The 262,500-nt window shown below is 41.4% G+C and overlaps 7 protein-coding genes across 10 annotated transcripts in view; 6 read left to right on the plus strand and 1 right to left on the minus strand.

Moving 5' to 3' along the window:
• Positions 1 to 78,303: 78,303 nt before the first annotated feature.
• Positions 78,304 to 81,988, plus strand: LOC120558362 (cytochrome P450 3A27-like; the record flags this gene model as incomplete). Its single annotated transcript, XM_039799332.1, has 12 exons — positions 78,304 to 78,417; positions 78,502 to 78,554; positions 78,652 to 78,751; positions 78,966 to 79,079; positions 79,187 to 79,275; positions 79,448 to 79,596; positions 79,686 to 79,813; positions 79,933 to 80,011; positions 80,686 to 80,846; positions 80,934 to 81,160; positions 81,247 to 81,409; positions 81,534 to 81,988. Coding segments are annotated over 12 exons (1,479 nt in total), but the record flags the coding sequence as incomplete, so codon positions are not given.
• A 3,727-nt stretch (positions 81,989 to 85,715) lies between these two features.
• On the plus strand, positions 85,716 to 101,432 carry LOC120559315 (CTTNBP2 N-terminal-like protein). Its single transcript, XM_039800950.1, has 5 exons — positions 85,716 to 85,842; positions 88,135 to 88,242; positions 96,500 to 96,751; positions 97,735 to 97,842; positions 98,889 to 101,432. Exons 1-5 carry the CDS (start codon positions 85,837 to 85,839, stop codon positions 100,185 to 100,187), a joined length of 1,773 nt encoding a protein of 590 aa, XP_039656884.1. The 5' UTR covers positions 85,716 to 85,836; the 3' UTR covers positions 100,188 to 101,432.
• Positions 101,433 to 101,516: 84 nt separating this feature from the next.
• capza1b (capping actin protein of muscle Z-line subunit alpha 1b) lies at positions 101,517 to 106,328 on the minus strand. Its single transcript, XM_039800955.1, has 10 exons — positions 106,222 to 106,328; positions 105,031 to 105,094; positions 104,830 to 104,881; positions 104,519 to 104,582; positions 104,220 to 104,426; positions 104,047 to 104,126; positions 103,461 to 103,539; positions 103,289 to 103,360; positions 103,077 to 103,139; positions 101,517 to 102,976 (listed from the first exon to the last, which is right to left on the minus strand). Exons 1-10 carry the CDS (start codon positions 106,258 to 106,260, stop codon positions 102,836 to 102,838), a joined length of 861 nt encoding a protein of 286 aa, XP_039656889.1. The 5' UTR covers positions 106,261 to 106,328; the 3' UTR covers positions 101,517 to 102,835.
• On the plus strand, positions 105,757 to 115,883 carry apeh (acylaminoacyl-peptide hydrolase). 4 transcript variants are annotated; one of them, XM_039800954.1, is made up of 24 exons: positions 105,781 to 105,862; positions 106,502 to 106,600; positions 107,996 to 108,206; positions 108,293 to 108,419; positions 108,527 to 108,614; positions 108,839 to 108,914; positions 108,994 to 109,085; positions 109,868 to 109,942; positions 110,061 to 110,198; positions 110,321 to 110,412; positions 110,523 to 110,563; positions 110,659 to 110,780; positions 111,097 to 111,157; positions 111,267 to 111,364; positions 111,516 to 111,567; positions 111,739 to 111,827; positions 111,930 to 112,068; positions 112,566 to 112,649; positions 113,652 to 113,732; positions 114,415 to 114,503; positions 114,733 to 114,923; positions 115,199 to 115,301; positions 115,395 to 115,501; positions 115,586 to 115,883. In XM_039800954.1, exons 1-24 carry the CDS (start codon positions 105,839 to 105,841, stop codon positions 115,689 to 115,691), a joined length of 2,385 nt encoding a protein of 794 aa, XP_039656888.1. In that variant the 5' UTR covers positions 105,781 to 105,838; the 3' UTR covers positions 115,692 to 115,883. The 4 variants fall into 4 exon arrangements, with proteins under 4 accessions (XP_039656885.1, XP_039656888.1, XP_039656887.1 ...); XM_039800951.1 differs by lacking the exon at positions 106,502 to 106,600 and having other exon boundaries at positions 105,757 to 105,862; positions 108,077 to 108,206; positions 115,586 to 115,882; XM_039800953.1 differs by lacking the exon at positions 105,781 to 105,862 and having other exon boundaries at positions 106,511 to 106,605; positions 108,077 to 108,206; positions 115,586 to 115,882.
• A 162-nt stretch (positions 115,884 to 116,045) lies between these two features.
• Positions 116,046 to 121,106, plus strand: tlr9 (toll-like receptor 9). The gene is made up of 3 exons (XM_039800958.1): positions 116,046 to 117,157; positions 117,426 to 120,395; positions 120,509 to 121,106. Exons 1-3 carry the CDS (start codon positions 117,155 to 117,157, stop codon positions 120,713 to 120,715), a joined length of 3,180 nt encoding a protein of 1,059 aa, XP_039656892.1. The 5' UTR covers positions 116,046 to 117,154; the 3' UTR covers positions 120,716 to 121,106.
• Positions 121,107 to 122,028: 922 nt separating this feature from the next.
• LOC120559318 (ERC protein 2) lies at positions 122,029 to 208,051 on the plus strand. Its single transcript, XM_039800957.1, has 19 exons — positions 122,029 to 122,145; positions 124,390 to 125,533; positions 129,563 to 129,586; positions 129,722 to 130,477; positions 137,568 to 137,642; positions 138,612 to 138,656; positions 140,265 to 140,420; positions 141,784 to 141,876; positions 143,802 to 143,969; positions 162,437 to 162,604; positions 180,124 to 180,261; positions 184,375 to 184,563; positions 188,011 to 188,052; positions 190,206 to 190,399; positions 190,723 to 190,728; positions 198,609 to 198,702; positions 198,876 to 198,879; positions 203,687 to 203,839; positions 207,921 to 208,051. The coding sequence occupies exons 2-18, from the start codon at positions 124,670 to 124,672 to the stop codon at positions 203,785 to 203,787; spliced, it is 3,117 nt and encodes a 1,038-aa protein (XP_039656891.1). The 5' UTR covers positions 122,029 to 122,145; positions 124,390 to 124,669; the 3' UTR covers positions 203,788 to 203,839; positions 207,921 to 208,051.
• Positions 208,052 to 247,279: 39,228 nt separating this feature from the next.
• Positions 247,280 to 262,500, plus strand: part of wnt5a (wingless-type MMTV integration site family, member 5a) — a 48,408-nt gene continuing 33,187 nt past the window's right edge. The window contains exon 1 of the mRNA XM_039800962.1: positions 247,280 to 247,315. The gene's annotated coding sequence lies outside the window, so the exon portion shown is untranslated. The remainder of the gene's footprint in view (positions 247,316 to 262,500) is intronic.

The raw sequence follows: 262,500 nt of genomic DNA on the forward strand, positions 1-262,500 counted from the left end.
GTAAAGAATGAAAAAAGGTTTAGAAAGGTTGTGAAGGTTTTGTAACACAGGACACATTGAGATTGTAATAGGAACATGATTAAATCCAGTAGAGCACAATGAAATGCCCTATTGCCCTAATATCATGCACACAGAGAATGGACCCACAAATGCACGACTCAGGTACGTAAAATACAATGATTTATTAGCAAGCTAATAAAGCAATGGCAACAGTGTCCAGTAAACGGCAGGCAAAGGGAAAATCTGGGAAAACAGGCAATGGTCAAAATCCAAGGAAAAACAGGAATTCAGGAATACAGGACACAGGGAAAAACGCTCAAAGTCTGAACTCATGGAAGCAGACAATCTCGCACTGGGGTAAGGGGAAGGCTGAACTTACAGTATCTCACAAAAGTGAGTACACCCCTCACATTTTAATAAATATTTCATTATATCTTTTAATGGGACAACACTGAAGAAATTACACTTTGCTACAATGTAAAGTGTACAGCTTGAATAACAGTGTAAATGCGCTGTCCCCTCAAAAAAACTCAACACACAGCAGTTATTTCATGGATCCAAGATACTATGCATCCTGATAAAGTTCCCTTGGCCTTTGGAATTAAAATAGCCCCACATCATCACATGCCCTTCACCATACCTAGAGACTGGCATGGGGTAGGGAGAGCAGGGGCGAAAGTACCATTTTTCAGAAAAACATATTTTTAAAAGATATTGTTTTAGACAGAGATATATTTTTGCTGTGGTCAATAACTCACAAGTGTGGTCTATCAATACCAGGTGGTATTTTGTACAAATGTCGAATGACTTCAGTATAATTTCACTTTGAACATAAGTTGCACATTGTTACTTTCGACCCCATCAGTAGGGACGAAAGTAACACACAGGTGGGTCAAAAGTAACACAACAATACAAGCTAGATTTTTTTTATTACTCTTGTTTTCATTAAATATATCTGACTATAACTTTGTTAATATGTAACTGCAAACATATTTTGTCCTTTATCTTTGCAAAAAAAATATATAAAATTACATTTTCATTTAAAATTTCAGTTTCATCAAATGTTCCAAATATAAGACAGTAAAACCTTGATTTGTTTAGAATATTTTTTTATTGGCAATGTCAATCCATTTTATAAAACATTCAACAGTATGAAGAATATGAAAATTAAACTAAATTAGCATAAAATCTCAAAATAATCTATCAGTAGTCATGTTTTTATGTGTAAATTCAAAATGTGCATAAAAACATCTGGATGGAAACACAAAAAATGCATAGGTGGAGGTGGAGGTGGAGGTGGAAAAGCTAAGGTATGGCTAACCTAAATGTGAGGGATAAAATGTGAGGGTGACCTACCGAAATCAGCTGTTCCTCAATGTTCCTCTAGTGAAACCTAGAAACAGCTTTGCAGACAGTGGAGAAATCAAATGTAGTGTCAATAAAAATAAAAATTTGAATAAAAATGAAAAATCTATTTAAAGAATATACAAATCTCACATTTTGATAAGCATTTAAACTGGTTATCATAAGAGCAGTGTGTAAGTGAGCTGCATTTTGAATGTTTTTACTGTAACGTTACTACACTAACCTCCTTAGGAGACAGGCCAAAATAAATATCAGCTGCCCTCTTAATATAAGCCTCCAGCTTCCTCTCTTGGTCCACAGAGAAGACTTTGGTGTGTGACCTGTACCCTGGTGGTCTAGTCTTCTCCCTGCTGTTCTCTGCCCTCCTGCAGTATCGGAGCAAAGTGACATGGCATATGCCATGCGACTTTGCAGCTGCCCTAAGACTAATGTGTCTTACAGATATGTCCAGAAACGCCCTCTCATACACATCTGGCTGAATCAGACCTCTGTCTGTCTTTCTGCCCCTCACTCTTGGCATATTCTGTTGGTATAATATGACATAAACATGTTTTAATAAACTCTGCAACACAGAGAAAATCACCTTATTAGCAGCGGGACGAAAGTAACAAGTGTTACTTTCGTCCCGACTGGAACTCCTGACATTTAAACCCGAATTACTTGTATACTGAAAAACTCTGACAAGGCAAACTTGATCATATGTGTTACAGCACTAAATAACCTGTAGATTGATAATTACTGTGACACATGAAACGAGAAACACAACTTGTAAATAGAAAAAAAGTACCGCTTCAGTAATTTACTTACCGTACTCGAAAACAGCTTTCAGGACATAACAGCGGGAAACAATCATGAAATCACGTGATATTTTGCGGCTCCGTCACTGGCTGCGTGCTGAAAGTGCTGTCATAGCTTGAAATGCAAATGTAGTCAGGGCTCAGAGAAAATCACTTTGTTACTTTCGTCCCGTGTTACTTTCGCCCCGGTTCTCCCTACTTTCCATAAAATCATCTCTCAATGCAAATCAAACCATCTATTAGGCTAACCGGCATAAAACCATGCCAATCTCTAGGTATGGTGAAGTGTCTTCAGTGTTGTCCCATTAAAAGATATAATGAAATATTTACTCACATGTGAGGGGTGTACTCACTTTTGTGAGATACTGTAACAACACTGTAACTGTACACAAGACAGGGGAGACAAGGAGACACAGGTGAAACACATAAGGGCAGTGACAGGTAATCACACAGGTGGGAAAGAAGAAGACAGGAAGTAAAACAAGACAACACATGGGATAACAGAGAGACTACCAAAAGAAAACAGGAAATGGAAAACATGAAAAAAAAAAAACTAAAAACAGAAACTTGACACAGAGACAAGACATAACAGTACCCTTCCCTTAAAGCAGTGGTTCTCAAACTTTTTCGGTCATTCCCCACTTTGGACAAGGGGGAATTTTCAAGCCCCACCTGCCCCCATCGCCCATACCTGTCAAGTTTTGGATTTGAAAATAAGGGAAATTTTCCGGTGCCCACCTCGAGCAGTCCCACCACCCCAACCAAGCTCCAGTGTCCCTTACATTTTAAGACGGGTGTACAAGAAAGCTAAAATCACCACTTGATGCAGAATGCTGAAAACATTTAAAATTTATGCTTGTCTTTACATTTACATTTTATTTTCATTCCACACATTCTTTTCATTTCATATTGCTTTTCTTTTACAGTTTTTCTTTTAATTTCACATAACTTTTCCTTAGTGAGTTATTGTACAAATTTGTTGCAGACTTTGCATTCTTTAAGACTGTTTTAGAAGGAGTGTATTTGTGGGCGGGGCCAGAGTGGTTCATTTTACATGAGAGTAGAGCGCAGACAGTTCTGTTGTCTAACGTCATCCTATTCTCTGTAACAATCTTTCGTACCATGCTAAACATCCTTTCTCAACTTGCATTGCTATGGGGAATGCATAGTAAAGCCTTCAGAAGTTTTGGCAGCGCACCGTCTCTGTCGTAGCGTCCATCATCCGTCTCTGTTTTTTTCTTCTTTTTTTCCCCCGCGTTGTCACTCATCATCTGACCTCACACACTAACCTCGCGACAACTGCCACCTACAGTACCTGTAGTAGGCTACTGCAGGTGGCAGTTAGTAATAAACGAGCAGAACTCAGATTGGGAATGTTTTTTTTTTTTTTTTGCTCCGCTCGGGCCCGGGGTATTATTATTTTTTAATAACGCAGGTTAAAATACGGGAGATTTACGGGAAAATACTAATACGGGAGGACGGCGGGAAAGAAGAGTAAAATACGGGACTTTCCCGGCCAAAATGGGATACTTGACAGGTATGCCATCGCCCCAACACAATGCTAATGAAATACGCAACAAGCTTAAAATGTTCCAATTTATTGAAGTAACAAGTTGTATCGAAATGCAACTAACTATCTACATCAAATAACAGCAAGTTCAAAAATAAAGAAAATAAAAGTGCAGCTGTGTCAAAATTTGTATCAAGTTCAAAAATAGAAAAGAAATAAAAGTGTTAAAAGTTAAAAAAAGGAACAGAAATCCATTTGGCAAGAAAGGTCTATTCTCCCTGTATTAGTGGCTGCAATGAGCCTGTTTTGCATTGCACAATTTCAGGGGTGATCGGTGTAATAAGCTGTAAGGACGGTTTGCTCTCACACGCGCTGCATTTATAGTCACACACACACACACACACACACACACACACACACACACACACATACACACACACACACAACACACGCACGCAGTCACTCTCTAGTCTAGTGGAGGCGGGTATGGCTGCAGCCTGGAGCGTCCTAAGCTGTCCTGTATCATGCCTAGGCTTATCCAACGGTAAATTCAGAGGGTCAAAAATACGAAATCAAATTATTTTCCAGATTGAGTCACGGGTAAAATGGGCGTTAGTTTGGTTTGAAATGTGCTGGACAGAGACGCATTTAGAAGTACATTTCCAGAAGTGCTGAGTACAATGATGCATTCATTATTTTTTTCTTCTCTTTCGCGCAGGTCATGTTTGAAAGACGCTGTCCTGTAGCTTACTAATGAATAAAAACGAGGTTTAATGTACGTAAACAATGATCAGTGATTACCAAATTTCTCTCTCATATTGCTCCTCATAACCACTGAAAACTTTAAGAAAATCGAACCCAAAGTCCAATTATTATGGACGTTATCTGACATCTGAGGCGTTTCTTCATTTTCAGCAGGGCAGTGGAGCGGCTGTGGGTTGACTCCCAACGGTTCTCATGGGCTTTATAATGTGGTTTAATGTATCAAAACAACGATCAATCAGCACATTTCTGGTTAGATTTTTTTGACAGTTTTCAGTGGTTATGTAGCCTGGATGCCAGCCGAACTTAGCCCCGCCCACAAAATTTGAGGTCGGGAAGTTCGGTCTGGACTCGCTCCGTTGAGAAGCATTGCCCGAACAGGATCTGTTCGGACCAATCAGATTGTCGGACAGATGATCAACAGTAACAGAATCAACCACGTCACCAAAGAACGCTTGGGTTGGATTTGTTTACATCAGGTGGCTGCCGCTGGAGAACTGAGATGTGTAGATTCCTCCATCGCGTCTGTTACAGACGATATCGACAGCGCATTCATTTTAAAATCCTCATCGGAGGAGCTCAACAACTGCCCGAAAGCATGGTGGCGTTATATGGTGGAGCAGATAGAGAGAGACTGGAGAGAGAGAGCGTTATATGGTGGAGAGAGATAGAGAGAGACTGAAGAGAGAGAGCGTTATATGGTGGAGAGAGATAGAGAGAGACTGAAGAGAGAGAGCGTTATATGGTGGAGAGACAGAGAGAGACTGAAGAGAGAGAGCGTTATATGGTGGAGAGACATAGAGAGAGACTGAAGAGAGAGAGCGTTATATGGTGGAGAGACATAGAGAGGGACTGGAGAGAGGGAGGCCCAGCGGCGCTAGAACAAAGCCGTGAATCAGAGAAATAAAACGTGTTTTCGCTGATTCATCTGTAGAAACGCAACTGTAGCAAGCATGTCACTATCACTAACGTTATCCACATTTATATTTACACGCAACAAACGATATATCCAGCTTCTAAAAGTCGGAAGTTAGAACGAATGCATTGTGCAAAAAAAAAAAAAAGGAAAATTTCCTCCCGTTTGGCGCGCCCCACCTGTCACGTCTCTATTCCCCACCAGTGGGGCGCGCCCCACACTTTGAGAACCGCTGCCTTAAAGGCCTACTCCAGACGGCCCAGGATCTTCAGGGTGTAACTCGTGGAACTCACGAATACGTTCTGGATCCAGAATATTACTGGCCGACACCCAGGACCTCTCTTTGGGTCCGTACCCCTCCCAGTCCACAAGGTACTGATGGCCTCTTCCTCGTCTTCTGACAGCAAGAAGTCTCTTTACAGTATAGACAGGGCCTCCATCAATGATGCGGAAGAGGGGGAGCGGGAGTCTTGGGCACCAGCTGAATCTCTTGCACCAGCTTCACATGGCTCACGTGGAAGGTCGGGTGCACTCTCATGGTGCTAGGAAGTTTCAGTCTTACAGCAACAGGATTAATACATTTTTTGACAGGGAATGGAACAACAAAACAGGGTGCCAACATACGGCTCCCAACCGTATAGGTAGGAGCCTTGGACCTCCAGCGATCTGCAGACTTCTTGTACAATGAAGATGTATGTAGCAGAACTTGATGCGCCCTGGTCCACGTCCACCGACAACGGCGAACTAATGCCTGGGCAGAGGGAACTCCCACCTCCCGTTCCAGAGCCGCGAAGAGAGGGGGTTGGTACCCGTACACACACTGGAAGGGAGTGAGGCCGGTGGAGGAGAAGGGCAGAGTATTATGGGTGTATTCCACCCAAATCAGCTGCTTGCTCCAACTAGCAGGATTCCTGGAGAACAGACAGCGAAGATCCACCTCCAACTCCTGGTTGAGCCGCTCCATCTGACCATTGGATTGAGGATGGTAACCTGAAGACAGACTCACAGTGGCACCAAGAAGGTTGCAGAATGCGTTCCAGAACCAAGAGATGAATTGGCAAACCTGTGACAAAATCCAGAGATATATCAGACCAGGGTCGAGAGGGCACAGGAAGGGGATGAAGTAATCCTGCTGGTGACTGATGAGAAGACTTGTTCTGAGCGCACACTGGACAGGCCCCCACATACTCTTTTATAGAATCCCCCATTCCGGGCCAGCAGAACCGTTGCTGTACCACAAAAATAGTTCTTTTAACTCCTGGGTGACACGACAGGGAGCTCGAATGGGCCCAATGGATGACTTGTGACCTAAGCTCAGGAGGAACAAACAGGCAGTTTGGCGGACAACCGACTGGGACAGGCAGGTCAACAGTAGCTTGCTTGACTCTCTTCTCAACCTCCTATGAAACAGCACCCACAACACAGGATACTGGGAGGATGGTCTCTCCAGACTTGGGAAAGGATTCAGAGTCAAACAGTCGAGACCAAGCATCAGGTTTAATGTTCATGGAACCAGGACGATATGACAGGGTAAAGTTGAACCGGAGCGTTAGTTAATCCGAAAGGCATCACCAAGTACTCATAATGTCCACGGGGAGTGTTAAATGCGGTCTTCCATTCGTCCCCCTCCCTAATCCTCACCAAATGGTAAGCATTTCTTAAGTCAAGTTTGGTAAAGATAGTAGCCCCTGCAATAGTTCAAAAGGAGAGGAAATCAATGGGAGGGGGTAACTGTTCTTCAATACACAGCCGTAACGACTTATCCTTCTTCCCCACGAAGAAGAAACCAGTGCCAGCCGGTGAGGAAGAGGGTCGGATAATCCCTGCATCCAGAGCCGAATCGATGTACACCTTCATGGATTGGGTCTCAGGAGAAGAGAGAGAGTACAGCCGCCCCTTAGGCGGTGCAGAGCCAGGCAGCAAGTCAATGGTGCAGTCGTATGGTCTGTGAGGAGGTAGAGCAGTAGCCCTAGCCTTGTTAAACACCTCCTTTAAATCCATATAGCAGGAAGGAACAGAAGATAGATCCGGAAAAAATCCCTCTTCTCAGGAACCTCCGTGTCCACAGAAGGAGGCACAGGAATCCTCTCCTCTGAATCCTCAGGGTCCACAGAAAGAGAAGCAGGAACCACAGTCACCTTTACCAGAGTCAACACCAGAATAATATCTCCAGAACTCCCTTCTGGACTGGAAACAGGTCCTGGAACAGGTCTCTTGACACCCCTTAACAACCGCCAAAGTCCAGTCAGTGTGAGGGTTGTGTTGAGGAGCCAGGGAAGCCCGAGGATAATCATGTGTTGAGAGTAACCATCAACAAAAAAACTATTGTCTCAGAATGTTAATCAGGGATAACCAGGGTAACAGGAGTGGTTTGATGAGTTACCTGCCAGAGCAGCCTGCCAAAGCAGCCGGCCATCCAGCGCTGTGGTCCTCAACGGCGCAGGCAGAGTAACAGAGGTCAGTCCCAACCCTCTAGCAAAGGAAAGGTCCATGAGACTAGCATCAGCCCCGGAATCCACCATGAGTCCTGGAACTCTCAGTGGAGAACAAAGTCACAGTGAACATGGGACGAGAGGGAACAGATTCTCCTCCAGAGTCAGTTGAGTCCTATCCAGCTGTATGAGCTCCTCACCCGTAGCAGTCTGATGTGAAATGACAGTCGGCTGGAATGGCGGTGACGAGGAGCGTCCCTTACCCGGGACGACCGCTCTCGGATAATCCAGCGGAGAACACTTGGAGTTGAACCTCTCTCTCTCACGTTTGAAAAGCTGCTTGTCAAACCTGATGGCTAGGGCGATGAGAGCGCCAAGGTCCCCTGGAAGATCCAATGCCGCCAGCTGATCCTTCAGCGTACTGGAAAGACCATACAGGAAGGCATCCAGTAGAGCAGCCTGGTTCCACCTGCTCTCTGCTGCCAGCATGCGGAAGTCAATGGCATAGTCCGACACTCTTCGTCTGCTCTGACGAAGGCTCACCAGAGCCCGGGCCGCTTCTCTGCCCAGAGTGACATGTTGGAAAATATGTTTGAAAGCTTGGGTGAAGCGAGCAAACGAGTCACACAGAGGCAAATTTCTTCCCCACTCCGCTGTGGCCCATAACTCTGCTCGACCAGACAGGTGTGAAATCAGGCAAGCAATATTAGCCTGATCAGTGGGATAGTGGACAAACTGGAGCTCAAAATGTAATCCACACTGCGTCAAAAAGGCTCAACAGTCACCAGACTCACCAGAGAAGTGTTCAGGCCGAGACAGATGAGGTAGAACAGTGGAACTGACAGATGACCGGACCGGAGAAGCAGCAGAACCATCCTGACCATGGGACCAGCAGATGAAACTGGGTCCGTGGAGCTTTGAGAGACAGGTGGCGTAGCAGAAAGCTGGATGGCTGGAAACTGTGTAGTCAGGAGAGACACTTGTTCACAGACGGCTTTCTGTAACCCCAGCTGACACTGTGCCATACCTCTCATCCAGTGTTCGAACTATACCGTGGCCTTCGGGGGAGCCCACTTTTTTTTCCACGCGGGGGGGCGGGGGGGTCGTGCGCTTGCGACTTACAATGACTTACAAAGATACATAACAGCTAGTGTATGCACTACATGATTTAAATTTTACCCTTCATACTTTATTGACAGGAGTAGATAGGTCAAATAGCAAACAACCAGCCACAAATAGTCTACAAACAAAGCATCAAGCAGTTTTTGAGATTTCACATGAACAACGGTAACAAGTTACTCAGGCTACCGAAGAATAGCCTACCATAATTCCTCCGTTCAATTAGACCTTAGCGACGCACCCCAAGCTGCTGTTCCACTGCTGCCTGTTCCAATTTAACGGGAGAGAGAGGAGCAAGAGGGTTAGGATCATCTTCAGCCAGAGAGGACATTATTTCTTCAGCTTCTTGCGTTGTCACCCCGGTGGGAGGTTTGCAACTAGTGAATTAGTCGCGCTATTAACGTCATCGCTACACAATTTCTAAGTAAAACCAAAATTAATTAAACTGCCTTGTTTTCTTTTTGCCATATGCTTACTGCAGAATGGATTTCAAGGATTTTGCGCGCCGATTAATGGCCTCCAACGTTTATATTTTTTCTGCGAATCTTTGAGTTAACATGTAGTAAACATGAGTTGAATTTGCACCGCAGCGCCGCCACGCCTTGATGCTCATAACAAGAATAGCATGTATAGTTATCTTTTTTGAAGTGAATTAGGTTCAAATCGCCGACATGCATGAATGATATTTTTGCAGTTTTACACATAATAAGGGCGGTGACAGGTAATCACACAGGCGGGAAAGTCAGGAAGTAAAAAAAGACAACACATGGGATAACAGAGAGACTACCAAAATAAAACAGGAAATGGAAAACTAACAGAAAACATGAAACAAACTAAAAACAGAAACTTGATACAGAGACAAGACATGACACCTAAAGCATAAGTACCCCCTCTCCCCCCCTTTAGGTTTGAGCCATGCAGAGACACACAGAACAAAAGAGGGTGAGAAACAGTGATAGTGAGTGACCATCCATTTGTCATTTATCCAAACTCTTCAGACCTCCCGACCAGACCATAAAAAGTGTTCATTATTCCAGTTCCTGATCTCACTGTGCGACCAGCAGCCACTAACTGTTTGTCCTGCTCAAATGTTTTCTGAAGTTGATTCAACCTTTGTGAGAAAACTGCCTTTGTCCAAAGCCTGCTGAGTGACTTTGTACAATGTGTCCACGTGTGTAACATGAAGCCAAGCTGAGAGGCAAACATAGCTGAGTGATCCAGCACTCAATCAGGGATGGACTTCTCTTTTTCTATCTCATCAATCCTACCATGCCTCTGTTGCATCACCCTTTTATCCCTTTTCCTGATCCCACTCCAGGTCTCCAGCAGAACAAGTCACAATAGAGAGATAGGTACTCACCCAAATAATCAAACGGCTCATGAGATTTTGCACTGACAAATTAGTCTGGATCTGTTACAACAACGATGTCACCACACAGTGACATCGGTTTGACTTTCTAAAGGAGAGAGAAATTGTTCCACAACTGAAGACACTTTCAGAACACTGAAGAACAGTGTCAGAACTGCACTTCCATGTCAGCATACACACAAGACACTGTTACCCTTGTCACACAGAATTAGATATGCACCACAACACAACAGATTATCATAACAAATAACTGATTATTAATATGCGGCGCAAATTATATAGCAGATCAGAACTGGCCATGTTGTCATAACCTGTCTGGTCTTTCTCTACAGACTTGATAATCAGCCCTCTCTTCAATGTTCACAGCTCTTTGTCAATAAGACCGTGGCGAGGGAAAATCTGGGTAAAAATGACACATAATGCATGCAAATGGAAACCAGTTTATCGTTAGGGAGATAATGAATTGAAAAGAAATTCTATGTTTGTGTGTTTATGTGTGGTCCTGATGCCCTGGATTTATTTCAGTTACCCGGCTTCACCTAACCTAACAACCGCGTGAGCTGTGTCACAAAGGTGGTTAACAACTACTTCAATCAATCCAGCGACGCCTGCATTCCCATAAAAGAGGCGGTGTTTGCACAGCATGACCAATCGCAAACATCTACCAGAGCCACATATTTTACATAAGAAGAGCAAACTATTATTCTACATAAATATGAAGAACACAGACACAGTTTTACAGGCAAAACGCAATACAGTTGCTGCTTCCTAAAACAGGAAGGAAAGCTGGCAAAGAAATAGCCAATGCTGTAAATGTGTAAATCACAACGCTTATCAATGTCACTTCCCCATCAGTCAGGCAGAAAATCTGACCATAATTACACGTGTGCTTTCCATAAACTGTCGTTACTTTAGCCTATTATTTCAGTTGCAACCCTGGCAGTGATAAGCGATTGTGAGAGCAAATAGAAAATATAAAAACATAATTCAAACCGATGTGCGCATTGGCAATGCACGGATCAAGAAGCCGACAAATAGCCTATACGTAATTCCCTCCGCTGAAAATCTTTCATAAAAATACCCATCAGGTAATGTTAACAGGGTTGTCGGTCTCTAAATGTTATAACTTTTATGAGCGCAGCTCTCTCTCTCTGCGCACCGAGCTCTACCGGATCTTCTAAGAATGGTGACGCCGTTATCAGTTGAGTAATGATTGGTCAGTAGGTGGTGTTTTTACACCGGTTGATCTCTAATCTCCAACATAAACTGCTCCCGGGCAGGTTAGGTGTTCAGCATAAGTTACCACAGCGATTTAACCCAGTAATAAGTGATCCACTGTCGTGATACACAAAACTCTGGGATGAACCTGAAGTTACCTCTTTAACGCCAAATCTTGCTTCATAGTACAGGCCTTGGGTCTGTTGCGATGATTTCACTACTGACAACTAAAGCTGAGGACAGCTGAATTATTGACAAACCACACATAGGTCCCTATCTTGCACCCAGAGCAGCGCAGCGCAAAGCCCGATGCAAGTGTCTTTGCTAGTTTAAGACCGACGCAGTTGTCAATTTCCTGTCCAGCGCCCACGTCGTTTAAATAGCAAATGCACCTGCACCCATCTGTATGCCTGTGCTGGTCTTACAGGGAGGTGTGTTCAGGTGAATTCTTGGCGTATTGCTATCTTGAGGAGGCAGAAAGTGATTGCGCCATTGACCAACAAAAACCTGGTCTAAAGTCAATAACGCAGCATTTAATTATTTTAACAGCGCACTAATAAAATATGCATAGGCTTCTGCACAGCGCGTGCTTGTTACACACACAGGGACATGCAGCAGCACACAAACATGCAAAAGATTAAAAATAAAAATATTAAAATGTGAACTAATATTATGAAATGATCTGCTCGCGCGCTTTCACACGAGCAGATAATTTTCTTCTCCTGAAAATCTCTCCTTCCTGCTTAGCAAATCTGCCATCGTAATAGCAATGCGCCAAGGTACAAACGCGCCTGGCTTTTAAAGGGAATGGGAGATGACACTCTGATTGGTTTATTGCATGTTACGTCCAAAATACACCTATGATTAATTAAGACACTAAGTACAACCCTTTTGAACCATGCGCCTGGCGCATGGACCCTTTTTTCTGCCGTTAAACTAGCAAAAGAGGATTTGTGTAATGTCCTAAACGCACCTGTGCCAGGTGCTTCACGCTGTGTGTTTTTGTCTGATCAGCCAGAAATTAACACATATTGGAAGACAAAGCGATAGGTTGGCTATTATTATAGTTGCGTCCCTAGGCAACCATGAAAACTAAGCGAGAACTCAAATTCTTGCATGTTCCTGTACCAAAACAGAAATGAATATTTATCAAAAATTTTATGCTGAAAGGGAATGACAGGGAGAAAACAAATGCTAAATTTGTTGAGATAGTAAATGGATAGATGAATGCAACACAATCTTTGCAGAGAGAGCTGGAGGTGTGTGAACTTGATCAGAATGAGATGAACTTCAGATGAGCTGTAGCTCTGATCTAAAACTTAATGAAGCGGATCATAAAATAATAACCACTCTCACTCACAACACATCAAACAAGTTTGCTGTTAGTCACACTTATGGCGTGGGATGGCAATGTTGGTCTGTTGGTCAGTTGGTCCACCAACTTGGTCCAGACTAAAATATCTCAAAAACTATTGAATGGATTGTCATGTAATTTTGTACAGACATTCATGGTCCCCAGAGGAGGAATCCTACTATGGTGATCACCAGATATATATTCTACCTCCACCATGAGGTTGACATTTTTAGTAAAATATCTATGCAACTACTGGATGGATTGCCATGAAATTTGATATACACATAAATGAACCCATCACATTACATTACTTTGGTGATCCCCTGACTTTTCATGTAGCACCATCACCAAGACAACATTTCAATTTGTTCAGTACTTTAGTTTATTACCAAATACCTGCAAAACTAATGACATTGCCATAACCCTAGGCTCTAGTTTAGTGCCAATTAGCAAATGTTACCATAATAATATGTATAATATATGCAATATATTGCTCAAATCAATGCTCTGACTAAATAAAGCCTCACAGAGCTTCTAGCATGGTAAAGTCTTACCCATCTCTCTCCCCCTTTCATGCCTATCCACTGTCTCTATGTAATAAAGGGAAAAGTCCCAAAAAATAATCTTAAAAAAAAAAAATTATAATTGGAATGAAAATATCAGGCATCAAATGATAATAATCCTTCAAAACTGTATGATTTTATCTCCCGACAGTCAACATCAACTGACCCAAACTGGAATGGACTCGGTCCAAATTAGTCAAATCAGTCATGATACCTTAATCATACTTATAATTGGCTCAGCAATCATTGAATTAAATATGTGTCCCTGCCTAAGGTGGATGTGAGCAGCTCTGCATCACAACTTACAGCAAGTCAAGTAAACGCTGCTGTAGAATATGGACAGATAATAACACTACCGTCAAAGTAAATGGGGGCTTGATACATATACTGTCATAATTCCCTTGGTTCCCTTATACTGTATACAGTACAATGATATGTTATTGAGTCTTGGTGCTGATCAATATTTAGAGTGCAGCAGGCATAATACAGCCATCAGAGCAGACTAACCAACCATATGGTAAAGATAAATCAACATTTGTTGCCTCTATCTGCCTAAGTCTAAGTCTGCTAGTGGTTACTCCATGTTGCTCTTAACAGTACTTGCAACATTACCTGTCTCTCTCCACAGGTTGCTTTTGATTAATGCAACAACCCATTAAACACACACACATTAACAACACCACACACGCCGACAAGTGATGCAGCTCACAGCTGTTTTTGTGCAAAGCAGATTGTTACCTATATGATTTCCGGTGACTGTCAGCCATTTTTATCCCTTTCTGGACTTCACTCATGAGAAGACACTAATAAGCTTTCACCTTGAAAAATAAAATTCAAACAGTTTAAAATACTGCAAGTATGTCTCAAGTGAGCTCTGTCTGTAATATGTGTGTGATTCATTCAAGAAACATGTGCCATAGTCATCATCATCATTATCATCATCATCATCATCATCACCTTTGCTGTCACCATAATTCTCACCATCATTACCACTTCTCCATGATTCACTACGTCATTATCTATCCACCTTTATACGTACTGTACTGTTAGAGTGTGCAACAGTGCCTGGGTCCTCTGATTGAGATTTATGACCAGGGAAGCAATGATTATGACTCCATTACACAGAGATCGACCATAGGTACATGTCACACTGCCTTGCCACATGTTCACTTTATGAGCCCACATGAATGAATGGGCACACTTCCAGTCTGAAACCAACTGTTTATCAACTATCATTTAACAAACAGTAGACAGTGTCTCGATTGTGATTGCATTTGAAAGATGTCAATAAATAGGTGAGCATTGTGACCAACACCAAAGTGAAAAAGGGCTTCAGCAATGCAGATGTTAAGGTACAGTACAGGCCGAAAGTTTGGACACACCTTCTCATTCAATGTGTTTCTTTATTTTCATGACTATTTACATTGTAGATTCTCACTGAAGGCATCAAAACTATGAATGAACACATATGGAATTATGTACTTAACAAAAAAGTATGAAATAACTGAAAACATGTCTTATATTTTATATTCTTCAAAGTAGCCACCCTTTGCTTTTTTTGATAACTCTGCAAACCCTTGGTGTTCTCTCAATGAGCTTCATGAGGTAGTCACCTGAAATGGTTTTCACTTCACAGGTGTGCTTTGTCAGGGTTAATTAGTGGAATTTTTTCCCTTATTAATAAAAAAGTAAACGGTGGCTACTTTGAAGAATCTAAAATATAAGACATGTTTTCAGTTATTTCACACTTTTTGTTAAGTACATAATTCCATATGTGTTCATTCATAGTTTTGATGCCTTCAGTGAGAATCTACAATATAAATAGTCATGAAAATAAAAAGGAAACGTACTGAATGAGGTGTGTCCAAACTTTTGGCCTGTACTGTATATAGCCTACTTGCAGCAGAGCAGTGGCATTACTGTTTTACCAAAACTGACTCACTCTAAACACTGCTTAAAGAGCAATGCAAGATAATTTGCAAGCACTAACTAAAATATGAGTCAAAATCACATCATGGGCAACCAAAAGAGCATCCTGTCCACTGGAGAAGACCCCTGGTCCAGTTCCATTGGGAGTTGCAGTGCCTTTATGTTTATATTCATAATTTTATGAATTAGCATCTTCAATATGATACTATACAAAACAGTGGAATAAAGTAAATTTTTATTCATTTTATATGTATGTGTGTAGATTTCAGAAGATATCATTCATTAATTCATTCATTCATTTAATTCAAAGTACTAAGTTTCCAACGTAGTCCGTTAATGACTATAACATACATTCAGTTTGTCAATGAATAGACACATGTTCAAATTTTTCCTCATTAAGGTTTTAAACAGGGATTAGTTTTGTAATTGGATCATTAATATGATCCACAGCCTTTAAACAATACAAAAGCAAATACATTCTTCTGTATAATAAATCTGATTACACTATTGCACATGTCTTGGGCATTGTGTCTTTGTACAGCATGCACAAATACATGCCAAGATAATTCAAGCTTTCCTCGGCTGAAGCCAGCCAGTATGCCGGTATTGTGGCTGTTTTGAATTACATTTCTGCGTCATTGTGACCAACAAGATAAGACCGCTTACACTTGGTGGTTCTCACTTCTATTTCACTGCCTCAGACTTGACTGCCTGCAATGACAACTTATTCAAGGGTGGCTTTGTTTGACGTGACGCAGTCTGACCACTGTTGTCAATTCCCTTGAGCAATGCTCTGAGTGTCTCAGTGCTGAGCCTGGGTCTCAAGGGGTGATGGAACAGCTGGAAATGCACAGCCTGCTGGGCTCTTTCTGCTCTGAGGTACCAGCTGCACTGAAACAATTTTGACTGCTCCCCAAAGCTGTGGTAGTTGTCACTGCTGAATATGGCCTATGGGCTAGTGACAGAGGTGAGATTTTTGGATTCTGGATGACATCTGGGAGGTTCAATTAACACCATTGACATAATACTCTATGTGTATAAAAACCTTGTTTCAGGGCAGTCCCCACATGAGCATTTAGCTCTTCATTTTTGCCTGGCCTGGCTAGTTAGTCAGGGAGTAGGAGACCTACTCTGCTTGGCAGCACAGTCAGCAAAGACTATTCACAACCTCGGGCCGTTTGGCATGGTTTTTTCCCAGCTTGTGATAGGCAAAACCTTGGTTTCATTTTACAATGTTGACTTTGCATCTTGCAGATTAACTCAGCAAGGCTGTTGTGACCATTGCCGGTTGAATTAAACTTGATTTAAAAAAAAAAAAAATACATTAAACACACACAAAAACAACACTACACACATGCCGAAAAGTGATGCAGCTCACAGCTGTTTTTTTTATGCAAAGTGGATGTCAACAATGGAGAGGTCAATAATTTTCCTGGTGCCTATCAGCCATTTTTATCCCTTTTTGGACTTCACTCAAGAGAATACACTGATAAGCTTTCACCTTAAAAAAACGATCAAATACAATCAGATGGAAATACTGCAAGTATGTCTCAAGTGAGCTCTGTCTGTAATGTGTAAGTGTGTGATTCATTCAATTAAAAAAAGGCTGTGTCATGACCTCATCCATTGTCTAATTGTAGATGATTAGAGCATCCATCTCCCTTGACACTCGACAGTTCTCAACAGCACCAATTACCCATTGCATCATTCTCACCTTTGCCGTGCTCCTCATTTCCCCAAGAAGGGAAGGAACAACACTTTTCCCTGACCAATAAAAGGTTATTCTGAGTGTATTGGGCCTGTTTTCTCCATTCAAAAAAGGCCCTCAAGAAAAACGTCTGCATCAGTCGTAATAGCAAGGACCCCAAAACAACATATGTTTATGTTCAAAGCCCTCTAGCAGCTGTGGTATTTGTGACAGGATGAAGACATATTACAGAGCAAAAAGCAAAGTTTGCAGGTTAGGGTTGGTAGATCAGGTACATAAAACATCAGACCTCAACATCAAAGATAGCTGCTGTATTGTTCATTTTACCATAACCACGATTGGTCCCTAACCTTGACCGTGTGGTTATTGTTGTTACCATGACGATGAAGGTCCCCTCAACCTAACCAAACCTTAAGCATAAGGTTGTCACATCATAAATCATGTATAGTGATTTGCAACTGTTTTGAAAAGCTCAGAGTCAGTTCAGAATATGCTTCTATCTCTTGTTCTAACGGGCAGATACAAACATGATTTAACTCAAGACATTTACGAGACAAGGGAAATTCATTGCTCATGTTAGAACTATAGAATAATTGTCACCAAATATTTATCTGTGACCATATAACAGTAATTGAAATGTCTGTGGAAAGTATCTACGATGTGAGTCCACTTAGTGTTGGGTCTGTTGGACATGTCTGGTTATATTCCCAAGTAAGCTTAATTCTGGGACCTGTCATGCAGATGGTTTACACTTGTGCTGTCACATAGAGTTTTAACACTGGACACAGTGAGACTGAGAGCATTCACTGCATTAGTCGTGCCTGTGAAGCTGGGTGCTAAGTACTGACAGGCATAACATGAGGTTAGCTTCCTTTCCACTATTAATGGATGAAGGAGGCTCTGACCCTGACTGACTTATTTGTATGCACAGTGGCAGGTAATCAGATCTGTGCGTGGCAAGTTATCAGCCTGATCTTATTGCAGCAGGTCATTGGAGTCATTGGGCTTCAATCCTAAAGAGAATGTGGTCCTGTTAGAGTCAGAAAAGAAGTACAATTGTTACATACGGTGCATGTTAGTTAGCGCACACAAATGAGCTGCGATGCTGCCCCAGAAGTCTCTGTGGACTGGATGAAGAATGTAGATATGTTGATGAGTTAAAAAGCGCATGGTTGAGCCAGCTCATCCAGATTGACTGAGTAAATGTTTACGGATTTTACTGCACTGAGGCATATAGTTAAGTTTTTAACTTTAACTAATACATTCTATTTTTGAAGGGAAGAGAAAAGATAAGATGCCTCCTCCTGCGATCATAGAATATTTATAAAGTTATCCGAGTTACAATGCAGTGTATACGAATGTGCTTACATATTCTGTATATGCAACCTCAAAGATGATGGTTTTAAGTATGATAATAATACTGTGCACTGTGTACTTTGTAATTTACTGTGGTACAAAGAATGGCTTGATACTTCAGTTTAATCAGTCACTGCACTGATTGGTTAAACAGTGTAATTGATAATCCTTTATTTATCACTGTCTAGCAAATATATTAGTGGGAATAATAAGTCATAGGTATCATTGTGGCTAAATGTGCAGTTTATGTTCTGCATTCAAATCTTCGGTATGATTAACTCACAGAACTAATGTTTCTCCCAACATCTATTATCTTTTACTTTAATAATTTAGTGGGGTCAAATTAGAATGTATGTATTGGCCGTGAATTAAACATGAGCAGTAATTTGTGCAGGAAATGGAACCTGATTTGCCAAGGTATGTAGTGACATCCAAATGTACGAGTAAATGACTCACCAATGCAGATTTGAGAAATAGCTGCAAAAACACATGAAATATGCATAGTAGAAAGGATATTATTAGATCACAGATGTTATATTCAGTCTACACAAAGGTAACCTGCAGTAACCACCACAGAACCAGCACTCACACCAACCTTGGTCAGTCAATGTTAGTTAGCAAACTGCCAGCGGAGAAGCTGCAGAAATATGAACACTGATGGGATGATGCAAATTATTTATGGTTCTTTAACTTGTATGCTTTATCTCACAATGCCCTGACAGATCTATTCAGTTATAAATCATCTGTTTTGGGGAGGCAAGAGCAAATGTTTGAAGGTAATTTGCAGTAGCCTTTTACTGTAGTAGTGATGAGAGAGAGAGCAGCTTTAAATTGCAATGTGGAAGCTTTTTAACAGCGTAAAAGCTCTCCTTGTATTGAACTATCATGCTAATTGTAAGCTTTGTACCAAAATTAAGTGAAGCAGGCAGATTCACCCACAGGATATGATGCAGTCTTCCTGACAATCTGTTCTAAATCTGAATACCATTTTAACTCCTCTCTCTCTCTCTCTCTCTCTCTCTCTCTCTCTCTCTCTCTCTCTCTCTCTCTCTCCTCTCTCTCCCTCTCCTCTCTCCTCTCATCTCCTCCTAAAATATCACCCAAAACAGCAGAAATGTTAGATTCATTCAAATCTCTTGATTTCAGCTTTAACTAAATCAGGAGCTAGTGTATTGATTGTGTTGTGTGTTCTTTTCGTAAACTAAATGAGCAGTCTTCATCTCAGCAAGTGGATACAGCTGAATTTTGTCAGATGCTATTGAATTTTTATTTCCTGGCTTTTTCCTTTTGTAAACCATTACAAAAATGAAAATACAGCATTATGCAAGTGGATCTGTTTTTCACTTTTTTTTACCCAAAGGTTTCATGCAACACGTATATTGTGCATTTGACATTTCACTCATTGTGATCCCTATTTGATTGGATGTGTTATATCATCTGAATTGATGGATAAATGCCTGGTGAAAACCAAATGCATTCACTTCAATGAAATAAAAACACTAGCAGAAGCTGTAAATCCCTACCAACACATGTTGAACCTGATGCTAAATGTAGGAAAAAAAATACTCTCTTATACTAGGTGATACAGTAAATGTGGACCCTGCTCTGTGCCACCAGTCCTATCATCAACAATGAGTGAAATGCTTGACTGAAGCGCGGTTAACGAGTCTGCTTTCAAACAGGTCAAGACCAGACAGAAAACACATTCACATGGTTGTTTATGATAAGATAAGTATATAATAAGAGCAAAAGACCATTCGAAATCCACTCAGCCAGGTGCTGGTGCTTTAGTGAAAAAAAAGTTTAAAGTAGTAGAGCGTGTGTGTGTCTAAGACCCTGTGTGTCAGGTTACATTGTAAGATAAAGGAGTTTAGTAGAGTGTGAAAGACCTTCATCCCAGCTGTCAAAAGAAGTAAAGAAAGCAGCAGAGGCTCCTGCATTGGTCAGCTCAGGTCATATTGAGCAGGATTTCCTCGGCTGTATCAACCCTCAATGGGGATCTCAACCAAACAACTTTTTTTTTCTTCTTTTATTTACAATCATCTACTGTTCCTGCACTCTATCTTCTGCATGATATGCTGTTATATGAGATGACATGTGCAGTGGAAGGAGACATCCTTTGTGAATGTATTGTATGGGATATTGGGCAGCATTGTATTAGCCTCATTTTAAAGTCATAATAGTCCAAGTTAAAGCTCTTATAATATAATGCATTGCACACTACCAGTAGGTTGATGGTAGTCATCATGCAGTTGATTTTAAATTAATGACCTCTCCCAATCAGAGTGAAAAGCCTTCTTTAAAGGAATATTTCACCGCTGGAAAGCTGAATATATCTTTAAATTGGGTCATTTATGTAGTAGAAATGTGAAAAAAAAATTGAAATTGGTGCCTTCTAGGCCGAGAAAAGCCAGAAAATGTGTTTTGGTCTTATATGGATGAAAAACACCAAATCCCAGAATGCACCTGCTTCGTTGCTTTGAGTCCACTCCCAAGCCACCCCGGCTTGACAGACCCGGACAGACCGACAGAGGCATTCAACTCAACTCAAGCGTGTTTTATTGTCATTTCAACACATATACGAAGAAACGTTTCATCGCGTGACTCAAGTGGTGTTACACATTTAACATATATAAAAACGACATTATATAAAAACGACATACCTGAAACAGGCTACATTTAGTAACACACACTTTTCGCTCCGTAAAGTTCAGCTAACGCATACTAGCATTCGCTTGGTGGGCTGTAAACACCGAGCATAAACACAGCCGTGAATTAGTGTGTAATGTAGAATGGTCGCATTTAACACGCGACACAAACTCCACCAGCAGTTAGCAGTTAAATGGATACAAATCCTACCACATTTCGCGCCGCTCGGTGTTAACACAGCCCACTTCTTTTACCTGGCGACAGAGCATCTCTAGCTCGGAGGGCTAGCAGGCCTGGTAGCTGGACAGTCCGGTACACTATTCAGGCATGTTTCCACAACAAAAAACACAACAGTCTCTGAACTCAAGTTGGGGTGTCTTGAAAAGTTGGATGTAGTCCAGTTTGTGGTCTAAATGAGCGGACACTTGCAAGCAGGATCCGTAAAGTTCAGCTAACGCATACTAGCATTGGTGTAGCTAAACACAGAGTATAAACACAGGCGTGAATTAGCGTGGAATGTCGAATGGTCGGCATTTAACAGTCACAAGCTCCACCAGCAGTTAGCAGTAGCTAGTTGGATTTTATTTCTACACCAGTCCACCTCCACGGGCGCGAGCGAGCAGCCTGGTAGCTGGATAGTCCCGTTTCCGGTACACTGTTGTTCAGGCATGTTTCCACAACAACAAAAACACAGCAAGGAGTTTCGTTGAAGGAGGATGTAGTCCAGCTTGTTGTTTAATGAGCAGACACTTGCAAGCAGGATGGCTGGGACAGGTGGACAGCTTGCGTTAGCTCTACCACTAGCCGATGAGGATGTCCCCTAGCCGGCTAGCGGCATTGAGCAACACCGCTGGTCTCCGTGCAGGCGAAGCTCACGTAATGTGCCGAGTATTGCGTCTGTAATAACGTTTCCTCCATATTCTCCGATCTGTACCGGTATATTCCGGTGGTACACACGTCCGGTAGTTTGAATGCAGATAATTGTTGTAAATGTTTTCTGCTGAAAACCGAGAGCCTGTTGCGAAGATTCAAGATGACTGACGAAGTGCGTTTTCATTCGAATACCTCGCCAGACTCGGCAGTCCAACCCCTGTGGGCGTGTTGAAAACATACGGAAGTAGATCCTACTACTGGCTGTAGTCCTTTGCCTCTGGCCCAAAAATCTTCCAATGACGCAAAAATCGTCATTTTACGTCATCGGAGGATTTTTTTCATGGCCCCAAATGCAGAAATCTCTCGTCTCAGGGGGACATGAGGGAGGGAGGCACGGTCATTCAGAAATACTATCGGGTTTCTACTGATACAAAGCTGAATGCTAAATCGGTGAAGTATCCCTTTAAGGTTGCAGATGCTGTATGTTTTGGGGTGCTGGTTCCAACTTATATTATATATAATATTTCAAGGCAACAGCGGCAAATAAAAGATAATACCAGAGGCATATCTAACTTTCAAATTCATCATTCATGTCATCAATGTATAATGATCAGTTCATTCAGCCAAATGATATTGAATAGATGTACTACAGTATGTGAAAACAGAGTATAGTTTATGTTAGGTGGCATCTAGTCTCCATGCAAGCTCAGAACAAAGAAGAATAGGAAGTAATGATAATAAACTTTCCCCAAGGAGCACTAGAATGAGAAGCTACAGGTGGATGCTGAGGTGAAGGTGAGGCTTATTAAATATGCTAAATAGTGCTACATTTGTAAATAAGCAGAGCAGTAGCAGGAGAGCAGAACAGTGGACAGTCAGCTTAAATAGGCTATGTTATTTTTGTTTGTTGGATATACTGTATGTTGCAGAGAGTACATCATGTCAAGTTCAGTCAGCCAGCTCATGTGGAATAGATTATTATGTGATTGTAGAATATGTACAGCATTGATGTTTGGTTCCTAGGCTGTGACCTCATCCCTCACCACAAGGAAACACCAAATACAGCACAGCAGGGGGAGTGCGGAGTGTGGAGTGATAATAACATATCTCCCAGGGAAACTATGAGAATACAGGTGGATGCTGGGGTGGAGGTGGGGCATTTAAAATACAACATTAACAGCAGCAGCTGCATGTGACAGCATAGCTTTCAAGCAAGTGGTGTGGCAGCAGGCCTGTATCAAAAGGAGAATGTCCTCTTAAGAAAAACAGCAGGATGCCTAAAAACAACATGTTCAAATTCAAGTGACAAATCCCTCTAGCATAGGAAGCCGTAGGAATTATGATTCTTGTCCACACTGACAAATTTGATGTTGTCCTGCTGATAGTGGTGTCACGCTTATATGTGTTGTTCTGGAGAGCAACTACAAACAACTTATTTTGTCACCTTATTGGAGGACTTTTTGGGCAATGACCATGCTGCGTTTATACATATTGCAGTGATGGCGTAGCGGCCGACTCAAGTCGAATGTCTAAACTAGCTCACCGGCTTTGCTTCATTTGTCGAATTATCTGCAATTACCTGGCTGTAAAGACTTAGTACTTTGTAGATGGTATTCATTATGAACTTTGAACAATCAACAGTGTGTACAAATTTGTAAGAATATATATATATATATATATATATATATATATATATATATATATATATATATATATATATATATTTGGGGTTTGACTGTGTTGTTGATCTGATTTGGTCAAACTGCAATGGTTTCATTAAATATAGTAATATTTTGCAGATGTCATATTATCATAACTTGACACTCTAAGAAGTACAATAGGGTATTGTGAAGGGGATCCAACATCACAGCTGTTTGAATGAAATATCTGTAGCTTAAAGCCTTATGTCTCCGGCAGCCATGACTGAATGAATAACTCTAATCATGTCTCCCAACTCTGAGACTCATGAATCATTCCACATTAACAGATTAATAGCTCATAAATCTTATGAGGAACATTATATCTCTGCAATTAGAGCCGTCGGTGCAGCACAAGCCTCATGGTATATTCAAAATGTTTGGTGAATAATAAAGTGAAAAGACCAGTTAGGAATACAGATCTGAGTGCAAGGGGAAACTAATTCTCACCCCAAAAATACATTGCAATAGTCGAGAAGGGCTTTGGTAATGACAGAGAAAATACCAGAGGGAAAAATTACAGCAATTGATGTGAATGATGTGCTAGTTCTGCCATGGTTATCAAAATGTTGAGAATCTCCATTACTCCATTAATAGATGATGGCTGCTGTTTAAGGATGTGATACCCTTCTTCTTGTAGAATAGAGCTTCACAGAGGCTCAATCTGACATTGGATGAATGACAAAGATGGATGGAAAAGGGGCAGTGGTGGCCTAGAGGTTAGTAAGTGAGCCTGTGACCGGGAGGTCACCGGTCCAACCCCCAGGCATGATAAAATCTGGGAAAAATGACCACTTAGCAATTACCACCACTGAGTGTGCCCTTGAGCAAGGCCCTTAACCAGTGGCCAGCAGATCAGACTGTGGTTGTACTGTGTGAATGTGACAGGTTGTCGTTTCAAATGAGAAGTTGTTCTCAATCGACTTACCTGGATAAATTAAGCTTAAACAAAACAAAAAAGCTGTAGAGTTACTGTATCAAACATTAAATTACACAACAACACACAGAGAAACGCACACTGCATTCAACTCTGACTATCCAACTGGGTTTCCCACTCCTCTTGTGTCTTCCATGTCCCCAGTTTGTCTCTCTGCATTTGTCTATGTGCCTGTCTTGCCATTAGCCTAGACCAAGCCTAGAAACTAGAGATTACCTTCACTTAATTCACTATCCTGGGAATCTCAGGAAAATGACTTGTTTTTAAGATATAACCCTACACTACATGCAACATTATTTTTCCTTGCTGATGATTCAAGAAACAATTCAAAAGGTCCTAAATCATTCCTGTGTTATAATTACATAAGCTTCACAAAGTGTCCTGGATCAGGTCATGTGTCAGGTGAGCTTTTGTCTTGCCATCAAATAGGTCTATTTAAATTCCTATCACTTGTTTTCTTTCACTGCCTCATCCACCTGTAGGCTTTGCTTGTTATCAAAAGTTCCCCAAGAGGTATGTTATCGAACACTCGTTAGTTTTGATTTGGCTGTACAATTATGTTCACAGGCAGTGATAAAAACACACCCCTTCTTCAAAACTACAGTCTGCATTTGATTTATTGTTTCTTGGAAATATGTTTACCTGGTATTGTAATAACATTCCCATTAACCAAGAAATGTAATTTATCTTCTCCTAATCCCTATTTTAACTATGATATTACAGATTAAGGAATTTGCCAAACATCATCAATGCACATTGTTGACATTAGAAGACAGCAGTGAATGTTGACCAAATGACCAAATGTTCTACCTAGGGAATAAAGATGACTTAATGTTGATGATTTGGTGACCTTTTTGAGGTGTCAAGTCCTCCGAATTAGGTTGAGGCATAAGAACAACTTGGTCCGATTTAGGCTTGTATGGTTTGGTTAAAACAGGTACTTAGTTAATGCTAGGGAAACATTGTGGTTTGTGTCAAAATTTAGGGGACCTTCATCATCATGGTTACAATAATAACTACGTGGTTGAGGTTAGGGAACGATCATGGTCATGGTTAAAGGAAACCCAAGTTGAATTTCGGGTAGGAAACATGAAACGAACAACGATCTTCTGTTAGATGACCAACCATCCACCCCGACCCACCCCTTTCTTGGTACATACTCTAATAACGTCACATGCCTTCCTCATTTGAGAAAAATCATAACTGCTACAGCCATAAGTGGGCTGAGTTGCTTAAAGGTAAACAGATGGATTCTGCTGTTTTTCTTGGGAGGACAGTCTGAGCACACCTGCAACACTAGATACCCTGGCTGATTGTAGGGCTTGGCACACTGATTGTGCCAAAGCTACCGAAGACAAAGCAAAAATATTGGTCATCTATTGGTTGTTGTTATCATTCATGAAACTCATTTATATATTTTTCACCAATTATCTGTTTCTCAGTTCTCAACCTGGATAATTCACTGCTATGTATTTTTGTGTAAATGTGGCCATGTCTACCAGCCCGCACATGCAAGTGCAAATGGAAATCTAATAAAATAGGGGGACTTTTTTTTATCAGACCGCTTTTGTAATGTGTGACATCCTTTCACTGTGTGTAGGTATAAGAGAGGTGAAATTGAATGTCTCCCCTTTACCCTCCTATGTATTGTGTTAGGATGAAGCCTGCACAGAACACCCACAATGAATGAAAAATGAATAAGAATGCATTTCACATGTGTTTTTAACGCACTAGCCCCTGTGTGTGAAACTGCAACACACATATTGAAGCTGCATTGCTTTTTGTGATGCAGTGGTTACAGTGCAGCGTTAGACTATTGTCTCACTGTGAATGCTGAACCCTTTATCTTCTATCCCCATGCACACCCACCCTTACTCTTGAAAACGTATACGGTATGTGTCCTACACGCCGTATAATGTGAATCCTCCCATGAGTCTTTCTGCAATATATGAAACCACAGATATACTGTAATAAAACATCTGCCTCACATTCTTGTATTTTGTATAATGATTACAACTATTGGAAATTGAGAAAATGCAATTAATTTTCTGTCAACAGCTGACAAAGATTCCTTCTGCTGTATATTCGCTGTACCCATACTGCATTTTGCCTCTGATAATCACGTAACGCTGGGGATAAAGATAGAGTGCATCATTCACTGCCAAGAGCACTGGCTGCAAAACAGAGCACTGACTGGCCTTTAATGGCTATACCATGCTTGTGAATATTCATAGGATTTTGTAACATATCCCAGCAATCAGAGCAGAACAGAGTGGATGGTGTAGTTTATTTAGAGCGATATAAAGTCTGTAAATTAAATCTGTCATTGGAGAATAAACAACTCAGAGTGTGGTTGTCCATCAAAGCAGTCTCCAAGGACTCTGATTTAGACCATGGGGAAATTAAATCATGATCCACATTGCATCAACCGCAGGCATCTCCTTCTGAATATGTCATTGATTTAACACTCAGAATGCAGAATCATGGTCATGAGAGAAATTAAGCCTGCAGCAGTATATGCACATGCATGATTAACACAAACACAGTGAGAGACAATAAGGAGAGAGCCTCCAATCCCAGAATTAAAAAAAAACACCAGTGTAGTAACTGGAAAAAATAGGTGGGTGGAAAGAAAGAAGAACTGACTGAGAAGTGTACAACCATACATTTTTCCCTGCACATGAGTGACATGTCTGTGTGGATTGTGTATGTGTATCATCATCTGTGAACCACAGCATTTCAGGACTCACAGGTTTTCTCAGACACAGCTTTGACTTGAGAGAGAAAGACAGAGAGCGAGAGAGAGAGAGAGAGAGAGAGAGAGCAAAACACATGGGGATGTCCTTGATCTGTAGGCCTCAAGTATTGTATGAATGAAATCAAAACTCTATATTTGACTTGATTATTATGTCACCACACACAAATGTAAAAATCCTCCATTACAAGTAAAAGTCCTGCATTCAAAATCCTACTCAAGGAAAAATACAGACGTATTATGAACAAAATGTAGACATTAAAAGTACATTGGTCCCTGTAACTAATATATTACTATAATAATGAGATGATTGATGATGAGAATTAGAGATGAAATGATTTGGCGGAATTGCTAACAACTTGTAGACATCTGAAACATGACAAAAGGCACTAACTAGACACTGCCGACTGTTTTTCTGTAAAGGATCAAAAGCCAAAAAGGTCCGGAACCACTGATTTTAAATTTAACAATGTATTGTATTTCACAAGCTTATTGTGGGTTTTTGGGGTTTTTTTTTACGTAAAATCTCAAAAGTAGCTACTGCACCTGCCAGATAAATGTAATGGAGTATAAAGTGCAATAATTCCTGTTGAAATGTAGTGGAGTAGAAGTATAAAGCACCATACAATGGAAACTATTAAAAAACAAGTAACTCAACATAGTATTAAGTACAATACTTGATACAAGATTCTCAACAATCTCTATTGGGAGAGAGGCTTTGGTTTATCTCTTTCTATAAAATATAATGAGGCACTCAGGAGCTCAGTGTGTGTGTGTGTGTGTGTGTGTGTGTGTGTGTGTGTGTGTGTGTGTGTGTGTGTGTGTGTGTGTGTGTGTGTGTGTGTGTGTGTGTGTGTGTGTGTGTGTCACCCTTGTCTTTTTCACAGCACCACATTCTGCCCAAATTAGGGGTGCAGCAATTGCTCTAAATTTCATGAAAGTTCACTGTTACATGAGGAAGAAATTCAGCTTCATGAGTTACACTCAGTAATGGCATATCCTCAATGTCAGCTGAAGGAAACTCCATGTTGATAAAAGGCCAACACTGGCGGCTTGCATTAAATGCTTGGACAACAAATGCAGTTGCATACCAAGTCCAAAATAGCTGTCATACTTATGTTTTTTTTCTGATGTTACTGTACATCAATGAACATAATTCTGTTTGCATGTTTGTGCTAATTTTCCCTCCACTGACAGTATGCTTTCTGTTTACCACAAATCACATTCAATTGTCAGCAGCATAGACTTTTGCTCCTTTGGGGAAGTGGTGTGGAAACTTAACAGCCTGCCATATAATGTGTCTGTGGAACGGTTAATCTATACAGTAGTGCTGTACTAGCATATGTGTGACAAGGGAGACATTCAGTTGACATGTGTGCTGTGCAAATGGTTTGGAGAATGAAACAGCAGTGGAAAGCTGCAGGGCAGGCACTTTTGCCTGAGGGTCATTTACATCCCTGCCAATACCAGTGACATTCAACTGTATCGATCAGCAGGCTTGGGGAATGTTTTCAGACACAAAATGGCTGTCCAATACCTGAAGTACACAGTAAACTAGTTTTAAAAGTAGTTTGGGAAATACAGTACTGCATGTGTCAGGTTGGCTTTAAAAAAAAAGACTAATGTGTGCTGAAACCCATGTGTATGAATAGGAAAACCTTGGAAACAAAATAAAACATGGTTCCCAAAGCAGGCTCTAAAGTGAATAAAGTCTCATTTAAAATTAATGAAAGAGAGGAAAAATGGTCTTGGTCAATAAAGAACAACAGTAGGTTTTTCATCAAGCTGCAATGGTTTCAACTACTATATTAGAGCCCAGTCAAGCAGCAAAGTAGTAAGCAAGCTTTATCAAATATTAAAGTGTTTCAGGTCTAATTTTCCAATGTCAGTGTATCTGAAATGTGGTTAACACACAGAGGTGATAAAACAGCAGCAGACTGAGTTACACGTACAGTCTAAGAAGTTAGCAAGGACAAAGTACACCCGCACACACACACACACACACACACACACACACACACACACACACACACACACACTCACACTCCAATGTATCTATTTTGTGTGTTGCATACTGTATTATAATAATAATAATAATAATAATAATAATAACTTTTATTTATATAGCGCCTTTCAAGAAACCCAAGGACACTTTCCAGAATTAGAGGTTGTAGGCCATAGTAAACAGGTGGTGTTTCAGGAGTTTTTTTAAATATGTCCAGGGATGTAGCATTTCAGATATCTGCAGGGAGGGTGTTCCAGAGGGATGGGGCTGCAACACTAAAGGCTTTGTCTCTGTATTGTATGTAATCGAGAATAAGCGATGGGCGTGAGCACATGGTTGACGGATATCATTAACCAGCGGTCTGGGTGAGATGAAATGTACTGAGACATGTTATGGATTGAAGTGGCAAATATCTCTCCGTTGGATAGCGCGGCTGCTCCCACAGAAAGATGAAGTAGGTGGCAAAAATTGGCAAAGTACATCTCACATCTTTCTATGACACAAATTACAGCCTTTTTAGTCCAACACCTCAGTTACATGTGTATAGATAAAACCTGTTGGCATGCATCCCCCATGCAGTATGATTTGGGTGATGTCAGTGGTGTTGAGAACACAAAAATGCACGCTTGGTAATATGTTGTATTTCCATCTACAGGTGTTGTATTCAAAGGCATCAATAAGCATCAATATGCACAACTGTAGCTGTTATGCTCTTTCCTTCTTTCTAACTCTGAGTTCAAGCAATTACTGTTAAACCAATGCAACATCATTTAAGCACTGATGTGTGGAAAGATATATACAGTTAATAGATTGTGCTCTTTTTTTTCAAGCAGTGTTGATCATAACGATGTTCTTTTGTACTTGCTATGGTCCCTCACACATCTATATTCAGTGACAGCGTACTTGTACCTCACTGGTTCTACCGCTGCGTTGAGTGAGCACACTAATTGCTGAACTGAGCTCACAGCCATTATAACGCCAGACTGCACCTCCCTTATGACCAAGCAGGAGCTGAAATAGTTATTGTATAGTAGTGACTGCCTCAGGAGAAGTAGAAATAAATCCAGTGACGTGGAAAAATCCCTGTTCTGAGCAGGTGCAATATGTACACGATACAGTCCATCAGGATAGGTATTGATATTGGTCTCCAAAGACTGAAATAATCTGCAATACAAGAAATGTGCAATTGATCTTCATGTAGCGTGACTGTGTACATTGTGATGTTTTACCGTAAGTCTTAATAATGGTGATTAAAGCATGGCTCAGAGGCACAGTAGCTCTTTTGGTGCAGTTATTACATCTGAGGTGAATCATGGTTGTATCACTTTAGCCCTGTTGCAAATAAATACACTACAACAATACAGAAAAAAGTTTTTGTTATTAGTATATTGTGTTTACATGAAAGCTAAAGCTAGCTAAAAAACATTGCCACAATTTGGTGTCACTTGGATTGATCATTATTCTTATTGTGTTGCTGATTGTTGCCATCGCTTTGTGCACTTCTATCTCATTATTATCCCAAATTAATTAGTTTTCCATTCCCATCCAATGTTTCAACCTCTGCCTCCCCACTTATCACTGAGAGCAGGAGAGTGAAAACCCTATATCCATCAGCACTGAGATCCAGCTCCTCAGTGGAGAAATAGCCTCTCTTCTGTTCTGGCATTTATCATTTATTGATGACGGTAATTGTTCCTGGCACCACTGAACAGAGCAGCCCAGACACTGTGGATATTAAGTCACTTTATCACCCTGAATGAAGGCTATAGTTTCCCCAGCATCAGACATCATGTGACAGTATAGTTTCTGACACTTTTCGTTGTCATGCAGGAAGCAAGTTTTTCCAATGGCTTGTTTATATTGGTGTTTCTGTAAATTAAACGTCTTCTCTAATTGGATCTGAGCTTCCTTCTCTGTGGCAGCCGGCACATGAGGAGGAGCTGTACATCTGCTATACTAGGATGAGCAGGATATTAAATGTGTCATTTCCTCTCCACAGGCAGATTGAAGTGCCCATTGAAGCTGCCCTTTCTTTAATTTGTTTTATGCCAGTAAGTGAGTTGAAAATAAACAGCCTCACCTGGGCAATGGGTAGCTCAGCATCTGGCATATTTGCACTGCAATTCTACATACATTGGCCCTCATTTATCAACCTAACGTAGAAACCAGCGCATATATGAATGCAGAAATCATCTTACGTCCGGCTTCACGTGTGATTCATGAAACGTTCCTATCACACCAATCAGAGCGTAAGAATGGTCGTACATTGATAAATGCAGCGGCTGGAAACGATCGTCTTTTAAATTTCACGCCCCAATATATTCTCGGTTTTGAGGCCTCGCCCCTACAATTTACGACATGGCGAGACGTAATACGGCTGAGAAGCGGCACTTTTCAGAGGTGGAGATTGAAACCCTGATATCTCAGGTTCATTTGCACTAATGTGTGTACTATCTGGCAACCTGAAAACTGGTATTAAAGGCTGTAGAAAGAATGCAGAATGGAAAGAGATCACTGATGCAGTCAACAGTGTTGCCATAGTAAATCGGACTCCATCTGAAGTTTATTTAATTTATACACCCTTGACATATGTATGCTATAGTCCTAATAGTAATATACAGGCTTCTATTGCAATCTCTTAGGCCTACACGTAGGTGTACTTATATTGAATAAACACACAGTAGTGGAGTTTATGCAGTGTCTTTTATTTTACTCGTGTTTTTTTCATCAGTCAGAACGAGGCAACAACTGTGAGGAAGAGTGTGTGTCCTCCGCCAACCCCCCGTGCTGGACCACCACCCTGTCTCCTGACAGCAGAGGGGCTGGACAACAAGCCGAAATAACTCGGTCAATGGCAGAAATAAATCGTTCACGTGGCCATTAACGACACTTTAAAAGCGAAACTAAAAAACCTGAAGAATAAATAAAAATGTTGTGCATCGTAATGTTTCCTGTATTGAATATCATTGCCAAACATAACAATATAGGTTTTAAAAGTGAGGAATAATATCCTGTCTCCTTTGTATGGCCCCCAGTTGGGGCTGTGCTGGACACTGCTCTCTGGGCATCGGGTCATCTGGCTCCATAACTACATTTATTGCACCCTGTTTTCCTGCACGATGTTGTGCAGAACCCAACAGGCTAAAACAATGTTGCAGACTTTTTCTGCTGTGTATAGTAGGGTCCCCCCCCCACCACTAATGCAAGCCATCTGCCCTTAATCAATCTGATGGAGTGCTCCACCGTGGCCCGTGCATGTACATGTGCACTGTTGTACCAGCGCATAGAGGTCTTCTAAAAGAGCCAGAGCTGCCATTGCTGATAAGTGATCAACTTCTTCTCCTGTTAAACTGATTATATGCTGCACCGCAAGTCCACACTGACTCCAAAACTTGCGTACACGAGTTCAGACAAGACGTAGGAATCGGTGTACGCCTGTCCTACGCCTGTTTTAGGTCGTATGCACGTTTCATAAATGAGGGCCAGTGTGAGGTATATTTGGGGATTTTAACATGTTGTTACATACAGATTACTGGGGCAGACTGCAGTCTGCAGTGAAAAATAATTTGCCCTGTGATTCAGATCCACTCCAAGATTTTATGGGTTCTTCCTTAACCCACCCTTCCACCAAGTTTCATGAATATCGGGCCAGTAGTTTTTCCATAATCCTGCTGACAGACAGACAGACAGACAGATGGACAGACGGACAAACAAACGGAAAAACAAACGGACAAACTGAACCGAAAACTCCAACGTCCTTGGCGGAGGTAATAATTAAGTAATACTTCAGAATAATTAAATATTTTACATTGGCCAATTTTGAGTTCCATATCTCTGTCCTTTTTGCTGGTTGACCTTAATCTCAGCTTTCCACTCGGCATCAAAGTGTTTCCCAAATTTACCTTGAGGGGAATCTAAATAGGCAAATAATGACTGAGCCTCAGTTCAGAATCACTTCTCTGACCAACCTACATTGTTTTTCTTTCTCTTCTTCATTGAATTCTCCACATTTGGCTAAACATTTGGTGTAAGATAAATGCTTTAAATTACTGAGGGCTGAACAAAACCATTCATTATGTTAGTATTCCTTTTAATAATGCTTCATTTTATTTTGCCATTATATTGTTATTAAACATAGTCACAACAGAGAATAGTCAGGACAGAGAAAGGGTAATAAGTGCATGAGAAAGCAGATATACCATGATAGTTATAACTCCCGTCATTCTGCCAATTCTATTCAGTAACTCAGCTCTGAAATCACTTTCTCCAACATTCTCTCATGATTTTCCAAGGGTTTTATCTGTCCAAAAAGCTGAACGGGCAAGTAGGAGGTCATTTGAGGCTGAAAAACCTGCATGGAAATGAAGTGATTTGAATATTAACTATGTTGCCCAGAAAAGTGTATCCTGGGCCAGTAGCGCAAAAGTTGACTGAGCTGGTAGATGGGAAGAGACAAAAAAGAAGTTCAAATGCTAGAGCAATTTGATAAAAACCTGATAAGGAATCACTTAGCAGCACTAAATCTCAGCTTTGTTTATCTTAACCATCTATAGATCTACATTAACTTTAACAGCTTCTGAGTGTGTCGGTATTCCAGAGGTGTGCAGAACTGCTGAAAATCAGCTTCATGTAGACTTACAGGTGATCCTATCAGTTCACAGAGATTTTTATAGTAAAAAGATCAGAAATGATAAATGTGTTGGCCTCAGTGTATGATGAAATAAATAAAACAGGGAAACAATCTTGTCATGGTATAAAACTAGAGCCAGTGTAATCCTTTTAAAGGGAGAATAAGGGAGTTTTACATGAGGTATGAGCTGTAAAACATTTATGTGGTGTTTATTGCAAATACTTGTCAGCTGAGCTAAAGCTTTAGATACACAACATGTTGACCTTGATCAAGTGATTTAAACATTCTGATAAGGCCTTTGTCCCCCTTCACTCTTTGCTGCTGGGAGAAAAGGGGCCAATGACAGTTGAAACAGTATGTTTTAATGCAGACTACAAGGAAGAAAGAGTAAAAAGACGTTGCTTTGAAGAAGGCGACGAGTCCGCCTCTCCTTGGCTGTCGGAGACACAACATAACATTGCAAGCAATCCTATTTCTGCTGTTACAGATAATAGCTGGCCTGATTCCTGATCAAGGGCCGTGCTGCTGACAGCAACTGAGAAGGAGCGTCTTATTCCCAAATGCTACCCTCTGGCATGAGGCTTTTGACAGATCAATTACACTATCTTGCCCATGCCACCCATGGTAGGTGGGTGGGTTCAGAAAAAAAGCCCGTGGATGAATAGCAATTTGGTCTTCTAGGTTATCGGAAAGAGCGCTGAATGGGTCCAAGCTTGTGGTGTTGTGCTTGGGCATTGGGTTACACATAATTGAGTCTCCGAGAGGAGGACAGAGGCTGAAAAGCAGAGCCAGGATATCATTGGTTCTATCTTCTTGGCTATTGTATCTGCGTCAGTGTGGTAAATGCATGGGGACAGGGAAAGGTATGGAAAAATCGGAGACATTATCTCTGAATGACAGCTGATATCACCCTGGGAGATTTGTGTGACTGACAAGGTTTGTGTGTATTGAAGTGGTGATGGAGGATTGTGTGTGCATGCTAAGGTTTCTTTTTTTTCTTTTATAGAGTTCTAAGTGTGTCTGTGCATGTGACGTCTGCGCTTTTGTAACTTGTGTGCATGCATGTGAATGCAAGGTGATGATGACACCGAACCTGCGGCTATCTGTCTTTCCAATTCCTTGCCAGGGTTTGGTGAGTTGTTGAATATTTCATCAGTGCTGGTGGTGCTGGGTTCTACTTGGCAGATGTGGTTTGGATCTAACCTCAGGTAGCCTCTAGGTTGTCTGTTAAAATAAAGTTTTTCCCAATAAATATTTTACAGTTTTTCACTTTGGTACTATTATCACAACTACGTTTGTGTGTGGTACAATTTCACAACTCTTAGTACAAAACTCATCATACTTGTAACACAACCAGTCTTTCATTTAAAACTTGCCATTGTGCATTAATTTGGATCTCTCACCACACAACAATTGATTCAAAATATAATTTTTTTTTTTTAAATGTCATGAGAACATATGGTTTAAATACCATAATGCAACATAATGATATCTTTTCAGTTTAGTCATTTTAATTACCAGTGGAACCAGTAACAAACAATGATACATGTTTCAAATGGCACTTACAGAATCTCTGTAAGTTATGATCAATGAAGACATCCTCTACATTCATTTGGCCAAATTTGTTTTTTGCAGTATTTACAGTAACTTCTCTTTTAGTGCCAATGCCTCTCTGACAGATCCCTTGTCCACAAGCAACAACCTATTCCTTGCTGTCAATCCTGCTCCATGTTGAAGGAAAATGCCAGTGTTTTGTGTTGTACAATTGAACGTGTGATTACATGTTTGAAAAAACAGCCATTATGATGATCTGCTTTGAGTTTTGTACTAAGAGTTGTGAGGTTACACCACCTGTGATAATAGCACCAACGATAAAAAAAACAACTGCAAACAAGACTGAAAAAAATCTCTCTATCATCCAGGCCTCTAAAGGATGTCAGGGGTAGGAGAGCAAAAGTCACAGACAGATCAAGGACATTCAAACAACAACAGGCCTGCTAATAGAATTCACCTGGAAGTCAGTTGGCTGAAGTGAACTCCACACAGCAGTGGAGTGCATAAATCTGCTCTAATATGTCCTTGGGACATACATTGGGTAGTGCACACACACACGCACACACACACACACACACACACACACACACTTACACACTCACACACACACACACACACACACACACTGACATACAAACACACACAAATAAAAAAGACCGATGGGTGCGCACAGATGCTACCCTCACAAATGACCACTTTTCTATTCTAAGGTTTCAGGTCATCTGGGGATAAGTAAGCCTGGATGATCACACACACATAGGCAGATGTGTACAAATAGATACACACACAAGCAAACAGATACAAAAAGATAAAGAGAGAGACTCATTTTTGCTTTGACAGGTACAGTAAGTCTGCGACTAAGAAAGCAAAACGAAACTCTATGAAAAGAATACATTGACTTCGGAGAGGCAATTTCTGACAGAAAATGTGCAGTGGTTACAGGAAAAACAATGCTTAGTGAAGGTATGAGCATGAAGCATTCATTAGGATAGATAGATAGATAGATAGATAGATAGATAGATAGATAGATAGATAGATAGATAGATAGATAGATAGATAGATAGATAGATAGATAGATAGATAGATAGATAGATAGATAGATAGAGGGATAGATGTCCCTTTCTAAACATGACCCCCACTGTGTGCAGTGTCTACAGCTCTGCCCTGGAGCCTCCGCATGTGATAATTACACTGCATCACGCCTGGGTCAGTGTTATTAAAGAAGTGCCGAAGACTGATAAAGCTCGCTGTATTTTTAGAGTTCAGGTTGCCCTTTTGTCCTAATGCCCACCACTCTTGTAGATGATGGCTGGGATCTGCAACTGGCAGGGGAAACTGTCTGAGGAAATGTTCTTTGAGGTGCTAGTGACACAGAGAAGGAGAGTGCAAAAAAAAGGAACATGTCACCTGTTCCACGAACAACACTTAAATGTTTCTTGAGCAGAAATTCCCTAGAGGTTTGTTTTATTTTAGTGGGTTTGAAGAACAAACAGAAATCCCTACAGCATGTAGGCCTATGACAGCCACAGAAATATTTCCTATGAAATATTGCTCTTGTAGGAGGGCTTCTGCCAAAAACATTGATCTATCTACAAAATGAAATAAGCCAGAATTTCATGTAACATCTTAATATATCATCTTATATCATATAAATCTGAGATGCTGCAGGCCACAGGTTGACAGAAGAATATTCATGATATTTGTGGACATGAGGCGATTCTCCTGCTGACACACTCAACATATTGGTCTATCAATGCTCCCTTCTGGAGGCAGTAATGACAGACCAAGATAGGATTCATAAATCAGAAGCCAGTGGGGAGGGCGTCTGACATTGATGCATGCAGGGACACTCGAAAACACAGCAGAGGGAGAGCATAAGACAAAGGACATGTTGAATGACTTCATATGCCAAGACATTGATGAGTAGTACAGGAAGCGTAATAACTCGTAACATTGGTGTGGGGTCTATAATCCAGGATGCATGAATGCGAAATGCTGCATTATATCTGCATAATGTCTCACATGAGCTGCATAGTTCCACACTGACAAACATACACATGCGTATACAACCACAGTTTCCCATGCTCGTCTTGCACATACAAACAAAAAAGCACATGTGCTCATGCAACCTTAGCTGTGTTGTGCCTTCAAGGTCCTGGCTGTAATGAGTTACATTACCATAAAGCTGATGTTGAGTGGTGTTGCTTAACACATGCCTATCCCCCAACCCGAAGGATCAAAGAGAAGGTGGGCTACATTATCTTAGCCAGCCCTGTCAACATGACATCATGACTTCGCGTAAACATACACGCCACTTTCCTAAAGCCAAGTGACATCTGTACACATTTTGAGCTATCCGCGTGTATGTCTACGCTGTATACAGTGGACTGCAGTCTGCAACGTCACAGCGTAGCCACGTGGCGTGGTGGTTATCGCGACGCTACGTGTTATCGCGACGCTACGTGTTATCGCGATGCTACATGTTATCGCGACGCTACGGTTGGGTTTAGGAAAAGAAGAAACGGTTGAAAAGAAGAAACGGTTGAGATTAGGAAAAGATGAACAGGGTTGGGTTTAGGAAAAGATGAACAGGGTTGGGTTTAGGAAAAGAAGAACAGGGTTGGGTTTAGGAAAAGATGAACAGGGTTGGGTTTAGGAAAAGAAGAACAGGGTTGGGTTTAGGAAAAGATGAACAGGGTTGGGTTTAGGAAAAGAAGAACAGGGTTGGGTTTAGGAAAAGATGAACAGGGTTGGGTTTAGGAAAAGAACAAACATGGAAAGGCAACATCACACATAGGATGCGATGCCCGCTCTCCTGGGTGAAAGTTCTGTGTTTTACCCATCCTCCATACCGACCAACCTCCCTATGCAGATTTTCCCCCTTTCATACAACTCACTACGGCGTCAATTCACACGCAATCGCAAGGTAATGTAAGTCAATGGAGGCCAAACGGCGTTGATAAACACGCTAAAAAGCGAGTATGCGTCTTGATAACACGCTAATAATGGCATACGAATTGGCGTATCATACATATACATACAGATCAGTTTGGCCCTGTCCTCCTACATTTTATTAAGACACAAGCTGTAAAATAGACACTAAGCCTGCAATCATCACTGTGGTTTTATGAGTCAATATAATCCAATGGTAATCTATTTTTTTGCTATAGGAGGACATAGATTAACATTTCTATGTTGGATCAGTAAGTAAATCTTTGTGGATGCTAGTTGGCTTCACTGTCCATTCACTGTAAAATAGACAATGGGGGCCTTTCCCATTTCCCAGTTTGTGCATCGCCCGATTACTCTCCTCAATTCCTCTCGTCGCATTTTAGTCCCGCCCACAAGAGATTCAAGCCGAGGAGTCGAGGAAGAGCCCCAAGGAGAGAGGAGTCGAGGCAACAGCCATTTAACAAACACGAGACATTTCTGCCCTCCGAGCCGTCATTAAAAGCGACGTCAATTAAATATGACGAGCAGCACCACTGTATCAGCTGTCGTTTTGTCATACGTTGCATTTTATGATCTCTGTCAGAGGAGCAGAAGTGTTCATGACAACTTCTACATATTTACTTAGAATTCAATTCACAGCGTGGATTAGAATGTTCGGGGGTCGTACATGTTTATTTGTTGTATTTAACAACACACACACACACACATGCGCACACACACACACACACACACACACACACACACACACACACACACACACCTATATATTTATTAGCCTATGGCCTACATACACAGAATGGCTATATATTTAGTGTAAAACACTGCACGTTTGTATGAAAACATACTATACAAATATAAAGGCTAGGCATATAGCCTATTAAATGCACTCTATCTGCGTGGATTGGCTCTTAATCCGAATAAGCTTAACATCTACCACCTTCCACCCACCTGAATTCATTATTTTCTCCGATTTAGAGACCTGCATGGACGTTTAACTGGCCCTCGGCTGTCCCTGCAGGCTCCATTGCTTTTTAAATGATGTATTGTATTAATGTACAAGTGCTTTCTATAACAATGTACTTTAATGATTAGAGATGCTGTTTGTAAAAGTTTCCATGTGCACAGAAATGCCAATGCAGCTGATATCGTTGGATATTTAAGCAGCAAAACTAACTGTAGTTATAAACTGGATAGAGTGAACAGAACTAGGCCTTTAGATTCTGAAATAATCCTAATGAAGTTAAATTGCTGTTTCTCGAGCGTCTCTCAGATGATCTTACAAATGGAGCTGTGTGTTCGACAGCAGCTCTGCTATGTTCACCTTTTAGAGAACGTTATTTTCCTCGTTGATTGTGTATTATTTCACCCACCCGCTATTAATCCTTAACGTTAGATTAACCACGGAGCCGCTCTCTCTCTCCCCCCTTTTCTCTCTCTTCCTCTCGCTCTGGCACGCCTCTATGTTTACAGGTGGGTGAAAAGTCTTCTGCAAGGATACATCAGTGTATTCTTGATTTGAACTCGGAGGAGGAGCCTCCTCAATGCTCGATCCTCACTCCTCGATGTGCATTTTAGGAAATGGTAAAGGCCCAGTGTATTTACAGATGTGTTGCTTGGTGAAAACAGGAGAGGTTAACTGCTCAAATGTTATGCTCTGTGTACACGACTGTGACTCAGCAGGTGGGACAGGTCGGTCAAAGGGTTGGTGGTTCGATTTTGGCTCTGTCCACTTCTAAATCTACTTGAACAATATACTGAACCACAAATTGCAGGCCAGCATCGCACTGTGTGTGTGTGTGTGTGTGTGTGTGTGTGTGTGTGTGTGTGTGTGTGTGTGTGTGTGTGTGTGTGTGTGTGTGTGTGTGTGTGTGTGTGTGTAAATGAGAGCCAAATTGTAAGGCACTTTGTCCTGTAAGATAGAAATATGCCAGTGTAGTCCATTTACCATTTATTTTGTGGTGGTGATGGTCGGGTCCCAACTAGAAATTTTAGTACAAGATGTGCCATGGTATATTTATAAGCAGGCATTATATTGGGCACATAGGCCTACGCTCTTCTGTGTCATCAGAGTCAAAGCTTAGCACATCTTCAATAATGTATTTTACACCTTTCTCGGTCCTAATAATTCAAACAATGACTTAAACATGTTCCTTCGTAGCTGTGAAGAACATGGTCCTAAATGAGGTAAGAACTTGCGAACATCAGAACTATCACAGGGTTTCATAGAGCTTCCTAGCAGATCAGCGAGCTCAGTCTAGGTGGCAGTAATGCACCTTAACGCTGGTTGCCAAGAAGTGACCTCAGTGCACCTGTCAGTCAGTCAGAAAAGCACAGATGGCAGAGAGTGATAGGTGGATGGCAAGATAGGGAGAAAAATAAGGTCACAAATTGACAGGTTTAATAACAGAATGTAAATTGCTTTGATATTTTGCTTAAACAATGTTTCACTTTTACAAAATGATAATATAACTTACGCAAAATAGTGTGGCATGTTGCCTCCCAATTAAAACCCTGTTTATAAGTAACATAGAACCACAGTACATTACGCTCTGCTGCTCATGTATAAAATATAATAGAGATGTGTATAAAGGTAGGTTGGCATTATACATTTGAATTATCAAATAAGAGGGATATGAAAAGTGCAAAGATTTGATGGTAGGTTTGTGACCAGATCAAATCAGATTTGAGTTTGTGTTTTACTTCTGACACTTGTTAGCTTTCTATTACATTTCTGTTACATTGTTGTTGGCCCATAACAACAGAAAAAAATATACTTGGAGTGGTATGCATAGAACACCAAATGTCCTGTGGGTGAGATTAGATTTATATCTGTTTAAAAAACAAAACACTAACTAATGACCTCATTCCTTGCAGAGTTTCATACTGCAGTTTATTCTGATAACACAATATGTTTAAGATTGAACTGAATACATCTTGGTTCCAACAAGTGCACAAATAAATTATGTGCTCCTTATTTTTTTCTTGTGTGGCCCAAATCTTCAATTTGAATCCTGTGACTGCCTGTGACCACTGACTGAGGTTGAATTCATTGCTCTCTGACAAAAGAAATGTAATGCTAGTGTCTGGGTGGAAAGGTTTTAACACACAGGATGCTGAAAGCATCCCATGTGTGCTCCAACCAAACACTGGGGCTCAGTCAGAGGAAAGGTAATCTTCTACTGAATCAAACTGTTTATTCTCAGCAGTGAATGATGTTGGTGAACAAGTCTCAGAGGGTAGCAGAAAAGATCAACCTAACAGATTGCCCTTGGTTCCACTCACAAGTGATTGATTGCCAGGTAAACAACATTACCATTTTAAATCTGCCACTAGGTTTGTTAGTGACTTTTTCCTGACTGAATGACTAATTGATTTAAGCTGCAGTACCAATTTAAATGTCCTTTTTTCTATTAATATCATGGATGAGTTTTAAACAAGGATATATTTAGAGCAACTGGTTCTGATGGACACCTGTTTTAATGTCCCCGAGGCACAGTACTATATGTATGTTGACTATGAGAACACAACAATTGTTTGAATGAGAGCCATAAGATATCCGGTTATTTCACGCAGAGCATAAGATATTCATGCGTGCCAGTAACCTAGATTTCTAAATGTTTTATTTGGCCGCTTGTCTCCTGTTGCTGAACAGGATCTATGGAGGCTCAGCGGCCTCCTCTCATCGCTTTGATGTCTGGACTAAGGCTGTGTATGCTTGCATATGTATGTGTGTTAATGGGAATGAGTGCATCTCTTTTCTTCTGAGTGCCCTGAAATGAAGTTAGCCATAAAATGTATTTCTGGAGAGATGCTTATAATGCATCAAAGTAGGGAACTGCCAGAGACCTGCTGCCTGGTATAACAAACTCTTGTAAAAAATGTATATGTGTGTGTGTGTGTGTGTGTGTGTGTGTGTGTGTGTGTGTGTGTGTGTGTGTGTGTGTGTGTGTGTGTGTGTGTGTGTGTGTGTGTGTGTGTGATGATGGTCAGGCTAGCAGCTTCTACACCACAGTTCCACAGCATATTGCATTACATGGAATTGACACTGATAAGGATCAAAATCTACGCAACTAACAGAATAACTCATTACTATCAGAGTCTCAGTTACTAACAGGATGACCAGCCAGAAGCTTACCAGACACTCGCTTGGTCCTGGTGTCATCTGAATCCTTTCTACTGGGAAAGGACCGAGAGAAGATGATCAGGTGTGCAATGGACTTGTCATTCAAGTAAGACAACGTGTAACCACTGCCTGTTAACACGCACATACATATGCATATACATGAACACAGTATGTTTTACGTGTGGAAAGTATGTGTAATACAATATTCACAATCTAAGAATAGAATAAACTGAGCAGAGCGGTGGAGACAAATAGGTTAAGAAAGAGAGACTCTTTATCCCTCTCTTGTTCTCTTGTTCTCTATCTGTGTGACGTCTCCTTCATTGGCTGCTTTTATTCACCTCAAATCTAACACAGAGACATCAGCAGCATCACAGCATAATATACTGCTTGTTTACTCGTGAATCAGGAACAAAAAAATCAGATAGGAACGGAGGAGTCTACAATAATACCAGTTGGTGATTATCTAAAGCTGAGCACTGCTGTCCACAATCAGAGAGTATTCACAGTGGTTTGATGCATGCAAAAATGCAAGATCTTTTCCATTTTATATGGCAATATAAAGTTAGGCATTGATTACTTTTGCATGGCCTGTCTTTGAAAAGAAATACAAGCAGCCAAGCTAAAACTGTGCTTTATGATCCCTGGAGCACATCCTCACCTGTTGCTGAAAGATAGTAACTATCACTGGCAGCATGATCAGGTGCTGAAGGTGATAGCAGATGCCATTTGCAATCAGCACAGCCTTAAAAGCAGACAGCTGACAGTCCACCTGAGAAATCAGCTTAACTTCCTAAACCATACTGCAGTGACCACACTTATGCAAGAGACAGCAAGTCAGGTGCTTCTATTGGACTAGAAGACTGGATGGAAAATGTATATGAAAGGAGGAGGGCCAGTTACAAGAAGCTGGTAGGTGAGTGCCAGATGCAAGGCAGTTGGGTCTGCACATTAAGGGTGATTGCAGATGCTTCTTAGGGCAAACTCTCCATAGGGCCCTTAAGCTCCTTGTTAACACAGGTGTGCTGCAAAGCCATTAAGAAAATCACAGAGGCAGCGAGAGAGCCTAAAGGAGGCTTTGGATCTGAATGGTCTTCAGCTGACCCGTAACACTGACAGCATATTAATGAGTTTCCTTTGTTTCTAACACTGCCTTTACTTGAATGGTTATGGTTATTGTATTTAATGTGTTAATACTATGATATACTACTATTTTAGGATGTAAGAACCGTATTTTGTACATCTACAGTATCAACTCTTTGTGAAGAAAAGTTTTCGAATATGGCTTAGCGAAAATCAATGGAAATGTATTTTGGGACTTCAGTGAGGAGTTCAGGCTGCAGGATGAGTCTGCTATTAACATTGAAACAGTTGGACTCACTGTGCTGTGGCCTGTTTCTGTGTATGTGAGTGGGAAACAAGAGAACCAGCGAGAATGTGTGAGAGTGAGGTATAACAATAGGAAGCAATAGAAGACGCTGAATGTGAAAATCAAGTCTGGCAAGCCAGTCTGCCCTGCAAACCAACACCTGCTGACGGGGCAGACCCTATCCGTACAAAAGTTATGCTTGGAGCTTGATAGAATCTTGCACTTACTGCAATAGTTTTGTCATTTAAAATGTAACTGACTGCAGAGACTTTAAGAAGTGGCTATGCCTACTTTCAATGGAAACACAATTTTGTTTTTAAATTATTTGCTGAGCAAACCAAAGGAGTAGCTTTGTGCAGCGAATTAAATTTTTTTGTGTTTGTAGCAGGACGGAACAACCAGCAGATCAGGCAGAATCAGCCTAGCAAATATCGATCTGCCTCTCTAAAAATAAATGATCTGCCATCATATTGGCATTTACTCTTTCTCCCCCACCTCCCTTTGTTCTTTCCTTCCCCCTCATATTCTTTTCCCTAGCTTTCCTTCTTTAATTCCTCTGCTCCCATTTTCCCATTCCCCGCTCTTTTCTCAGCTTACCTTCTTTCCCGTTTCCAATGGGTTTCCTTATTTTCCCCCTACAGTGCTGAGTCAGTGACCATGTGCCGACCCAGCACAAATTCAAAAAATAATAATTCCCTAATCTCGACATACAAAAATACTTTTTTTTTCCATTTAAGTCAACATGTTGACAGATAAAAACAACCATTTCAAAAATAGATATGTATAAACCTCAGCGCCCCATTTCAAGTTGTTACATCATAGCCCTGAAAAGGCCTTTTTAGAGAGATAGCCTGAAGAGCTTATCATGCTGTTTGAAAGAGCAACTATATAAGAAAGCACAGCTGGAGTTCTAACAAGTGTTACGGCTTTTAAGTCTACAAAACGCTTCAATGTTTCATTCTAGATGGCATGAACATTTTTTTTATTTCATTGTTTAATTTGGAGGACTGTAGGTTGCCCTGTGGTTAACAACATATCCAGGTTCTGCTTCATAAATGCAGATTTCATTCGCTCAAAAAAAACGTTAGCTACTAACGGCAGCTATCACATATGACAGCATAATGTAATTGGGAAAACTATTTTGTAATAAATAAATGTTTATTTAATTTATAATTATTTATAACTTGTAAAGGTTTTCCATTAGTCTAATAAATTACAGTAATCAGTGACTAAATACATGGTTAATATGACATTCCGGTAGTCATATAGTTATTTCATAACTCTACGAGGCAACAAGTTTTGCCTAAATACTTCATACATTACCCACCAGCACCCAAGGGACTATGGGACCCTGAGAATTCCAAGTTTGGGAAAATCAGTGTCATGAGGACTTTACAGTTGGTTGTTTGTTTTGCCTGCTCTAGCTCTCTGTCCCTGACTCCAGCCCCTGCTCACTTCCTCCAGGCCATGGACTCTTCTCTCACTCTCCAGACGTGCCATCCTCGAACCATCCACTATATGCCCTCAGATGTTTTTGCCAGCCCTGGTCACCTGACATCCCCTCCCTGCTACACACACCTGTTCCCACTCATCCCTGCATATTTATGCTAGCACACTTTCACTTGTTCCCTGTCAGATGTCTTGTGTACTCTTCAAAAAGCGTTCCATACACTTTGGCTGTCTGCCTGCCTGTATGACTGCAGCGTTTCCCATACATGGATTCTACTCAAGGGGGTAAGCGAGCAAAGCCTACCTCCTATGGAGACATTTTGATGCAAGCCATCACCTGTCGTTAGTATTCCATTGAGTGCCATTCATTTTGGTGTCACTTTGACAGCGAATAACTTTACATCTGAAGCGTTTAAAGACACTCCTTGTCGTTGTTTATTTCTAAAGAAACACAACAATGTATAAAAGGCTCCATTACCTTGTATCTCACATTATGAATCGTACCAGACGTTTTTGTAAAAATAGGCTAACGATTGTGTCATAACCACGCGACTTTCTGTAGCATAGTAGACAAATTACCGTGTAGTCAGGAGAAGCTCGCAGGCAGTTTCGACTCACATTAGCTGTTTAAGTTTAATTACTAATGTTAATTAGCATTTTAGTTAGCAATAATTAGCCCGTGCCTGTTATCTCCTTACATATACCTACGCTCTCCATCTCTGCAAGATTCGGAATGACTGAGATTTCTCTTGGCACAGCTACCAGAAGCTACAACTTTCAGACAGGATTCTAACGTCGCATCTACGTCTTCGAGCTCAGTTGGAGGCTGCGCAGTAACGCTCAGCCATCACCGGAAAAGTGCTTCTAATAGACGTCAATGGTCTCCGTGGAAGTCTACGGCGTCGCTTTGTCCATTCATTTTACTGTCTATGGTTCTACTTGGGCGTACTGCCAAGGTAGTTTAAGACCCGCCCAGGTAGATAAAATCCAAATTTTTTTTTTTTCCCAATCAACAATGTATTTTTTACAGCGCACACAGACCAGCTGCCGCTAGCATCTTCCCTCTTGAAGCTGCAAATTCTGAAAGCTGAAATTTTTAATAACATGTAACTTTCTGTATTGATCATAGTATTAAGGTTAAGTTACATATATATATCTTATTTGGGCTCTGGGTAATCAGGTATTTTATGTGCTGAACCATAACATTTGACAAACTAACCAGATTTAATTGACAAAGCACATCATGGCTATACACTCCATCCGTATCTTTATCATCTTTTAGTCTGAAATGTTTAATATTACTTAAGTTATTTATTTCGAAATGATCTGTTAATGTTATGTAGCCTAGTCGTTGTTTTCAATAAATAGTTCATAAACCTTTGTTTCACTAGTTTATTAGCCTACTGAACCCAGCCCTCACACGCTGCACCGTCACATCCTGCGCCTCCCACCATCACAAGTAAATTCTCAACCAGTGGGAAATACTGCACTGTCTGAACTTTGGACTCCTTCCTTTTTGACTGCTCCCAGCCTGGTGAAGTCTTTTTCTTTGTCTTTTTATGTTTGCCTGCTTGGTTGCCTGTTACATGATACTCAGCTTTTGGTTTGCATTTGCATTTTGAAAATTGCGTCACAGGAGAGCTGATGTTGAGGTTTGTTTGGATGAGTTCTACTCACCTGTGAGAGTCCAGGTCTGGACTGGGGTAAAATAAACAGCCCTGGACTTTTGAGACCCAGGCCAACCCACCACAATCATCCGGACACCACCCATAGTTGCACTCCACTTCAACACATGTACATACCAGCAGGGTATAAAATTAGCACCGTTTGCCAGCCAAATGCTGGTAGAATATGCAAGTGGCTGGTAGATTTGCTTGACTTACCAGCCAAAAAAAAGAAAATTTGAACAATGACTGGAACAACATTATCTTAATTACAGCTAACTTGTCCTCTCCGGTAAACAAAGGGTGCTAAAATAATCATCTGACATGCTTAAATCTCTTGTTTTTAGCTAGCTACACAGGCACTTTGTGGAGTTGTTTTCGCTGCCAGTGGAGGCGAGACTTAAATGCGCTCTCTCTCTATGGTAAGATGGAGGTGGGCCATATTAGGATGTGATTGGCCAGCGTTCAGAGCGACAAACCAGTCGTCCACCAATCATTTGATCTCTCTCCTCTATTCATGGATCACACCACTGATGTTTTAAGAACACATTTTTGTCTCTTGGGTTTAATTTCTTTTTTTTTTTAAATGAGTGTGGTCTCTCCCTTTTTGTTTTTCTTGGAGCAAGGTTATGGCGCTCTATAAAGTCATTCTTGCCATGCAGACTACTTACGATGTCCACTTTTAAGATGAAAAAAAACTTTAATTATCCAGATGTTTTGTTGCTGGCAGTAGTATGATGCAATATACAAAGTTTTGGACATAAATCCTGTTATTCCTATATATAATTCCTGTATTCTTTTTACATAGTTTGAATAGAGACCTAAAAACATTTTATAAGCATCCCACCAAAGAAGTAAAAGGTTTAAAAAGAGCTTAGAGACATTTGACCTTGGATATTTTCTAAACCTCTTTCCTCTTGACAGTGATTAATTTCAGGTAGAAATACCAGGTCGTGGAAGCAATAAAGATTTGTGATCACTGCACAAAACATGAAAAGACAGGTACAACCCATCCAACCTGCATGCCACAGCTTCTCATAATGACTAGCCAAAATCTGTCAGGGGAAAGAAAGATGTGAACACTATCACTGTATCATCAACACAATACAGTACATTGCAAACAAGAGACATTAATCATTGTCAAGCACGATAAAGATGCTTTAAGAGGCTGCTTGTCATTATCCAATAGACCATGTTTGTGTTGGAGCCCTTTGACTTAATTCTCAAGAGAATGAAGGTTAATGATACACTGCCTTGTTTACTCACTTGCATGTTAAAGAGGAAAGTTAATTCTGCTATATTCTTACATGTTGACAAGAAGTTGATATGAGTCTTTGAGAGATGTTCCACAATGGAGGTCATATACAGTATCTCACAAAAGTGAGTACACCCCTCACATTTTAGTAAATATTTCATTATATCTTTTAATGGGACAACAATGAAGAAATGACACTTTGCTACAATGTAAAGTATTAAGTTTACAGCTTGTACAAAAGTGTAAATGTGCAGTCCCCTCAAAATAACTCAACACACAGCCATTAATGTCTAAACCGCTGGCAACAAAAGTGAGTACACCCCTATGTTAAATTCCCATAGAGGCAGGCAGATTTTTATTTTTAAAGGCCAGTTATTTCATGGATCCAGGATACTATGCATCCTGATAAAGTTCCCTTGGGCTTTGGAATTAAAATAGCCCCACATCATCACATGCCCTTCACCATACCTAGAGATTGGCATGGGGTAGATTCCATTAAAATCATCTCTCTATCATATCTTTATCAGTATGCATAGTATCCAGGATACTATGCATCCTGATAAAGTTCCCTTGGTCTTTGAAATTAAAATAGCCCCACATCATCACATACCCTTCACCATACCTAGAGATTGGCATGGTTTCATGTCAGTTAGCCTAATAGCTAGTTTGATTTGCATTGAGTACCACATGCCAATCCCCTGTAACAGGGGTATCACACTTCTCAGCCTCCCTGGTAAAGTCTACTCCAAGGTGCTGGAAAGGAGGGTTCGGCCGATAGTCGAACCTCAGGTTGAGGAGGAACAATGCGGATTCCGTCCTGGTCGTGGAACAACGGACCAGCTCTTCACTCTCGCAAGGATCCTGGAGGGGGCCTGGGAGTATGCCCAACCGGTCTACATGTGTTTTGTGGATTTGGAGAAGGCGTATGACGGTCCCCGGGAGATACTGTGGGAGGTGCTGCGGGAGTATGGGGTGAGGGGGTCTCTACTCAGGGCCATCCACCCTGTACTGCACCAAAGTGAGAGCTGTGTCCGGGTTTCCGGCAGTAAGTCGGACTCGTTTCAGGTGAGGGTTGGCCTCCGCCAGGGCTGCGCTTTGTCACCAATCCTGTTTGTAATATTTATGGACAGGATATCGGGGCGTAGTCGGGGTGGGGAGGGGTTGCGGTTCGGTGGGCGGGGGATCTCATCGCTGCTTTTTGCAGATGATGTGGTCCTGATGGCATCATCGGCCTGCGACCTTCAGCACTCACTGGATCGGTTCGCAGCCGAGTGTGAAGCGGTTGGGATGAGGATCAGCACCTCTAAATCGGAGGCCATGGTTCTCAGCAGGAAACCGATGGAATGCCTTCTCGGGTAGAGAATGAGTCCTTACCCCAAGTGAAGGAGATCAAGTACCTTGGGGGTTTTTTCGCGAGTGAGGGGACAATGGAGCGGGAGATTGGTCGGAGAATCGGCGAACGGGTGCGGTATTACATTCAATCTATCGCACCGTTGTGACGAAAAGAGAGCTGAGCCAGAAGGCAAAGCTCTCGATCTACCGGCTGTTTTCGTTCCTACCCTCACCTATGGTCATGAAGGCTGGGTCATGACCGAAAGAACGGGATCCAGGGTGCAAGCGGCGAAATGGGTTTCCTCAGGAGGGTGGCTGGCGTCTCCCTTAGAGATAGGGTGAGAAGCTCAGTCATCCGTGAGGAGCTCGGAGTAGAGCCACTGCTCCTTTGCGTCCGAAAAGGAGCCAGTTGAGGTGGTTCGGGCATCTGGTGAGGATGCCCCCTGGGGCCTCCCTAGGGAGGTGTTCCAGGCACGTCCAGCTGGGAGGAGGCCTCGGGGAAGACCCAGGACTAGGTGGAGGGATTATATCTCCAACCTGGCCTGGGAACGCCTCGGGATCCCCCAGTCGGAGCTGGTTAATGTTGCTCGGGAAAGGGAAGTTTGGGGTCCCCTGCTGGAGCTGCTCCCCCCGCGACCCGACACCGGATAAGCGGACGAAGATGGATGGACCACATGCCAATCTCTAGGTATAGTGAAAGGCATGTGATGATGTGGGGCTATTTTAATTCCAAAGGCCAAAGGGAACTTTATCAGGATGCATAGTATCCTGGATCCATGAAATAACTGGCCTTTAAAAATAAAAATCTGCCTGCCCCTATGGGAATTTAACATAGGGGTATACTGACTTTTGTTGCCAGCGGTTTAGACATTAATGGCTGTATGTTGAGTTATTTTGAGGGGACTGCACATTTACACTCTTATACAAGCTGTAAACTTAATACTTTACATTGTAGCAAAGTATCATTTCTTCATTGTTGTCCCATTAAAAGATATAATGAAATATTTACTAAAATGTGAGGGGTGTACTCACTTTTGTGAGATACTGTATATGGGCATCAGACTGATCTCATGAAATTGCGTATGTAAGACACGTCAATTCGTATGCCATTATTGGCGTGTGTGTAAGACGCATACTTGCTTTTTAGCGTGTTTATCAACGCCGTTTGGCCTCCATTGACTTACATTACCTTAAGTGATTGTGGGTGAATAGTTAGAAGGGCAAAAAAATCCGCAGGAAAGTTGTTGGGGTGGTGGTTTGTGGACTTTCACCCAGGAGACAGTTGTGTCCCCGGTTGGCATTTCTTTTTTTGTTTGTGTAAAGTCAACCCGTTTTCTTTTCCTAAACTCAATCATCGCTTTCTTTTCCTAAACCCGTATTCTTTTCCTGACCTAAACTCAACCGGCGCCTTCCCTTTCTCTTTCCTAAACTCAACCCGTTCTTCTTTTCCGAAACTTAACTGCTTTCTTCTTTTCCTAAACCCAACCCCGTTCTTCATTTCCTAAACTCAACCATCGCTTTCTTCTTTTCCTAAAGACAACCCCGTTTTTCTTTTCCTAAACTCAATCATCGCTTTCTTCTTTTCCTAAACCCAACCCCGTTCTTCTTTTCCTAAACTCAACCGTCGCTTTCTTCTTTTCCTAAACTCAACCCAGTTCTTCTTTTCCAAAACTCAACCGTCGCTTTCTTGTTTTACTAAAGCCAACCCCGTTTTTCTTTTCCTAAACTCAACCGGTTCTTCTTTTCCTAAACACAACCGTAGCTTTTTTCTCGTGATAACACGCGTTGTTCTCGCAATAACACGCCAAGACGGCGATAACACGCCACGTGGCATACAGCGTGACATGTCTACGCTGTATACAGCGTAGACATTAACGTGTCTTAACGATAGCTCAAAATGTGTACAGATAACACGCCACTTGGCTTAAGAAAGTCGGCGTGTATGTTTATGCGAAGTCATGATACCATGTTGGGGGCATTCAGCTTTTTTTCCCTGTGTGTGCATGCATACATGCATCCAACCTCTGTGTGTGCATGTGTGTGTTGCAAGACGAAGAGGATAAGATAATTAAACATGATTTAAAGGGCACAAGAAGAGCTCCATTCCAAAACGAGAAAGCCACCATTTAGAAAATGTGACACCCTCTCTGACACAATGATTGCTGGCATGAAAGTAAAACTCATTACAGAATATTAATGAAGATATTAGCCATCAAAATAGAATCATATCTTAGGAGGCTATTAATCATTTGCATACTTTAAATATTGAGTAATACATTTCAGGTAGCAATCTACTGTTGAAAAAAGATATACCATTGTGGAATGCAATATAATCCAGGTTGTTCAACCTCAAGATCTATCTCTTAATAGAGCTGCAGTCAATAATGGTCAAAGAATTAAAAAAGTCAAATTAAATACAAAGCTACGCTATGCATATACAGATTTCAACTGATTGCAATCCTTTGATAGAAGAAGGCCACCCATGCATGCATGAAATAGAAATATATTCAAGGGCATCTGATGGGCAAAACTCAAATTTGCCTTTATACTGATAAGGAAGATATGTTAACACGTAGACATGCCTTCCCTTTAAATCAATTCCTTCGTTCGAGTGACACTATGTATGTGTGTGTATGGGGACGGATATGATACACCACAGTAATCCAACAATCTATACCTCATCTGTCTCTGTCTGACGCTGGGTATCAAAGCCAATTGGCATTCACAAGATAGCAGGCTAAAGCTAGGGTGATCTCCCTCCACACATACATCACCCAACCTCATTTGTCCAGGGATTGACAGATAATAGAAGAAAGTGTGTGTGTGTGTGTGTGTGTGTGTGTGTGTGTGTGTGTGTGTGTGTGTGTGTGTGTGTGTGTTTTGTGTGTGTGTGTGTGTGTGTGTGTGTGTGTGTGTGTGTGTGTGTGTGTGTGTGTGTGTGTGTGTGTGTGTGTGTGTGTGTGTGTGTGTGTGTGTGTGTATGTGCGTGTATGATCTTAGGTATTTGTTTTATTCTTATTTGCTTGACAATGACTTATACGGGTGTAACCAGTTATTTGAATGAAGGAGTTTTATCCTTTCCTTTACTCAAACACCAAGTACCTTGGATCTCTTTATTGCCACACATTCTACTCTATGCATAAGGATAAACATAGCAAGGATTATCTTATCTTTGTTGCCTGTTTATTCAAAACAAGTAGTTTGAGTTAAAAGCAGCTACTTTTATTTTGTTTGTTGGATTAAACAGGTGCTCAGTGATTCAAGAGTGTTTCAGAGCCGTGTGTTAAGAGCTGTGCAGTGGGGGCTATTTTAACAAAGAGAATGCAAAAACAGCATCCTGCGGCTTTCTCAGGCAGAAAAATGAGTGATCTTCCCATCACTCTAATGAGGATGGATAGCATTCTGTTAGGCTTCACAACCTTTTATTCACAAACAAACAGTGGCTTTATGAATCAGAATTGCACAGCTCTGAATGGGAAGCAGCAGAAATAAACCACATGCATCACTGAGGGATGGTAAGTAGATGTATTGTCATCATTTGAATGCAATGACAATGAATAGCTTTGATGTTGAGGAATCTGTGTGATTCAAAGTTTTGTTCATGTTAATGCAGCATGGATAAAGGTGAGATAATTTTAGTAGGAAATAAAAAATATGAATAATGTTCACGAAAATAGCTTTTATTGGTGTGGAATTTAGCTAGTTTAATCTTTTGGAACACTTGAATAAACAGCTAAATTTACAGAAAGTGTTTGAAACTGTAAACATACAAACCTTAAGGCTAAAAGTCTAGATGTTAATTTTTTGTTCCATTTTTCACATTTGTTTTTCTTTTTTATGGTTGTTTTTGTGTAATATAAGCAACATACACACTTTGGATAATAGAGAAGCAGGAGTCAGGAAAGTATCTGAGAGCTTATTGATAGCATTGGCTTGGTGCCTTGTCAGTTGTCCTTGCAGAGGCTGACAAAAACAGGGAAAAATGTTTAATAACCGTCAAACAGCATTAAATGATTAAGAGGGCTCAGGTCTCCAGTTATCATCCTTATTTTCTATTTGGTGATGTCCGCCTGCCTAACTATAACAAAGCATTCACAGAATGGTCATCATAAACAAGTCACTGCAATCAAATGACAAGTTATGGAAAGCTTGCATATTGTAGCTGAAGAGAAGTTGAATGAATCAACTATTCTATGTTAGAAAAAAATCAGGGATGTAGATATAGAAGATTTTGTTGAGGCTTTTGTGCAATGACCAGTTTATTGGATGAAAAGCAAAGTTGTGCTTTGAGCTAATTCTATAATGTCAGCATTGTAACATGCTCACAATGACAATGCTAACATGCTGATATGGAGCAGGTGTGTTTGCCATTTTCACCTTAGTTTAGGTTATTTTAGCATGTTAGTACTGGACCTAATAATAGCAGTATCATACTAGGATCACCAAAGCCATTAGTATTGATGTATGGGTAACAACTTTCACAGCACAGGCTATCATTTCAATCCATCCAATAGTTATACATTATTTCAGTTCTTGCCGAAGTGGTAGACTAACCAACAGACAGACTTTGCCACCTATAGAGCCACACCATTTTAGTGTGGCGAAACAATTTGCATGGCCTATTAAATCCAACTCTTTGTTTAGTAACAATATACCCCTTTGTTGCAGTGTGTGCATGTGTGTGTCCTGTCAGGCTGAAAAGATGGGGTTCCAACATAGGGCCCTTAATAACATGCAGGCCCTCCTACATGCACACCTAAAAAAAAAAGGACAGACTTGTGACCTCTGTGTTGTGGTGCAGCCAGGGCCTTAACCGCCTAAATCAGCAATGTGTGTGTCAGCCACAACGCTGGAAATAGCCTATTTCACAAGGGATGAGAGGCTAATCTCGCTGTAATGACTATTCTTGGGCATGGCATCACACATACACGGTATATACTCATACTGCACTCAATTGTTGTGAGTATGTGTGTGTGTGTGTGTGTGTGTGTGTGTGTGTGTGTGTGTGTGTGTGTGTGTGTGTGTGTGTGTGTGTGTGTGTGTGTGTGTGCAGCAAGTCCTAGGCTTCTATAAATCGATAAATCAAACGCCATTCACTCTCTTATAGTTTTACATTCTGAGCGTTTCCATTTTATTTTTCCTTTTTACCTTCCTGTTAGACCTGCAGCTACCATACATCATCAGTCTGTCTCTCTCTGTCATATTTTTCCTACTAGCTGATGAATAAAGTACAATATTGATCAAAGCTGACATCCAAAACTTAACAAACATCAGGACTGGGGCATCTATTCACATTTAACCACTTACAGAATAACAGGTAGCATCCAGCTGGTGTGCTGTTGACCTCTTGTGTTGGCTCAGTCATCCATTGGGGTCACGCCAAACGTCCTTAACAGTAATGGTAAAGATAGAAATCTACTGTACACATCCAGATGCATCTAGTGAATGGCAACATCAAGGTAATTGTTAGAAATGTATTTTTCGCATGTTTGCTCTCATCGCATATGTTGTAAGTGCTTTTCCCTCTGCACAATATAATGCAGTGTGTGTCCATGTACTCATGTGTGTATTAAACTCTGATACAATTTCAGCTGTCTGAAAATGAATTTTAGTGACACTCCCAGTCCCTGTTGAACAGCTTCTGCTGGCCACAATGTCAGTCTCAAAAAGCATTACGTCTCAACATACATATGGACCTTCTAACGGAAATGTGAATTTTTAATAGGAATAAAATTGGCCTGTCGTGTCTGCTTGCTAATACTCTGTATTATTCATGAAATGTAGCAATAATGTTCTTGAACCATTTCTTACTTTCTGTGGGAGCATTTCATACTGCACAGCTCTTGGACATGTTCCTGTAGCTTGGATTGTAGATTTTCTCGTCTATAAAAAGGTCTGGTTGTCTTTCTAGTTTGATTTAAGGTTTCACATTTGTTAGTCTTAGAGTCTGTGACAGCCTGATCAATATTTTTGAGCAACAAGCCTGTTCTGTAACAAGAAAGATTCAAACTCTAATCTTAGAGAGAGGGCCGGCCCACTCATTGTCTTTGTCATTAGTCATTGTCACAATTCAAACAAAACAATGGTTTGATTGGCTTCTCCAGGGACACATACAGCTTATTGCAAGACATTTACATGCATAGCGGACGCATTATGATGCACACTTTCAGCTTCACATCAAAGCTTCACACTCTCATCAGTATGCAATACAGTCCATCTCCACTTAAGAAATGGGTTGGTAATTGATGACGTTATCAGTTCCGCAGCAGATGATGACGAAGGCCATTACTAAAGGGAATCATTTGGTTGGAACATGGCAGGCAAGTTATTATTCTCCTGTCTGTTTGGAGATGCAAGTTATTTTCTGCCAGGGACACCATGTCCTAACAGATCTTCAAGGAACACAGCAATTATGATCCCACCATGCAATCCAAGGCTTTCACATCCATCCAGTTTTCCCTAAAAAGCAACTGCAAACATCCAGATTATTCAAAGCAGCCAGATTTTTTTTTTTGCTTTTAAAGACACCCGCCCTCAATCAGCCCCCAACTTCCCCTAAAGCACAATCGATGCTTACCAACAAGGTTGCCTAGCACCAGTTGCTTAGTAACCGCCAGTCCATTGCTTTCTACTACAGAACGTCTCACTAATTCTATGTCAGAGCTAAATTTAGAAAAGCCTTTGATTTATCCCCCTCACTGGATTGACAGAAGTTGGCTGCACAGAAGGAGTCTTTCTCAAACAGTAGCATACTTGATTTTCACCCTCGGTGCTGTCTTCCTCGCACTGAAATCAAAAGCTGCCAGCTGTTATAAACAGGTACAGTCCCATTAAATCAGTGCCAAGATGAGGAAATGATTCATTCCTGTCATCTGTAGGTTAGTGCTACTGATTACCAATCAGTTTTTTTCTGCTGACTGACAGATAAAGAACAAAGATGCCATCATGTCTCAAATGTTAATCAATGAGAAAGACAGTTTTCTATAGTTTATATGTAGTAAACACAACAGCATCTTGATTTAATGAAGTTGATCAAAGCCTGCTGTAGGCCTAAGATCGTACTTACTATATATATATATATATATATATATATATATATATATATATATATATATATATATATATATATATAATTGCTGTCAAATCTTCCTGTTAAACTGCTTATTCCAATTCTTAAAGATATTTTTATTCAGATATGGTATTGTATTTGTAGACATGTATACCTTTAAATAATCAACAGTGTGGAAAAAACATGTCTAACACACATGGAAGAAATGGGATTTCTCCACGATAATCCACATGCACCCTTGCAATCACACGCAAAGCATTCCTCCTAATCACTCCTTTCTATACTATTCCAAGTTGTCTTTTCAGGACTTTCTCAATACAATGAACTGACAAGTTAGAGCTGCTGACACATAATACTCAGTCCTCCAAATGGAGAGAGACAGAGCGGGAAAGTAAAGAGAGAGGCAGAGAGACTGAGCTGGAAAAACAAAGGGGAGATGCCAAGTAATGAAACGGCAGATGAAATTGGGCAGAACTGAAAATACAGAAGCAATGGCTCGTCACATCATTGTCAATGAGTTCTGTTCATGTTAATGGACTTGAAAGGTGATGTCTGTTTATGTCCATCTCCAAAAGTTGTATTTCAGTTTCTCAGTGTGTGTGTGTGTGTGTGTGTGTGTGTGTGTGTGTGTGCTTTCACATGTTGTTTTATCAAGACATAGTAGCCTTCATCTTCTCGCTCTCTAGACATCCATCAGTGTATTTATCATTTAGATGGGAGACAGCACTAGAGATACAGCCCAACAACCTGCATTACAGCACACAGCAATCACGCTCAAAACACAGATTTACATACAGTACTTCATCTCTCTCTGACCGTCTCTCTCTCTCACACAAACACACACACACACACACACACACACACACATGAAGCACATGAAGCACATGTACAAGATGGCAAATATGGCTTCTTATGAAAAAATAACATACCAGTGATTGAACTGTACTTTACAACAAACAATTCAAATATCCATTAAGTGCGGTACTAGGTAAACAATGACATCGGTCTCTGGAAGAGCTTCTGAATAATCATTTTCTCAATATTTTAAGCTCAGTGTATGGCCTTGCTCTCTTATTGTTTATAGGGATATGATATGAATTGCTATACAAATGAATAAAACCTGAGAGGCCCTTTTATTTGCAATGACTGTTTGCAGTCTGTTTTATTTCACCCTTTAGAAATAAAACTCCATCTATGCTAAGATAATATGGTCAACCACACCGAGCGGCTGACTATAAGCCTCAGAATTTAAGAGAGGGAAGCATTCAGGCCCACTTATTTCCTAAACCATACAGTGCATTAAATATGTTTTTTATTCAAGAGCGATCTTTTAGCCATTATAATTATACCATTTCACGATCATTCGATTTCTACTCCACAATCAACATTTTTCTTTTAGTGAGCTAAGTGTGGAGACCTCTTGCTAAATGTTACGACAATTATCTGCAGCCACACATACTGAATGATAATGTTGCTGATTTGATTTTGGCACAGCTGTCATTTTCTTAAGAGATGGAGCCAGGGACACTTCACATTGACAAACAAGCCAAAATTAAGTTAAATTGACAAATATTACATTAGCAGAAGGTTGTGGAAGCATGTTGAATTAAAGGAGACAGGTCATCAGAATCTCAATCAGGACTGCATGATCATGTTGCTGCAGCGCTGATGAAGCAGCAAACAGGTTCGGCCCGTCTGTGCTCTTCAGGTGACGTGACAGTTTTATCTGCTGCTTCTTTGCTCTGCGAGGGGAAATGAATGGCCTGACTAGGACAACACATGCCGTGTTCTCATTAGTTAGATAAAGCATGGTGTTTGATTTACTAACAGAAATGGTGGTTGGCTTGACAATGTCATGATGCGATACTCAGGCTGATGTCATTGAAACAGGTCTTGCCAGGTCCGTCTGTTTTGTATGGTTATGTTTGAGTCAAAAGAGATGATTAACACATGTATATTTTGCTAATGTTTCCTGCTCTTTTCCCTCCCTCTTTTTTCCGTTTCTGTTCAGTACAAGTACAAACAGAATCTTCAAACTGACTATACTGAGCAATTGTCACTAACTCACTGATGATTAAAATCATTGTTATCATCACAGACCTGATATACAGGAGGCTACCTCCTGGTTAAAAGAAAAACATGAAATGTGAAATGATGATATAACTCGGCTTTATGATGCTGTACTGAGGGACAATGCTGTTTTCAGCTAAACACTAATGTCCACAAAGTACAACTGAGGCAGATGGGAATGTCATTAATTTGGGGATTTGGTCATAAACTAAAGTTTTGGACAAATACAAATCTTGACCTGAAGATGGTACTGAAGAGATATCTTACTCTGATTCAAAAATGATAACCTCATAGTGGCGCTAAAAAGTGCTTATAAAGGCCTAGTTTGGGATGTTAACTGTGCAACAGATTCTGAAGGGCCAGAACCAGTGCCAAAAATCACAGCATTGTCAACAGCCATCTGATTACTTTGCTTAAGAAAAAAAAAAAAAAAAAAACTTCATAGTGACTACAAATCTTTTAACCGAACTGAACAAAGTAATTAATGAACACATTTCCACTTCTACTTTCTTCTTCTCTCTAACCTTTCTACATGACTTCCCTGTAACGCAGAGAGAGGACAGGAGCAGGACAGATATGGCAGACTACTTCTTTGTTGTCCAGCACCCACCAAACCATGACATGTCACTCTGCTGTGTGTGTTGCTGTGGCACCAGCACCCCTGCTGTCAATGTGCACACGCCACAGTGCTTTGACAAACACTGTGATATGACAGAATGATTGTGGCGTGTGAAGGAATTAAAAACTACCTCTGCTGAACCATTTTGGCTGAACCAGATAGATTTAAAGGTCCAATGTGTAGGAATTTCTCCCATCTAGCGTTGAGATCATATATCGCAATCAACTCTCTCGCACCACGTAGTTCAAAGTACGTATTACCAACACGGTCTCACAGCAGTTCGTGAAATTGTCACGTTATTTTTAATCTATTGAGTCGTGTACAACACATTTATCTCCTTTTTTTGTGGTCGCCAGCACGAAATGGGAACCATCTATACGGAGGTTGGGTTTAGCAAAAAAACAACGGCCTCACACGCCGGGAGACGGCCACGGGGGACGCGCAACAATAACAGGACGGTTAACGGGGAAACAAAACACCACACGCGGAATGCGAGCCTCCGGGTTGAAAGTCCTGAATTGTTTGACCCATCCACCACCCCAACCAACCTCCTTACGCAGATTTTTGGCATTTCATACTACTCGCTACCAAATTTGTGCTGTGATCACGACATATGCTTCCCATTGAAATACATTTGTTTACATTTTTGTGCTGGCCACCACAAAAAAACCCGAGAAAAACGTCCCCGTGAACACGAATCAATAGATTAAATAACGTGACAATTTCATGAACTGCCACGAGACTGGGTTGGTATTACAGCTACGGTAGCCTTCACGCTTCAAAAAGCCGGTTTCTTATTCTTTTAAATATCCTTTTTCTTTTTCTGGGCGAAGAAGCCTCCTGTTGCTGTACTTTGGATTTTGAATACGTGTGGTCCTCCATGTTTCCTTCTTCAAACTTGCCGGGGCCGGGAAGCTGTAGGCGGAGCAGTATGTCCTGTATGTTCCTTACCGGATAACGTATTTCAAGATGGCGCATGAATATGGAGTGTCTACCCCAGTTCATGCGAATGCAAATGTAAAATTTCAAGCCAATAGGAATACTTGGAATTGATGGTGGTGGTAAATATTCATGAAAAAGGACAAGTTTGTGAACGGGTAGCACAGAATTTGATAATTAACAACTAAACATGTTACACACTGGACCTTTAAGGAAGGAGGCAATATACTGTAATGTGTTACATGACCTCTGTTCCTTAAATTATGTTAATCAGTCGTCACAGAGCAAAAGATCCTTTTCACAGCAGCTATTTCAACATGAGTCACGCACAGGTGCAATTAATAACAATAATGATGGCTACGTTTCATCCAGATTAGTCATTTCCGGAGACCGTATTGTGCATGCTGTCCATCTTTCTCTCTCTCTTTGTCGGAACTGATGGGGACTGAGTTGAATTCAGCTCAACTTGATTCAATTGTTTTCAAATTAATTCAGTTGATTTAACAAATTAAATCAAATTGAACTCATCTTAAATTAACGGAATGTCCTCTCTGAATTGAACCGTGACTGACTCCATTTGAGCTGAACCGACATTTGAGATAGCAGCACTTTATCTGCTGTGATCTTCCTCCTCTGCCCTGTTTCCATAATGAAACCTTGAGAGGGCCGGTTATGCTGCCTGTGAGCAATACAGATCAGTCCAGGTGTCTACACTTGGCTGATTGCTTTTCTTTAAATCAGTCTGAATGGCTTTTCCTCCTCTATCCTCCTTTGATTTCCCATGAGTTCTACCTTTCCCTTGAAGCATGTGTAGGATGTGTTTGTGTGCTCAAGCGTGTAAACATGTATGGGTATATATGTTTCTTAGGACTACAGGGTTTTCCCTGAAATTTAGCTGAAAAGGCTTTTTAGGGTGCTATGAAAGCACTTAGCCATGCAGCTGCTGCTTCAGTTGTTTCATGACAGCAATGAAGAAAAATTATAATTGGTCAGTCAGCCCCGTCTGCTATACTCTATATAATGATTATATTTAGTTACTTTACTGTATCTGTTGTTTAAATGCACTGCCAAAATCTGTTGAGATAAAGGAGATAAAACTACATTTTCAAAAAGTTTATGCTCAAATATTTTTTTGTGATCTAAATGTAAAACAAACAAAAAAAAAGGTCACATACGGATGGATATTGTTAGTCTTTTAATACACACAAGAAATACACAAACATGAGGAAGATTTGTAAACACAGGAGTAAAATAGCCTCAAACTGTTGAGAAAAGGTTGAGCTTTTATCTATAGTCAATCTCTTTAATTATGAATGTGGATGTACTCTCACCCAGGTATTGATCCGGCTTTCAAAAACAACTTTTCACCTTTATGATCTGTGGAAACTAGTTTTGGGGAAAAAAGTTTATATGTATAAAGGAGTATTTATACATGTAAGCTATGTAAAGGAATAACACAGAAACACATACTTTAAAAGGATTTCTCCATGACAGGTTACACAGATTTGTAGTTTGTTATGATCTCAAACCACTCAAAGCACGCAGACCAGGTTCCATATATAATTTAACGTGATTTACAACCTAACTATAGGCTATACATCATTTAGAAGTTACAGGGCAACAGTTATAGACCATGTTAGTGCTGTGGTACCATCCATGTGGCTCCCAGATTCAGGGTGGTGAGGAAAAAGAGCTGGAAGGTTTAAAGGGCTCAGTGGTGGAGCAGTGGGTTGAGAGCACCTTACAAAGGCCCAGCTCTCCACATGACACTTTATAGCATGACCTTCGATCACAGCATGACTGTGTCTTTTGTGCTGTACATTTTCGAGCACTGGCTAAAAGCTTTTCCAGGCTCCTTTGAGGAAATAGATTTGGTCATGGAGAGATGAGAATGACACAGAATAGCAATCTATACTGTCAGATCTGCAATCTTTCCCTCTTTCTCTTTCTCTCATAGTTTCTCTTATGCTGTTAAAAAATGATGCAAAAAACTGAGTTGAGGAAATAGTGTTTACTCGCTTGCTTTCTTGTAAATTACAAGCAGTCAACTCCCTTGACTACTGATAAATCACTTATTCAACTTGGTAATTTAAAGTTTAGTTGTGAACATGTTCCTCTCTTAGCTTTACTTTTAAATAACCATTTTCAAAATCTAATAATGAATCTCAGAATAAGAAAAGGTGTCCCACATGTGCTCCCGTTTGCGCATGCAGTGGCACAGATTGTTCGTGAAAATGAGAGTTACTGGGAGATAGTTACAATAACATGACTCTGTGTCATTCACAGATTATATCTGCATATTGTTTATTCTGGTCATGAAAACTGAAATTTCCCCCGGGCTGTGAGAGACTGATGTCTTTATAGAAAAGACAGCTTTTATTCTTTGATCCTCTTCATCGACTACCAAGATGGATTGGATCAGAAACTGTTGCAACACTGCATGTTGAGATTGAAGTTAGCAACACCTCTGCCAACCTCCCATTAAGTCCTAGGAGTCGAAATGCTCTACGATAAATCTGTGTGTGCTTTTGTGTGTTTGTATGAGTAATAGAGAGGTTTGCTAAGCAGGAGGCATAGTAATTAGTAATCATCTCACCGTATGTCACATGCAGGGCTGTGTGTGCCTGCAGTGACAGTTCTAGAGTGATGCAATAAAAAAGAGCAGAGGGAAACAGTCGAGGAACGCGGCTGGACTGCATAAATAGCTGCTATGGTAACACATTTCTTAAAGAGGCACCAAAAAAACAACTCCAGCTTACACATTAGACAAACATTTGTTAGGAAAAATAAATTGAATTTGTGATGTATAAAATCATGAAGAATCTTTCCTTGCTCAAGTACAGTAGGTGTGTATTGTCTCTGTTTTCTTTGCTGTGAAACACAGTGAAAAAAACAAAACAAATCCTTAAAAGAATGTAAAACCAATGCACCAAAATCTTTGCAGTAATGCGAAGAGCAAATAAGCCAACAGACTGATTTACTGTTAAGACACAACAACTTGCAAATGTCAGAATGAGACACCCCAGTAGAGACGTATTTCTAATTAAAATCATCACTTTTCCCTTTTGAGACAGCTGACAGAAAAATGTGACAGCACTATAAGGAAGTTTTTCCAAAAGCCAAAAGTTATGTCAACTTATATCGATGAAGATTGTTCATACTGTTTACATTAACCTCTGCAGAAGTGCACTTAAGATGTTTGAAATTTAGCTAGAGATACAAGTTAATCCGGAACACTGTACAACTGTAATTGAATCCTCATTTGATAAAATATTAGAAACACTTTGCATTATAATGCAGCCAAATAAAACACAGTGACGTACTTTGGCCTAAAAGAAAATTAGTCTAATCAAAACCTCTCTTATACAGTGTCAATAAATATAACCTGAACTGAATATACTAACATGTAACATAAGCTTCACAGATGGGATTTATTGTACGGCTGTTTCGCATTCCAAGAGATTGTATTAAACTGGTTAGTAAACATGTTTGTGTATGCTTCTAAAGGACTTTCTCAACTACGCTGTGTGGGAAACAGGAACTGCTTTGTGAAAGAGGAAAACTCACGCAAGCAATATTGTCACTCAATATGCTTGGCTGCATATACATCCACCAATACACAGTTCAGTTGGAGACACTTATGTCAAGAAATTCACCATTAATAGTAAATGGTTACACAATTAGCTTTAATGGAAAAGGCTCTGCTCTGCAATGACAATTCTGCTGCAACTAACTACACCCCTTTCATAAACATAGCCTAGATTACAGTGAATCCTAGTTAAATCAACCACTTCTAAAAATTCAGCACATGAAGAAGAGGTCGGAGACTTGGAGGGAGCTGTGGCAACCACCGGCGTTGGCATGAGTTAGTGTCAGGATTGGAGGGATTGATTGGATGTTACTCAGCTGCACAACGGTGAATGAGCCAATCATTGTAAAGCGTATGAAACAGCTCATGCCAATCAGCTCTGAACTAACACTATGCTTCATTACTTTAGGCTTCCTGCAGTGAATGAAGTTACTGCCCACACTACATGTAGCCTACACTAAAAACACTGAATACTAAAGAAATTAGAAATCTGTGAAGATAGCATACCTTTACCCTTTGACCAAAACTTAACAACACCAAATATTTAACATGGAGTACATAAAGGTCTTAGAGAAATATCTTATTCGCTTCCTTGCCAAGAGTTAGATGAGAAGATTGATACCACCCAGCAGTCAGTTAGCTTTGTATATGAAAGTAACAAAAACAAGCACCTCTAAAGCTCACTTGTTACAGTAACACATAACATCTTGTTTGTTTAATCTGTACAAAAACTGAAGTGTAAAAGTGACAGGTTGTGGGTTGACGTGGGGTCATGTGCCAGACTACTGGAGTTGCTGCTAGATGGATTGTGTTACCTTCACACAAAGCCAGCGTAGCTGTTTCCCCCTGTTTCCAGTCTTCATGCTAATCTAACCAGCTGCTTGCTGGTGGTATCGATCTTTTAATCTAACTCTCGACCAGAAAGCGAATGAGCGTATTTCCCAAAATGTCAAATGATTTTGTTAAGGTACTCAAACATAAATGTGTTTGCTGTAAATAAATTGATTATTTCTTGGATTTTGTTTCTTTTTGTTTGGCAGTTGCTGCTTTTTTATTGTGTAATTGTATGTGTGTGAATTGCAACCTTCAATTATTTACCTGTGTGTTCCTGTGTTCTCTCACACCTTCGGCTTTTCTAACAGGCAACAGGTCAGAGAGGTATAAATAATTCAACCACGTGGCCTTATTTCTGACACATCTCCCTATTTTTTTGTGTTGTGCACTGTGTTGCAGTAAGAAACATTTTCAAGGGATAATAAAAGCACAGTGGTACACACACACACACACACACACACACAGAAACAAGACTCCACTAACATCTCAGCATCAAGGACTCTGTCCAAACAGAAAAAAACACCGCAGTGCGGAGTAAAACACACACACCTGTGTGTATCAGGCTGATATTAGCCGTATAAATGATATGCTGGCCCATTGCTGTCATCCACTAGAGATAACAGATGTGTCAGACTCTGAGATTGAAATACACCTATATCAGATTTTCGATCAGCAGTACCAGTTAAAAATATATCAGTATTAGCTTTAACTAGCCATATTGCTGTGTGTGTGTGTGTGTGTGTGTGTGTGTGTGTGTGTGTGTGTGTGTGTGTGTGTGTGTGTGTGTGTGTGTGTGTTCCTACAATGGCCATAATGGATGGTGGGTCAGCAAGGGAGGCTGTGTGATCCCTGAGCAGTGTGAGTCCGTCACCACACTAGGACAGGCTAGGCTGGAGTATGATTAATCCCCACTTCCTCTGGGCATTTGTCATGAAGCTTCGGTGTATACGTATTTCCCATAATGCACTTGTTTCCGTGCTAACGAACAAATTTTGCTGAGAATGGTGTGTGGAATGGGTCAGGCATCTCTCTCAGGGAAGATACTGTAATCTCTGTTTATTACAACATGGGTTTTATTTTCATAGTTTTGGCCATTATCAGTTACAATGACATTGTACAGTAATTGCTGAGATCTGAGGGCTCGGCCAATCGCTACAACAAAGTCACACGGAGGAATAAAGAGTTCAAATGATCATCAACAGTTGAACAGTTTAGTCAAATTATCAAAAGCATTTTGGAAGTAAAATTGAAAGTAAGGGTCGGAATTTCAATAACAATCCCTAATGGCACATGAAGTACAAGAACAGTCGGTACTTCTTCTCAACTCTTCTTTTGCACTCTTTCAGATGTTATTGACTCAGAAGCTAGCAAGGTAAGCCTGGTTGGGTTGGACTGTCTCTAATCCGTTATGTTTGCTGCTCTCTGGTTGTGAGGTTAAAAAATAGAGAATTACTACATTTTCATCAGTAAATCCATGTCAGGTTCGCACAAGCAACAGAGTCCAAATCCAACTAATTCACATTATAGGACCTTTCTCTTCCTCTTTTGAGGATTAGAGAGTCTGCCTCTGAGGGCAGAGTAAAATGATTGTGACACACATCAGAGATACACACACACACACACACACACACACACACACACACACACACACTGTGGTGTGATGTGTGTATTTTAGTATTTGGTGTGCATTTCTGAAAATCTCACTCTAGGATCAATGTCAGAACGGCTGAGACAGTTGGGGGCTTTAGTATGATAACAGCTGCATCATCCTATACATCTCAATAAGCCCCGGACTCAATCATACACACAAGCTGCAGTGGAGATACAGAAACACACACACATGCACAGACACAGAAAGAGAGAGAGAGGCACATTGTAACAGGGGGAGACACAGACACATAAATAGACACTGTTTTTTATGGGATGCAATGGTGCTATAAATGGGGAGGAGGGAGGTGTGGTCAGACGCTGGTGATGGCTGTCTGCACAGACAACCCAGCCACAGCTCGGACATCTTTCTGATTGTTTCTAATGGCACTGCAGATAACACATTCGAATAAAATTGTCACCTTAACTGTGTCGGGTCATGTAAAGCTGTCCATCGCCCAGCTTTGAGACAAGGGACCAAGAGAGGTCTAAAATTTAAATAGAACACATAATTGTTTCCTCGCTGTTCTCCCAGAGTCTTTATCTAGAAATTCAACTTTATTACCATAAAAATATTATATTATGCACTCAATGAGCTTTGCAATAAAATGCATAGCAACTAGTAACATGTACACAAGATTATAATAAATTACAATAAAAATGCAACAATAAAGAAAGAAGAGGGAAAATATGAGAAAAAGACATACTCACACACCAAAACAAACCCTGTATCCATCAATGAGCAGTTCATAAATGTATTTGGGAGCCAAACAACTAAGTAATTTACACTCTGTAAGTAGACTTTTTGAGTTGATTTTGTATTGCACTGAGAGCAGGTGAAGTGACTTAAGTGCTAGAGTGATATGTTCAGTTTTGTGTGCATGAGTGAGGTGTGCTGTGTTTGTGTCTGTGCTGTATTTCAACAAAGAGAGCAGTACAGTAGTCAAAGTTGAGATGGATTCATGTGCCAGTTTCACACAACCAGTTTGACATATAAATCCTCTAAACTTTCTGATATATTTTTCAAGTGAAAAAGATGTCCTACTTATGTCACTGATGTGACTTTCAAAATCAGAGTCCAAATAATTCTTTAAGGAATTACTTAAAGGTTCTTTTCAATATTACCAATAAATCACATTAACCTACTAACAGGTATTGTCTGTATAGCTTTTGTGGAAATGTGTCTGCAAAACACATAACACACATCAAACAATGCACAAAACACTGAAAGGTTAAAGTGACATTCTTTTGTAATTACAAGGAGAAAAAACATAGCATTAGTCAGAAATTCGAGTCATAATGGCTGCTTAAACAAACAACTTATTGGAGCATTTTTCGGGGGAGGACAGTGTCTATAAAAATCTGGTTTCATTTACGTAAAGTGAGCCCCTCACTGACATCACAATGTCTATCCTTGTATCCTTGTAACACAGAGTGAAGCAAGGAGAGAATAAATGATCAAACTTATTACTATCTTTACTTTACTTTCACACCACAATGATGCATATTCCTTTGTGCTATCCAAAACCTATTCCTTCATTGTGGAAAAAGATGCCAGCGGTATCCTTTCAGATAATCTCCAAGAATATGGTCACATGGGCTGACATTTAAAAATATCTCCCGCAAGGCCAACATTGAGCCAAGATAAAAAGTAAAAAATAGAAAACAGTCACTGTGATTGCTAGCATTACGTAACTCAACACTATATTACTTTCATAAGGAGAAATAACTTCTGTGAAAGTGAAAAGTTGAATTCATAAGCAATAAAACCAACACTTGCTCAGTTGATCATGGATAGTCACTACAACCTTACTTGGTCTGGTATATCAATTTTATTATTTGTCAAATGAAATCATAGGTACAATTCCAGTGAAATGTAATCCCATCAGCTGCTTCAACTTGTAGATCATTTATCATGACCAGTAGCTTATGGCAGCTAATGCTGGCAAACATTAGATAGCATTAGGTAACTGACATTACTGTAATGAGAATGTTCTCTGATTTATATCTCTTTTTCTAAATTCACTCCTGTTACACTACACTTTAGCATGTCAAAGGTAAACATGATTAAGCGACTCTTAGGAAATTAGGGCAAACTCATTGTACCTTCTATCTTCTAATTACCACTTGAGACTACAGTTGCTGCTGTTCAGCAAAAGTAACAGGCACACTTTAAATATTGGTTGTGTAAATTTTGCCCTCACCTGCAGATCCTTATATGAAATGTATTTAAGATATTAGAGTATGACATGTATTTATTGTGTGCATCTGCGCCTAATTGGGATTTTAGTGACTGTAGTGTTTTTAGTAGATGTGTGTGTGTGTATGTGTGTGTGTGTGTGTGTGTGTGTGTGTGTGTGTGTGTGTGTGTGCGCGTGTGTGTGTGTGTGTGCCAATCTTTGCCCTACTAGTCAGTCAGGCAGTGGTCACATATCCTGAACTGCAGGCAAAAACAAGAAAAACTATATACCCTTCAAAATAACTGAAAAATGGATTGAGAGATTACAAAGTCTCATCTCCAAGCAGCTTCCACATGTTCCAAAATGCCCTAAGTATTAAAGAGCAATCTGCAAATATGACCCTAAAAAGCCCTGGGTGTATCCAGCTGCAACTTCAGTCAAAACACATATGTTGTTTTTGCTAAACAGGGCCCATAAGTACTTAATTCTGACCTGAACAGACTCCACAGACAGATTGTAAGTGCTATTTTAAGATGAATATGTAAGGTTGATTCACATGTTGGTTCACATTTACTGATTTAGGGCAGTGCAAATACTACAAACAGATTGTATTTAAAGGTTCCAACATCATGCACTGTTTGAAAGTTGGTTTTATTCATGATTAATGTATCCATACCATGTGCTGTTTTAGGATTGTTTTCTTTTACCTACATAACTGTTTGTGGAGGTGGGCGTGGTCTGCAATCTGCTGCAGTGGAGGTGTGGGGATAGATCAGGAGAGCAGTGAGTTAATTGTCTCAGCCCTTTGTTGTTGTACTATGAAACTCACCCCTTTATATCCAGTAGCGTGCTGGACCTTTCAGATGTCTGCCACACACCACCATTGTGAGCAACGGGCTGTGTGTGAGGCGCAAGATTGGTAGTTATAAAGTTTTGTTGAAAAGTGTGAGCAGTCAAAAAATAAACACTGATGCCTGTAAATTGTCTCTATGGGCTGTGATCTGTGCTAAAGGTCACCCACGGTGGAAGAAAATCCTGCTACACTGTGGAAGTGATAAAATAAAAATTTGCAATGTATTTGTAGAATTAATGGTAGCAGTCAGATAATGAAACAGTTCTGACCAACGCTTTCTACCCTCGGGCGGTTTCAAACAACAGCTTGGCACTACATAGAGCTGGTATTTAGAATCCCAAGGAACTGGCTCTGTACCTCTCAGACATCTTTGGAAAGGCAGCTGAATGCGGAGCAAGTGGATTTAGTGGATTCAGAGATTCAGCGCACGCCACTGATGGCAGTGATGGAGTCTTGGTCTTCACGGTCTTGCTCTTTACAGTAGAGATCTATTAGGGTTCATCTACCCTCCCTGCTCACTCTGCACTTCCTCCGACTCCTTGTGTCAGGCTAGAAACAATATAATGGACTCTCAAGCGTACTAGCTTTTACACTCACAAAACTCTGGGCTGGGCTACTCCCAGTGCCTGACTGGGGTAGGATCTCGTTTCATGTAGTGTACCGGTGTGTAATCAAGTGCTGCTGTGAGAGAGGAAATGACAGGCAATTTAGGAATGATTAAAAGCCACTAAGTGTAGTGTGTGTGTGTGTGTGTGTGTGTGTGTACGTGTGTGTGCATGTGTGTGTGTGTGTGTGTGTGTGTTTGTGTGTCTCTGTTTCTGTATGTGCTCTCTTGTTTCTGTTTCCAGCAAAGTTGCCTTTCATCACAGCAGCGCGCTCGGATGAGCAGCCATAACTCATCGAAAGTGGCCGCCAGACGGTGGACATGATTTCCTGTCAAAATTAATGGGATAAATTGGACACCAGAGTTGGCATCGAACAAGTAAACATTACACACACACACGCACACTCAGAAGATTGCATCAGTGTCTCTATCGTTCTAGCATACATATTCTGGATTTCTCCCTCCCTTACTTCCTGCTGTTTTCCCCTCTCCCTTAACAGAGAAAAAAAAACGCACCTACATTTTTCCATCACACAGATATGTGAAATATAAAGAGACAGAAGGTCCAAACTCTGCGGTGTGCCGTCACAGTGATGCAGGTGTGTGACTTTGCAGTAGCTCAGTCGGGACACAGTCACAATGTTCCTCAGCTCCCTGGGGTGGGAAGGTCCCTGTACCTGCTGCTGCACAAAGACATATTGCACCAGCCTGAATGCTATTAACTGTCCTTTATGATCCCCCCCCCTCCCCCATTTACCCCACCCTTCTGTAACTCCACTGACAATGTTGCTCCTTCTTTGAGACACTGGTACTGTGGGGGTTGTGGGCCAAGACTGATCAGAGGACTAAAACTAACTGGCAAAATGTGCAGCAGAGAAAGCGACTGAGCAATGAGGTGACCCCTGATTAGAAAGTGTGTGTCTCTTCACTTTATCAGAGCAAATTGTGATAGAGCAGTTGAAGGCACCATATTATATGACCTTTTAAAAAGCAGGAAAAGGTTATCTATGAAAGAAAAGTGTCCGTTTACATCTTACAGTAACTTCCAGCAACTCCCTACTGTCTGGTGTGACCATCACACAAGTTACCTTGTGCTGCCCTCTGCTGGTATGTACACCCAAGCCTTATGTCTTATGTGGACAGAATATGTCTGAATATGTCAGTAAAAAGCAATCATAGCAAAATGTTTTCTGTTTCAAGTACAGACTGTATGGCTTCTCTCTTTGCCTCTAAGTTAGTCATTGTGCCATAAAGTGACTTTGCTTTCACCTTTAAAACTGCCAGGCATTACCAGTCATCTGCCTCCTCTCCATGCTGCAAGTTAAACATCCCTTCCTCCTGCTCAGCAGCTGCGGCCAGATATTCCCACCTCTCGTGGCAGTTAGGAAGAGCGATATTTACCCACACACTAGCACACACTCACTAGTTGCAGAAGGTGACCTTCACGTGGCCGTCCGCCAAGGCAAGCCAGGGTGGCGATAGCCAACCGCACAGGGGTGCAATTAACTTTGGGAGCCCTTTTACAGTTTTTTTTACTGTATGTGTATATTTGTGAGAGTAATGAAGAGTGTAATACAGCTATCGGATTACAACTTTGTTAACATTGCTAACTCTCCATAAAGGAAATGGTTTTATTTCATTGATCGACAGCCAATGTTTTTTTAAATGGGTTTAATGGATTTCATGTATGTATGCAGGCATGTGTCGACCCGACACCGGATAAGCGGAAGAAGATGGATGGATAGATGGTATGCAGGCATATACATGTTTACGTGTGTGATGAGAGAGAGAGGAGAGAGAGAGAGAGAGAGAGAGAGAGAGAGAGAGAGAGAGAGAGAGAGAGAGAGAGATTGAGGGGGTTTGCTGCTGTCATCTGGTCAGATAGGCAGGTGTCTCTTCCAATGTCACAGACTCTCTGAGGCTCAGAGCTGACAGGAGGAGCCCAGACTCCATTAGCAGGTCAATTAACATTTCCCAGACAACATCTGGAGGACACACTGTCCACCCAGCTGCTATTACACACCTCTTAATTCCCCCTATCCTCGGAATAGCATCCAAAACTATGTAACTGAAATCGAATGACTCCATTTTCGACTTGTACAGAATGTTGAACTGCATTAAGGCGTGTAATTGAATATCGTCTGGCAAAGTACCCAGGAGCAACTTAAAACAACTGTCAGAAATGTTAGCTTTGGACTCTAGAGATATTGTATAGGAATCAGCAGCCTGCATTCTTCTCGGTCTTCTCCCTGCTTTGTGTTCAGACCTCATCAGCAGCTTTTTCCTCTGTTTCTCATGGCTTCCGTTCAATACCTTATCTGTCTCTCATGGCTTCTCTCACTGATACTTGGTAACTCAACTTTACAAGATTGATCTGATCCAAACAGAGAACAACAGTGCTATTGCCAGTTGTTTGGTGTAGTGCTGCAGGCAGACAGGCATTTGCAAAATTGTGTGCACATACACACAAACACATGCAGCGTGTTGACATGAATACATTCACACGGGATCACAGAAATATGAAAGAAGAAATGAGAAAAAACAACTCTGTTTATTCTCTGCTGACCCAGCCACAGCCAAAGGCAGCCTCCTCACATCACAATGGAATATTGTTTTTTTTCTACCAACTGACAGGTGTGGCTGTCTTTTCGTGACTTCTTGATGGAGTTGTTTTTCTCCTTTTGTTTTATTCATTTATTTTTGTAATCAATGAAACAAAATGTATCCTTAGTAAAGGAGATAGATTTTGTGGTTGACAGACTAGAGTTAGGGGACCCACTGACTATGTAAAAATATCAGTACTTGTTCTGAGTATGCCTGGATCCAGTATGGTTGGTTATTTTACGAAAAAGGATGTGAAAGCAAATTTTTGCACAACCAACCAGAATTTTCATGCTGTAACAGGTAAAAGTGCTTTATGTCACGCCCTCACTGATTCACTCAGGTGCAGATAGCTGATGGTGTTTGAAAACGTTGTCTAGATCCTTTCAGGAGACACTCTTCTCTGCTTTGCTGGTTTTTACTGTGTTACGGAAGTTTTTACTTTGATTGATTTTATTGAGCATGATTCTTTCACTGAACACTCATGATCTGATAAAACTTTGTTAAGCTGCTCCTGCTGTCATTCACATATCTATGTCTATGACACCACTGGGGCTGGGCAGTATAATGGCTAAGCCTAAGGGCCCTATTTAAACGATCTAACCGCACGGTGTGAAGTGCATGGCACAGGTATGTTTAGGGCGTTTCCGAATCCACTTTTGCTAGTTTGATGGTGGAAAAAAGCGTCCGCGGGCTGGGCGCATGGTTCAAAAGGGTTGTACTTAGTGTATTATAGTGTCATCTCCCATTCCCTTTAAAAGCCAGGCACGTTTGTGCCTTGGCGCATTACTATTAGGATGGCGGATTTGCACCGTAATATTTTTATTTGTAATCTTCAGTGTTGGGAAGGATACTTTCAAAACGTATTTCGTTACAGAATACAGAATACATGCCCACAAATGTAATTTGTAACGTATTCTGTTACGTTACTCAATCTGAGTAACATATTCTGAATACTTGGATTACTTCAGGATTACTTCCACATTGAATTGCGTTTTATAAGTGTAGGAATGCAGCTATCACATCCAGCTTACTAAACAGGCCTATAATGGTGTGTTCTTTTTATTCCAACTAGCTGAATGTGTACCTGAACAAGCAGATAGATTATTGTATTGGTAGTCCCGAACTGCATACTACAAAAATCTAACCGCAGTCTTGCTACCACGAGCTAATTTTAGCTAACGTTAGCTAGCATGTCAAACGGGGCTACTCAGTCTTTAAACGGCTCTGGAGCTAGTAAATCAGCACGTAGGAGAATAAAGTCGCACGTCAATGTTAAAATAGCAAGGTGACCAGTAAAATTACAGCAGACGACTACCCTTGGCTAATTAAAAAAATAGCTTACTTTAAGATGCTTCTTCAGGTTGGAGGTGGAGTAATTTGGACGCTGAAAGGAGGTTGGTTGCTGGCAAGCAGAGGTTGCACTGCACAGTTATATTTCATTCTCCCTGTTCGTTCTTTAATGTGAAATGCTGTTTGAATTTCCAAGATAGAAACTTATTCCTGTCCTGGCTCTGTCGTGCCGGTTCCGACTCCATTGTGACTGATCACGCAAATAGCTATAATGTATAGGCCTAATGTTTTGACAGCTCCATCTTCAAAGTCTCTGCTGAGCTTGCTCATATACCTTTTATAGTGTGATAAGGAGAAAGATTGATCTTGCACACAGCAATAACAAGGCTTTTATTATTTAAACACTTAATAAAATGAGGAAAAAGAGCTCTCTTAATTATGTCCACCCAGCTTGGACACTTCAACTCCTGATGAAAAGGAAACAAGCATCACAGTTAGTTAGACGAATGGTTATTCAAAGGGCTGATGATGTATTGTAGCAGGCCTAGTCATGCCTTGTGTAACCAAATGCCTTCCGGGAACAGAAAAAATGAAGTAAAAAATGATCGAGATCGCTATGATGTTGTATAACTTGAATGTTTTCCAACTGTTTTTCCCGACCGCCGACTGTAAGGGTGCGATCGTGGAAGTGACCGACTCCAGTCGACATCGTTCACAGGAGCAAACATGGGCTTTTTTCCGGAGTTTTCCATAGAGACTTGGACTTTAAAGGTGCAATATGTAATATTGTATGTAATACTGGCAGCTAGCGGTTAAAATAGTTACTGCACTACCAATTCAAAATACTAGAGAGTCGTTTCCCCCGCCCCCTCCTGCCCAGACTTGAAGTTCACGGGGGTTGCCAGGCTGAGACTGCAGCATTCACAAGAATGTTGCTAGACGCTCTTCTCACATAGCCAGACATTACTTCACAGCACAGCGGAGTAGCTAACGTTAGATGCTAGTCTCACATAGCCAGACATTACTTCACAGCAGAGTAGCTAACGTTAGATGCTAGTCTCACATAGCCAGACATTACTCCACAGCACAGTGGAGTCTTTTATATATGTCAATGAGCGGAGTAGCTAACGTTAGATGCTAGCTATATTGACAGTCATAAAAGCCTGTGCTCACGCGGAGCTCTGTAACCAACTGACAGACACACTTTTTCGGCTTAAAATTAGCTACAGTATGAACCGCTAAAAACACAACCTCACCGTCCTCTCCACACGCCAGTCAGGCACACTTCCTTGGCTTAGAATTACAATACAAAACAAAAAAATACCACTAGCTACCTTGCCGACGGAACACACTTCATTGGCTTAGAATTACGGCAACAATCGCTAAACACACTGCAAACTCACAGTCCTCTCTTCCCGATTTACAGCCCCCCTCTCGTGGCTTAAAATAACTCACCGTTGTCGGCTCCAGCTGCTGAACTGCACGTTGTAAACAGCCATGGGCTGCTTGCCTGGTCCTCCCGGTAACGTTAGCAGTTAACAGGGTTAGCATGGCGGCGTTAGCCAGGACCAGTCGGTATCACTTTACTGGCTGTGTCTCAATTGTTTTTGCGAGTAACCAACTCGGGTACTCTAGCTATATAATTCAATGTGAGTACACAAATGTTGAAATGACATAAAATGCCCGTCCCTAGTGGCTGTGATAAATTAGCCTGAAGCTATGCTTACCTGTTCAGGAGGAAATAAGCCAATTCTGCGTCCTTTTGGGATCTAAGCTGTCTCCATCTTTCAAATACATCTCCAATATTTACCAGGGGGTTGTTACGTCTCTGGTCACGCAACTGTTAGAAACATGCTGTTTTCTTTTTTTTAGGTCGGGTAGAATCTATCTCCGTTGATCCTGTTCGTTTGTTTGCTGCTTTCATGGCTGTACTACCGTTACAGCTGTAGCGCGCTGGGTTTACGTTTTTAAGTATATCTGGCAACCCGGCCTGGCTGTCAAACTGGGCAGTTGATGACAACACACAGATCAAAACATAAACATAAATTCCGTCACAGAATGTAAATTTCAAAAAGAAAAAATACTGACATTAGCATTGATGTCAGAAAAGATAGTATTTCAGTTTAACATGTTTCCTTAATATCTGATGAGGCATTGGTGTCATTTTTGGATTTATTACAGTACAAATATTACATATTGGACCTTTAATAGTACTTGTCATCACTCTAATCGCAGTGTAAGTATGTGGTGTTGTTTATCTCAGACTTTTAACATGTTAGAAACATAGCCTAGGCCTACGTTTCAAAACAAAACGAAAAGAATTCCACACAAAAGCCGAAGCATATTAATTTCATTGTTTCGACTACTTTTGTGACAGTTACTTCTGTCTGTGTGAGTTTTGTTTGTTTTTTTGTTTGTTTTTTAAACTTGTTTTGTTTTAATGTGAAGTGAAGTCTGAAATCGCGAGTTAGCTGTGCAGTGTGGAAACTGCCGCTTGTTATGTAGCCTAAATGTAGAGCAATTCAAGTAATCTAGGAAGTGTCCCTCATCCTACAGGACCGGGTGAAGTTAGATTAATGTTTGACATTCGTAGGTTTTCGTGAATGTTACCTTCAATAGCTCCGTGTCGACGTGGGAGACCACATGAAGTACAACTATATATATAGCCTATAGATACAAAAATTAGAAACTTTTTTAAAGCGAAGAAATTCCACCTAAAAATGGAATTCACACGATACAACTCAGCTTTGTAAAGGTTGACAATTAAGTTATATTACAGCTGACAGAAACAAGCTATAGCCACAACTTAGAATCAATCCTGTAACGTCTTTAGTTAGGCTACACAATGAATGACAAAACAGCATGATGATGATTTTAAGATAATAACAATCAACAAATCTAAATTATCTTTAGAGTGATACCATAATGAAAGTACAGTACTTAGATTTATGTAGGCCAGGTGTTTTAAAATTTTCTGGCAAGAATAAAAAATACTAATCATTTTTGACATAGCTTACATAAACTAATACATCTTAAGGCATTTATTTTATAATTTATTTATGGCTGTAATGAAAACATACACACTGGTTTAGTCTATTTTAAAGTGAAACTACCGACAAAAAAAAATTCTCACACCCATAGTGCATTAGGTGGTTGTAAAAAGTTGGTAGTTTTGGTCATGTGAATGCAAAGCCACATAGGTTCTTTTACTTATTCTGGCTGATGAAACCTCTTGTCAACTGGGCGGAGTTATGATTGCAATCATACAATGTCACTAGGCTCCATGTACTAATAAGTATTACAAAGCTGTAATTTGACTCACCTAAAAAGGTGCAAAGTGCAAACAGGAAAGCCAGTAAACCTCTATCTTTGCACTCCCACACAGTCCTAAGAAGAGGTCTAATCAGCCAAAATGTGACTGGTCAAGCACAGATGTAGCTAATAACATAATTAATGCTGTATTACATTTTAATAGACCCCCTTTCACAGCAGATAATTGGATGTGGCATAGCAGGAACAACAGAGGTGTAATTACAAACATTAATGATGGCTGCATTTTATTTTGAAAGTATTGGGACACCTTAATGGAACCAAGCTTTATAACAAAATGACATAAACCTGTGCTGTTCCTGCTATGACAAGTCAAAATTTCATATTGTAAAAAAATGTCTATTACCTCAGCTTTTCGAGGTTACAACTTGTTAAGGTGACAAGATTTAAGTATCAAATTAACCCCAGCAACTTCTCAAACTACGTCTGCTCTTTATGCTGTGGTCAGTATGCTCCAACAAACACAATGGCGGTGAACCAATCAATGTGGGGTACACAAACGTTGATTATGTAGCAGCACTAGATTGTGATTTGAGAAGATTTTATAGCTGATGACAGCTGCTTTCTATGTAACAGATGAAACAGCTAACTTTGATCAGCCACCTCTGAAGCCTAGGGGGTCATATTGTAGTTACAAATTATGTTTGGAGTACCAACTTATGATTACCATTTCAGGGAATGTGAAACACAACTTGACTCATAACATATAACGTGGATACTTATTGAACTATTAAATCTATATAAATAATAGATATAACAATTAAATTGCCAATTTAAGGGCAGGCAGTTGTATAATTGTATGGCCTTCTGATAATGTTTTGCAGGATTTAATGTTTTTGAATATACCGTTTACTACTACTCTTTAGTGTTGAGTCAAGTTATATTTTCCCTTTACGTATGCTAAAAAACAATAGGCAGTAAAATAGAAGATCTATTCAAAGGCAAAGCATGAAAGCAATAAAGTCTGGAGGAATTTCACAAAAGATTAGGAGGGTAGATTAATTGACATGACTAATAACACTTGCATTTTTGGTCTCTGCTTTTAATCCTCAGATATGGATATGCTCCATATGGCTTTTTTAAGAAAATAGGCATCCCTGGACCCAGACCTTTGCCCTTTATTGGGACATTTTTGGAGTACAGAAAGGTGAGACACATTTGTTGAATTAATACAGTGATCTCAGCTGACACTTTGATACCTTTGTCACTCATCTCCTATTTTATTCCTTAGGGCATCCACAATTTTGACACAGAATGCTATCAGAAATATGGAAAGGTGTGGGGGTAAGTGTGTGTGCAAAATATATTATACCATATGTTTATCATGCAATGCTCCAAGGCTGTAACTGACTCGCCCCAATATCTGCTATTGGTTTACAAGACTGTACGACGGAAGGCAGCCTTTACTGGCTATAATGGACACAGCAATGATCAAAACAATCTTGGTTAAGGAGTGTTATTCTGTCTTCACCAACAGACGGGTGAGAAAAATCCACTGTAGGAGCAATGTCACAAGTTAATACCTCAACACTACTGTAATGGGAGAATATAATGTAAACAAGGCTTTCTTTGGTGTGTGTGTGTGTGTGTGTGTGTGTGTGTGTGTGTGTGTGTGTGTGTGTGTGTGTGTGTGTGTGTGTGTGTGTGTGTGTGTGTGCGTGCGTGCGTGTGCATGCATGTGTTTGTGGGGGTTAGGATCTGGGCATAAATGGACGCTTGCGTGACGCTGTATCAATAGTAGAAGATGAGAAGTGGAAGAGGATTCGCAGTGTACTCTCTCCATCATTCACCAGCGGACGCCTGAAAGAGGTTAAAGCACACTGCAGCTTCAACATATTTTAAATAAGAAATATGTCCATGGTTCCAGAATGTTAATATTTATTGATTTGATATTTTTGTTATTTACTTTTGGGCAGATGTACACAATAATGTTGCAGCACTCAAGCAATCTGATCAAGAGCCTTCACATGAAAGTAGAGGCGGATGAAGTCATAGAAGTTAAAGAGTGAGTAATGCTCTTGTTTGTGATGAGATTTGGGCACAGACTCTTCATTAGTGTTATTCAGTTCCGGAAGTTGATTTTGTTATTTGTGCTGTTCAATAAATAGGAAACATTTCTTATCACAAACATTTGGTTGGTTTACATTTTTTCTTGTTCCTACATTACTTTTTTTCAGAGTATTTGGACCTTACAGTATGGATGTTGTGACCAGCACTGCCTTCAGTGTGGACATTGATTCCATCAACCATCCATCTGATCCTTTTGTAGCAAACATTAAGAGAATGGTCAAGTTCAACTTATTGAATCCCTTACTTGTACTTGTGGGTACGTATGTCAAACATTGTGTTCTGTGAGGAGTACGTCTACCTTCAGCCATGAATTAACAATATATTTTCGATTCGTTTTCATTTCAGTTCTGTTTCCATTCTTGGTGCCAATTTTTGATAGAATGGGTTTGTCATTCGTCCCTGCTGAAGTGTTGAATTTCTTCTTCAACTTTCTAAAGACGATCAAATCAGACCGGAATAAGAATGAGCACAAGGTAACATATACAGTGTACAACTGCAATGAATTTGTTTGTTAGATTTTGTGTTCATAACATTTCCCTTGAACACAAACTGGACAATCTAAATGGGATTTCTACTTGTTATTGTCTTGCAGAACCGAGTGGACTTCATGCAGTTGATGGTGGACTCTCAGATGTCAGAGAAGAACAAAGAGGATAAAAGCCCTAACAAAGGTAAAGAAAGAAACCAGATGGAGAAATTAAAGTTCATGGTTTTCATTGTAGTCATGGCTGAAGGGTCAATTTCAGGATATCAATGGTCACTTTGTTCCCTAAGAAATAGCCATTGCTTTTCATTGTTCTCAAGTTAAATATTTTCGTAATCCGTGTATTATGTGATGTTTTGCACCGACAAGTAAAAATGGGACTTTGCAAGAAAGTAGGAGAACATCTTTGTTGGGCAACGGCAGTTAACTAACTGTTGAAGTCAAACAAAGAATCAGGTTAAATAATCAGGTAGCCTATGTTTTGGACCTATAGTATGTGCAAAACTATGAGGACTGAGGAGGATTCATGATGTGATATGCTGTGTCTTGAAGTTCCAGAACCTTGCAAAAAAATGTTCAAGCTTGTTTTAAAAGCTCCAGAGCTTTGTCATAATTTCCAGTACAGACACCATCTTTTTCCAGTTTTAAAATGAGAGACAAAGACCAGTGACAACCCACTGAGCTAAATAACCGTCCAGTTAGACGGACAGAAAGGTTCATGTTTAGTGAATGAAGGAATGAACGGCCAATCCCAAGCTTATGCATTAGGAGCCTTTCCAGACCACAGAGTTACGGGCTGGGGTACCAGCTATAATATCGTGACAGTGATACTGGTTTAATTATGGTGTGTTTGTGTTACAGGACTGACTGATCATGAGATCCTGTCTCAGGCCATGATATTCATCTTTGCTGGCTATGAAACCAGTAGCACCACACTGGGATTTATAGCCTACACCCTGGCAACCCACCCTCACATCCAAAAAACCCTGCAAGAGGAGATTGATGAAACCTTCCCAGAAAAGGTTGCAATATTATATTTTCTGTAATTCATTTTGCTATTATCAGCAACTGATTATGTGTGACCAACTAAAACATACTTTTTACTCCAGGTTCGGCCAACCTATGAAGCCTTGATGCAGATGGAATACCTGGACATGGTTATTAATGAGGCGATGAGACTGTACCCCGTTGCTAATCGATTAGAGAGGATCTCAAAGTCTTCTGTGGAAATTGACGGCGTGACCATCCCTAAAGGAACTGTCGTAACGGTACCAGTTTACACTCTCCACCGTGACCCTGCTTTGTGGTCTGAGCCTGAGGCCTTCAAGCCTGAAAGGTACATTACTGAATTAATGGCAGGCTAAAGTCATATTATATCCAATATTAGTCTTTTGGCTAATCGACTTAAAATCTTTTTTTCAGGTTCAGCAAGGAAAACAAAGACAACATTGATCCATATGCCTTCCTACCCTTTGGAACTGGGCCAAGGAACTGTATTGGCATGCAATTTGCTCTCTTGATGATGAGGTTGGCCATAGTGGAGATCCTTCAGAACTTCAGCTTTGTCACGTGCAAGGAGACAGATGTGAGAAGACATTTTCAGTATTTGTGGTCTTAAAATAGTGTCTTTTTTTTTAACGTGTGATTGGATGAGATCAGATTTGATTTTTGGTAGGGCGTCATTTGTGACACATTTCTTGTTTTCCTAGATTCCAATGGAGCTGGGAATAGATGCATTTACCACACCCAAGAATCCGATCAAACTGAAGCTGGAGCCCAGAGCAATCGTTGCTGATCCTCTCTCAAGCTAACTCTGATTATCTGTAGCAACTAACTTTCTTTTTCAAACCAATCTACAGCATAGCAGTTCCATTTAAAACTAATTAAAGAAAACAATTTAAGTAGACAGGACGTCTTGCAGAACTTGCATCCTTTCAATAAGTATTTCTATAACATAATTTACTTTGCATTACACAATTCCAATAAGAAGACTGTAAAGCCCAGCCAACAGCTTGGCTTGGTTCTATTAAACAAACCACTGCTGATGTTTTTGGCTTTCTCATTCACTGATAGTTTAGTTTAGTTCTACAATTCACTGATGGCATTACAGCCGTTCTTACAATCACATTTTTTTCATTTATATAATAAAAATGCTCACATTTTATTTGGTCAGTGTGTGGTCTCGCTGTTTTGTCACCTTTTCGAAACGGGTGTTCACAATCCTTCAGCTGTATCTAATTTAGTTATCTGGCTGTATTTTTAGACAGACTGGTTGTCCTTAGTTAAAAAAAAATGTAATGGCAGTTGTGTACATGTCAAGGTACTTTTACTTCTGGAGTATTTACATTTTATACTTTATACTTCTACTACATTTACAGTAATAGGTAAATATTATAGCTACTCAACTCTACGATTACTTGACAGCTATAGTTGTTTTTTCATACAAAAGATATGATCCACTTATAATGTATGATGCAATGTTACAGTTTAATATAGTATACACAGTATACAGGATATACAGTTGAAATTAGATCCACCTGGAGCCTCCTCTAGCTCACCTGGTAGACAGTGTGCCCATATAAGCTGAGTCCTTATCCCCTCTCTCTTTCTCTCCCCATTTCCTGTCATTCTCCAGCTGATCTATGATGAAGGCAATACAAAAAAAATCTTTCAATCCAAACATTTCAATCCAAAGTTACACATTAATGCATGACTAATAAAAACAAATGCATATATAATACAGTTTTTTTTCTTCGATTGCCTAAGCACTATTTTGAAAATGGACCAGTTTTTCAAAACACTACACACAATTAGCACAACCACACACCTAATTAGCAGAACACCTCAGACCCTTTGCAAAATGAAACACTCTTGCAAAAACTATACAATAGTTTATAAAAAACATATTTTGTTACCATATGAAACACATTTGTTTCATATGACTTAATTCAGTTTGAACCAGTTACACACTGCTGTTGCTAACCTAAAACACTTAAAAAGCAATTCTACTTCTCAGTGATTAGAGTACTGTTGATGAAGTACAGAGAGAAAGTGCAAATATACAATAAGTTCACCAAACACTACACAAGACCAATGCTGCAGACTGAGGAAAATATAATGTATTTCTCTCCATATACCCAAATCAGTCAACATGTCAACATGGAGAAACACAACAAAACATGTCCCAGTTTTCATGCTACTACAGTAGTGTGTATAACACTGTTAGCTCAGCAAACAGACAATCATGAAATACTGTATCCACTACAGGTTAAAATTACTGAAAATACAGTACAGAAAATACTAGACTTACCTGCTTTTCTAGTGCTTAAACCTGATTGGTGTGTCTACAATTAAGCAATCTTGTGTTTAGATGGCTGGGTTTCACAGATTGGCTCACAGGTGTGGTAATATGTCACTCAGTGCTTTGGAATTGCAAGGAAGTGACATCATGATATACTTCTGTATCTAATGTATACAAGTGTGTTTAGTGTTTTGCAAATCACTGTGTGTAACCTATTGTTTTGCAAAATGTGTGAGGCTGACATTGTGCTTATAGTGGTGAACATCTGGGCCAATGTTTTGCTCCTATAATGTAAGGTTTTGATGTCTAATACTTTTGATTTCAGTGTGTAAGCAACCGACAAAAACTGTAATAATCTCATAATACAATTAGGCCTAACTACTCGGGCAATTTTTCTGCATGCGACTACCTACTTTTGATACTTTAATTACATTTACAGAATAATACTGTGCCGTCTTCGGTATTGCTCTATACACTGACAGCCAGCTCTCTCCTAACATCAAGACTCTGAAGACAGTCGTCCACAGGTTTAATGACGTTGCAAGGAAAGTGTGAAACTGTAACATAGAATCAATTCTATGCTAGCTTTTAAAATACAATATAGCCTAATGTTCAGAATGTAATTTCATCATTTCAAATATTTCCTTTCTACCGTTACACTATATAATAATGTTTACATGTAAACAATATTACGTTCATTCATACGAGTGTAGCCTGTCCTATGACTATAGTTGCCTAGCAACCATGCAACGTAACAGCACCAACGCTGGCGATCACGGACATTTCTAATATAAACTTAACACAAAATAACACTGACATCAAACTAATGATCTATGAACCTATGTAATTATTTAAAAACAGTTGATGAATAGCTAGCCTACCAACGATGCTACTCTAGGCATAAATAGGCAAATGTAGCTGTAGTTGGCTTGCTACATTACCATATATATATATATATATATATATATATATATATGGCTACATTACAACCATAAATCACTGAACCGTTTGTAGCGTTCGTTTACTTCCTAACTACGGCTCATGCGACATAGCGGTTACCAGCTAACTCATAAGACTTGAGGCAAATTAACTTCTTACTTTTAACAGCTTATTTATAACAAAACAAATAGTTTTCCATAAGAAATATTTTGAATGAAGGATTTTTTTTTTCATTGCATGTTTAATCCTACTAAAATAAAGAATCTACTTCTTCCACCAAACGTAAGCTTGCTGTATAGTTGCCGAATTTTGTGCCGTCATGTTACATCAGCTGGAAAAATACAGATACCAGCATAGTACTCTCATGATGATACATGATTATATGTGACTGGAAATAAAACACCAACAGTGGCACATTGCACATAAAACATGTTTGAGTAGAGAGCTGAACCTGACTGAAATAGGCCTATACGCCCTTATCAGAGTCTCACGTGTAAAAGGGGAGTTACCAGTATGCCTACTCTGGTGTGTACAGAGGTGAGAATGAAATAAAAGCTCCACTGTGATAACACTATTGTGGAAATCTTAACCTTTCAGCCACAATGACTGTACACAATTTGGAGCAGATCCTTTCACAAAACATCTTGTCTATAGGTTTATGTTCCTACTTTTCAATATGGTCGAGTCTAAAAAGGTAGTAGAGAAAGAAAGAAGGAGATATAAAGAACAAAGATTAGACTATTCAATGCCAACCCTCTCTCTATTCTATTTCACTGAATAGCTGGCCTAGTTTCAAATGTTAGGACATTATTGCTTCAAGGGGCTGAATCCCAATATGACACACACTCCCATTGTTATAAAACCAGCACTTCCTGCTTCACTCTTAAATCATGATCTCCAATGTGGCAGGTTTGTAACATCATAGTGGCACACAAATGGGCATTAATCAACTCCACTAAACCTTAATTTATAAATGCATCATATAATCAGTAAAGTGTCAGTATTGTCCACTAAATTATACTGATTTGATTGATCCGAGCTGCACGAGTTAATAGTTAGCTACACTAGACACTAAACTAAACTGAAATCCTGTAAGACACGTTTGACATGCCTTCAGCATGCTCACACCCCAGACACAATACGTAGGCCACACAGCATCGACATTAGGCCACATTAGGTTGCGATACTGTCATTTGGCCATTAGGGTGAGCTGAAACACAGTGTGAGACGATGCAAGCCCTCTCCCCCACGAGGCGTTTTTAGGGAAATTCTGAGAAATATCCTGCTCTATCTCGTTGCAAGTTTACGAATTGTCTGCGCAGGAGCATCATTTGCAATCATTTTGAATCGACATATTCTATAAAATTCACAATTAGAGTGCACGTATACACTTAAAACTTAGAAGCTACTATCATAAATAGTAAACATGAAACTATAGTGTGCCAGCATTAGGCAAACTCTGCAAACACTTGACAAATTCACGCTGGGACACAGAATGGGTAGAAATCAACACTGGACGTCCCAAACAAAGAGGTTTATCCCACAACCCCGGGAACGCCCTAATCCCCGCCTCTAGCGAAAATCCCGTCATCCATTGGTCAGATTGTTGCACTACGCTCCTTTGATTGGCTGGCGGCCTGTTCATTGAACGTCTGTTGTTCGCACTCGCCTCAGAGAGAGAACGCCTGTGACAGTGGACTGCTTTGATTCATGCTGTGGTGGAGCCTCCTTTTTGGATTCGGAGAACAATTAATGCGGCTAGAACGCAGCGCATGAGGGTATGTTTACACGGAAGGTTGTGGGAATATTTTCTACATGGCTTCCAAAAATCAAGCCTCCAATTTGATCGGGCTTTTTAGTAAGAAGGCAATTTTGCACTAAGTCCATGTTTCTGACCCAGCCTGATATTTGCTCGTTCTGTATGGGGCTTTGCCATTTCTGGTTAGCCTAGCTAAGTGAAACTTTACAGCCGCAAACTCGGTAGGATTGTGTGCTAAATAATAATGCTAAAATAATATTTAAATACATCAGATAAGAGTAACTATCGCTGAGAACCAGGGGTCTTATGTTGAGTTAATTTCCAGGCTAATTGGTGTGAGTACTTCAGTAACATTGATGCAGTATTGATTTTACCATTATCACTTCAGGCAATCTATATTGGTAATAGCTTAGTTGGTGTTTTTGTGATGTTTGTGACACTAAGCAATTGAAGTGAATGTTGCCTACACGGAAAATAATGACAGTCCCTTGTGTCAGACAAAGGCCCAGGACGGCAGGTGGATCCTCTGCTGTTCCTGAGCAACCGCTGCGATTATTTATTGCTTTGAACACACTGAGCAGTCTGTCTGGACATTGAACACATTAGGTCCTTCCTGGTTACTGAGCCAGGATGAGTGAAGTTTAACCCAGACTTTCTTTGTGAACTGACTGTGTCTGAATGCACACAAGCATGGATGCATTGTTGACACTCACCACGGACTAGCGTTGTCAAATTAGTTGTAATGCTGTTCCATATATACTTGTAAATCTGGCTTGATCATCATCATTTGCTGATTTTGCATGGATGCCATCTAATGACAAGACTGTAGGACATTGGCCGGTTTATGAGTTCATCACATAGACAAACAACACAAGCAACACTGTGATTTGAAACCATGCGGGCTACAGAGTGGGATTCAGGGATTTACTCTTGAGTGATGCTTCCCATGGTGTGGGCATTCCTGGAATGTTGGAATGATTTTCCATGGAAGCTGATTTACAGATATCGGGTGACACAGAGTATTGACAGTATTGACAACACTAATATCTAAACTAACTTAGATCTGTGTGTGTGTGTGTGTGTGTGTGTCTACAAGTTAGAAGCCACACACAGTTTGTTGCTTTGCTGTGAATGTGTGGTGTGCCACAGAATGCACTGAAGAATTTGGAGGCTGCAGTAAGAAAGTAAACAGTAGCTACACTTGATTTTCAACCTTGGCTGAGGAGAGGAAAAGTTTGTTAAAAGTGAAGATGAGGACAGTAGCTTTCACTTTTGATACAGATGGGTGACAAATGACAAAAAAAACAATAATATAATAATAAATATAATAACATAACAAATGGCGATGCTTCCATACATGGCTTGAGGGATTACTGAATGGTTTGACGAGCATCACCAGAGGAATAATCCTCCACTGGAGTTGTTCTGGGAGCCCAACACCTTCCTTTCTAAGACACTTTAATGTGAATTTCTTTTCTTGTACATATTATACAGCAAATAAACATAATGCATACTGTGACCCTGAGCTGAGCTTGTTATTGGATGTCAGTTTATTTATTCATGTTGTGTGTGAGAGAGAACAAGGTGAGGTGTAAGAGTCTGGCTGATCATTACTGTTATCTGACTTCCCAAATTGCATGTACCTTGTCAAACATGATTAACACTCTGAGGAGCAGCCGCGCCACTATAAGGCACTGATAATAACCTGAAAGTGACTTCACCCAAGATGAAGTCAACTGTGTTTTGTCTTTCTCTTAATTTTAAGGATGATGTCAGCTGTGTAAAGTGTGTTATGTCTGGATCCTATGACTATGTCCTATGACTAAAGACCTAGCTGATGAATCACAGGATACAGTGAATGGAGTGTGGGCGGGATAGCTAATACCTTAAAAGTGTGTGCCAAATAAGATGTTTCAAACATTGGCCTAACATTGTTGGTATTTGGAGCACATTGAATCTTCGCAGTGGGGAGTGAATAGAGCAGACAACTGTCCTCAGTCTCTCAGAAACTTAACATGCAGATATGCTAATTACTTCTTGTTTATAACCCTGAGCACAACCCAGTGAGGCCACAGATGGGAACTCAAGTCCCATCCTATCACTCACTGACAAAATGCACTCAGACAAGCCACTACTGGGCTAAGTGCTATGCTACATATAAATCCATGTACACCCAGAAGCATTTTTATTTCTTGACTGGGTAGATCATTCAGATTGCATTTTATGTTAATTTGCTTCTTTTAATTTAATAAAACTAACCAGAACGAATATATATTTCTCTCATTCCCTCTCACTCCCTCTGTCTCCTCAGGATGAGAAGATGAACGTGGAGGCTCTAAGCAGAGCAGAGCTGCTGACTCTTCTCAGTGTCCTGGAGGGAGAGCTGGAAGCCCAGGATGTGGTCATACATGCCCTGAGGGTGAGTTGGCCACTACATCTGATACACACAAATCCCCCTGTTGACTCTGTTATACACATTGCAGAACATCTCAAATACATTTAGCAGCATAATTACATACTGTACATACATAGTAATAACTAAAATAAAATGGTACTATAGCCACTATAGCAACCATTAAAAAAAAACACGCTCTTTTGCCTGTCTGACACACTAAAATTAACCTGTTTCAGTATTACACCCCCCAAAAGAATGTGAGCTAGCAGGGAGGGGATGTGTAAACAGGAAGCTAAGGAAACAGAGCTAGTAAAGACAATGGCGCAGGAGTCATTGTGGTTTCCCAGGCCTTTTATTCCACCAGAGCACCAACATTATCGCTTGTCAGACCAGTTGAAATCCGTGTTTCTTATTTTCACCTTTTTCTTTCAATGCAGGCACTATTCAGACCTGAATATGTCCACATTGTGTCTAGACCCAGTTCAGACAGACTGCAGTGCATACCTGGCTTGTGTCAAATGTGTCTTGAGAAGCTATTTGTGCTCCCATTTATTTTAATCTGGGAAACTCCCGTTGCTGCAGAAACAAAATTTGCCCTCGGCCAAAGAGAAAGACTTTGGTGGCAGTTTGGCACTTTGCCTCGGGTACATACCTCAAACCCTTGTGAGAGTTGTTTGGCCCTGGCAAATCAGCTGTATCCAACTGTGTTTTGAAAGCTAAACAGACTACGGAGATGACTAGGCAGTCTTACAAGGCAGTCAGAGAAAAATTTGCATTAATGCTATGCTTAATATGTGAACACTGGCATCTCAGACAACTTCTGAATGTTTTGAGGTGCAATGTCCACTTGGACAACTTGAAGTGCACATTGTGAACAGCACATCAGACATTATGCAACAGAATCCTTAAAAATCCTCAGTTTTGTGCAGCTCATTCATTCATATTCAAGTGAAAGAACATAGCCTTCCTTCAGGCACAATGCTTTGCAGTGTTTGATTCTAGTCTGATTGGCTCTCTCCGTGCCCCTGGCTGCTTTTCACACTCATGACCGCAGCAGCTGCTCCATGCTTAGATAAAGCTGCTTAGGCCCTGAATGCTTGACTCATTGTCTGAAATGTGATTGAGGTTGTGATGAGGACAAGTAGCAACCATGACAGGCCACTGTCTTGTTCTAATGAACAGGCCTTAATAGTGAATTGTATCTAGCAAGCAAGTGAGGCTGTAATCATGAGAGAATTCCAGTGCTAGGGCCTGAGGGGCTGAGTATCTAACCGCACCTGCTCAGATGCATCTTAGATGGTAGTTGTCAAAATCAGAATTAGAATAAGGTTTATTGCCAAAGCACGTTATACTTAAAAGGAAATTGCATTGGTGGTCCAGATCTGACGCAGGCAAGGTTTGCCCCAAACTCACTTCCCTTAGGACAAATGTACAGTCGCCTTGCTGTCTCGTCTGTACTTATTCCTCTTTCCATATCTCTCTCCCTCCTTTCCTCCTTCTCTCTTCCTTACACACAGCCACATGACGGGGGGTCTTTCATGTTTGACCATGACCCATGTCCTATTTGCCCACTCACACACTCACACACACACACACACACACACACACACACACACACACACACACCCACACACACACACACACTCTGCTGGTCCATGGTGGGCCAGTTAGAGGCTGCAGTGTTTATTGTGGAGAGGATGTACAGATTTGTAGAATCAAATCACTGACTTCCCTAGTACCCACCGGGGGCCTGTACACCAGTTTAACTGAATGGCCAGAGTTAGGGCAGATTGTGTGTAGACATGTGGCTGCAGAGGGGAGTGCCAGGGATTGATGGCAGGCTAACATGTACAATATTGAGTGTCTGTGTCCGTCAATGATTTGGCACTTTGTCATTTCCCCACTGTGATTTTTCCCTGGATTTTGTTATGCCTCAGTGTTTTTTTCTAACTAGAGCTCTCTTCTCAGTGTTGTCAGTTAACAATAATCAAACTCAGTGTGTGTCAATATTATTTAGTTGTATGTGAGGACAGTTGAGAAAGGCAGAAGGGGCTCTCAAATCCTCACCACTCTTTTCCAACTTCAGATATTTTCTCCTCTCAGTAGCAAGTACTTGGGATGCCTGTAGATTGCTCGGGACAACCGTATTCGGGCGCTTTTTTAACCCTTCCTTCACCCGAAACCCCTGAAAACGTGGAACTGTATCCGTGTTTGCTTACTTATAAGATTACGTCACCTTTGGGACTTGTCTCTACATATTCTTTATTGTTTGTAGTTGTCATCACTAAGGAGACAGATGAACAGTTTTACTAGAGAGAACATTGCTGAGAACATGACACCAGAAACAGGTCCTGCATTCCAACAGGAGTGGCATATCTTAGGAGTTGTTAATTGTCTATATCTTTATGGGAACTAATGTGCTATTATTGTATTCTCTCTCTCTCTCTCTCTCTCTCTCTCTCTCTCTCTCTCTCTCTCTCTCTCTCTCTCTCTCTCTCTCTCTCAGGCATACATAGCATAAATCCAGCATAGAGCAAGTTCTCATTAGCTCAAAGGAATGATAGTTAAAGACAGAAAAACAGAACTACACCTGCCCTTTAAATACTCAGTAAGGGAGCTCTAAAGTAAGTCCTTCTTGATTGTTGTTTCACTACTTTCAAGACCCAAGTACACACAAGTGAACCCAGTGGGAAACGAACTTATGACACTGTGATATAGAAATATGTCTCAGGTATGCTTCCATTTTTTTTTTCAAGACTTGGTGGTCTTAAGTGTCTGTGAAACAAATATTGCTGCTTGACAATGGATTGAACAGTTTTTGTTTACCCAGGCCACCAAGTTAGTGTAGTTACAATGTTGCAGTCATGCTCAGCAGGGCCAGTTTTGCTTTCCATATGATGTCATATACTGTAATCCTAAAATGCTTTGTCTATTTTTGCAGACTGATGTGTTTTCCTGACTCCATAAAAACAATAGGGCCTGGCTAGAGTGTGCTGTTCAGATAAGATTGTATATCACTGCCCAATTTGGACATGTTGTCAAGATTGGTAAGGGGAAAAAAGCACAAAGGAAGGACATACACGGAGGGTTCCCTTAAAAGCAAAGCAATACCTAATATAACACTGTAATGCACACTGGTCTATGATGTCAGTTAAGTGCTTCCATATCAACAGCCTGAGAAAGTAAAGCTCCTTGGCCTGAAAATGCTGAGATGACATCAAAGTAGCTGTTACTTAGTTTGAATTGTGCTGAGATGACACACACAATTCACAGTTTTCCTTAGGATGCCTTTTTATAGCAGCCTCTCTTATCCCTAGACCCAGCTCGAAACTATAGGACCGTATCTGTAATGGTAACGAGCTCCACCCTTCACTGCTATTTGCACTGAACAGGAAAGTATTTGCCTGCTACAAATAGAATAGTGATATCAGAGGTCAGTCTGAGATAAGAGCAATCACTGCTTTCTCAATGCTGTCTGTTCTTGTGTCGTGTTTCAAGAAATACCGGAGCACTTCCTAGTTCCACCTAATGATATGTTTCTGCCAATGCATTGCCTGATCAAAGGGTGTGAACACCTGCTCCCATGTTTCATTACTAAGATCATGGCTGATGCAGTTAAACATTACTTGGAAGTTGTCTCGTTGCACGGCCCATAAAGTAAAGTGAGGTTTTGTTTCGTGTCTTCCCAGTTATCTTTATACCATCTTTGGTTAATGGGTGGGTGGGAGGTGTGGAGGATACAGTTTAAGCCTTAAGCACACACTGTAGCTTACACTTCAAAAAGCCTACTTAAAATATCATTCCTCGCGGTGTTCTCTACAACATTTGCATGCATGAGAGACAATGTTGTTTTTTTTAAAGACTGATCGGCTTGCCTTGCACATAATGTAAACCCATCTTTTGCCTTTAGTGAACTGCCTGGATTGTATTTTGAATGTACACATTTACATGTATTGTTTGTTTTTAAACAAAGCATGCAATGATATAAATGATGCTGAACGTGCGCAAATGGCTCATACTCACTGGTTATTCATTTTCAATACTGATTAACCTTAGAGGACATTCTGTACGATCAGTGAGTTCTCAGTAAATGCAGATGAGGGCCCAAAGCAGGTACTGTATCACCAGTACAACGGTACACCTGGTCGATTCAGGACAAAAATGACCCTTCTCATCCTGAGAATGTCACTTAATGAGAGTAAATGTTTATCTGAAGAGATGTCAGGACATCAGGTTCCACTAATGAATACGTTTTAAATGACTATGTGCAGTGGGCCATTTGTAAATTTTTATCAGGGGGGACGGACCTGGTTAGTTTTGGTCACCAGTGACTAGCGAACCGCCCCATGAACTACTCTTTTGGTTCTGTTCCCCCAAGACAAAACTACATACTATTATCCTGTCAGAGTGTCGTGTAGCTAATGATTATGTTGACCTTATAAATGGCTAGTTGGCTAGTCATTAGCCCCAAGCACCAGACTGTCACAACAAAGTCCTTTTCCAGTGCTCAACCAAACTACGGCATGTTGGGCTGGTATGTGATTAGTTAGTTAGTAGTTCATTAGTTCTCATAGTATTTCTTTGACATTTTCTCAACTCGTGCCTTAGAGAAAGACTTCATTGCACTCAGTTCAAACATGGTTGGTCTGTCAAGCCTGTCCTAATTCAAGAAGATAAATTACCAAATGTAATCTTATGAGGACTTGATTGACTACAATTGCATGAGCTTTTTTATTTGTTTGTAGTCACTGTCTCACTTTCCCATTTCGCATTTACTCCAAGTTTCCCCAGACGACGGTTCTGTAATTTCTTAATAATGACCTGCACCAACAAAATGGGCCAGATAGGCCTTTGTGTCTGTTTGAGTTTGCAGCCTCACAGCTCTGTTAAATCAGATGTGACTGCCAGTGGATTGATACCTCTAACCTGCCAAGGTCAGCACGACTGACAAGTGGTCCATTGACTATATGTCCTTCTTCGCTATTAAGTAGAGCAGAGTAGTTGTCCTCTCCCCAGGAGAAAAACTGCACTACTAATGTCTTACTTCCTCATCCAAGAAAACGCTGAAGCCAGAGATAAATCTGAACAGAATCCAACACTAGAGCGTCTGCAGCTGACCTGCTGTCTTCTTTTGTTGCCCTTGTTCTTTGCTCAACATATTAGCCTGTCCCCTTTTCTACTTTCTACTTGACACTATGCTTCTCTTGCACTGCAAATAAAGTTGTCTTTATGGTTTAAAATAACGATATAGAACTCAAAGACAACCTCATACACGTTTATTTTGCTGTTTAACGAAAGTAAAATGCTCGAGCATCCCGATGCGTTGTCCTCTGTCTCTTGTTGGGAAGATGCTTGCACGGGACTTCTTAATTTCTATGGAAGAATCTTTCCATATCTGACAGGTCTGGTCCTGCTGTCCTTCTGTCTATGTGTCCAACTGTTCTTCTGAAGAGTAGATTAATTCACCAGGATCGCATACCTTTCCCATAACCCCCACTGCAAAGCTTCTGGATTTAGGATGTTACCCTGGAGACAGCCGGTAATGCTAAGAACCTTATGCAGCATGTTGTGCAGCTGCATGCTCATACATGCATGCATATAAGCTACATATGTGCATGCACATGTATTCATCCTCATTTTAATAGTAATTCCATTGTTTTCATGCACAGTATTATTAAGAAGTCAGATTAAGGGCTGAACTATACATTTGTAACAGGATATATGCACCCAATACCACTCAGAGCTACTGACTTCATTGTGTGACAGTCATTACACAGGCTCTTTAAGGAAACACTACTCCTTTGCTCTTTTCAGCTCACACAAGGGCTTGATTGTGCCCTGAAGCAGGTAGGTAACTGACTGACCGAGAATATTTCCAGTTGAAAAGCATCAGGTTGTGTTTCACACCTCGTTACAGCTGCAGGAATGCATTAGAGCAGGGATCTTCAATGGGGGGTCCGGGACCTCTAGGGGGTCCTCAGAATCAAAGTAGGGGGGCCTCCAAATTATTGTTAATTTTCAACAACAACAAAAAGTCCTAACATGAATCCAACATATTATTAGCAAATATAAATTCCTACTGATGATAGGCTCTCTGGCCTGTAGGTAAGGTAGTCACTAAGGCCATACACATAGCCATACACAGTTAATCCTAAGGATTTACTTTGCCACATGCATGTTTAACATGAAAATATGATTTATAAAATCATGCCAGCTATTTTAATAGCTTACTATTCAATGCAAAAAAGTCTTTAGGCCACCCTACATGTTATGGTAGCCCCAGTTTAATATGCAACTTAATTGTATACAATATATGTAGTAGGGGGTCCCTGTGCCATCTCTCTTTCAGTTAAGGGGTCCTTTACTTACTAAACGTTGAAGACCCCTGCATGAGCTGTTGAAGAAGGTAATGCTCAACCAAGCTGTAGCGCACTGGTTAACAGCTAGAACATTGCATAGATTTCTTTATACAAATTGTATAATTACATACTTGATGCAAATTCAAAGAAAATATTGATTATGAAACATATATTCTGAGCTGTAGAGACATTTGTCACCAGTAGTTAGGCAGAAATGAGAGCTTTGCAGCAGAGAGGTTTTGCTTGTTGCGCCCTCTCATAAAAGAAAGCACACTCTGTCATTATGATCAGGACCATCCAGAGAAAACCATGGGAGACTCGAGTCTGGTCTCCCATGGTGACTGCTACACACACACACACAATCCAATCTCAGCCTGTCCCTTAATGGTCTGTTTAAACAGTTATTTAATTTAATTTTAAGAAACTGCAGTTTTTTCGACAGCTAGATGAAGAAGCTTTACAGCTTTATTTCAAAGCCCAGCACAAAACACATGCACACAGCCACAGGTAAACCTACACGCACAATGGCGTACACACACATACACATTCACATATACCAAAAAAGGAAAAAGAGACACAGGCATACTACAGACACACTCATACCCACTCTCACACATTGAAACCTTCTGGGTCAGCCATGGATATAATGCGTAAGACTGAAGGCACTGAGACAGTGTCTTTGTTCAAGTCCTGTAATCTCTTCACTGAGGGTCACTCACATTCTTTGTTCAGCCAGAGAAAGAGCCTCAAATATAGCATCCTTACTGATGCCTTCTGTGTGTGTATTTGTGCTGCCACTGTCTGAGAGCGTGTGAGAAAAAGGCTCACAGAAAGGTCGAAGTAAACATATGGCAAGTAGAGAGAGGCATTTTCGGAGTAATGATGATGAACAGGCAGAGGAATGCAGTGTCATGCATGTTTGGGCAGGGAGGCGAAGGGGGCCAGAGGACTGGGGTGCCTGATGAGGACTGGACTGGGAGACAGCGACGGGTGTCCCGAAGGCACGTGGAGTGAACTATGTGGCTTGTGCTTACAGCACTGACCCTGCAGGCCTCCAGAACTCAAACCTACTCACTGTATGTAGTTAATGAGACCTCCTGATGATATAGCAGGGTGACCCGGAGTAAGGTCAACAAGGCCCAATCAAGTGTCACTTCATTGCTTGTCATTCCAGTCTGTTTCTCTCAAACAATCATGAGTAAATGGAAACTAGGTAAATTGCCTGCATTTTTTTATCCCTCACGATTTTATTTCACCCTTAACATGTGTGCTATTTTAGGAATAGGTTTAATCTAACCTCTTCATTAAAAACACCTCTGTGTGTGTGTGTGTGTGTCTGATTTCATGGCCCGGTCCTTCACCCCAGCATCCCTGGGGAGGAGTTAACATCTGCCCCTGGTGGGGGTTGGAACGCCGCGCCTCACCTCATTGTGTTTGGGTTGAGGGTAAAGACCATCTGCTTGTGCTCACGCTGACATTAACATCACTCCACACAGATTTCCTGCAGACAGGGACACACACTTACTTCCGAGTCTATGTTCAATGGCCATATGATACATAAATTTATTACCTAAAAGTCAATCCAATGTTCATACAGAATGTTTTTGATGAGTTACTTTGTGTTTTTCTTGGCACTGACAGTTGGGGCCTCATTTTATCTTCTTAACACATTTTTCCTGTTCTGCAGTGTGGAAAGGAGACCTCATCCTATCAAATGCATGTACTGATACACAAGCACACTGGTCATTTTTCTGATCAGTCAGGACTGAACTTGTACATGGACGTATATTCATTTTTCTTGCCACAGTTTTTAGCCATTAAAGACATACACGGCTCTTGGCTAGATTTGATCCAGCACATGCTGCTAATGGAACGGCCTAACCGTATAATTACATGTGTGCTATATGTTTGTGTGTGTCTAGGCTCAGCACAGAGATGCTTTCGTCCAGGAGCGTTATGGCCAGTACGACCTCAGCGATCCATTCCTGGCCCTGCAGCGGGACAGCGAGTCTGCGGAGCGCCAGAACACACTCACCCAGCCACACACACACCTGCAGGGCCGGGCGGTGGGCCCAAACCCTCTGGCTGTGCTTAAACTGGTCATGGCTCACTGCAAGAAGATGCAGGAGAGGATGATGGGACAGCTGGCTGCTGCGGAGAGCAGACACAGGAGGGTAAGTAATACAGTCGTGAACACACACTCTCACACATTCAGTGAGTTCTACAGCACAGCTCACCCATCTTCATTGCAGATATGCTGCAACCACCCAAGTACCCAGTCAGTGTCCCACTGGGGCTCACACCTGTATAATAGGCTTGTTGAGTGTGTGCGAATGTATGCGTTTATCTATTTGTCTTCATGTTTCTCCTGTAGACTTGGCTTGGGGGACTGAGGCAGACAGTAGCCACACCCAGGGCTTTATCACAACAGAGCTCATAAACATGCATCTATATTAGAGCCCGACCGATATTATCCGCCAATATTAGGCATTTTCCAAACTCGTTATCAGCATTTATAATGGCCGATAAATTAATATTTAAAAAATAATAATAAAAAGGGACGAAACCCCCTTCAACCATGTTCTGAGTGTTGGCGTTGCATAGTTTGTCCACCAGAGGGCGCTCTACAACCTCCCTGTTTACAACACTCATGTTTAACCCTTTAAGTTTCATATCTTAAGTTTGTATTTTTTTATACATTTTATTTATCAGAACTTTAATATATTTTGATGTTCTGTTGTGACAATAAAACAAACAAGTTTATTTTTAAACTGCATTATCATATTATTTTAGTTACGACTCATAAATAACTACAAATAACTAATGTTAGGGAAATCTGTTTGTGTTTTGTTACGCATTTCTGGATTTATTTTAAAATATATATCGGCCGATATATCGGAATATCGGATTTTTAGAGAGTTTATGAAACTGACAAAACCTTGTATAAATGAAGGAGAGGTTCTGCTATACTTGCTGATTAGTCGGGCGACAACTTTTACAGCGTCAATACTGTGTGAGGCAGGACACCTCTTATAAGAGAAATAAATCATAGAAGGTAATTTGCTCTTTTGAGAATGTTGTCAAATTCATGCACTGAATCCTGCAACAAGAAACCTGTCTGCATTTCACGTAATCAAATTCTTTGATTGTTTGATAGATGATAGCTGATCTGGAGGAGGAGAAGCGACGGCGTGCCCAGGAGTCTGCGCAGAGTGATGATTTCACCTTCATGCTGCAGACACAAAAAGACAAACTGCTGCAACAGGTATGACTGACATAGATAAAAGGTAAAAGATACAAACTGTATGTGTACTGTTGCATTGTGTGTGTGTGTGTGTGTGTGTGTGTGTGTGTAAAGTCTTAGCAAAACTGGTGCTCACAATTCTCACTTGCTGACAGATGAGCACATCTGGTGAAAGAGATTTTACTTCTTCCCTTCTCTCTCCCTGTGCTCTTCATCTGTCCCTCTCCTCTGCCTGCCTGCACACTGTCCTTCTTCAGATAGGCAGCTGTGATTTAAAACCAAGCGACCGAGCAGGGAAGCATCAGTGCAGTTCCATTGTGTAACTCAGTAGGTTGGAGGGCTTGGCCTGTTAAAGTACAGACACACACAGGCACCCATATGCACAAGCACAGGGCTGTTCCATAGGAAACAGAGGAGGAAGAGGCCATTGTTTAGTTGTCCAGCAGTCATGTGGCTTTATGGCCTCAGGAAACCTGAGATAATGGATGTCCATGTCTAATGCAAGGTCAGCTTTCGGCACACACACTGTGAGCACACAATCAACCACTATACAAACTTTGTACAAGGGCCTTACGTAAGAAAGGGTTCCTGAGTGTCTCCCAGTCTTTCCTGCCTGTGTGTTTTTTTTTTGTACACTAATCATACATCAGATTGTATTTAAACACCTTCCATTTCCTACTATTACTCATCAAAGCTGTCCAATCACTGTCTAATGACCTCATCGCAAACTGAACTTTCCATAAACATGCCTTTCAAGCAACACACTTTCTGTCCCTCTTCTGACTCTGAAATGACACCTACTATCTTTCATTTATTTTCCTATTAAATTCTGTGTGATTCAAGTGGACCTAATTTACCTTGTAATGGGTTTAGTGCAAAATACATATCCAAATGTTTTACACCGAAAACTACTTTTTGGAAAACAATTGTATTTTCAAAAAATGGGGGACGTTTCTCATCCTGTGTTGGATCTAATGTAACAAAGCAGTGCTCTTTTGCCTCCTTGTGGTCAAATGTGGAAAAGCTGCCTCGCCTTGACTCTTGTATCTCGCTCCCTCTCTTTCTAGTTGGAAGTGGAGCGTGCAACAGTGCGGAAGTTAGAGAAAGAACAAGCACAGGCAGTGAGCCGGGTAGAGGAGTCACTGTCCCAGCAGCAACAGCTCTCCTCAACCCTGACTCTGGAGCTCCAGAAAGCCAGCAGCCAGGCTCAGGAGGAGGCTCACAAGGTCTCTCAACTCCGCAACTTGCTCCAAGAGGAGACCAGTGCCCTGGAGAAGCTCCGGGGGGTTCTTGAAGATAAGAAGAGCAGGGCAGTCCAGCTAGAGGCCAGGTCTGAGAGGCAGCTGGCTGAGTTTGACACCGAACGAGAGCAGTTGAAAGCCAGGATTAGCAAAGAGGAGGAGAGGAGTAGGGAGCTGGAGAGACAGCTGGAGGAGCTGAGGAAGAGGTTGGCTGAAACTGGAGGAGGCAAAGAAGAGGGAAAGGAGGCTGTGACAGAGGTGACAGACTCACTTTCCGAGATGTCGGTGGTGTCCACCTCTGTTCAGACAGAGCCGGATGAAAAAACAACTATTACTCCTACATCCTCCTCCCTGTCAAAGGTCAACGGCCATTACACTCATAAAGAGACAGAACCGACACAGGAGGGCAGAGGAGCAGAAAACGGAGGGGTGGTAGAGAATGGGGGAGGAGCACTTTTGCATTCCCCTCTTCACCCGCATCCTCACCCTCACTCTCCCTCTAGCACTGCCTCCTCTTCCCTCTCCTCTTCCCCCATTTCCTCCCCCGTTCTTGCCAAGCGTCTGGGCAGCCCAGGCTTCCATCAGTCTTCCTACCAGGCTGGTGTCAACCAGCGATTCCAGGCTGCTAGGCACAAGTTCCAGAGCCAGGCTGAGCTAGAGCAGCAGCAGTATGGTGGCCCTCTTTCCCCCAGGGACCTCTCCCCCACCACCTCTTCCATCCCTCCCCCACTGGAGCACAGCTCAGCAAAGCAGCTGGCCCGCAACACTGTCACTCAGGTGCTGTCCCGCTTCACCAGCCAGCAGTCTGGCGTCAAGCTGGCGCCAATTAGCAGCTCGCCATTCGGTACAGACTACCGCAATATAGCCGCATCTCCTCCTGGGGTTAGGTCGCCTTCCTCAGGGCCTCTATCTCCGGGCATCCGCTCCCCCCTCACTCCTCGCTCCGAGAGGACTCATCCTCCTCCGATCCCTCCCAAGAAGCCAGGCACGAGTCCAACTCCAGGCTCCCCAAGTCACTCTGCTCGGACCAGCCTCTTTCCAGAGCTGACAGGTAACTGTGGACACAGCGACAGTGGGCTGGAAGGAGCCAATGAGCCAGACCTGGTTTTATCTTCTAGCAGTTAACGGCCGGATCATAATGGGTCATGTCTTAATCAAAATTAATGTAATATTCATCTTTGCCAGCCCTTAATCCCCACTTGGTAGCACTCATAATCAGTAATATAGACACTTCAAAGCTGGACTGGTTCAAACAGATGAATTTAAGAGTTTGTCACACCCCTACCTCTATACCACAACCTGAGAAACAATCAGAAAATCAAATATAGTATATTAGGATTTTTTTGTTAGCGGATTTAATATTTCTATTAACGTTCCTGTCTGTATTACTTTATATAGATTTTTGTAAATTGGAAGTTTTAGAATGAAAATATTTATCTTTTGTTTTTAACTTTAATCCTGTTAAGGGTGTTTAGATATTATATATAGATATACCAAGCTAAAGACCTGGTTTGGTTTTGAAGAAAGAAATGTTAGAGATGAGATTCCATTGTACAACACTCCTTTTTTTCCCTTTATGCTTAAATTGTCCTGTTAGTATAAAAAAGAAGACTTTAGCCAGAAGCAACACTGTATAGCAAGTAGAAGGGCTAAATATAATAATTTATATGAATGTATAGCAAAGCTATCATCATTTCACAATAGAGTAGTGAGTAGTTTTTTTGTTTTTGTTTTTTTTCCAATGAATCCTTATGCAGTTCATGTTGAGATGATCCATGGGAACACTATCATACTGTAAATAGTTTAAGGTAAATTCCCAGTTGACTCTCTATGAAAGAACATCACATGCACCATATCGACCAGCCCTACACGTATGTGCTTTTTTTCTATTACACTTGTCATGAATACACTGAATCTTGTCTTGAAAAGGGAGAGCACACTTTGTACTACATTACTGTAAAATACTGTATCTATGATTTTGTTTTTTATTCAGGGAAGGTTAATTTCTGCTTTACCCCATGTCACAACTATGTGCTAACTTTATCCCATCAATGAACATGATGGGGACTAAAGGTTTGAATCTTGCTACTGTTAACTGTTTCTATAGTATGTCAAATAAATGACATAATATTGTGTCTTGTCCTAACAGTGCTACACGTTTGTTTTAGGTTTACTGTGTTTTGTTTTCTGGCTTTAAAATCAAGAATTGATTGAAATAGTTTTAGCCAGTCAATTTAAATCTGCAGATATATTATTACAGTTTTCCAGCGAGGGGCAACATCCATCAGCTGTCTCTGGTAAATACGCATATCATGAACACCTGCAACATCTAGCGCTGTTTTAAATAAATTGCCCATGCCTTAACGCTCACTGTTTCAAAGTGTTTATGTTCAAACAGCTGGCAATCTTCTAAATCTTGATTAATAGGCTGTATGTGAAATAACAATCTAGCCAAGATGTTCAGTCCATTTATTTGTACAACAGAATGGGGCAGTACAGTCTTGAACTTTATAACTGATCGGCACACAGTTGTAGCATAGTGTGAGGGTTGAATACAGCACATAGTATAGCTAACAAGTAACTGATCCAGAGTCAGCCTACTTAGACATTATGTAACACACACAGTATGATATGGCCTTACAGAAGTCATGTATAGTATATAGTATATAATCTTGCTTTACAGTACAAGACAACTGCTTTGCGTTCACTTGGCATTGACCAATACACAGTTTGTTACAGTTAAGAATAGTTGAGTGCAATATCCTAAGACTCCAACACAAACCAGCGTATTAAAATAGAAATTTGCATACATGGGTGGGATGATGGAGTTCTTTACCATAGGAAAGAGATTTTGGCAAATAAATCTTGGTTAATATGAGTATGTTTTCCTTTCACAAAGGAAAAGCTGTACAGCAATAAAGCTGGTGTTGCCAAAGTAACAGAACAGAGAATGCATTATTGATGCAACAGCCTAGAAGTTGATTTATCTTAATTCAGTCATCATTGCTTGCATGGATGGAGACATACATAGTGGAGCACAGCAGAAAACAAGTTAACACTCCCTCAGCCCTGACAGACACCGACAAACATACAGGTCAACAGTGCAGGAACAGAGCTATGCTGAGGACCATGCCACTCCTAAATGTTAATAGCAGGTAGTTATTTCTATGTTGCCAGATTTTACTGATGCAGTTGATGTCTGATTCCAACATACATGACAACCAAAAAACAAAAAAACTTTCACAAAATTCATATTTTCCTGTCCAAAATCAAACCATAATAAGTGATGGTGTGCTTCATTTCTCTCATCAGCTGCCTTGTGCGGTGTTGGTTCTTTCCATGTGCTGAGATCTCTACTGTGACATGATCAAAGTTCTCCATCAGTTTGACTAAGGTAAAACATTGTAACTTTTGACACCTGAATCTCGGGAGGTCTGTGATTCCTCATACGGCCAAAGGGAGATTAACTTCTTTAATGTAGCAGTCCTGAGCACAGCCCTGCACGCTGACCCAACACAACTATTTCACAACACACACCCAGAAGTAACCACTTTCTCCAACCACCATTATCTCCATAACCACAGCTTCCCTACAGCAGATGGAAATCTGTGCCTAATAGTCTGCAAATCTTCAGTTATACTTTTTTTTTGTTTTTTTCCATTTATTCCTTGCCCCACACCGTATAGTTTTGCTTTGGTTAGTCCTTGCGCATGTATAGGCGGGTTGTGGGCCCAGTGGAGTGTGCATCTCCCTGGTAAGTCCCTGACCTTCGACTAGGCATTCTGCATCTCCTTGCCAATTTTGTAACTCAGGATCTTATTCCAGTCGATCTTAGTGCGTGTGACAGGCAGCTGGCGACGCAGGGCCTTAAAGGTGGTGTCAGACATGGTCTGGTAGTTCTCACTGATTGCAGTCTGAGGGCAAAAATGAAAGGGAAACAAATATTTTTCAAATTTTTATTTCAAAATGTAAACATCAGTATATCAAACGAGTAGTCAGTAAAACGTAGCTTACCTGGTAGTCATTTTCCGCATTCTCTATGATGTCAACAAATTCCTTGGCTGTCTGGCTTTCATTCTGTTTCAAACACACACAAATAATCATCACCTTTTATGCTACTTACAGAGATGACTGACACAGCCAGTATCAAACTTTGTAAGCAGCATAAGGTTTAAACCACTGCTGAAAGACTGCACGATTGCTTAGGTATTACATTTTTTACTTACAGTCACTGGTATTGATTCCTCTACCTCCTTATGGCTAACCAGCTGCACGTTCCCATCTTCATAATAATGCACCTAGAGACAGAGAAAAAAATTCATTAGTAAGCTGGAGTTTTTTGAAAATATTCCTCCTTGACTTACTTATCATTTATGCAGATGAGCTCACTGAATTCACCTGGATTTTCAACACTCCTACCACCTGAGCAGTGGACTGACCAATGGTTAGCTTCCACTCTGACCTACAGCGACCATTCCTGTGGTAGAGAAAGGATGAGAAGCCCTACATTACAGACAGACTGCAGCATCAGGAAGCTTAAAGCTGCGGGAGGTAGAATTAAAAAAATACGCCAGAATTTGAAGTAGAATGAGACCTCCTCCTGCAGCTCTCTCGTGATTGGCCAAATTCTTCCGTGAAGGCTAGATTTACTAAAGCCTGAAAACAGAGCCAAGTCAGAGATGCCGAAATGTAGTAGTCTTTCAGACCATTTGAATTACAATATTCTGAAATCTGCTGTCTGTTATTATGATTTGTTGGTCCAAAGATGCCCTAAAAGAAAGTGCCTAACCCAGCTTTAATAGAACTGAGGGTCCAATTATTTCACTTTCACCACAAATTTTAAAAAAAATATACGTAAACCTGTTCATTTGTAACCTTAAGTTTGTGATAAAGCTATGTTATAAAAGATTAGCAACATATCCTAACAGATATACATATATTCAGATAAGCTTTCAAACAGCTGTTTGCAGGGAGGTTACTATACCAGAAGTTTTTGGGTTGAAACTGATGTCCCTCAATGCAGGCTATGATCGTTTGCTGTCCATCAACTGTTTTACCATATACCTGTAATACACAGATGGTATGGGTAAGTATGGGTATGGGTAAAATGTAGTCTGTTGCTAAGATGACTACTTTGCCACAATTGTTGTGCCTCACCGTGCAGACTCCAGTAGGGTAGTGCTCTTTGACGTAGGCACTAAGGGAAGTATCACAGGCATCTCTCCAGCTTTTCAGGGCCGTCTCTCCTTCATATGGCTGCACGTCGCTCACCTCTTTTCTTAGGTGGTCGAAGCGGAACGCCAAACGGTTGCGGGGGTCCAGGAAACGTCCCTGACCCAAGTCACCATGCTCTGTGATCAGGACCTATCAATAAGGGAGAGGAACATTTGAAATAGGCTGACTTTTTGCACTTGCTCTTCTGTAATAAATAGGAAAGACTTTAGCATGAAACAGACCGGCTCCTCGTAGCCCTCTAGTTTGGCAGGAGTAAACTGATCCATGTTGTACTGGGCAAAGGAGCTGGACAAACAGAATGGGCACAAAGGTAAAGTAAGCATTCATAACATGACACCAATATGCTGTAAAGAAATGTTTCAACTGACCATTTAGAGAACCCAAGCCATGCTTACATTCCTCATTGCCTAATATATACTAAACCACAATTTGAGTATATATTTTCTATACAGGATGGAGGCTCAGGATTTTGAACTGTGTAAATTATATGTATTTGAATTTCTGACGTTTGTCTTAATTGAGTGTTACTTACTGTGATGCCCCCTCCCTGAGGAGGTTGTCATTGTTAAGAAGAAGTCGCACATCTAGCAAGACAAAAAGAAACCACCGTTTGTGCATTACTCTTATAGGACAACATAATGAAATATCATCAGAGATGAAATATATTATAATATATTATATTAAACACAGTATTATTATCATGCACATTTTGTCACAATCAGCTATTTCTTACCATTGAAGACCTCATTGAACTCTCCCGGGGGTGCATGAGTCACAAAGTTGGCCGCTATGCGGACCTATGGAAGCAAATGAAATGCTACCAATTAATTCAGCTATCATGATAATATGGCTTACTGTACAATCAGAACAAAGAGACACTAAAAACTAATATTTGACCTATAATTACCAAGGTTTTCACTCTTCAATATGCAAAACAAATATGTACTTAACTCCAGAAGTCTACGATCAAAAAAGTTGTAACAAATGTGCTACATTCTTTGTTAGTATTTTGGCATTCAGTTGTAGCCTTATCATATTGCCATAACTGATACCAAGATGCATTTTTAGTTTTTCAATGACAGCGATTCGATTTATTTGACAATCATAAAATACACACAATAAAGAAGACAGTCATCACATAGGCCTACATCTACAGACTGTCCAGGATTAAATTATACAATAAAGCCCATATTCTTATTTCAAATTAGATAAAATCTTGCCATCATCTTACCCTCAATTTTCGAGCGCAAATAGAGCTTTAATCTTAATTATCTCTAGATGTTATCAAGTGTATGTCGCCCTCTTGTTTCTAGCTTTGAAACCACTCTCGGTGTTCAGATTATTTATATGGTAATGTAACTTCATCCATAATAATACGGCTTTGCCTCCAACTGGTTAATGTGTCCAGCTGCCACTCACTATCAGGCTCCAACTGTAGGCAACCATATCCTGATCTCAAGCCATGTGAGGCTAACAAGTATTTGAGCTGCAACTGAATCGGTTTGACCCAGAAATCCAAAGCAAAGTAACGTTAGCCGCTAATGATAGCTGACATCACACCAGAGGTACGTATCATTGCAGACTGGGACAATGCAACGCGCGTTTGGAAATGGGCGTCGAAACTTCAATTTCCAATAATCTAGCTAGGTAACGTTACAACCACTAAAAAGTTTTCAGTACAAGTGTCCAGCGGTTAAACCCCTCTACCAGCCTCTGCTTCGCCGCTAACGTTATACGCTTCAACTAGCATTGGCTAGTAAGCTAGTGGTAGCTTAAAAACTCTAGCTAGTTTATTATGTTGATACGTGACCAAAAACTGCCACTATTTCCAAAACTTAACCGTTAATTCAGGTGAACTTTTAATGGTAGCTCTCTCCTAATAAGAAAAAAACAGCGTTTAGAAAGAATAAAATAGTCTTCAAACCTTCTCTTCATCTGACAGCGGCTCCTCAAAGTCAGCCATCTTGGCTCTTTGTGACCCCACCTACCCCAGCTGACTGACAGAAGCAGTGCGGTGGTTGTCATTCGCGTATAATAAATTGAATGAATATTAGTAGTCATAAAGTCATTTTAAAATATGTGTAGTAAAATGTTTGTATTACTGTGCCTCGATAGAGGATGTCACAAACTAAAAGAACCTTTTAATACATCGATGAAAAAAAACAACCTTTAACTTCTTCTTCTTCTTTGGGTTTTAACGGCAGGTTGAATCCTTAATGGTGCACTACTGCCATCTTCTGGAGCTAGTGTACCCCTACAGTGTCCTGTATGTCAGATTTTCCTCCTCACTCCTGTTCTCATTAGTAAGGTGACCAAGCATATTCTGCCTTGTCTACTTTTACCAAACTCCAGTTACTGGAGTCCAGTATGTTCTTTACTCCTGCTTCTATTATCCCAAATCGTTTAATTTCTTCCAACATGTCCTTTCTCTCTGATATTTCCTGCCACTAACAGAACATGCTCTACAGTTTCTGGTGCCCCACAATGATCACACAATCAGTTGGATGCTTTCTGGGAAGTACTGTTGAGGTTACTTCGGAAAATTCTTCCTATTTGATTTCCTATTGTTACTTGCGCTTTCCGTTTTGTTCCGCTACTTAACATCCCTACTCATTTTTGGATTGAGTGTATGTCTCCCTTTTATTGCATTATTATTATTATTATTATTATTATTATTATTATTATTATTATTATTATTATTATTATTATTAATAATATATATATATATATTTTTTTACCTTTTATATCATTATTATTTATCCCAACGCAGTTGTCCCTGCATGTTGAATTACTATACTCTTCACTAAGCCTTTTCCCTTTGATTTTGATAATTTAATATTGACTTTAACAATTTCTTTTTTGAAAATCAAGACTTTTGCATGAACACAATCTAAAAACTATGGTTTACAACGCAAGAGGGCGGTAAAAGCATAACCTCAGTTATTTTTATTTGTCTTCTGCTTCCTGTTGGGTGTTACAAAATAAAAGCATACCCATATTTACTGTTCTATTTAGTTGAAAACGTTCCAAGTCGTCTGGTACATGTCTTAAATTGCAGTATGTTATTTTTTTATTATTATTATTCATCGTTTTTTATTTCTAAATGCCGGGGTTTTGGTTCATTCGGGAACTGCTTATCGGGGATTTTGTTTTATTTTTCAATTTGCAACAGGAAGCTCCAACAGGACGTAACGTTACGTTTATTTTTTAGATAGCTTTGTACTGGTGGGACCGTGGGACGCTGTTTAGCGACAGGCGTCGGCCCTATCATGAAGTCACAGGTATTAGACTTAACTGACTACTTATTTTTTTGCTTCTGCACGAATAACATACCTACAAAAAATAAACCTAATATAGGTGCTGCTAACGTTAATAACGATGTCATTACTTTTGGTAATAATTAGTCAATAAACGTTAGCTAGTTTTCAAGTCAAGCTAGCAAACTGACACTGCGCATTGACACTCTGCGTCAGCTGCTACAGGAAGTTCCTGGTCGAATTAGATCCGCCAAACACTGCTAAAAACAAACACGCTTGTTACTTGGTTGCTTTGTTTATCACGCGGCAATCGCTTGATTGGTTTGCGTAACGGATTAGGCTAATGTTTATAAACTAACCCCTGTTTTTGGTAGTAAACTGTGTTAACTAGCTAGCTAACGTTGCACAAACTTGTGTATGACAGGCTAGCTCCCTCACTAGGAAATGAATAGGGCATTGTTCGCTGTTGGACAGTTTGTATCATTGAGACGTAGTGTGAGTTCTTCTGCTGCGTTTTATCAGATGATGACCAACCCTGAGGAAATTGCCAGGCTCTACAGAGAACTCAGCCTCTTCCCTTCTCTGAGCAGAGCAGATGTGGGACCTGTCGTCACCTCTCAGTATGGAGGCAAATACAGCAACATTTACACAGGTAGACTCAGTCTGTGCCATACTAAGATTATCGGATCTATGTATGTTCATTGACATTAATGGAATTTTGTTGACCTTCTTCTGCAGAGTGGAGCCAGCGTGATCTGGACAGGAATGAGAATGTCAAGTTTTGCCGACAGTACATTGTATTTCACGATGACAAGTCTGTGGTCTACTCTGGAGCCTCAGGAAACTGCACTGAGATCAAAGGAGAGTATGTAACCATTTTGTCATTTTATCTGGAGTGGGGTTGAAGACGTTATCATTGACCTAACCCTGAGCAAGCGTAACAATGTCTCATCAATATCTTTGTCCTATCAGGGTGTTGAGTAAGGATTCCCCCTCAGGTGAAATGAAGGCTGTTGTCAGAGAGTGCACGGTCAAAGGAGAGGACGAACAATTTCTGGAGGTGTGTGGCTGTGTGTCTGTCTGTCTGTCTGGCTCAGACTCAGCATTGAGTCTCTCACCCACCCTACCAAAACTTTACATTTTTATTGCCCTCTTTATACTGCTCATTTGTATCTCTCCTCTGCTACATTTTCCACCTGTAGCCTGTGTTTAAAACCTCATGTGACTTTTCATTTTGACAACGCAATTTTTGATGACTCTCCTGACCTCTTTGTGACCCTTCAGATCTGGTGTAAAAACATAAAGATGAAGAGCATCAATCTAACAGCCTTAAAGAAACATGGCAAAGTCTATGAAGATGGTTAGTCATCTACACTTAAAATCTGATTCTTTTTTTGTGCCAATCCAGCTGTTAATCAAACTGTGTTTTGCATCCTTAGACCAATTTGGCTGCTTGATCTGGTCCCACTCTGAGACCCATCTTTTGTATGTGGCAGAAAGGAAGAGACCTAAGGCAGAATCCTTCTTCCAGGTTTGTCAGCAAAACTGCATTTGAGGGTAAATCTGCACCGAATCACATAAGGCGGAGAACTGCTGCACTGCTCTCTATAGGTTGAACATTTTAAACATGTGGATTCAGCTTGAGGTCATTCTGGCATTGTGTTCAATACAGTCCAGAACATAGCAAACTGTAATTCAAGTCAATTTTATCTACATAGCCCAATATCACAAATTTGCTTCACAGTGTTTTACAGTCTCTGCAGCATACAACTACCTTTATCCTTAGACCCTCAAAAAATAAAAAAAATAGCTACATGGTGCTTTTAATTGCCTTGTTGTACAGTGCTGGAACAAGTTGTTAGCTATTCTGTGGTTCTCTGTAAGGAATTGTTCAAAATTGATAAGAAAGCTTTAAATACACAATGAACGATGCAAAATTACCTTGGTTTCGGACCAATGGCATAAGTAGATACACACTCATCAAACCAGATCAATACTGCATATCTCAAAGGTTGTTGCACACTATTTAATTTGGGTTTATCGCTCAATGGTAAAACCATTGCAAACTGGGACTTTCAGCAAATGGTTTCACTTTGAATGCACCTCAGATATTTTCCATTGCATTTCATAAGCCAAATACCTTCACAACACTGATTGGGATGTGGCCATGAGAGTAGTGAAGCAAGTTCTCTGACCCATGTGTTATTTAGTGTTAATTGACCATTTGATCATAGATGGAAAGGATTAGTGTAATACATAGCTCAGACTAGTAGCTAATAACTTGTTATTCTATGTTTCATTATCTGTTTGTAGACCGATTCACCAGAGTTGTCTTCTATTGGGGACGAGGAGGAGACCATGAGAGTGGAGAAAAAGGAGGCTGTGAAAGTGAATGCAAATAATACTTTTGAAACACAAAATATTTCCACTATTCAAAGATTTAATTCAACATTCTTAGGTTGGATTCCACTCTAGCTTAAGTTGTGGTGTTTTTTTATCCCTGCAGGGGGAGCAGTTTGTCTTTCATGAGGACTGGGGAGAGGCGCTTGTTAGTAAGAGCTGCCCTGTGCTTTGTGTTTTGGACATCGAGGGTGACAACGTCTCAGTGTTGGAGGGGGTACCCGAAAATATCTCACCTGGACAGGTTGATACAGCAGTTTGTGCAATGATGCATGTTTTTTTGGCCACTTCTAGTGTGCACATACCCTCTTACTTCAGCTGTTGCTCTCTCTTTGTCTTTTTGGTACGTTGTCTCTGTCTCTGCAGGCATTTTGGGCTCCAGGTGACACAGGTGTGGTGTTTATAGGCTGGTGGCATGAGCCTTTCAGACTTGGCCTCAAGTACTGCCCCAACAGGAGGTGATTACTGTTCAAACTGATCAAAGAGAAGAATTAAAGCTGGCCTATCAGAAATGTCCCCAGTAAGGCTTATAGGCTAATTTTGCAAATTATTCATGTCTTCATGTCAGATCATCTTTGTTCTATGTGGATCTTACTGGTGGGAAATGTGGTAAGTGAAGGCTCGTCTTCTTCTGCTATTTATCTGTTATTTTAAATGGGTGTAGCTGCAGATGTTCATGTGCCTATAATTGTTATGTCCCTCAGAGCAGCTAACATCAGGCACCAGTGCAGTGTGCTCCCCCAGGCTGAGCCCAGACCAGTGTCGGATTGTCTACCTGGAATGTTCCGTCTTTGGACCACACATGCAGTGCAGCAGGCTCTGTATGGTAAGACAGGATGGAGCCTCTTAAGACACATTTCATTTCAGAATCGGAAAAGGATTTATTGCCAGTAACACTTACAAGGAATTTACCTTGGTTGGTGTGTACATAAACAAACACATATATACAAAATAGCTGTTTAACACATATACAAAGGGCACTGTACTCACTGAAAAGATTAGGTAGGAAGGGATGTTTCTTCAAATGCACCATCGGTTGTTTTCTGCTGTGTAGACCTAAATAATTGTAGCATAAATACATTTATGAGTTAATTGATTTGTTTTCATATGCTTTCTTCTGTACTTGCATATTTTATTTCCAGTATGACTGGTATACTAAGAAGACCTCAGTGGTGGTGGATGTGGTGAAGAGACCTAGAGAGGGTAAGGAATACTTGGTGTTCACATGATTGCACTTTTTTTTTCACTTTAATTTTAAATTATAGATTAATCATAGTTGTGTCTGTGTGTGTGTGTTGGTGTGGCTTTACAGATGGCTTCACTGGTATCTACAGCTCTCAGTTGTCCCCTCAGTGCTGGTCAGCTGATAGTCAGCGTATTATTGTTGCTTGCCCTCAGCGCAGCCGCAAGGTATAGTCAACTCCTATGAAATGTCTTGTTATTATGGCAAAAAAAATATGTTTTCTGATAAATCTATATTTTCCACATATAAGCATATTTAGACTGATAATATTGTAATTATGCTTTGCCTGAATAAAGGTTGTTGTTGTCTCTCTTTTAGGATCTGTTGATGGTGGATACGAGCACAGGGAGCATCACCTCTCTGACTTCAAGTGAGTGACTAGATACTTATCAGCTCATGCTCAGGTCTAGACTGTCTCGTTTACTGATGTTTGGTGTTGACCGTCTCTGATAGGTAATTTGCTTACCCTACCAGTGTTCTGGGAGTGCTTGAACAGGTTTATTTCAACCTGCGTCTGCTGATGTTTTTTGTTTGTCTGTAGAGTCTGATGTTGGTAGCTGGTGTCTGCTGAACATAGAGAGAGACTTGATGGTTGTCAGCTGCTCCTCTCCAAACTGCCCTCCAAGTCTGGTATGATCAGTGGTCTTTTGAGTGTTCACATTTTGATACAGAGTATATACTAAATATGATGATGCATAGATTATGTCTATGTCACTTAATTTCTTTGTCCAGAGGCTGGGCTTCCTTCCAGCCAGGGATTCTCAGGAGGAAGTGGTCTGGGTTACTTTGGAAGACTCTCAGACGTTGCCAGACATTGATTGGCAGATCTTGACTTTCACCCCTCCACCAGAGCAAGACAACAGTCAATACCGTAAAAATGAACATCTTTCGTTTTTAGTAGTATCTAGAGCTAGCTAATTTATCATCTTTCAATGGAATTGTATCCTGATGAAATCATATATCAGGATATCATGATACACGATGATACAATTACGTTGTCTAAATTGATAATAACAAGCACATAGGCCTACTAATGGTTGCGGTTTTGTTTTTACATCACATTATTTGTGTGCATGCATGTAAACATAGTGTATAGCTGGAAAAAAAAAAATTCTCTTTAATTTCACTTGAAACTGTTAAGTTTATTTTAAATTCTGAGGTAGTAATTATTATGATACAGTGGCAGGTAGTTCTTTTTACAGGCGATGGAGTAAAGGAGTTTGCAGGAGCAAGCTCCTGAAGTGATTGGTTTAAGTCCGAAAGAATACTTGTGTCCCCAAGATCATGAAAAGATTTTGCTGTCTGTAGGAGACATAAAGAACAGCCTATGTAATCTCAATTGGACTAACTAATTTTTCTATATTCCAGCCGGCCTCGATTTTGAAGCTTTGCTGATCAAACCAAAGGAGGTTAAGGATGGAGTGAAGCTGCCTCTTATTGTCACTCCTCATGGTTGGTTACTCTCATGATGGTTTTGTAGATTGCAAACAAAAAAGAACAGTTAAGTAGTGTTGCATAATTGTTAATTGTTCTACAATATCGACTTAATGCAGTAAAAAAGCTAAATTTATTTAAAGGAATACACCACCGTTTGTTGAAATAGGGCTTATCACGGTCTACCCTGGCTGTAGATAGGTGGGCCAACGCATTTTTTGTCTCAGTGCAAGTAATTAGGTTGTTTTTTTTGACGGCTCACTTTTACTCACAACATGTTAACCGGCAACATAGGATTCCATTCACTACGCTAAGCTAACTAGCGGTGGCGCTGCCGGTGTTGCACCGGACTAAAACAATGCATGCACAAAAAATGCATTGCCCCACCTATCTACAGCTAGGGGAGACCGTGATAAGCCCTATTTCAACAAACGGTGGTGTATCCCTTTAAATAAATGTTTTTAGAAACAAGTGCTATAAATCCTGCCCAAAGCTACTGCTACAGATAAGATTGGCAATGGCAACAGTGGTTGCTATAAAGAGATACTTTGCCGATTTCCATCCAGTGCTGTGTCCTCTTTGTGTGGGCAGTGTGAACGGTGTGTGCCAGCTCGGAGCAGCCTTTGTCCGCTGAAATCCATCGGATGATGTGAAACGCATCACGGAGGAGTGCTGAGAACGCGTTGTTTTGCATCATCTGGCGGATTTCAGCAGACAAAGGTTGCTCCGATCTCCGTGCACTGGCGCCATGCAGGGAATACACCCACCAATTCTAAACACACTGCCCACACTACCATGACACAGAGCTGGATTGAAATCAGCAAAATATCTCTTTAACCTTACTCTCAAAATCAATATTGGTGTTTGAATAACAGTCCTGAGATGTTCACATATTTTGATTCTACATGCAATATTATTTGTGGCATGAATGCCTCACAGGACTGAGCAGACACCGGTACAGACACCGGTAGTTTTAAATACTGTCAATCTGTATTTTAAGAAACTTGTTCCTTTCATCAGGGGGTCCTCACTCAGTGATTGTAGCTGACTGGCTTTTGTCCTCATCTGTGCTGTGCAGGATGGGCTTTGCTATATTACTAGGTATGTTCATTAGTTAACTTGAAGTTTTTTTTTTTTGTGTGACACCTGCTCAGGGGTTGATCATCCACTGATGTTTATGTACTCTGTAAAAGGAAAGAAATGTTCACATGCTGTCTCAGAAGACAGAAGATACACATACGATTGGTTACTTTTGCTAAGCTTTTTAGACTAGAAAAACAATGTATTCTACATTTCCTTAGCCACTTCAAGACCTACATATTTCTTGCTATCTTGTGAACAATCTAAGAGCTCACATGTGCTTGACAGGCATAGCCAATCATAACTTTGTGTTGCCTGCTACATTTACCAGAGATAAATTACTTTCAGCGCAAAACTATTCTAGCTAATGGACTGTTGAGGAGTGTGTCTGCTTGAAACTTGTAGCTTCGTTGTCATAAATTGTGAGGCCATATTTGCTGTTCCATGGCCTATAGTATGTGTAGTTCCATCTATGCTATTCAACTGTGGAACATGAATTCATAAAAAAAAAAAAATCTTATTTATTTTATTACCTACAGTTAAAACATTTTTTTGATGTTTTTTTTGTTTGTTTTAATTAGGGACGTTGTAGCTGCTCAGTATATCCAGAGTCTCTTGAGCCATGCTTAAGGTGGTAGTTAATTAGACCACAAAGAGCTTGACTGGCACACTTTTTTTATTTTTATTTTATTTATTTTTTTAGTGAACTATCGTGGCTCTATTGGGTACGGCCAGGACAGTATCCTCTCGTTACCTGGCAATGTTGGCACCCAGGACGTCAAAGATGTTCAAGTAAGAATAAAACAAATAGCATTGGCATTGTTTATACAATTGATTTTTATTGGTTTCTATATTTAGTTAAGGTTAGTTGCCATAGTTTCTGTTTAAATTATGGCTCATAACAGCAGTAGTTATATTTAATTTTTACTTTGTGCTCCCCCACCTTCCGATTTCCATGTCTTCCTTACTTCTCCACCACAAATGTTCTTTTACATTTTCCCCATGTTTTTCTCGCTACCAGTTTGCTGTTGAAAGTGTTCTGAAAGGTGACAAGTTCGACATGCACAAGGTGGCGGTTTCTGGGGGCTCTCATGGTGGTTTCCTGGCCTGTCACCTGATTGGCCAGTACCCAGGGTTCTACAAGGCCTGTGTGGCTCGCAATCCAGTCATCAATTTCGCCTCTATGATTGGCAGCACGGACATCCCAGACTGGTACATCTTGGCATCCCCATACCTGTACTTTTGTCTACACGTTTACTCATTTTGTGTCAGTCGTGCACAACTTTTCATCTTCATTGTTTTGTGTCATTTGTACCCCTGACATTCCACTCTGAGTGCTGTGAGTGGGGTAGAGGCCATGTGTCTGCCTCACTGTCAGGGAACGATGTGTTCAATAATGCACACCAACACTGCAGGAACAAAAGACCTCAAAGCCATTCAGGGATATTTTTTTCTTATTGTTGATGTTTGACTATGACATTTTGTAGGTGCATGGTTGAGGTTGGCTACGACTACAGTACAGACTGTCTACCTGACCCTGCTGTTTGGGAACAGATGCTGGAAAAGTCCCCCATTAAACACGTTGCACAAGTATGAATATTTCTGTTTGTCTCTTGAATATGTGCATGTGACTTCATTGGTGTTGTTACACAATGTAGTAACCTAAGATGATCTCTCATCCAGGTACAGACACCAGTATTGCTTACCTTAGGGGAAGACGACAAGCGTGTACCTAACAAGCAAGGAATGGAATATTACAGAGCTCTGAAAGCAAAGCAGATTCCAGTCCGGTAAGCAGCTTGAACATGTTTTGTTGGTAATGTCAGACATGCACTGCACAACAGGGCTTTATTGTTCATGTGTGTGTTGTTTAGGTTGCTGTGGTACCCAGGGAACAATCACTCTCTCTCCAAGGTGGATGCGGAGTCTGATGGCTTTATGAACATCGCTCTGTGGATAATTCAACACTTGTGTCAGTGATGGTATATCAGATAGATACATGGTGGTGTGCCAATGCTCTTGCCAGTGAAAAGAGAGCAGGATACTGCTGTGTGTAATGGCGTTTTTCCATTACTTGGTACCTGCTCGACTCGTCTCTCCTCAACTCGTGGGTCCGTTTTCCATTGCAGATTTTAGTACCGCCTCAGCGTGGCTGGTCATCATAGCGGCGCCGCAGTAAACTGCCGTGACCTAACGCGACACACACATAATGTCGAAGGTGTGTTGTTGTTGCCACAGCCAGAAGACAAATTTTGTTTCAAATGAAGCTGGAGGCAGCAAAAAAAACACAGCTGGCTAAACTATTTAAAAAATGGCTGGTTTGTTCAGGACACCCTCGACTGGGAGGTACTAAAAAAAGTACCTGTTGGCAGGTACCAGGTACTTTTTTTCGTAATGGAAAACCAAAAAAGGCGAGGCGAGTCGAGTAGGTACCATGTAATGGAAAAGCGCCATAAGGGATGTTCTGCTCCTGTTTCCAGGACAGTGTGAGGTTCAATCCAAAGCCAAAGCCTTGAAAGTGCTCTCCAACCAGAACACACTTTGTATAACTGTCTATCTGTGGCTATGGTGATTTCCACAATTAATAGTGTATGGGTGAAATATTTTAACACAGCACTTGAATGAAATCAGTTTTGATTAATCAGAAACACATTTATTTGATACAGTTTTTCTTTTGGAGTCTCTACATAGATGTAGAAAAAAAGGGCTTTTTATTGTTAGTTGTGTTTGAGGTTATATTAACTATATCAATCTTTTCTCTGCTCACTGTTACTTTTGATTTCATGATACAGTGCACTTAATAAAGTGATTCTAAAAATACTGCCAGTGTGGGATGAATCTTTTGGATACATGACAGGTTCCAGGGCTCAAAGTTCTCAGGCCGGCATGGGGTGCACTTTTACATTTATATAATGCATTATTCAATACATTTTACACAATTCCCACAGTGGAACATTTCAGGCTCACAAATGGTTTCTTGCTGTAATCCCTTAAATTCTCCAGGTTGAAAAGAATTTTTGAAGCAGGTGAGGAAGTGGTATATTTGTTGTCCAACTTTGTTGACCAAAAAGAGAGAGATAAAAAACCCTCTTTCTCTCTGTCCTTTCTTTTGTTGTCTCTCTACACTCCGAAAAGGAATGCACTGTATCATTATGACTCTTCAAAAACTGACATGGTTGTCATAAGGACAATACTGTCACTCAAGTGATTAAAAATATATATATTTCTTAATCACTTGAGTAATATCTGTATCTGATGCCCTTCACAAATTTGACTTAGGTCACATGATTTGTGCTGTCATATATATATATGACCACATGCTTTCAGTTCTGTATATGTGGATTCAGTTTCTTGTCACTGCAGCAACCTTTAGGTACCACCTGGATTAAAGACAGTTTCATCTGGCTCCTGATGTGAATGTTACGATACATACTATACCCATCATGGTAAGTAAGAAAACATTTAATTCTTCCATCAATAATGTACTACATTTCACTGTAAGAATGCATCTATGTGTCACACAATTGTTATAGTATATGGACTAAAATGGCTGATTGGAAAGGCTTGTAAAAGCCAAAGGGCTTTTTTCTTTTAGCAGTGGTAGCTGCTTTAACAGTGAGGTGTATAGGCTGATATTTTTTGTAAAATGAAATTGTCTTCTCAGACTGCATCTTCTGAAACATTGATTAAAATTAAGTTTCTTCTTTTTTTCAGGCTATGTTGAAAAATATCCTCATCCTTTGTCAGCTTCTTCCATTAGTCAGGACCATAAATACCATCTTCTTTCCATGTGACACTGATGTGAATACCACCACAGTAGACTGCCATGACAGATCACTCAAGCATGTCCTATTCATCAAGTCTACCACTGTAGTGTCAATCAATTTAAATCGGACTAAGATACAGCAAGTGGGGCAGCATGCTTTCTTAGGTGTCCCAAACCTTCACACTCTAAAAATAATGGGGAATTGTCAACCGGGTAGCCCGAGAGCTTTGGAGGACCGCTCATGCAAAATGAAGATCCACAATGACGCCTTCAAGAACCTATTGAAGCTTAAATTTTTGTATCTGTCAGGAAACAGCCTCACCTCTATTCCTCGGTTACCTAAAAACCTGACAGTTCTTGACCTACAGAACAATTGCATTTTCAACATTGCAGAACCTTTAAACACTCCACATCTCAAAGAGCTCTACCTCAGCAAGAACTGCTATTATGCAAACCCTTGCAGCCATTCCTTTTACATCAACGAGAGTGTTTTCAGAGAGCTCTCTGAACTCAAAAACCTTACCTTGGGGTATAATAATTTCACAGCTATCCCTAAAGGATTACCACCCTCACTGGAGAGTTTGGATTTAAGAGAGAATACAATCACAGAGGTCTTAGAAGGAGCATTTGCCAACCTGACTCTCCTCAAGAATTTGAATTTGGAGTGGAATTGCCAGCGCTGTGACCATGCAGCCAGGCCTTGCTTTCCTTGCCCACACAATCTCCCTCTACGCCTACATCCAAACTCATTCTATGCTGAGAACAGCTCCATCGACTACCTAAGCCTAAGGGGAAACTCTCTAAAAACATTTCCAGAGGGACTTTTCCGACCTTTGAAGAACTTAAAGCGGTTGGACCTCTCTGACAATCTCCTGGCATATGCTATACGTAATGGCACCTTCTTTGCAGAGCTGGAGGGCCTCACTTGGATTAGCCTTATCTATAACTATGAACCACTGAAGACATTTCCGTATCTGATCCTCTCCCCATATATTGGCAATATGTCTCGTCTACATTATCTTCTTCTCAGCGGTAACTTTTTCCACAAGCTTTCAAGCAAGAGCCTTAATGTTGTGTCCAAACTTCAAAATCTAATAAAACTAGAACTGAGAATGAACTTCATCAATACCTTTAACTCGACATCTCTGAAACGGTTACCGTTTCTCCTCGATGTAGACCTTTCCCAAAACATGCTTAATTTCATTCCGCGCTGCTCGTGTCTGTCATCTGAGATTGTGCCACAGGAAAGCTGTCAGAACCAGAACTTGCATACACATAATTTTCCTGACCCACTAATGCTGATAGACCGAAAAGCTGCATCTGGAAGTGATATGTGGGAATCCACCCAGACAAACAGGCTGGACATGGTGGAGGACAGTGTGCCACAATTTAAATCACTATTTGATTTCAAAAATGATTTCTGCCGCGGTAAACTGACGTTTGACCTGTCCCAAAATGACATTCTGTCTCTTACCAAAGAAGTGTTTGTAGGCATGGATAATGCTGTTTGTTTAGACCTTTCCTTCAATTACATGAGCCAGGCATTGAAGAGTGGCCTGTTTGATAGCATGAAAAAATTAGTTTTTCTTAATATGTCATACAATAGACTTGATTTTTATTATGGAGGCGCTTTCAGTGAGCTTAATACCACTCTCAAGGTGTTGGACGTCAGTAACAATGAATTTCACTTCAAAATGAAGGGCATGGGTCATAGTTTTGAATTCCTTAAAAATCTGACAAACTTGGAAGTTCTAAGTCTGGCAAACAATGGCATTGGGATGCGAATAGATGAAAGGCTGATCAGCAGCTCTTTGAAGTACCTTTACTTCTATGGAAATCACCTGGACATTATGTGGGAGTCTGATAACAACAAGTACACTAATTTCTTCCAAAACCTGACAAACCTCACCTACCTTGACATCTCTAACAATGATCTGAAATCAATCCAACCAGAATTGCTGTGTAACCTCCCAGAAAGCATGGAAACCCTCAGTATCCGCAACAATCAGCTGAAGTATTTCCCATGGCAAAATATCTCAGCACTCAGCAATTTATGTCACCTGGACATCAGTCAAAACCTTCTCTTTTATTTGCCTAATAAAGTCATAGAATTTGGAGCAAATTTTTCTTTCTTGGACCTCAGTCACAATCGCCTCAGTATTATTCCTGAGGATTTCTTCAGCATGGCGAAATCCTTGCACTACCTGTATCTCAGCCACAATCAGATCAAAACATTAAACCATCAGTTTCTCCCTGTCCTCTTTAAAAACGGAAGTGCCCTTCAGAAACTCACCCTGCATAACAACCCCTTTAAATGTGACTGTGACACATCTTGGTTTGCAGACTTCTTGCGTTCTACTCCGGTACAGATTCCCTATCTCACAACAAAAGTACGCTGTGATTACCCAGAGTCCCAACAGGGCGTGTTTGTACTGTCTATGGACCAGCGTTCCTGCCAGGACATATATGGTAGCTTAGCCTTCCTCGTCTGTTCCTTCCTGGCTGTGACTTTCACTGTTCTGCCGCTACTGAAGCATCTCTATGGCTGGGATCTGTGGTATTGCTTACAGGTACTTTGGGCAGGACATAAGGGCTACTCCCAGCTCGCTGGTAGTGATTCACATTATCACTACGATGCTTTTGTGGTGTTTGACACCATGAACGAGGCTGTGAGGGATTGGGTCTACAATGAGTTAATGGTCAATCTGGAGAACTCGGGTCACAGGAGGTTTTGTCTCTGTTTGGAGGAGAGGGACTGGATTCCTGGACTTTCATGTATTGAAAATCTCCATAATGCTGTGTACAGCAGTACGAAGACAGTGTTTGTGCTGTCCAGTGGTGCCACTGATGGCAAGACGGTGAATGGTGTGATCCGCCAGGCTTTCTTCATGGTTCAGCAGCGGCTTCTGGACGAGAAGGTTAGTAAAATTAACTTTTAAATTTTTTATTTGCATTTTATGGGTGTGAATCTTATACCCTCCAAATCGTTGTTTTCACAACACAAAATGATCTCTGACTTTATCCAATTAAGGTGGATTCAGCTGTGCTGGTGGTTTTGGATGAGATGTTTCCCAAACTGAAGTACCTTCAGCTGAGGAAACGGTTGTGCAAAAAGTCTGTGTTGTCCTGGCCGAGAAACCCAAGGGTTCAACCCCTTTTCTGGAACCGAATGAGAATGGCATTGTCGTCAGATAACCTCAAATTCTATGACAACAACATGAGTGAAAGTTTTGTATGACTTCCTTTTAACTGCTGATAGAAATCTCTTTGGTGAAAAAAGTCCTTCTTGTTAAGAATCTTCCCATTACCTCATTTTGACAAATTTGCTTCCCCCTTAATTGTGTCACATAAAATGGTACTTAGTTATGTTTTTCTTTTATTGTAATTAAATGTAATCACCCTTCCATGCATTGTAAATATTTAACTTTTCAAGATTGTGTTCTTTTGTTTTATCTAACAAAATATTACCTTGATTCTTTAATACTTGTCTTTACATAGCTTTAGCCAGGAAGGGACATGTTGCTATTGTGTGCTGCAAAGTTAACCGAGACACTGTACATTGTACAGTATACAGTATAAACATTGAGACACTTATATTGGACTATAGTAATAAACTTGACTTGATTCCACTTGAGTAGCTTGATTTCATAAGTATTACGAAGGAGTAATGTGTGCTTGTATACCAAACGCCTCCACTCCCAAAATTTCACTTCTCCTTGGTTAGATGTTGGGAGGAAATGAAACCGATGATTAGAGGTCACAGGTTACCAACAACTGTATCTGCTGCACCTGTTCAAAGTAAGACAAGTCATTCTCCATTTCTTATAAATTTAAGAGGAAAACCATTTGTAGTGTAGCTACACCAATTGCAAAGCAAGAAAGCTTTACTTAAAAAGTTCTGCAGGCTGCTGATCAGCATAAGAAATTCTAAGATATGTGACAGATGTGCATGCAAAAATATTGAAACAAACAAAACCGATTTGTACAAGAACAACAAGACATGCTGCTTGAGCAGTGCTTGTTGCAGTATTTGAACCTTTGGGTTGGGATCCCTATTTAATTTTTGTCTTGTGACCTGAACGGCACATCTTTTCTGAGAGTGAAACCTCTGACCAAAATAGTTATTCTTTCTTATTTTCTGGTAAGTTACATTAACTGAACTGAACAGCTGCAGTCCCCTAGTTACCTCCCGAAAGAGCAGTGGAGGGCCCTAACCTAATGTCCACAGTTTTTAGCATATTCAAAAAAGTGCCTTTATTCAATCGTAGAGTAGGTTTAGTTTAGTTCTCTTGTCCCTAATATATTAAACAAAGTCGTTGTTATGGTAATTTACTGATGGCTGCCTGGGTATTTGTTGCCTGGTCTGTATGAAAATTGGAATGCTTCCACTTTTTTCAGATTTGGATTCGTGTAGCTAAGACCTTTTTAAAGTGCCATGCCCAACTGACGCTGATGTAGGTGTTTGAAAAAAAAAAAAACTTTCCCATCATAGCTGTGCGTGCTGCCGCTTAGGTCGCGCATGCACGCGCCAGCTTGGGAGAGCGCGCCCACGCGGACCCGATGGCAGGACAGGTCATGAGAGAGCTGAGCCGATGAGATCATGGAGCCTGCGCCGAGGTCGGACAGGGTACGGTTAGGACTTCACGGTGATGGAGAGGTACCTGTCCGGTAAGATAGAGCACGCGTTGCGTGCACACCTGGACTTTGTGGCATCATTTGACAACATTATTTAGACAAATTAAACTGTGCTTTCAGTTTGTGTGGCAGATTAATCATTATGTAAGGTACTAGCTCGAAGTCATGTAGCCGTGTGCATATGAGCAAGAAACTAATCCTTCATGCCGCGGTCGTAGTAGAGTTATTCCGGCGTCTGTCACATGCACAACGACCGTTCCACTCGTGCCACCCGTGAAATATAGTGCAGTCCACATTGTAGTCTGTTAGGTTGGCAGCTAGTTGAGCTGTATGAGGGGGACAAATGTTACCATGCAAATTAACGATTTACGCTATTGCAGTTTGGGTGGTGACTCGAGTTTTCTCTTCGCGGCAACAGCTGGCTGCCAACTAACAAGTAAGTGCAGAGCTTTAAGGCTGAGTGAGACGTTTCCTACTTTTTGTATTTTTGTATTTTCATCAGCACTTTTTGTCTTTGTTTAACCATACTGGCATACTATTGACGAAGAGGTAGGCTATCAATACAGCTGCGTAAATCTGGCGCGTGCCCTTTGAAACTGACCGGTTACACTGAACTCCATTTTAATGCAAATTATAGCTTAATCCGTAGACAAAGCTTTAATAGTAGCAAGATAACATGTTTGCACTTTCCTTGTTTTAAAAGGTTTGGAAACAGTTATCTTTGTGATTTAATTTCAATCATCATCATTGATTTTTCAAATATAAATGCACAATTGATGTAGCCTACCAACATTATACACAGACTTGATGCCTCCATTGCTGGCACATATAGGGCTGAATTCGTTGTCTCAAACAATGATGGATAAGGGATTGACAGCTATGTTATGACTGACAAGCAGACTTAACCAATCTCTCAGTTGCATCCAGTGCAGTGACTCCCAGCGCCCAATCCTTTTGGATTAGAGGAGGGATTATCATTTGGATTTGCCTCTGCTTTGCAGCCAGTCCCCAATATCTGGTCCATCATGGTAAGGGTTGTGCTTACTTTAATTTCCTGGGGATATTCTTTTTTTTTACCTACTTAATGTATGGCTTTTTGCCTCGAAGACAACAAATGAAACACAATTGTGTATGATATAAACACTATATATGCTGATTGTATCCTAATATGGGCACAGTCCATGCTGTATTTTTCTAGTTTGATTTAGCCTGAATCAGCCCTGATAAAGTCTGACAATGAGTTTTGCAAGTGCCCGAGAGGGATGGCAGATAATAAAGAGTGGTCTTCCAATTCCATCTACCATGGCCATAGGCCATACACTATATTGTCCCTGTTTCCTTCAGACCTGAGAAGGTATTAGAATTCAATGTGATACAAAGCATTACAGTATCCAATGTGATATACAACAGGAGAATGAGTGCTGTCCATGGTGCTGAAATAGTCAAGCCAGTCCTCCCTGTTGTTTTCTTTCACCAGTATTGTGGTGACTGTGGCTGTGCAAAGCATTCTGTAAATAATGAGTGAGAAACCAGTAGTACTCTATGCTACACCACAGTCCGGTGATTAAACAGACATTGTTTTACTGTCCACCCGTCACTCATCCACTGCTGTTACTTATACTCACGCTGTACTTATTTATGTCTGTACTGTATTTATGTTGACACTGCACTACAATAGCATTTGTAACAATCTCTTTTTTAACCTAATCTTACTTACTTCTACTTAACGTTTTTATTTATTTATTATTGTAGCTATGTCAATTTATTTACTTTATACACTTGCTATTTTCTTACTCTTATTTTTACCTTGAATGTGACTGTGAGCAACTAAATAATTTCCCTGAGGGGATCAATAAAGTATTCTGGTTCTGATTCAGATTCTGATTACATCAGAGAGGATTACAGAGTACTGAAGTACTATTAATATTTAGTAGTTTTTCACTAGCTCAGTGGTCTCCAACCCTGCTCTTGTGGATCCACAGTCTTGCTTATTTCCCGAACCCCCGAGCTCTGCCCGACAGTTGAACATCTTTTTAAATTTAGGCAAAGTTATTGTGCAGGGGCTTGTGTTTAGACAGCATTTTACATTTTAGAAGTTTTGAATAATTTGTAAAGTAATTTTGGTATCAGTATGAAACTTGGTCTTATATTGGCAATAGTATCCTAAAACGATATCCAGCCCTATGAACCATGTAGTGATGCTGCGTGTGATATTTTTTGATGATGGTCTCATGATTGGTCTTTCCCTCAATGTTTGTCTATTTTTAACCTGTCTAGAATCCATGATGTCCTGCACTGTAGCTGAAACCACAATACCTCTGGCCTTTGTGTCTGGGAGCCCTGTAGCCAACAGTCACTGCCATCTTCTTCTAATAGAACTAAATAAGACTCAGCCTAAAGCCCTAAACAATCAGGGATGGACAGGTGAAAACTAAGAGGCCGAGATGTGGCCTTTATTCTAAACCTTGTCTTTTATTCTGGTTCCGTAAAGGGACATAGAAATATCCCCAACCTTAACAGTTTCATCTCAGAAGTCCACTTTTGCCATATAAAAATAATGCCTTTAAACATTAGAGCCAAGCCTGCTCAGAGCAAGCTGTCTGCTGCCCCAAAGAGTAGTGGGCACACTGATGGCAGCACATCTCATGCACGCTTTTCCAGATCCCCCAAACAGGGCAAAGGCAAACAGGCTGTAAGCTCAGCACCAGGCTCCCGCTCGGGGCTAGAACCAGGCTCTGTGTCAGGGGGTGTGCCTGCCCCAGCATCTAAATTGGCAGGAGGTCAAGGCTCTGTGTCGAAGCCAGCTTCAAAGATCAAACCTTCCACAGCAGCAGACAAAGGAGCAAGTCGTGGTTCAGCGACAGCTCCAGGGGGTAAAACCCTGTCTATGGAGAACATCCAGTCTTTGAGTGCTGCCTATGCCACATCAGGCACCATGTACCCCTGTGAGCGAGATTCCTTGGAACCCTCTGGTGGGTACCCGAAAGGCACCATGACGCTGGGCAGGAGTACCAGCCGCTCCTCCTACACTAACCGAACACCTGCCATGGGCAGTACCCCAAACATCACCTCCTCTGGGTTACATCAACAGTCAGACCCCTATGGAGACCAAACCTTGCATCCTGCAAGGACTTCCAGTCTGCGGCACCAGTCTGGGAGACATCCACAGGCATTGGATTCGGCTGGACGGGGAGAGGTTTCCTCGTTTGATCTACAGTCTCAGCTGAGGGAGCTGCAGAGGGAAAATGACAACCTGAGGAGAGAACTGGATGTAGGGAGGGATGGAAGGACGGGCCCCAGCATGAACAATGTCAACTTCTGGACCCCAGATGTGAAAAGAGACAAGGGGGTTCGGCGGGAGGAGGGAGTGAGGACCTCGGTTCTGAAGGACCAGTACAGGACAAACCAAGAGGATTTGCAAGTGAGAAAAATGACAAATTGAAGTTTGTTTCAAAAATGCTATATTTCCACTTTAAGGAACATTTCTTAAATGGCTGTGTGAAAAACACAAGCAATTTCATCTTTCAACTTCTTACTGCATCAAATGCATCACTTTGACAGTAAGTCACTTTAACACCAGCAATTCTTTTAGAGAACACATTTTTCAAATGGTGGAAATCTCATTTTGAAACAAAAGTCTTTGATTTGTCTGTGGCACTGTGCACACATCACATTCAGACTTTTGAACCGCCCATCTCTTCTGCACATCATACCTCTCACATCATACCTTTTATTCCTGTCTTCAAGGTTGCATTGAAAGGCTTCTGTGCAGTTCATTTATGAAGATGCTTGCCAGGCTCAGTGCTGTCTGTGTTTCCATGGGAACGTGCCCTAGTGGCAGCCATTCAGCAGTGTTAGTCAGATTCTAAAAAAGCTCACAGCTACTTCTGAAGGGATAGTGACCAGTCTGTCCTGTGCCACCTCTCCCTGGAGTCTGTTCCAGTCAGTCTGAGGCATTATCCATCGGTCTGTCTCACTGTTCTTTCTTTGTCTGTCTTCCTTATATTTTCTGTTCTATTTCACCCTTTGCCAGCCTTCTGTTTCTCCATTTGTCTGAATGGCATATTAAGTCCTCGCAGGGGCATAGCTCAAAATCCTGAACCCTGAACATAGGCATCCTCTATGTGCCTCTCCCCGCATCCACGGCTATTCATTCTAGTATCTTTGTGGGCCCCCGTCTCACGTGAGGGCCCTGGATACTCAGTCCCCTTTCTCCCCCCAGTCCTGACGCCCCTGCTTCCTTGTGTGTCTGCGTTTGTGTGAAGTGTTTTAATTGAGCCATAAGATATATTTCAAATGCTTTCGCACTATACAGCTTGTATAATTTCTGTTGAATCTGCTCTTCATCTCTCTCACACAAGCATGCAAAAACTTTCATCATATCTGTGCTCTTCCATCTGACTTCTCCCTCTTGTAACCAAGGAGCCACCTCTGCATTTGTATTTATATCTTTTTCATCTCACATTGTCACACACACACACACACGCACACTTTTCCTGTGATTTTAGCATAATAAAACAGAAAGTTTGAAAATAAATACAGAATAACATTGTTCCCTAATGAACATACTGTAGTAACTACTAGGGGTGAAACGGTTCAGTTCATATCATAGTTTTGGGGTCACAGTCTTTGGTTCAGTTTGGTACATTTTTCGTAAGGTTTACAGAATTAAATGCGTTTGCTGCTGAACTACTGATGTTGAGATTCTTATGTCTGTGGCATTAAAATGGAGCAGGACAGTCAATGTTCCCACTCTCTGTGTATCTGCAGGCCCTTGGCCCTGTCTGTGATGGATGGATGTGTTTGTCTCTGTTCTGCTCCTTCAGGCGATAGACCCATTCAGCGAGTGTCGACTCATTGGTCTCTCCCACACTAACACACTCGCTTGTACCATCTTTTTTACCTTCACCCTTTTCTTCTTTTATCTCTCTTTATCTACTGAAAACCACTCACAGTACAGTATCTCTAGATGTATGATCACATAACCCGTATGTACCTTATGAGAACCCTTATGTACACTTACAAGAATGAAAGCATAGGTGTAGAGAATATATCATAGGCTATTAGAAGCAGAATGAGTTTGTTTTATTAACAGAGATCTAAACTGGCATCATAGAATCCATTTAAAGATCTTGGAGAACAGTTGCAATGGAAAAGTCACCATTTGACAAAAAGGACTGATAGAAACCATTAAATGCTCAAGTTATGATACGGCCTCCTGCCATTATATGTAGCCTGTACTTTTTCCTGATGCTGAATTCAGCATCTTATTTAACAACACCTTCTTTGTTTCCAGCAAGATTGAAGTTCATACTGAAAATCAATGTGACATATACCCACGAGTTAGTCAATTTGGTTGACCATGTACAGTATATCTATAAATAAAACATTATTCATTATAAAACATTATATTACTCTCACTCTTACTCCTCCTCTTTTCTTACAGACACACACACACCTAGGGATTGTTCCGCTCCAGCTGATAATTATCAGGACTTTGTTACCAATATTGATCACCCATTAAGTTGCTACCATCCCCTTCTCTCTCTTAACTTAAACCTTAACTCTCTCTTAGAATGTTATAACAGCCCTATTATATAAAGTCAGAAATAATCCCAGTTTCTTTGAATTACTTTGAAAACGCAAAAGCTATACCTCATGCAGAATATGTTATTCTAACTCTTATCTGCTGTCACCTCACTCTCCCTTATCACCTCCATCCCCCAGCTCTGCTTTCAGATGATCACTTTTATCCTCTTTTTCTTCTTCTCCATTTTGCCTGTGTTTGGCCCTTTGAGACACTGGGAAGAGTTCAGACTGACAGGAACACTTTGTAATTAGCATGAGGAATGTCACCTTTTCTCTCAGCTGCAATGACCACAGTTGTCCCCTAACCATCTGTTTGTTTGGTGTATGCGTGTGCGTGTGACTGTGTGTAAACTTGTACATATGTATTTGTGTCTACAGTCTTGGCTGTGTGTGTGTGTGTGTGTGTGTGTGTGTGTGTGTGTGTGTGAGGATTGTCCACCCACTCGGACTTGATAGTCAGTGCTAGCTTGTTGCATTGATTATCACCCTCGCCTTCCTCCTACATCACATCTCTGCGTCCTTGGCGCTCTGTGCTTTCTGGACTCGAGCAGAGGAGTAAGAATATTTGAGGAAAGATTTGTAATATTTTCACAAAGATGAAAAGATTAGTAATTTAACTTCCGTTTAGTGTTTGTGTCAATGGATCTTTGACATAATCTATGTTGAGGGACATGCTGTGTGTGTGTATTTCTGTTTCCTTTTGTTTAATTTCCTCACAGTCAATCATCAAGAATGTTGTGCCCATGGTTTAAAGCACAGAATGAATTTCCATTTGCCAGTCAGGAAAAATGGGAGCTGTGGATGTAAATCAGCATATTGTATTTTTCACTTAGCACTGCTGCATGCGGCAAAAGCAGGAATGTTGAGTGAAATGTCCCCAGCAACACTTTATCGGGGCCCATTTGTGTCACTTTGTAATCAATTGTTCAAGTGATAAATGTATTGACAAATCATTTTTTCACTTCAATTTTATTTATAGTATCAAATCATAACAAGAGTTATCTCGAGACACTTTACAGAGTAGGTCTAGACCACACTCTATAATGTACAAAGCCCCAACAATTCTAATAATTCCCCCACGAGCAAGCAGTGCGACAGTGGCGAGGAAAAACTCCCTATTAGGAAGAAACCTCGGACAGACCCAGACTCTTAGTAGGCGGTGTCTGACGGTGCCGGTTGGGGATGTGATGAACAGTGGCAATAATAGTAACATTAAAGATAATGGAACAGTGACTTCAAATGGTAGTTGTAGTAGTTCATGTCATCAGCAATCAATCAGCAATTGCATCAGTAAACCTCTTCAGTCAATCTTTACAAACTCACATTGTCCAATAAAAATTAATTCCAGGCAAATATCTTCCCAAGGCTTTTGAATATCACGCCATGCTGCAAAACAGGGATTTTTTTATTCATTAAGAACTGAACTCTTGATTATTCTGTTTTATTAGTTTGCCCACTGGTTTGCATATGTCACAATTGTATTCTTGAATAATTGTTGATTTGTCAATTTATCAATTGATTTATGAGTGGCACAATTGGGACCCTATCATTCTCATTGCATTTAGGCCAGTAACTGTTGCTCTGATTTGTTTTCATCTGGAATAACATCACCCTTTCTCCTGTCTTCCCCCTTTTGATGTTCACCTCTTTCAAACAAACCCAAGTCATTTTGGCTTTCAGTACCTTCTATGTCTTCACCCTGTGTTTTGAAGAGAAATATCACCCCCTGGTGGCCAAAGCATGTAACCATCAACCAACAGCATGAAGTAATCTACATATTGGTTTGATATTTTTCTATGTACTTTCTATTTTGTCTTCATGCATGTGCATGTCTTTCTTATGTCACATTTTGCTGCTGCAGCCTGGGGATATCAGAAGAAACAAGGTCTGTTTTTGTACCCCAGTGTATATTTTTTATGTGTGTATCATCATATGTTTAGGAATTTTTAATGTGTCTGTGTGTTTGGTATGTTTCTGTACTTAATGAATGAATGGGCGCTTAATCTTTCTCTATTTGTAGCAGCTTCCGTTGACAGTTCAGGAGCTACAGGAGGAGCTGAGGGCTCACAGAGAGATGAACAGCCGCTTGCAGCAACAACGACAGCAGGGGAACTCTGGCTCCCATCGAGAAATCCATACAGACCAGGACCACAGAGGGGGGCTCAGCCCTGGCCACAGCCCCAGACAAAGCTCCAGCAACCTGCATAGTCCTGGTCCAAAGAATAGCCCGAGAGCCAGCCCATCCAACACCTACAATCCGAGGCAACAGGAAGCTGATGTCATCATTCACAGCCCTGGTTATGGCTGTAACACTGCAATAGCTGTGCAGAGAATCAGCCCTGCCAACACCCTTCAGCCTGGGCGGAGGAACGGCCCAAATCAGCCCCTATACACTCCCAGCCAAGGTCCGGTGGTAGCTCCCAGCTCTGGTTCACTCCGGCCCTGCAGCCCCTGCCAGGTGCCCGGGTGTGACGGCTTCTTCTCACCTCCGCCTCTGGATCCATCAGAGGAGAATGTCTTCCGGATGCAGGCAGAGCATGAGCGGCAGGCCAAAGAGCTGTTCCTGCTGAGGAAGACCATGGAAGAGATGGAGATGAGAATCGATTCTCAGAAACAGACTCTGGGCGCCCGGGACGAGAGCATCCAGAGGCTGCTGGAGATGCTTCAGGGCCAAGGCCAAGGTCAGGGACACTGGGGTCGGGGACAGCCGACAGGCATCGTAACCATGGCAGCACAGGAGGCTGAATCGCAGCTGGAGAACATGCATGTGCGAGAGGTATGTTTTTCTTGCTTGTATTTTTGAGTGCTCCATGGGGTGAATGTTTAAAAAAAAGTTTAAAAGTGATTTTAACAGTAGGGGTGGGCAGTATATCGACATTTATTATTTATTATCTTTCACTTCACAATAAAATCATGGTTTACATGGATTACAAATCATAGTACACAATTATGTTGCCTGTGTTGACAATACAAAGCAATTACCATGTCAGATTATACTTAGAATGGCTGTGAAAATACTTGAGAGCTGAAAATTACTTCCTCTGTGATTTACCATGCATTATAGCTTTTTAATAGATATGGTAATATATATGAATGGTTAAAGTGATATATTTTTTCCATATCGTCTCCATACTTAGATACATATATGATCTATTTGTTCGATGTATTTTTTATTTATTTGCATATTCATCGATACGATAACTGAATAACATTTTGCTGTTAAGCATTTCCTATGTATATGCATGTGTGTGTGTGTGTGTGTGTGCGAGAGTGTGTGATTGTGTACCTGTGAGTGTGTCTGTATTATGTAAAGTGTGGGAGCAGAAAGCAGCTCAGCAGGTCTTATCAATGGGCCAGATTAACACACTGAGAGCCCTAAGCCTGTGTTCAGCCATGCAGTTTTACAATCTGACTCTGTTTGTTTGCGTGTGTGTGTGTTCCTGGGTATGCACATGCTCATATGGCAGTTGCTCATATGCCACTTGTCTGTGCGTTGTGCATAGCATTTGGCATTTATTCTACAGCATGTGGCATGCAGTAAGCTTGTTGCTGCATTGGAATTGGAAAAATATTAAATAAGCTGCGACATTTATTGCAGCTCATCAACAATTCTCAGTTTAAATATAAGAAAAAAAAAACAGTCTTCCTCTGACACTCAATTTTATTTTATATTTGAGTGAGAATTTAAAAGTACCATTAAGCGGTGGTGTAGCACAGGTGTGTCTGTATCCTCTGCCAGTATGGCTCGCAGTAGGCTGCTCTGTGCTCTTCACCCCTGCATTGTTTATTTTTAACTCCTAAATCTTCTTAGCCTTTAATTTCTCTACCTCGCTGTCAGTGTGTGTGTGATTGTGTGAGTGTGTGTGTTGAGTGTTGTGATGTCTGTGCATGCCTCTGATATTGTTAGTGTCATGATGTTCTTGTTTTTCTGTCTATGTTGTTTGTCTGCCTCTCTGCTGTGCCCAGTCAGAATGATTGCGTTTGCGTGGGTGTATGTGAGCATGCGTGCACATCTGGGGCCTGTCGGCTTAGCGTTTCTAGCAAGGACACTCCCTTGACGGGCTGCTGGTGGCTGATGGGATTTCCACCCGTGCTGGGTGTTTGGTCACTGTGATGATTTTGTCAGAGGGGAGCATGGGTGTTTCAGCCCATGCTAATGCGACCACTGCTCTGAATGTGTGTTCTTGTGTGTGTGGTGTGTCTGTGTGTAAGGGAACTAACCATGCTGTGTGTGTTTAAGAGGTGAGTACCTGTTCACACACACTCTGTATGCTGTGCTATTTTTAACTGCTTGACAGCTTAACATACTGTGGGTGCAATTGAGGAGGAGGGGGTGAGTGGGTCTAAGAGGTGAGAGGGAGAGATGGGAGAAAGAAGTGTTTTTCTAAGGTAGAAAAACAGGCTGTGTTTGTCTGAATATTAATGTATGATTAATGAGGGAAAACACACTGACCGCCCTGATTGAAAAGAGAGGTGATTGCTGTTCTTTCATTTTTTTCCCTCGTCTCCTTCTGGCCTCCTCTCCTCTGAGTTTGAGAAGGAGGGGATGGAGGCTGTGTGTGTGTGTGTGTGTGTGTGTGTGTGTGTGTGTGTGTGTGTGTGTGTGTGTGTGTGTGTGTGTGTGTGTGTGTGTGTGTGTGTGTGTGTGTGTGTGTGTGTGTGTGTGTGTGTGTGTGTGTGTGTGTGTGTGTGTGTGAGAGGGAGAGAGAGAGAACTGATGCAGCTGAAGTGTAGCAGTTGATTTTTCAGTTTTTAAGCCAAAGTAAAAGCATGCCTTAGAGTGAAATAAACTGATTTGTAGATAGTACGAGACTCAATATTCATATGCTGTAGAGCTATTTGAATTGCTACTTGCAGTTATATTTGTATTGCGTTGGTTGTATATACATCAGAATGAAGACAAGGTTTAACACTGTGCATGGTCCATTACATTAGTGAAATACAATATTTTAAATGTCATTTTTAACAGTTTTATAATAATATTAAGCTAGTCCCAAAATTATTGTATTGTAATAAGGATTTGGGAAACATTCAAAATAAAAAATTTAAAAAATGTAGTTTTGATGTATAGAAATGCATTGTCCTGCTTCACTGACAAACTTGTTTTATGTGCAGAAAATAAATAATTATTCAAAATAGGAACTGAGCTACTATTACACATTTAATTGTAGTGACAAGACACTGTCTGACACTTAAATATTCACCATTTATTTATGAAAACATTCAAATTTGGGGGATTTCAAAATGTAGTTTATAACATTGTGGTGAAAAATAGTCAAGCTCTCTGACAGTTTGATGTGGTTGTGGTTAGTGTGGAATGTGTGTGGATTTATATGCACTCATTTAACTGTAAGAAGCAGCTCCCTTCCTGTGATGCCTCTTCCCTTTGTTTAAGAGTCGGAGGACCACTCTGACACACATAAACATCATTTAGCCTTACACTTGCACTTGTCATGGTCAGTGAAGGCAAGCCAGTGATGGTAGTGCAGCTATTGCCTCTAATAGGGGGCACTACTCTTAGCTCTTTTGATTAGCTCCAAAGGAAACCAGCCCAAATGCCTTTCATTACCGCGCCCATTACTCTCCTTTAAATGACCCAGCTTGTTTAGCTTGAGCTGGGATAATAACTGCCTCCACTTTTAGTTCACCTCTGCTTTTATTTATTCTTCAAGCATGACTTAGGGTTGACATGGGGCTTTCTTGGTATTCTTTGCTGGTTTGAAGAGAAATTATCACCTTAAATTTGTGTTGGTTTCTTATTTTTTTATGCAAGGACAGTTTAGGAGATGGGTGTGAACGCAGTGTCTACTTAGGCTTGTATGATGCAAATCTGAGAATCAAGTAAGGGTTAACAGAGAATTGAAATGTCTTTTTGTCTTTTCTCCTTTCTCTCTTTGTTGTACCTTTCAGAATTTACAGATCATGTCCAAATGTGAAGTTACTTTAACCAGCTGTCTGTGTTTCTGTTTGTATGGTATGCTTGTGTGCAGTATGTATGGATATATAGCTCACTCCATCACTACTTCACCTGCTGGTTTGTGTTGTCAGGGGATGGTGTGTGTAGTGGTGCTCTCTCGCTTGTGTTTCCTGTTCCTTTGTCAGCTGTCAGACTGCCTTAGCTGCACAGACCTGCCGTAGAGACACTGGCACATCTGTGTCAGCCTTCAATTGGCTCTTGAGATAAAATGATTACACTGGTCAACATCACCATCATTTGTTAGAACAATGTGAAAGCCATATAGTATGGTTGAGTTCTCTATAATATTTACTGATACATATTTCCATTACTAGCAATGTCCACAAAGTGGCAGTGTTCTATTAGAATTTAACTAGTGTGTCAGTAACATGCACTAACTGTGAGCCTAAGTTATGTGTGAACATACACACATACACACACTCACGCACGCTGAGAGGCATAAATCTGGGCCTAATCGGCTCTCCCCAGATGCCAGGTCCCTGTAGACCCAATAATAACAGCCGCACCACTGGTCTGTTCCTGCCCAGCTCTGTCCTGCTGCCAAGGGCATGCACACACACACGCACACTCTCACTGTGAGATTTTTACTTAGAGATGGCATATCTACTTTGATACATATCGTACTGCAAATTTCATATGCTTCTTAGGGCCTCTGGATGGATTTAGGGCCCCTACTGTATATGAAGACATCTCACTATTGAATCGGTTTGACTGAGTACTCTATAGCAATACTCTAGTCTAAAAAATGTAAGGCCAAAGCACTTATGGATACCCTGTTTTTTTCTATAGTATGACTGGCTTTAGAAGTTCTGCTGCTGTTTTTGGCAGGCCCTCTCTGTCTGCCCCTGCATCCTCTCTCAAACCTTGATGAAACTTCAGAAATGTAGCTTTGTAAAACTTTCTAGTGCCAGTATCTTGAGGAAAAGTGGAAGTTCACGTCAGCAAATCTGTCTTTTTTATAATCTCTTTTCAGCTTTTTCTTTTTGCTCACTTTCTCATGCCACCAGCCTATCAGCTCTCTTCTTACTTATCTGCCTTTCTGCCTGAGTATATTTGTCTGTCCATCAACATGTCCCAACTCTCTCTTTCTTACTCCTCGGGTTGATATGCTATCTGTTGTGGTTTGATTAATCGGTGAAAAGCCTGTCCCTGGTGGGGCTTTTTAGGGCTCCATATTTGATTGGCTTCTTTCAGCCTCCGCTAATGAAGCCCCTCTCAACTAACATAAGAAGGCCACTATACCTTCAGTAAACACTCACAAACACACACACCAGTGCTCCCTTCTCTCCACCACACCCCAGGCACCACATATTCGCCACGCTCTGTTGATCTCCCAGAATGTTTGAGTGGAAAAGTTTATCGGGACAAACTTACACCCCTCAAACCTTATCCTTACCCCCTCCCTATTTCTCAGTAAGGTTTTCCTCTGATTTTCCCTTTGTCTTTTAAAAGTGCTCTTTCAAGCCATTGAGCTGATAGGCGCACACATTTTCACATTTGTGGCAAGCAAATGTGTTTCCTTTTTCTCTCACTGATGGAGAAGGGATGGGAATGTGATTGATGAATGTGTGTGTGAGTATGTGTGTATGTGTGGGTGTCTATGTAAAATCTGTGCATGTTCTAGTCTGTGCATGGCGTATATGACACCATTGCCTTCAGGCCAGAATTGAACCTTTTGACCGTATCCTTCCATTCAGGATGCCGGCACTTATTGCTATAGTGTTCCGTTTGATCCTATTCATTCCATATGTTTGGTCCTCTGACACATGTGGAGCAGAGAAGACGGTCTTTGATGACATGCTCTCTTGCATGACTTAATTCCCCCCATTGTACTCTAACTGTTGTTGATAAGAAGTTAATACACATACTCTCTCTCTCCATGGGACAGATAAATAAACACACTCACCATGACACATTAATACACATATGGCCAGTAGGCGATTAGGATTGTGCAGCAGTGGGCATACCCGTCTGTGGGAAGCATGCTCTGACAGCAGTAATCCCTCCTTATCCACAATTGACATGGACAAGAGGATAAGGCCCTTGTCTCCTCGCATTTCAACTCCGAGGGAGAACTGGGAAAAATGGGAGAAATGGGAAAACCTGTCTACTCATGTGTTTCTAGAGTCGATAATTGACTGATTGATGAGCTGCCTTAATATTATTGCCCCATCTCCATGTGGTTTCTGTCTGATTTGGTGGCTTTTCTTTACCCACTGACTGTCTGTTATTTTCCCTAATTTTGGCTTGATAGTATTGTAGTTTCTCTGTCTTTTAATCTACAGTATCTGTAACTTTGGTTTGTGTATCTGTCCCACAGTTGAGAGAGGCAGTGTCCCTCATTTTTCAGTGTCACTCAAACCTTTTCATTTTCCTTAGAGGTGCACATTATAGTAGGCATTAGTCAGTGTGTGGGTGTGTGCTGTGTTTTTGTGATCCTATGCAGTCCAATTGGTATTCCATGTGCCCATGTTGCCCCTTTCAAGCAGCTGCCTATAACACAATCAGGCAGCAGCGGCAGGCAGCCCTCACTTATCTCACCTACTGTGCAGATGTATAGATTTGTTTGTTATGAAGGCTATTGTCTGTCACCTGCAAATCCGTCTATGATAACTCATTTTGTTTCCACGTAGCACAGGATATGCTATAGCAGTGTACTAAACTGATGCCATAGTCCTGCAATGATTCCTCTGTTAAACTGGAAGTGGTGGCCTAAAGCTTTGCCGCAACTGAGGTGCCTTTGAGCAAGGACCACTCCCTTATTACCACAACTGAGGTGCACCAGCAGACAGTGGTTGTACTGGGCGGCTTCTGTGTGTGATGGTGTGTGGCTGTGTGGGTGTGAACAGGACATTAGTGACAAAGATAGCTGCTTTGATAGCAGATATCTTCCCCTTGAGACTAGAGCCAGAGCTTACAGTTGGACGTGTGGTGGTGACGCTGATTAAAGCTAAGCAGCAGCAATGATGGTTGTGTTGCGTTGGATAGATGTTGCAGTGGCATATTTCACATGTGCCTAAACTAGCTTGCAGGTGTCACCCCATTTCTTGCTGTGACTCTTTTAGAGAGGTGTTGATTTGTCTCTATGGTCATTTTAGAGCAAATTGTAAATGGTGATTTTGTATTTGACTTCATTATATTGAAGGTGTTTCTAATATTTTATCCACCCAATTTACCTACATGTACATGGGCAGACATACAAAATAGCAAAACAGCATAACACAACCATGAGATGGTCAATAACTTTCCAGTTATTGCAGGGTAGTTGAAACTCATCATTGTTCTTTCTCCCCAAATGGACTTGTCCTAATACTCAACAAGTACGTTTAACTTGCTGTGTGTGTGTGTATGTGTGTGTGTGTGTGTGTGTGTGTGTGTGCTTGTGTGTGGGCATAGTTGTAGGTCAGAGCTACCATTAATTATTGATAGAAGAAGTGTAGCGCATGTGCTGGTAGAAAGTGTTGCTAAGCAAGAGCTTTAGCTTGCCAGAGACATCTGCGAGAGAGACAGAGAAAACAAGTGAGAGATAAGAAATAGAAAGATAGAGACAGAAAGAGTGATAGTGACAGATTCATATGACCTATAGCTGAGTGTATATTTTTCCCCGCTGACGAACAGAGACAGAAAGACGGTAGAAGAGAAAGCAGAGAACAGTCCAGCACCTGGGAGATAGAAAGAAGTCCTCGGGAGATCATCGGATCATAGGAATGTTTTTTTATTTTTGCAAAAATATAATTTTTAAGGATGTACAGTAGTAGATAACTGCATTTTTAAATAGAAAGATAGAGATTGATCCGTGTATCTTTTTAAGTGGCTCTGAAGCAGTGGGCGTTAGAAAGTGCTAAAGATGATGAGCCGCCAGGCTTATTTTTACCGGGTCCCTCCACAGGAGCTCCATCGCCGGAACCAGCTCCAGGCCGATCCGGCCAAGACCAGGGCTCTGCAGACTGTCATTGATATGAAGGTAGGACTTACAGCGGATTTGGAATCAACAGAGCAGGCAAAATTTTAAGTAATGTGCTGCATGGGGAGTGTGTATGACATCAGTGAGATTAAACTGCGGTAGATGATCTTGTTTGAGCATTGTTTGCTTTTTAGTTGCAGAATGTTGTCTGGTTTAGTCTGATATATCAGCTTCATACCAACAAAGCTTTAATTATTGATACATACTACTGTAATGTGAGCAGTTGTAGAGGATCTGGCTTGCCTTGGGAATGCAGACACAAAATGACATGCACAAACAATCTGTCTTGCTGTTGCCTCGTGTCGGTATGGCAGCCATGCCAATGTAAAGGCCATTATTGGCCAATGCAGAGTGGAGCACTTATTCAATTTGTTTCAAATGTCACATATGGAAGCTTTCACTCTCATCTCAGCCCTTTGAAGTCGTGAGAGCTGTGAAAAATGCAGTTGACTCCACATGTGTCTGCATGCACACACACACACACACACACACACACACACACACACACACACACACACACACATTGAGTGTTCATTCAGCAAACGCTTGTTCTAAAAGTGATTCCTTTACAGCAAAACCACAGTTATTTTTCACACATACTTTGGGATTGGTCTGCCTATTAAAAGACTGCACATGTGCTAGGATGCCCACACTGTTGTAAATGCATGAGAGGCCCAATTACATTTGACTGCATTAATTAGAAAGGCAGAACAAACATTGCCAGAAGGATTAGAAATATGAATGGGGGGAGAGAGAGAGTAAGAGGTAACAGTCTTCCTTTGACGATGTTGATAATGAGGAGGACATAGCTTCCTTCATTGTGTCATTTTGAAACTGTCCTCTGTTTAAGTTGTTGAGTATTTTCTGCCACATTCTGTATGTTCGTCATCATATTTGTGTGTATGTTTGTTTCAGTTTCTGTGCTGTTGCTTTTTCTAAGTGGTGTATGCTTCCGTTTTGTGATTACAGAACACCAACGCCCCTTTCTGTTTTGATCCTGACGTTATCTGGCAGGTAATGAGTGCTCACCTCTTAATCCTTCTGTCAACTCACCATGGGCTACAAATATACACCTTTTTTAATTTGTGTTGTCCTCTATCACTATCAGAAATTCTCCCTGGGTTAGAAGGCAGCACCATCATGTACACTAGTTCATGTTTCGCTTTTGAGGCCCAACTTTTCTTTTTTAAACGTCAGTTTATTGGTGTTTTAGAGAGCAATCAATGAATGGTTCCCAAGTCTTGCCAAATGTGTCAATGGAACCACGTAATGTAAATCTGAGTTTTTCCAGTTTTAGGTGCTGCATAACGTCTATGATCAACATAGTGAAAGTGGGAGGTTGTGCGAGGCCCAATTTTTTTTACATGCATTCCTATTGTACTGAATGTTGTTTTTTTATATTAACCTCTGTATTTTCTTTGGGCTTGCCTTGTTTCTCTTCCTCTTGGTGAGTTTTTTTTTCAATTTGTGCTCTGGAGCAGAAACAGATAGCAATCAGTACGCAAAGATAGAGCATGGCTTATGATACAGAAATCAACATGAAGCAATGGAAATGGCATAGCATAGTCTGTGTGTGGGCATTTTTGTATTTTGTAGAGGGATTCCTCTAGATACCTGAATGCCCCACCTTGACTTTAGACAGAGACTTTAGAGTCTATGTCCTTGCATACACTCTTTGTGTGTGCGTGTGTGTGTGTGTGTGTGTGTGTGTGTGTGAGAGAGTGTGAGTGTTTACCTTTTATGCATTTCTGTAGTATCACTACATGTGATTGTGTGTTTGGGATGGTACGTGCAGCAGGGCTGATGTCAGAGGATGTAATAAAGGTCAAATACTTACATGTTGCCTGTGGTTTGTGCTGATGGCATCATGCAGTCTGCTTCCATTTATTCAATTACCTTTCTCCTCTCTTCCAAGGTTTAGCATTTAACGTATGTCTGAACCCATGCAGCTATAAACTGAAGGACCTGTCCATGACAGACCCTTCCATTCCCTCATAGATACTGCAAAGGAAAACATCTTGGCTGCACTCAACTGCTTGCCTTGATATTTCCCCTGTTTTACCAGACATTCTGGTCAGAAATAGGGGTACACATTAATAGGTTATAATCTAGATACAGGACGCTAGGAGGTCTTCTGTGAATATGCTGAATCGCTGTTGCCGCTGTTTTAGCCAAATACTGACAATTTCTGTAACTTAACGAAATCAACAATCTGACATTCACTCATTTCACGCCGTGATTGGCCAGCTGTGTGGAGGTTTAAAAGGAGCCAGGGTTTGAAATTCTCCCTTAAGCTCTCTTTTTACATTTTTTACACAGCTATTTCTGTCACTTATGTAAACAAACAAGTGCGTCACTATTAATGTCTTCCAGGAGAGACTGGATGAAAATATGCACCGTTATCCCTATTTTTAACAATACCGCATCTGTCCCCTCTATGGCGGCCTTTCTTTCATTAACCTGCTCTCTCCCTTTTTTGTGCTTTTTTTAATGACATTTTTGAGGGATACATTGATAGATAGATCAATAACATGTGAGACAGGTAAGCCCTTAAAGTCCAGAGCCTAATATCAAAAGTCAGATTTTTGCTGATTCTTTGCCTGCCTACTGTTGCTGGTGCAGGACACAAAGATTTCTTCCCTGGAGAGGAACATCAGAGACTTAGAGGATGAGGTCCAGATGTTAAAGACCAGCGGCCTGCTGCACCCCGATGACAGGCACAATGAGCTCAAGCATGTGGAGGTCTACAAGAGCCATTCTAAATTCATGAAAACTAAGGTAGAATGTCTCTGCACGCTATCTTAGACGACTTCGTACTGCATGGCCTGAGTGATGCATGTTTGCCTTAAAGAATCAATTACGACTGAGTGAGAACCTGTTATGTGCCATTGCATGCTAATGGAGGAGCAATCATAATTTATATGAAATCTTGATGCCAAACTGCATGCTACAGTATGTTATGTCCTTTTGGCATGCTTTATTGAGGCTTTTAGCCTACCGTGTTGCATGGATACCAAGAACTCCTACGTTTAAAAATGGATCGGTTATTTCATATTTAGAGTGAGGTTTCTTTTCTTTTTTTTTCTTTGAAATGCTTGTGTGCCTTATCTACCTTACCTGTGTGATGACCAAGCATTGAACTGCTCTCCTATCTGTGACGGCTGACTGTTCTGAGGGAGCAAACTCAGGTCCTATCAACTAACAGTGAACCGTATCGGTTTACTGTCCTACCTTTAGAAAGGCCTGACTAAGATTTCTCTCTTCCAGGCTGTATACTGGTTTATTCATTGGGACACAGTGCACACAGGATGCAGTGCCCAAACTAATATGCAAACTTTTGAATAGACACATATCTACAGGAGCCATATTTAAAAATGTAGTTTCAAGTTTCACAGAGTTTCTAGCTGAGTGTCCATGATGGCTGAAGCCCATGAGTAGTGCTCCATATGAAAATGTTTCTCTTTTGTTCATTAATGGTGCTCTTTGTAGGTCCCATTTGTCATTGCATCGGGGAAGTTCCTGATGCAATCATAAAAGAGATGTTTTTATGAATGGGGCCCTGACTGATGAATGTGAGCTTACAACGACAGAGGAAAGAGCTCTCTCTTCACTCTTACTGACCTAGGGATGATATACATCACAGTGATGGCCCTGGCTCGCTCTCCCATGTCTCATCTTTCTGCGTTACACAGAGAGACACCACGCGCATGGATATGCACAGACATACAGATTCATTCTATATCCTTGAAGTGTTTAGGGTACTGGTCTTTCAGCAGTGATGGCGACTGGTGTTGAGGTGAGACTGTGATAAGAGAAACCAGAGAGGACAGCATCCCTGTCCTCTCTAGTTTCCTCTGTGAACTTTGATATACTCAAACACTAGAAAGTTGCTTTTAAAAACATTTGTTCAAGAATGATACATTGATATTAGAGCAGAGGATAATTATTTACCTAGATAATCATTTCTGACAGAACTTCACCAAGTGTAACATTCTGAAGCTTCAGCGGTGTGGTTGAGGAGTGCAGAGTGTGGAGGAGCGTGGAGGAGCACGCAGCCAGCTGGGAAACCTAGACGATTTTCCTGCTGGCTGTGTGCCGTAGTTTAGTGGCTTGCTGTCTTCTTGTCTTTGTGTCTCTGTAGGAGCAGGCCTTGTCACCATGTGTGTCTTCCATCAGAACAGCTCCCACCTTCTTCCTCCCTCCCCAACATCCCTGGATCACAGAACAAGCAGAAGTACCCCTCTCATTAGCCTCTCTCCTCTCATTATTTATTTCAGCCTGGTCTCACTGAATTCCGTAAAATGGGCACGGACTGGTAACAGCTCATTCCGTGGTGGTGGTACGGAATGTGTGAAAATTCCGTGTGGCCACCACGGAAAACAATACCAATGTAAAGTCAATGACAAGATGACGTAGCACGGTAGTGAGTAGTATGTAAGGCCGGAATTCCGCGCAAGGAGGTTGGTTGGTGTGGTGGATGGGTAAAACACAGGACTTTCACCCAAGAGAGCGGAGTTTGTGTCCCGTGTGTGGCGTGCGTTTGTCAGTTGTGTTTTTTTTTTTTTTTTTAAGCATGTCCCGCGTATTGCACGGAACCATAAGCCCACCCACGACCATTTCCTGAACCCAACCGTCCCGTTCTTGTTGCGTGTCACGGAACCATAAGCCCACCCACGACCTTTTCCTGAACCCAACCGCTCCGTTCTTCTCGCGTGTCACGTAAGCCCGTGTTTCTTTTTCGGCGATCCGTGTTCATTTCACGGAATTCTTCCGTGGGCCCATCACGGAATTTGGCGATCCGTTGGCGATCCGTGTTCATTTAACGGAATTATTCCGTGGCAGTTTCACGGATTTTGTTGCAATTCCATGAAACTGCCACGGATTTTGAGTTAAGGGCCCGTGTTCATTTCACGGAATTCTGTGAGATCAGGTTGTTTATTTCATTCAACCTAATATTCCTGCTCCTTATTTGATTCATAATGCTCTATCACTTTATCATAATATGTTTAGTCCACTCCCTACTATGTTCCCACTTCCTCTTCACTCTGTCTGACTATTCTCTCACCAGTCTCACCTCATAGAGTCCCTTTTTGACTACACCTCACCTTTTGGCTCCTGTCTCCTATTATTCAGTCTCCCTCGTCTCTAGGGCTCTTTATTTCTACGAGTGAGAGTTGATTGGCCAAGCTCTGGTCCAGTCAGTATTCCCCCATTATGAGGTGAACCCTGCTCACACAATTAGAGAAATCTCTTCTTGAATCAGCTATGTGCATTTTTGGCACCAGTAGACAGATGACAATCTTCTGCACATGGCTAGCTTCAGCACAGAAACCTTGCTCTGTAAATGCATTTGATTTCCTTTGTGGTTTTCTGTCCTGTTCTGTATGGCCTTCCTTAAAGCAATCTGTAATTTGTCAGCTATGTGAGTCTAATATTGCTCCTCATAACACTATCTGCCTGCATGCAATTTCACTCTTTGGCTTGGTGTGTCCATAGAGCAGACAGTAGGCCTGGGACTCCCCTGTGTGTGGACTGATAATGTAGGATGGGTGATAATTCAGTATTGTAATACTGTATATCATCTCTCCTAATGCATCATGAAACAATTGACATGCAGTATTTAGATATTATAGTTTTTAATTTCATGGTTAAATGATAAAAAGTTCAGGTTTACCAAAATGTGACACAGCATGAGAAATATTTCAGATTTTCCTTTTTTGTAAGTTATTTTTAATGTTATTATAGTTAAACAATTTGGCTAAGTAAAATGAAAAGGTTACATTTTTTTCACCATGATTTTAAATGACGAGATAGCTTTCCCCCTATCAATTTTGTCCATATCCCACACTCGTATGTTCAGCATGTTTAAGCCTCTTTCAAAACACTTGCTTGTTCTGAAAGTTCTGTTCATGGAGAACAAATTATGGGGAAAATTGTCACATTCAGTAATATACAACAGCAACACACACATTGGTGTGTTTTTGCATGAGGGGTGTATGTGGTTTGTGGTTGTGCATGTGTGTTTGCTTAAAAAAAGAGCTATTTTTTTCTCACTTTGAAAGTTGTTGTTATCTGCAAGTACGTTTGTATATCAGTTGACTCAATGGGGACTTAAAGGTTTTCATAACAAATGTGTGCTTGTGTTTCCGTGATTGTCAGATAGAGCAGCTGAAGCAGGAGCTGAACAGGAAGGAGTCGGAGATGCAGGCCCTGCAGACCAAACTAGAAACACTGACCAATCAGAATTCAGACTGCAAGCAACACATCGAGGTGCTAAAGGAGTCGCTCAGCGCCAAGGAGCAACGGGCCAATACACTGCAGACAGAGGTCAGTACACACACACACTCACACACACACTGTTTGGCCATCACTGGCACATTTACATTGATAATGATGAATGCGTGCTTTTTCTGGAAAAATAACCTTTTATGACTAACTTGCATGCACATATACTTATGAGATGACAGAGAGCATCACAATCTTTGCAAGTGTACACAATTTTGTCTTTTTCTGCCTTGGTTTCTTTCTCTTTCTGTTTCTCTAATGAGCGTTGATGTTGGTGGAAAAAAATGTCTATGTGTGTGGTTCCTTTAGACCACCAGTGGGCTGGTACGTGTGGGCGGGTCAGTCAGAAGGCTAGAGAAAGCTGGCAGCTTTTTCTTCTGCATGTTTGAAGTTTCTTAATTCTTTGGCTCTAATGATTTTAGATTTTGCTGTTAGGGATGGAGGTGGGTTGTATGCAGAGAGATGGAAGTGTGGGTGGGTGTTAGCATTTTTCTCCATCACTCTCTAGACTTGGAACTGATACTTTAGATCTCTTTGTGTTAGGCAGTTCAAAACGGCCTGCTAACTATGTCCACTCATCATTACAGGAAGCAATTTGGGCCAAAATTAGGCCTAATTGTCCATACATGTGCAAGGAATTTTGGCCCTCGCAGTAAGCAGAATACATCATACTTAAAGGAATTGGTTTTCAGTGGGTGTTTTTTGTGTGTGTCCTACTGAAATGGCATGTAAAGAAATATTTGTGTGTGCATGTGTGCCCTCTTGCCATAAATGAAACTTTATGGTGACACCAGGAGACATGTCACACCCCCCACGCACACACGCACGCACGCACACACACACACACACACACACACACACACACACACACACACACACACACACACACATACACACAGACACTATAATCTTAACCCAACAAGACAGGGAAAGGGAGATGGGCTCTTTAGCCCATGGTTTAAAAATTCCACATCCCTTCTGTTTCGATTTTGACAAATCATGGTGGCTGCAGCAGACCAGTGTTGGGGCGAAATGTCAGCTATTCAGTCTTCTAACTTGCTGAAACCTATCACCATTGATGTCTAGCTTATGTTTTCTAACAGTCAAGACTCAACTCTTCATTCTTAAATTCAAATTTATAAATGTTAATTCTTAATATCTTAAATCTTTAAAGGAAACTATGGAGTTTACACTCTTGCTGCGCACAACTTAAATCAAAATAATCCCTGCTACACTGTAGATCACATTTGAAGCTTTCTAAATACACTGTTGAGGTCAGGCTGTCAATTTAAGTGCCAATGGGTTACATATACTATAGTTTATGCATAACACAGGAATATTATACCATTAGAATAATTTATCATTCTCGTTGGTGAAGACTATAATTGTAGTTGCTTGAGCCAGTAAATGTCTCTGCCAAAGTAGAAATGATGCCCTTGAATGGGCAGGTAGTGTGTGTGTTTGTGTGTGTGTGTGTTAATATGACCCATATATGTGTATGTTTATGCATTAACATGTGGGTGCATGACAAGGGAATTATATATAATTGACTATAATGCTCACTGGGCACATCATCTTCTTCTCACTTCTCATAGGCTACTGCAGTGGGCTGTAATCAGATCCGACAGTCTTGATCACTACAAACACACACACAAACACACAAACGCACACACACACAAACACACACACGCATGTGCAAAGACATACACACAAAAACACTGTCAGTGGTGATTGCTGGACTCTCATCTCCGGTCTCAAGTAGTTTTTCCCTGCTATTGAAGTGGCATTTCCCCCCTCTTGGGAAAGGCTAGGGTTTCCTGGACTAAGTGGGCAAACCAGAGGATGAGTAAAGATATTGAGTGTGCTTGAGGCCAGCCGTGGCCCTGCATTCTTCTACTGTCTGTCAGTCATTCGGCTGGAAAGTACAGCCATTCTCACAGGATCTCCCTTTCTCACCTCATTCCTTCCATCCACTCATATTATTACTTCATCTCCCTTCAGCAGTTTGTTTCAGCTTTCCGACATCTCATAAAAAATTCCTCAAGAGCCCCAGATTGTCTTTCTGTTTTGCTCATGACTACTGGGGCATCATACCCCTCCCCGAATGTGTGTGTGTTTGTGTGTGTGCCAGTCGGGTTTCATCATGAATGACAGTGATTGGTACAGTAGTCCACTCCCCCAGAGACAGACTGGTGTCTACCAGACGTGAGGAGCAGCTTCATCTCACAGACACTTGTCTCTAAAAGCAATTCACATCAGGATGTAAGTCAGAAGGGAGCAGTCAGGGAACAGTGCAGGCACTGTGAGCGAGGGAATGAGAAAATGGAAGTGCATTTATTTGTCAGTCAAAGTTAAGGACAGCTTCTAAATGGGCGTGATTAAATACGGCTCCAGATAACTGGAAAATGTGGAAAATAATGAGTGTATGCTTGTGTGTGAGAGCATTGTGAGTCTGCTGCTCACGTTTGTGGAAACTTAACCCATTAATACAGTATGCGTATGTGTCATTCCTGCCCCGATCATGACAATGCATGGCTGTAACAGTACTCCAGCCGATCAGGTAACCTATCAGAGACCTTCTCTGAATATTTAACCAGCCAGCGCCAAAGGAACAGACCGCAACTTTATTGCTAAAGGGGCTTGCAGGGGCTTTGACTTCGAGAACATGATTTTGAATATAAACATTAGACTTAATGAGGCCAAATCTGACTGTTAAGACCTGTGGGCCTGTTTATCTGATTCAGCTGTTCCCAGTCACACTTCATCTCTGTGATGACATGCTTAGGTGGGCCTCCAGCTCAAATTATTCACTTTGAGTGTACTCTGATCTCATTCTGAAAAATACAATACAAAATACAATATTTACTTTTCCAAGAACCAGAGATAGGACAAACCACAGTTAAAACAGTATCTGCTTAACCTACAAAGTCCACAGTGATGTATACTCCAGAGATATAAAAGTTAAGCAAATAGTTGTATTATACCTGACTGAGTTTATTGACCTTACTTTGCCTCCTCCAAAAGCCAACTATCTTTCTAACTGCAACACAAAGTGGGTATCTCCCCAGCTCCGTATACTGCGAGGACAGTGATTTAACCCTTTCTGAATGGCCACAATTTATGTGAGCTGGTGTTGTGGTTAATTTAGGTGCATGGTTATTGTAATGTTATGCCATGAAAAACACATTTCCCTAGACAAACCTTTAGGATATTGAGGGCCCTATCTTGCACTCAGCGCAATTGCCTTTGTACACCGACGCATGTATCGTTCCTATTTTGCACCCGACGCACAGCGGACTTTTCCCTCCACAGACGCACGTCGGTAAATTAGGGAATGTATTTGCGCTCCAGGGGGCGGTTCAGTGAAAAGAGGAGGCGTGTTCCGGCGCAAACGTTATGTGGTCCTATTTTGCAGTTTCAGAAAACAATTCCGCCACTGACCAGGAAAAACCTGGTCTAAAGTCAGTGGCGCTTAGTCTAAAGTCAGTAGCGCGTATTCAGATGCTATTTTAGGGACGAATGCTTCGCCATAATGTAGCGTGCGCAGACAACGCGCATACACTTCTCTCATCTACAGCAGTTCCCATTTTTGAAAACCATACATAATTACAAAGAAAAATATTACTGAAAATGCGCTTCATGTGTTTGGATAGATCAGGAGGCATTTTACAGTACAGTCCTCAAAAAGTCGCAGCATTCTTTGTGGCTTGTTGTGTTTTACACAACATTTCCATGAATCGTGGATGTGTTGATGACATAAATGAGGAAATATTAGAGGACTTAAGGAGACGTGATTTTGAACTACGGTGGGATTGGACACTCCGGCGGAATCTGGTCCGGGAGAAATGCGCGACGCGCTCCTGGTGGAGCGGGTGGACGGAGATGGAGTGGGGGGGAGGAAGGGGCACAACAGGAGCAGGTGGTGCGTTTGGAGGCCCATGCTCCATGGCTGCAGCAATCCTCTCCAGACTTGAGGTGATACGCCCGAGGCCGCGCAACATCGCCACCCGGCCAAGACGGGCATTTATTACTTTGCCGCATCCCGGACAGCTCCCGCTGGCGGCGCCCAGGCAGGGCGCCGTCCATAATAGCAATCCGCCATGGAACAAGCGCGCCTGCTCTTAAAGGGAATGAGAGATGACGCTCTGATTGGTTATTTTCACGTTACGCCCAAACCACACCTAGCTACTTCAGACCAACCCATTTAAGATTTGCGTCGGGCGCAAGAGTCATTTATCCCGCCGGTATAATAGCAACAGCGCCCGAGATCCGCCCACAAAGATACTTGCGTTTGGCGTTTCATACTTGCGTTTCAGATCGTTAAAATAGGGCCCTGAGTGTCTGTTTGCACATTATTTTATGACTCCTGTGTTGTCATCTATATTTGTCCCGATATTGCTGTTTCTGCTGTCTTCTTTAGTGATATAATGCCTTAAGAGTCACATAATCTGAGCTATTACCTTTGATTTTTAGTGCAACAAATCGTGTTGTGTTTAATGTCTTTGACAGATATTAGTGAAGGTTTTCATTTTGTGAAGGTCGATATGCATTGATTTAGATGATATTCATCACTTGAGGCGAGCATTTTGCAGGTGGCCACTTACCCACACAGGGGAAATCCAGACCTGAAGTAGGTTCAAGGTTCTTAAGTCAAAGGCACATAAATTACACCACAACATAACATTTGATATTTTCCTCCTCACAGAATGCCAACAGAAGTCTTAGCAGCAGCAGCACGCCTTTAATGTATGTTTTGCGATGTGGCAACATGTCTGTGTTTACAGAGAGCAGTCTGTGGTATTTCGGTTTAACTTTCTCAGATGTGACCTCAAATATTTTGAGTTCTCTTTCATCACCAGCGTTTGCAGTGTCTGCCAGAAGACCTCCACTGAGTTTTGATTTTGAGGTTGAGGTGTAATGACTTGAAGAAGATATACAGTACATGACTCAAAAATGACTTGCTAACATCAACCATAGCGACAGTGATGAATAGGGAAAACAAGGGGAAAAAAAAGAATCTGGAGAGGGAAAGAATCAAGGATAGATGGAGCGACAGGAGGAAGTGAGAAGTAAGCGAATAGAGTTGCTTGATGGCTGTAGAAGGCTGTGGGCCTTTGTCAGTGAGTGATGCGATGGTATGGTGTGCTGTAGTCCCTGCTGGACTATTTTTGTTGATCTTTCCTTGTTCTCTTTGCTGATTAATGGTTCATATAAGTAGTGAGGCGGAGAAAAGATGTGGTCCCAACCTGGTTACACTCCACCCTATACTCTCCCCCTGCAGTGTTCTCACTCTCTGTCCTTCTTTCTGCCTCATTCACTTTTGTTCCCTCATCCATATTTTCTCTTCCATCCATACAATCTGCCTCAATCTATCTTCTCTCCCCCCATTTTCTCGCCTACTACTCCTTCTCCTATATCCATTATCATCACCCATCTGTTGGTACCACTGCATGAAAGAGTGTATGTACAAATTAACTTGATGAACACACTGAAGACAACCGTGAGGTGGTTGGCATAAGCAAATGGAAAATAGTTCCTGTTTAAGGCTGACCACTAATTATCGACTTCACATTTAAAACCTGGGCCTCTCGTGATGAGTCCATTGCAGACCAGTTATAATATGACCTCATCTGAACTTGACTGACCCCGGTCACAACTCTCAGACCCAAGAGCATGCTCCTGGGATCCTGAGTTGGTGCGGTTTGGGATGCAGTGTGAGTACCAAAGCATCGGACCCCCCAGAACAAACATGGCGCGGTCCAAAATAAAGCAAGTTCTTCAGAGGCCATGTGGAAAAGCGATAAAGTGGAGTTATTGGGGTCAGAATGGGGATGAGATATTTAATGGTTTACACAGGGAACGAGGTAAATATGTGCACAACTGAAGCTGGAGGTGTGTGCATACACTTGTGATTGTCGGCTCCTTTGGATACTTATGGTGCGTTCTTTTTGTCTTGTAATCGCGACTAGTAGCTCGAGCGTGACGTCACATCCGTGTCGAAAAACGAATAACCGCGGGTTGTTGCATTCTTTTTGTCATACAATACTACGAGTCGGAGAAAAGATGGATTTTTGTAAAATTTTTAGTAACATTTAGGATTCTATTCACCCAGTTATTGACATATTACACATATATTTCACAGTTTGATACATGAAAATTACGTTTTGATTAACGTTAACGTTAGGCTACTGCTCTGCTTTCTGCTCAAGACTTGTTTTAAAGCCATTGTTGTCATATAGCAACCGAGCGTCTCTAGCCAGTTTCAGCTGCACAAGCTACAAAATAACTAATCAGGCGGTATTTAACTCCTAATAAGACTGTAGCGACATGCCTATATGTAGCAGTATACAGTGCTATGTGTACGACTTCTTCATTTGGTTACAACAAAGACAAAAGTGCTTAAAATTGTAGATAACCACAATGTTTACTACGTGTGATGCACGACGTAGCCATCTTTGAAAGTGAACTCGGGGTCCTCTGAGTTCAGACGACTTGACGAGTCGTAAATACGACCTCGGGGGCGTTCTTTTTGCAACTTCCGGGTCGTAACTCCGGAAAACAACTCGTAAAACGACTTCGGTGGACAAAAAGAACGCACCATTAGGCTACTTATGCAAATGCACGCACATTCATGGTGTTGTGCATCCCGCATACTTCGTCGTAAATGATGCGTTAAGTTAGGGAAATTTAATTTGTGTGATGGTTTATCCCACTTGAAGGTCTTCGGGGAGTGCATGTGTGTGATCTTTACATTTTTTCACGTTTTCTATTTTTGCACATTTTGAAACTAAACAAAAACACACACAAACAAAGAGAGTAATTAGGGCTTTGCTTGGTCTGCTGTCAGTCAGCGGCTGGTTAACCAGTAGGCACTGAGGTGCTGATAGAGACAGCCAGAGACAATACTCTCTTTTTGTTCTGACCTCCTCGCTCCTCAGGGTCACCCTGCTTTGCTCTGACCACTTAACCTCTAATTTCATTCATACACACACACACACACACACACACACACACACACACACACACACACACACACACACACACACACACACACACACACACACACATTCACTTATAGAAACATGCAGTGCCACTCTCTCAGTAGAATGGTTGAATCAGAAAAAGCAGAAATACAGTATGGACCTTAGAGCATACTGTCTTCTCCTCCTTTGCAGGGACAATTGTGTGTTTTTTGGCTCCAATCTAGCACATTTTATTTGAAAGGAATCAATGAAGGTTAAAGTACTGCCTTTCAGCTTTAAGTGTGTTTGGGAGTGTTAACATCCATATGAACATACATGTTAACAGCTCTCTTTACCCTTTGGGGTACATATAAAAGGGCTAGAATTTCTACATAGTTCAGTGGATTTTCACCTCTTCATGAAAACTAATGACGGCTAAAAAGGCTTCTCCTCCAGACAATTATGTATGAAAAAAGTATCTTGTTACAAATTACATATACTTCATCAAATGTATCAAAATAAAAAACTAAATACTAGTATGAGACAATGTATTTAATTAAAATACAATTCTATACAAACTAATATTATTCCTGGTAAGGCATTTAGTAGCCTTAATATTGGTCTGACCTTAACCCCCCTACATTGAAAGGATTAGCTCTGCTAATTTCTAACTTTATCATAGATTTGAAGTGGCTAATCAGGGTATCTTGGAGGAGTGAGGCTGCAAATTCAGGGGTGCATGCTGGGTGGTTTCTGTCCGTCAAAGCAAACAGCCAATTGTAGTGCATGGGGACACTGAACATGGTGATGCACTAGTTTTTTCAGAAAATAATACGACTGCACATTTATCAGATGCAGAGCAGATGAATTATTAGAAGAATGAATATTTGCAGTGGTGTACATTTGTGAGTTTTCCAACTTAAAAAAATAAATTAGAAGCCCACCTCTCCCCTCCCCTTCCCCCCAAAACAAACAACAACCTAAGAAAAAAGTATTCCCCTTTGCTTACCACCTAACACTGCAGTCCAGGGGAACACAAATGGTACTTCACAATGTTGCTGGACCCGACAGGACATGTAATTCACTTGCATTTCTTTCCTAAAGTTTAAACCTGGAGATACAAATGTGTCTTATTTGAGAATAAAAATACATATTAAGTAATGTATTTAAGCATTTTTAAATGTAGTTACTAATTACATCTTTACTTTTTCTGTCCAGCAAAATACAAATTATTTTGTATTTTAAATACATTTAATTGAAATACTGCTCATCTCATCAAATTATGCTGGGGCTTGAGGAGGTCCTAATTTATGGCTAGATTGGTGTCTGGTCTCAACAACTGGAATATTCGTTCTATAATGATTATGTCAACTTCATTTCACAGTGAAGAAGTGCAACAGGCCATGCCTTGTATTGCTTTTACTGTCATTCTGATCTATTGCATGGCTTGTTGCTCTGAGCAAATTGTTGTTCTCTTTATTAACACAAAACGGTGGAAACTAGCGAGCCACACAGAACGGATATTAATGACAACATTTGAGAAGAAATGTATGGAATCATTTTTGATTGACACCGTAGGCATACTGCCTTTTAAAAAAATTAAACTGCCTTACAGTAATGTTGTCACTGAAGTGAGGCAGCAAAGGCACCACAAATGAATGCAACCCCTGTCAATGACACAATGTACTGTATGTAATAGAAAAGGACTGAAGGTTCATTATTGACCTAGGAAATATCAGCAGATGAGAGTTTGCTCAGTTGTCATGGAGATGGTTCACTTATGGATTTCAATCATTTTTTAAGTGACAACCCCAGTGTTTTCACTACTATAAGAGTGTGTTACACAAACCAGCAGAATGACAGACAAGAAACTGTTTTACTTGATCAAGCCCTACTGTGCACTGTAGACCTGCGATCGTTTGCCAGAGTGACTGTTCACTGTGGTTTGACAGGAAATGGATTCCCTGGAAACAGGATGTAGCAACTGGCGCGCGGCGCTGGAAATGATCAGGAAAAATAATCAAAGCAGGAGCAAGTGTTAATGGGGGGGAACGCCTGCAGCGTCTCTTCCTTTATATGTGCATGTGCGTCCATCTTTGCTGGAGGAGGTAATGATGATGGATGGTGGGCGAAAGAGGGAATGAGGCAGATGTGTGCAGCGTGGGTTAGTGTGATGGTACTTGGGGTGAGTCTTCTACATTTTCTGTGTCATATATCCATCCTCTGGTACAATACCAAAAGCATGACATGATTGACTTTTGTGCTTTGGCAAAAAACATTCATTCATTATGTTGACAGAGATCCTTTTGTTAGTGGATCCTGGGAGTTCTGTGTCTGTGCATGTCTGTACGTCCTTGTCCTTTTTTTACATCTGCATTTTCCCATGTTCCCTCTGTAGCCTGTGGGCAGACAGCTGTGTTGCCATGGTTTGATCCACAGATGTCAGAGTGTACAATGAGACTGTGCCCCAAACTCCAACTTGCAGCCCCTGCTGTGAGGCAGTTTACATCCGATTATTATCCAGAGCCGGCCCTGAGGTGATCCGTCTTTTATACGATTCCTGATCAAAGCTCTAACTGTTGCCTTAACCCTGGCTTTGATGACACACCTCAAATGACACCCAGCCTAAGACCCAGGACAGGGAACGTCCCTCATTTCCGCACAGATCAGCTCTGGTGTCGTCATGTCTGGTGCGGCCAGCTCAGGTGGAGAGGAAATCTTCTGTGTGTGCATGTGCTTGCATATACAGTGTGTGTGTGTGTGTGTGTGTGTGTGTGTGTGTGTGTGTGTGTGTGTGTGTGTGTGTGTGTGTGTGTGTGTGTGTGTGTGTGTGTGTGTGTGTGTGTGTGTGTGTGTGTGTGTGTGTGTGTGTGTGTGTGTGTGTGTGTAAATTAAAGAACCCAGAATCAACACAGGGTCTTAGAGAAGCTCAGCCCTTGTTCACAGTTGCTCTGTGAAATGCCTCATTCTTCCGTTTGACAGTGCAACTTCCCGCTGCACCTGTGCACACACACATGCATGCCAAAATGCATTAATGCTCTCATATGAAAAAAAAAAAAAAAAATACTGTCTAACTTCGCAACCTTCAACAGTGACTTCTTGACATCTATTGGAAGTTTCTATTGCCTCATCTGGAAAATATGGATTATTTAAAGCTAACTCCTCACATCTGTGTGAGTAAAAGACACTCACAGTCAGGTGCTTATACTGTACACCATCTGTTAATACTGCAAACATGTATTTCATAAACTGGATTGGCAATTGTTTATTAACCTTTCACCAATCTTTGATAATGTAGACATTAATCAGAGTGACAGCAAAACTAACAGCAACTGGCTATTAACCCAGCAGCCCACATCCATTCTCTTCCTTCTTCATCACATGAGAGTGTGTTGGTTTCTCTTTGATACAGTACACAGATATATTTAAATTATTATAGCTGATATGGGAGACTTTCTGGTGGTCGAGCATCTTTTAGTGATACAATCCAGACTTGGCCACATTAATTGCTGGACAAACATGAATTAGTTGAACATTATTTCATAAATTTAGATGATTAATTTCACAGCACGGGCCTTTAAATAAATTACGTCTAATGGCTGCCCTGTGTATTTATACAGGTTGGCAGGACGTCATACAGCCAGAGAAGTGAATAACTCAGACAGCTGTGTGCAGTGCACCGCAGCAGCCCGAGCAGACCTGAGTTCAGATGTCCCATACACTCCAACAGACCCACTCTTGGGATTAAACAACTTTTATGTGGTGTGTGTGTGTGTCTGTGTGTGTGTGTGTGTGTGTGTGTGTGTGTGTGTGTGTGTGTGTGTGTGTGTGTGTGTGTGTGTGTGAGAAATGTTTTCATGCATGAAGGGCAGAGATATTTAAAGAGCTAGAGTGAAAGATAAGAGATCATATTAGGAATGCTTTTTTCTGGTCAACCTATGACTCTACTCGCACCAAAGTGGGTGAGTGAGAGTGCAACTGTCAGTGTGTGAGTATGAAAGTATTGGTGGATCCCTGGGATTTTGCTGTGGTCTCCCCATCGTCTCTGGTTCTGCCGTTTTGACTGTGGTCTACTCATATAGTCCCTGTGTTGTTTATTGCGGCCCGGAGCCGAAGCCGGGCCTGATACCTTTGCAGATTCGTCTGCCAGAAAAACTTTTATGATGAAATGTGAGGCAGGAAAAAGGGAGGTGAGGACAAACAGAGAAGCTGTTTTCTTTAAGCCGCTGTTTTACTTTGCTAACCAGTGTCCAGAATCCACATTTGGCTGTCATTGCAAGCATGAGAGAGGAAGTCAATGGAAATGAGGATGTGTTTATGCATGTGTGTGCATGGTTGCATGTTTAATTGCAGGTACATGCATGTGAATACTGTTGAATGCACACTTTAGTGGTTATTAGTTTGTGACTATTAGTTTAAAGAAATTCCAACAGAAATTCCCTTATTGCAAAAGAATTAATAGTCATGCAACCACAGAATCTAGAAAATATATAAAAGTAATTTTTTTAAATGATATGGTGCTGAGTGAGGGGCTGGAAAGCATAAGTGGGTTTTTTGGGGGTGGAATATGGGTTGATCTAGATGTGCTTGTATTTCATCTCTTCTGAGAAACGCCTCGATGGAATCTCCAATGTCCCTTTTGGATTTGAACTGAAGGCCAGACTGGACAGCAGTGTGCCCCTCTACTTCTTTCCCCTCACCTTTCACTTTTGTAGTCATTCTCTCATACACTAAACAAAAAAACAAAAATCTGTGATAACAAAACAGAGAGTAGTATCCAATTGCATAAGTAGAATGAGGACCCCAGTTTTCCCCAAGAGCATAAGTGTTCTGCTTTGCATGTTATCGTTCTCACTTGGAAACACACAGAAATGCACACAAATCCATAGCTGGAAAATGCGGGCCTGTCCCACAGACAGCCTGGCTTGAGGACTTGAGGGACTTCTCACACCAACACAATTACTTTGTCTCGCCACAGGACCCACACCTTTATACGGCAATAGGAAAACTCCTGGAGAGTTTGGAGCATGGCTTGAGGGATGGAGTGTTGAAAAAGAGGTGGTAGTGACGGGTTGAAAGAGAGGTGTTGTTGGAAGACCAGGAAAATTAGAGAGGAAATTGAAGGAGAAGCAGAAGGTTAATCACCTTGACTTGTTAGCTGTCTATCATCTCAGCATGTGTGCCAGCTGATAAAGCCATACACTATTTCCTGTAACAGATATTCTGATGGAGTCGTAGTTTGAGCCAGTGGAGGAGCATCATGTCAGTGGTGTTAATGTGCTCTTATAGATCCTATGACATGCTGCTTTTTGGATGCTTTTATATAGGCCTTAGTGGTCCCCTAATATTATATCTGAAGTCTCTTTCCCAAAATTCAGCCTTGGTGCAGAATTACAGCCACTAGAGCCAGTCTCACAATGAGCTTTCCTTAGTATGTGCCATTTCTGTGTCTGTAGCTCTTGAGGAGGAGAGAGGGGGGGCAGGTGGAGGATGGGGGTGTGGCCTTGACCAACTGCCATGCTTCGCTTGTTTGCAGGCCATGATGTCTCTCTCTTTCTCATGGGTGGGCCAAATTCTCTGGGGGGGCAAAGCAGAGAAATGGGAGGTAGCCTTTCTCCTTATGACATCATAAAGGGAAGATTCCAGATCGGCCCATCTGAGCTTTCATTTTCATACCATGGGACCTTTAAGGATTCCTATCATCTCTCTCCAGCTTCTTTCACTCTTTCATTTATGTCTCCCTTTGCTTTCACCCTAACTCCTCTACATCCTTTCATCTCTCCCTCCTCATCGGTCAATCTCTCCCTCCTTTTTTCGTGTACTGTGCCTGGCAGCGGTGAGTGCTTTAAGAGGGTATTAGCAGGGCGTCTGTACAGTACTATCACAGCTTAGTGGGCCAGTGCATGTGAGGCAGCAGGGATTTCCTGTTAGGCCTCTCTGCTACATTCTTGCTAAATTGCTCCTTGCCAGGTGGTGCTGGAGGGGAGGAGGCGTCTCTCTTTCTCCCTTATTCTGTCTCAGACACACAGTGGCAAAGACACATGCACACGCACACACACACTCATGTGGCAGCACATGGGCGCAGCAAAGGATGATGTGCGTGCGCTAACAAAGGATTAGTGGTGCCACTAGTGTGTGTGTGTGTGTGCGTGTGTCAGTGTGGAGTAGGGAGGACAGAGCAGGGCTCAGTATTAGGCTCTGGTCGTCTGCCAGAGGAGCAATATGAGATAAATACTTCACCATCTTACACCTGGGGGTCCTGGCCTGCTTCTAATGCTACTGCTTGAGAGGAACCCTCTGTGTGTCTGTGGCCTGCATGCTCTCTTATTTTACACAAGAATATACAAACATACGGGCAGGTAGGGACTAACTGTGGCCCAACACAGCTGTACCTCTCAATTGTGTTCTCAGTATACTGTATCTGTTGTGTTTTTTCCAATTCTCATATACCGTAGCCAGGGGTGTCGGGCTGGGGGTAAAACCAATACTGATTACCAGGGCCCAAGGGGAGAGAGGGCCCTTGAAAAGTCTGGAACATATTTTATTTTACCTGAATATTTTAATTTCCTAATTAAATTTCAAAATGCATGTCAGAGGAAATGTAAAGTTAGTGTATTGGCTGAATAACTTGACGACATTTTGTATACAAAAAAAGACTAAGGTCTCACCCACCCCTTGCTAATGTGCCAAATGGTTTAGTCCATCTGCACGCATTTTGTTTACGTTAGTTCAGTTGAGCATCTGGTGGAGTGCAAACTTCTGTTGTAGAAATGTCTTTCTCAAAGAAAGCCAAATCATGCTACCAAAAAAGAAAGGAAAGACAGGAGAAGGAGAGAAAACAAAATGAGGGGAAATAATTGGTAACTGACTTCTTTTCAAAGAAAGATGAGCACAAACTAGAAAACGAAATCCATGGTGCTAAACTGTTTGAATATGTCCACGACCGTGAGTGCTAAAAACGGACTAAGACAACCCATTGAAAGAGCAGAACGTATTGTAACTCCAGATTCTATGAGTATAGGTGCAGCCCTCTAAGGCTACGCTATTGGGTTTATCCCTTCGCGCATGCGCAGTCGTGAAGGTTTTCTTTCCCGCCCTTGCGTACAGTACGGGCTTCAACTATGTCCGCAGATACTGTATATATACAGAGTGGACCCGTTGTTAATCTCCCAACATCAGCTTTTTCTTCAGCTAATGTTATTGGAGCAGGTGGCCCGAATCTTAGAGGGCTGTGCATATACTCATAGAATCTGTTACAATACATAACTATCGTTCTATTTCGTATAGGCTAGGAGATTGCATCAGATAAGCGTTATTCTGGTAAAAGAGCCTGCCATGGTAATGACTTGACCTAGCTGGCTGCAAAGCCCAAGTTGTACATGATTGACAATTATGGGACGTCTGTGTTCCTCTCAGCCACCCAGTGTAGGGGGGGTGAGGGCCTCAGACGAGTACACATGCAGCGGCACATATCATGATTGTAGGCGTGCATGGTTAGTGAGAGAGAGTGTATCATGATTGTTAAATTATGGGGACACCCGCGTTCCACCCAGCACCCAGTGTAGGCAGGGTAAGGACCGCAGGAAAAACACACATGCAGGGCGCATAATCCGTGATTGTAGGCGTGCATGATCAGTGACAACATACATATGAGACACCACTCTCCTCCCAGCACCCAGACATATCGCGCAGATAGAAACGGATGAAAGGGCATGGAAATGCCCAGGATGCAGCTGCGCAGATGTCGGCTACTGTCATGCCCTTGCACAGAGCTGCCGATGCCAACAGTGCTCTCGTAGAATGTGCCCGGATGCCCTGGGGGGGCTCCGCCCCCTCCGTGTTATAGGCCTGGGTGATAGCCTCGCATAGCCAGTGAGACAGACGCTGTTTTGAAAGGGTCACTCCGTGGGAGTGTTCCCTATAGTGTACAAACAGCTGCTGTGTCTGCCTTATGTCCGCCGTGCGTAAAACGTACTGTGATAACGCGCGCACTGGGCCTAACCGGTGGAAAACCTCCTCCGCGTCGTTGTCATGAGGCGGGGGGAAAAAACCCTTGAGGGAAAACACCCTCGACCGAAAATAATTTATTAGAATTTTCGGTGTGAAAGAGGGGTTAGGCTGTAAGGTGGCTGCGCTCCCGTCCCCTCTAATGGAGAGGCAGGATGGCGAAACTGACAGCGCACATAAGTCGCTCACTCTCTTGGCTGACATCAAGGCAGGAGAAGCGCCGTTTTTAGTGACAGCAACCTGACAGAGGCTTGTGCCAGAGGCTCAAATGGAGGCTTCCCCAGTGCTCGAAGCACCAGGGCTAGGTCCCATTGGGGTGTAAGAGAGTGCACGGCGGGTTTCTGTCATCTGACCCCCTTCAAGAAATGCTTTACCAGGGGTGCGCAAAAAATGTCCTCTCTCCATAGCCTTCGTGGCAGAATGAGATGGCTGCTGCGTAGGCTTTGACTGTAGACGGAGCCAAATCATTATCCACTAATGTTTGGAGATAAGTCAACACGAGAGGCAGGGGACACGATATGGGGTCCGCTTCCTTTTCCGTGCACCAGCGCTGGAAAGCAGACCAACGGCCCGCGTAACACGCTGTAGTGGAAGGGGCTCTTGCGTTCTGGATAGTGCCCACCAGGGCAGGAGGCAAGCCTAATTTCTACAAGCATTCCCACTCAGCAGCCAGCCCCACAGCCGCTGGGTTATCACCGGGGGATGAAATATCGCGCTGTCCAGCAGTCACAGAGCGTCCTCGCGCCACGGCAGTTGCCAGGGAGGACCCGCCAGCAGCTGAACCAGAGTCTGGAACCAGGATGCGCTCGTGCACTCCGGTGCCACTAAGATGACTGACAGATTCTCCTCCTGGATGCGTTCCAGGAAGCGAGGGATAAGAGGGATCGGGGGGAAAGGCCAGGGTTGGTGGGAGAAGGTGTCTACGCCGAGGGGTGGATTGTCCCGTGTGCTCAAGGAAAACCACAGTGCGCACTGTGTTTTAAAACCTTCAGCACCGTGGACAGCTCCAGGCAGTTTATGTGGGGGAGGTGGCCATTCTCCTCCCACCACCTGTGACTCGCACATTCCTCCCCAGCCAGTAAGGGACGCGTCTGTGTACACTGTCACGTATGATGTTACTTTGCCCAGGTCAACCCCGTTTGACAGGGTCCGGGTGTTTCCCCAATATGCCAGGTCTGACTGAAGAGAGAGAGGGATGGTCAGCATTCGCCACTTGTTGTTCTGTGCCACGAGACCCTGGGCCGCACACTGGTGCGACTGGTCAGTGACCTGAGCACATACCTGATCCTGGGGGGAAGGAGGCGTGGGCTTCCGGTGGCCGAAAAAAGTAGCCTTCGGAAGCAGAATGGACGGCAGGCTCTGCTCCAGGGGGGGGACCGAAGGGAAGCCCGCTTCTGTGTGGCCTTGAACCCGAGTGAACGTGGCGTAGCGACAGACGGGAGCCTTCAGTTTCCCGGGCTGTGAGAGAGCCTCCTCCACGAATGGCCGAAGCTCCTTGAAGTGCAGCCAGAGTGGAGCCCGTGAGGAGGGCAGCTCCTGAGCGTAAACATCCCCGCTCAAGAGGCCACGAGCGGCCGGGAGCGATATGCCTCTCTGGTCTGCTGCCTTTTTTATGATCTCTGATTTAAAATTAATAGGCTATAATGTCTATCATTAGCAATAATAGGCTAATCAGTGTCATAGGTAGCTTGGTAGCTCATCGGTAGATACATATCATGTCAACATTGCACATGGTCCTCAGTTTCAGAAACTGTCACACCAAGGAGTGGAGTAGCAACAGACCCCTCATCCTCCTCTTTGGATTTGAGACAAGGTGAGCTTATATCAAAATTAAAGCAAACCCTGTTTAGCCATTTTGACTGAAAGGTGATAAGTAACACTAACATATTAGTGTGTTGAATAAGAGGTTAATATCAAATGTATCCTTCATAGAGAAAGATAAGATCTGATTGATTTTCTTTTTTTTGTGGGGGGGGGGTTTGAGGAACATGGTGGCCCAGAATCTTGTGTTACGCCCCTGACCGTAGCTCTTTGAAAGAAAATGTTGAACTATTTTTTTAATTTGTAGAAAGTAATTATATATGTCAGAGCTGTGCAGAGACAATTTTAACTATTTTTTATACTGTTAGTTAATCTTTATTTACAGTATAAAAGTGCATCATATTTTATATACTCATTATAGGTTTTTAAACTCTCGCTATTCAAAGTAACTAACTGTCAAATAAATACTGTAGAGTAACTTATTTTCCTCTGAAGTGGAGTGGAGTACATATGTGGAGTGGAGTAAATAAAAAAACATATAAAGTAGCATAACGTTGAATACTCCTCTTTAGTACCTCAGAGTTTGGTACAGTACTTGAGTAAATGTACTTAGTTACTTTCCACCACTACTCCCTCCCTTTATGAATCTCCTTACTTGCCCTGTAAATTGTTGAGAGATGGATTGTACAACAGAGCCTTTGCTTTAAGTGTTTTCACACGTCCCCTCTGTGTCCATGTGAGGGTTGTTAAAACAACTGTTAACAAGCCCCCCTTACTGCTTCCCTTTATCGACAGTATGTGTGTGTCTCTTGAAAATAAAACACATGCACAACTTGAAATTAAGTTCAAATGGGTTCGCTCGTTGCGCCATTGCAGTAAGTGCTGGAAATGTAATCAGGTGTTGAAGAGCAACAGAGGAGTATAGTGTGTGTGTGTGTGTGTGTGTGTGTGTGTGTGTGTGTGTGTGTGTGTGTGTGTGTGTGCGTGTGTGTGTGTGTGTGCGCGTGTGTGTGTGTGTGCGCGTGTGTGTGTGCGCGTGTGTGTGTGTGTCACTGTAGGCGGTGCAGCAGAACACTGATAGATGTCCAATAAGTTCTGGACTGAGCTCAGATATCACTCATCTTTTTAATGAATTTAGAATTTTAATGTGTGAGTGTGAAGTGTGTGAGAAGTCTGATCTATGGCAGCGCTTGCCCAATCACACTGCATCAGTCCACAGTGGTTTATATTATGGACAGTAGGTCAAGGCTGAACTTTTACTACTTCCAAATGTCAACAAGTGAATGTGTTGAGACATGTCAGTTCCAGTAATGAATAATAACGTATGGGCCACCTGACTGAGAACTGGGAGAGAAAAACGTGGTGTAAGCTGTCAGAGTAAGAGTTTTTTGCCTGTATTCCTTTGTATTTTCATAAGTGTTTCTGTTTTTCTGTCTCTTTTCTGTCAGTCAAATCTGGTCTGTTTCCTGTCTATTACAGTTTATTACAGATTACAGTCAACCTATTAGTTTGCTTATCCATCTGCCTGTCTGGCTTAACTGTATGAATATTGGGTTATATTACCCATTCTGACTCTTATTTCCCCTTTTCACTTGTTGTCTGACTTTCTGTCTACCTGTCTATTAGTATAAGTATATAATTTGTGTTGTAAAGCAGCTCCCTTGCGATCACTGTCTGACTATATGTCGTTCAATCTCCCTATTGGTTTGTCTGTTCAAGTTTCTGTCTGACTTCTTATCTGCTTATCTGTACTTAACCTCTTGTCTTGGTCATTTCTAGGTAGATGCTCTGCGGGTGCGTCTGGAGGAGAAGGAGCAGCTCCTGACCAAGAAGACCAAGCAGCTGCAGGACCTGACTGATGAAAAGAGCACACTAACAGGAGAGATCAGAGACATGAAGGACATGCTGGATGTCAAGGAGAGGAAGGTTAATGTCCTGCAGAAGAAGGTAAGTGAGTCCAGAGGTCGCTTGCAGTGATAAACCCACAAAGAAGTATTACCCGATAACATATCAATGTTGTGTTTTCAGCCTATTCATCTGGCCCAAAATGGCCAAACATATCAATTAATACTGCAAAGTTAGAAAGTGCTGGTTATAGTTATGATTAGGGTTTATTATACACAACTTTTTCGGTGATTGTAATCTATCCATTTTCCACTCTACATTTGCTAGGAAAAAACTGCTGCTCATTAAATTGAATCACTTTTATTGGGGAACAAAGACGTGTAGACATTTGATCAGTGACAGGTTTGTTGACTGTCCACAACATCAGGTAACGTTCCCTATATTGGAAATTAATTCTCTGTTCTGGCCACATGATCATGTCTCTGGCATTGTGAGTAGACAGTGAGAGTTTTTGTTGAATTAATCATTGAATGGGTGCCTAAGTTCTGCTACTCACAGGTGATCACTATAACATATGGTTTGCAAAGATACCGCCACACATAAATGTGTTCTATACCCAGACCAGCACACACATCCTTCTCTATCTATCTGTCTGTCTGTCTGTCTGTCTGTCTGTCTATATATATATATATATATATATATATATATATATATATATATATATATATATATATATATATATATATATATACATAATATATGCATACCTGCACACACACACACACACTCGCACGGCATGTCTCAGATGCCTTAATGACTTTTATAAGGTTAGCTATTTAGACAGGGCCAGTGGCCACCTGTGGTGTGCATGTTGGCAATTCCTCTATAGACCAATTACACACACATAAAGGTCCCCTCTAAACTTCCTTGTTTCCTCTCATGTCCTCAAATTAGATATCCCTCTCTCTCCTCCCACTTGCTGAGTTTAATGAAAAAGGGTTCCAAAGGTTGGATGCAGTTGACTTTATTTCACAGCCATGTTTGTTATAGGCTGTCAGTTCATTTTGGAGGCATTTGGTGCTAAGTTTGAAGTTTTAGTCACCATTTGTGTTTTTTTTATTGAAATGATTTTTGATTACATTGCTGTGTGCACTTGGTCTGTTTTACTGTAAGCCTCAATTGCCATTTCCATCCCTCAGTGAGATTAGGTTGGATGATTACTAGGTAAATATTTGGTATATGCTGCTGTATTTTGCTTCTTCATTGATGTTTTTTCATCTGTCTCTTTGTAGAAAGCCTCTTCCTCTGTATCCTTGTGTGTTTCTCCTTGGCTCTTATTTTTCTCTCCAGGGCACCTACCTCTCCCCACACATGTTGTTACTCCTAATCTCAAAAGCTTTCTTCCTAATTTTTCATGCCACAGTTTATTTTTTTAAATCCAGAAGTGATACAGCACACTTATATACAACATGACTTGTAGTAAATTAGGCAAACACATTTATAATGTATTTAATTTTCTACATGTGTAATATGACATGAATGAAAGAAGTATTTTACACTGTGAAATGACAGGTGTTTTCACTCCATTATCCACACAGTATACACTGAACACAATCTGATAGGTTTTCCAAACTTCCTATTTCCCAACAGCCCCTGGGGGCTATAACTTACAATGGTATGTCTCATGGGAAAGGCAGGAGTTGAGCTATGAGTCGAAGCTAGTTTCCTTTCTGGGCTTCATACTCTCTAAGTTACTGCTGGCTTATTATGAAATACACCAAAAAGCTCTGTGTGTGTTTGAATTCTTCGCATGGAGCAGGAAGTCCTCCCTAGACACAAATCTAAATGCCAAGGAAGTATTTCCTAGCTAAAGGGTGACTGCATGTTTTTCAGCAATGACTAAAATCCAGCAAATGAAATGTGTTGAGGCTGACCTGGATGTGAAGCTTGATTAAGAATCTTAAATTAGCTTTCTAATTCTCAGGTTTTGTGTTTTGTTGTTGACACTTTAATTCATTATCATGCCATTTTGAAAAGCTGACAGAAGTGTACTATAGTGACAAAACCTTCCACTGCTACCCAATGCAACTGTTTTGTCAAACATGTTAATCATCAGACAGGAAATAAGCAAACACCAAAAATAAAATCACACGTGTAGCCCCGTTTTGATTTGGACAAATTTGGAAACTTGCACTCAAATACTGTATGTAAAATGTGTGGTGACCAGTGTTGGGAGTAACAGCGTTTAAGTATAACGGCGTTACTAACGGTGTTATTTTTTCAGTAACGGAGTAATCTAATTAATTACCTTTCCCATTGTTGCCACGCCGTTATCGCTACTGAGAATGTAAAGTGGCGTGTTACTACAATTTGGTTGAATGAAGCGCGAGGTGTCAGGCTTTGGCTCCACATCAGCTGCCGGGAGAGAGCAGATGACACCATTGCATATGACTGCACAGTCTGACTACTAAACACAAGACAGTGACGAGCCAGGGAAATTCAAAGGTATCGTTCTCGAACTGGAAGTACCGGCACTACTTCTCGCTCATTGAAATTAAAGGCAAGAATGTTAATGTAACATGCACGCTATGCCCAGGAAAAAAAGACTTTATCCACGTCTGCCTCAAGCAACTCGAATCTTATGAAGCACCTCACACATCAACATCAACACATGCTAACACGACACTTGTTGCTGCTGCTAACCCAACCCCAAGCTCAAATGCAGATAGCGTGAGCTCCAGCGAAGGAGACGGAGCCACTCTGTTAAAACAAGCAATGCTCAATTTTTCGGGTCAGCAACAGGTGACCAAGGCCGAGCTGAACACATCAATCAGTTAATATAAACATCTTTGACGTTAAAGATGTTATAGAACGTAATAGCGTTATAGAACATAAAAAATAACGTCACAGTTACTTTGCTGAGTAACTAATTACTTTTACAATGTGGTAACTGAGTTACTAACTCAATTTGTAACTGTAACTAATTACTTTTTTAAAGTAAGATGACCAACACTGGTGGTGACAGCATTGCTCTGTTCACCAACAAGTAGCTGAGCTAAAGTAGATGTAAAATGGAAGTTTCTAGTTGAATTGCATCACATCCCATCACATCACATTGATGCATTGATCTGAACTTGACTCAATTGACGTATTAGTTTTGCTCACAATTCTTCCAATTATTGAGGTCATTTTGATGATTTCAGATGGTCATTTGGTTTCATGGAACAGTCCTACTGTGCATTCTTATCCTATGTCAGTAATATATATATATATATATATATATATATATATATATATATATATATATATATATATATATATATATATAACATCTCCCTCACTGGAAAAACGAGGCTTCATTGGTCATCATTGGAGGCAATCTCAATGCAGAGAGATATAAAGATGAGATTCTGCAACCAGTGGCAATCCCATATCGCCACAGTCTGGGACCGAGCTCTATCCTCCAAGATGACAACGCTCGCTCCCACAGGGCGGGGTTTATCAGAGACTACCTCCAGAATGTCGGAGTGGAGAGGATGGAATGGCCTGCCAGCAGTCCTGACCTCAACCCCATTGAACACTTGTGGGATCAGCTTGGGCGTGCTGTTCGTGCCAGAGTGACCAACACAACCACGTTGGCTGACTTGCGACAAATGCTGGTTGAAGAATGGGATGTCATGCCACAGCAGTGTGTGACCAGGCTGGTGACCAGCATGAGGAGGAGGTGCCAAGCTGTTGTGGCTGTGTATGGTTTTTCCACACGCTACTGAGGCTCCTTTTTGTGAAATGAATAAATTGTTAAATTGCCAATATGTCTTGTTTCTGCAAACTTCAATCATCCAATCCACCAAACACCAAACGAGTTAATGGCAGAATAAGCCTTTTGGCATTGGCAGAGAAGATTTGGCAAATTTTTGCTCATCACACAAATGCATGTTCCTTACAAATGGGGCACCATTTGAAAGGGAACTAAACTGGCTTTCCAACGGTATAAGATTTATTGCCAAAAAGCATTGTTACCACAGAGAAATAATCTACCAAACACAAATTTCCTTACTTTTTGTGCTAAGTTTATTATATTATATTTTACAATCCATTACCAACAGCAACCATCTAGTCACTTTTTTTAATTAAACATGACTGTGTTTCTTAAAGGGTGATAAAGAGCTGCAGTTTGATTCCCTTTCCACACTATAGGCCTACTACTCCTCTACACAGCTATATTTTATCCGCTTCAGCTGTTTGTTACTTTAACTTTGTTAGCTTCATGCTAACATTATCATGCTAACATATTAATGTTAGAAAGAGTTGTGGAGGGTTGTATTGTATCTACCTGCACCCAGAGATAACTGAGAGATGCAGGTACAGAATGGCCTCAAAACCTCTATTTAAAAGCCAATAGTCAAATGGTTATGTTGCATACCACATAACCGCAACATCCCTGGCTCGATTTCAGCTGCGGACCTTTGTTGCATGTTAATAAGCTTTTCTATCTTCCCTTGTTTCCTATCTACCTCTACGTATATTATCAGCTTTCCAGTAAAGGCAAACTCGCCAAAAATGAATAAATAGAGGGGTCATACAACAGCAAGACACTGTAGTGTAGTGTTGTTCACCTCATTGTGATCTTCAGTCACACATTTGGATTGTGAATTAGCAGAAACAAATCTTTTTGTCAACTTACTGTCAACAGTTTTCAGAGGGAATCTGTCTTTGGCAGACAGTAGTTCCAATAAAAAGTGTCAAGATCGGATTACCCAGAGCAAGCAGGACATTGTTTCTGGAGGAAGATGTTGCTGTATTTTTTCAATGCTGGGAGCACCACACATGGGATTACATTCATCTCTGTTGTATTTGGGTGGTTTCAGGAAATCTGGCCAAATAATACTGAAACTAGCTGTATGGCTAGATACGTACCTCCAGAGGATGTGAGAAAATGTGTTATTTTTAATTTGGGTGGACCAACCCTGTGACGTGCTATGGCTAATCATTCCATGGTAATATTTCTAAACAGAAAAATGCTGCTCTGGTGGCTCTTTTTCTAGGACACTAAAACTTACAAATCTGTATACAAGGAGAAAGACAGGAATGTAGCTTGGAAGCATAACTTGTTTCTTTCCCGGTTTCATGCCATATAAATCATTGCATCCCAATTGTAAAATACATTGGCTGACCCTGCCTCTTCCCAGGACAGGATAAAGCTTTCCCTGAAACTTCCTGTATCTAAATATCAAGGTACATTTTCCCCAATAAAGGGGGACTTTTGTGATATGACAAAACATTCCACATACAGAAAAGCAAATATGGGTTGAGGATCAGCTGAATGTGGGTCAGCAGAGAAGCTTATGAAAGTTATTTTAATATGAACAAGGACTGTTGTTGCTTTTATGATACAATAGGATGAGGTTTAGCTTAGATCATTTAAAAGTCGATTGAGTGGCTGACCTTCAACTCATAAAATGATCAGCTCTGAATGAGCCAACCAAACACAGTTCATAGAGCTATTAATCTCTTTACTGTAATGTGTTCTCCCACTGATGAAAAGAGTAAATCTTCATGCTGCAATTTTGTATTCTTTGACTAGTAAATCATACCTTTCTACCCTGCTAATGTGTTGTTTTCGATGTTTTGAGTAATTTGTTTTTTAGTTTACAGTTTTCTTTTCACGTTACTGACTTTTTATTTATTTTTATTTTTACATGGTGATTAAAGAGCTTGCCTCCTTTAGCTTTACTCACCTTTAACATGTATAGCGGTTTCTACAAATTACTTTAAGTGTCAAGTGACGACTTTATGTACATACAAATGAGAGCACTTCAGTGAAACCCCACACTTATATCGGCTAGACTTCTCTGACTTTGAAGTTTGAAGGGTCTGTTGCCCCCATCCATGTTTGAAGTGTGGAACTTCTCAACAGTTAAGAGCCCCTCTTTTAGCCCCTCTTTGGTGCAGCATTCACTTCTTTAATACAGCGAGTGATACTTTACATGCTGGAGAAATGACTCCCAGACTGGTGGGCTGATGAGTCTCAGATATACCAGTGCTAAGCACTTTTGGAATGATTGTAGTGCACCTCTGCAGAGACTACCTTAATTTGCAGCATGTATCTCTCATTGGTGCCTTATTTTCGGACTCAAGAGAGTATGAGGATTTGTATCTTTTCTTAGGGGCCTCTCCACAGACAGTCACCATAACTTATAGCATGGCACCATGATGTCATTGCTGTAGTTTGAGCCCAACATTGATCCTAATAGTTAGAGGCTGAATTTAACCAAAAATAATGAGGTCTTTAAATGAAAAACAAAAATGCACATGCTACGTTTGTCTGGGCTTTTTCGGTCTTACGTATCACGACGCAGAACAGTGGGAGCTCTGTTCGAGCCCTTGGTCTACGAGACCATGACCAATGCATAATGATGCATTTATTTATTTATTTTTTCATTTTTGGTTCCTTTTTTTCCCCTTTCGCTGGGGGGGTAGGGGTGTGGGAGGTGCACATGCAGAGCCGGTTGTGGTGTGGTTTTGGCATACATGTGTTATTCATGTTCAAACATTGTGGTCGTTTCAATCCATATTCATGCTTTTAAAAAGGCTGGCTGTGTGCATGGAAGTATAGTATCCCCTATCATGTTCCCTCCCTATAGCAACCACAGACAGAGAGATTCGATTACGTCTGCTTGGGCTGCATCAGGCATTTGTGTGTATATTTGTGTGTGCGTGTCTATACAGAAGGATGCCCTTTACACATGGGTCTCTGTTAATTATAACAGTGTCTAGCAGGTCTCCCCTAGACTTTCTCAGGGGAACCCAGCTCTGTTTCAGAGCACCCTTTGGCAGACTCTTTCAGCACAAGCTCTGTCTTGGTGTCATCGGCACAGCAAGACCTTTGATTGTGAAGAAAAGAGAGAGAGAAACAGAGAGAGAGAGAGAGAGATAAACAGAGATGTTTCCTGGCGTTCTACATTTCCTCTGTTTCCTCCCCCTCTTTTGATCTCTCTCTGTGGAGCAATTGCTCTTCTGTCCTCCATTTTTCATAATTTTATGAGTTTTCATTATTGTTGAAATACACTCAATGTTCATGTCCCTTGTTGAATTAATGCATGCATACCGCCTAATGACCATATTCTGTTTGGTTGCCCAGCTGTTCGTCGTATTAATTTGAGCAAACTGCTGTACGGTGCTGTACCCATGCAGGGATGTGCTGACCATGTTTTCCTAAAAAAAAAAAAATTAGTGTTTCTTTCTTTTCTCTCCCTCCTCCTACATGTTTTTTACACACCGCCCCAAAATAACACTGGCTCTTTTGAGATTGATGCATATGGATAGCGAGGGGAGGTGCTGCATGTTGATAGAAAGGAAAATATTAGTCCAGCATTAGCAAAACCAAACATTTCTTTCTGCTTTTGTCCAGATGTGTATGACAGACAATGATCTCTTTCTACAATTTTAAACTACTTCCTAAAACAGTCATATAATAATAAGTGTTGGCACCTAAAAATGTCATTATGTCCAATGACACACCCTGACAAAGGCTTGGTAACAAACCTCAATATATTTTGATTACCGACTAAAATGTGAGAACAGGTAGGAGTATCGAAAACTGTAGAGTGCCCCAAGTTGGAATCAAATGCTTGGTCAGATTCTTAGTCTTGTTTACTTAATCTTTGGTCAGATATTTCCAGATCCGAATCAGGAAACTGCTAATTTTAGAATGTGTTTGTGTAGGGATGCACCGAATCCAGATTTTTGGGGTTTGACCGAATACCGAACCCACTGGTTAAGATTCTGCCGAATCCAAAACCAAATCCTACTCCCATCCTCAGTCCATTAACAGAGTAAACACACAAACAACGTCCACAGCAGTGTATTTTTCATTTTATTTTATTTTAACTGTAAAAAAAATAAAAAAAATAGGCAACATTATGCCTGGAAGACAAGTGGAAAAACTATTTTGACAATTACCATAGGCCTATGTTTACCCAAGATCTAATCAATATCCAAAATATTACCAGCAAAGCTGGTAATGGTTGTCTGGTTAACACAGGTTTTTAGCTGTGACTGTCCTTCCTTTGCCGTTCCTGAAGTTGCTGCATTTTGGCTGCTGTCTGTAGAATCCTTCATGCACAACTTGTATTCTTTCGGATGTTTCATACGAAAATTTGTTTTAACAGCCGCGATGTTGTGTATGCATGTATGTATGTATGTATGTATGTATGTATGTATGTATGTATGCTTGGGGTCCTTGCCACCACGAGACAAATCGGCATTGCAAATTGAACGTGTAGCTCGACTTGAATCACCTTCTTTTGACTGAAAGTACTGCCAAGCAACACTTTTTCTGCTCACGTGTTCCATTTTCACTTTCTCACAGCCTACTGCATTGAACGGTCCACCTACGTAAACATCTTCCTGTAATCAACGGCAGCGTCATTACGTCGACCAGCATAGCGCGCGTAGTGCAAGTGTAGGGTTCGGTTTGGTGGAAAAAAATTCTAAGTTTTCAGCAGAAACCGAACCCCGTCATAAAGCCCAATATTCGGCCGAATCCTGGATTCGGTGCATCCCTGGTTTTGTCTATCTAAGTTTTATACTGATATTTCATTTAAGACAGCACTGGATACTGATGCACTTAGAAGTGTGGCACATTTTGTTAAATGAAAAAAGGGGTTTATATTCCTCAAACTAAGGTATTGAAAAAAGTATTGATACTGAAACTCAAGTATATCGTATTAGCATTTGTATTGAAACATAGACAGAGGTGCATAGCTTGATACCATTACAGAATATACTGTAAATACTTAGCATAAATAATGTTTGTTGCATGAAGCTGTCACCTGACTTCATGTAAAGTTGCAGAAATTGAAACAGTGAATGACAAATATACAGTACCTAGGTATACTGTATTGTACACTGTAAGTATTCCAGGTGAGTACTTGTGTGTGTAAAAGCTGAATTTTTAGAGATCCTTTTGGGTAACTCTTTACTGTATGTGTATGTTCCTACATGTGAGCGTGTGTGGGATCTTGATATATCTTGTGATGAGGCCACCACTGCCTTTCTTCCTAATGGATTCCATCTGACCAATCACATTGCAGAGACATGGCTACAGATAAGCCCGTTGGAGCTGGGGAGGTTCCGGTAAACAGCCTGTGATAGGCCCCCCTGTATTCCCCTTCTGCTCCTATCAGCAATCAGCCGGGGTTAATGGTGAGAGCCTGAGGCTGGCTGATTGGAGCCAGGCTACACATCAGTCAAGACAAACCCAGTGTTGGGCCATATGTCAAGCTCTATTCAAGTCCGTCTTCTTCCTGACCACAACACATGCATTGCAGTTGAAGAAATCAGATGTGTTTGATTACTCTCCGACTTGATTAAGAACTTAAACCTTACTGTATCCTGATAATGACAAAAGCCATAACTCAGGCTGACCTGTTTCGACCTAACCTGTTGGCAGTCAAGTGTTAGTATTTTATACTTTAAGACCTGAGGCAGGCACTTCAGTTTCTGTCTGAAGTGGGTCAGTTTGACCCTCTGTCTCTCAGTTGAACTATATGATGTATTTGACCTGTCTGACCAGATCACTGTAAGTGTGCCGAGGTCAGAAGCTACACGTTAACACACAGCTGCTGTGGTCCACCGGGTGGCCACATATGACATTCTTCTTTCTTTCTTTCTTTCTTTCTTTCTTTCTTTCTTTCTTTCTTTCTTTCTTTCTTTCTTTCTTTCTTTCTTTCTTTCCCTCTTTTTTCTTTCTTTCAGATCAAAGGGCTCCCATTCCCTCTCTCCAAAGAGGAGAAAAAGAAAAGAATTAATACTAATGGTGCTGGGAGCAGAGGAATAAAGCGTCAGGGTAATTACCCAGCAATCACTGCAGCATTCCGCAGCTGAGGGGGGCAGAGATAGGGTCTTGAGCTTAAAGAGCATGGATGTGGATCAACTTGGCCGGCACACACACAGACACACTCACGCTCACGTACAGCCGAGCTTGCACAAGTGCAATCTGTCTTCATCGAAGAGCTCTGGGGTCTGCAGGAGTCTCTCCCTGCTCATTTTGCTCTGTGGTCGACCAGGAGAAATCACTATGAAAACAACACTCGCTTCGTCTTTCTAGCTGTTTCTCTGTCATTCTCCATGTGTGTCTGCATCTCTGTGTGTGTAAGTGTATATATGTGTGTGTTAATGTGTCTGTGTTGATGTCTATTTGATATGTATGAATGCAGTGGAGGGTCTCTGTGTGAATGACTTTCTGGAGGAATGTGTGGGGAGAGGGGGAGGATGTCTGCTTGTCATATGTGTAGTGCTATATGCAGCCCCCATCGCCTGAATCTGGCCCGACATTCATGATAATAATCACAGCCTGATTGTGTGTGTGTGTGTGTGTGTGTATGTGTGTGTGTGTGTGTGTGTGTATATATTCCTGTATGTATGTTCAGTACTGTATGTTCAGAATAAGCCACAATGGATGTCCAGAATTAGATAAGTGGATATGGTTTCCTGTTTGTGTGTTCATATGCAAATGTGTTTATGCACATACACAAACAGTAGGCCTCAATCAAATTAGGATTAATCAAAGTGTTGGGAGTTTTTTTGTTTGAGTTTTTCAGACACTGGACAAATGTTTTTGGATTAACCCTAATTTAACGTGGATGGCTCCATACAATGCTCTTCACAACTAAAATAAATGAGCATTTCACTACTTTCATTGAATTTGGGTGTTTTGTTTAATTTTATAGCAAAAACTAAATGATAAAGAAACATTGAAAAGAGTGACAAAAATTTTGAAAAAGTGACAAAAACATCAGGGAAAAGCGACATGAGCGACGAAAAAGATGACCAAAAAGCTGAAAAAAAAAGTTTTAATTTTAAATTTTGTCCCAGAAAAACAAAAAGTTGCATGGTCGACGGGGCGACAGCACAAGGGTTAAAGGAACAATTAAACTGTCTTTTTGAACAGTTTTGTTCTCTAGTTGGGTCTTAAAGAAAAATGAAGTACAGCTAGTGGAAATAACTCAAGTAGCTCACACTGCCTCTAAACATATGTATGTATATGTACTCAGTCCTAAAAACAGTCAATAATGGTTTAATGCAAACACAGATTATCACTTTTTAGGAAGTGTTTCTGATGAGACAGTTTTGTGAGTAAAATAATTGTTACTTCTTGCTTTTTGAGTAGCCTGTTTTTTTTTTTTGATTACTACAGGTAAGAGCTTTTTTTCTGAGCAGCTGCCCAGTTGAACTCATGCAGAAGGTGACTGTAATGTGCTTTTAGCTTATACACAAAATTACAATATTAAAAGATTTCACTTCACCCTTGCCTACTCACCACCTTGCTGATGATAGCAGCTGCACTTATCTGTTTAGAAGATCTTATGTGCAATTTCTTGGCCCCCTTCTGTAATTTTGTCTATCTTTGTGGGTGTTTTGTTGTCCCATATATATTAATTTATAATTCACTTCCAATTTAGGATTGATTTGGATTCATTCTTGTATGCATGCTGACAACCTCATGTATCTGAACAAATACAAGAAACGTTGAAAAGAAACCCAGAACACATTTATGAATATTGATAAATTAGGCTTATCGTGTGTGTGTGTGTGTGTGTGTGTGTGTGTGTGTGTGTGTGTGTGTGTGTTGCTGATGGACACAGAGCACCTTTGTATTTCTAAATAGGCAATGGTGATTTAGAGCAGAATGAATGTTCGTGGAATGGAGAGGAAGCTGCTGTGAGAGTCACAGGCCTCAGTCATAATCGTAGTGAGACCCGTAGAAAATTCTGTCTCTTTCGTTTGCTCCTAGTTCCAGCTTGACAAAACCTTTTTTTCTTTCTTGGCTGTATGGTAGGCAAGGACCTGCCTGTTTGGCTTGTCAAAACTGGATCCTGCCTTTGCATGGTCCTTTTTGGTTTTTGGGCAAAATAGATTTGGTAGAGAACATCACAGCAGATATAAAGAGACATGCAGGCCCGCTGGCACAAATGCAGGTACACAGTGGCACAATACATGTTTTTGTGCAATAGTGCCCAGCCCTCTTCTGCAAGCGAGTGTTGGCCAACAGATAAAAAAAGCACGTAAAACCCTTTTTTTTTTTCATCAGGGGGAAACTCTTTTGCTCTCTTTAACACTGTAGTTTAGAAGGAAAAGTCCCCTGACAGAAATAAAGAATGACCACTACTTTTCCCTGTTTAAAAAAGATTTTGAACCTGAGCATCATGGTTCTTTACCCTCCCTTCTCTTCCTCCCTCTCTTGGGCACCACTCGTCTTATGAAGTCATTTTGCTCCGTCGTTCTGGTCGATAACAGATGATTAATGACTCCTCGAACAAAGCAGCATGACATCAGGAAGGTCATTCGAGGGGAATAGGGGAGAGGTGTCATTTTCTGCTTTAAGGGTCTTTGTGTCACGTTGCCCCCTTACATTCCCAGCCAGTCAACTCTGTAGAGATCTGGTGGGGACCTCTCAGCTATGAGTCAATGGTTGCAGATCCCTTTTGTAGCTAACCCTAGTTGTTTCCTAACAATTTTATGTTAAGCTGCTACTTTTATTCAAGGTTTTAACTTATAAGGTTGTGTGTTAAAAGTGAGTGTTTTGCTCAATGGTGCAACTAAAGTCTGGGTTCAGAGAGAGCAGTTCTGTGTTTCATTGCTCTGTAAAGTGAAGATGTGAAGTGTTACATCTCATAAATATGGAGTTCACTTATTCAAGGAAATTTGGGAATTTGTGTCTCCTCTGTGGTTGTGTACCACTATGATGTCCTGACACAACAGATGCAAGAAAGACAACATTATAACATAAAAACAACATTTTAACATTTTAAATGAATTCCGGAGTTAACATACAGTAGGTGGATAAATAGGCCTGTTGCAGAAAATTGCCACATGGAGGCGCCAGCTTACACATTATCAGTGTTTTCTCAGTCGGCCAGTGTTGCCTGTGTTGCTCTGCTTCGCAGGCAGAGAAGGGGTAGTGGTGGGACAGGGGTTAAATGAAGTGCAAGCACACCCTCCTCACATTAAAAAGGTCACTATCTTCCCTGAGCTTTATGACCAAACTGTGTTTCTCTTTGAAAAGCCACATCTGAGTGCTCAGCAGCGGGAGGAAGTCCTCTATTAATCTGGTAATCAACAAGCTCTGATGGCAGGAGATGGGAACGGTATGCAGGTGTACATGTTTGAGTATACTGTAAAACACACATAAATAAACACACACAATGTTATATGTGCATGCTTTACTAAGCTTGCAGCGCGTGTGATTGTGGAGTACCTGGAGTAGCAGAATGATATTTCCAGTATGTCGTTTTTCATCGTGGTCCTGTCTGACTGTGACCTAGATTTCTCTGGGGAAGTACACACTGTGTTACTACATAATGTTTAGTTTGCGGTTAATGTCCCTCTGTGTATTTGTGTGTGGCTGTCTATGTGTGTGTGTGTGTGTGTGTGTGTGTGTGTACATATCACTGCCAGGATCTTTGGGTTTTACAACTGTCCCTGTCATATTTTCAGAGGCGTTGACAAGCACAGAGAAATGAGTTATTTTACAGAAAGGGCGACCAATTATTGTTTGGTATTTTTATTGGTCCAAAAGAGTTTTAAAAATACCAACGATTGTATTTTTATGGTGGTCACGCTCCACGCTGGTCTCCTTTTTGTTGTGCAGAAATGATTCCTCTGGAGGCCACCGAGTTCTAGTTTTTAGTTTGGATGAAAGACAGACGGGTCGACCGGGTTTGTGGTTCTGCTCTGGAACGAGCTGCTTTTAGATCATGATTTTTCGCCAGAGACACATGGCCTGATACTGTTTTACTAACTTCTCTCTCATAACATTAGAACTCGGCTTTTCATCATCATGATCATGCTCTACAGACTGCAACACCAAAGCAACACCAAGGCTCTGAATTTCAAAGCCTATTAAATTTTTAACTTTACAGCTATTGTTTGAGACTTAAAATTTCCCCCCTCACTTTAAATATTTGTCACTCATTTGAAAATGAAGTAATGCCATAATTCATGATGTTTTGTTTCACTGATGACAATATCAGCCTACTTTTAACCCACTAGTTTCACCAACAATTTGTTATAGAAGTTGTAGAAGTTATACGACTGTAGCCAGCACAACCAAGTTTATAATAGTAATATTTTTCATGTTGCAGTACTGCCCCTCTCTGCGTCTTTTATTTTTTTACATAATTATGTCAATGATTAGTTGATTACAGTAATCAACTACTATGTTGCAAAAGTCAATGTCATGTGCAAAGTCAGGGTCAGTAAAAGGTAACCGCGCATCAACTCATTTAAGGTGAATCTGGTTGCGTCCTATCAGCTTGCTGATAAAGTTATCAGAGTCAAAACACTATGGATGTAAACAGTGAGAGAGCACACAGAGCCATGTGTGTGGGAGATGACTGAGACAGACGTCATGGCTTCTCAGGAGGATACAATTCAACTCAATGAGACAGACAGTCCACACCGCAATGCCTGGCCCGTAGAGTCATGGTAGCTGCCTATCGTAGGTGGTCTGCTTCAGTGGGAGGTGTGTGTGGTTGGAGAGTGGGATGACATATGCACAGCGGTTTAATGATAAAAGCCTGTGTGTGTGTGTGAGGAGAGAGAGAGAGAGAGAGAGATGCGGGAGTATAGTTTGAGGTAGCCTCATACACAGAGAGATAAAATGAATGGCTGCTGTTCTCATCATAACAGTCAAGCTACTGGTTAGGAGCCCCCCCCCCCTCCCAGACATATGGCTGACCTGTACCTCGCCTGTCGACAAAAGGCATTTCTCTTCGGAGAGTATGTTTTGACTTTGAAAATTCTGACAGAATTCCTTGCCCTCTTTCCCATATCCATGACTCTCGTGACTCCTCAAACGCTGATACGAAACGTTTAAGTTATGTCCAACGTTTTATCTGCACAATTTCACAGAAAGCAGAGCGACATGGCTAAATATTTCATTGAGGGGTTGTTATTTTGTGCGACCAGGCCAAAGCAAACTTAAGCCTAGTAAAGAATGTAATCATTTATCTAAGAACAGGAGCGACATGCTCAATTTGACCTGAAATAGGGCTCTGTGGTGCCCATTGGGACAGGGAGCTAGGGTGTGCATGAGTGCATATGTATATGTTTTTCCGTGCATAGTTAGGAGAACAAGGTATGTCAAAGCTACCGAGCTGCTACATCTAGAGGCCAAAGCCAGATATTTGGTTTGTTTGTACTTCCTCTTGTGTTTACTGCATGTGGAGATAAGCATGTTCCAGCGTCAGTCTTGTTTAATCTGTGAGCAATCACTGGTGCTTCATGATGGTTTAGCTTTGGTGCTCAAGTGCCTACATCTCTTGGAAAATAAGTGAAAAGTACCTCTTCAGCCCACTCACTTAAATAAGAGAAACAAAAGAGAATAAACGAGGAAAACCATATTAACCTCGCCTCTTTCTTTCTCACAGTGTCCACCCTAAAACCCAATCAAACACACCCATGGCAATCATACATTGCTGGGAATTGTATCTATCTTTGGTAGTGTGAGGCTTTCCCATCATTCCCTGAAGGGTTTAATGTCCCTATCACTTGTGGACTGACCTACCAGAGCCTTTAGCTTGGCTGTATAATGACTGTCATTAACCTATCAAGATCTGCCGAAGGGTCCTGACTGCTTTTTCCCACCCCCTCCTGCCACTTTCCCTCCATTGCCAAAACCAAGTTGGCTCCTTTGAATCCTTGCTCTTGGGAGCAGAGAACACCAAAGTCTACAGTCTAATTGGATTCATTTGTAAAATAACTGTGGAGATTTGGACATTATCTACTGTATCTATGTACCCATGACTAGAATGCAAAATACCACCCCACAACACACACACACACACACACAGTGCTTTTCTTGTTTTTTTTATTGGATTCTCATGTTCATTCAAATAAGAAATTCTTTTCAGTGTATGTGCCTTTCTTTTGCACAACACAGCCCCTAAACTGAGTGAATGTGATATTGTATTATATATCTGTCTGAAAACAACATAACCAAAAATGACGCTCTATGCCAGTGTTAACCAACCTGACGAGCCAGATGGTTTGTAACACAGAACCATCTGAGAAGCCGTCATTGGAAAAGGGCAGACACTACCTGGCAGTTGATTGGATGAACCCACTGTCTATCACATCTGCCACTGTTGTTTGGAATGAACAGTCGCGACCATCACACACACCTTACCTGCAAGTAGCTCCTCGCCAGACACTGATTAGTTCGGTAAGCTGGTAGTTAATACGAAACGCATAACTTGAAGCCTGACCATGGATGTATTATATTAACTGGATACCAGATCCCAAAATGGCACCTATTCAGTTCGACAGAGTTGCTTGCCTGGCACATACGCCAAAAAAGTTTCTAAGCTTTTGGGTTTACTTCCGTGATGCGGCCCACTGAACATGTGCAGTAGTGTTTCTCCTACTAGCCCCACCGACGAGTCTCCGCTCGGCCCATAGAATTTAGATTGTGGTGACGTCACAGACTTTTAAATTGCTTTTTTTCGGCTAGAGGGAAGTTTTTCAAATATAAAAGGTCCATGGATTAAACATTCAGAATAGAAAGAGACATAACCGACCTTGTTTGCAGTTCGAGGTGAGTGCACTTCCTGGGGGCCTGAGTCTGACTAGATGGATTGTCGTGTGATATGTGATCACGCATGCAAGGTAAAGTTTATACTGTAGGTCTCGGGATCTCCGGGAGTCCATCCACTTTTCAAATTGAACTACTGTTTTTTTTTTTTTTTTTATCAGGATGACATTAATTCAAATGTAAGAGTGTGCTTGTGAAGTCACCATGTCACCATGTCTTGTCACCAGATGTGCTATCCCTTTGTAACTAATTTGTAGACCTCTGGAGACTCATTGCATGGCGCTGGGTTCTACCCCAGCTGCATCTGCTAGTGTTTTGTTTGGTACAGCTCTGAGCATTTTGTGTTTGTGTTTGTGTGTGCGTGTGCCTGTGTGTCTGAGTGTGCCTGTGCATGTATCTTTGTGTGTGTTTGTGTTCTGTTTTTGCGGATGTTCATCAGATAAAGGTATTTGAACACCACAACTGGCTATTACACCACCACTTTAGCGACATGAGGTTAGCCCCAGAAAAGCAGCTGCAGAGACACAGTCCTATAAGTCATTGGGCTGAATCGACTCTTAGTATAATGCTATTAAACTAGTACTAAGGCTGATTTGCTCACACCGTCCAATGGCTCTGTTGTTTACACATGTCCACTAAGTCTATCTTCTTCTCTCTTCATGGATCCAACCATAATTGTCTTGACCCAAGCCTTACAGTGGATGCTTTCATTGCTGCTCATCTTTGAGATGCTGGGCCAGAATGGAAGACATTACAGCAGGAAATTGGAGAATGCAGCCAGAGGCTGAGCACACTATTCAGTGTCTAGATTCATCTTCTCGATGAATCAGCAGGCAATGGGATAACTTTTTTTTTTTTGATGCTTCGGTAACGCAAGGTCTCCAGTCACGATAGTCCAGTTAAATGCTACTTAACCTTTCAGGTTCGGTCTAAACTTTTCTGCCTGTGACTCTTTTGATCTTTGATCAATATGCTGATAACCTCAGCTCCTCTCTTGTCTCTGTCTCTGTCCATTTCTCTCCAGATTGAGAACCTGTTGGAGCAGTTAAAGGATAAGGACAAACAGCTGGCTGGGTTGAGGGAAAGGGTCCAGGGTCTTCAAACAGACTCCAGCAACACAGACACAGCCCTGGCCACACTGGAAGAAGCCCTATCAGAAAAGGTATGGAACAGAGGGAGGAATGAAGGGAGGGTGAGGATGGCTTTGTTGAAAATGTTGCAGGTCAAGTAAAGCTGATAGCAACTGCTGGGAAGAGAGACTTGATGTGGGGGTCGAGGTTGCTCTGTTAGAATAGTTGCTGGATGGATGTTGTAAAAAATTATGCACACTATTATTGAAATACGCTAGTTTTAAGAAGACCATTTGACCACCACTTGGTTTGGAAGGATCTGAAAATGTTTGCCCGTTGAGGCACACTGGTCTTTCTCTAAGATGGTATACAGCATCTGGCTTAATTAAGCTGCATGCTTTGCTATGACTCACTGCCATAATTTAGTGACACAGCCTCTTGATTTATAGACCTTGGACCACACTAGATGTGGTCCTCTAAACACAGTAAGGGAGAAAAGGAGAAGGGGGGTCTAAGGTGAACATAGACAGAGGATTAGTCCCTGTCTGTAACTGCGCTGAACATAGGGAGGGAATGATCTATAGAATTAGAGGAGGATAGAAGTTTTGAAAGGGGGAGGGATGGAGGGATGGAAAAGTGGAATGGCAGAAGAGCCACAGCCCTGATGGAAGAGGTGGCCTCAGAATTAAGGGAGGGAGAGGTCAAGGAATGTAAGGGTGGAGGCAGAGTAAAAAATTAGTAACTTCTGCAAGACATATGAAAGAAGAAGAGAAGGAGCAGAGCTAGCAAAAGGAATACAGTTACAAAGGATCAGACTGGTATGGAAATATAGTAACAGATAAAATAGCCATGCACCTATAGAGGAACTATGACCGTGAGTGAACATAATGAAAGAGACCGTGTGGACACAATGTACTGTTAAGTCTCAATGGGATTTGTACAGTCCTGGTTCAATGTTAGGAAAATATCAGTATAATTGATTCTTAACTGGATTTACAGGCCTCCATAGCTTTTGGCAAATACTATAATGAGCACAGTAGCCTACCATATACATCCATATACATTGGAAGATACATTGCAGCATAAAATCGCATAGCTGTACAACTGCCATGCAAATCAAGGTGAACTAAGCAGAATAACTCCACCCTGGTGAGTGAATGGGCTGAATGTTGGTCGTATATGCAGGTTTTGTTGTTTTTTGGCAACATGAGAGAGCAGCTGGTCTCCATAAAGCCTCACCTTAACACCACTGAGCTAGCATGCTGCCACTAACACTAAAAGGTGAATAGTCTTGCTGGCCACTGTGGTGTTTTTTCTTTAGTAAAATGCACTGCATTTCATTGCACAGGTACATTTGCCTAATAAAACCGCATTGCATGATTTTGCAGTATTTTGGGGTAAATAAGTTACTTTTCGAGAAACTGGAATGCTAATGGTCTCTCTACAAAAGCCTTTAGTGATGTGTTTTTCAATTTGCACTTGTTACTGGGTGCCAGTGATTTGTAATTGGAGAGAGGCTTGAACACAGGGTAGATTTGTTGTTATATGCTGTACTGACAATGACCATGCAGATGTCAAATCCTAGTCTTGCAGTATATACAGTCTACCTTGAACTGACTGGCTTAATTTCAGAGTGACTTGATCTTGCTTAGGTTTGAAATTGTTGCTAGCACACATTTGTTGGTACTACAGTCTTAAAAAATGATTGCTTTGGCGCTGCAGGCTAAAAAACGGTTTGCATTTACGTGTTTGTTTGTACTGCAGGCTAAAAGATGGATGCTGGTTTACATTTTGCTGGCACTGGCTGCTGCTTAAGAGTTTATAGAGCTCCCAGTTAGGACAGATGTGGATGTCCAGCTGTTTGTCTTGGTTTTCCAGTGGCTGCCACATTTGTATGTTCCAATGCACACATAGTCTGTATGTATGTGTATGCCTATATATTTCTGCAACATTAGCTTGTGTTATTTGTGCTCTGACGTGTAGAGACTGAAGGAACAAGGTCAGTAGAAAATATTCTACATGAGCTTCTATGACAAAATTTAAGTGGTGCTCCTGTCTGTTGGATCTGAATAGTGACGAGGATCCCCCACCCGCCCGCCAAATAAACACATACTGATTATTAGATCTTAGTTAAATCAACAATACAAAACACCACATAAGGAGGAGGTTGGGGTGTTGGAAGGAGCTGCGGCAGCAAAAGGCATTGGCATGAGCGTGTTCATCAGAGTAACCGTGTAAGGTTATGATGTCCACGCTGTATGCCTGCATGAATATGATTAGCTGTTACTAGCCACAGCTGGGAATGAGCCAATCATTGTGAAGCATATTGCAAACAGCTGATGCCAATCAGACAATACAAGCATGATTTCAGTGCTCTGCCTGAACTAGCACTATGCTTCATTACGGACATTTTGAAAGGCGGTGTTAAAACCAGGTAAAAGTTCAAACTATTTCAAACGTGAGCTTTGCAATGTAATGTTTTATGTTCTGAACGTGAGATACATCATTAGTGCTGAGTCAGCTAACAACGCCTCCTCAATAAAAATACAGAACATTGAAACGTTTTTTACACAGTGTTAAGTGCTTTGACACTGATCATGTGAAAGCATGTTAAGTCCAGTCAGACACAGGGGTACTTGATTTCATGACAGGTATGAACATGTGCACGTGTGTGTATGTGTATGTGTATGTTTGTCTCTGCCTTGTAGGCTGCAATTCATCCTTTGATTGTGTTAAATTTTATTTTTGCTTGAACTACACTGACTACACTATACATTCAATCAACAAGAAAAAAAAGTCTATTAATAGACACAATGTTGGCTGATGTGATTTTCATTGGGTACATAGATGTTTTCACTTAAAATGATCTTTTATCACCTAAATGTGTTTTGTTGCCGACAGACTTTGAAATGAATAGCATAATGGCACAATAAACTGTAAATCCCTTTTCTGCCTTGTCCCATCTGTTTACGCAGAAACCACTTCAGATGCAGCTTACATATAATTCAGCTGTGATGAGGAGAACGTTTGGCGAGCTTTTCAGACTTTGTGGTCAACACAGGGTGTGTGTAATGTGTTTACAAGACCGAGTGTGTGTGTGTTGCTAATCACACTCCCTGTCACAAACCTGCTCTTGGAGCCAGTCGCTAGCCACAGTGCTGTGGTTCTAATTAACAGACTAGGGCATTGTGCCCAAGCCGAGCCCTGTTCTTTGGTGTTTGTGTGCCTGTCTGTGATGTTATGTGTGTGTATTTTTGTTGCGTTTATGTGTGCTCCACACTTTTTATTATCACATCCTGATTTTTCCCTAAACCCTAAACATCCTAGAGATATTTCATAATGTGGGGAAAACACCTAGGACCTATTAGCCATATGGTCTCTCTCTCTCTCTCTCTCTCTCTTTTTTTTTTTTTTTTTTTTTTTTTTTTTTTTTTCGCCCTCTCCTCCAAAGACCACTATGTAGTGCGTTACTGTGCCAGGTCTAGTTAGTGGGTGTATTTGTCCAATTACCCAGGGGTTTAAAGCTGCCAATCATGCGGCGATGCCACATCGTAAAGCCTCATTGCTGAGCTGTGCTCTGTGCCTAAATAAACACCTGAGTAAACACCTTGATAATCACTTCAGTCCACACCTAAACACACACACATACACCTTAACACACACCTACTACTACACACCTTGCATGCTCCCCCACCCATGGTTTGGAGTTGGTCTCAGGCCAATGCCCAAAGCCTTGGTCCTCCCACTGTCCGATGTGATTAGAGAATAGAGAAAATGATGATGTAAACATTCCAACTTGGTTCATCAGCAGGCAATGTGGAGTTGTTAGGAAGTGATCTACAGTAATGTCAAATCCGTTCTCAATAAATCTGTCTGTGCCCCTCAACCCTTCTCCTGCTTCCTTCATCTCTCTGTTCTACTTGGCTCGGATCTCCTCATGTCCCTGCTATTATTTATGGCAGTATTATTTATGATGGGCATTTATGAGTTTGTCTTTGGCCCTTATTTTGGGAGGCATGCTGGTGAGCCTAGACAGCAAGAGACTGGCTCACATCTTTCAATAATGATAAGAAAGAACTGTATTCAAACAGGGCTGTATTTTGCACACTGGAAGCAAAACATACATTTCTTAAATGCAAAAAGAGCTTTAATGCAGGTGATAGCTCTTCAAACCTTTTTTTTTTCTTGTTCATTTACTATCTCAGGAGCGAGTGATTGAGAATCTGCGCGAGCAGAAGGAGCGGGAAGACAGGGTTCGGCTGGAGGAGCTGGAACAGATGAGGAAGGAGAACCAGGTATTAAAGGACAAACTTTCAGCCTTGCAGCCCCAGAATCTGTCCCAGAGTCAGCCTGCTAACCCAGTCCTGACACAGAACCAGAGGCCTGATGGAGAGGTCAGTATGGATTGTTTTGATGAAGTTATGATATCTTAGGAGGTGATGTTTTGAGGACAAAAAAGGTGTGTGTGGTATGCAGTGTTAGTCAGTTTTGTAAATATGTTTGGCTATTGTATTACAATTAACCTGAAATATCTAAAACAAAAGTTGTGGTTGAAACAGTGTGCATGTTGATACGAGCACTGTACACAAGATTGATAGTCTGGTATGTGTGTGCACTGCTGCAGACAAACAGCCATCAATACTTCATCGTTATTCACATCATGAGAACAGACTTCACCACTTGTGCCAAGCTCTAAAATGAACCCAAACGCAAAATCTCATTTCACAGACCTCATAAAACAAACAACAAGTACCTTTCTCAAAACCCTTTTACTGTTGAATACTTTAAGAATTAAAAGAATTTACTTTTACAACCACTCTGCAGTGGTTGTAATACACTACTTGCACCCTGGATTTACACTGCTTACATCTACAGTAATAGTAATTCCACTCTCTTACCTCCCTGTGTGCATCCACACTATTGTTAGCAACTCCCTAGCAAAGGGCCTGCCTGCACTTTGTCCCGCAGGATAAAGGGATGAATTAAGAGAGGGTGATTTATGGATGTAAAAGATCCCTCTATCCCTGTTCAGGTGCCAAGTCAGAGGCCTGGCTGTCTTTTTTTCTCTCTTTTTCCTCTCCCAGGCTTACAAGCCAGGACAGAATCTCACCCTGCCAGAATTTATGAGAATGTTTTCTTTTATTCTCATAAAAAGCATACACACATCTCATTCCTGTGAAATGATATTGTGTTGAATGTTGACACCGCACCACATGAAAGGGACAGACTCTTTGTAACAACAGATTCACACTCTGACAGAAGTGTTGCCATAATTGGACTATTTTGGCAGCAATCAGACCTGTTATGTAAACTTGCAGATTCTTCAAAAAGACAGATGGTGTTTATATTTGTGAGTTTATATGTGTGTGTGTGTGTGTGTGTGTGTGTGTGTGTGTCCACCCTTTCAGATTATACCTCCACACCCCATTCTAGTGCTTAGTTGTGTCTAATTTCCAAAAGAAAAACAAAAAAAGCTAAAAAGCTAGTATGTACTGCAGTACTGAACAAATGTAAGAGGGTTGCACTTGCTCTTGTACCTATCAAATTAATGTAATTATGTGATGTAACAATACAACAAGGAAAGCTGGGTTATTTACATAGGACATTTTCTTATTGCACTACTTTTTAAAAATTTTGCTATATAGATTCGTCAGGTTTTGACAGAGACTGTAAAGCAAAATGTACTTGATCTTAATTAGTATGATAAAGCTTGGCGAAACAATTGCATTTCAACACTGTCTTAAAGCCTAATATTCAGTAAATGCTTTTGAAATTGTTACATTAATCCAACACTTGTATGAGAAGCGTCCTCATTTGACGTTAATCTCAAATACCTCCAAAAATGGAGAATTAAGCTTTTTGCCTGACAGCCATTAACCTCTCATGCAGATGTAGAGTTTGTGTTTGCCATCAGGTCGTGTACACACGTTGGCCCACTCACTGTATCTGCAGATGTTTGTATTACTGACTCAGTCAAGCTGTTAGCGGAGCTTTTTATCTTGACCTCAGAGCTCTGTTGACTTCACTGCATCCTCATCCTCTTCCCATAAAACGGTATTTGTTGATTCCGAGGTTAATAAAGGACTTCTGAAACTAAACACTAGCTCTTCAAAGAGAAAATTGTAAAGAACCTCAGGGAAGGCAGTGACCTTTCCAGGGAGGGTTGGCTTAAATTAGCAAGGAGGCACCACACCTCAACTCACTTTTGAGTCCTATTCAAAAGACTCTTTTCAAACCAGGTAGATGTCATATCTTCTTACCTTTTTTGTTGTTGCTTTTTTTTCTTTTTTCTTTTTTGTTCTCTGTTTTTATTTTTTTATGATAATATGGAAATAAGACTAATCAGACATTGATTTTTGCACAGACAGATATTTAATGAGATCGAACTCTGTCATGTCTATGATATAAATAGGAGTCAAAACGTTTTTTTTCTTTTTTTTATGCTACCCAGCCTCTGTGTGGCTGGGTATTCTCTGACCCAGTTCAGATCCTGGTGGCCACACATATTTAACTTATTTGTAATATTTACACTTCAGAGACATTTCCAGGAATGATAATAATAATTTCAGTGACCAAATATGTAATTGTATCTTTACTGGCCTTCCCCCTCCTGTCATAATATCACAAATCCCTGTTGGACCCGCCGTTCTCTCAGCCCCTGCTTTCCCCCTGTCTGTGTTTTCCACTGAAAGAACATAACAAACTCTGGTTCACTTAGGCCTAATGCATTTTGTGCAAGCTAAGATTGGGTTCGGTGTGTGCGCACAAGTGTATGAGGATAGGTGTGGAGGTAATGGGGGTGAGGACGAGGTAAACAATGACTGCTTGCCTTCCAGAGGGTCAAGTGGCCCCCTTTTCACAGCATTTAAACCTTAGTATAGGCGTGTGTACTATATACACATACAGTGACAAGATTATGATACATACATACATACATACATAAAGACTTTTCAAACATTTAGTTGTGCTCTATATATTGTGCCCATGGCTGTATCTCCTATTATGCAGGGGCCAACTTATGCATGTGGTTTATCTGTTGGGTTTGTTATAATGGGAAAGAGGCATTTGTTCAGATTGGCTAGTGGTAATAGTTAACAGACAATCTTTGGTGCATTTTCTAATGACAGACTCAAGCAGAGCTACATGTACAGTCATAGACCTGACAATAAATTGCTCAGTGTTTGTGTGTGTGTGTGTGTGTGTGTGTGTGTTTTTTTGCGCGCTCACTTGATGATGTTTAAACGAATGGCCTCAGCTGTTTCAACAAGTTAAACAATCTTCGCAAACACAGACAGAGAGAAGTAAAGACCAAGCGAAGGAGGGAGCGGTAGGGAGAAAGATAATTCTAGGGTACAAACTTCCTCTGGGATATTTTTCTCAGAGAAGAAAGAATCCATCAGTGTAACTCTCGTGTTGAAAAAAAATTTGAGATGTTTGGAGGTCTCATAAAATCGCAGCCAAAGAGAGAGAGACGGTAATTTTATAATTATAATGACTGAACTCCTAACTCTACATGACGGATGCCCCGGGAGACAACTGATAGACGCAAACCACAGAAAAGCAGGCAGCATAGGAACGGGCGGGGGGCGGGATGAGATCGCATAAGGGGAAGAGATTGGTTGTGCTTCAGCTAGATTGTGACCCTAACCACATACTCAGGATTGACTTACCTTTTCCTTTAGGTTTGAAAGTTGTAGCAATGCACTGTGATCTTGCATCTGACCCTGTGTGACTGTCAAACTGTGTCCAATATTTCAGTCCTAGAGGATGTTATGACTGTACCTGGTTCTTATACTATATTCTTATTTTAATGTGTTTTATCTATTTGTTTTAACTTCTAGGTGCCAGCCAAAGTAGATGGGCTACCAGCAGGAAGCCCAACAGTAGGTTCAGTTATTGTATGCCTCTTTGTGTGTGTGTGTGTGTGTGTGTGTGTGTGTGTGTGTGTGTGTGTGTGTGTGTGTGTGTGTGTGTGTGTGTGTGCGTGCGTGCGTGCGCGCGTGCGTGCGTGCATTTTAGGACATGTCAGACTCTCTCAGCTCTCTGTTACCAGACTTGGCTTAACTTGAATCTGTCTCGCTATATTTTATCACGCTTATTTCAACATCCACTAGCCCTATCTGTCCTTTGTCATTTTCAGCTGTACTCTCTCATTCTTAGCTTTGCTTGGTCAGTCTCAGCTTGTTAGCTTCAGATGTGCTTTGTTAGGCTAAGCTTTACTTTGTCACCATGAGCTGGCATGTTGCCAGCTTCACCTGTACTTTCAGCTGAATTTGTACATGATAGAATGCTTACACTTACAGTTAGCAATGTGGAATACCTAATATTAATTCTATCATACCATGATAACAGTTCCAGATGAGGCTTATCACTTTTAAATATATGTATTGTTTAGGGCTGGGCAATGATTAAAGTTTTAATCGCAATTAATCGCATGATTTCCCTGATTAATCGCGATTAATCGCATTGTTATACGCACAATCCAATAATGAATGCAAAAGTAGTGTATAACACAATTTTATTTTAAATGTTCTGCCATATGAACGAAAGTGCCATAACATTTGTTCTGCAAACACTTAACATCAGCATTTTGTTTATACAGTAGCAGTTAAATACATTTTTTGTGTAAATCTCAACTTAAACAATATAATCAAAGCAAATACAAAATGAAAGCTGTTGTTGCTGATGTTATCCTGTTGGTTATATATAAAATAAAACTGCCCACAAAATCCTGAGCCACAATCATAACATTAAAACAGGCAATTTCTGAGATAACAGCAGAAATTTTTTTTTTTTTTATCAGGGAGTAGCATATATGTTCAGTACCAAATGTCCCTGTTAGAGTGAGGTGAAGCACAAACGTTTCAGCATAATGTCTCTCCTCTGTTTTCATTACAGTCAGAGCATGTGAATGCAGCGCTCACTGTTCATCAATATAATGCACTGTAACTCCGAGGTAATTATGGTTACCCAGTGATGTCCTGTAGTCCCCAGTGAGAGTAATACGTTGTAAAGTTGTAAAGTCCTCTCCTTTTCATACAACTCGATTATTCTTCTTGTGATAGTGCGTCTTGTAAAATCTCATACCTGCCGTCATTTGTTGCGATTCTCAGAATGTTTCTCAGAACGACGTCCTCCACAACACTAATGGGCCTGCAGTCTGTAGTTATCTACTTTGCTATGGCATGTGTTAGCTTCTCTTGCCTTTGTTTATCTATACTTCTCCCACACACTGCATCTAACGTAGTCTGCCGACGCGCCACTGTTTGTTTCGTTGAATGATTTGCTGGTATCAACTGTGTGTATTGCATTTAGGTGATATTTCAAACTGGAAGTACTCCGGTGATAAGAAAATTCAACTTTGCAGTGGTTACAAATAACTTTGGTTCTGTCGACTGCACCGTCTGGAATAACTTTAAAATGAAAATGGCCATGCAAAAGTTCTGTACCCTTTTCCATGTTTGTTGGTTTGTTTATCTGCCAATTATTTTCTTTTCCGGTTCCTGTAAGCGTGGCGGCAGTCAGCACAGACTTTTGCAAAATAAAAGCCTGTGAGCAACAGACTTTTACAATAATAAAAGAAATAATAAAAACGGCGTTAATGCGCGATAAAATAATTGTCGGTGTTAATTAATGAGTTAATGCGATAATAACGCGTTAACTTGCCCAGCCCTAGTATTGTTTGAAGGTACTGCTTTATTATTATGGTATATATTTTATTGAGTTAATTTTTATGTTCCATAGCTGGTTCATAAGGAGTTCAGAAGAAGAATGTATTATTTGCTGACAAGGGACAGCTAAGGCTAATGGATGTAGAATTAAGTCTGACTAATTGCAGTTTAAGCTGAAAGTTTAGGTTAGTCTGACAATGATCTTTAATAAAGAGCAGCTTTTGAAAATCTGAGTCTAAGATGTCCTAAACTGGCCACTGTAAATCTAATTTCAAACTGCCTTAATAATAATGTATGCAGTATACAGTTTTGTGGCAGTCTCTTATGTTTCCGCTCCCTCTGTGTGTCCTGCTTTCCCCCCAAAGACACAAAACACGGAAGAAGTAGTCCGGAAGTGTCCAGACATCACAGATCGTCTGAGGCTTCTGGAGCAGGAAGTTGCTCGCAACAAAGAGGAATCTGGGAAGTCGCAAGTGGAGGTGGAGAGGCTAATGACAGCTCTGAGGGATGCTGAGATGGACAAATCGTGCAAGGAGAAGAAAATTGCTGATCTTGAGAGGTGAGGGTCAAAAATTCATTGACATTTATATCCATAACAAGATACCATCTGGGTGTCCTCAGAAAGCAGTGTCCTTCCAAGTGACCGGATCTTTGTAAGATCTTTATTCATTCCTAAGTGCTCTATTTATAAAGGAGTAATCCACGAGACATAAACTGTCTAGATTGTGTCCTCCCAGCACTTGAAAACACTTCCACACTGTCATGCTTTTTGCCTGATGTAATCACACTCTAGAAATGCACACTGTGACCTATGTACATGTGTTGTTTTTAATCACGTGGCTTAATGTCTTATCATTTGTTTCTGTGTATAAACGTTTGCAGACCTGGGTAAGTACTTCTTTGTGTGCCTGTTGAACAAATCATCATAATACCGCCAACACTGTCTGTAGCCATCACTCTTGACATCATGCCATGACTGTTGGGTTTGAGATTTTCCCAGGTATAAAGTTGTAAATTGTTAGCCTGACAAGCCTGACCCACATCAAGATGTTGGGTTTGGGAACTCTCCATTGACAGAGCTCAATCCGAGGGGCGGGATAAACGGTTGTCTTTCAAATTCCCTCTGCACGCAATAGGATAGCGCTATAACCAGGCAGAGCAAGGAAGAAGGTAGCGAAGCTAGTTGATAGATTAAACTTTTGCCGTATCCGGTCGGCAAAATTCCGAACACATCTTCCTTTTTTAAGAATGACTTCTGTGCCGTTCTTTGTTTTTAACTCCAAATTTCCAGAAGACCGCTGTTCCCAGCAGCAGCAGCCATAAGCCTGCCCACCGACTCTATACACGATGTGATTGGCCTGACCAGAGTTTGTTTTTTCCAGCTCGCAAGTCAACGGAGAGTGCCTAGTCCCCCCTGGCTGCAAATTAAATTTGCTGCCACTAGGGTGCGTCTAGATTTCTAGGCTAGTAAATTGTGGCATTTTGGCTCAAATCTGATTCCCAGAAAGATCAGATTTGACTATCCCAGCGGGACAATAAATGTACAATGCATTTACGGAAAACAATCTCGGTCCTCATTCCTGTCACAGCAATAACACAATGAGAGACTTTATATGTTTCCTCATTCATATCACTGGAGACGTATAGCCTTTCAGTTGTGTTGACTTCTGCGAAGCTTCTTCCCATTTTATTGCTATCGTGAGTGCTATGATGTGTGTTTTCCCTCATATCTTAGGTGTTTTCAAATATGTCTGTAAACCCTGTGTTAAGTGGTTTTGTTTCTGTCTTTGCATTACTGTAAATGCATTCAGCAAATGTATCTATGTACTGTGTGTGTGTGTGTGTGTGTGTGTGTGTGTGTGTGTGTGTGTGTGTGTGTGTGTGTGTGTGTGTGTTTTTGAGTTTGCCAGGAAGGCAGCCAGCAGCATGCCAGTGGGAGGTGGTGTATCCATCCCAGACACTGGCTGTTTATACTACTCTGTTTATTACTAGTGCAGTGCTACTCAATTATCATCTGATTTATGGATTGGCATGGTGTGTGTATGTGCCCACATGAGTGGTTGTTTAGTGCCAACGCAGAGGTACTGTATGTGAGTGCTTGTGTGGGTATTAACTTTATGTGTGTGTCCGTACATGTGTGAAAAAGAAGCAAAGAAAGAGGCATGGTTTTGTGTCTGTACATTGTGTGGGTCTGAACTTAGAATGGTTATAGTTTGTTGTGTGGCAGTTGGCGTGTATGTAGATTGATAGTGGGTGGTGGGAACAATTTTTTAACACTTTGGCCCCCATCAGGTGTGTTAACGCTAGCTAGGATTCTGAATGGCTTGGAATTTATCTGGATGGGCTGCATGTACTGAATCTAACACAGTTTCCTGCCTCATTCATTACCCATTTTACAGACTCTCCACTCTGGCATGGAAACCGTGTGCTGACTGACTCAAACTGTGTGGGTACGCATGAGCATCAAGTATAATAGGGTTATATAGCTCCCGCAGAGTTTGTTCAGACAGTCTACTCTCTGATTCAATATGTCAGTGCATACGTCATGCCTCTACTGTACCTCTATATGTGTCTGCTACTCACCTGCAGTGGCAGAGTATGCCCATGCACATGTATGTGTTAATCCGTGCATTTGGTTTCTGTGCACAGCCATTTGTGGGACAGGAGTGTTTTGGATCAGGCATTGGAAAAGTTTGTTTACACTCAGCTCATCCATCTTATTGGGGCTGCTGTCTCATTAGTGTCAGCCAGTCACTCCTATCAGTCTGACCCCTCCCTGGGTCAGCGTGTACGGGTCAGAGGTCACAAGCAGGTCATCTGCAGGTTATCAGAGCAGGATCCACTGCAGTCATACACTGCCACTGTAATAAATAAAGTAGACTAGATTTTTCTTAAGTTAAAAGCACAGGAACATGAACTTTACAGTATGTACATTGGCTGCTGTAGAGAATAGTGGGACATCAAGTTATTGTAGTTAAAATCTTGTCACGTTATCAGTGGAAATTCTGATTTAACAAAGACATTTAACATGAATACAGGCACAAGACTTTTAGCATATGTGTTTCTCTGCACACATGTGTTATGTGACAGCATTGGCGGATGAGTTTGTCCCTGTGCTGATTGGACTTCTGTGTAAGGCAATGCAAGATGTGGCTGGGCAGAGGATGAATGTATTTTTAATCAGAGTGTTTCTGTTGGAACTCAGTCAGATGGCCTATTAACCACTATCTGGATGGAGAGAGAGAAGAACAGATGAGGAAATAGACACTTTCTCATCCAGTTGGCAATGCAGCAGAGAGTGTCAAAGATGAATGTAGCCAGCAGGTCATTGTAATAAATACCTTCCAGTACAGGGGGAGACTCTCTCACAGCTATTTAATATCTTAGATCTCCTAGTGATCTATCATCAGTGTTAACATTAGGTAGTTATTGTCAGTGTTTTATTTACTGTCATGTGTGTAGGTGTAAATCCTAGCTAATCTGCGTTAGTGATCAGAGATACTGAACAGGCTTTGTGGAAAGCATCTGTATCAGAGGTTAGCACTAATACTAATAGCTGGATTTGTTAAGTAGAGCTCTGAAAGCAATGGTTACTGATCTCATTATGCAGTTTGTGCGCATAGGGTGGACCAAAATGGAAAAATGATTACATGTCATAGTATGAACACACTAGGAATTCATCATTCTAATTTTTCCCTATTAATTAATTTAAGTAACAGTGTGTGTTGTGTGTTTGGCCTGCATCATGTAGTTTGTAACATGGTATTGAATGTCTTAAAGGTACAAGAGAATGAATCCAGTGAGTAGGCTTTTTGAAACATCACCAGTTTTCATTACCCCTAAACATCAGCAGTAAGTATACATATTCAAGAAAGTTTATGCTTTCAAATATCTGCAACAGGTGTGATTTCTAACATGGAAATGAAAAAGATGCTTGGGGGTTATTGGGCTGTATATTGTTATTATAGTTTTTTCCAATTGCTAAAACTCAATTTTGCAAACTAGCCTTGTTTTTATCAAAAATACATAACACAATTCACAAAACCACACACCCAAACTGCAAAATACCTCATATATCCTGCAAAATGAAGCACTGCAACCAAAACTACATATAGTATTATCAAAATCAAACTTTTGCACAAAATGGCACAAACGTCATTCATATTACCAGATTATTGTCTAACCAACTACACACTGTTGGGCGTAATGAAAAGCACTCTCATCTTTAGTATGCTTTGCCATAATATTAAAATAGTTCAAATTGTAGAAAATTCTTCAGATTGTTCACATGCCTACACACACATGCTGTTGAAAAAATTTTTTTCACCAAACAAGTCAGTGCAACATATGCACAGCAGCTATATTTACATTGGACTGAACAAAAATATGCTCACAAAAAAACAGTAAACTGAAAAAGAAAATTGCAGAAAAAATATATAGAAAAAAAGAGGCATCATAGTGCTTACTTCCTGATTGAAGTGGTAACAATTACTGTAACCATTGAGGTGTTTGGCCAGGTGGCACATATATTGGCCAATTAGCTCATGTAGTGTCATTTTGAATGGCAGTGTTTTGAAATGGCAAACATGTGACTTTATGTCAGATTGTTGTGTCTTATGCAGAGAACTGTGTTCAGTGCATTTAAAAAGTGCCATTTTGAATTGCAAAATGTGTGTAAAGCAGAAAATGTGTTTAGACTTTTGGAGACTTGAGAAGAGGTTTTGCTCTCTGTGTGTCAGTTTAAATAACTGTGCTATGCATGTCATTTTAGTGTGTTAGCAATTGGAAAAAACTGTAACCAGTGGAATTATTTTGTATAGTTCTTAATGCTGTTACAGTCCTATACTTTTAAAGTTTCTGTGGTGATGTGGGAGCTAAACTTTGAGAAATAAATCAGGCTCCCAGTCTCACCACCATATCACAACTATTGACGTGGTAAGCACTCTGGTATGTAAGGGAGGGTTTCAGGAAAAGGGAGGTGTGTGTGTGGGTGTGGGTTTGTGTATGTTTGAACAAATGTATGTACTTTATGTGTGTAAGTGTGCACGTGAGCGTCAAGGGTGACACTGAGGAGAATACATATTGGTATAGCGAAGTTGGCGAGGGTCTGTTGGCGGGTAGGAATCAACGGTTCGGACAAATATTCATACACTCACAATCAACCATTTGCACAAACAAACACACACATATCATTTTGGGCCTTATTCTTACGATGATAATCAAACTCCAGATGTTGAGAGCGTCAATCTTTTGAAAATACACACACTGTATACATTCACACGCCAACTCACAAATAACCTCCAAAGTCTGTATACAATATTTCTACATGAATATGTGTGTAAACAGTGTGTATTTGCAGGTGTCCATGCAATTTAGTGCTTTGAAAAAGACACTTCAACTTCCTGTTTTACTATATTGCACCTGCGCTAGAGAAGAGTGTTTCATAACACACATATCAAATACATAAACAATACCATATACTGAATCACACTACATTTTCTCACATTAAAACATCTAGACACACAAGCAGAGTTCTTCTTCTTTAACCTCCAATCTGTTTCACCCTGTCATACACACACAGACAATATGTAAAGGCAACAGCGAAACAGTATTTGTATTGCGATAACACATGTCTAAGCACCATAAAGCATCAGTAATAAACAGACTTGTTCTGTTTGGATCTCTCAGCACTGCATCGAGACAAGCGCCTCAGATAAAACTTCAGATTCCAGTGTTGATCCAACTGCCTCATGCTTTACTTCCATAGTGCCTCGTTTCTTCTCCTCTCTCCTTTCCCTGTACCCCTTGACTTTTTTCACTACAGAGAAAATGTATTTAATTCAGATCGTATCGGCCTCTTATTTCATATTGTGCAACGCTGTTGAGTAGTAACTGCCCTGGTGTGTCCTTGTCTGCTTGAAATCAGAGGATTTTCTTCCACTCTGCTGTTTATTAAAAGAGAAGAGGAGAAAACAGAGTAAGATATTAGGAGTTATGAAGGGGAGATACAAATCTGAATTTCTTTCTTCAAAGGTTATTACTGCTTTTAACCTTTATTTACCCAGGAAAAGTCAACTGAGAATGCATTCTCTTTTCCAGCAACACCCTACTTAATATTCGCAGTTTCCCACATTCAGGACTGGGAGCGTCCCAGTGTGACCGCAGCTTCCTGCTGTTGGCCACTCAGCAGCTTTACTGGAGCCCTACTGTGCCCTGCTCAAGGGCACGTCACCAGTACTCCTTGAGGGAAGTTAGAGGATCATTCATTCATTCTTTTTTTCTCAGTGTCCTTCTAAATGGATGTGAGTTCTAGGAGACAAAACAGACAGACAAGAGGAGGAAAAGACTGTTAAAAAGGATAATGGAAAAGTGAGTTTATGAGATATAGAAAGAACGATCGAAATATATATTGAGAAATACAAGTGAGAAAAAAACAGAGCTGTGCTTTGGCAGCCAGAAATAAAGTGAAGCTGCTTATGTTGGAAGGTGGATGTGTGGAATGCTCCAGGTGAAAGAAAAAAGAGGAAATGTGAAAAATTACTTATTACGCTCAGTTTAGGAAATGGCTGGACCAGTGCACAGTGCGCTCTCTCTCACACACTTCATCTTTTAAGAAATGTCACAGCAATAAAATACTATTTTCCCCCCATGAATTTACTCATTTCGGTACTCAACAAATCACAGTTCTCCTTCATATTTTCCACTCAACATGCAGCCGAGCCCGTCTGCTTCTTATTCACAATCTACGTGCCCTCGTTTGCCTTCACATTGGTCAAAAAACACATACTTCGATGAACTGATGGGTTGATGGGGGTATATCAGCTATCAAAAGGGACCAGCGTGTATGCTGGTTTATACACCTGTGCCAGTGCCGGCTGTGTGTGATAGCTGATATGCCCTTATGGCAAGTTTGTTCTCCATGGACATGCCTCTGAGCTTATAAAAACACACTCCGAGACATCAAAGATCAAAGTATAAACAGAAACTTCTCCTCCTCCTCACTGTCTAAATATGTGTGCACATGTATTTTTGTGTGTACATATACTTCATTCATAATAGTAAGAGAATTGAATAATAATCTTTTATTTACGCAGCCCATTTCAAAACCCACTCATAAAAATGATAGAGAACATAAATAAAATCAGCAGCGGTCAGCAGAGTTATTAAAAAAAGAAATATAGAAGTAAGCCAGAGACATAAAATGACAGGCCTAATACACTCTGTGTTTTTGTACATGGGGAGTAATATCAGATATGAATACTGACACACACAGTTTCCTGTCCTGCTCTGTCTTCCCTTATTGTAACAAATATGTCCTCAAAGGATTTGAAAAGCACTATGGTGTGTGCATGTGTGGCAAGGTGACTGTGTATTAAATGTATTCATCTTGTTGGGTATATTTCACATTGAGTGGACACCAACATCACTCATAAAAGCAGAAACACACACACACACACACACACACACACACACACACACACACACACACACACACACACACACACACACACACACACACACACACACACCATTACAAGGGCTACAGCAGCAAATATTTGCCCATATGTGGGGGCAGCTCATATGTTTTGCCCAGAGTAAACACACCAGTGTGGATGTGGAATAATAATGCGGTGCGTTTTAGCAGCTGCTGGTCAGTCTGTTTACAGTGTTGGATGGTTCTCTTAAGCACTAATTTGTCACTGTCAGCTTTCTCGCACTTTCTATGCATATTTGTTTTAAGTGTGAAGGCCAAACTGGGGTCTCAAAGTGTGTGTTTTGATTCTATTTTGAGAGTGTTTGTGACAAGATATAGATTGTGTATAAGTGCAGCTGCGTGTGTCTTATGGTGTATTGGTATTGTGGGTTAATGTGTGTCTACCAGTGTATTAAGTGTTAATGCTTGTGTGTGTTTTCATGCATATTTTCATATATTTGTTTGTGTGTGTGTGTGTGTGTGTGTGTGTGTGTGTGTGTCATATTTTTCTGGCTAAGTAAGTTCAGTAAATGACAAGAAACAGGTCTTTGTTTGGAGGTAAATACACAGCCATCCTGGCTGGTTAATACATGGTTCAGCTCTGTAATCAGGACCTCAGCGATGCACAACATTGACAGCAGATTTATTGTGTGTGTGTGTGTGTGTTTGTTTGTTTGTTTCTGGCAGTGTTTATAGACTCATTTATGTTTTCTAAAAACATGCCCCTGTAGACTTACCTCTTGCTTATATATCTATTTTTGAGAATGTCTGTGTGGGTGCATGTGCTTGCATCTCCTGTCTGCATGTGTTTGTGTGTTTTGTTGTTGAAAGATTTACACAGCAGTGTCTCACCTCCATCGTTCAAGTCTTGTCTTGTCCCAGTCTGCCCTGTTACTAAGACAAGACATGTGCACAGTACTTCCCTGCTTTATTGTACACACTGTAGCCCTACCATTTACCTTTATGATGCAATATGCAGGCCTTGTTTTAACTCTGAAAATAAAGTAAATGTATGGGTAAAACAACATTATATACATATTTTGGATGTAAATACTACATTTAATGATAAACACTCGCCAACAAAAGCACCACAGATTCAAACTATATGGTTTTGAAAGTTTTACTTAAAGTGTACTGGGGCCATCGTGTATTATGCAAAGGGTATGTGCATATATCTTTACATACACCGTGGTCACATTGTGTGAGATACAAATCTGTTTGTTTTAATGATGGATGTATATGTCTTTATTAAGCATCTCTTTATCTATTGTCACTCATCTTCCTCTTTCTGAAGGCAAATCAACTCTCCTAACATCCAGAAGCAGACAGTGGCGAGTGAGATAAGGAAAGATGCCCTGATTGATGGACATCCACACTCTTTATCACAGGTTTGAACAATGTTATGTTATATTGTATGTGTGTGTGCTCAGGTGCACATTTATTGGCCTCTAGTTGAGCTCTTCATTTCACAGTATCTATATTGGCTCTTACTATACTCATGTATCCTGCCCTTTTCCCCCCGCTTCTTTCCTCCTCACCTCTTTTGCAAGCTGTTCCTCAGAAAAGTATTATCTTTTCCCCTTCCTATATTCTCTACATTCTCTCTTTCTGTATAATTCTGCTCCTCTGGGCAGAGACAGCCCTTTTCCAGTCCTTCATGCCTCTTGCCCTCCCTCCCTTAGTGCATCCCAGAGTTATTCCTAAGTGGAAGAGACAGGCATTTAGTCCTGCAGAAATCAGCTCCATACGCCAGCCAGGAACGGCGGCATAATGGGTCAGATGGGAATAGTAAAGAACTGATTAGTCAGGCAGGAGAGAGTCTCTTGATTTATCTTGTTTTATATCATTTGTATAGTTCTTCTTAGGTGTCAACATGAGTGTCAGCTGTTTGCTTGGCTGTGTGTGTGTGTGTGTGTGTGTGTGTGTGTGTGTGTTTGTCTGTGTGCATGCTTGTATGCTAGCCTGCAGAGCTATACTGAGGTGTTAATATGCAGAGTGCAGCCATGCCAGGTTATTCCCACAGGACGGATGAAGTAGAGTACACCTCTCTGTACCCCTCTGCCAAAAAGAACCAGAGCTGCTCTCAGCCTGTTTTTGGTAGAGCTATTTTGTTATTCCTGTGCATGCTGGCAGGCAGCATCCTACATCCTATTTCCTCTTCTAAACAGTGTCTGAGTAGCACACATTAATATTGCTACAACCTGGACAGAAACAAGAAGTGAGTGCCAGGAAGAAAGAAAGAAGTACAGGGACAAGTGCAAGAGAGTAGTGGGATTGATGTCAGGGATAAAGATGGCGTCCACAAAAAGAGCAAAATGGAAAGTTTCAGAGAGGTGGTTTTTTTTTTTTTGGTATATATTCCATGTATTATAAAGTATTGACCAGAGATAATATTAGTGTTCGAGCAGATGCAGGAATTCAAGCTCAAGGCTAAGTTTATTGTCATTTGTCTATATCAAAACATGGATAATACTGATATTAGTATTTGAAAATATAAGAGATTTGATAAGCCACGCCAGCGGCATGCTTTATCAATCGCAATATCTGTCAGTCAGTCAGTAGGTAGTACAGACGGAAATATCTTTAAAACTATTGGATGTGATCCTCTGACTTTTGATTTAGCGCCACAATCAGGTCAAAATTCTAAAACTCCCAATCAGCCTAAGCTCTACTTTGTTTTTAGTACTAATCAGCAAATGCTAACATGCTAAACTAAGATGGTGAACAGAGTAAACATTGTACATGCTAAACATCAGCATGTTAACAAGCTGACGTTAGTGTTAAGCTCACAGAGCTGTTAGCATGGCTGTAGACTTGTTTTAACAGTAACCCCTAACATTAACAAACATTTTTGAATCCCTTATATTTGGTAATTAATGAATTGTGATCAGATGTGCTATGAGCATTACCAATTGAAAAATAAACTTGTGTTTTCTGGTAATTTAACTGTGTAATATACAAAACTGTCAAGATTTGTCAAGATTGATTAGCTTATCCATTGGGCTCCAATCCATATAAAAGTATACAGTGGGAAACAAATGGTGTTCCTCACTTAGCCAATATACAAAACAGAAAGCATAATATTGACAACAGAACAATCCAGACGAAACATTTAATATTAATTAAGCAAGACCCTTTGAGGCCTGTCTAACAGCACAATTGCGAATGTACATAATATAATATGATTTATTAAGAACAGTATGATTAAATACAGCAGCAATACATTAAAAAGATTAGAAAAAATACAGTTACAACATTTAAAAATAACACTAAGAGGTAGGATGACCACCACATATTCCATCTCACTATCTATGATGATGATACGTTATAAATAGAGTATATATTCTGTATTTTGTGTCATGGCCTCTATCTCGCGCTCTTCCCACTGCTCTCTCTCTCTCTCTCTCTCCATTTATCTCTGGGTCCATCAGGAACACAGCACGCTCCAAGGGTAAACACAAACAAACACAGCCTTCCCTCACTCCTTTTTCTCCCTATCCATCCAGGAGAGTTTATGTGGGATGGAGTGATAGCATCTCTCTGCTTCATCGTCTCCATCGCGCCACGCTGCACTTCACAAACACAGAGAAAACACACATCGGAAATGTTCACTTCAAGCCTTCACATAGGCCTTTTATTTCTCTTTTATCTGTAACGAAGAGGCATCAGCGACACACAATACCCTACCCCCCCACCACCCTATTTATTGACACAAGGATTATAGAAACTCTTATTTTAAATCTAACGACAGTTAAAGAAGATGGATGCATTTAGGATTTTCATTCACTCCAAGCTTGTTCCCACAGTCTGTACATTTGACTGAAACTGTATATGAAACTTCTGGCCATGCACACATGCTTAACATTCTTTAAATCATGAAATTGGACACATAGAAGTTGATGCTGCACACTGAACTTTTTGACAGAGACAGATGCCTGTGTGGTTTGTGTGCCTATGTGTGAAGCTGAAGATCATAGGTATGTGTATGCTGGAAATGTGCATTCTCTCACTGTCTGCTCGTTTATTTTAGTGATTATAATCCCTCCATCAAATGAGAAAGGGCCAGACTCCATAATGATCCTTCCCAAGGGCATTAGGTGATGATTGGTGCTGCAGAGGCAATTATCTTTCCATTTCTCCCCACTCTCTGTATCTCTCTTGACCTTTTTACCATTCTTTATATTCTTGAAAGCCAGCAAAATTATCTTGTTACTAATAAAACTTGCATAACACACAGATATGCACTGACACAGACAGACACAAATACTGCGCGCACACACACACACGCACACACGCAGACAGGCAGACAGGCAGACACAGCTTTCTGGTCAGGTTTCACCCGGGGGTCCAGTGGTGGCAGCCCCATCTCAGTGGGGTGCTCGTGCATGTGTGTGTGTGTGTGCGTGCATGTGTGTGTTTCTGTCTGTAAGGTGGGGTCAGACCAGTACTTGTTGATTCTGGTGCATCGAATTACTGCCTGTCTGTCACATCCAATTACAGCTTTGGACTGCTGATGCACACAGCCTGCCTCTGTACGTGTGTGTGCGGGTGTTTGTCGCTCACCTCCAGCTGTGTCGTGCTGACGTGACGAGCCACAAGTATCTGCTTGTGATTTGGCTGGCTTGGCACTATTTTCATGGCACTCAGGGATAATCCCATCGCTCATGTTTTAGTCAGTATCAATGAATTAGTCACTTGGTTAGCCTTTATCATGAAGGGGCCCAGTTTTTCAATATTTACTATTGAATTTGAAGAGCTGGCTTCACCACTATCTATGTATAATACAGGTACCAAGTCAAAACTCACTTTAATATTTATGAGGGGCAGTGAATAGGCCATTCATTTGCATTTAGCATGATCAGCATGGTCTCGTAAAATCTTCAGTTTTCTATGCATTTAGCATATCCTTTTTTGGCAGTCAGAATAGATTCACCATGTGTCCACCACTGTTTAGCCTGGAGCTCCTTATATGCAATACAAAAATTAGCCTATTCAGATCACTGTTAGATTTAGGAATAATGTTAGAGACATGCTCCCTAAGGTTGAGCTCTATATGTCATCAATATGCCTGCAAAGCTGCAATTGTTTCGAAGCATTCAGATCTCACTAACTGACTTTTACAAGCAGCCGTTTCTAAGATGAAATGTCACTTTAAGAGCTTGTAGTTTGACTTGGTGAAACATCGAAACATTTTCTCTTTTATTCGTTTTTCTTAGTTGCTGTCTGGAGAGAGTTTCCTACCCATCCTCACTGCTTCCAACAATGCCGACACTTCTACTTGTAACTTGTTGCTATTGTGTCATATTCATTTGATTCATGCTTCTACAAGTGTGCCATGAAGTTTGTGGTGTTGAAGTTTCCATTGTTGATTCTAACCCTGAAAACACCCGTCTGCCATTTTGTTTGACGGCAGGTAGCTGCTCTCACTCACATGCAATGTAACCATTCTAATTGAACATTATTAAGTATCAGTGTTGCTGCTTCTCTTTATGTAAGTTTACACAAACTGGCTATACAAGTGTTCATATTGAATAGTTCATATCAGAATGTGACTTTTATTTTATATCCTACAAAATCTGATCTGGTGTTTTTGGCTTGTGCAGATTTTGTTACTTAATATCCACTTGCCACACCCCTAGTTTCTGTTTGGCAACAAGTGTAACTGAACTCATTTTTGTGCAGTTCAAAAAGTGTCTTCTTGGCCACGTGACCCCAAGGCTTTTGCACTGCTCCCAGAAAAGTGTGAACGTGTGAACTTGAAGGCGAGTCAACTATTGAGGAGTAGGAGAGGGAGTTTAAAAAAAAAAAGAGGGAGAGAAGTCAGGGGGGGTTTATTATTTCTGTCCAGTGTTTTCTTTCACAGTTCCATCACCCAGTGTGGAGAGGGATCCTTTTCCCCCACTCACCATAGGTGTCAGAGAGGCCACACACAAACTATGCGTGTGAACGTGCACGGTCTACTCAACACACCCACACTCACACATGTGCACACTCACATGGATGTCGGCAAAGGTCACAGCACTTACACACTCTTTCTCCATCACTTATCGCTCTCTGCTGTCTTGGCTGGGTCTCTTTGTTCTGAGAGAAGTCTTGTTCTTCTATCACCACAGCTTTTTTTTTTTCCTTACTCAAGTCTTTCCTATTGTTTCTATTTTACATGGACTGGATTCTTACTTAGCAAAAGGATCAACAAATACACCTTTTCTCAAATTATCTTTTGCCAATATAGTATTATTCCAGTGCAAAAAACATTTAATGAGGTTTTCAAACAAAGTATACTCAAAGAAAAACACTCTCCCCTGGCTTTTGCTACTTTGCTTCCAACCCCCCTCCTCGTACTCCTCCTCTGAACTTCTTTCGCCCCCTCAGCTTCCTCTTTCAGCTTCCCAGGATGCCATGTGGGAGACGGCGGAGCGGATCAGGGAGTTGGAGAGGGCACTGAGGGAGAGCATGAACACCTCCGCACATAGAGAGGCTCTCTGGGCGCAAGAGGAGACTGCCCGTGTTCAGGCCCAAAGACAGGTTTAGCTGATGTTTTCAATTCAATTCAGTTCAATTCAATTTCATTTATAGTGTCAAATCACAACAGGTGTTATCTCAAGACACTTTAGAGATAAAGTAGGTCTAGACCACACTTACACAACTTACAAAGACCCAACAATTCCCCCCCCCCAAGAGCAAGCATGTGGTGCAACATGTTTCACACACTTACTGACATTAACACACACACAAAAACACACACACACACACACACACACACACACACACACACACACACACACACACACACACACACACACACACACACACACACATTCATACACAGAGATAGTCGTATGCCTCCCTACATAGGCAGACTCCCTTTATACCTCTAGTATCACCTCACCTAGGACTAAGAAGGACCACTGAGAAAATGTGAGGAACCTAACTGCACCCCCATGTGGCTAAGAGTGTAACTGCAGGCAGACTGTAATATGTAGTTCTTAACCAACAAATATCATTTTTACAAAATGGATAGTTTTGCTTCCTGTCTGTTATTTTCTTTTCTTAATTTGGTTTGTATTCTCTAAACATGCTGTTGTTTATTTTCTCCCTCTAGACTGAAATTTAAAACTGAAACTAAAACTCCCACCGTTCATTTTCTGTCTTTCGTTTGCTGTTGCACGGTTGAAAATGTGAGCATATGTTTAACACATTGTGAGTTTATGTGCAGGCAATCAGAATTTGGTAGCAAATCTGAAGACTTGTAGTCTTGATTGAGTACAGGCTACCCTTTTAGTCTGTATGTCCTGCTATCTATCTGTCTTTCTGACTGCCAGCTGGGCAGTCTACATCTTTAAGTGGGTCCCAAAAAGTGTATGTGTGTGTGTGTGTGTGTGTGTGTGTGTGTGTGTGTGTGTGTGTGTGTGTGTGTGTGTGTGTGTGCAGTGTATGTGTGTGTGTGTGTTTATTGAGTGAGAGAGAGCCTAGGTGTGTTTGTGGTGGGAAAGAGAAACAGGGCGAAGGAGTGTGTTTCCTCTCGGTGTGAGTGTGCATTTGAATGAGAATGACCTTGAATTACTGATGACTGCCACAAGTAATATGAGAGCAATTGGCGGTTAAAACAAGAACTAACATTTTGAGGCAGAATGGTGGCTGCATTGCTTCTAACATACATACATATGCTTTCTCACACACAGACAGACACACACACACTCTCACACACACACACACACACACACACACACACACACACACACACACACACACACACACACACACACACTCACACACACACACACACACTCACACATTAAAAGACAGATTCTGATCGAGGAGAACTTTAAACATGAAGTGAGGAGATGGAGGTGGACAGAGTGGGGAAGTAAGATGAGGTTAAACTCAGTTTAGAAAATTCTGTGAGAGCCAATGCAAACTGTGGCTTGTTTTTTCCTTGTTTTTTGTGCAATTTCTGTACTTTACACGCTTGACTTAAAGTCAGCATGGATACTGTGTTTATCAAACAATTGCCTGATCCACTGAGAAGTCCGACAGAAAAGTATATTTATGTCTGTGGGACTTTTCGCACACAATACAAGTGGATGATTCAGCTTTGACCTAAGTCCACCAATGTGTAGCCAGAATCAGGGAAATCCTTTCCTAACTTGTGACACGTTAACACTAGTTGATCCAAAACATCGTAGTCAACTTGCTTTCATTTCATGTCAATCCAGACCCTACAAATAGAGAACATAATGAGCCAGCATGCAGTCATACTGGCAACTGCACTTGACACTTATAGAACCAGAATAGAGTTGCACTTGCGCTACTGGAGGAAACAAGGAAAAGTACCCATTTGGCCTGGCACTTTAGCTTTAGCGTCGTTGATGCTCACTGCTACAGTAGGTGCTATCGACACACTGAACTTTGTGAGCCAGCATGACATCACCGCATAAGGGGGCATCGAGTCAACTAGCCATTAACATGCAGTTACACAGTCGTCAGTCAACTGCCACTCTAGCCTCAGACTCTGGAAAAACAGAGTGTGTGTGGAAAGGGTTGTTGGGGGGAGTAGAGAGAGGGACAGGTCCTTCTGAAACATCACCTGACCCTGGCACCATTTCAGAGCGCCATGCCAGACTCACATTCTCACATCCCTCCCCCCCTTGCTTTTTCCTTGGTTTTCTTCTTTCTTCTCCCCTCTGTCCAAGAGTAATCAGTCTCATGATGTGCAATGCGCTGAAAGTCTTCTATCAGCCTGACCTGCTGAAATGGAGCATGGGTAATGCCATGGCTTACTTTTCTTCACACCCCCGCTCTCTAAGTCTCTCACTCTGTCGCTGCTTGTTTCTGTCTCGTCTTTCTCCTGCCATCATTTCTGCTGCCCATCGATTGTCCTGAGCCTCGTTCTTTCCCATCTGCCTTCTTAAGTTGTCCCACCCAATTATCACTCTCTCTCTCCCTTTCGCTCCCTCTCTATTCTTGTCTCTCTCCCTCTCTCCCCCTCTGTGGCGTTTGAACTAGGCCTCTGAACCAGCAACACCGACGCAAACAGACAAGAGGGATTTGGCCCTTACCTCTGAGCCCCCAATCAGCTTAGCAACTAAAGGGGCTTTGGGCCAGTCTTGAGCCTTAGACTGGCTGGGGGGCTTTGCCTTGAAGTTGAGCTAAATTAGCACGCACAGGATCACCGCTAAGCTGATTAGGTCCCTAATTTCACTAAAATGCATTGTATTCCTTATTAATGATGTGATAGTGAAGAGAGGGCTCGCCTGGGTGGTGGACTAATGGGGAACTGGGAGGTAGGCAGTTGGTGCATGAGGGTTGATAGACATGTGGTGGGTGTAAACGGAGTGTGTGTGTGACCCTTGGCTTTCAAGATAAAAAGACTGGCTTTGGATTCTTTTAAGCCTGAAAGAAGACATCAAACATTAAACATGATGTGATTTTGGATGGTTGGATGTCTTGTTGATATTGTGTATGTTAGCTGCTGGATACTACCGAGGTCAGTTGTTGTTGGCAGGGATATGGGCTGTATTTTATTTTAAACAATGCAATGTTATATGTCCAGGAAGTTATGACTGAAAGTTGTCACTCTCCCACCATTTCAAATTTCTGTATTACCCACTCACTTTGCTTTCACCCTTTCTTCTCTTACTCCATATGTGAAATTCATGAACAGTCAGTGAGCACATTATCTGACATCTGTGAAACACACCTAGAAAACCAGCGGAGATAAAGAGTGTCCTGAAAATGTGTGAACGATTTGGCCCCTTCATAAAAGAGGCCCACTCCTTTTTTCATGTCCTACCCCATGGAGTGCTTTCCACTAATACTCCATCTCTCTTTTATTTTTTTGCTTCTCATTCACTTTCTTTCCCTTTGTTCATTTAAAATCCAACACTGAATTAACTGTTTGACTATCTTATATCACAAATCTGCAAATCGTCAGAATTGAACAAAGTTAAATTCAAATTCTTGTGGCCTTCTATTTACATCATCCGAACAAGCTTAACTAGTACTGCATCCTATTGTAAAGTACTTGTTGTTAGACAATTAGACACTTCCTGTCTTAGGATAATGACGCCCTGAGGTCACATCCTGTCTGTCAGACACGCAGGTTGGCCTGCATGGCTGGAGGGCACGTATGTGCAGAGGGAGGAGATGTAGTTGAGGGGTTGAGCATTATTCTCACCTGCTCTAAAGTAGAGCCACACTTGAGATTGAGATAAAATAAGTGGAGAAAGGTGGGAGAGAAGAGGGAGCCCTTGTTTCCAGTCCAAGGGTCAGTGGACATATCATTCAACTAACCTTTCAACCTAAGTAATTACTATCCATTCATTTTCATGTTTTGGCTGTCATTTAACCTCAACTAGCATTCCAACATACATACACACACACACTCTCTCTCTAAAATACTCACATACATGTATGTAGACAAATAAAAGTGCACAATAGTTTGTATCTGTTTAATTGACCATGTCTATGTGTACATGTGTGAGACTGTGCAAGTATACAATATCTTGTATATTGAGTTTTAATGTAACACAGCGCCATGTGGGAGAGTATCCTGGTATGTTTTGATACTGTTTAAACCTGTGCATATTTGTCTCTCCTTGAATAGTTGGAGGAACTGATGGGGGCTTTGGAGAAGACACGCCAGGAGCTGAATGCCACCAAGATGCATCTATCCTCCACTCAGCAGTCCCTGCATGAGAGAGACGGACACCTTAATAGTCTTCGCCAGGAGAGACGCAAACAGCTGGAGGAGATTTTAGAGATGAAGTAAGTCTCACACTAAGCCATCTATCTCTGTATGAGCCCTTCTATCTGCTCAGTCTTTATATCTTCCATATATATATCTACCTTAATCTACCCTACGTACCTACTTTCTTTCATTTAACAGATGTAACTTTAAATCGTCACAGGCCACACAGAAAAATAATTACATACTCTGTAACCATACACTATATCGTGTGCATTTATGGCTATGCATTTCTCCAATCAGTAAACGAAAGAATTCAACTTGGCTATTGCAGTAATATAAATTAATTGAACTAAATTTGCTTTAGGAGAATAAAACATAATGTGTAATGCAGTGAAGCAAGAGTTGCTGGTAACTGCAGTAAGATAAACAGTAACAAAATAAACCACAAGTGTTTGTGGTAGTGAGTGCACACCCAGCCCATAAAAGTATATGATCAAGGCGCTTTTATTAACATTGGCACAGTTCACTCAGCGCTTCATCAGGCTCATTTTCCCTGCACAGCAGCTTTGTTGCTGCAGCAGAAACTTGAGTCTAATACTGTATTAGGCACGTTTATCCGCTCACCTGCTGACATGTGCATCTGTGCTATGAGTGTTATATAGACATCAGTGCTGAGGTGTGTTTTGAAGCAGGATCAGCCGTTGTCCATAGCTGCCTTGTGAAAAGTTAACATTTATTGAGGACAGGTGGTGCAGTCTTAGACAGCAGGTCAGAAAAATGTGTGTTTAGCTGTTATATCATTTGTATGTCTGTCTGTGACAGAGAGTTAGAGAAGGACTCAGAGTTAGCAGGGCTGGCTGCATTTCCATGTGTGAGTGTGTGTCAGTGGGTATGTACGAATGTGTGAGTGAAGTTCAGTGATCTGTCAGTGGAGCAGCTACATGTGTGTTTGCTTTGAGCGCTCTGATTGAAGGAGCATGGAGCCACATATCTGGCTGTCATGTGCCGCAGAGAAATGCCTTTAATGTCAGCCACTCAGTACAGTACAAAAGGGAAGGCTGGCACATATGTATTGAAAACACAACTTTTAAAATCCATTATGCCTCACAAGCCCCTCTGATCACACTAACTCTAAAGGAATGTGTGTATGCGCTCTTGTCTGCCTACAGTATGTGTATGTGTACAGTTTGCCCGAGGCCGAGAAAGAGAGTGCCCTTGCCCATGTATCTGCACACAAAAGCACTTCTGATACAAACCACCTTCCTGTCTGTTCCAATTTCCACCATCCAAACATTACCAGGGATGTTTAGCAGAGGAAATGTATTACATATGATACAGACACAATTCGTGCTTCTAGGTATGTTTGTAAAATTAGGAAAACGCTCACGCACCTGGCATGTAAATGATACTATTATTTTATTGCCACTCAGCTTAGATTATTATTATATTACCATTATAAGATGTCTAAGGGTGAAGGTTAGTGTGATGGTTGGTTGACATAAGCAGCAACAATTGTTTTCTATTGTTTGAGATTGAGACTCTGACTGAATGCAAGTCTACACTGGTAAGAGCTAATGGTGTGGGGGGGCACAAGGGGCACAAGTGTGTGTGTGGTCTTTTGTGGCTTTGAACCTGTATGTGTCTTTGTATAAAGAGGTCAGAGGCAGGGGTTTGGGGTCACTGATGATGAGGATTAAAGGACTGTTGAATTGCGAGGGGCGAAGCTTCGTGAGACTGACTTACATCTGAACAAGCCACAAAGATACCCATGCAGAATGTACACACAACCTCAGTGGAACTCACATATAATCACTCACGTCTGCAGACATGCACATACTTACACAAACTTTGGCTTTCTGCTTTAAAAGGGGCCATATTCCCACAGCACAGCTCTGGTCCAAGTTAGCGCAGGGAAAACTAAACAGGAAAGATAAGGCAGAGAAAGAGAGGTAATGAGAGAGAGAGAGAGAGAGAGAGAGAGGGAGTTAGAGTGAAAGCAAGACAAAAATGAGACAGAAAGAGAGAATGAGAGGGAGGGGAGCATGGAATGGAGGGGCTACACAAACTGAAGTATTTCAAATCTTAGAAATCATGAGAGAAGTTTGATTTCATGCCAAGTTTCTCCTTCTCTCTGCTGTAATGTGGCATTTGTCAAGAAGACCAGCTGAAGCAAACCATGTGAGGCACGTTCGCCTGTGAACTGGGGAGCTCTGTGTGTGTGTATGTGTGTGTTTTTTAATTCAGTGTGTGTGTGTGTGTGTGTGTGTGTGTGTGTGTGTGTGTGTGTGTGTGTGTGTGTATAAACCAGAGAGAGACCGAGAAAGAGAGAGAGAGAGAGCAGACTCATGGCTTTTCAACACTGTTAATGAAAGAGACGAGGGGAAAAAATCATTTTCAATATCCTCTTATTGCATGCTGGGTTTCCTAGCTGGTGTGTGTGTGTGTGTGTGTGTGTGTGTGTGTGTGTGTGTGTGTGTGTGTGTGTGTGTGTGTGTGTGTGTGTGTGTGTGTGTGTGTGTGTGTGTGTGTGTGTGTGTGTGAGTGAGAGAGACAGACAGACAGAGTGCATTTTCATTTTCATTTGCCTTACGATCAGATATAGAGCTGAATACTGTTATATTGATGTATAAGGAGCAGTGCGAGTCTGCTCTATCACCCCACACCAGATTGAGTTTCCACCATACTGTACAGTACACACACACACACACACACACACACACACACACACACACACACACACACACTCACACACACACACACACAGATGGCCTCAAGAGGAGCTAGTCATTAAATAAGTCTAGGGTCACGGGGTGTAGGTGCACAATAGAGAAATTATGTGTTTGGACATTTTGAATAGCTAGTCATTGAGATGTTTCCATAGGCTGAATGGGATAATACTACATGCCACAACATTGCAGTGGCTTACTCAACCTGATCCTCCTAGACACTGGGAATGTAGCTGATATTATCTCTGTTTACATGTTGTTGATGGAAAATGATGATAAAGCAAAGAAAAACGTAGCAGCAGCTTTGAGGCAGGCACATAAAGAGATGCAAGAGTTGACAAAGTGGAAATGTTTAAAGGTAGAGAAGAGGAGAGTTGACAATTTGAGAGATGGTGGGGAAAAGCATGCACACATTAGTAGAAACACTCTGCAAGACAATAAACGGAGGAAAAGAGAGAAGTCGTAGCAGAGAGTTAGGGAGGAAATGATGGAGAAAAAAGGACCATAGAATGAGGGAGTGATTGATGGAGGGGGTGATGGATGGAGGAAGGGAGGAGGAGAATGATGGAGGAAGTGGTGGGAGAAAGAACCGGGAAAAGATCAGACTAGAGCTGTGAGGGATGGGAGGGAGCAGAGTCTGGGTAGCAGAGTAGAGCTACAACGTACCATGTATCTGCTAACACCTGCAACATATTCTCCTGTTAATTCACATTTTGATTTTAGGAAATTAAAAGTAAAAATGCATTTATGGCAAAAATATGTTTTGCTCGGCTGAGTAGAAGAAATATTCTTGAGATGTACAAAAAGACAAAGAAAAAGAAGACTAATTCCTAAGAGTAACATAGAAGCAGGAGCTCCATCAATTACACACTCTTCTTATTCCCTTTCCTTTAGTAATTCATTAAAAACTGTGTTTAACATTTTTACACTTTCTCTGCCAGAGTTTTGGACATGTGCTTCAAATTTGTGGACTATTTGGTCAGAAACATACCCTTTGTGCCATTCTGCAAAAGCTAAATATCGACTGTATCTATTGCTTGCTCCTTTTTATCACATAGCTAATTCAGTTCAGAAAGGCAAATGAGCTATTCTACTCACAGTGTAAATGTAATAACCTCTAACCTGTAACCCCAAAATTCAATTATTTCCTTGAACTGTGTTCATGTATCCATTTGTTGGCTAGTTACAGTAATCCAAGGCATAATGAAGCTTAGAGCAGTAGCGACGTTATGACTTTCAAATCCCCAATGTAGACATCCTGTCTGCACAGTGCCATTGCCATGGTTACACTGACTAAACACACAGAGACCAGCTGTACTGGCAAGGTCATGTCCCTGCTCACTGATCTCTCTGAGGGGCCTGGACACACACACACACACGCAGCACACACACACACACACACACACACACACACACACACACACACACACACACACACACACACACACACACACATACACACACACACACACACACACACACAGATATACACACATATATACACTTATTGAAACAAATTTCCTGAAAAAGTATGTTTACACATTCATGTATTTAACCAAGCAGCATTGCGTTCATGCAGTTTTGAAATGACATATGCATGTATTGGCAAAATCTGCGGACAGGTATGGTGTTACAGTGCCATTGTTGTGATAAGTAATGATGAGACATAGAGGGTTGGTGCAGTGTGTGAATGGGATTCTCTGTATTGCAGTGTTGAGGAGGGGCTGACCACACATCACCTTCCTCTCTCGGCGAGCAGGTTTGTATGTGTGTCGCCTCGTGGGAACTTCGGGCCATTCATCATGTCTGTCTGTGCTCCCGTGCCCTCTGACATGCGTGTTTACCTTCGACATGTGTGTCGGCTGTTGGGCCTGTAGGTGTGTTATTATGTCAGGGCCTCGGCATGCTCCACCCTACTCCTCCTCCTTTGAGGTTTTGTCAATGGAGGGCTTCATCACATGGAAATCCCTGCTTCTAAGTCCTTGTTCAGTACAGTAAGGTAATGACCGACTTCTACCTGGGTCCCTTACAGTAAGCTTCAAAGGTGGAGAGAAGAGTCCAGAGTTTGCTTAGTATAGTCAGTTTTTGAATTGGATATAGCTCAGTTCAGCTAATGCAACTGGAGGTTAAGTGCCTTAAATTTAACTTTTCTGACCCATTTTTCCCAAACCATGTTATTCTCTTGGACTACACTCTGCAAACGTCATGTCTTGAGCTCACTTCTCTCAGGGTTTGGCCGTTCTACCATCAATTATGGTTATTTTTTCTTTTATCACCACTTATTAATATTTTATTGGTGCTTATATCGGCATAGTATTTTTGGCGAGCTTTGACCCACCCAGTACATATGAACTGGAGGTTTTATGTCCTGTACAGTATGTAAACCCTGACTTGAGTTTTGTAAAACTGGCACACAGATGTACACATGCTTTGTTTGCCTGCAGTATGATAACTGCTGGGTGGCTGTCATAGCAAAAAGGATTTGTGAGCCATGTGTGAGTGGCTGGGTGGAAGTGGCATTGTCTCCAAAAGTCAATGTATGAGTGACTGGAAGGCTAGAGCTGTCTTATGAAGTTGATGTTGAACTGAAAGATAAGTTGACGCTTGGAGGGCATTGGTCAAATGGAGAGGATAGCACATGTACTGTATGTGTGTGTTTAGTTAAACTGATAGACAGAGATGGAAGAGTCTTTCCAGAGACAGAAAGAACTTCTTGTCTTAATCTGAAGACTGACATAGTGAAGATGGGATGATTGTGACACACAAAAACAAAAAGAATGCAGTGATTGACAACTGGAGAGGAAGATATGGAGGCCACGTCAAGGAGGCAAAGGGAAGATATAGCTTGTTGAAACTGCTTTCCCCTTCGTACTGAGTCACTTTGCCCCACTAGAGTAACATCATTCTTTCATAGTCTCTTCTTACTTTTACTCCATCACTCTTTCAAAGCTGATCTCCTTAACTTCCTCGGAGTGTTAAATGCTCTCCCTCCCTTTCTTTTTTTGTCTTTTTCTCTCTTTTTCTCTCTTGTTCTATCTCTGGCCGGGTGGAAGAAGGCCTGGAATTTATCACACATACCTAATAATTACTATCACAGGAAATGGTCCTAAGGAAGTAGGTGCACTAGCTCTGCTAATTAGCGTCAGTCGCAAACACACATGCATATACTTGCACGCGCACACACACACACACATACACACACACACACACACACACACACAGCTAATTAGTGTCATTTGGCTGATGTAGAAGTCTCGGGAAAGCCCAATCTGATTGGCCTCAGGGAGACTAACACCCCCGAGTTTACCCGGTTGTATAAATCTTGAGTCTAATTGATTGGAAGTCTGTGTTTGTGTGTGTGTCGCGGCATTTAAGTGTGTACAAGAGTGGGCAATTGATTAGGTGGGCCCTGCGGCCGTAAAGAGGCAGACCAGGACACAGGATCCAGAGGTGACCAGTGACGGCCTCCTTAACGACGGTCCTGCCCTCAGGGTCACCAAAGGAATGAGGAGAAGGAAGGGGAGGTCAAGGGAGGAGGTGGATATTGTCAGTAAATTTGAATGTCGATTGATAGATATGCAAATAGATACAGAGATATGCAGATAGATAAATAGATGGATAGATTGATAGCAGAAGACATGGAGAACAACGGGTTAACAAAAAAGTCCAAAGAGAGTGGGCAGCAGTGAGAGATTTTTTTTAAGAAAGAGGGATGCGTTATTTTAAGTGCAGCTGTATGTAATATGTTGTTGGATGTGCTGTGTTGTAAAAGAGCCATTAAAACAGTGGCCTAGTGAAATGCCCTTATGGTTTACCATTATGGGCACATGAAATGCTGGTATACCCACACAAGTGAGTCAGTGGTGCTTACTGGCATATATTCGCACACTGTAAACACCTCCAAGCCTCTGTGGTTGGCACACACACCTGAGCTCCGGCTCCTGTTTTTCTCCTCCGTGGCTTCTTTGGCTACGTCTGTCTGTCTTTATCTGGGTGTAAGTATGTCTCTCTGTCTGTGTCTTTCTTCTCCTTTGTTTTGCACATTTTACAGATCAATATAAAAAGGCACAATGTTAGGAGCTCTCTCTGTGTCGCTGTTCTTACCTAGTTTAGCTCAATCAGAGTAACATATTGTTACACAAAGCCCTTACTAAGGGTTTAGTCTTTCAGACTCTTTGTTGGTTTGAATGGAGTTTTATTGGCTCTGTACGTCACTCAGTCTTGCTGAGATGGTTCCCAGGAGGTTTTAATAGAAAACAATAGTAGGACGGACAACTTCCCAGCACCAGGCTGCTCCAACGCTGCACACCAGTCAGCATACACCACAGCAGCCCCTGGCACTTCTGAATTGTGTGTGTGTCTGATCTGGTTAATTCAGGGATGTAGACCCAAACTGTAATTATCATTATGTACTTCTCGGCAGTGGCAGGAAACAGCCCAAGCAAGTTTGGATGAGCGTGTGTATCCTCACTGATGCACATTGAATGTGTTTGTGTGCAAATAACAACATGTGCATACATGAATTTGTGTGTGTGTGTGTGTGTGTGTGTGTGTGTGTGTGTGTGTGTGTGTGTGTGTGTGTGTGTGTGTGTGTGTGTGTGTGTGTGTGTGTGTGTGTGTGTGTGTGTGTGTGTGTGTGTGTGTGTGTGTGCGCCTGTGCCTGCATGTGTGTACATAGAATCAATGATGTGAAGAGCATGAGAGCTATTAGCAGTGAAAGATAAGCAGATGGTGCCAGTGGCTATGTGATGATTTTTCCTGCTCTTGTCTTGGCCCTGCTCTTGTTCATTTGGTCTCTGCTAAATGGAGACATATTGGAAACATGACTGTTCTCTCGGGGGCCGGTGGGTATCCAGAGTTTAGGACTGGAAAGGAGAAGAAGAAATGAGAAGAGGGGAAGAAGAGGAAATGAAAGGATAAGGGTGGAAAGAGAATTATAAGAAGTAAAAATAAAATCAGGAGAGAAAGTAGGGATCACTGGAGTTAAGCTCCACTAGGATTTAAAATCTCATGAAAATAAAAACTACATTTTACTTATTTGTTTGTGGAGAGAAATTACCATTCACAAGCATCACAGACACTGTTAACTTTCACAACTATGCAATAAAAGTTTTGTCTCATTTTTACGATATTAGAGTTGATGTCCAAGAAAAAGCAAAGCAAAACCCACTGAAAAGAGAAGGAAAGAGAAAAAAAACATACCAAACTAAAACCCAAAGTTTATTTGGAGCAAGCATCACATCTATTCAAGATGGCAACCGCAGTTTAATCTGCGTAGTCCTTCATCTTTAAAGCTAGCATCAATACGACAGAAAAGGCCTTCATGTGGGCCGACAGACTACGCAGAGACAGGACTGGTCACCACTAAACAAACAAAACAGGAATCCTGCAGAGACAAGAATGACTAGAGGGAGCGTGAACAAAGACAATGGCATGACTTTCAGGCCGTAGATGAAACACAGAATATAGACAGTGTGTGTATGCGTGATTAAGAATGTGGCCATTCATGAATGCCTTGATATGAAGTTATGCATGTTTATGTCTGGAGTAATTCAAGTCAAGATCAGAGAACTGAGGCATAAGTCTTGTCATTTTAGCATACAATATTCAAAGCCTGAACAAGACAGTATGTCTACAGTGACGTTAATGTATCCAAAATCCCAGTGCTTTTCTTTTAATATGTATACATTTCCGTTGTTATGAAGTGTGAGGCATTTGGAGAGAGGATGAGGTTGACATTACTGTTACAGAGGTTTGCGGTAATGTGCGGTAATGTGTTACCGCCTGCATTTACGCTTAACCTGCACCACACATTGGTGCACTCTGCAGCAAAAAACACAATCAGAGTCACAATTCAGTCAAACTGGAATGCACAGACGTCATACATACAATCCAGGAATCAGCAAAGCTTACTCTTTCAGTGATAGATGTTTCTCTGAAAATTACGTTTTGGTAACATTATCAAAAAGCACTTAAGCTTGATTTATACTTCTGCGTCTGATCTACGTTGTAGTTATGTATATTCGTACGTACATAGGTACGTATCGCGTGCCGTAGATAAGTACCCCGTGCCGTAGCCTGACGTGCACCTCCCCTGAAACTTCACGTCGCTGCAATTTAGACTGCAACAACCATAATTGGTCCGCTTGGCCGTTACTTGGTAGTGCATTTCCTCCAACTCATTTCCGGCTGCTCCTTCTCAGTGAACAACATGAAATCGAAGAGAGGGTTAACTTTTCTTGCCACTGCTTTTTTTTTTTTTTTTTGGTCAGAATGCAAAGGGGAGACACCTTGTTTTTCCGTCTCCTGGGCCGGAGTCGGTACTCGCTCCGGAGCTAACCTCCGTCATTCTCTCACTCGCTCTAACACACACTCCTTACACACACATACACACTACGTACAGGCTCTGCTATTCTCTTAAAGAGATACGCTGGACACACAAAACTATGCAGCCACACCAGCACACAAGTATAAATTCTTACAATGGCGTAGGCCACTTATGTAGGCTTTGCGTAGGCTATAAATCAGCTTTTATTAAGAAAATAACAATATATGGCATGTCTAGCAACTGTAAGGACTGACTGTACCTTGAGCATGTTCTTAAACATACATACAGTTGTCAAACTGTATATAATTTCAATGTAAAAATTTTAAAATAAAAAAAGTAAAATCCCTGTTTTGTTCTTTTGCTTACTGTAACATACACACTCACGGTAACGTGCATTGACATATCTGACATGTCTCTAGTCAATTTAAGCCACAGGTCTCCAGGCTCAGCATTTACTGAAATCAAATGTGTGTGTTTGGCCTTGGGTTACACACTCGATTGAATTAGAAAAACGGTGCACACGTGCACACTTGCTCACTTACTCACACACATACACACTCACACAAAGCCTCACAGGGGCACAGATCTCTATTAAGTTAAAAAAGAGAGCTGAGTGTCTTCTTCCATTGCAAGGGCTTTTATGTGATAAGATCGGCTTGAGGTGCTCTCTTATGCAGGATTCCTGAGCACATCAAACAACAGTAAACCACATCACAGAGGCAGGAAGAGCTCTGCTCCATTAGCCAGCCCATAAAGAACATGTATGTGTAACAGGAGAGCTACGCTAGCCACTACAAAAGGTTTACACTTATAGAACAAACATACCGAGGTATGCAGTCCCGTCATATACTCACAAATTAGTGTGCATTTAGGTGCAAATGCTCATGCATGCACTTATACTTGCACGCATAAACATTGAGTGTGTGTGTGTGTGTGTGTGTGTTAGAGTGCGGATCGGGCCGCATTTTTCTGTCCAAGCCCGGCCCGTGTCCGACAGAGCAGTAACCGAACCCGGCCCGAGCCTGACATGCATTAAGATATTTATGTCCAAACCTGACCTGAGTCCGACACAGTTAAAATCTTTTTTTTTTCTCATACTGATGACACATGTACGTTTATTTGTGTGGAAAGCCCACTTTTATTAAGCAACTGTATGAAGGCATTCGGAAATGTCAACAGATGAGCGCATCGGCTACCTACATAATAAGCTGTTTTCAATTTAAAATGTTCAATGCCTTATCGCGCTGATGTGACCGAGCCCGACCCGAACATGATTTCTAACTATCTGTCCGAACCCAGCCCGTATCCATCGTTTAGTGTGTGTGTGTGTGTGTGTGTGTGTGTGTGTGTGTGTGTGTGTGTGTGTGTGTGTGTGTGTGTGTGTGTGTGTGTGTGTGTGTGTGTGTGTGTGTGTGAGAAGGCCACAAGGACTATGTCATTGTTCATAGTTCTTGTACCATACCATGAATGAACAGATACATGCACGCACGCACACACACACATAGATATGTAATATATTATTCACAGAAATGCACTTATACACACTCATACTGTATGTAGATGGTTCTGATTTATCACTATAATATGAGCACATTCTGCATTTTATTTATTTCACCTGGGTCTGAAAATAATGCTGTCGTTTTCAAAAAGTGGCACACGGGCAGGGCTGGAATAATGGCCTGGTAAACTAGTGACATGAAAAACCAGGAATTCAGAAATCTGTTCTTCTGGCCAGATGGCAATCATTAACTTTATTAGTACACAACTGGTACATACATACCCCCAGCACACACATAAAGCCTACCCTAAACTCTTTCTACAACTGCAACACTGCTTCATCTCTCCATCCTGTCCTCCTTGACTTTTTTTGCAGAAAGAGACGTCTCTCTTATGAGGTGTTTAGTGACAAAAGGCTAAGGAAACCCCCAAATACAGCAAGCAAGCAGAGGGAGAAAGAGGTTGACCCAGATTGAGTTTACCAGTTTTTCTTACATTGATTTGAAACAGATATTCACCGTGTCTGCTGTCCAAGCCACAGGCAGTGAGATATCACCCTCTACTCAGGCTCCAAAGGATCTGATACAAACTGGATGTCCATCACTCACTATGACTGGCCTTGCTCTGCTATGAGAGGATGTCTTAATCATCTACATTGCAGAAGTGAGTTCAGAACCAAGTTGTGAAATGTATAAAGTGCATGTTTCAAACTCAAAAAATAGCAGAAACAAAAAGTAAGTGTATTGTGATGATGGTGACAAATGTATCCCAACGACAGGACAAAATGGAGACAGGGCCCACCCGGCTCTCTGCTAAATCATCATAATATGTATTAATCCAGTGGATTAGGCTACCTACTAATATTACAGGCATTACTGTACCAGTCAGCGATGTTCTACCCACCGAGGTCCACATTTAATCCTGAAGATGACATACACACAAACAGTATTATTGCTGCTGATGCCGCACAAAATGTGAGCACAGAGTGAGCATGCAAATGTTGCTAAAACTGATATGTGAATGTGTGTGTTGTGGATGGAAGCTTATGGCAGCACAATCCCTAAAATGTGTGGTAGAGGAGAAAGAGGTGTATGGCGAAGGGGGAAACAGAGGGTTTTCAGAGAGGAGTTATGCACTATGGCAGGCCCTAATTGCTTGCGGCTCCTGTTGTGCGTTTGGCTTTGTTTGAGCAAGTCCAATATAACTAGTCATAGGGGAGCCTCTGCCAGAGCAAACACAAACACAGTGCTGAACCATAGAGAAGGCTTTTATGGTGTAGAAGACTTCAGTAACACGACACCTAGGGCAAACACTGAGTAATAAAGCAATTGCGGCACATTGTTTAGATCCTCCTCCTGGCATGGTTTGCTTGTCAGACTCAGAGTGTCTCAGTTTCCTGACATCAGTGTCCTGACATGTCACTTTGGGACCTCAGTACACAAAAAACACACATGCAGGCGCATGCACACAGACACATCTGCAAAAACAGTACACAGGCAGCACAAACACCGAATGCATTCATGCACATACACAAAGAAACACAAGCCCACATGTATCTGCACGCATGGCACACTGCAGATATCTCAACATGTCAGTCACAGTGTGTTTCGTGCCAGTGTTTCCCCAAACTTCTAAGCAGCGTCCTGGTATGTCTGACTGCATGACTGCAGATAAAAGACCAATAAACATTTCTCTCTTGCTTGCTAACTTGTATTCTCACTCACATGCTCTTCACCTCCTTTTAAAGTTGATGTTCTGTGACACAGACAGATTTTTGTGTCAAAATGTTTGTATGTGTGTCTGTACACTTCCCAGCAGAGTCTATTTTGGATCTTCTGTTGCTCTGAGGTGGTCTCTAGCCCATTCTCAGCACAAAAATGAGAGCTGTTTGTTAATGCACACCATGTCATCACAGTGTAGCTATTAAATGAGCCCAGTCTTTTTGAGTTGTAAGCAGTGTTGACATTTTCTCTAGAATCTTTTTCCCCACATGACTGTGTGCCACTTAAAAAACACACCTGTATTCTCTTTGCTGTAACAGTGGCAGGAGACCTAGCAACTCTGAAACAGACAAACTCTGAAACAAATGTTCACAATATTTACAACACACCTAAACAAATCTACACATGTACACAGTCACAGCAGAGGCCAGAGCAGTTTTGAAGACTGTCTTCACAGTCTAATCAAATTTAGCATTATTTAGCGCTCTGAGAGAATGGGAAGACATTCTGTATCTAAGTCAATCGTGTTTTTACTGTATCATATGTTGATTAGTCAATTAAAGTTAAAGGCACATTGAGACGCAGTTGTATAATTTGCTTTTACTGTAACATAAACTTGTAGTCTTTATTAGTGTTTTTCAGGAGCAAAATGTATAGAACTCCAGAGGAAGTCAACTTACAGGTTCATCAGTACTTAAGTTATGTCAGAATGTCCATAAAACTAAACTCTTTTACGATGAGAATGGTTAGCTGTACATCAGTATGGATCATCTGGCGATGACTGATTAAATCTGGGAAAAAAATGAGCAAAATGAGATAAATTCAGAATCTTCCCATTCCCATCTGGAGTACACCTTATAACGATGTAATGCTGAGTGTCATGGCATTCACAAAGAATAGTACGTACGTAGCAGCACCCCCAGAAGTCTATACTTTGTGTGTGTGTGTGTGTGTGTGTGTGTCTGTCTGTCTGTCTGTCTGTCTGTCTGTCTGTCTGTGGCTGACAGTGCAAAAGTGAAGGTACATTAGGAATTTATTTAGTTAATGATATTACTGCCTGGTCACAGCATGCAATCACACACACACACTCACACACATAGAGGCAGATGCATCAAGCCGTGTCCCTCTCCACATAAACACAAACACATTTATGTAACCCTCTTTAGGAGCCTGATGTATATTAAGTACATCCTTATAATAAACTTGAATCCCTTCTGAAACTCCAAACATCATATTCAAGTCACCACAGACAGAATAATCATTTAAGATTTAAGGACAAGAAAAAACTTTATCACACACATACACACACTCCGGTATGTAACCATAGCCAGCCAGAGGACTGAGTGGAAGCCATTGTTAAAAATAACTATCATGTAATCTACCAATGGGGCTGGCTCGGCTGTGTATGTATGTGTGTGTTATCGATCTGGAAATCAGTGGATCTGTCAGCAGCATCTGACTGCGCACTACCACTGGTCTCTTTATTAAAAAACAGACGTATGCTGAAATACATGCACAGGTGTGTGGGAGTGCCGGCTGAGCACTTATGACACTGCCGTACGGTCTGTGTATATGTCAGTTTATGCTTAATGCATGTTTTGTGAGAAAAAACAGACAAAAAATAATAAAGGCGAAAGGAAACTGGACTTCAGTAAGACAAACTGAGACAAGGAGCAGAACTGTATAAGAGCGAGTGTACTTTCTGCTGCAGTGATTACAAGGCACACACTTTTGCTGTTTCATGCTTGCATGCTCGTGCATGTGCCCGTGTGTTTGCACTTGCAGCTTCAATTTTCATAGCATCGTAAAATTTATAAACACACATTCAAATCTTCCACGAACAAGATGCACCATTATGACAAAGCGCAGGTTGTTTCAATATGTCTTCTTCACACGAAACATATTCACAACCACTATACTTTACAAGTGTGGGTATGTCTCTATTGGGAATTCACAACGACTGACGAACAAGTGCAATGACACAACAGGCTCAATGTACCAGAGGCGTGATCTGTCTACACTAGCTTCAACGTACAAATTACCCAGATTATAGAGTGTGTGTGTGTGTGTGTGTGTGTGTGTGTGTGTGTGTGTGTGTGTGTGTGTGTGTGTGTGTGTGTGTGTGTGTGTGTGTTTGTGTGTTCTTGCATCTATCTTTGTGTCTACTGTATGTCAGTACAACTCACTGTGTGTCTTTTAATGCTGGGACCCAAGTTTATCAGAGTTTGTGTGTGAGAACGTGCATAGATGTGTGTGTTCTTCCAAATGTGTGTATTACTGTGTGTATTGACTGGGAAATAATAATGAGTTTTTAGTTTTTTTTTTTATCAGAAGGCCAGGTAGTAATCATGTTACTCTTTGATCCCGTGATCCTCACTGATCTGTCTAAATATACAGCAGACCTGTCCAGACCTGGCAACAGCTCCTCTAATCAGCACCCTCACATAGCCCACTGTGTGTGTGTGTGTGTGTGTGTGTGTGTGTGTGTGTGTGTGTGTGTGTGTGTGTGTGTGTGTGTGTGTGTGTGTGTGTCTTTGTGTCTGCGTCTCTGTCTGTCTTGCATAATTTCTTGCTTTGAATATCTTTTCCCCCTTACACACTTTAAATCACTTTAAAGCTGGGCTAATGAAGTCTGTATAAGTTAGTATGTGGTCAGAGTGTGTTTGCGTAACAGACTGTAAAGAAAGCATGTGGTTCCTGCGGCTTCAACACAAAGAAGAGCAGTCTGAGCTTTTTCTGTTTTACTTACATTTTACCATCCTGCATTAAAACAAAACCAAATGAACCAAGGTTGCAATCAGAGGATTGCTAATTATTAGCAGATCTGTGTGCTTGTGTGTGCCTGTGTGGTAATATACGTGCATGCAGCTTTGTACATGCAGGTGGTAAGTACATTTACTCAAGCACTACACCACATTTATTTAACAGCTACAGTATAGTCACCCAGTTACATTAAAATGCTGCCTACACAGTAATGCATCAGTAAAATACAATACAAATATAATAATTACATACATAATGAGTACTTTTAATTTTGATACTAGTGCGCGACTATTTAATACTAATGAATGTCTCTAACATTCAAGCTATTGCCAAATAGATGAATGATACAAAGCTAATTAAGACTATCAGCTCCACAAAACTCTCTCTGTATTTGTCAGTATGGCTATGTTTATAAAATGGTGTAGTCCGGCAACATTTGTGCACAGCAGCTCGAGTGATGCGTTTTACCTTCCTGAGAACAACAACAGCGTTCAGCTTTGGAGACAAACAGGACTGCTGCAACAGGTGAAGGCATGGCTGTAAACCTGAAGAAGCGCCCACATGTTGTAAGTGATTAACATTAAAAAAGTGGACTAAAATCAAAAAAAGAAAGTAACAGACAGACCACATTTCTGTTAGATAAAAATTACAAGATAATGGGCACGCGCCCATATAAAGAGGCTTTGTCCTCAACATAGCGGCCGCGGGTTCAACTCCGACCTGCGGCCCTTTGCTGCATGTCATTCCCCCTCTCTGTCCCCTTTCAAGTCTAAGCTGTCCTGTTGGAAATAAAGGCCTAAAATGCCCAAGACATTATCTTAAACAAAAAAAGAAAGAAAGATAATTACCTCTTCTAAAGAGTCCATCATGTTTTTTTTAAATCCTCCGTGTCCTCCTAGGATTGATGGGATAAACGCTACTAGCAACTGCGTGGAGGAGGGGTGGCGGTGGTGCGCGAGCACCGAAGGCTTGCGTCATTCCGATGCGCCGACAGTGTTGTTGTCATTACTTAGAATTCCTCATGGCTGCAACAGAAACTTCCCACTATAGCTTTATGTAAATTTTGTTTATAATACTTCTGTTCCTTTACTTAAGTCAAATTCTGAGTGTAGGACTTTTACTTGTAATGTATTTTTACATTGTGGTGTCATATTATTTCTTTCACTTAAATGATGGCAATTTCTACAAACTTCACACAGGTACGTCTGATCAAAACTTGTTTCGGGTTTCAGAGCTTAATCAGGTCATTTTCACAAACAGCACCGGTACCAAATATAGCCAGCAGCAGCACCTCCTTCTTCCACCACTGTGCATCTGAGTCTGTGACAGGGTGTTTTATATGATGGGAGTATAATGAGTGTGACAGAATACCATATATACTGTACATATTTTTATATGCACATTGTTTTGGGATATATGTTGCCATAACTGTAAAAAAGAAAACATTTTGCCACTATGTAAGCTTTTTTTTTTTACTTAAAAAAAATGTTTCTCCCAATATTTGCTTATGGTTCAGGTTTCATTCTGTGAAAGAAAAGGAGCTCTCTGCTGGGAAGACACACAAGACACTGTGGGTATTGTAGTTCTCTGCGTATGCAGCTTTTATAATACTTGAGCTCATGTGGCTGTGATTGGAAATAACTGGGATTGGCTGATGGAGTGTGGGGTGAATGTTAGTGTGACCTTGTGTGTCCTTTACACACTGACGGGAAATCGACCGGTCCAAGCTCCAAGGAAAGCTATAATTCTAAGAGTAATACAGGCCAAAGGAGCGCACACACATCTCGCACACGGACACTCAGCTTGCACTGAGTAAAGTCCTAGCTGTGCTGTAGTAACCACATTAATTGGGTTGTGTAATTGTCTGGCAAAGCATTGTGGGAAACAGCCCATACAGATCTGTCCCTTCACCTCAAACCACTTTTTAAACATGGACTCCCATCGTCATGACAGTGCTATCCAGGAAATTGCTGAACATGTGTGTATATGTGTGTCTGAGCATGTGTGTGTTATTCTGTGATCGCATGTATGTGTGTGTGTGCGTCTCTATGGCTCCTTTAAGGGAAGTGAGTGTGGTGGCCTCCCATTCCACCGCATGTCGGCTGTGGTTCAGCTGTGGTCCACCGCCAGGCCCTACATTTGGAACACAGAGAAAATACACCAGGGGTACTTGCTCCCACTGTTTTCTGGACCCGTCTTTCATCGGTTTGTGTGTACTTGTGTATTTTGGGTGCACGTTTGTGTGTGTGTGTGCATGTGTAATAGTGTGCCACTATTTTGTACTCTCTGGCCCTGATATTTTAAGGCTTTTTGGCCCCACATCATGAGTGTGTGCTGTATTTCCAGGCTGAAGTTAGATGACCAGAGTGAGAGAACCCGTACGGAGGACAGGAAAGGCAGGAGGAATGGGGAGAGAGGAAAGCAAGGCGGGTAATTGAAGGGTTCAGGGTAATACTTAAGCCAAGGATGGCTGTTTCAACGTGTTTGCATAACCTCCTTGAACTTAATATTTAGCCCCACTCCAGAATGAGTATAGGGCACAACGGAGCCAAATAGAGAATGATAGAGGGAGAGAGAAGTCGAATGAAAGAGAGGACCAAGTCTAAGGAGGAGGTGATGCCATTCTCTCCTCCGATGAGTGATTCCTCTCTTTGATTAGCAAAAGAAAGGGAGGAGAGAAGGAGTGATGGAATGAGGTTGGAGAGAGAAAAAGGCAGCATATTGTGGTGTTCCGTCCAAGAGCCTGTGATAAACTGTGTTTGACAGAGGGTTATTTTGACACAGTGGAACACAGAAGACAATGCAGAGAACCTCTCTTCCAAATGACGCAATGCAGAAGGTGTCCTCTTGGTATGTTCCATTTACATTACTGACAGATTAGAGCAGGGGCGGAGCAGCGCGGTGGCTAATGGGGCTCCCAAATGTTTTCTCAAAAGCCACAAATCTTTTAGGTTTTTTAAATACCTTTGACTGTTATATATGCTACTTATTTACAATTAAAGTAGCCAATATTATTATGGGATGGATTCAAATGTAGCAGATTTGTCAGGTGAACATTCATTCTGTGAACTGTACTCCAGCATAGTATAACAAAAATAGGTTTAATGATTATTAATTCTGTTTACGCCAAATTACTACCCAACTGTGTTATGTAACTTAAAAATAGTAACATCACACAATCTTTGGCTCTTTTTAGGTGGCAGGAGTGAAAATGAGTCATCCTCAACATTTGTTGTGTTGTAGTTTCAGAATGATTTATTCAAAATAGGATGTAGGCTCTACGGGATGAACAAATGATGTACATATTTTTTGTCATTCTATTATCTCAAATGGCTTTAAAAATAGTACATATAGCTGCCATAAATGGGAGAAAGAAAATCTCCCCAGGGGAGCATGCCCTCGGCAGAGGTGGAAAAAGTACTAAAATATTGTACTCAAGTAAAAGTACCAATACTTTGATGAAATATTACTCAAGTACAAGTAAAAATACCTATCTGAAAAAATGACTCAAGTAAAAGTAATAAGTAGTTCATTTAAAATGTACTTTAAGTAAAAGTTACTTAGTTACATAAAAAAACAACAACTGTAAAACAGGGCGGGGGGGATCTCTACCATTTAGTGAAAATAGGACAAGGGGTCATAAATCAAAAACTATTTTGTTTTTAATTAAAGAAAAATCTATACAAATATATACACATGTAATAACAACATAACACATGTCACACATGACATTTAAGACCCTTAGAAAGGTATAATGTGCAATTTTAGTACAGACCATCCCATAAAATGTTTTCAAACAGTCAATTGAAAGTAAAAATACCATACATTGTTAGTTATGAGGGCCATCCTTCTTTTCTTCACAAACATAAACAACAGTTATAATGCAAATCAAGGCTAAATCACTTGTTTTGACTCCATAAATGGGTTAGACCCTAATGTTCACAGCCCAGACTAGCAGCTAGCTTCTACACACCTAAGTAGCCCGTATGAGCTAATTAGATTTATGTGAATTAATTTAGCCAGTCTCCTACATACGTTGGTGGGCAATTCATTTTCCCAAGGGGCCACATGAGAAACAGGGACTGTTGTGGAGGGCCGGACCAATAGGCTAAACTCAATTCTGCTCAATATTAATTTTATGTCAGGCGGCACGTTCTCAAACATCTCTTTTTTTCTCTGGGCATATTTGCACAGCAGAGTCCACCAAACACTCTTTAATAAACTCCCCTTCAGAAAATGTTTCTGGCGATTTTTTGGGATATCACAAAGCTGGTCTTGACGCTTGGTAAAAAAGCCTTGTTGCGTTTGCAGCTTAACTAGCAAAGCTTCAGATGTCTGTGCCCGCTCTGCATCAGTCAACTTGTTGTCATTTCCCTGCATGTATAGTACTCTAGTGGCGATTCAAATTATAATCCTGTAACACAGCGATCTGTTCTCCGCAAACTAAGCACACGGCTTTACCTTTGACTTCAGTAAATAAATACTTAGAAGTCCATGCTTGGTTAAAAACTCTGCACCTTTCTTTCTTTCCCATGAGCAGACATTTTTTAGGGATAACAGCTCATTCACGTCTCCCGCTCAGTTCGCGGCTCGCGGACACAGGAGTCCGACACATTGCAGTTCTTCTTCTACTTCTTTTTAATTGCGACTTGCAACCAGAGAAGAAGAAGCTGCATAGGTTCGCACAAAGCCGGTCTACGGAAAGCTATTCCACTCCCTATCCAGCCCCATTGTACCGGATTTTGGTTGCAGTTCCACCAGAGTTCCACTGGGGGTGATCGCGGTCCAGTGCAAAATGAATGGGACTCTATGGAGCTAGACGGCTAAATTTGTCTCTTTCGCCTGATTGTCGTTGAGAAACCTCAGATTTGATTGTAGTTTTTGCAAGTTTAACATGGGTTATAGGTCGAAAGTTGAATGAACGAGTACTTATGTCCTTTTGATTTCTTACAGGGTGACTCGTTGTTGCCCATAACACGCTAGCATTCTGCTAATGAATGCTGATTGGTCAGTGAAGGAGTGATTACGATCGGAGATCCAGCTTGACGGCATCCGAAGCAGAGCCTGAATATCAGAGTGAATATTTCGGTGTGGTCTTTAAAACATCAGCAAACCTCTTTCTAGCACATGTATTAACAGGGAGAGCCTAACCTGTTAGCTGTGTTGTCGATGCCTCAAGAGAACAAAGGAAGCGACTCAGAGCTTGCCGTAAAGCAGTATCTCTGGCCGTATATGTGTATGACGTCATTGACATTTTAAAAGGCTTTTTAGAACAAAAAAGTTACTTTAAAAAAATCTAACACACAGCAGTGTGTATTTTTTTTAGCCTCCCCTTTCGAATGCAACATTCAAATTACTAGAAAAAAAATTATATCCTGAGAAAAGTGGGTTTTGAGGGGTATAGCTCCATAGAGCCCCATTCATTCTGCACTGGCCTGTGAGCGCCCCCTATATGGAACTCTGGTGGAACTGCAACCAGTTCAGAACCCGGAAGTAACGAGGGAGTGGCACTTCTTGATATATTAGAAGTTCTTTGGTTCGCACAAAAAAAAGAATGCCCAGGTCTGGTGTAGTGGTTCCGGGCGCAATTTTTTTTCTTCCTTTTGGTTTTCGTTAGTCAAAGTTTTTTTTTTTCAGATAATATAGCGAAATACAATACTTAACTCAAAACGTAATCAAGTACATTTTAAAATACCGATTTTACTACTTGAAAAATACAAAATACACAACAAAACTACTTAATACAGTAACGTGAGTAAATGTATTTCGTTACTTTCCACCTCTGGCCCTCGGACGTAGGTTTGGGCTGAGCCCTGAGTGTTTACAACTTCTGGCTCCGTCCCTGGTTTAGAGCACAGGCTTTACATGGAGCTCCTCTCACCCTTGTACAGAAAAAGAGGGAAAGAGAGAGAACTAATTAAGCCCCTGTTTGTATCTAATTTGAGATGCACATTGTGTTTTGCGGTCATCATTTGGCACTTTGCAAATAAAGCTTACGTTTTTTGTATTATTTTACATAGTCAAGTAAAAAAGTGAAAGTGAAAAAGTGATGAATCTTCACTTCTAAGTGCATAATGTACTGAAATGATTAGTTAAATAATCAATCAGTGAATCAAATTCATAAATAATGAATCTGATAATTGATTAATCACACTGTTTAGATGTAAGGATTTGTTTTTTCCACTTTGAATTGAATAACTCAGGATATTGAAGGGTTGGACACAAGACGAAATATAAAATGTTACAAATGTTTCTTTCGGCACTAGGAAATTATTTTAGGGACTAAATGATTGATCAATAATAAAACATGTTTATCCTGTCCTGTATTAAAGCAACAGTATATGTATGTGGCTCTTCTTTTACTTACCATCTGACCTCAACAAAACATCCTCCCCTATGCCAGATATTGTATAGTCTCATCTTTTGATGTTAAAAGATTGTGGGGGGCAGTGTTCTGGTTGGATCGGAAACAGACGAGGTGGGGGGGTAACTCATCAGTGTTTATTCTGAGGCCTTAGTGTTCTTTCTTAACACACTGCATATGTGTGTATATGTTTCTCCCTCTCTTGTGTGTGTGTTCTTACAGTAGTGTGACTGGAGCAATGTTACTCATTCTGTGACCCTCACCTCTCTCAGATGACAGGGAGTTTAAAGAACCCAGCTGCTGTGTGTGTGTGTGTGTGTGTGTGTGTGTGTGTGTGTGTGTGTGTGTGTGTGTGTGTGTGTGTGTGCGTGCGTGCGTGCGTGCGTGCGTGCGTGCGTGCGTGCGTGCGTGTGTGTGTCTGACACAGGGAGCCCTTCACGTGTGTGGTACAGTACAGACCCCTGTCTTGTTTTTCACACCTTGGGGAGACACTGTCAGTCAGCTGAGCAACAATAAAGACAGAAAACAAACTTTGAGAGAAGGGAAAACCCTGCTCTACTATTGCTAGGCTCTCTGGAGGTTTAGGGTCAGGGCTCACCTTATTGGTTGAAGCCGTGTAGACGGGCCTTGTGCCAAACAGCTCTGGAGATTGGCAGGGGCTTTGACTAATCTGATGCGAATTGTGTTTTTTTTTTTTTTCTTCGTTTTGATGTGAATGATCGAGGTTGCACTGGAAAAAGTACAGCCACACACACACTCAAGCAAACACGGGCACACATGGAGACACCCAAGGTCATCCAAATGGGAAAGAGCTGCCGATGACATAATCATCACTGACATCCCGCTAGGCCTTGTTTATTGAATCTATCCTGTTTTTTCAACAACAGGAATCCACCCGATCCCTCGTTGATCCTCAGAAGGTAATGCAATGGAGCTGGAGGTGAGGGAGGACACCTAAAGCCACCAGTAGTTCTGTCAAAGCCAGAGCTTGTCTTTATTGAAGGAATAGTCCAACATTTTAAGGAATACCCTGAACCATGAGATTAATATAGATCTTCTTATCTCACTCTCTTGGAAACAAGGCAAGGGCACTATTCTTTCAAAACATATATTACATTTAAATTACATCTTTGTGTCTTTTAAATATTGTCTTTGCCTTGACATGACAAGTCTTAATTTTGAGAGAAAGTTCAAAGTGCTCTCTCTTCCTCTCACTCACTCACTCACACACGCACGCACGCACGTGCGCACACACACACACACACAGGCACCTGGGGTCTCATTTATAAAACTGCGTAGGATCCTTACTAAAAGCGTACGTACGCCCAAAAGCCAAAAATGGCATATGGCAAAAAAAAATCTGATTTATAAAACCGTGTAAGCAATGTTCCCTTTAGAAATCATAGATTACCCACAAGTGTGCGTACGTGTATCAGCCTCTTATTCCACCCTGTACACACCCATTTTAACCATCAATAGTCAATGCAAAGCACCTCATGAATGCTGATCAGTATGTCAATGACCCTGGCAGTTGTTCTTTCGTTACACCGAATCATGATGACTGGCGGAGAAAAAGCAAAAAAACTTCTCAGACGCTGGTGAATTGCTGCAAATTGAATTATAATTTCGGCCTGTTCTTGCATAGTGTAGGGAAACCTGATCTATAGACTACATATATTAATAATATGTCCAAAACGGCAGGCATTACGGCACTCAGGGACAGCTTTGATATACCAGACATATATGATAAGATTTAACAGAACTATATATTATATCCAAACAAGCCTTAGTGATAAAGTTGAAGATTATATATAATATTTATAAAAAAAAACACTTAGCTGTCTGCCATTTCCCTCTAGAAACAGCCGGTTTCCCCCAGAGTGGCGAGGACCTGTATTTGGACCGGGATGGCACGGTTCCGGTGTGTTGCTCTCTCTACTGGACCCAATTCAGTACATAGATCCAAGAGCTCAGCTTTAGGGAATCTAAATCAGCATATTAGCCAGTCATCGTCATGGTTCCTGAAGTCTATTTCTCTCCTGATTCTTCCATTGGCGTAGTCCTCCTGCAGGGCCAGCAGTGCCATCATGCAGCATTACGCACTGGGTCACTGCAGTATTTATATGTTTACAACAATTTGTGATTGTTAACACCTTGCCAGAATCACAGCATTAACTAGTGGTATCCCCATCCCGAAATACAATTTGAAGACGAAATAAAGTGTAATAGGCAAACACGCTTTTCTTCATGCAGGTTTTGTCACGAACAGTATTAAAGTTCGGAAGGTTTTGTCACGAACAGTATTAAAGTTCGGACTGATAACAAGGACATTAAGTGTAACGATTTCGCAAGAGCTTAACGGTTGTATTTCCGGACTTTGACATTTGGTGATATATGCACAGTATTAAAGACAGATATTTAGTTATTTACACTGTGTTCTGCCGTTATCTAATGCTAGGGTATTTGATACTATCCTGTATTCCATGCAGTCTGGCCATCTCTTCCTCCTGCGCTCCGTAGCGGACAATGTGACAGTGAGACAGCGGCGATTAAATATTAAGAACAAATTTTTATTAAAAATTTGAGTTGGATGTGTTTATGGAACAATCATCACTCAGTACAGTCGCAAATAACACTGCTGGATTTAATCTTCATGGTAACGTGGATGATATGGTATCAATACTTGAAAATATCACATACGAGTAATCCTTATTCCCATTTACTTTCTGCAGTCTGACTTCAGTTCACCACCTCACCATCTGCATCGGCAATTCCTATTTTGTCTCCAAAATGTGCGTACGCATGGGTCAGAGTTTGCGTGGAGGACCGCACATTCTCCCGTCAGGTTTGTTTTTTATAAATCACAACCTTTGCGTGGGAAGTGGCATTTTCATTCCCATTTTGTGCGTACGCCACGTTTATAAATGAGACCCCAGGTCTCTCTCTGTTCCTCTCTGTCTGGGTCTCTCTATGTGTCTCCCTCTCTCTCCGGATGGAATGCAGCAGTGGCCGTCTGGTCCTGCTCATCTCTGGGAGCAGTCAGCCATCTCTCCCTCGTCCCTGCTCCCACTCTAAACATTTGGCTAGTTTTGGCAGATTTGTTGATTTTTGTCCCCTCGTATTTTCCCTCTTGTTGCTGTAAAACTGATACATACTCTTTCAATTAGGACCCCCTTCCACCGTCCAGAGCACTAGTGTGGGAGTGGGGGTGAGCAGAGTAAGTGGGTTGTATATTTTATTAGTGAAGTGAAAACACACACAACCTGGCCCAGTTCTGGGAGAACCATCTGCAGTCATGGAAGCACAGCTCAAGGTTAGCATGTAAAGTTTAGCATTCTTGCTTGAAGCTCAGAATTAGCATCTAATGTAGCTGCTCAAGAGGAATATTGGAGTTGACATGAATTTTCAAACAAGACAGGCATTCAGGTTTTATTTGCATTGGGTAGTGATAAATCCTGTCTTATCAATGAAGATAAATAAAGGCTTTAATCCAGTCAAGCATACAGAAGGAAGTGGGTAATAAGTGCATCTGGCATGTGGCTTCAGGTTAGTTGCTACAGGTTAGCATGGAGCTAATCCTGTCTAAGCTAGCCAAAACTTGGACCTCATAAAAATACATTTAACCCACATTTAGAGTGGAAACACAGATTTACCATCTTAACTGGCTTTGCAGTAAGCTTACCAAATGAAGCCAGAGCATTTTTTGTTGGAAATAGACATTTTATCTTCCTCCTCAGTTGTAAATAACACAGTGTTCCAAGGCCATAAATAATAGTGTCACTCAACCATGCCCCATTCTCATGTCCTCTGCTTGCTCTCACCACAGGCCTCTAGTACCGCTTAGCCAGGGGCCCTCGGCCTTGTGCCGCACCTTCACACGCTCACAATCATGGAACAGCCATAAAATGCACATGGAATGTTTCTGCAGAGCTGGACAGTTAAGTGGTGGAAGGGCATGATCACAAACTAGAAGACCTCATAATGGATGTCCTGGGAACAGATAGTAGTGGGCTCCCCATGTTCTTGCTAACAAAATACATCACACATGCACATGACGACATGAAAGCGCAAACGTGTGCACAGACAGGCGAATGCACGCACACATGAACACACTGCACTTAAGGGCAGACAGTATTGATGGTTCCCTCGGGCATCACACAGACGCATCTGTTTCTGTCCTACTGACTCTCCACACTCATAATTTCAAGTAAGTCATAACACAAATTATAAACACATATCCCTCAACCATGACGCCTAGGAATAACAACATGGAGTGCGCTGAGCTGATTTAGGGTTGGCTGGGACTCTTAAATCTTTACCTTTGCTCCTTTCTTCCCTTCCTCCTCTCCTTTTCTTCCCTCTCTCTCTCATGCAGCACAGGTGGCAGCCCCTCGTCAAACACATACTTTCCTCTCTTCTATTGCCTTCATCTCTTTCATTTTTTATTGCTTTTTTCTCCCATTGGTTCTGCCGCGCTTTCTCTCCTCCTTCTGAGCCACAGTACACCTCCCCTAACAGGCACTTTCTTTGAATTTGTTTTGTGCAAATGTACGCATGTGTGTTTATGCTCACTCTTGACCCCATCTTAACACTTCTTCGCCCAGGAATCTGTCTGACCTGCCAGTGTCCCATTTGCCCTGTGACAACACAGTCCTCCGACAGCAGCACCACCTCAAAGACGTCTTCATCAAAGTCTTCGCTCCTCATTTTTCATTCCTTTGTCCTGAATTATCTCCTTCCGCCTCAAGTTTCCTTACCCTTCTCTTATTCCACTCTTTGCATTCCAGTTTTCCTTTCCATATCATCTCTGCTGACCTCCCCCCCTCCTTTCCCTCTCACCTCTCATCGCATGGTCATGTACTTTAGCCATCCATCTCTTACCTCTGTAGATCCAAATGTCTCAATATGTCCCAGGGACCATGAAGGTTCAATTGGAATCACATGTTGTAGTCGAGCTGAGAATTTATAAATAAGATGTCAGACCCGCCTATGCTTTTCCACAGAGCCTTGCATGCTCTCTCTACACTACTTTATAATACTATATATAAAGTAAAAATAAGGAATGGTAGATATACAGTATATATAAATGCACAGCTGTTTATGTATGCACCATGTTTACTTTGTCAGCCAAAATACTGTTATCTCATAGAATAGAAAAAGACTAAAGAAGAGTTTTTGACACAGAAGATCCAGCAGCTGGATTTATTTGTCCTTTTATTGGAGTCCAATATGACTTCTCAGTGCATGGGGTCTGACTTTTATGAAGACTGATCACAAGTTTGTCATGAAAAACCATTTCATTGTCGCCCTTTCAATCGGAAAGGAAATGAAGATAATCCTTTGTTTGTCCAGAACACGCCAAGTCTAAGTTAAGCAGGGAGTGAGACAAGAGGGGAGGAAAGAGAGAGGGTTCACCCACTAAAGATCAGCCAGCAGATACAGTGCAAGCATTTGTCTTTGTGTGTGTGTGTGTGTGTGTGTGTGTGTGTGTGTGTGTGTGTGTGTGTGTGTGTGTGTGTGTGTGTGTGTGTGTGTGTGTGTGTGTGTGTGTGTGTGTGTGTGTGTGTGTGTGATAGATTAATCCTGTCTGCTAGATTCATGTACATTGCAAGTGTGTTCTACAACTAAGGCCAAATGGCCACTCAAATTAGATGTGATTAAATACTCCAGTGTGATTCAGGTTCAAAGACTGTAAGTAATACTAATCAGTACACACACCATGCACACACAATCACTGATTGAGGATGTGGGAGATAAAGTTTACAGGCTGGCTAATCATTATAATGCCCCTTTTTTATTGTTTTAGGAAGATATCAGTCAGCAGAGTCATGCAATATCACTCAGAGAGCACCCACAGAGAGACAGCTCTGTAATCTGTTGTGTTAATTTACTGTAGAGCCTGGAAGTGATTTAGCTTGCACCGAAGCACGGCAGCCACTTTGGTTCGGAGGTTTAATTTAGTCGGGCTCAGGATTGTCTCAGGGTCATTCAATAATTTTCAGTTGGAAAGTCTGTACCTGCTAGGTGTGATTGATGTGACAGCCATGTTTTCACAGGCAGCGGCACACATTATGGACATAAAAAGACAACATATTGTAATTATTTTGAGTGTAGCTTCCTTGTAGAGGTCTAGAGGTGTAATGCCACAGACAATGTCTAAAATGTCAGAATGTACAGAGACAATTTGGGATTTTTATGTATGGCTTTTTTTTTAGCTAGAGTGTGTCACTGCAACACTTGTGTGGAATCAACAAAGTATCACATCATAAGTATCTTTTATTGTAAGTAATCAAACACCAAAACCTTGTCTTTCATCAGTTGATTCAGCAGAGGCAACTTGATGAATGGGAGTGTAACAATCCTTCATTATGTGACTCAGTGGTGGTCAGAAAGAGATGGATCTCTATTTGGCTTGTTCAGATGACTTCACAGATTAGATAAACCTCCCCTTTAAAATGGGTGTAGGGATTAGTGTCCATAACCTTTCACCGCACTCTTTTCTTCCACCTTCCACCAAGTATTCTAAAAAATGTTGTTGTTTTTCATCTTGTGCAGTTATGTTGTGTGTATTTACGGTCACATATTGACCTAGATACACAACATTCTTAAGCTGTGTTTGCTAGAGACTATTGTCTTGGGATGAGAGAGTATTGGGATGTGGCCCGTTGTTGGAGTTTCCCTGTCTGGCAGTGTGCTGTTAAGATGGCCATCCTGCGAGTATGTTAGGGCTGTTAATCTGACTAATTGTTTATGAACAGTGACAGGTTGTGCCGCATTCCTTGACCATATGTGACTCTATGGATCACCTCTTCACTCTATTTGACACAGCCAAAGATAAAGGAATGGAACTGGGACTGTCATTGTGCCATGCTCTAAAATACAAAATTAGTCATTGGGATTGTTATGCCATGAGTATAAAAATGGACTGTATGAAGAGGAATTAAAAAATCAGTCTCACCTTGATTTGTGGATTTTTTTTAAGAATTTCTTTCCGAATTTTACATTGTGAATGGCCAGGTCAAACAGAATAAGCCTGCAGTCTAAAGCACTTACTCTGGTAGGTGTGTGTGTGTGTGTGTGTGTGTGTGTGTGTGTGTGTGTGTGTGTGTGTGTGTGTGGGCGTGTGTGTGTGCGTGTGTGTGCGTGTGTGTGTGCGTGTGTGTGTGTGTGTGCATGTGTGCGTGCATGCGTGCGCGCATGTGTGCGTGCACGCGTGCGCATGTCCATGCCCATGTGTGTGTGCGTGCGCGTGTGCATGTTCCCATTACTGTGAGCATTAAAAGGAATAACAGTGGAGGTGTGGGGAGACGAAAAGTGTCACGTTGCTGCTCTGTGATTAATGGTGTGATTAGCTGGTCCGATCCATGTCAGAACCCACATGCATGCACGCGCAAATACATGCACAACATGCAAGCACACACAAACACACAGAGGCCTGTTAATGGCCTTGAATGGGAGAATCCAGATGCGGATAATTGTACTAAAAACACCAAATGTGGAGTCTTAAGCCAGCAGGACTTTATTCTGAGTTCAGCATGTTTATTTTCACAATTGAGTTATTTCTGCAGGGACTTAAATCATGGAATAAAAACACTCCAATGCAGGTCAATTTTTAATTAAATCCAAAGTGTATTTTGAATGCCTCCCTCCTCCTCCTCTTCCTCTACCCCTCACCTCACACAAACCCAAACATTACCTTGCCATGCTGGTTTAATGCCCTCCTAATTTTAAATGTGATTGAAGTTCAGCCACGTTATGTTTATCCAACTTAAAATACCTTCAGTGACTACACACTAGTTAGACAGCTTGAGACTCCTGCGATGGTCATTCAGATGAACTTAGGCTCATTGTAGAGACAAAGCACCATACATAAATTGAGTTACAGTGTGCCTCGGGTCAATGGCCATAGTGCAGGTGTGTGTGTCTGGCTATCTATGAGAATATGTTAGTGCTTCTGTGTGTGTTTACAAGAGTGGGCGGATAGAATGTTTGTTTATCACGTCACTGGATTTACGACATCCTGCTCGAGGACAGTCATCACCGATCAGCTCCAATGGCTCAGACTTCTCTCGAAGGGTTACGTAAGGCAGTCTCTTGAGTCCCGTGGGTGTACATTTGTACGTCTGTGTGTGCATGATGAAGCTTGGTGGTATGTTTTTCTCTGCACCTGTAGACAGTAATTTGGTGCCACCCCCATCTGTACACACTCACAGACTGACACACACACTGTGGTGACAGAGGAAAGATGTCATATCCTCCTCCCGCCTACTCTATTAGACGCCATTACACTATTACATGTCCATGAGTCACACTGAGGTACCACTATTACAGCACTTTGCAGACCACTTCAAAGATGTCTGCTTCTTTCCTGTGGAATCTCTGTCTGAGTTTAAGGAGCTCTGGAATGAGTAAGTTTGCTGTGACATATGCATGTGTACAAGGGCCCACAGTTGCAGATGAGGGCACTGTGCTGTCCATCTGTGCTGTCTATTTTCTGATTGTATAACAGATTTTTACATTCCAACTAAATATATTTTATATATATGTTGTCCATTTACAATAACATTCCATCTTTCCTGTTGCACCCCTTCTTTCCACATTTCCCACTCTCATCTCTCAGGCAGCAGGCTTTGCTGGCAGCCATCAGTGAGAAGGATGCTAACATTGCCCTGCTGGAATTATCCTCCTCCAAACGGAAGAAATCCCAGGAGGAAGTGATGGCTCTGAAGAGGGAGAAAGACAGGCTCATGCACCAACTCAAACAGCAGGTACATCCACTACAAGCGACCAACAAGCTATTTATACATGCATATAAATGATGAATTAAATTTACAGCAATCCTGGTCTAAGAGGTTGACTGGCCTGCCCTTGAATCACATGGAGCCTGGCCTTGCGGTCACCGTTTAGGACATGTGAATCAAAGCAGGACTACAAATTCAAACCTGCTACAGTTGATGAAGCCTTGCCTGCACTAAAACAGCCTCATGGGCAGACTTTTGAACTTTAAAACCAAGAACAGATAGAGGTTAATAAGTCCTGGTACTTAACAGAGTAGACTTCCCCGCCCCAAACCACACTTACTGCGTTTAGTCCTCATAAGCCAAATCAGTCAAGCAGGAGCTGTGATTCCAAATCCAGGCACAAAAACACACAAGGAAAGCTATTCTCTTAACAATCATGTTGCAATCAGAGTCATTAGATGCACTCAAGTCGCAGACATTGTTTTTTTTTTTATAATCGATGAGTCACTGGCGGACTTTTCTGTCTCACATCTCCTGGTCAAACAGACAAATCCCAGCACAAATTCACACACATACTTACGCACATACACTTATTTCCCTTATTGCCTTGGCTTTCAATATACCCTGAGGCTGATGAAGGTATGCGTGTCATTAAGGTCTGGTCAGACCACATCAGTGACTGAGCTAACATGGATGCTAACAATAATGAGCCAACAGCAGGGAGTCCACATATACCGTCTCCTGAGTCACTGGGGCTTCTGGGAAACATGGTGCACTTAAAAGTCAACAGATGCAGTGGCTGGGTGTGCATTTTAGTGCAAACCTATGTTTGTCCGTGTCTCGTAAACGGTAAACAGTTCCTGGGGGGTGCAATTCCATTCAAGGAATTTCAAGGAAAGCCTATTATCTGTTTATCGCCATTGGATGCGTCATGTTTTCCCGTTGGGTAACCAGCAGTTACAGTCCACCTGATGATGTGATGAGCTCTAATTGCAACGATGTGGCCTCCGGGCCTGGAGAAAAGGAGAGGAGAAAAAAAGAAAGGAAGGGATGAGAGAAGAGAGGGGTGGGCAGCACATACAGTACATACACTTTCTTTGCCTCCTCTTTCTAATACATGCAAACCTGATTTCTTAGAAAGTCTTCGGGCACACATGCATATAAATCCATATAAATGCTATTGCTAAGTGCAACAGTGTACCAGGCAGTACTATCATCTTAAAAGTATGGGACTTTGTCATATATTAATTTTAAAGAGGTTGTAAGGTAAGTAGTTCCTATAGGGAGTCTACTTGGGTTCCTTCCCTTTGACAGAATGAGCTCTCTGGGGGTTATGCTGTTCAACATGTCACACACCGGGTCTCTGTCTTCTGACCCATTGACACACATATCAGGATAGCTTGCCTTCCTTAGGTCTACAACAGCCAGTGGCGGAAGGAAAACGATCAGGAAATGCCAAGGAATTATGGGACTCGGAGTCTCATAGGAGAAAGTTGATCTGTAGACAGCAGATAGATTTACAGATAGCAGGGCCCTGTCTGACCTCCCCACATCCCTTCTTTGGAAGATCTTGTGTATGTGTATGCATAAAGCCGGCGGTCTAAGACAAACTTTCCTTTTTCATACAGTTTGCTCCCCTTTGAGACATATGCCTTCTTCAGCACAGACAAACACACATATACAAAGATACAGCCGCACACACATGAAGAGTGTAGTATTTAGACTTCCCGAGGAGAGAGTCAGAACAAATGTGTCCCCATGTGGGAATTCTCTGAGCACTCCCATCCTCGTGATGGATGGCCACATGTCACTGGTGCTTTGAAGCTGAGAAAAGATGGATATGGAAATCTCAGATGTGTGCTATTTTCTGTGACTTTCTCTCTAGGTTTTTTCACTCCCCCTCTCTTTTTTGGACGAACATGGGCATCCATCCTCTCTCTATGCTGAAAAGATGGATTTTGTATTCTCAGAGGTGTGCCATTTAGAACAGCTTATGTAAAACGATCTGCCTGCTTGGTCTCTATGCTAGTCAGTTTTACTGGGATAGCATGACAATGTTACACAGACAGAAACACACACACACACACACAGACCTGATTAAAGGAGTATGTTTAAGTGTTGTAAAGATTGTGCAGCCTTTCTCCAGCTGCCTGTGTGTTTAAGGCCTTTCTTGTCAACCTCCTGTGTCCATATGTGTTAATACAGCTCTGCTCTAATCAGGACAGGCTTGTGATTTACAGAGGGCTTGGATTGAGGTTTGGGATGCAGCTGTGAGCACAGCAGCGGGATCATCGCTGCCATGTTTACACCAGCAGCTGTACTTTGATACACACTCGCTGCACACACAGTACAGGCCAAATCACCATATGTCAATGAAGTCCTCTCCTCTCCTCTCCTCTCTTCTCCTCTCCTCTCCTCTCCTCTCCTCTCCTCTCCTCCTCCCTCCCTCCCTCTCCTCTCCTCTCCTCTCCTCTCCTCTCCTCTCCTCTCCTCTCCTCTCCTCTCCTCTCCTCTCCACTGCCACCTGTATGTATTCCAGGCTGCCTGATATACAAGCAGGCCTGGAGGCCATTACTGAGCTGTTTACTCTGCAAGCCCCTAATTAACACTAATTAAAACACACACATTCCACCACACGGACATTTTATATGTGCACACCTTCTTCGCACATGCATTCAGAAATGTCTCTAAGAAGAGAGTGTGTGTGTGTGTTTGTGTGTGTGTGTGTGTGTGTGTGTGTGTGTGTGTGTGTGTGTGTGTGTGTGTGTGTGTGTGCGTGCGTGTGTTTGAATAAACTGGATGGCCACATATGGGCTATCCTGACAACACAGTCAGATTATTCCAGAAGCAATTCATCACTTAAATCATTTCCATTTTTGTCTCAGGCCATGACATATTAAATTCCGGTGCGTGGTCGCACGGGGCAGAGAGGTTGCATACCAATAGAGAGGTTGCATACCAGTTGGAAAGTTGATGGTTCAATCCCATGTCCAGGGTACTTGGACAAGACACTGAACCCTGAATTGCTCCCATCGGAGTGTAAATGTGTGTGAATGTTTATCTGATGAGCAGATGGCACACAGTGTATGAACATGTGTGAATGGTTCCTGTGCTATGCGCTTTAAGTAGTCGTTAAGAATAGAAAAGCGCTATGTAAATACAGTCCATTTACACACACATTCTAGGACGTTTGGCTTCTCATCGTACCAAACATGATTGTAATTAGATGAATAGAATCAAGTAATACAGTTATTATTAAATTAGCAGCAAAGACTACTCACATAAGCCTCTTTGACCCTTAGTTACTAATTAGTTTTAAAAATATTTCTCTATTAGAATCAGACAGCATTATTAAAGGGATACGCCACCGTTTGTTGAAATAGGGCTTATCACGGTCTCCCCTAGCTGTAGATAGGTGGGCCAATGCATTTTTTGTGCATGCATTGTTTTAGTCTGGTGCAACACCGGTAGTGCCGCCACTAGTTAGCTTAGCGTAGTGAATGGAATCCTATGTTGCCGGTTAGCATGTTGTGAGTAAAAGTGAGCCAACAAAAGACAAAAAAAACAACCTAATTACTCGCACTGAGACAAAAATGCGTTGGCCCACCTATCTACAGCCAGGGTAGACCATGATAAGCCCTATTTCAACAAACGGTGGTGTATTCCTTTAAGCATTGTGGAAGAGTCTGTGTGGAAGAAGACAGCATACACTGTGTACTGTAGCAGTACAGTAGTTACATCAGCTGCATGGTATATGATAGTCATTGTCCTAGCCTAATGACAGGTGTCAGCTCTGTTGCATTGAGCCCAGCCCCACCCAGTCACACCTGCTAGTGTAAACACCTGAGGTCTTGGAGGGCCATACACCTCAACCTAGCCTTTAACTGCTTTAACCACTGGTCTGGTGTCTGTCTGAACCCCCCTTCATCCCTCACTCTTCATGTTTATCTCTGTCTCTCTCGTTCCCTCTCACCACGGTGTCCGTGTTCTCGCCTTATCTAAGCAGCTCTTCTTCAATTTCAGCTAATTGCTAACCTCTTTAATACCAGCCACATCCTCCCCTGTGATCCTGACTGGCTTGTTTCCTCAGTCATTAGGCTTCAGCTCCTTATCTCAGCAGCAGTGTCCCCAGGCCGCTGACTACTCCTACACCTACAACATCTCCCTGCATATTTTCCGAGCTGATTCTGGCTTTTTGTCTCTTCCGGCTGTCTCTCATTTGAAGAAGGAAAGCCACAACATTTTGAGAGATGTGTGCATGTCTTTTCTTCGAATCATCTTTATCCCATACACAATCCCACTTCCCGCTCTAGTCATGTCTGACCTCCGGGGAAGTATCTGCAGTTAAGGGAAATAAAGCTGAGCCTGTCAATATATCTGCACCCACTCTGTCTCTGTCTATCTCCAAGACAGCTGGCCTCAATGGAGTTAGGCTAATTGTTAACGTTAGTCAGCCTAGGCTGTTATCTCTTTCCAAAGCAGTGATGTTGGCAGGATGACAGTCTCTTCCACAAACACTCACACAAATACACATAGATGCACAGACACAAACAAAGGACACATAGTCTTGCTTACCCATTTACAGACATACAGAAAGATACGTATTTGAGTGTAATTTTAATCAATCATCTAAAATGAGGTTGCGTCACCCGGGCCAGAATGCCTATGGCCTTAGGCTACATGAAACACTCACTAACTGTTCTTACTATGATTTGTCTAGTCCAATTAAATGATAATCTGCAATATGGATGACATTTGACAGACTTGCAATGCTTTCATCAGACCCTCCGACTCACTCAATTTATGACCTGTCAAGTGTTGTTAGCGGTACTGTTTTTATCGGCTTTCATGGCTTTCAACATGCTTTCCCCCCATCCAAGAATCCCTCAGCCTAATCATTCTAAGACCCCGAGAACATTTTCAAGAAACAAATAAGCAGTTTTGCAGAAATGAATGGCCTTGTGTACGTGTGTTATAATTATGCATTATACAGTTTCTTGTTTATCTCTTTTTTTTTTGGCAGACTCAGAGCAGAATGAAGCTGATAGCGGATAACTACGAGGAAGAGCCCATCCACCCCCAACATCATCCTCACCATTCTCACCACTTGCATCTAGCAAACGTGCATCACCGAAGCCTGCCAAGAGGGCCCCCCCATGCCAACCACCGACCCCCTATGGACCAGGTCAATATAAATGTGCACACACACAGAAACACACGCTCCCACACCACCACCCACACAGTTTGAACTTGTTTACACAAATTGACATGTTGTGGGCTCTCATCTTCATGCTTTTAAGGTTGGTGCAATTTCATATTTGTCATCTTCACCACCAGTCAGTTGTGGTCGGACTTGCCAGCATTAAATTTCCCCTCTCTCTTCTCTTCTGTCTCTTCTCCCTCAATCCCATTACTTCCTGCCAAGTCAGAGTTCTTCATTTCATTAAGATAAGAGGCCTGAAGGCAAAAGCTGCCAAATGAGTGTTTTTGATCGATGGGATTTGTGAGTGAGATTAGTTTATGTATCATTCATCTCTCATACGAGCTCCTTCTCTCTGTCTGAGTATCATATCCAGACTGCCCTGAGGACAAACTTAATGTGTCTGTTTGAAGAGAGCTGAGGCAGAAGAATAAACTGTTGTTATCAGCACAAAGTGTTTGTTTGAGCGTGCCTGCATCCAAGTGTGCATACATACTATAGGCGCATGCATGCCTGTATGTGTGCGCATGTAGATGCACATGAAGGTGCACACCTGAGTCTTTGTTGATACTGTGTACCAAGATGAAATAGCTAACGGGGGGGAAAGCAATCTTCAAAGGAAGACCGATGCTTTCACTGTCTTTCCATTAGCTGATAAGAGCTTCTAGTTATTTGAATGCAATATAAACTCAGTACAGCTCTATTGTTGTCAAGAGGTTGTGATTGGGGGGATTCCAAACTATGAAGTGTGTGTGTGTATATGTGTTTGTGGATTTAAGAGGAATACCTGGGGATTTCCACCTGAGTATAAATTCCCACATCTGTTCTATCTGATATGCACTATGTGTGTTTCTAGACTTTAGAAATGTTTCTGAAACTGCTGTCTAAAAAAAGAGTCAAACATGCACTGGGGATCCCCTGTCCTTAATACCTCCCCAGCACACGCACATTCATACAAGCACACAATCCCGCACATACCTCGGCAAAATGTAAGAGGACAGGATAGCTGGTTTTAATATTCTTTTAGCCCTTTACGCCTGTGGAAAAACCTATTTTCGATTCCTTAAAGAATGTGAGGGTCTGGGGTTGATTGACATCCATATGCACACTTTTCACTCAGAATATCACACAGTAGGCTATATTTATGTGAACATTTGCATCCTTTTCAACTACAGAATTAATCTACATCTAATTTAGAAGATTTTTGCAGCATATGCTTTAGTATATGAAAGTTTAGAGTGGGGAAAGAATGACATGGAAGATAGTTTAACTATTGAAATTCAGAATTAAAAAAGGGATTATCAAGCCATCACGTCCCTGCATTGTTCTATTGTATTGCATAATACTTTGCAACCAAGGCTTCATATTAAACAGTGAGCTGCTGGGGGTCACTTTTTAGTATCACACATTACTCTCCTTTACTTTGCACTTATATTATTGCACTATTATATCTTTCCTTCAATACAGTTACCAGCACTGTTTTACTGCAACAGTGTTTATAGTGTTTGACATATGAAACAGTAGTTCTCTTAAAGTGATATTTCAACTTTTCAAGTTGGACTGAAAAAGACTAGCAAAGAAAGTATTATTAGGGTTGCTTGGAAATCTTGTTAAGAATGTAGGGAATAACAAAATAACTCATAAATCTGGGCTGATTGGCTTAATCATACTTTCTATTAAACTTGAATGTTTATGTCTATAAAAGGGAACTGTTGTCCACTTTGTATGCAACATTTTGGGAAAATAAAAGTCAATTTGGTTTCAAAAGGGGGCAACAATAGAAATACATTGAACGTAGGTTAGATATAAGAAAATGCCTACAAATGGGTAAATTAGCAAATTGTGTAAATTTAGCCAAGTCAGCTGAAACATTACATAGGAACCAAATATCAAAATCAAAGATGTGTATCTAGATGTCATGATCCCTTTCTGTCCAAAAGCTACAGCCAAACTGATTATTATTTAGTAGTGTTGTTTCTCTGTCGTTCTCCCTCTTGTGTCAAGCACACACGCATCAAAAACAAAAGACCCTGTTGACAGAGGTCAGCCAATCCCCTCTTGGCTTTTCCTCATATCTGACCTTTGACCTCATGGGGAAGTTCAGCAGAGGTCAGGGTAAGGCCTCCAATGTGTGTGTGTGTGTGTGTGTGTGTGTGTGCTTGCTATGTGCACTATTTACCTCTTCTCTTCCTTTCTCCATTTTTTCACTATGCTTTTCCACTCTTTTCTTTAAATCACACCTCTACTGTCTTGCCTTTTACTTCAATAACATAACTTTTCTGCACTGCCCACATTTTTTCTCTCCGTGTCTGCCTGTCTCTTTCGTTCTTTCCTTCAGTCCTTTCTCACTCCATCTTTCCCATTTCAAATGTAATATCCAAGTGCGGCCAGGCCAGTGGTTCAGCGCATTGCCTGGTCCAGGAACACCACTCGAAGGATGATTGATGATGATAATGATAATGATGATGAAGAGGGTCTGCAAGCTCACCCTGGAGACCACAATGCCTTTCCAAGATACAGCTAGTGCCATGAATAACATAACAGTGACCACACATGCATTTTCTTGTTTGCATTTGCATTTGCTCATAGGCAGACACATACACACCGCATGCACACTCAACTGGCAAATAAGCACAAATGCATGCACTGGAATAGTGGACACAAGAACACACTTCAAGTTTTTCCAAGAAACCAAACCGCATGTCATTCTAAGCTCATTGCTACGGTTAGTGGGTCCATCCCAATCCTCTAACTATACTCCCTGTCCTCTGCTTAATCTGTGATGGACTTTGTCTGAGGACAGGTGAAATCTAATCAGAGTAGACAAGCGCAGGAAGTGGATTCAGCCTCTTGAGATGCACCCCAGGTCTGTGTCTCAGCATGGAGTGTGTGCAGTTTGATGGGCACGTTGTGTTCATGTTGTTCTCATTTAGCCATGCCAGCACCTCTGCCAGATACTTGGCAGCAGCCTTGGAAGGAAATAGAAAACAGCCATAAAGTTAGTTTATCAGAGACAGAATTATACAACCTTTTCTTTTAGGTTGTTGCTCTTTTTTTCTAAGCCTTAACATGCTGCCTGCTTTAGGTTTATGAGAAGTAGCACATGGTATTTGGCCTATGTGTGTGTGTGTGTGTGTGTGTGTGTTTTTGTGTTTTTGTGTTTTGTGTGTGTGTGTGTGTGTGTGTGTGTTTAACCTGGCAGAATGAGTGGTTATAGGCCTGGCTCTGTTTACAGGGCCTGTCACAGCCATTCACTGCATGTTAGCATTTAGCATCTAGCATGTTCCATTGAAAGGCCATTATATTTATAGCTTAGCTTCTTAGGTGTAGCCTACTGAGTTTACCGAGCTTGTCACAACCACTCAGTCCAACCAAAGCCGCTGTGGACTGAAGCCAAGGCCCTTGTGTTTTTTTGCACTTGTGTAGCATAGACTTGCCGTAGCCTAGTTTAGCATTATGCAGGCATGAGCTTGGCTATAGTGAGCTGCCAGCTCATGCTAACCATTGTAATGTTAATGTCTGAGTGAATTAGCCTTCCTGTTAGCAGGGCTCTTGTCTGCACAGTTTCAGCTCCAATGAAACCCCTTGTGTGTTTAGTTATTGGTTTCTAACAATCACACTGAGGAAAACATTTTATGATATCATACACAGCTTTTGTGAATAAGGAACATGAACAGGATTGTTTTGATTAAATGCCACAGGAGGTTTGGAGGACCATACCATTAGGCAATGAGACTCTACTTGTAAATACATAACCACTGGGCCAGAGTTTGTACAGTAAAGGATCTGGTGTAAAAGGGGGCCTGTTTCTGCCACATACATCTCCATTGTTGACTTTTGACATTAAGTACTAGAACGATTTTGATGATGATGACTTTTTACATGTTTTTTTTTTTTTATCACAGGACGATGAAGAGGGAATATGGGCTTGATGAGCATCGCCATGGAAACCCTGCATCCATTTTTCCACAGTGAGTTTCTTTTGCACAGCTATCGTTAAATTTATTTTTACTAATTTTAGAAATAATGTATTCCTTGCAAGGGTGTAGTACTGTATATCTGCTCCAGATATTTTAATGATCTTCTACACAATAGGCTTCTTCAGTGGGCTCGAGTAACCATTAGATGGGAACATTGATGGCACCACAATAACCACAGCATTACCCAACTCTGACAGAAGAGAGTGTAATAGAACCCGGCTCCTTTTCCCATTGCTTATGAATTTCAGTCGACTAAAGAACCTCAGTTGATTCAGAGGTTTATGGCTGCATTTCTATGAAGTGCTCCTATACTGGTTGTGCCACATGCTGTGTGTGCGCTCTGTCTCTATATAGGTAACTGTGTGGTATTAGACAAGTACACGCGGCAGCCTAAAGAAAGCGTACCAGGGCCCATAGGTGATAAAAACGACACAGTGAGAAAAACCAGAGATGGACGAGTCTGTCTCTCCCCGCCTTACCTTTTTTTAGTCGTAGTAAAGTTTTACCGGGCTACCCCACCCTGTTGTGTGCCAGTGTGTGGGGTAGTTAATTGCAATACAACACAGAACAGTCATGAGGCCTTTTTTTAGGCTGCAAGCTGAAAAAAAACATAAAATGAAGAATGCAGAGTCATAAAGGATAATTCCTGTTTAGGGGGGTTTTATATCAAAGCCCCCCATAGACTCAGGATGCTTTTTAACGCAGACGTGCGGAAAGAGGTCTGTGGAGGGCGGGTGATGGTTTGCTTGGAGCTAAGACATGTGTGTGTGAGACAAAGAGAGACAGCAAAAAAACAGTTTTATAAATGTACATGTGAGAGATAAAGAAAGAGAGACGAAGACAAGAGAGGGAAAAGAGAAGGGTGCTTATGTATTCATGTGGGAACGAGAGAGAAAACCAGGCAGCATGGTATACTCATAGTTTCCAGTGCATCTCTTCCCCCCCCCCTCAGTAATCCACAGGTGGACCATCACAAGCAGATTCTGTCTCTAACCTCAATGACTTAGTAGTTGTGCACTTTGCCCTAGTGCTGCTTTTGGGATTAAGATTCCTATAGTTTGTGTGTGAGCAAATGGTTTATGCTCCTGCAGTGCAACATTTTAGTTTGTTTAGCTATGATGTTTGTGTGTGCATTTGCAAGTATGTGTATGTGTGTGCAAGAGATCGTTGCTGAGCTATACAGTGCCGGAGCAGCCCACATAGCCTATAATCCAGTCCATGTGTGCTGAGAATGCAGCAGTGTCAGGATTCACCGTAGTGAAACAGACCACACTGCCCCCTTTTTCCCTCTCTTTCCATCTCTCCATCTTTTTCCATCACTCCTATTCTTTCCACCTCTCACCAGATTTCAGCTTGCCCTGCTCTAACGTATATCCCTTCAAGGTAAACCTAGAGCTGGACCTGTGACTAGCCTACTGCTTCGGTATCTCCAATCAGATATCGTGATGGTGTGTGTATGCACGTGTGTGTATGTATGTATGTGTGTATTAGTGCTTCTTATCCCAATCTAATAGAATAAGCCAGGCACATTAGCCTTTAGCACAGAATGGTGTTGTGGCTAGCGATATCAGTGCTGCTCATCTATCCACTGCTGTTATTCTGGCAGCGCACAATACGAGCGCAGCTAACGTGTATTAGCCATTCTCAATGGGAGAACAGATGGGAGCTATTTAGCGGTGTGTAGCTACAGTGCAATAAGGCCAGACCTAATCCCCATATCCTGTCCCTGAGTGAGCCCTCCCTAATATGAGCAAACAGAGATGACAGCACCGATAGACAAATAGCCGGGGATCTGTGTGTATGTGGGTGTATCGGTGTCTTTGCAAAATTCATGCTTTGACTAGTGTTCCTTATGGGTAACCTTGACTCCCAGTGCTATGCTACATTTTGATTCCACACAAACCTAAGTGCTGAGTTTCAGTTGGCAAGTTGAAGTTCTGAGCGTCCAGGTGTGTATTTGTATTGGTTAGTCATGGTTCTCTATAAAAGGACACTGGGCTCTGATTGGCTCATTGTGGTTGTGTATGTCCTGCTGTTGATTACAGAGGTTTTGTTTACCCTCTTGGCCTCCCAGACCCCCCTCTAATGAAATAAGAATGTCATTTTGGACAGAGAGCACAAGAGAAGGGGGTTGGAGGAAAAAGTGAAGGAGAACATGGGGCCATAAGAGTGAAGCAAAGTGGGGGGAAGAGGTTTTCTGGAAACATTATGCTTTTATCCCACCGTGAAGTTATTTGTACTGAATGAAGCGAAAAGAAGCTGAGAGGCTTTCCAAGTGGGGACAGAAATATGTTTGTGTGTGTGTGTGTGTGTGTGTGTGTGTGTGTGTGTGTGTGTGTGTGTGTGTGTGTGTGTGTGTGTGTGTGTGTGTGTGTGTGTGTGTGTGTGTGTGTGTGTGTGTGTGTGTGTGTGTGCAAGCAGGAAGGAGTGAGGCCTTGTTCAGGTTAAAACAAGTCAAGAAGATGGCTTTCATTTGCCCATGCTCTGTTTGCACACAATGTTTGTATGTCTACATTGTGTATGCCAGTAAGCATCCCACTCTTGTGTATGCGTAGCTTTAAACAAGTCCAGAAAAAGGAGTCTAAGTTTAGTGGGAATCTGAAATTGTGCAGCAGATTCTAAATCCCATTTATTATTCTAAAATTAAATTTGCACTTGTCTCTTAATTGCCTGATCCTGATTGTTTGGTTTTACCTTCAGATCCAATGCCCCTTCCCTACCAAAAGTGAAAACTGACATAACAACCTATTAAACTCATGAACCCAAACTACAGCAACCATGGAAGCCATTCAGCCATATAGACTTCATTACTTTTGGATTTCTGGATTTCCTAAAACTTGACATAACCTTGTATTTGTTGTTGTTTGGAGTTAACTGAATTAATTATCTTGGTTCAACTAACCAGGTGTAAATGAGAAACATACAAAGCTAGGTAAGTAAAACAATGTACTGTATGCAAGAGTGACAGTAACAGAGAGTGAATTCGATGGTGTTTTTTGCCACCAACTCTTCCAGGCAGCACTGCGACCGCTGCCTTCAAGGCACCTCACCCTAACCTTAACCTTGACCCTAACCCTAACCATAACCAGTGCCTCCCAATGGTGCCTTCCAGGCAGCGCTGCCTAGGAGGCACCGTTGGGGGCCAAAAAACACAGATAAACGAATTTGTGGCTGCAAACTGTTCCAGTAATTTTAGTTTATAGGATGTATGGGCAGCATATCTGATTTTATCCATACTCTAGTCAAATTGTTGACAGTGAGGATGGTATTTTTTTGTTGCTGTAGAGTAAAATGTTGTTTATTGATTTATTAATTAAGACCTGTGGCATGCACTCTCCTTGGTACTGAAGTGACTAATAGTAAAGGTCAGTAAAACTGTGTTAGGTCTAGTGATCCTGATGTGGATGCTTTATGAATATTCAGCTCTTCAGAACTTGAGATTACTCTTCTTTGTATTCTCATATCTTGGGAAACATCACCAACAAACAGTGAATACAGTGAATAGAATTAAAATGGGAAAATAAAAACATGTCCTTATTGATTGTGGGAAGTGACATCACCTTTTAGTGTCTACAATTTTATAATTACGATGATAGCAGTTTACAGCTCAGATGTGTCTGGCTTTTAATGTCACCTTGTTCACATTCCTTTTAATTAAATGACATGACATTTGATGAAAGATTTGGCTTTGAAAGAAAAGTCAGCAAGCTGCATTTAAAATGGTCGAGCCGGCCGTGCCACTTTTTCTGTACTGTGTGCCAGCATTAATCTCCGGTGTAAACAACTATTATCCCACACATTAATTACTACAAGCTGAAGGCACATATTTTTACGATGCGCCTGAAGAAATATCTGCCCCATGTAATCAACACAACTTAGAAAGTGTTAATTTATAAATACGTTGGTTTCAGTCTTTAAACTCGTTTCTAGACACTCTATTTCCTTATTCTGGTTCTGGTTCCTTATATAGGTACCAACTGTGTGTGTGTGTGTGTGTGTGTGTGTGTGTGTGTGTGTGTGTGTGTGTGTGTGTGTGTGTGTGCGCGCGTGCGTGCGTGCGTGCGTGCGTGCGTGCGTGCGTGCGTACGCGTCGCATACATACATACTTGTGTGTGCATTTAGTGAATGTTTGGGAATGCGTCTCACACGTGTGTAGCTGTGCTGTGCAGTATTTCTTTGGTGACCAATGAACCACAGCTCGCAGGTCAGCAGAGGCGTCTGACCGAGGCCATCCCTCAGCCAGCTGTCAGCGTCATTAGTCTGTGCGGTCAAAGGTTGTTTCACCAGATTAAACATGAGTGGAGAGAAGTCGATATCTCAGCAACACCTGAGAATCAACATCTGAGTTTGTTGTATCTGTTTCAGTCCATCCTGAAACAACACCTGAATTATTTTCCAAAAGGCCCTCCTGAAGGTGCATCATGCTATAGCTCTTTATGTATGCAGTTACAAATTACACCTCCCATGAGGATCTGATAGCACACAGGTCCAAGACTAATGGCAGCAGTGGTTGAATGCTTACAAAATATTAATGTTAATATATGTTAGTTTTTTTACAGTAGTTAATACATGTTTTAAAAAAAAAACATCATCAGTTCTTGACTGCATTCTGCAGCAAATTAGAAAAACCTGTTTCTGAAAGGAAGCAGTGTTTTTTGGCATGAGATAGGAGCTCAGTCTTAATCATCTTGCATATTTGTATGCCACACAAATTATTACCTTTAAGTAGGTGAATGAAGAGCGGTGATAGAGTTGCTTTTTCACTGCCAATGTATGCAGCTATAGACAGACAGGACCCAGAGATGCTTCTTCAGCCCCAGCAAACAGTAAACGAGGTGGGGGGAGGAGGTAGGAGGGAAGAAGGACTGGCAATGTTGTGAGGCAGACAAGTTTATTCATGATTTTTTTTGTGGTTTTCTTGAAGTTGTAGGCAGGAGAGGACAGTTAGACACCTGATGTGTTGATCATAAGGCAGTTTGTCTGAATAAGCTCCCTTTCCCCACCCACAACACACTCATTACACACGCTGAGACATGGCCACACACACTATTGCTCGTGCAATTCTGCAAAAGTGCAGGAGTGAATATGGAGGTTTGGTAATTCTAGTTCTACAGTATGATCACAGGTTAATTCCTACTTATCAGTGCTTATCCATGCAGTAAACATTTCCATGTGTGTGCTCATCTAATCAGAATAGATCTAAGCAGTCCTGTGCGGGCAACACAGAAAATAGAGGGCAGCGCAACGACCACATGCAGATCTAAGGGGCTTGGCAGCCAATTAATTGTATAGGCCCCACCTCAACTGACCCTAACATGTCTGCTATCCGTTTCAGAGCGGAGATGATGGAAGTGATTTAGAGGCCTGTCGGTGACAAGCCTTTTTTTCATCCAAGCCAACCGAGTGGGACCAAAATGGGATTTGTCCAGTGAGTTGAGTCAGCATCCCCTTGCAGCCACAGTGGTCCCTGAGCCCAGACATTATCACTGGTCACGCTCTCCAGTGCCCCAAGGTTATTATAGTTGCACTTTTTAAAATTAGTTTTACTTTAATATTTCTTAAGGATTTGATTTTATTAGCAGTTTAGTTCTAGTTTGTTATGTGAAGTATTAAATTGTAGGTACATTTAGAGTAAAAATGTAACAATAAACCAGGCAGGGCATTTTAAACTTTGTATCAGGCATGTCCCAGGACCTTTTGAAGGTTTGTGTTTTATACAGTCTGGTTGACATCCCCAATTCAAGAAATAACCTCAGTGCTGCCTTTCTCTCCTTTTGAACTGTGCACTGCTGAGTGCTCTGACCTCACTAGCTTTATTAAAGCATTATGCTACAATGTGGTAGTTAAGTATTTTTCCCAGTCGTTTTTGTTGAGGGTTTTTCAGTTCAAGTGCACAAACACGCCTGCCAGAAGACAATAAGCACTTACTTTTCTTTCTCTGGTATGTAATTGAAATGACGCTATAGTGCTTTCTCATTTATGACCACTAATTCACTGGCTCAGGTTCATAATCTCGAACATGCTGCAAGTAACATTAACCCTCAAAACTGGCTTTACCCTGATTGACTGGGCATATATATGCACATTTACAAGGCATTGATGAGTTATTACTTTTTAAATTATAATTACTGAAACATTCAAAGTTTGTAGATATGGCTATACAGTAAGATGAAATACTTTTACTGAACCACCTCATCATCCCCTCTCTGTCTGAACATGCCAGGTGTGATTGTGTCTGTGGCTGTAAACTCTCTGTGCAGAAATGGCTCAGCCAGCCCACAGTCATAAATCAGTACACCTGAAGCTGTTGCTATTTTTCATCTCTCTCTCTCTCTCTCCCTCTCTGTTTTACTCTTTATCAGTTTTCTCCATCGCTTCTTCAAATGCCATTGCCACAAGACACATCCAAGTACTTTTGTGGCAGAGACCAAGAATAGATCAGAAATTATATAAAAAATTAGAAATGCAAATCTTTACATTGTGGCAGATGTGGGTGATTGAGGTCAAAATGGGAAAACAGATTTAATATCTTTAGCAAGTTCTTACTGTACAGCCCGCCAACCACATTTATTTTCCTTTTATTTTATTTCATGGAAATCCCTCTACAGTGTGTGTGTGTGTGTGTGTGTGTGTGTGTGTTTGTAAAAGAAAGATCAAGAAAAAGAAGAGGCGACAGAGAGAGAGATTGGCAGGATTATAAGGGTGTTTTGTGAGCTTATGGCGATGGCAGCACACAAAAACCTTTCCCTCAGGAGAAACTTGCACCTGGGGAGACACTGGCAAGCAATTACGTGTGTGTGTGTGTGTGTGTGTGTGTGTGTGTGTGTGTGTGTGCGTGCTAGAGAGCAAAATCATTGTGCATAACAGAACTCTCAGTAGGATGCTCCGGAGGTCAGATCCCCTGTTCAAGGTGGATTACATCCCAAAGAGAAAGTCTGAACATCCACAAAGAGGCTCTGATGGAGGGAGGTATAGGGATTTGGAGACAGCCTTTTGACTTTAAACCTGTTATTTTCCTCAGACTTCCTGTGCTCTCCTCTCTCTCTCACACACTCTTATTCAAGCACATACACACACACCAAAAGCACTAAAAACACCACACAGCCTCAGGTCTTGGATAAGTCCTGTGTTGTTCCCCAATCTGTGTTTTTAACATATAGACCCACTCCTAGGCTGCCAATCACAGACGTGCCCACTGCTCCAAGGCATAGGGAGATATTCAGGGGCAGATAGAGGGAGAGGGGGGTGGGTGGTGTGGGGTGGGGTTGCTACAAACTAGAGGACTCACACCTGTGACACTTGATCATTAATGATATTGTACCTCACTTAAAAGATAGCACACCCTGCAACAAACAGCACTTGTGATGCCTCAACTGAAGCACCACTGCACGTGCGCGCGCACACACACACACATGCACACGCACTTACGCAGACATGCATACACTTAAATCGCCTAACAGGAAGCAAGCATTTATGATCAAGATTGACACAGACGGAAACACTGTGGCGGAGAAATAACACTAAATGTATTTTAATAAGTAATAGTAGAAGGAATTTCACTATTTTCTTTCGGTATTCTAGAAATGCCCAAGCTGCTATCGGACACTCCATGTAGGATTGCAGAGGAAAACTAACAGGAATTTACCTGTTTCCTCCTGCTGAAAGTCATCCCAGTGCAGAGTCAGCGGAGAGGTTTCATAACTTGGGCTATCGCTGGGCTACTGTAATAACATCAACAACCTTTGGACTGCCACTCATCATTAAGGACTCACCACTAATTAGGCCTAGTATAACAGTCTCACACTAGCCCAACACTTTCCCAAACGTCATCCACGTCAGGGAAGCTTGTAAAAAGCGAGGTTTGCTGTGTTGCCATTTGTCGGAATAACAACGCGTTCTTCCATATTTGATGTTGTGCAGTGTAATTAATTATGATAGCTTTCTTTTCCTCAAAAGAAGAGTCGCTGATATTCTATATCTGTGACCTATTCAAGCCTGTATAAGTTTTGTTCAACTTAGACTTCAAATCCCAAAATGGTCACAGGCCTATTGCTGCAGGGTAGCCATATGACATAGGTAGTAAAATGTTTTAAAACCCTTGAGTCTTGGGGCTACAGAATAAACTTCTCATTTGGGCCCCATGTTGAAAAAAGTGTATAAACCCCTGGCCTGAACAAAAGATAGTTCAACACAGCTCAGCTTATGGGGCTGAGTAGTTTTCAGCCAGGTTGTGTTTTCCAGTGAAACCTTAGAATTGGATGTCAGAGTAGCCCTCTCTGTCACTAGAATACTAGACAAGCAGATTACTGTAGTGCTGTAGCTGCTCTGTCTGTCCCTCACAGTTTATTGTATGTCACAGCTATAATCCTTGTCATCAAACCAATGGGTCCGGCTACTTTACAAGGGTGTCATTCCCATACATGTATGCGCTTAGGCTCACATGCGCACATGCATACAACTTACACATGTGCAGTAGAACTCACTCTCCCTTTCTCTCTCTCTCTCTCTCTCTCTCTCTTATCTGGGCCCGTGGAAAAGCCACACTTGTACGATGACATTCAGCACAGGATTAAAGCCCATGTAAGACCCTCCTCAGTTTACACTGCCGCTGCCAAGAGGGGATCTATACAACCACACACTCTCATGCAACCCTGTACACACAACTGGCAGATACACAACTGCAAGCACACACACACATACTGTAAGCAGGCAAGCACAAACTTGTTTGTGTGTGTGCACACGCACACACACAAATCCCTGCACCCTTGTTACTTAGCATGTTGTACTCTTGTTTCTCCATACCAAAGGAGGTATATCTCCTTATCAAACACAGCAAGACACACATTCATGCTCACACACACACCACATACAGGCATGCACACACACACACACACACAGACACACACACGCTGACATCCTTTTGTCCCGCGACTATCGTTCTTGCTCTTCACTCTGAAACAAGAGTATCCTTGCCAGGAATGAGTCCAGACATCAATCCCATCTGTCTGCAGTGGAATCATGGACACCCCCTCCACACACACACACACAAACAAACACACACACACACTTACATACATAGAGATGAACAGTTACAGTAGAGAGAGGGGATTGACACTTACAGTAGATTGAAGACAGACTCTCTGGGTTTTAGTAGTGCTAAATCCCGACATGGTCAGGACCTTAGTTAGGACCTTAGTTAAGATGCTGCTGTGTATCTAGGTCATATTGTGTGTATGTATCTTATTTTTTTGTGCATACCTCCGGGGGTTAGTTGGTTGGGTCTGGAGAGGATTCTCATTGGAATGCGTTCTGATTGGGCTGGACAGCGATCCTTTTCTGATTGGTTGTTTATCCCCGGGCTTCCACTTTGGGGGTTGCTTTGAATCAGTGCATCTCTGTCACTACCTCTCCATTTCTTTCTGTTTCTTTTTTTCTTTCTCTCCATCTCTTATATCTTGTAGAGTGCTGCTGGCTGTGTGTTTGATGTGAGTCTATTTGACGGGCTAAAGCAGAACCAGCAGTGAGCCTTCTCTGTGTTTCTGCCAAGCAAGCCTTGCTCAAAGTAGAGATGGTTGCCCACAGTAACCTTGGGTGCTAAGTGTTCAATTACAATATGCTTTATCAAAACTGAGTTGTTGTGTTGAGTTAGGCTGTATTTACTTTCCACATACAAATACAAAGTAGTAGTCAGTCTCTGGCCATTCATGAAGCTGTAGCTCTGTGGGTGTGTTGCGTTGAGCACATCATACATACTCTGCATCCTCTGTCTTTTTTACCATGTTGTTTGCGTTGTTAAAACTGTTCTATTACAACACTAAGATTGATTGGCATTGTGATCCTGTTTTTGCACAGAAGCAATCCCATACTCAATAAGTGGAGCATTAAATGACTCTGTGCTTTATTTATGTGGGAATTAAAACAAGCTAAATTGGCTTTCACCTGGTTGTCCCTCACATTTGCATGAAGTAGACTTTCCAACTTTCCCTTGTAGTGTCAATGGGCTCCTTATGAAAGCTGAAATTAAACTGTTCGCATGCCAGGGTCCGCCGGTGTCCGTGTGACTAAAATGTTGTATTTAGAGAGTATGCTCCCTAACATAGGCTCTGTGCGGACATCCAACTTACTGTCAATTTTTTCAAGTATGCGGACAGCTGCGGACCCCATAGGCACATAGTAGCTCTGTTTATACTAACCGCTTGGAGGACAAATTCCACACGTGCAGGAGATTGCTACGCTACTACTTGTAGCAGAGTGGCTGAAAAGAATTGGCGGTATGCAGAGGTCTGCTCAGAGCCTACACATATACCCTCTGATGACGACATTTACGTCATGCGGACCCTGGTGGATGCTCCTGCACTTGCGCACACAGACAGTATAATTTTGGCTTAAGTCTCTGTAACTCAGCATGCGGCCCCAGGCACCAGGTCCCATTCACAATAATTAGCAGCCTATAACTGAGTCTGTGTGTGTGTGTGTGTGTGTGTGTGTGTGTGTGTGTGTGTGTGTGTGTGTGTGTGTGTGTGTGTGTGTGTGTGTGTGTGTGTGTGTTAGAAGTGTGTTCTGTATATCAAAGGCTGGGTGTTGTTTCAAATGTTTCATACTAGTATGAGTATGTTACCTAAATTTCGGTACTAATACCAAAACCTAAAAATATAAAAAAACATGTTTTTCTACAAATAACTTTTTTTCCATGGCGTTCAGGTTGCTGAGTGGTTAAAGTTACCACATAATCCCCTGTTCATTTCCGGCCAGAGACCTTTTTTGCACATCATCTCCTTCTCTCTCTATTAAGCATCCTGTGACAGCCAACAAGGCCTTTAAAAACACTGCTATAACCTATCTGTAATTAAAACTATGTTGGACTGTTCACCAGCTGGCAGAGGGTGGGAGAGAGAGGTAAGTGAGCAAGAGAGACTTACTTAATTATTCTTTTTCACCAAAAGCAGAGTAGAGCATGGCAGGATAAAACCTAACACCATTTATCAATAGGTGCCATTGTATTTTCGCCCCACTCTAATATCCTATCCAGGAGTGGCCTAGCCTGTCAGAGTGTGTGCGCAGCAAGGCTTCAACCCTGCAGCTATGGGATTAGCCCCGCTGCTGGGTGGTCCTCCTCCTACTGATCTCAGAACAGCATTGCAGTTTACTGCACGCTCATTCTAGGTGTCGGGATTATGAATCAGATCAGGTCACTGAGGTCTGACCGTTGCAAGCTTATTGTACTTGATGTTTGGCTTGATTTACATATTACAGTTGTTTCCATGAACTAATGATTGGAGAAAGCCTTTGTGAAGACTTAGCTAGTTGAATGGGTTCTGCTTTAAAGCTCTAGTGTTACTGCTTGTACTCAGTGGCCAAGATTCGAAAGCTGCGGTTGTATTATGCCGTGGTCAGACCAGAAGTGGGAAGGTTGAAATTGACTTGCTTGCTGTGGCAAACAGTGGGCGGGACAGGAAATAGTGTGGGCAGGGTTACAAGCACAAGCTAGCCAACTAACATTTGCATTTTTTAAAGTTCAAAATGATCCATGTTTTTATCAAACTTTTTATTGACCCTGTCATGGTACTCACTGTCAGCTGTGTAGATGGTGCTCATTTAGCATTCCCCATACAGTTATGCAAACAAGAAAAGGTAAACTGCCATATAAATGAAAGGTCAATCTCACCTCTCTTTCTGAAATTGCCTGGATATTGATAAGGCGAGATCAAGTCACAAGAGGAAGTGAATGATTTGTTTGGGGAGTGTATTTGGTGTGACTGCAACTTTAGTCAGCTACCAGGTGGAACAAAACAGCTGGGAAGGTGAGGCAAGGTGTTGCTGGCATTAGCAAACCATCTGGATGAATAAAAGGTTAGAAAAAAAAGACAAAGAACAGTTTGTGATGTTTGTGACGAGTATGTGATGTTACATAGAATAGTTAAAATCACAGGCAGTTAGTAGCTCAAAGTCATGGCCATTAGTCATTTAGTCATGTGCATAGACATTGTTTCTCTTCCTACTTTGTCTTCCATCCTTGAACTCATCAGTCTTGAGTGGTTATGCTGGTTGTAATGAGGACAGAGCAATGGTTGGCATTTCACACACACACACACACACACACACACACACACACACACACACACACACACACACACACACACACACACACAGACACACACACATACACACACACACACACACACACACACACAGACCCAGCACATGTTCTCCATAAAAGAAATCCCAAAGACAGACAGGTAGTGTGACAGGAGTAAAACTGTCCGAGGCCTGGCTTCCTCCCCATCTGAAGAGATGGAAGCAGAGGACAATGTAAACACTCTGTCACACACATAAACAAGACCCCGCTCAGGTTTCACTGCACAGTTAGATGAAATTCACCCTCTCTTTTATAGAGAAAGTATTTGTGTAATTTGTTTACGTGAGATCCTATAGCCCTAATAGGGAAATGGCTTTTTCGCCATCACACTACACCTGAGTTCAATTTCACTAGCTCTTTCACAGACAGATCGTAAAGATGGCATACCAGAGAGGACGCAATCTGTCTTTCTCTTCTGCATCTCAATTTAATTTCTCAGCCTTCCTCTCTCTCAGTCACATTCTTTCTGTCTACCCCCTCTCTCTCTTTCCTTTTTCTCTCTCTCTGCTTTTATCTCTCCCTTTGAACGATGGCTGTGCAGTGTAATTATTCAACAAATACTCAATAACAGGTGAGTCAGAGCAGTGTAGAGGTAATTTTTATGTGAAGTTACATGACATTGGTTTCATTAATAGGATGTTTTTGCGACTGATAATGTAAGATTAAAGTTACTTGAATTATTTGTTTGCATTCTCTTCAGATATATTTTAAAAAGAGAATTTGTGAGCAGGCACCAAAATGTGCTAAATACCTCTTAGCTGTGAAACATAGCTCGTAATCATCAAGCGCTCTTGACCAATAAAGCTTGTGTGCTGGCACGGAAAGCCAACGTGCGTGCGTGCGTGCGTGCGTGCGCGTGCGTGCGTGCGTGCGTGCGTGCGTGCGTGCGTGCGTGCTTGCTTGCGTGTGTGTGCATGCAGAATATACATACTGTATATTTGAGTTAACACAAAGGAAAAACTAAAAAACGCTTTGGGAATGAAATCAAACAATCACTGCTCAGTAAAACCTATATATACAGTATTCATTTTTATATGCTAATGATATTCCCCGGCCAACTATGTTCATCCATGGCCAGCTTCAACCTCCTTCTACTCCAGCAAGACATCATGTGTTTAGCAGCACCAAAAACAATGGCTTAGCAGAACCTCCTGCACCGCAGTGCAAATGAACTGAAGTGCAGGCCAGAGAACAAGACCCAAACATGTGTTTGCTTTGTTTTTGCCTTCTAATTACATATATACATAGTTATTTCTCTCACACAGTGTTTGTGTGTAAAATGTGTGTGTGTGTGTGTGTGTGTGTTTTGAAACTGTGTGTGTCTGTTTCCCCGTTGTAACGCAAGGCTTTGTGTCTGGAACTGGTGTGTCTCCCAGCAGGCATTCCATTCAGACTAACTCTGTTTGCTTAGGTAATAACTAGGCTTAGCCATAATTTGTTTATGTGTATGTTTGTCTGTGTGTGTGTGTGGTGTGTGTGTGTGTGTGTGTGTGTGTGTGTGTGTGTGTGTGTGTGTGTGTGTGTGTGTGTGTGTGTGTGTGTGTGTGTTTGCGCACATCCACGTGCACGATCAAAGGAATAGCTCCCTTGGATTTTTACACATTTGCACATAAAGAGCTGTCCCTTTGAATTTGGAAACAACCCATTCACAAATACATTTTCTTGCCTAACTCTTGCATCTCTCTTTCATTCCCATTTCTGTTTGCTCCTTCAAATTGGCAATTAGAACAACTTTGGCTGTTAAAAAGGCTTTGCAAATGATTGCCTCTGTGCTAGCCTGAGAAAACCCTGACGAACTTCCGGCAAATTTGAGATTTGCTCTGCAAGTCCATTTGGCCAAGAGCCCATTCAAGCCCATTTCCAATTTTTCCAAATCGAGGCACCAATCACAACCGTTGAGGCGGGCTTTACACGATGACGTTAGCACAGCGACAGCGAGCAGCTTTTTGTTTACATTCAACATGACGGCCACCGAAGCGCTGCAACCCGTTGATGCCGCTGTAGCTGCTATGTCACACGGATCGTTGGTCTGATTGGTTGAAGGACTATCCAATTGCGCCCAGAGGCATTTGAGCAGCGTCCGTTGGTGATGCCCCTTTGGAAATGGGCTGTGAATGAACCTTGCCCAGACCCACTCTCAGTTACAACTGAGAAGGTTATGGTGTCAACCAGGCTACCTCTGTGCACCAATTAGTTCAAATACAGAGGTTATTATCATTTTCATACTAATAGGCCTCATTGGTCTTGTGGGAGGGTTTAAAGTGTACACACATAGACACATATACACACACCACCTACTAAGGGCATATTTTCTCAATACAACATGTCAACAGGGGCCAATAATTGCTTGATCATCAGAGGGGGTTTCCAGGTCTGAGTTGTTGCTGCCAACTAAGGAGTCCAGCACCACACAAACTGAGATAACAGGCCACAAGTTTTATCAGTGATGTGATGTCAGTTGTTATGTCAGCTCAGTCAGGCCTACCTCCGTCCCATCCTACCACTGCACACACACACACACACACACACACACACACACACACACACACACACACTAACAAGAAGTTAAGAATTTTGAGTTTTCAAACAGTTCCAATGGGTTAAGACCCGTAACTTCAAATGAGTGCATGTTTGTATGCGTGCATGCATGAGGTCTACCTGTGTGTGTGTGTGTGTGTGTGTGTGTGTGTGTGTGTGTGTGTGTGTGTGTGTGTGTGTGTGTGTGTGTGTGTGTGTGTGTGTGTTTGTGTGTGTGTGTGCATGTGGAATGAGGCAACATACCGTGACTATATCATGGAAAAGCAGAAACAGTATTAACAACTGGTGAAAGATGTTTTGTGGACATTTCTTGGATTCCCTTTTGGTGGAAAGAAAAATGGGGAGAGATGAGAGGGAGAGAGGAGAGAAGTGGAGAGATGAGAAGAAAAAGGGGGAGTCAAAAGAATAATGAATAGCTATAGATATGTATGTGGGTTTCAAACTGCGTTGCTGTTCAGTGATCAGTGTAAGCCTCCTTGTAGTCATTCTCTATCATTGCTTT

This window comes from Perca fluviatilis, chromosome 5 (assembly GCF_010015445.1).
Source record: "Perca fluviatilis chromosome 5, GENO_Pfluv_1.0, whole genome shotgun sequence".
Classification (NCBI taxonomy): domain Eukaryota; kingdom Metazoa; phylum Chordata; class Actinopteri; order Perciformes; family Percidae; genus Perca; species Perca fluviatilis.

Bases quoted from the DNA above. Each gene is read 5' to 3' on its own strand.
- LOC120559315 (XM_039800950.1), top strand. The intron at 88,243-96,499 runs GTGAGTTGGCCA...GTGTGTGTCTAG, and splicing joins TGGTCATACATGCCCTGAGG to GCTCAGCACAGAGATGCTTT. The intron at 97,843-98,888 runs GTATGACTGACA...CTCTCTTTCTAG, and splicing joins AAGACAAACTGCTGCAACAG to TTGGAAGTGGAGCGTGCAAC.
- apeh (XM_039800954.1), top strand. From the start codon at position 105,839: ATGATAGCTGACATCACACCAGAG. The intron at 114,504-114,732 runs GTAAGAATAAAA...TCTCGCTACCAG, and splicing joins AGGACGTCAAAGATGTTCAA to TTTGCTGTTGAAAGTGTTCT. The intron at 115,502-115,585 runs GTAAGCAGCTTG...TGTGTTGTTTAG, and splicing joins GCAAAGCAGATTCCAGTCCG to GTTGCTGTGGTACCCAGGGA.
- capza1b (XM_039800955.1), bottom strand. From the start codon at position 106,260: ATGGCTGACTTTGAGGAGCCGCTGTCAGATGAAGAGAAG. The intron at 103,540-104,046 runs GTATAGTAACCT...TCTCTACCACAG, and splicing joins TTTCAACCCAAAAACTTCTG to GAATGGTCGCTGTAGGTCAG. The intron at 103,361-103,460 runs GTGAATTCAGTG...CTCTGTCTCTAG, and splicing joins TAGGAGTGTTGAAAATCCAG to GTGCATTATTATGAAGATGG.
- tlr9 (XM_039800958.1), top strand. The intron at 120,396-120,508 runs GTTAGTAAAATT...TATCCAATTAAG, and splicing joins AGCGGCTTCTGGACGAGAAG to GTGGATTCAGCTGTGCTGGT.
- LOC120559318 (XM_039800957.1), top strand. From the start codon at position 124,670: ATGCCTTTAAACATTAGAGCCAAGCCTGCTCAGAGCAAGCTGTCTGCT. The intron at 125,534-129,562 runs GTGAGAAAAATG...TTGCTGCTGCAG, and splicing joins CAAACCAAGAGGATTTGCAA to CCTGGGGATATCAGAAGAAA. The intron at 129,587-129,721 runs GTCTGTTTTTGT...CTCTATTTGTAG, and splicing joins GGGATATCAGAAGAAACAAG to CAGCTTCCGTTGACAGTTCA.